Genomic DNA, 274,544 nt, shown 5'->3' with positions numbered 1-274,544 from the left:
CCTCTCCATCACGAGCCTTGCAGCCGTGCCCATGGGAGACCACGGGGAGACAGTGCAGTCGAAGAAGGTTCACTTGAGTCTCCCACCACTGCCAATGGAGTCGGGCCACTGTCTGCAGCCCCGCGCCTGACCTGCACACCCTGGCCACGTCCCAGCCTCCTCCCCTCTGCCGGGGTTTCCACACCTGCCACTGGCTTACCTTTCTCCCTAAAGTAACCACAGAGTAAGTGTAACGCTAACTCAAAGCTACCACTTTGCCTACGTACCAAAACCCAACAGTCCCTCTCAAAAACGCTGAGGAGCGTCCTGACGTACTTACAGGGTTTTGCAGCCTGCTGCCCAGTGCTTCTCTCTTTTGAGTGAAGGTGTTCAGCATCCTATCTCGGGGTCCCCGTTTCTCCAGCTGAATGGAAATGAAAGCTTCTGGAGGCCTAATGAGGGAGAAAAAAGCATGGGAGCTGAGAAGAGTCATCTCTCAAAAGGTAAACTGATAACCTCCTTCTGAACTGCTCAAATAACTTCTTTAGATTAGACACAGCTTCTTCAACAACATTCATTTTACTCATTCGTTATTATGACAGGTACAAATACACTGGATCTTGTGGATCAGCTACCAGAGATGAGATGAGCTCTGGGGAAAGTCTCCCAGTTTACATAATTTTAATTTCAAATGCAAGTGAAATAAATGGTGAAAGAAATAGTGACAAATTGAAGAAAAAAATGTACCTCCTCATACTGGCATTAAGGTAGTAACAAGAACCGTGAGGCTACCTGGGCTAAGCTGGACATGTTGAATGCCTTTTTAATTCTACCTTCAAACCACAAGTTATTCAATTAGCACCGAGTTTTCAGTGCCCGACTTCCAGCTGATCAGCACTGAATAATATAACAAATTGCTCTAACTGTGTCTTGCCAGTACCCTGTTAGTACACAGTGCCCCATGTAAAAGCCAGGAAATCAGGCCAAGGAGCTAGTAAGTGGGCATACAAGCACCGAGACCAAGCTCTGTTCTACAGGAGGAGCAAAGTCATAATTAATGGCCTTATCCTGGCCCACTTATTGTTTGTCATAATTTTGCAATGTTTTCAACTGTAAACTCACTGATGCTTAGAAACTCCTATGAGGTATCTGGATTTCCTCCTTTAATTAACAGGTTATCTCCATGGGGTTTGATGTGAAGCCAGAGTCCCATCGACAGGGTATGGCGAGACAACCATAATACTCAGACCACCAATTCGCATCAAGAAACAGGGCGTCTGGGAACGTGCCCTTATGATCGAGAGCCCATCGCTATGTTTTTTTCACGGCGGAGGCCCAGCGCAATGTAAAGCAGGCAGTGCTCAGGATTCGCACGTGCGCCAGAGTGATCCCTACCCAGTGGAGGGGGCTTGGCCAGTCTGTAACAAATACCTTTTAATGGTACAGAGTAAACCTGGAGAACGCCCAGGAGAAAATGAAGTGGCCGGTGTGGTTGCTTAGCAGCTGATCCTCTGTTTCACTCCCAGACACTGAATTTCTTCCACTTGCTGAACTGCTCCGACTTGTTAGACTTATATTTCCGTCCTAAAATATCATGAATATCAATTCTGTGCTTGCTCTCATAAAGACTGGCAGCTCTTCCTACTAAATCAATACATATTTGCAATTCTGTTTGCTTTCATTTACCCTAGCCTTATGATATAATAATTCACTGGGATCATTGAAAGTCACAGAAAAAAAACATTTCTCATTGAGCACAGGCATAATGAAGCAGCAGCAGACTCAGAGGCAGTACCTGATTTATAAATCAGACAACATTCTTGACATTCAATCAGCTGTAAATAAAATATGAATATTCCCAGATATTCACATTTGCAAATATGTACAAATGATTGTTTATCTAGATCACTTGTCTGGAAAATCAGTTTGCCTCCCCACAAACACAAAAAACTACACTCATCCCCCCACACCACCTGTTTAAGTCCCAGCGGCTCCTGGTATGAAGGACCCTCAGAAATTTCTGCATATTTATATAAAAATAATCCTAATTTTCAAGTAGGAACAAGTGGTACTTTTCCAAGTTCTTGAAGTCGTATTTCAAAAGTGGCACAGGCACTTTGAAGTCCAGGGGAGCTAAAAAGCCCCACTAATTCCCCTGGAAATCAAGGAAAGCTGTTGTCTTCTGTGTATAGCAGGAAAGGGAAAGACCAAAATGGGAAAAAAAAGCCATGTTTTGAGAGTTGAGTTCCTTCTCCTAACTAAGTACTAGCTTGGCTTGGGTTAGTGCCAGCTTGCAGACAGATCTACCAAAGAACACCTTTGCTCTGCTGTAGTAGAAAATGGACTTATTTCCCAGAGAACAATTCTTCCTGCTTGACTGACCACAAGGAACATAAAACGTATTAAAAAAACAGTGGTCAGCAACTGCCTTAGAAGTAAATGGGCAGACATGAGCAGTGTCTTCGTTCCTGAGAAATATTTCAGCCTATAAACAAAGTCGGTATAGAAAAGTTGGTCACTGAGGTTACAAATACATGGGAGTTTGCCATTCTGAAGGTCCTAGACCAGTATCAAACAGGCTGGTCTGCATGAGGGCTTATTGCACGGTGAGACTGGGCTGGTTAAGCCTGTGCCCTTCATGGCACAGCCCATGGGTCTTGGCTATCAACCAACCAGACCATGGCGGGTGTGGCAGAGCACACAGCTCCCTTGGCATCACGCAACCAGCTCTCCTTCACAAGGGCTGAAGGGAGACGCCACGGGCCTTGGCCTGTGTCGGGTGGGCAACCATACCGCCCACGGCACTGGCGGGTCCCTCAGTGCAGACACAGCCTGTGACATCCTGCAACCATCTCCCTTTCCTATGTAAGGAGGTTATACAAGTTTTTTTCCAGTTTTACATGTTAATCTGGAATAATAGATGCATGACCTCCTTACCACTGCCTCTGTTGGTTGTATTAATTGTCCTCTGTGTGTGAGTTTGATTAGTTAGCTAATACCCACTGACTGTAAATCAGCAAAAACTGATCCAGAATGGATGCAGCAGCCATTAAATGATTTACAGAGCAGACATCGGAAAACGAAAAATACAGTTGCTGCCATTCTGTGGAAAAGAAACCATTCAACATTTAGGCAGTAAAAGAGCCCCAAATGTTTGGAAGATCAATCCTTTTCAACTGGGGAATGAACAGCTATTTCCAGAGTAAGACTACTTATGGTTATCAGCAGAGATACACAACACTAGTGCTTTGTATGGCAGCGCAGAGGATTGATTTGGGAAAGAAACCGAGGTTGCTCAGTTCTACTGAGGATTTCAGCGCTGCAGGATCTGATTAGAAATGAAGATGGGGAATCTCAGACTTCTCAGTGAGAGGGAATGGAAACCAGCCTCTGGGATGAACTAGACCCTGGCCAGCCCTGGGAGGCTGCCCAGCTGGCCATCCAGCTGCCAACGCCTGGGTCCCCACCAAGTGGCTGCAGGGTGCAGCAGCTCCCTGGGACATGGCCCGTGTGCTGCCAAAAGTTGCATGAGATCAGTGGTGCAAAGGGTTCCCGCTTAGCAGCAAGCAGGCGGCTCTGACTGCACGATACTAAGCTTTTTTCTGGTGGGCTGTCAGAATATCAGTTTGTTTGGGCCAATGGATCTCAGCTGTACGGTGCAGAATCACTGTCCTGCTCGTGTTGGAACAGGATGCAAACCATGCAGTGGTGAAACCAGTTTGTTCTGACGCAGTTGACAGTCTCTGGGGTGAGTGTTGGCCCTAGGACCTCCTTTACATTCACCTCCAGTGTAAGGAAAGAAAGTGTGTAGGACACTGCTCTAGGAACGGCAATTCATGCTCAGAAGCTTGCAAGTCACAGCTGCATGAGACATCTTTCCCTCCCCACACTGCAGCTCTGAGTGACCCAAAATGAGACAACGGGGAGTCATGCTAACGTCTATTTTTTGTTTTTAAACTCAGAAAGAAACTGGTGTCACACAAGAAATGTTTTAGCCTCATTCCCCATCTCTAATGACTTTTGAACCCTCTAACTAATTTTAAATACATTTGACATAAGAACAGATGTCTCAAGGATATAAAGCTCCTCCCAGTTTTGCAAAATCAACATCCAGCTAGTGAGGAGAACCCCCTGCTCAGGAAAAAGGCAAGGAGAGCTTGATCCCTAGCCGTTTTGCTTGGCTTGCTCAGCTCCCAGGAGACAGCGGCCAGCTGGGCTCCCAGCATGACAGCCAGGCAGTCAGCATGTGCACAGCTACGAACCTGCCGCAAAACACAGTGCTTCTTGCCCAGCTAGACAGCAAAACACGGGCACTTCCCATACACAGGAATGAGCTGAGGATACTGCCTGGCGGCAAGGGACTGAGCATGGGGAGCATCGGGGATGCAAGTGGGGGCTGAGAGAGGATGGATGGGGTGTCCTAAGGAACATGGGAAGAGATGTCAATATAAGCACAGAGAAGGCAAGACAAGCCCTAAAGCATCTCTATTTGCTTATGAATTCAAAATTGCGTACGAGGTCACTTAGCTCATCTCTGTAATGCAGCTGTCTCTGGAAGAGACACAGCAGCTGTGTAAGAAAATGGAACACAGAGCCCTACAACAGTTTAGCATGTATGAAGCAAGGGCAGCTCCTGAGCACCATATATTTAACACAGGATGAAAAAAAAAAAGCCAAATATAAGATGAGGAACAGTAATAGCTCGGTGATCCTGGCAGGTAGCTTTTGAACCAGCATTATGGCATCAGGCTGACATGAATGTTTCCCACTGCAAATAGTGTTGACCATACTTCTGTTTTCAGAAGACAGGATAAATGAAAGCAGCAGGAACTGATGGTTTCAACATCCCAGAAGAATGTGTATTTCAAGGTCAGGTGGTGATGCTACCCTTACTGCATACCACAGGCTATAAGATTTCACTCGTGCCTTTTAAATCCAATTCATCTCCAACCTCTTTCAGTCCTCTCTTGAGGTATATTTTTAGCTATGCTTCATCACTTACCCAACTAATAGACTTTAAATAAATCACTGATGTGACACCATTTATTTTTATGTCATATGCTAATACACAATCACTGCAGTTCCTGCAGTCATCAGTGATGCTGTTCCAAGTGTTGCACAGGACTGCCATCCAATTGATTATAAGCAGAATTAACAGATAACCTCTTTGGGCTAAGTCTGACAAAACCCGTTATTACTAGTGCAATGTGAGGAAGAAGATGCTGCTAACCTTTATGTCCGGGGCATGGGGAGGCTGGACCAAGTAACAAAAGGAGGCTTGCTGAACAGCCGCCAAAAGAGCATTTTTCTGAATGACCTGACAGGCCAGGATAAGTTGCATGTTCCTTATTCCAGAGGGACACAAGAGCTAAGGAGAGGAAAATAACGTGTTAGGCATTTCCTCTGCCATTTAAATGACAGGTTACTTTACAGACATTACTCTCTGTCTTGTAGTACTTCAGCAGCTTAATTTAATGAAAGGAGGGATAAGGGAGAGCATTCTATTATATTTGTATACGTTGTTATCATTGAAACATGAATCTCTGCACCAAATGTTGTTACTGTGTGTGCATACAGCCACACACAGGCATCCTGCTTTATTTAACAAAGTTCCTCAGTCAAAACTCTGCTGACTTAGTTTCATCCCAGTAAGGATTCCTGGATTAGGCCACATCAACAATCAAATGTTCAGTGCAATTTTATGAAGTTAATTATAAAACAGTAGACTAAATCATATTATCGCTCAGAGAAAGACAAACAGTAGAGGAGTTTGTAGTGTCTAGTAAACACATGACTGAGGCCCTTACATACTCCAGCAAATAAATAATAATGTAATACACTTTTTTTTGCTTATTCTGCAAATTAAATCATTCACCTGCATAACACCATCTCTTGTACGGAAACTAAGCTTTCCAATATGACTGTCAATTTCTTGAATGCTTAATGGTAAGCTAGATGGAATATATCTGCAATAAAAGCAAAATTATCTATAAACATGGAGTATGACACAGAAAGAAGCCAAACTGAGGATGAAAGGAAAATAATTATAAATTCAGAAATACTTTTCAGGTTTTTACCCCCTTTAAATTTAGAACACATAACGGAATTGGTCACTCTAGTCCCTAATTTAATGTTATTAGGACATTGCTTGAGTTTTCAGAAGTAGTTTTGTAAGAAAAAGAATATATTCTCGTGATGTTTTGTGGTTGACTTCACTCCTCCTGGATGAGCTTGGTCTAAACCAGTGAAAAATCTGCTTGTTCAGTTTAATCATGCCTTGTTTCAAGTGTTAATTCCTAAAGTGTTTTTTTGTGCTGCTGCACTGTCTTCTGGGCTCTGATGTCCATCACTGCCCCAATCCAATTAGCAGCTGAAGTTTCACCCCAGGTTGCTCACAATTGCTAAACTTGTTTGGAACAGCCCAATTTTCACAGCAGGCTAGAGTGTATGCAAGTGAATAGGATGCAGACAACAGCACAGGACTGCAGGTGGTATACATACAGGTCGGAAGGGAGCCCTACCGCCCCTGTTAGCCATAGGGAACGACTGACAGGATGCTCTCCCTGAATCTAGTAAGAGAATTCACAAGTTATTTCCTTTCTTCCTCATAAACCTTGACCTAAAAGACACGCAAACACACACACACAAACCGGTGTATTTATGTATGTGTATACACACGCATGCCTACCACCTCTTTAAAGAGTAAATCAAAGCAAATGTAAAATCTACTTGTTCCAGTCACTTTCCCCAGGGGGAAAGGGAAGATAATAAATAGCCTTTTCCTTGTGCAGAGATTGGGTCTAGTAGTCACTGAGTTGATAAACAAAGATCAAAGATGCCACTTCATGAAGTGCAGCATAACTTCAGGAGAACAAGCTTTCTTTGTACTCAGAATAAGGACGTTATTCACCACAGTTTTTGAGGTCTCGTTTTGCTTCCTATGGGGTTTGGGGCAATGACTTTCAGGCCAACCCTGCTAGGCGTCCCTCACTTCGAAAGAAAATGCACTTTAGTCCCAAAATTACCAGCTTTCCACACAAATTTGGAGTCTCCTCGCTTTCACTGCTCAACAGCTGTAAATTAGCATTATTCGGTCCCAGGCTCTATACAAAAGGGAAACAAGTCATGCAGCATTTTACATTTTCTGCCTGAATAATTTTATGTATTTTACACACTGAAGTTTTTGTGGCTTGTATGTGAGCCTAAGCAGACTAAAGGCTTGATCCCATCCAATCTAAAGAGATTATGCCCTGTGAAACACAAAAAAAGTTCAGTCTACCTGTCAACACAGCTGTCATCTTCCAGGAGAGTTGTAATGAATATTGGTGGGAGGTGGTCTGCTTTCTCCCGGTGAGATGCAGATTCGAAGTGCACGGGCCTCAGGTACAAATGGAACTCCCCAAAACCTGCTTCCATTGCAAAAGCCTTATAAAACCTAGAAACAAAACCACATTGATGCATTTGAAAAATTAACTGTCTTCCTGTTGTAAGCAATGCACATCTAGAAACCTACATCCATCAGGTTCATTTCAATGAGACATCGGCATTCAACTTAAAACACTTCTTGGCATCTGAAATAGTATCATGGATACAAAGCAAACAAGTGTTGCACCCAGATAGCTGATGGTTGCTTAGTATCGCCCATTCAATAGCACTTACAAACAAAGGACAGTAAGTTGCGAGTCTACAATGTCATAAGGGAACATCAAGGGAAATATGCTAAATGTTCCTATTTAGAAAGGACTGCATTTGGCAGAGAGATGAATATTATTTTAGACTAGAAATTGGGAAGAGGACTGTCTGCCAGAGAGGAAGCTTCAATAGACAAGCAGAGCTCATACACATTATTACTATTAAAACAGTGACTTCATAGCTTAAGAAACATTTGTTCTAGAAGCCCCCAGTATGACACAACCCCAATACAACCTCCCCTATATGATAAATAATGAGGGCAGTCCATCAGCAGACAGTAAACGCATGGTCTAGGTGCAACCATTAGCTCAGGAAATCTCTAAAGCACCAAGTGTCAGAAGTTGGGCACTGTCCTGCTTGTTGTAATCCCTCCCTATGGATCCGTCACTGCACTCCTTCAGGTGCAAGACCACAGAAACACTGCTCTGGCCTGTGATAGCTCTTCTCATATAGTGTAAGAAGATGTTAAAAAGGAAGACACTGACTTTTTGATACAGACTGCAAAGGAATAAGATACTCCCTTGCTTCCTCCTAACATCTAAGGCAGGTGGTTTATGAGTCAAGAAATCAGGTCACAGAGAAGCTATGTTGTGAGAATGTGATAAAGACACAAATAGGACCTAGAAGACATAGCTCTTAGTCCTTTAAAATCAGGTAGCATTTCCTGCCTGCAAAGTAAGGGAAAGAAAAGGGGAGGAGACAAAATAATATATGAAAGAGACCATGAGTATCAATCAATAACCATATGGAGCACAGCCAAAATCAACTCTAAGGTCTTAAAACAAAGAGCTCTGTGTAATTATTATAAATGTTGCTCTCTTAGTTGACCAGTATAGACGTCTGAATAGTCTATACAGAACAGACATCAGCACTCAAATCAGCTTATTAGTACTGTGTAAAGGAGAAAAATAGAGAAAAAGAAAATACATTAAAAAGGTGACTGTGTCAAACAAAGACAGAAAGAAGCAAAATTCAGACTAAAGCTGCACTGTTTAGCTCTACTATTCTACCAAAGGATATCCTTTTTCATCAGACGGTAGAAGACGAATACTGAGGAACTGAGGACTGAGGAACACTGAGGAACACAGAGAAGCAGCAAGGGCTGTAAGGAACAGTGCATACAACGGAAATGTATACTTTTAGATGAGAATGATCTTCTCCTCCGGGAATGGAGAGACGGTCAAGTAATGGCAGTACCTCTGGCAGGTCCCCCCCCAAAAGTCTGATAGAAGCTATGGTATGAGGTTGGTATGAGGTAGAGGAATCTGCAAATGCAGGTGCACTCTCTTCATTTTACTTTGCTTAGCAAGAAAAAAGATTACTAACCTTTCTGATGTTTCAGTCTGAATCTGAGTCTCTAACTGTTCATATTATAATGAACTGTGAACTTCATCACATCAAAAGAAGATGCAAAAATAGCACCTCAAAATGTCACATTAAATAAACTATATAGGTTTATACTGGTATTTAGACTGACTTAACCATCTTCTATGAAATGAAGATAATGTTTTGCTTAATGGCCTTACATATGCATCATGAGGTCTTACTTTTTGTCATAACTTTCCACTGAATTCCCATCCTGGAAAATGACAATTTACTGCTATTTTTTCAGGGATTTCCAAGTATGTCACCTCAGATGAGTATGTCCTCTTAGCCCTGTTCCTGAAAGAAATGCAGCCCTGTGGTGATCTTATCTGCTCATCTGTCTCCTCTGGATAACTTTTAAATCAGTTGGTGAATATTAATGAAATCTGACACAGAGACAGGGCTTTCAAGATATTAAGTTCCTACAGGTTTAATGAAAAAAAGGTGATTGGTTTTGATTTTTCAGCTAGTTGAAAAGTTGTAGTGTAACCTTACCCCTTATTAATTACCAGAAAATATATGTGTGTGTGTGTATGTATGTATGTGTATGAGTGAAGGAACACAAAGACAACTCAACCACTGGAAGGAGTTTAACTAGAATATATATTTTATTAGAAAGCTGAGTATCCAAACAAGAAACACAAATTGCCAAGAAAGGAGACCTTCTTGCTTCATGGAATTGCTTGGGTTGAAGTAAATTAACCTGTTTATTAGTTTGTCCAAGAAGGTTCCAGATATCAAATGATAGTTCGAGAAGTTCTTATTTTAATGGAAAAGAGTTGTGACAGAAAATTAGGTTTTCCACCAAACTAAGTGGTGGAATGGACATATCTTAACGATGTCTAGGTTTTCAGCTGCTGAAAATAAATGCTGCTGACTTTTTGATACAGACTCTAAATTTTCAAGAAGAAAGCTAGAGAAAGGATTAAGACAAAGAAAAACCACGACTGGAATGTCATCTATCCTACACACCCAGCTCTGCTATTGCAAGCAATCACATCCCACAAATCCTTTTCATAAATTAATCAACCCCCATTTTAAAACTATTAGTTTTCTACCCTTTGCTCTTTCCCTTCCAGAACTTTGTTGTCTGATTCTTAGAAATCCCCTTTTAATTTCCAGCTTAAATTTATTCACAGTGGTTAGATCCATTTGTTCTGCTGCCAAAATTGGCCTTTAGCTTAAATAGCTCCTCTCCATTCCCAGTGCTTATCTTCCTGGTGTATTTATAGAGAACAATCTTATCTTCTCTCAGCCTTCATTTTGCTAGGATAAACAAACCGAGATATTTCATTTGCTCTTGTAAAATGCGTTCTCTGTTTCCCCTCAGCATGCTATTAGATCATCTTTGCTCCCATTGCAATTGGGATTTATCTTGCCTGAACACAAATCTCCAAATTATACTTAATAATCCAGGTGAGGCCTCACTAGAATCACGTACATGGCATCAATTCTCCCTCTCTACTGGTTACAAAACTCATTGCCTGATTCACGTTAAGATATAATGGCTTTCCCCCCGCCACAGTTGTGATATGTTGGCAGTTTACAGTCATCCCCTGGCCAGCTATACACCCAGTTCTTTCTCCTCCTCTGGTGCTTCCAACTAATAAGCTCAACGTTCATGGGAGAATTGCCTATTATTATGTATAACCTTAAACTTTGTGTTATTGATGCTTATCTCCTTTCCACTACTCCAGTCCTTAGAACCATGAGTTCTTCCTGTAAGATATTCCATTTATTTTCCATATCAATTTTATCTGCCGGCAGTACAATGTCCTGAATTTAATAGCACCCTCTTATGTTTTCTACTGAGATCATTAATAAAAATGTCAAGTAATATGGAGCTGAAGAATAGGAATTTCACCAACAACCTGCCTCCAAGCCAGTAGTTCAACACTACCCTTTGTAGTCTCCCCATTAGCTTAGTCCTTATTTTCTTTGTCTTTCTATACAAATTGTCATCTCCTCCAGCTGATAACTCAAAAAATGCATGACACTGACTTCCCTTGTGTAGATTATTTCATTATCATTGTAAGGATCAGCATAGCCAGAATGATTTTTATGCTTGCCTACTTCTGCTGGTGATCAAAGCTTGTACTTCTTGTCTGCCTTTTCTTATATTGCACTACTCTTCATAAGAAGGCAGTTAAAATAATCGCCTGCATAAAACTCTGCAGAAGGCGGCATCTTTGTGTTCATTCAATCAGTAAATTCCTCCTGCTCTTCCTCCTTTTGACAAAATTTCAGTATTTTCACTGGGAAAGGGCCTCTTCTGTTAAGCTTTGAGGAGCAGCGTGGCCTCAACCTTTGAAACTAATGAACGTCTGCAAACCCCAGGTAGACTCCATCTCCACATAACAAGCAAACATATCTCCCACAACACAAATGCAGGCACTCTCCCTCTCTCTGTGTTTTTTTCCAATTATAGTAGGTGGCCTATTTAAAAGAAGTTACTTTTTCCCTACAAACCACACCTCTCTGAAGTCACAACAGCTAAAACAGCACTACTGACCCACTAACCTGGCTAACCGCGCGCTCTCTGTCGCCACCTCTATTAGCCGATGGCGGAGCGTGGCAAGCTCCAGGATCGTGGAGAAGGAATCCAGGATAAAGAGCTGTTTTTCATTGCCTGTCTTTTTTTCTTCATCTGCTCCCACCTCTAATAGTGACAGAGCAATCTCTTGCACCAGGACAGGGTCTTCTATCAGTACCTCGGCAAATAACTGCAAGGAAAGGGAAAAAAAGGAAACACAGAAATCATTTACATACAGATGACAAAGCCTTTAAATACTTTAGGGGACTGTTCTCCTTTTTCTTTTTCTGGAGTAAATAATGACTGGAGTTGCTTCTGACTTGCAATCCATGCAAGGTCAGAATTGTGCCCACCCTGACCTATCCTGACCCCTAAAAATACACTGGCGTTTTGCCACTTGCTTTGAAGGTAAAGACACGGAATCTATAAACCTGGCTTTACTCGAAGGACTTAACAAAGTTTATTTTATTTATTTTTTATATCTAACACAAGATATTTGCCTTTTTTATTATAATCAGAATTCAGAAGGCTTTCAGATGTATATACCTCTCTAAAGCAGGGGCTCTGTAACTTGATTCACTTATTACTAGCTGAGGCCATTCCTCCTCTACAGACTGTGCAGATCCCAGCAGACATGCCATTGTATGTATGATGCTCCCAAAATGGGGACAGCAAACTCATATGGCCAGCTAACTCAGCAGAACTGGACCCCTTTTCTACTGGGGCGGCGGAAGCCTCCAAAAGAGCAGAAATCCCAGAAAAGAAAAATGATGAAAAGCTGCAGCTCGGTAACGTGGAGAGCTGGAAAGAAGAAAATGGTCCGTCGGCTGTTGTACTGTGGGAGTGGTGGCAGGAACAGCTCCTGGCTCTGTGTGCAGGAGAAGATGCTCCTTGTCTCTGGCTGTCACAACCTGTACAACTGTGCCACCCTGCTCATGTCAGACAGGATAGATGTGGCCACTGTTATAACTGAGTGGCTTCACACTTCGCTGCTTATGACCAATGAATCACAGAACATGAGGAAATCTGAACCCAGCCATGCAGTTATTAGTAATAAAAGTCTAGATTTCAACACCTGCCATTCGCTACACCTTCACAGCTACATTGGGAAAAAAAAAAAAAAAGTTTGAAAAGACAACACCCCAAAGTTGTGTCAGAAGTTGGGCAACTTTATTTTGTCCCTCTCCCCCAATGCTTTACAATGTGCTTTTGTAACTCTGTGACTCTGGATGGGTGGGGCAGGACAACCCATCTTTGTGCTTCTTCACAGAGCTGCTACAAGGAGAATAGCATCTTCCCTATTTCCAAAGAGGACACGAGAAGAGGTAATAAGCTTAGACTGTAGCAAGGCGCATCTGTGCTAGACTTTAAGGAGAACTTGCTAAAGGTGAAGCTGGTAAAGCACTACAACAGACTGCTTGAAAAAGTCTATCACATGATGTGTTTAAGAACAAGACGGCTATTAATCTCATGGGAATAACATAAGTATAGCTGATCCTGGCTTGGGGTGAGCAAGAAAGATCTCACAGCTTCCCAGGGATCATTTAGTCTTTTAATTCCAGAATTCACTTTTCTTTTCATTTGGCGCTCTGATGCTTCTACATAGGAAAAGCGCCTGTCCTCAGGCTGGCAGCATCTGTACCTCACCCCTGGGTAATTTGTTTATTATGAAGTTGAAAGATGTTTAGGAAGTCAGATGGGGAATAAAAACTGAATCTTGTAAAATTGTCCTTAGTGAAGGGTTGGAATAATATGAAAGAATGAGGTCCAGGGTCACAAAAGAAGCAGTCCAGGAAGGACAGAAATGTTGATTTTAGCATACCAAGTCATAAAGAAAAACAATGTGATCATATAAAGACTGCATCATCATGGCTATACAAAGGGAAACCAAATTAAATCTGCTCTGGTAAAGGTCAGTTTCCTAAAATTTAAATGTTTGACTTTTACAACCTTAGTGTCTTCCTAAACATTGCCTGCTTGCGTGTGTTTGTCTCATCTGCAGCTTCTGTTGGAGGAAAAGAAATGGGCAAGAAGCAAACACAACAAAACCTCTCCCTCTCCCCCTTGGCAACAGCAGTGTGGTAACTTTAAGATCCGTCACAGAACTCTGCCACTGACTTCTAGGATTTAAAATTAAAAAAGCAAAGAATCGTTTGTGATCTGCTGTGGACAAGAGAGTAGTGGGACACTGCCAGTGGATTTTATTGGCATCAGATTGATGCTCGATAAGTAATTCTTGGGTTTTGCTCCAGGGCAGGGAGGGGAGTATCCCAGGTGGCTGTGCTCTTCTGCCTTTAGTTTGCCTCTATACTTTCTCACCCATCACTGTCTTCACAGTCTCTTCATCTAGCCAGTTCTGTCTCCATGCTTCAACTTTTCATTTTCCTCCCCACTCCCTTGATTAGCAAGTCTTGTTATCACTGCTTTTGGACAGCTTGACCCAATCTCTTTACCAAACTGTTGAAGATTATTATAAGTTTTTTTATATTGAATCTGTATTTTGTGTTTGATAGTGAATGAATGACTATAAGAACATTTTGATTAATCTTTATGTCAGCGTTGTGTGGGGGTTGCTGTGTTACTAGTCTTTATGTTAGCGCTATGTATGGGTTGCTGTGTTATTCACTGGACCATGTTAACCTTACTTTTAAGTCTCTAGAGCATGACCAGACCACTTAGGCTTTATTGTATATGGGATAACTTATTTGACAACTTGACAAGGTAGATGAATGAATATCTAGCTAACTTGGCAATGAAACTTATTTTTAAGGTAATCTGAAGTGAACTGCCCTCATTATAATACTAAAAAACACACCCACAGGTCAAGAAGACCCTTGCCCAGGTGAAGACCCTTCCCCTGCACAAGCGTAGTAACAGAAGAGAATGACACAGCAGATATTATAAGTGTATGTAAATCACTAACCAATCATTGTAACTGGGAGTGTACTGCCTTGTAATTTCTGTGTGTAAATGTAACGGTGATCTGGCCATAGGTGTGCTTGATTTGTGGAAATTCCACCTTGCACCCGGCGCCGCAATAAAGAATGCCTGCTTTCTAAAACTCCAAGTTGAGTCTTAGAGAGTTCTTCATCTGCCGATTTATGGTAACAAAACCATTCTCAATCCTCCACCCCCACCTGAGGTGCCTTCTTGCCCCAGCCCCAATCTGCAGTGCACTTTTTTCCCCATATCTTTTCCTTCCAAAAGGAAGGAACACACTGGGTCTTAGTCCTAGTCTCTGTCTCCCAGCTTTTCATCTACCTCAATCTTCGTTCCCATTTAGTGGCTGCCATCCCACTTACCAAGTCAGCTGTATTTTCTCCATGCTCCTGCCCAGCTCCTGCTCCACTAGCAGAGCTGCCGCATCTCCTCTGCGACCTGCTCAGCCAGCTTCCTCCGCTGCCTCCGGTGAAGGCAATGCGAGTGACAGTGCAGGCTAACGGCTTCTCATACTCGCTTTCAATGCTCAGACCCAAATCGAACATGGATCACTTAGACCAGAGCTATTATTGCAGGGACAGTGGAAAGTCCTGATTTGCCTCAGGTTATAGATATACCAGGGCACACAGAAACTTCAGATAATGTCTTCCTACTGAACGTGTTGCAATAGCGTATTTTATTTCAGTTTATGCTGGCCAAACTTGGCAGGAATGAAAGCATAGCATATCACTACCCAATGAGCCTTCCCAAACTTGAAATGTATGCTCCAAAGCATAGCTGTATCGCAATCTTGTAGAGAAAACAGAGAAAATAATTTATTTTCCATTTCTTGCTCTCAGCAACAACTAAGCTGACTAATTAAAAAAAAAAAAAATCAACCTGATAGAGACATCCAGTATCGATAATTTCATTCACAATAATTAGTATTTATCAAAATTACAACCAACCAAATTCAGAGTTCTACACCAGGAAATGGTAGACATTACAGTAATAACCGGCTCCACTTATAACAATATTTGCTTTAATGTCCAGTCTTTTTTTTTTTTTTTTGCAGACTGTACACACACACACACACACAAACGCAAAACCTGGAGATTTACCGTGCTCTCATGTCAGTTTTAAGCATGTCTATTTTCCTTCTTGTTAAGCTGATTGTTCCTACTTTATACTGGCATGAGACCAAGAGTTCTACCTTTCTGTGTTCATTTACAGAAAAAAATCTTGTTTTAAAGGTGGATGGAATGGATCTTCACCAATCATAAGCAAATAATCAAATTAAGAATCACATAGCTAGAACTTTAACCAGCAAGCATAAATGAACTAGCAAGATCACGCTCTTGGGCATTCTGCTTTAAAGAGTCATTACTAACATAAAAATGGAACTTACATCTTTTTGAATCTGAGAGCTGTAAAAAGTTTCTGGTTTTTCCATAGTTAGCCACTCATCAACTACTAGCTGAAGTACTTGTTTTTCTAGATTACTTGCTTTACTGGCTGTTTTTGGTCTGCAGATGCTGTAGAATTCCTGGTAGATATACTCAAGAGCTTTGGGGATCAAGCACACCAGACCAAGAGAAGGGTGAAACTCCAGCAAATAAATGTTCTTCAAAGTAGGACTTAAAGACAACAAAAACAAAGAAGAATAAATAGCTCTCAAATAAGGCTTTTATAAATTGTATATATAAAGAAACCTTGCAATTGCTTAATTTGCAAGAATAAATTGCAATGGCTTTAAATGCACATCAGAAATCAATCATCAAATCTGAAAATAGAACTGAAGCCTTAATATACGTAATTATGTTGGAACACATCTAAGTAGTCTCATTTGCTAATGAAAACAGAAAATGTTTAAAATTCTCTTTCGTTAGCTGACATGTTTTATTAACCACATTTTGACGTCTATTATGCCCTCCCATTAAAACTGTCTGCACTTGAAAAGAAGCCCTCAGATAACCAACAAAAAATCAAAATGTGTGTAGGGGGAGGAATAGGGCCAAGGGACTTGAATCAGAGGTAGGAAACCAGAAGGGACCAGAGGCAAGGGGCTCTTGGCTTCTGGGTGTGTATTAGCTGCTATGTAAATCCTTCGCAAAACCCACAGTGCTGCACAGCTGCAGGATGGGGAAAGTGTGGCAGGTCTGTACTGCAGGTAACATGTGGATTCCACGTGTGAAAACAGAGTACACACACATCCAACCGGACAGGTGTGCTAGAAAGAGTAATAGACTGCGGACAAAGGGCAGTGAAAGTTGTGAAGCCAGGTCAGAACACTGATGCAGCGAGTCTAAAGCAAGGCTAACCTCAGTACCCACTTTCATCATTACTGTTTAATAGTCTGTACCCACGGAATATCAACGTCCCTGCGCACTGCAAGATGCAATTATCAAATCCATTGTCATGAAAGGGCAGTGTAAAGGTGGTGGGGGAGGAATCACTTTTCTTCTTTGAATGTTTTTCTGGCTATCTAAATAGCATGAGACTAAATAACGTGAGACACTCATCTATGGCTTGATTCACCTTAAGACTGTCATTTTTTCAAATAGTCTTATTTTCAGGTGCTGGATCCCAAATTTTTACAATCAATCACAGAAACTAGAACAGAATGAGGTACTCTCCAGAAAAATAAAATTGTATAATTACTCACCGGCTAGCGTTAAGAGAGATAAGCTGCTTAGTAGTTACATTATAAGGAAGTCCAAATTCACTGATGCCACCTCTCTGACCTTCCCGCCAAATCTTGTGGACGTATTCCCTCTGGGCATCTATCTAAAACTTAGCAATAAACACAAGTGACATTAGCCAAAGAAATTCACACACAACTAGAAATCAAGGCAAAAGCAACTGTTCTTTATTTTAAAATAAGCTGCAAAGATTTATATTTTTATATAGATCATAGAATCATAGAATAGTTTGGGTCGGAAGGGACCTCTAAAGGTCATCTAGTCCAACCCCCCTGCCATGGGCAGGGACATCTTCAACTAGATCAGGTTGCTCAGAGCCCCGTCCAACCTGGCCTTGAATGTTTCCAGGGATGGGGCAGCCACCACCTCTTGGGGCAACCTGTGCCAGTGTTTCACCACCCTCAGCGTAAAAAATTTCTTCCTTCTATCTAGTCTAAATCTACCCCCCTTTAGTTTAAAGCCATTCCCCTTTGTCCTGTCGCAACAGGCCCTGCTAAAAAGTTTGCCACCATCGTTTTTATAAGCCCCCCTTAAGCACTGATAGGCTGCAATAAGGTCTCCCTGAAGCCTTCTCCTCTCCAGGCTGAATAACCCCAACTGTCTCAGCCTCTCTGCATAGGAGAGGTGTTCCATCCCCCCGATCATTTTTGTGACCCTCTTCTGGACCCGCTCCAACAGGTCCGTGTCTTTCTTATGCTGAGGGCTCCAGAGCTGGACGCAGTACTCCAGGTGGGGTCTCACCAGAGCAGAGTAGAGGGGCAGAATCCCCTCCCTCGACCTGCTGGCCACGCTTCTTTTGATGCAGCCCAGGGTCTGATTGACCTTCTGGGCTGCGAGCGCACATTGCTGGCTCATGTCCAGCTTTTCATCCACCAGTACCCTCAAGTCCTTCTCGGCAGGGCTGCTCTCAATCCCTTCATCCCCCAGCCTGGATTGATACTGGGGCTTGCCCTGACCCAGGTGCAGGACCTTGCTCTTGGCCTTGTTAAGCCTCATGAGGTTCACACGGGCCCACTTCTCCAGCTTGTCCAGGTCCCTCTGGATGGCATCCCGTCCCTCTGGCGTGTCGACTGCACCACTCAGCTTGGTGTCATCTGCAAACTTGCTGAGGGTGCGCTCAATCCCACTGTCTGTGTCATTGATGAAGATATTAAACAGTACCGGTCCCAGTACGGACCCCTGCGGGACGCCACTCATCACCAACTTCCATCTGGACATTTGGCTGTTGACCGCTACCTTCTGGATGTGACCATCCAACCAATTCCTCACCCACTGGACAGTCCACCCATCAAATCCGTATCTCTCCAATTTAGAGAGAAGAATGTTGTGGGGGACCGTGCCAAAGGCCTTACAGAAATCCAGATAGACGACATCTGTAGCCCTTCCCGTGTCCACTGCTGTAGTCACTCCATCATAGAAGGCCACTGGCTGTCTCGAATCACCTCCCTGTCCTCCGTGTGCCTTAGCATAGCTTCCAGGAGGATCTGTTCCATGATCTTCCCAGGCATAGACGTGAGACTGACTGGCCTGTAGTTCCCCGGGTCTTCCTTTTTTCCCTTTTTAAAAATGGGGGTTATGTTTCCCCTTTTCCAGTGAGTGGGAACTTCACCAGACTGCCACGACTTCTCAAATATGATGGATAGTGGCTTCGCAACTTCATCCGCCAGTTCCTTCAGGACCTGCGGATGGATCTCATCGGGTCCCATGGACTTGTGCACCTTCAGGTGTCTTAGATGGTCTTGAACCTGATGTTCTCCCACAGTGGGCGGCTCTTCATTCTCCCAGTCCCTGCCTTTGCCTTCTGTGGCTTGGGCGGTGAGGCTTGAGCACTTGCTGGTGAAGACTGAGGCAAAAAACTCATTGAGTACCTCAGCCTTCTCCATATCCCGGGTAACCAGGTCTCCCGTTTCGTTCTGGAGAGGGCCCACATGTTCCCTAGTCTTCCTTTTATCCCAAACGTACCTATATATATATATACACACACACACTCTCACACACACATTTTCAAGTCAATTATGTATGTACCCACTCTAGATGAATTATTCCTGGTAAAATTATTTTGAATCTTTCATATTCCTTCAGAACAAAATTTGAGCTCCAACGATGCTGACAAGGCTCCATTTTTATTGCTAGCACTACGGTAGCATTACTGGCAACAGCAGAACAACAGTAGCCTCTGTACCAAAACCCAAACTTCCATTTGTGGACTAAAAGCCAAGTTACAAAGGTTAGTTAATTAAACTTCCCAACTTGCAGCCTCTGAAATCAAAGCTCAGAGAAAGGATATATCTTGTGGCAGGATACAGAAGAAAGCTGAGGCAGATTTTTAAACCAGAGGAAAAATATGAAGATTTCAAATGTTGTGCTTTAATTATTAGCGCAGGAATTCACAGCTATCTGAAACATGCTGCTTTTCAAAGTGCACTTTAAAGTACAAGCTTTGTTTACGTTCTTTTTAAAGTCTCTTTTCTCTTACTATGAACAGGACTAGTTCCTTATCCACTGCATTACATAACAAATATAGATTATAATTTTATTTAGCTTCTATGCCTCTCAACTACTATTTCTAATTGTCTCCAACGGTAGCTGATGTGGCTTTAACACGACATATGAAGCTCTGCAATCTTTCCAACATTTTCTTTCTGATACTGATGAAATGATAGCTTTCTGCTCTCGAGCTTCAGTCCTTCAATTTACAAAGCGTCCATAGAATTCATTGTTAAATTAGTATTGACCCATTTTAACACTGTAAACCCATGCAGGCTATAATCAAAGCTTCTCATTCTGGATTTCATCTCCTACTTCCCCAGGATGGATATACTGTAAATTCAACCTACTTGTTGGTTTACTATGTCCCTCAGCAGTTGGAGGTGAAGTTGCAAACAGATGCATTCATCCTTGTAGGTGTTGACAAAATATTCAAGCTTGAGATCAAACCTTGGACGTTTATGCATGATGTCAGTTATCGCTTGGGCCAAAGCAAATCTTTCCTCTGGGTCCAAAGTATGTTGGTAAGCTTCAAAGTAAACATCTAGAAGCTGAAGAGATATTCAGAAGCACATTTAGAAATGTTTATTCACCCAAATATTCATTCTTTGTTGGGGAGAGATTTCTGAACATGGAGTTTGCCACCTGTATCAAACCAACAGTGACCCGGTACAGCATCTTGTTTCTGGCACAGGATACTACTCAATGTATCATCAGAAGGCTCAAGAACAGAACATAGAATAAAGTGCCCATACGAGAGATTTCATCCAAATCTTGCATAGTTAACATGTTTTTTTTCTACTGAAGCATGAAGATTTTTATTCTGCACATTTTTCCCTTCAAAAAGTAACAAGGCAATGTACTTACTACTTTAAAAACACCTACTTCTTTCCACTCTAATCCATTCTCTGTTTCTTTTCCAGCACACACACTGGTTTTGCCTTTGAAAAACTCCATTTCCCCCAACTTGAAACCTGCAGACTCATACAGGACTCTCCGTTATCTCATTTGGCAATGACTGTCACAGTTACTTTACATTTTTTGGAGAAACTCCAAATTAATTGAAGATGTAATTAAAGATGTACAAAGGTGTATGCCCTCTTCAGGCTCCTCTACCAAGAATAGCTGTAAAGTTTTATTTAAATAAAAATTTTAATTACAAATACCCACAGCTTAGGGCAGAAAAAGAAATGTGCCAAGCATGACAGCATGTGAACTCTTGAGATGACATTGTAGTACTTCTTGGTGAGATGGCAATAAGGGGATTGAAAATATGAACGGCCAGTGCTCTTGCTTCTGGACAAATCAGTCATGTCAATATGAAATGATCTACATCTGGCTATTTTACACTGACACAGAAGTAGAAAAGCATCCACGTTACTTTCCATACTGATACCAGAAGACTGTGGAAGAGGAAGATGCAGAAGGGTTTAGGAGGTAACTTGATAGCTGAGAATTCAGATTTCAATGGAAACAGTCAAGTTTTCTGATGTAGACCTGCCTGACCTGAACTGTTCTGGAGGAAGCTAAGACACTGCAATAGGCCATAAGCAAGTTTTATATTGGCTAAGCTAAGGTGTCTCAGCTGCTGGACAAAGGGTTATTGTTTCATCATTCAGAAAGAACTCTGTCCCAGCTGGAAACAAGGCTAGTGAGACCCACTTGAATTTCATTTCAGCTAAAAGCAAAAGACCTCCAGCAACAGCACATCTGTACATTTAATCCTGCCTAGAGAGTTGGGTTGTGAGAGCAGTTCCAGAATGTACTCTTTGATGGTTTTGGAAAAGAATTAGTGTATTGTTGCTGTAGAGGTTTCATTCTTCTCTACTGGGAATTTTTCTTCCAAAAAGAAAGCAAATTTCCTTATACAGAAGGCCCACGATAAAAATAAAAGGTAGATTCACAGAGGCAGCATGATCATACAGCAATGGAAAGCAAACTCTATTGGGATGAGAACAGAAACTTAGTGAACTAGGCAATTAGACAGTATTTTAAATAGCTCTGTAACACAAAGCCCCTCTATGAAAACGGGAGAGTGGCCTTAGGAGATTTTCTAAACTACATACAACTACTTTAGTGTAAAAGGTTTTCTATTTAAAGCCTCGTCAGTGGTACACAGGAGATTCCCTAGCACCCTCTAGCATTCCTATTTTGAGAGCTGCCCTGTGTTACTTCAGGACTGAGAACAAAACATTTCAAGAGTGTGAAGGCGACCTCAATTAGTGCCATTTCTCCCTGCTTCGGAAGTGGACTATCTGCTCCTTTCCGCCTCCTGACACTCTGTCATGGTTTAACCTCAGTCAGCAACTGAGCACCACAAAGCCGCTCACTCACTCCCCACTCCCCCGGTGGGATGGGCGAGAGAATCGGAAGAGTGAAAGTGAGAAAACTCATGGGTTGAGATAAGAACAGTTTAATAATTAAAATAAAATATTAATAACAACATAATAATAACAAGAATATACAAAGCAAGTGATGCACAATGCAATTGCTCACCACCCACCGACCGATGCCCAGCCAGTCCCCGAGCAGCGTTCACCCCACCCAACTCCCCCCAGTTTATGTACTGAGCGTGACGTTACATGGTATGGAATGTCCCTTTGGCCAGTTTGGGTCAGCTGTCCTGGCCGTGCCCCCTCCCAGCTTCTTGTGCACCCCCAGCCTTCTCAGTCGGTAGAGCATGGGAAGCTGAGAAGTCCTTGACTAGGGTAAGCACTGCTGAGCAACAACTAAACCATCGGTGTGTTATCAACATCATTCTCATCCTAAATCCAAAACACAGCACTGTACCAGCTACTAGGAAGGAAATTAACTCTATCCCTGCTGAAACCAGGACACATTGCCCTAGGGACTGGTGAGTCCCATAGACAGAAATACACTTCCAAGATCCTCTGGGTTCCTTCCTCTGAACTTGTCTAATCTTCATCTTTCAAGACTGAAGTCTTCGGGCAGAAACCCTGTGTGCTTTCATGTCCCATGGCAAAATACAGACACATGACTAGATTCAGAGAGAGGAAGGGGAAAGCCTGCAGGATATGCAGTGGCCCTTGTGAATGGCAAAGCTACAAATCACTTAATACACATTTTTAGTGTTTGTTTGTTGGTTTTTTTTAACGCCACACTAAATCATGGAATTTTTTGCTCAAATAGATTAACTAATAAAGAAGAAATAAATTTATAATATGTATAGAATCGTATATTGGTGGATGAAGAGCTGGACACGAGCTGACAATGTGCGCTCACAGCCCAGAAGGCCAATCGTATCCTGGGCTACATCAAAAGAAGCGTGGCCAGCAGGTCGAGGGAGGGGATTCTGCCCCTCTACTCCGCTCTGGTGAGACCCCACCTGGAGTACTGCATCCAGCTCTGGAGCCCTCAGCATGAGAAAGACACGGACCTGTTGGAGCAGGTCCAGAAGAGGGTCACAAAAATGATCGGGGGGATGGAACACCTCTCCCATGCAGAAAGGCTGAGAGAGTTGCGGTTATTCAGCCTGGAGAGGAGAAGGCTTCAGGGAGACCTTATTGCAGCCTATCAGTGCTTAAGGGGGGCTTATAAAAACGATGGTGGCAAACTTTTTAGCAGGGCCTGTTGCGACAGGACAAAGGGGAATGGCTTTAAACTAAAGGGGGATAGATTTAGACTAGATAGAAGGAAGAAATTTTTTACGCTGAGGGTGGTGAAACACTGGCACAGGTTGCCCCGAGAGGTGGTGGCTGCCCCATCCCTGGAAACATTCAAGGCCAGGTTGGACGGGGCACTGAGCAACCTGATCTAGTTGAAGATGTCCCTGCCCACAGCAGGGGGGTTGGACTAGATGACCTTTAGAAGTCCCTTCCGACCCAAACTATTCTATGATTCTATGATATATATAGGTTTTATTAATAAATGGATTATTTTTTATGCTGTAACATACAAAATACCTCTCTGGTTCCCTCTGACAAAGGGTAATCCAAATGATGGGCCTAGCCAGCTGCAGACTGAGTCTCTCCTCCATGGGCTTCACAAAGATGCAATGATTACAGTTCTAATGACAGACATAAAAAGTTTCTTGCACCAGCCCCAGAAAGCAGGGACAACCAGGACAACAGAAAAAATTTGCATCTTGGACTTCCCGGTGGCCCAGGCTCCTCCGGGCTGGACCTGATTCTTCCTAATCTGCATTTGCTCCATTCCCTGGCATGCAAGGAGGGACACAACATGCTCTCCAGTTTTGCTCTGGAGACGGCCTTGTCCTTCCCAGTTATCCTTCCCAATTATCCAGTAGTGAGTGACTCTCCCTAAGGCCTTGCAGAAGTGCTTCCAGCCCCTGGCACAGTAGCTACAGGGGCTGCTGTCTGACAACAAGAGCATTTCTGCTCCCTTGTTGCAAAAGCCACTACATGGGGTCCTTTGGACCCAAGTCACAGCACCCAACAGCTCCAATGCTCTGCACCCAGCCCAGCACCAGGCTCCCAATGCATCTGAAACCCGTACCACCACCCATGGTTGCTCGCTCTGGCATCCATGTGTATACACAATGGGAAATGCTGTTGAAAGGGAGCCTTACAAAACCTGAAGTGAACTGATTGCAAATCACTGTTTTCAAGCCAATAAAAGCTTCTGTACCTGGCATTTTTTTTCCAAGAGAGCAGTTTCACAGGTCCAGAGGTCAAGCAGCACAGCACATCGATCCACAGAGGCATGTGCCCAGCCAAGGATGTTGCTGCCACTGAATTGCTCACCAGTTACATTGCCTAAGACAAAAAAATTAAGTAGAAAACAAGCAGATGCCGGTATCAGAGGGATTTCCACATGCCTAGAGTCCCAGGGCTTGTGGTAATTCTTTTTATTTATAGCACAGGGTTGTGGATTTTTTTGCAAGGGGACCCCAGGCCAGGAAAAGATTTCAAGTCCCATATGCTTTGGAGGGCCCCAGAGTATTCTGCAAGGCAAAGAACAAGCACACCAGGCATTTGGTTTAAACATATCTCTTCCATCATCTTTTAACAAATATTCCTTGAGATAAAGGGCAATGGTTGGAGTTCAAAAGACCCACATCAAGAGATGAAGACAGAGAAAGCACAAGAAAACTAGGGGAGGAAGAGAAGAGAAGCTTAATTCTTCACAGCACCAAATCATGTTGGGATTGTCTTCACCTCCTCACCTTCACTCTCAGATCAAAGAAAAGCAGCACGGACTACTCAAAGATAAATTTCACAAAGAGATATAGCAGGGCAGAGTGCAGACCCAGGAGAGGGCTTTCTTTTCAGATAGCTTGCTATTAGAAAAGTCAGTCTTCATAATTTAAAAATGACTGTGAAGGAAGGAAAAAAAAATCACTACAAATGTTTCTACAATAGCAGCCCATGAGAAATCCTTAAAGAAATCATGCTTTTGGTTTCTTGGTTGTGATAATATCTAAATTAGAGCTAATTTTGACAATAAATGATAAATCAAGTAGAGTGAATCTGAAATGTATAGAGCAGCAGAGTTAAAAATCAGCCATGGGGTAAATAGATTAGGCTTCAGCAGCTACTCTTCAGCTCCAGAATTCAAGTGTCTTATTTTTCAAAAGCTGAACAAGAGAGTAACTTGAAGTCCATGATTACTGAAGAAGTCAGCATTAAAAGTGTTTGTGTCCATGGCACACAGAAAGAGACCATAACAAGAAGGAGCATAAGGAGCTAGGACAGGTTGTACATGATCAGTCCTCAAGTGTACTGTGTGAGGGTGATAATGAAGTGACATATAAACACAGGAACTGCTATACCAGCCTACCAGAGTACCCCACCTCGCTCAGTAGTCTGCCTCCTGTCATGACAGAATCACAGAATGGTTGAGGTTGGAAGGGACCTCTGGAGGTCATCCAGCCCAACACCCTGCTCCCAAACAGGGTCACCTAGGGTGGGTTGCCCAGGACTATGTCCAGTCAGATTTTGAGTATCTCCACAGATGAAGACTCCACAACCTCTCTGGGAACCTGTGCCAGTGTTTGACCACCCTCACAGTAAAAATGTGTTTTCTTGTGTTCAGACGGAATTTCATGTGTTTCAGTTTGTACCCATTGCCTCTGGTCCTGTCAGTGGGGACTGCTAAGAGCCTGGCTCCCTCTTCTTCATTCCCTCCCACCAGGTGTTTATACACACTGATTAGATCCCTCCTGAGCCTTCTCCAGGCAGAACAGTCCCAGCTCTCTCAGCCTCTCCTCATATGAAAGACAGTCCAGAAAAAGGTCCACAACGAGGACCTTCAGGTGACTACAAAGGAGGTCCTAGCAGGCATTTAGGCATTCACGGGTTTGTAAAGGTCATCTTAATCCTCAGCTCTGCCCTGCATTCTCTGAATGTCAGAACATTCAGTTTTAGGGAAGCATACTAAAACATCAAAAACATTATCTTATCGATACAGAAAGTAATTCCAGTGATTTAAGAGATATTTTATGCAATTCTCTGACTATCATATGTTTTTGTGGCATTTATTCACTGTTTTCTAATGGCCCTCCCCCCATACTTTCTATAATTACAAGCTGCTTCCTCCTCACTATTCTCGAAGTACAGCTGCTCTTTTTAGAAATCTGTAACACAGTCTGCCCCAACTCAGTTCCTACTATAAAAAAAAAGCAGCAGGAAAAAAGGAAGTCTGAAACATCAAATATTTTGCAGCTTCTTATTTACAACTGAGAAAAGTTTAAAAGTGGTGGGAGGTAAATTTAGTTCTGCAGAAAAGCAATCTAATACATTAATTAAAAGACGTTCAGAAACAACGTTTTTCTTTTCTGACTCTCTCTGTGCCTTGAAGATGTGCTTGCTCATTGTATTACTGAACTACATCAGTAAATGTCCCTTCCGTGTCATTTTCCCCTCCAGGATGACTTTGATGTCTATGACCCTGAAAAAGTGCAAAACTGTGACATTAACAACATGTGACAAGCAATTCCACGTGCTCAGTTAGGTCTTTGTAACACATTCATCACTTAGCTAATTAGGAGGATAAAGAAAGGTCCCAAAAATCCAGTTAGAACTTGGTCCTGCAGAAGTACAGCAACAATTCAAGAAGTCATAGGATCGGCCTACCTTGAAAACAGCAAACCAAATTATCACAGGTGTTTTGGACCTGCAGATAACTTACTTTTATCTTTCTCAATGTACTGGCTGGCCACAAGCAGCAGCTGGTTCTCAAGCTCCTTCAGGTCCTCTAAAGCCACGTCATATATTATGTAAGCCCCTCGCTGGTCCTGTGTGTGAATGTATCCATCTTCATTAGTGTGAAAGTCGTCGTGGTTTTCCACCTCTGCAAACTCCATGAACTGCGCGCTGTGGACCTATGCCATGGAAAAAAGACACAGAGATACAAGCAGTCAGCTCTGCAAGGGTTGCAATTTTGTATAATCAACATGTCTAAGGGTGGACCTGGCCTAGGAACATGGTATTTTGTCACTAGCAAAGAACAATAAAATAAAATATTGCCAAAATATTATTTTTTACAGGTAACACCTACACTGTGGCTTCATTTATACTATCATGGAGTAAGACAAACTGTACAAAATTTCTATTGTGCCTAGTTTTTTCTTCAGGCATATAAATCCAGAAAAAGCACCAAGAAGGCATCAAAAGAAGGAGATTAGATCTTGAACTAAGGTAGAACTTTTTTCCCTTTTTCTAATTTAGCTCAAATTTGGCAAAAAGTGTCTTAAATTCGGATATTGAAATACGAAGTCAACATTTTTTAAAGCCTTCTTGGGTAAGTTACACTTGCAAGATTTGGAGAGAAGCTCACAGACACAAAGACTTTAGCACTAATTAAAAGAAACGCCCATTGACTCATGTCCCAAATTGCTGTGACATCAGCACTTGTTCAATAGAACAGTTTAACAATGACCTTACTTTTATAAAAAAACATCAGCATCTTTAAAAGGGAATCATCTACCTTGGCAGTGAGTCACTAGTTAGCTTGGTAATGCCCCAGGCAAGAATCCAGTACTGCAGTTAGCTTTCAAAATATTGTTTCTTGACTAGGAGTGCCACAAAGGGAATTACATACATCTACCTCTCGGAGTATAATTACAGAAGTTAGTATCTCCCAGTGTAAATAAACACTTGGTATAGGGGTATAGCCATAGAAGCCTTTAAAAAATGGTTCTTCTTGTAAGAAGCTACCAAGCAAATACAAGCTCCTCATTTTCCACTGTTTGTTTTTACTATCTCCTGGTGTGTAATGCACGTTGGTTCTCACTTCAGTGCCAAATAATGATCCACAATGTATTGGGACTTCCTCCTTTCACTGGCTCTCCTAACATCTGCCTTTACAAGATCCCCAATGCTACCCAAACTACCTGCTAGCACCTGGATGTCTCAAATTCTATTAAAAGAAAGGATGGAGGAAAGGAAAATGTATTCACTTTAGTCATGGAAATCTTAGTCAAATTTAAATGTACTGGGAAGGACAGCTTGCCAGCTTCACAGATCTATGCTGGATCAGAATTCATTCTTTACCATAAAGTTAATGAGGCAGCCCTGCAAAATGTACGCCTAATTTGAACATAATGTTGGATCAGCCTGGTCAGATTCCTTTCCTTTTTTTGATATGGTGTTCCGCACTCTCTGTTCTTTCCTTATTCTTCTGAACAGACTATTTGTTTCACAGCTCTTAGTGATGGGGTGCAGAATTTGCTAAAGGTTAAATCAAAGCCCTTTATAGAAGAATTAAATTCAACTTGATTTAGGTAAATAACTGAGCAAATACTGGGCTGACTTCACCATAGCAGGTAGAAAGGGTTTTTAGTTGTGTTTCTAAACATCCTTATGGAGAGCATTCATTGAAATATCTCCACTTTCAAGCTCTTGAATTTTTTTCCGGTGATTCCTGCTCTGTCCCACCCCTAAAAATCTCACACAAGACTACTGCATTCTGCAGAAGGGGCATGTGACTACAAAACTAGAAAGTTCTTACAAAACAAAACCAAAAAGAAATGAAGACTTTATCCCTGTCGTGTTTGTTTTGGGAGTCATATTTTAAAGAGACTACCCAAGCCTTCTAAATACTACTTATGCCTATAAAAAATGTTAATACCCAGTTACATGTCTATAGCAACAAATCAAGTAACTGCATATTTATGTGCGATGTTTTTTGCCTGCAGGTTTTGGCTTTCTTCCTCTAGCTCTACTCAGGTTTCCTGGGGCTTAACAAATCCCTTTTGGGTTATAAAGCAGCACTCATGCACCTACATATATTTTATCTACTTTCTTCCAAGCTGAATATCAACAGGGGACAGAAAAGAGTCTTAATTTAATGTAATGCATTGTTTTGCAGGGCCTTCTGTCATTGAAACTCACGCCTCTGATGATCTCCATCCCAAGCAGTCTGCTAGGAAGGGTGCAAAACCGCCTCAGAATCTCAGTTTTGGATACATTGTGAGCTGAGCCATCACACGGGCTCACAGCTTACAATGTGGAGGGATTCATAACACAGGTACTCCTCCAATTTGGGGCATAGATTAGATGCTAAAAGTATTTTTAAAACAATGCCATACAGTTTGGGTTTATAGCACGCGCCAGCGAGTATGTTAGATAGGTCCCAATTAGTTTGTCAGTAAAATGGCTCTATTATTGTTTCAGTTCTTAAGAGACAGTCTGTGCAGTATACTAAAAAAAAAACCAAAACACATTAGAAACTGTTGTTAAGGAAATACTGTTGCCCCTGCTTCTACATTTGTTGCCAGCTAAACTGTAATAGGATTAGTAAATATTTATCTAGGCTTTAGTTGAAGTTCAAGTGCATATATCCATATCCATGTATTAGTCCAGGGGAAAGAGAGGCCACTGTGAAATAATGTCTCTCTCATTGCTAGGGGCTCTCTGAAGTATTTCATAGCTAATCTCCAGATCAGAGAGTGCTTAGATGGAAGGTCAGGATTGATCTTTGCATCATTTCTTCTGCAACAGAAAAAAAGGGAATGAAAATAAAGGTATATTATGCGGACATCAGAAGGAGACCTTGTCACGCCTGCTTCCCAGAAAACCGACACCTCCCATTGGAAAACGTAAGTTTTTAAATTACTTTTTCTGACTTGAAAATTTGAAGATGCTGGACCACCCAGCTCAACACTTCTTAAGTGGAAAATCACAATTTTCTAGTTCCAAGCAGCTTTTCATTTATGGATTTTAATTGATTAGTTTTTTAAAGGATAAATGTGGCCATATTAGAAATAAAACTAAGGATACCTTAAAAATATCATCAATTCCATGTCCTGCCCTCACATTTTATTTTCAAAGAGGTTTAGATTTTTTTGTGAAGTTTTTTTCTGGCTTGGGGGGTTTTTTGGGGGGGTGGTAAAATCTTAACATGAGCAACAGATTGGGGCAGGAAGCCTACTTCCTTTTTGGTTCCAGCCACAATTCTTCCATGAAGTGGCTCGTGTGTTTGGTTCTGTCTGTTTCTACAGCAAAAAAAAACCCCAAACAAACAAGTTTTCAGTAAATGAGAAATAAATGTGAGCTCAAAATGTTGAAAAAACTCCTATTAAAATACTATCGTGCTTCTTCAGGCTTTCTATATGAGAACTTTGGGATGAGTGTTTGGTAGCAGAGCTGCAAGGAGATTCTACAGCTCAAAAGACAAAATACTATATCACATCAAACCACTAATGTCAGCATGATATACTGATTCTGTTCAGTATATTTTACAAAAAAGTTGGGGAAAGCAAAGTTTGATAAGCCTTAGGAATTTAATTCGAATTATTATATTTCTAATCTGTGAAGCTAAGTGTACTAATTATATCACTTCAGTCACATGCCCTCATCCAAGGTTAAAAAACAGTAAGTCCTAAACTCTACCTAAATCTAAAGAATACATTTTAGAAGTCATTATGAGTTACTTAAACAAGGATTTCCATAAATTGCAAAATGCCTCAGATTTCTCAGGAACATCTACTCTGTGTGATAATCCTACACTTACAAAGGTCCTAGTTTAAGCACAGCCAGCAGCACCGGCCTAAGTAAATGTTTATCTGGCAGGCAGTATTGACATTATACTTCTACATGCCTCAGGTTTCTCAGAGGCTTGCTACAGACCGCTGGTAGATACAGGTATTTAGTCTGTTAAGGCAAGACACGTGGTTCTGAGGAACAAGCTACACTGAATCCCTCGGATGATCCAGCAATTGATCACAGCATAGCTTGCGTGGAAGAGAGAACTGGATTAGGTACTCCTGTTGAAGCACACATTTTGGAAGACCAAAGGGTAGGTGGTACCTCACCTTGTAGTCAGCTGGCGTGTAGTGAATAAATGGCTGTGAACTCAGGCCACCAAAACCACCGGTGCCTCCTTTGGCAGCACTGACCCAGGAGGTGTCTTCTGCACTGGGAATTAGGTGACCCGCCTTGAAGGAGAGGCCGGCAGTACTGATGGTCAGGCTTCTCTCCACAGACCTGAAGTAGTTAAGGATCCCCAGGCACACTCGCTGAAACAAACCGGAGGAAACGCACAGTTGCATTTTCAGTTGGATGACAGCCCCCCTCTTAAAAAAATTAACTCTGATCTCTGCAGATTTTATGTTGAGTTTTTTTACCTTTAGCTCCCGGAGTCTCAGGTGACGTAAGAAAAGAAGGGACAAGTAGGGTCCTCTCCTCACCACGTGCTCCCTGTGGGCGGTCGCTGTGCCCTCTTCTAATCCTAGCAGCTGCAAGCTGCCCGTATAACTATACCTTTTTCCAGACAGGAAAAATGTAATTACATTTTTGCTACTTCAGGAGATTTCTAAACCTTTCTAAAGTAGACAGTTTTGCTATGTCTGCTGTCTAAGAGAAGGCTGCTGCTGCCTACGGGATGGACTGTCATGGAAACCTGAGGTATGGAATAATGGAAAAGGATGGCACTACTGCTTCTGTCAGAGAAACAGTAGGTTGATATAATTTTTCTTCCTCCTTTCAGGTTTTATTAAATATATACATACATATATACACATATGAACAATTTTTTACCCTCTTTCATTCTTCTTTCTGAAGGATGCCGGAGGCTTACCGGAGCTGATACTTCCTACATCCTTCCCACTGTGAGCCACAGCTGTGCTATCATCCTCGGTAGTTAGTTCCTAGTTCCAACACACATAGTTAAAAACTGGTGTGGTAAGTATGCATATGATTCTTATTTGACAGCTCTATGCATAGGCTTTATCATAACAAAAGGAAAAGAAAAGGAAAGGAAGTGCCATACTGGATGAAATTCATAATCCAGCCAGCAGTGAAATTATCATGGCATATAACTCCACAATATTTGATTGCTTTCCAATCCTTAGTATTTATTCTTATAAAGTCCCTGAGCTGTATGAAAGAGCTATCCCCATTCCAAAGACAAGACTGCGGCAAGGGTCAGATCGAGGAAATTTTCCAAAGAAACTCAGAACATCTATTTCATCAAAACCTCAACCCAGCTACGCTAGTGACATGTCTGACCTCCTAGTCCATCCTTTTTCCTCCTGCCATAAAAGAAAAACTGATTTCTGGGCTCCAGCAGATCATAGGCTGAGCATGGGGCAAAATCATAGCGTGGCAACGAAGAAGTAATATCAGACTAGGCTGTAGAAAAGTTTTACTGTGATGTATACACTGCACCCCCAACACAAGCATATATTAAATGCTCTAGCTAACATTCTGTAAAATGAAATTCAATGCTTGTTTTTTTCTCTCACTCCTTTCCAGCACACTCCACAATGTGATAAGAGAGTAGCAGAAGAGCAGCAAGCAGGAAAACAGGTACACCTGCCTTGTTATCAACTCCATCAAGGCCTTCTCACATGCATCAGGAGTTACTCCGCCAACATCAGTGAAATTAAACTGGCATTAGTACCAGCGTAAATGAGAAGATCACTATGAGTCACACAGTATTTATTAATTGTGGAACATTATGGACAGTGATTTACTAGGCGTTATCCAATTAATTTCCTCAGATAATCAAGTATATGAGAAAAAACTTTCCTCTTAACCCATTTCTCTACCCCAATTTATTTTACCACTTCATTTTGAACTTGGATGGCAAAAGTTGGAATTCTTTTCAGTGTGTTAAGGGTTTTATAGCATTGATTTTGGCATTGTTTTTTCTGATTAAAGAAAATCCTATTAATGTATCTTCACAAATTGGCACTTGTCAAATTTATCCTGCTCAACACGAGACATCCTAACAAAGTTACTCATAGAAGTGACACAGATAAACTCAGGACTACGTTGGCTGTTCTATAAATTTGCAAGTTGACATGAGTGTATTGTCTCAAAAAATTCCTTCAAGACAAACAAATCTTGATGTCAAACAATGAATTCTTTACATAATCCTCGCAATGATAGATTATGTGTTAACTGATTTCTCTATCCTTACTAAGCATGATCATCCTCACTTATCCTGTCCTCATTGACTCCAAAGGCCTAATTTCTTAAATTTTAGAAAAACTAGGTCCTTCAATCTCTATTACTTAAAATAATGTGGGGTCAAATAGAATTAAAATATATTTTCCTGAATCAACAGCATTAATTGTACATCTCTATTAAATATCACAATAAGTATATGGACAAAGCATGGGATGAAGCATTTCTACTTAAAATTTCCACTTTAAAAAGATACAGACAATGCTGTCTGAAAAATGCGAGTGAAATAAGGAAAAAAGTGACAGCGTATTTTTGGGTAGCAGCTGAATTTTTATTTTAAAAACACTGAGACCTGGACAGCACTTTTTTTGCGGAGGATCTAATTCTAGTTTTTTTAATAACCATCATGACTAGACTGTTTCAAAATTGAGATCAGTCACGTCCCTTGCGTTGCCCCCAAATAGGTACTATTTCCCAACCCAGTCGTGACCTCAGTGCACTTGACAGAAGATGTACAGTCCAATCTCGTTTTCTTTCTTTTTTTAATTAATTATCATGTAGCTTGCATGAGTCAACCCAATGTTTTTTTTTCCTGAAGTTTTCATTAAGTAATCAAGTATTTCCTGGTCAGGGTCAGCCTGAGGTGGCAAGAACTGTATGTTCTCACACGTGGGAGCTTTTCCTGACAGAAAAATGCAGGTTTATTTTTGAACACGGAGTTGGTAGCAGGCTTGGGGCAGATTAATCAGCGGGAAAGAGGGAATGGGGAGAGACTAAATGCTGTCTCTCTCCCTCTGTTCCCTTTCCCCTGCTCCTGTATTACTAGCTGCCCTGCTTGGTCCTGGCACCGGTAGAGTGAGGCAAATGAAGCACGGAGCTGTGGATACAGGGACTGCCGGGATGTAGCAGTTCTGTGCGTAATGCTTTTCTGCTCATCAAAGCAGCAGCTGTGAACGACTTCTGACTCAGAAGGACAATAAAGAAATAGGGAACGAAAGTCTATCTGCATCAAAGGGATACCTTCAAATTCAGAGGATTAGTCACAGAGCTCGCCACATAAGGCATGCCACAGTTACTACAAATTCCCCAGATACCAGAGAGGTAGGTCCTGCTTCTCATTCACTACCCTGCAGTTGGGCCATTTGTGGGTTTTTTTCCCCTCTCCAAAACTTAAAGATCTCTCACAGCTTCTGCTCTCACAGCTTCTGAACCTCCGTGAGGCCATGCCCACAAACGCCACTTCCTGCCCCAGAGGAGGAACTTGCTATCACACCTGCCCCTGCACAAAGCAGCCATCTGCTGTCAGGTCCACAGGTGCTCAGCTGCTGGACGGCCTCCTGCAACCAAGACATCCCGCCACCCTTCCTCCCCTCTCCTCCGTACACACATGCTAACCCATTCCCTGATACCACACTCTCCGGTAAATACTAGGGCACACTTCTATTTCTTGCAGCCAAATCCACACCCCAGCCCGGCTACAGGCACGTATGCATGTTATTTTTAGGTAGGTGCAATCTCACGCTGCTTGTGCTATCACTGGACCGGTGGCTGCACAGCAGCTAGCGAGCACCAAGGAGGAGAGGACATCGCGTATGCGGCTTGGGCGTGCAACTGTACATTGCAGCTGGGCAGCTCCTGCTTAGCAGCAGTAGCAGGAGACTGAACTTTGAAAAAGGGGAATGCTGGTATCCAAACAGAAATCTGTTAAGAGAAGCCCTCTATCAGAGCTGACAAACACCTGCTAGACATGTTAATTGACCATTATTCATCATTTCCCCTTCTAAGTACCTGGTGGAGCTCAGTGCAGGCATAGATCTCCTTCCAGACATGATTGTAGCTCTGCTGTCCGCAGGCATGAGGAGAAGTGGTGGAACTTGACTGCACAGGATGTGGTTCGAACACTGCTGCCATGTGTTCCTGGAGACTCTCCATCACCCTCTCTATGTCCGAGACCTTGTTTCAAACCACATCAGATACGGACAAAAGATTCACAGGGCAAACGAGTCAGCGTGCCAGCCCCCATCCTGCAGTGAGTCAAGGTCAATTCAGAGCATCTGGTGAGGGAGCCTCTACAGCACCACTCGTTACTGCTTCTCGTTTATTTGGGAAAGCTGTCTGCTGCCCCCTCTCCAAGGTGAAAATGTAGAAATGGACTTGCCTGCCCCAGCATATGGAGGGAATACACCAGATAAGAAAGAATACGAAGCCCTTTTTTTCTAACTGAGATTTATGGAGGGGAGGGACTACTGGGTAATCCCCTCTCTCCTTTCCTGTTACCCCTCACCCTTAAGGAGGTGTACATGTTTCTTGACGAAAACCAAACATATCGTATTTGGTGAGCAAGCCACTATGGAAAAAACAAGGAGAATGATCTTTTTTTCATTGTCTCAGTGAGCTGCAAAGCCATTTTTACTTTTGTTAGTGGTGATGATAGCTTTCACCCAAGCTTTCCAGAAAAATTACATGCTGTGGCAAGATTTGAAAGAATGGTTTCTTTGTGAAATATCTGGCATGGGGAAAACGTCTGAAAACAGTGATCATAAAGGAAAGCTTATTTCAGTCCTAAATTAAAAAAAAAAGACCATAAATGGCTAAACTTTCTAAGAGTATGATCAAAATCAAATCCATTCAATTATTTAAAACATTGTAAAGCCAACTTCAGCTGCAAAGTCTACACATCCACTTCCTGATTTCTGCGATTTAAAGAGAGTTCTCTCTCAAATGCTTTGTGAGACCCACAAAAGTAAATAATGAATGTTAAATAGGAACCAGGGAGACTAAATATATACGGAGTACTGCCAAAAAACAGGTTAAACAAAATTATTAGTAGTACAACAGTAATTTTTGAAAAACACATCTAATCTTGCAGGATTTTTTTTTAATTGCCACTTGTATCAGAAGTATAATTTGAAGAACATGGTCATGCTTTAACAATTATTGGCATCAGTAAAATTCTGTTGATATGAATTCTAGCAAAGCATTGATAGGAATTCTAAGGGGATTAAGACTAGGAGTTTTATAAGACTCTTCTTTATCATCTGTTTTGAACAAAGATGCTGAAAAGTCAAAACAAATGAAACCTTACTTAACACAGGAGGAAAAAAAAAATAATAATTAGAAAGGGGGAGGCAGGGGAGCAAGCAGCCTTTAATAAAAATGTAAATTAAATATCAAACCCTATGGAAATGATTTGTCCATTCATTTCCCAAGCATTTCCTTCATTCACTTTTTTACTGGTTAGGAGTCAACAACTTCTGATCCATTACTGCTTCTCTACTAAACACTGTTACCGTCCGGCATTCCACTGCCAAGCACCTTTGTTCCCTTAGAGTTATATTTATTTTTAGGCTTGTTAGACACTGAAACACAAAATCAGAAGTCAGGCAGTGGGAAGAGGCTTGGGGAAGGTGAACAGGGTGGGAAGCCAGGAGCCTCCATTTTCCCTTTCCCAAGTCACAGGGTAGTTTGCTCCAGCACAGTCTTATCGTCCTCCTGCCTTCAGCCCAACAGAAACTGCTTACGAAGGCTCCCTGTTGCCGTTTCACTGAGGTCAGCTTCAAGTGTAGGCAAAGCAAATAGCCACCTAAAGAGGATACAGGAGGCTGATGGGATCCTAAGCATTCCTAAGATGGCTGGGCAGCAGAGCAGGCACCATCCCCACATGCGGTCCATGGCTACAGCACCGAGGGCTCTACCCTGCTGAGCTGGCACGGTCCATTTCTGCCTGTTTCTGGGTGTTTTTGTTGAAGATTATCTAAGTTTTTATTGAATCTTTCTATATTTTGTGTTTGATAGTGAATAAGCAACTATAAGAACATTTTGATTAATCTTTATGTTAGCGTTGTGTAGGGGTTGCTGTGTTATTCACTGGACCATGTTAACCTTACTTTTAAGTCTCTAGAGCATGACCAGACCACTTAGGCTTTATTGTATATGGGATAACTTATTTGACAACTTGACAAGGTAGATGAATGAATATCTAGCTAACTTGGCAATGAAACTTATTTTTAAGGCAACCTGAAGTGAACTGCCCTCATTATAATACTAAAAAACACACCCACAGGTCAAGAAGACCCTTGCCAAGGTGAAGACCCTTCCCCTGCGCAAGCATAGTAACAGAAGAGAATGACACAGCAGATATTATAAGTGTATGTAAATCACTAACCAATCATTGTAACTGGGAGTGTACTGCCTTGTAATTTCTGTGTGTAAATGTAACGGTGATCTGGCCATAGGTGTGCTTGATTTGTGGAAATTCCACCTAGCACCCGGCGCCGCAATAAAGAATGCCTGCTCTCTAAAACTCCAAATTGAGTCTTAGAGAGTTCATCATCTGCCGACTTACGGTAACATTTTCATGTTGCTTTGGTTGCTTTTTTGACACCCTCTCCCCTGTTCTGCCCCGTGCCATCACAGCCCCTATGCAGATGGGAATCCTCCTCCTCCCCTCTCCAGCTAGCACCCCCAAGGAAGGCAGCAACCCCCTCAAGGGTCCCAAATCAAGGCTTGCTCACAACTCAAACACATACAGAGCATCATTTTGGGCTCTGTGATAAGCCCACTACCCCCTTTCCAGACTGCAGGGGATCTCCCAAGCCTGAGGACAGAGGTATTGGGATGGACTACAGCAGTGGTTCCTTGGGGAGAGAAAACCAAGGAGCCCCATGACATTTCAGGGCTGAAATAGCCTCACTTGAGCTGGAGACTCAGCTTAGGCTGCTCTGGTGTACCCAACACTGCCCGGGTACTAAAGGAAGAAAGAGATAGCTCATCAAGGACTTTCCATTTGGCAGGAATGTGATTATTGATAGAAGAGAGCACTTAGAGGTACAACTCCTCCACAGCTTCAGAGAAGGGATTTATTTTCTGGTTCCTGTGTAAAACTGGGAGCTGAACTACAAGGTGTCCTTATTGTTCATAGTGCTTCAGGCTCACCCGGGGGATGAGAGGCAGTAATCTCATCCTCTGATTGCCAGATCAGTTTTACTGGCTGAGATATTTATACAGATCCAGTCCTATAGTAGCAGTTCACCATCTTAATTGCATTAGCTTTCCTCATCCTGGAGAGGCAGAGAACTCCTGTTGTACCAGTTTTACAGATGAGGACACCAGACCTGCTCAAATTTCACTGGAAAAATGTGGCAACTCCCCAGTACGCCTGACCAGCCTGTCACACCCTGCAGTTCGTTCATGCATCTGCAGCAGGCGTGAATGAGCAGAGCTTACCGGGCAGATGCAAGTCAGCCCTGCAGGGTGCATTCAGTGAATAAGGTGCAATTAGGACAAATGAATACTACTCTTCACAGACGATCATCATTTGCAAGACAATGGTGCGAGGTGTTAGGGGTGCCTCAGGCTCATTGTGGATGCAAAGCAGGCCTGATCCCTGAATGCCCGTTGCCATTTTTCCAAGGAGGCTGGACGGCAGGCAGCCTCGACAGAGCTGTCCTGCAGGACATCCTCAAAATGGCCAAAAATGGCAATATATCACCAGAATCAAGAGAACCTGTGAAACTAGAAAAAAAATAGAGGCACTCAGTAACCTCTCCCTGGGACACATTGTGCCCTACCAAGTTTTAGGCTTGTACCTCGCTATTGGAGCATCTCTCCTTGTCTTTTGAGCACAGATCTGAACCTTGGTCACATTAAAAAGAAGGCTGTTCTGAGCAATCCCTTTGACACAAATTCCGGGGCTGATTTTTGACCTGACTTAAGTGAACCTCAGAGCTTTTGAATACTTATGCAAGTGTTCAAACTGCCTTTTGAAACCACTGAACTGAGAAAGAGGGAGAAAAAAAATCTCTATAGCACCTTAGTAATGGATCTTTAATGAATTCCGGCGTATACACTTGATACATAAACCTGAGGCAACCTTTCTCTAGAGATTTCAATTTCCCTAGAAGTGTCCAATAAATAAATTAAAATCACTTTTTAAGTTATATTACCTCTACAAATTTTGAATGAAGGTCCATCAGCTTATCCACTTTTTTACATTGTTTCAGTTTTATCAAAAGCTTTTGCTGCCAGGGATCTACTTTAGGCTTAATCTGGTTGACATAAAAGTAACCACAAAACTTATGAATATCGCTACATGTTTTCGGTATAGGAGGCAATATTTAGTAAAGAAAGTGCAATACATTCACTTTTTATTTTCAACAGACATGAAAAGGGGCTCTTGACTATACAGAAATATAGTAGTTTGATAAGGCTTGTATTATTGAAAAAATCATCATGCTATTTGTCAAAAGAACATTTTAGACTTTAATTGCTGAAATGTATCTTGGTACATCCTGAAGACTGATTAGGACTAACACAACTAAAAAAGGAAAGTTCCTCATAATTACCTTTAAAAAAGGGATCCAGTTAGCTCTCTTTTTCAAAGCCCTGGCTGGATCTAGCACGCCCCAGTTCTCTGACCGAGAAACCTCTGTGTCATAAACTGGAAACGTTCTCATCGTCTGCTGTTTGCAGAAGACGCTTCTAAATTTTTGGACAACCTAAAGCATAAAAGGAGATGGTACTGTTATAAATTTCCCAAGCTGGATATTAAATCCTATAGCAAAGTAATACTGCATATTATCAGCCAAAATAAATAAATAAATGGAGTGATAAAGTGACAAAGGAGACTTTCTGGTCCTGTGTTTTCTTTCCTTTCCAGCAGACACAATGAAACTCCCGGCTGTTAACTCTGGAGCCTCCAAAAAGAAGACCAGGATTTTCAAAAACACTCTCTTTCAGTCAAAGTCAGTAGCAAATTTATTATCACTGGCTTCGGTAGGAATAGTATTAGCCTAGAAGATGTACTTTGAAAATCCTGTTCAAAAAAGAATAAGCCACTGCCAGCCTACAATGAAGGTAATTTACATCATTGCCTAGTTGTGTAAACACGTCTGCCTTTCCTTATCTCAGATAGTTCAGTGAGTTCAGCTGGACTAGTCAAATGTTAATTTGATGACACACTTACAGACCAGTTTATGCAACCAAACCTTTGTCCTTTTCAGCTGTACCACCTGCTCTCATACAAGGCGTGATTTGTAAGGCAAGCCATGTATTTAAAAGCAGTATGTTATTTACGTTTAACAGTTATGCGTCTCTTTTGGACCCTGGACACACGCTGGAGATTATCAGTTGGTTTTGCCTTTTGCAGAAAAGACAAAACCCAACGTTTTCCTGCTGGTAACCCCTGAGCTGCGGAGGCTCGGCGAGGTCCTGGGCGACGGTGTGTCGCAGCCGACCTCTAGTGGAAGTACCACTGCTCGGGGAGACACCAAACAAGGGCAGGAAAACTCGAGAAAAACGCACAAAAAGCACGAGTGAGAGCTGGGAGAACAAAGGTACAGACTCAGAGCCATGACGCTGAGAATATGAACGTCAGCAGTTACTATAGCTTAGTGAGAGCGAGCCGGGCCTTTCTGCTGCTTACTGTCAAGAGCAAAAATACCCACAATCTTATTTTTTTGTGACGCAAAACACTGACTTGTAATAAATGGAACTTCCTTCCAGACTTTTAAAGACTTTTTTTTTTTACTTTTTTGTTTTGGTTTGTTTTTTTAGTATTGAGAACTACATTTCAGTTACCAGGGAAAAGAGCTCCATCTCATCAGCTGAGTTCTTGAGATCCTTAAGGTTGTAGTTAATACCAAAATGAGAAAGCAGAAGCTGGAGCTGAGGTTTCAGCTCCTCGGTTTCAGTGCTGTGCCGGGGCAAAGTGAATCCAGTGTCCTTGTGGCAGGATTCTGCAAAAAACCATCATCAGACCAGCTGGAGAACATCAACACTTTAAGCAACATGACTGCAAGATGACTGTAAGCAATGCTGTCAGTGCCTTTTGCTTTGCATCCACGCAATGATGTCATTCCCCTTTTTTTGTCCTGAAGCAGAAGTATGTCAGAGAATGGAATGTGATGGGGGTGGGGGAACCCACGTTGTATGGATTTTTATTATTTTCATTTTTCTTTTAAGAAAGGGCCTTCCACCAGACCCCGAAAGACTAACAGCTGTGGCAGGTCGGGGCACCTCCACGGTCCTTGGAGTAGTGCCTATCTTCCAGCCCAGAAAGGACGCCAACTAACAAATCCTACTGCCTGAACAGAGTCGTGGCTCAGGGGTGTACAACATTCTTCTCACACACACATACACCTCCCAAATCTTCACATCCCACAAGAACTTCAAGTATGTTACTATTTCAGGGTTATCACTCCTCCAGTATTTGATTCTGGCATGATGCTGCTACCGCAAACTTCTGAAACAAGGCTGTACTGGGGATGGCTGCGTTTGGCCTGGTGTCAGTGTTGAAGAGCCTGTTGGCAACATAGCACCCATTTTTAGAAGAACTGAAATGTCTTCTCCTCCTTCTTTACTTCATCTCAGGCTTGCTCAAGGCTTTGGAGGATATAGGTATTCCTTCATCCTTGAACAACAAAACCGACTGTGTTCCTCTAAGTTTTGTCATCTTTTTTTCTCTTTTTTCAGCTCTTTGACAAGTATGTTTAACACTGTTTTTTATACAGAATCTTTGTTTGCCCTATGCCATCATCTTTCTGTACAGAAATGTGGACATTATTCCAATTGCTTTTTTTCTTTTTTTTTTTTGTCTCAGGCCAAGCCATAACAAACAGCAGCACTTTGTCTGCTACTTCTTTTCCAAAGATTTTTGAAAGTCCAAATAAGTATCAACTGATTCTCCTTTACCCAGTGCTGATGGGTACTGCTGATACATGCAAAGATGCTAATAGGTAAGCTACAGTTTGCTAAAGTTCAGCAAAATTCTTGGGGTTTAGTGGAACTACATGTAATCTAACTTATTATCTCATTGTTTCAGCAATAAAAGGCCATCTGCATTTCTATTCCATGCTTTACTTCAGATTTGTTTTTAATGTCTTGTTTACTCATTCTGTTGTTTCATCTATAAAGCTCAGATCTAGATAGCAGATGAATGAAGCATATGATGGTAATATGATACAGTTCCTCAAATATTAGATAACTAGATACTGAAGATCAAAATGAGCTAGAGCACTTCTGAGTTGCTTTTTAATACCAATAAAGGTCTACTCCATGGCAAAATGAATGGCTCAGGTGAACTCTATAACATTGTAGGTCTTGCACCCTTCTCCATACATTAGCCTACTGCACCCGAGATCACAGATCATCCTTCCCTCTCCTATCCTGCTCACATGAGAGAAACATTGGCCTGTTCAAGGGGCTTCGTTTGGAGAGAAGAGTTTAACTCTCCCCTCCTTGCACCTTAACACCGCTAGCGCTGTACTCCTGGGGCAGTGCTGCCATATCTCCCCAGCATGCCCTACCTGAGACGCCCTTGGGCCTAAGGAGTGAAAGACGGCTGCACCAGTACAGCCAGTTAGACCAGTTAGAGCTTAGTTAAACCACTAAGGGCTAAAGGCCCCTTATCTGACCCAGGTAAATCTGCACTTTCCTTCTCACTGTTCTTGACCAGTTGTCACTGGTTGGGCAGTGCCACTCCAGGCCAGGGCTGTGCTCTGCTCCCCCTATGCAGACCCACAGGTACACCCCTTGTGGTAGAGGTCTTCAGTGGAGAAAGGAGACGGGGAGGACAAGTCACAGCCCCTTTTCGTTCCTCCACCCTGGCCAGCCCACTTCTCGACTGCAAGGAAGAGGCGTACACCCTGCCTAGTCCCCAGGAGAGAGGGGTTGTGCTTTTCCAGAGACAATCCTGTGAGCTCCTAGAGTTCCACACTGTTCCCACCCTGTCTGTAAAAGCATGGGTTAAATCACTGGATTTAAACACTCTGCAACAGGAATGCTGCCTTGCTTGCTAACTACCATTCACACAGGTAACTCTACATAAGCAACATCACTCCCTCCCTTCCTTCAAAAGGAAAGAGAACTGGAAAATAACGACAAGGAGATTTTTCTAGAGATACTTCAGTATAAGTCTTAGAACAACAGCTCTCCCCTTTAGTTTCTCTAGAAACAGGCCACCCACAGAAATATTTTAAATAATATTCGTGCAGAAAGTTGGAAGGGTGAGTTTCAGGGTTTGGCATAATCAGGACAACATCCCGGATTCTCCACCAAGCTGATCCCACAAGTATCCTTCTGAACCGCCTGTTTCTGCAGCCCAGGGCACAGTAAGGCCAGAGGAGCGACCACTGCAGATTCAGGGCTCCGCACTCTGGAATTTGGACACCAGATTTCCAGGATTCTTGCTGACTTTAAAAGCCACACTCCAAATTTCTCAAGCATACAAACCAAGAATGGCAACATTTGCACTGTTGACCTTTCTCAAAGAATATACATCAACAAATGCATTATCTGTAGGACTTGTGGTTTTAAAAGAAAGCTGATAGTTTCTCACCATTTCTTCTTAAAACTCTTGAAAAGGGAAACACATCAATATTAAAAATATCTGAATTCTTGTCAAAAGCACTTCTTAATTTGTCCCAGCTGTCTTGGACCATGTCAGGACGTTTCTCATCAGTCACATTCATTCTGTGAGAAATAGGCAAATGCTGGAGAACCTAGAGGTAAGAACATATCCGTTGTTATTCTCAGTCATTTAGAAAGCATACAAACTATTCAGTTGCAAATTTAGTAATAAAATAAAACACAAAAGAGAAAAAACAAACCATAGTTATCCATTGTGTATAATTCCAGAAGTTTATTCACTGTCAATGACTTGTAGCACTCATATAATAAAATCATTAAAGAAACTAGATAAAATAAGGAAGTATTCAGATTTGTTTTCGAAAGGTGGTGCTTAAACGAACAAATACTCCTCAAGCCTACACACTATTCATTGAGATGACTCAGCCCCTTGAGAGTGTCCTGCTCTATCAAAACATCATCACAGTAATAATACAGAAAAAAAGTCTCTCCAAGCTTTCTCCTTCTCGTCCTGGATCTCCTCAAATCCAAGCAGCCCAACACTATCTACACTGCACCCAGGGAGCTCATTATTCCACTTACCTAAATTCAGCTTTGTCATTGTAGTATTTCCTTTCTAGTAAAATCAATCTGCTAAAAGAATTGAAAGTCATATGTTCGCAGTCCAGCTCATTACCTACAAACCTCCAGATTTCTTTTACATTGAGTTTGATCTTCCTCAGTTTACTTCCTTATTCAAGACTTGAACGTTTTATAATTATACTTCACTGCTCAAAAAATGCTCGTCTTACCTGGAGAAAACGGTGAATGCCCTTCAGAGAGTGTAGGTGACACACTAACCACCGGGTGTAAATCATCAGATCTTCCTGTGTCACTACAGTCACCGGATTTTTCTTTCCTGTCAGGAAACTCTCCCTTGCCGCTGAAAGTCTTGCAGCCCTCTGAACTGCATCGTTGTATTCCTCCATGATGTGACTAATTCGCTTCTGTTTATGTGTATAAAAGAGACACTGTCATTTTTGCATTTCTGCATCTTCTTCCCTTATTAGCTAGAAGGCCATTGCATTCCCACTGCATGAGGGATCCTAGTTTGAGAGTAATCACGAAGGTTTATTTCCCTCCTAAATGCTTACAAATGGTATTTCCAACCCAATGAGGAAAACGGAATTTCAGTCCAAATAGTGAATCCCTCTGAGCAGCTAATACTGACGATAAGCAGACAGCTGAGAGTGAATGTCCAGAGAAAAATTACCCTTAACGTTAATAGCTTTTTATTTGGGTGGGAAAAAAGCCATTGCTAACACTTTGTTTTTCATGAACAGCTACTGTGATAGATACATACGTGCTAGATCCTAGGTTTTGGTTCCTACCTGATAGAGAGGATAAAGCTGTTCAATAACGCTGCTGTGCGTACAAAATCTCTTCCATCTAAGCATGTGCAAATATTTACTCTGGACTAGTTGAGTAATTCTGTCTGTAAAAAACTTGAATAAAATCAGAAATAACCAGCAAATCACACATTTGTAAACAACAGCAGCTTAACATTATAGGAAACTTAAGCAGCATATAGATCATCATTAGCATCAGAGAATAACACCAAAGCAACAGCTAATCAGTCACCAAAGACCAGTGGTACTGTTATATTTATCCACGAAGGGTACTTCCCCGAAGTTGTCCCAGTGGAAGTATTATTGTGGGAATGAAAAAAAGCAGTTAATACAAGGAAAACGGCAGAATTCAGTCCACTGGACCTAGAAATTTGAACTCCACTTTGAAAATGAAAATAAAAATAACCCACAACACAGACGTACTGGAACAGCACAAAAGCATCAGGGAACGAGGAGAACCTTGTCCCAGCCCATCTGACCTGGCTTAGACTCCTGTCCTTCAAAGAAAGAGACAAAGAGGAAATTTTCGCATCGCACAAGGAAACTGCAAGCACTGACAGTTTCATGCGTTTTCAGGGAGGAGTTGCATACCGTTTATTATTTTAAAATGTGCACAGTGCAACCTGCTGGGCCAGAGGAAAGCTCCTGGATCTTCGCAGCAAGCGGGAGCCTTACCTGGTGCAGCAGCAGAGGCAAGTTTGCTGCTGTATGCTCCCTTCTCCAGCAGCTCTCTAACTCCCTCTGCATGACATCAGCCTGAATAACAAGAGGTTTTGCTTCTGTCACCTGCAAACGGAGCACATGCTGAATAGATCTCTTTTTCAGGATATATTAAAAAAAAAAAAAAGTGGTAAATACAGAAAAATGTTTAGGCTTTGAATTTAATTGGGAGTTGTCACATAAACAAACGCTGCAGAGCCAGGTCCACATTATTATTCAAATAAGAAAAAGGTTATGCTGCTTTACTAACGTGCAAACAACATTACAACCCTTCCCATTCTGTCCTTCCGTGCCCAGATTCCAAAAAACATATCACTTTCTCTGATTTTAATTTTCGGTTACTACTTGGTAAAGAGCAAAGAGATTTTTTTTAAGCCAGTGTATGTTTTAGCTACCTACCTGTAAGCCTTTCTTCAGTATTACCTCCCTTTCTTTTCTGAAATAAGATGCATCCTTTGGAATTGCAACAGAACTGCAGGAAAAAAAAAAACCCCAAACGTTCAACAGGCTGTTACATACAAGCTGGTATAGTTACTGGTGAAGTTAACAGTAAGCAAGTTTAACGGTATGAAAATCCTATATTAAAGCAGCAGAAGTTATTTAATTAGCGGATTTTTTTTTGGCAAACTGTTTTCTTCCACCTCTATCTTTTAGTCAAAGCCCTTAAAAAGTCCATCTGGATGCTTGACAATCCTATGGACACATATGACAACCCACAACTATGCAGTGGAGTTCCTTGACAAGCATCCTTCACAATTTAGTCAACTTCCTTCCTCATATGCCCGTATCACAGAAGGAGGGCCTAAGAAAACTTCTGGAGGAGAACTATTTTTTAACTCTCACGCATCAACATTTATAAAAGGTTCTTCACTGAGAGGGTGGTCGGTCACTGGAACAGGCTCCCTAGGGAAGTGGTCGGGACGACGCTCTTAGTCATGCGGTTTAGTGTTAGGTAGTCCTGCGAGGAGCAGGGAGTTGGACTCAATGATTCTTATGAGTCCCTTCCAACTTGAGGTATTCTATGCTTCTATGATCAATATACTTACAGGAAGCATACATTACATAATTTTAATGTAATGAATGCATAAAAATTAAAAACATAGGTGAAAACTGGACCATTAACAAAAAGGGCTCCTACGTCTTGTCCAAAAGCAATACACAGGAAACTGTGCTGGAACACTTCAGAGCCCTAAAGAGGTAGGACCAGGAGGGGTTTTGTGATCATCTACCACTTCCACTGCTCTAAGGCAGGAAAAAGTAAATCTGCTCCCTAAAGGTGTTTGTCTATCCTGTTCTTAAAGGCAGATGGCCATCACGGATGGTCAGCAACCTCCTAGTCTAGATATCAGTGTTTAACTTACACTATCTTTGGAAAGCTTCAATTTTAGCCCATTATCTTCTGTCCTATTCATAAGTGCAAACAGAAGTTTATTCCCTTCATCTTTAGAGCAATCTCCCATGTGTCAGAAGACTTATGATCTAGCGAAAATAGAGTGGAGACATAAGTCCAGCTCCTTTCCTTTTTGTTTCAAGTGTCCTAGTCAAGCGTTCTTCATCTCTGTTTTCCTCCACATATTCTCCAGGTGGTCTACAGCTTCCTTGAAGCATCATGCCAATGTACCTGGGTACATTGTCATAGCTTGCATCTCATCATCGCTGAGGAAAGTAAGAGTGGCCCTCTTACCTGTGACCATTCTGTTTATACATCCCAGCATTATGTCTGAAGATACTTCCTCTTCACTGTAAGAAGGAAATACTTGACATGCTAGGGAGATTTAAAGTTTTGCTTATAATATACAACATGAAATCAATTTAGTTTATGTTTTGACATTGTTTTCCATTTCAACCGTAATTCTGTGGTAAATACACAATGAAAAAGCTGCTATTCCTGGCTCCCATGTGTGTATTCAGGTCTCAAAATTGAACAGAACACGACTTTTGTATCATGACCAAAAAAACCCAAGAAGAGATGCAATGCATTGCTATAATCTCATGCTCTCCTTCATTCCCCAGCAAACTCTTGTTACCTGTATGCCCTACTCGGTATTCCCTGGAGTATCCCGTTGTCTTCTATTTCTGCCTTCAGCTCTGCCAGCTGTGCTGCTAGTTCTTGTTCCAGCTGCTGGACCTTCTCAGTAGAAGAGATCTGGTATACTTCATCCATTTTGCCTATTTAAGTTTGGCAGACCAAAAGACAAAGGAGTCAAGAAGAAGCTCCTTTCTCAAGAGCAAATCACTTGTGAACTCTGGACCTGGAGAACTGTCCACATAAAAAGCACAAATTCCCACTCCTGTATAGACAATGTATAATACGTAGCAACTTCATTAAAGAATTGTTTATTCAGCATCTCCTTTAACAAGAAGACTTTTCTTTTAATATCAGGAACAGAACTGGGTGAATGTGATTTTTCCCATTTTGTTTGCCAGCCTGAGGAAAATAGGAGAAAAACTGTTTTGGGCCAAACATTTTCAAGTATCCTCCTGCATCCCACTAATAAATGCCATCTGCTCCCTCCTTCACCCAGTTTCTTAAGGACACTTCAGAAAGTTTAGGTAATTAAACATTAAATTTGATGTGCTGAATAAAACATTTTACAAAAGAAGAATTGAAACTTTTTGCTTTCATTTTTTCCGAAATAAAATATGCTGACATTCAAAATCTATTTTCTCCCCATTTCTCTCACCTGAAACTATTATTTGAAGTTGACCAGAATAAAAGGAATGAAAGAATTTGCAAGAAATGCCACTTTTTGACAAATGTACTGTCTGCAAATAATTCACTAATTCCAAGTTCACTCAGTTCTAATGGGAAACACTTGCTTTGTGAGAATTTCCAAAGTAGCTGTGCTCTCTTCCCAACATCTGGAATTACAGTTGTTCTGTTCACTTGTCAGTGAGGGGCATAATCAATTAGAAAGCAAAAAAAAAAAAAAAAAAAGGAAATTGTCTTTTTAAGGGAAGAAGCAAGTCATTGCGGAAAGATTTGGGGTTTCTTTCTGGAAGCAGAAGGGAAGAAGACCTAGTTCATTTGTAATCAATCACAGAGCAACCACCTTTAGCATCAATTTCTCAGTGGTTTGCAGAATCTGTTTGGCTGCTCTGGGCACACGGTTTCTTCTTTTTTCTTTCATGAGAGACCACTGAAAGATAACAACTGTTGGTCCAGTCACGGGCTTGACTTGACAAACATAGGAGATGGTCAAGAGGCTGAATACAGCAGCGTAGGATGTACCTTTCGGGGGCTCTTCTTGGTTGATGGTATCCTAAGGTCTTGGACAAATCCTTGACCCTTGTTATGAGACCGGCCTTGCTGATAATAAGAGCTGCAAACTAAGCAACCATGGGAAGGAATCAGAGAATTCAGATCTCTGCACCTGAATTTCACAGCTAAGAGAAGAGGAAATTCAGGTAAAAAAGGATACAAAGAAACACCAGGAGACAGGATGACTAAAATGAGGAAGGAAGCATTACCTAAAAAATCAGACTAAAAGATTTTACCAAACCCAGCCAGGGATCTCGGTGAAATCAATGAGAAGCAGCCAGTATATTCATACACTACAAAAAGATGCCTAGGTTAGAGCTTGAACTAATGATGCAAGACATGAAAGCTGACACTATAAGCTTAATATAAGCAAGGTAGAAGAGCAAACACACTTTGGCAGTAGGATATGAGATGCTTTGGAAAGACTGAAGTTATGGTAAAGGTGATGAGATAGTCTGTTGTTTTAATAGATTGACATTTATGAATGGCTAACACAGGTAAAAGGTCAAAGGGAATCTATTTACATTAGATTTACTTACTTTGGGAAATGAAGATAAAGATTCTTACTAGATTAATGCTAAAAAACCCTAAGCCTGCCATGCTCTACAAATGTCTCCAATTAGTCACTGAACCTAGATGGTATTTCAGACAGTTTTGATGAGAACATTGTAGAAGCGATCATAATCTGGGTTAGAATGGAAGAATAAAAACAGATGTGTATGTAAAGTGGTAAAGTCCAAAAGTGTTAATTTAGAGAAATTAATAAAAGTAATTCGAAAACTCATGCAACTAATACCTCAAAGATTTTAACATTGGAGAAGCTGGAGAATCTTTAAATCAATGGTAAAAAGCTAACTGGAACTTGCCCTCAAAATAAAAGCAGGGGGAATCGTTTGGAAGCAAGGATGGTGGAGCCAACCAAAAAGTCATCAAGAGTAGGCAGAGAACAAAAACAGGCAAACAAAAAAAAAAAAAAAAAAAAAAAAAAATCAGAGGGCTGGGAAGCCCAGAACTAAAGCAAGAAATACCAGCTAAATTAAAAATTGCTAAGGAAAATAAAGAGTAGGCAGTTCTTCAGCTGTATAAATAAGAAGGAATCAAGAGAAAAGAAATGATGCTACTACGCAGGCAGCGGTGTTCAGATAAAAATAATTCAGATATGGCTGTAAATCTAACGGGAATATAAATTACCGTTTCTGGGTATAAAGTAAAACTTTTGGCAAAATAGTAAAGCTGCCCATAACTAAATTCAGGTTGCAAAAAGAAGTCATCTTAAGTACCAGCAAAATAAAATCCTATAGTAGTCTGTGCCTTCCTGAAGCACAGAGCACTGAGCCCCCAATTTCCAAGTTTTGGATCAGTGAGACTACTCATCATGGGGAAGTTACGGTAAGCATGTTCTCAGGACAGGCACTCTCACTTAGGCCAATGCACGAGAGGCTGACATGAGAACAGGAGGAAAAACGATTGTATGCAGGGCAATGCACAGGCTTCCCAGGCTGTCAGCAGCCCAGGACTTACCCAGTACTTCTGAAGATTTTGAAGAACTAATCCAGGATCCTCAGAAATCAGAGGAAAGAGCCCCACATTTCATTAGAAATTATCTGGCCAAACTCCTTGTACAATACAAATATCTTCATTTAAGCGCACGAATCACCCCGGACTCCCTTTGTGGTCAGTAGAGAGAACCAGGCATTTGGGATAAGATTCATCTGACCTATTTTAGCTGTTACCTTAGGGTATGATACATCACACTTTCAGAAACGCTTGCTTCTCTCCGCTGACGGAGGAGAGACTACGGGACCCACATGGGGAGCCCATGGAGACCTTCAGGTAAGCATCAGAGCCGCAACCCAAGCGACTTGCAGAAGCTTCAACAGGCCCCAGCAGGGGATACTGTAGAGCAGCCTTGCCCACCTCAATACAGGCAAGCCGAGGAAAACAGAAAATGCTTCATCAGAAATAAGAGCATATGTTTTATTATCCCCACTTCCTTGTTTTTTTCTGCTATAAAAATCATCATGTGTTTGTACAGTATTCTTATTCTGGGAATGTCTTTCGGTCCACATAAACATCTGCACTTAGTTACATTAGCCAGTATACAAATCCCAGCAAGATCCTGCCCTGATTATTTTGCTAGGAGTGTTTTTGCCAGCTTCTATTCCCAGAACACACTGGATTTATAGCTATGTCCAACCTCCAGCTTTGCTGGTTAGAAGACTGTAACACACATGCTCAAGCTGAATGCCTTTTGTACTAGGACAAGGTCTTTCCAGCAGGCTTAAGTAACAAGCCATTAATTTGTGCTAGCGTATTTCATTAGCAGCAGGAAAGTGAACTATTGTGGGATACAATTTGCTGGTCTGTATTTTTAATTATACTGTTTGACCTACATCTTTTGTCCAATTTCCTTAATGTCTAGCCATAAAATATGACCCTAGATTCAAATACTAACAAAACCTGTTGTGGCAATTTTGCATAACTCGGCGTAAAAGGACCCAGATTTTGAGTAAATAAACCAATTAGCCTTTTTTGGGATCATTGCGTGGTTTTGTCTGCTGCCCTTTACAGCTAGATTCAAAACATTCAGGAAAAAAAAAAAAATATAGTTTCATCTGAGAAGATAAACAAAACCATGCAAGATATAAATCAAAGCAAGGATCTGTAAAAGAGTAGAGCAAGCACTTAGTAAGTCAAAACATATTGTTCTTGTGAAGACAACTGCTCTGACCACTGTGCTTTCTCCAAATGTACGTTTATAGGGTTCCAGGCCAGAACTTTTTTGGAGCATAAGACGTGAAGCATTCAGATTCCAGCAAAACTCACTGCGATCTGCCTGCCTAATTCTTGCAGAGCCGAACCTCACCAACACTTGTGCACAAGGCTAACTTCACCACTGTGGTTTCTGCATAATTATTCATCGCTTTATCTTTCTTTGAAGACTTATGTGATTGACAATTGCCTCAAACTGTGAATATGCTAATAAATAAATAAATACACAAGCTGATCTCCTACCCTACCCCCCCCCACTGAGATACAATCTGAAAACAAATTTTCTGCGTTTCTTCCAGCAAGAAAACTTGTTTGCGATATACTTCCTTTGTATCTGGTTTGACTCCCTCAGCCCATGCTGAAGCTCATTTGCTTTGCTTTAGTGTGTGAAAACACATGCACTAGAGAAATAACAGCTCCAGAAAAAAAGCAGCACAGGAGAATTATTACAATACAATGAAATCTTCCGAGTTGAAATACAAGTGATATACCCCTGTCAACTAATGTAAACTCACGTATCATCCATTCCTATTTTCCCCTCTCAAATCCCAGCTCCAGGCTGGGACAGCAAGTCAGCTTCTTCAGCTCCCTGTCCCCCTCCAAAGCAGGCAGAGGTGCGAAACACCCAGCTGCTCACAGGACCGGGTTCAGCAGTTTTCCCCTTCCCCCCATCCACTCGCCCCACAGAAAGGCAAACAGCAGTTTTATTCTGGATGGACAGCCCCTGTCAGGACACACATTTTGAAGACTGACTCTTCAATGCGTCCATCATTTAAGTACCTGGTTGACCGACCCAAAGCTGCCGTCCTCCACCTCAGCCCCTTGTCCAAGAGAGGAGCCGGGGCCCTCCTTCTCCAGCTCCAGCACCAAAACAGCCACCTCTCCCCGGGTTTCTATAGTCAACAAAAACACCAGGTCAAGGCACGGAAGGAGCAGGTGATTGATGTGCCGGTTCCCTGCCCAGACAGGCCCAGCTGTCCCTATAGCAACCCCAAGCTATAGGAGCTGCAATGGCCTCTCAGCCCCCAACCGCACTCCCATGGCTGCCACCATGCAAAGCCTTTCTACCCGTTTTTATGCATTTGGGGCAAATTGCTGGCAATTTTTCTCTCCCAATCCAATGCCTGATGGTTTTTGCCTAGGGCTGGACCTCTGGATGACCGGATGAAATATAATGCTTTAGGCTCCGTAGGGCTTGGTAAGGTTCTTCTCGCTTGCTCTCTCACACATGGGTACAGAGCTTCAGAGATTATTTAACTACCCCTAGGAATGGCAAAGGCTTATCTTGTGGCAGCAGAATACCTACAATCTGAAAATGTTAATAGCAGAAATGCTTACTTTTCTTTTGTCTCCGGTATCAGCGATTCCAGTGTCCAGAAATGCATAAACCTACCTCAGAAACACTATCTATACCAGGAAAATACCATGTTGAGAACTGTGTTTAAGTGTTTTTAAGCATACAACGTGCTTTTAAGAATCCAACGTGCTTTTAAGAATCCAACATGCTTTTCAGCATACAACGTGCTTTTCTAAGCCAGAGGTAATCCATAAGTAAGAAGGATGTCTTTACAATTTAAAAGAGTGTAGGAAACCCATACCCAAATATCAGTTGAACAACCTGGTCTTCCACAGTCCTGATAAAGATGTTTAGTACATATAAACTCCCCCTCTCACCTCCAAAAGCTCACACACACAACTCCTATTAAAGATTGTAACAGTTTATTCTAAATTTAAATTAATTGTCTGAAAATTTTCCTAAGCCTTTCTTTTGAAGGGTGCCAGAGCAAAACTTAATGACCCAAAGACCCAACTTTCCATTAGGACTAGCCTTTATTCAAAACCCTTGACAACAGAGCATGCCTCCAATTTTTATTCATACCTGCACAGGGGCTTGAGAAGACCACTACATCCTCTTTATACCAGAGATCTACAGCAGAACTTCACTGATGCATCCTGTGGAAGCTATTTTTTTCTGACATATGCAAACACCCAGGAAAATCAGTATCAGTCAGTAACCTCAAGACAGGAACTTACTGCAACTAAATAACCAGTGTCGATTCGAAGTCACTCTTACGTCTTTTACCATACATACATAGTGGGGGACAGAAAAGAGCAGACTCAGCATTAGCATAAAGACCCATCTTGCATTTGTATGAATGCACAAATTCCACAACATGTACTGGTACGCGGTTCAAGGTCTCCTCTATAACAGCTCAATTATTTTATACTGTGGTAGAAGCAGGTTCTGTTGATGAGAAGACAAGCATCCAAGCTTTTGGTACAGGCCCCTTCCCTGCACTCATCAAGAACACTCTCATGTTGTTGTGGTTTAACCAAGTCATGGGTTGTGCTTCCAATCCCTAGCTGTCCCTAATACTAAGACTGTCAATAAAGCTTATAGAGTAGTAGTAATAATAATAATAATAATAATAATAATAATAATAATAATAATAATAATAATAATAATAATAATAATAATAATAATGAAAAAGTAGATAAATAAGAGACAGTACCTCTTCTTCTGCCTCAGTTGCAATGATCTGAATCTTCAGTTATTAGAGGAAAGGAAAACCACTGTTTTTATTTTAACAGAAGCACTAGCCCAAGTCATTCTGGAAAAGCAAGCTCTAAGTATCTTCTTGGCACCAGGGGGAACAGGACACCAAAGATCGCATACTATTTTAAGTGTAAAAAAGGTATAAAATTTTATTTGACAAGTTAACAAGTAAGCATTTCATTAATCCACGAAAACACTTTATTACAAGTCAGTGCAGTCGAATTACAGCTACCCCACATGAAAGTTAATTCTGAGGTGAAGAAACTGACCTAGTAGTGAGTAGACAGCTTAGAATGTAAAATGCTAATTTATTTTATTTTTAAAAGGCATTTTGTGAAATTAAAAATTTACTAGCTGTCAGACAACTTCAAAAACTTCTAACACAGTAAACTTCAGAACTGTTGTTCCCACATGATATCATCTTTTTTCAGTGTTGACTGAAGTTTCTGCACATTTTTTAGCAGCTGAAGAGAGCTTCTGCTTTTCTGCCCAGGACAAGATTTAGACATACTTTCCCTTACAGTGACCGCAATCTTCTTTTCCTTTTGGTCACCACACTTTAGTTTGACATGAGCTGCCCCTTGCTTCAATTTCTGAGTTTTAATCTTTAATTTCTGCACCTAGGAAGAAAGATTACTAATTAGAATGTTACATACTCGGAAGACCTGCAGCTGTAGTGCTTACCGGACTTCTACCAAACTCCAAACTAAAGATGTCTAAGGGACATTAAAAAAAAAGAAGTTAAAACCTACTACTTTTGCATACAGTTGTCTCGCTGTAACAGAAAGCACTACAGAAAACTGACCTCACCCACACTCAACAGGTTGTTGAACCCCAACACTCCCTAAGGTAAAAATGCTTGCTTGAGAGAGACAGAATATCGTCTGTTACCAATTTATATTTACAACGCTCTTTTTCCATTTCAGATTGTACTACCCTAACAAAAAAAAAACCCAACAAACCTATAAAATGTATACTGTTTATTATTGGTTACTGTATCTAAGCAGTTGACTTTGAAGCCTCACAACAAAATTGGAAAACAGAATAAATAGGGTTGATATTGCTAAAGAATGGTTTTTTAAATGTCAAATAATAAGTCTTGACTTGCACTTGGCATGAGAAGGTCACTCCCAAAGACAAAATTAGGCTGGAAGCATTCCATATGCCAATTTAGGCTTTAAGTCCATTTCTAAAAATAATTAACTTTAATTGCATTCTAGAACATATTATTGACTGTTAAACACAGAGATGACTGCAGCACTTTTAGTGTGACATGTTCTGAAAGCAGAAATATGCATCAGAAATATTAAGATTGGTCTGTACAAAACACAAATAGAAATGTCTGTGTGCAAAAGCACCAGAAAAAAAAAATATATAAGCCAAGGATTACAGGAGTGGCCTGTATTGATAACCAGGGCATGATGGACAGTAATCAAACAGACAAACACAAAGAATGTGCTATTTACATCATGACCCTAAGGCGTGTGCTCTGATAAGGCTGTACCAGAGCACAGATGCCAGCAGATCTGCACCCTGATAATAGGCAAGGATGACAACAAGGTTGCACCACATTGTATGTGCTATTCCTCTTCTCATCATCCCAAAATGAAGGCAGACTGTAGCCATAAAGATATGCGAAAGGAAGAAACAAAGGTGCAGTTGTTGTCCATTGTCTAAGGTTCCTGGAGGATGAAGTCAGCAAGATTCTGAGGCAAGGAATAACACTGTAATTGTTAGCTCCTATAGAACGTAAGAGATTTATCCAAAAAACAGTTAACATTGCCAAGAGAGGCAGTGAGGACTCAACAGTCCATGTCCTTTGTCCATATTGCTAACATGCAACTCTGACAATTCTACTTTGACATAAGCACTTTTGTGCTTGCAATTACGTGGACAATAAAAGGTTAGAGTGAGTAAAATCTATCAAAGAATGAACACGAATAAAACTGGTCAGATTTAAATTAACTATCACCTCTCCCTTTCATAAGGTCTCACACTGAGTTTTATTTTGTTTCCTGTATAAGTGAAGTTCTTAGGTGAGTCTATTTATCCTGAAACATAAGATGAAGAATAGAAAGCTATCAGACAGAACTATGGATTGCATTTTTTATTATATGTTCCAAACCAAATTGCTACAAAAGGATTAAGCTGTTCATCTACAAAGAGTGATTCTATATAGGCATGTTTGAAAAGCTGTTATCTATGGCTCTAAAACAAATACTGACAGAATGCGTACAGGTTAGGGGTTAAACAAAACTGAAAGGCTCATCTGGCTATGACTTTGGAGAAGCTGTGGTCAACAGACTATTTGGTTAATAAAAAACTTCAATATTTCAGTAATATAAAAGACATTTAATCCAGTCTGTACAGGAATTATAGCTTCCTTCTCATTCCCCAGAGGGACAGGACACAAAGGAATGAAACCTCAACAGTTTGTCTTAACACAGTGAGCAGAAGTGACAGACTAAGCAACCCAGCTCTGTATTGCAGAACTGCCACAGGGCAGGAAGTTTTCCCACTAGCGTGCATACCTAGCTGCCAGCTGTAAGCACTTTTTCTTGATCAAAAGAAGGAATCGGAGGTACAAGAACACCAAGCTAGCAGCCTAATTATAACCACTCATATTGGAACATCCTGGCTTAAGCATTCCAGTGACATTCTAGTTAATGACAACAGGAGGCAGAGTTGTGGCAGCCTTTCAACTAGACCGTTCCTAGCTAGAGAGTTTACATCTTATTCTTACAGTAGCCTGATGCTTTTTCAGCTTGGATATTTGTTCTCCTTTAATCTCCATTTGTTTTACAAGGCAATCCAGCTCCCCTTCTAGGTCTTCACGAACTTTGGAGTCCTGAGTCTCCTGTATCTGCTTCAGAAGTTCTTCATGCTCACTATTAAAAATACGAATGGCACACTAAGTATTCATGATATAGTCTCTAGGATTTCTTCCAATACTTTCAGTGTACTGCAGGAGTTGCTAGACATTTTGTCCAGAGTACAGCAATTTAGCATTTATTTACCCCCTCACACAATACACATTAATTTGGAACACATTCACAGTAGAAAAGAAAGAGGTTTTCCAGTGGGTCTGATTTTCTTATTCCAAATTTGTAGCTGATGTGCATCTTAGTCCTCCCCCTTGCCACAGTCATAACAACTACATGTGTAATAGTGTGCAAAATGAGAATTTGGAAAGTGAACAGCAGCTATGCAGTACGGTATTTTCTCTTCCTGCCCAATTTAGTGCAGACTTTGAAAGCTTAGTGTAATACGGAAAAGTACTGTTTAAACTAGTACATTTAAGTTATAGTTTTTCTGACAGATAATTCAAATTAAAATATTCTGCTCAAAAAGATTTGCAGTGAGGTGTGCTAGTTAATTAAATTAACCAGCTTAATTAAAAGAAATTGTGTAGATCTACTTGATACCTAGATATCTGAACTAGTCAAAAACAGAGACCCTCTCTTAGATAAATAATCTCTTTACAAAGTTCACGGTTTCTTTTCTGACTTCTGAGTAACTGCTGCTCCTTGACAGTTTAATTGAAGCAACTGGTTGTTGCTGTTAAAAAAAAAAAAAAGCCCGTCCTTGAATTGCTATGAGTAAGCCAAAGCTTTTTGAAGAGGAGATTGGTTGCCAGGTTAAAATTTGCCACATCAAGGATTTCAAACCAGTGTCAACACCCTAACTGGTTTAATCAACACCCTAACTGGTTTAACCAACACATCCTCCTCTGTTCAAACCACAGCTCATCATGTTGACGTGTCTGCTATGACCAGCTACATAGCTTTGGCCCACAATGCTACAAGCTTGCATTAATGGGAAGATGCCTAAGAACATGACAAGTTGTAATCCACATTTACTTGCATGGCTAGAAAGATACATACACTCTCATCTAATGCGTTAGCTTCTTCCGCACCCTGCCCATTTTCTGGCAGGAGACTGTCCCTCTTTCACAACCCCCTTACAGGACTGGCAAGTTCTCCTGCTATCAACAAGGAATGGGAATGAACCCCAGACTGTCTCAGCACAAAGACCCATCAGGTACACACGTACGGAGAGAACACAGAAACAGTGAGGGCAAAGTAACAGGCTAGATCTTGTGACAGGACTATTCCTGCCACAGCTGTACTAACCTATTCTACCACCCAGACTGACTGCATGCTGCCGGCCTACTCAACATTAATGCTACCTTTGCAGCCTTCTCCAGGAGAACATTCTTGGTCTGCTCTGTAGATCTCACAATATGTTTAAAATTTCTAAAAAGCACAGGCCTGAAGGATTTTTCATTTGCCGCAGCTGTTACTTCAGTAGCAGCTCAGTTAAGTACAGGATGCGGAAGCAGAAAAACCCAGCTGAAGAGTATGTTGCTTGCTCACAAGATCAGTTAAACACCAGGATAGAAAGAATTTTTTGAATGAGAAAAATCCTACCAGTCAGGCCTGCTCAGGCCGTTCTGTCAACAAGTAGTCCTACACTTAAAACAGGCTAGGTTCGACTGTAGCAGACCTGTAGCTTCACAGGGCTACCACTGAAGTCACTTTCACTTATAACACCAGGGATGAGTACTCACAAGCTCATTTGGTCCAGCTCATCTTGTATGGCCAACAGAAGGTCTGAAAGACTTCTGGTGGCAGTAGGTGATGTGGAACAAGAGGATACAGATTTCGAAAGTGCACTGCGTCTTGAAATCCCAGATGTAGCTCCTCCTTGGCTTCGTGATGAGATACATGGGTTGCGATGCTTCATAATATGCAACACGCTTTGTACGTTTGCACTAACAGAATGGCTGGAACCGACAGACTTAAAGCAGAATTATTAAGTGGTTTACAGAAGTGATTAACAATTACAGTAAAGAGACTTATTCAAACTGTAGATGTCAATTTAGCAAGAACATTTGGTTTCACTTACCTTCCCAGCCACAAAAGGTAGTTCACCAGCCTTTACATGTAATTGTGAAAGGTGCGTTTTCTTCATTGTAGGATTTCTCTGCCATTAGATAGACAGGAAAAGTAAGACAAGTAATTTCAATCTGCACAATCTTAAAAATATTTTTTTTTTAGTAAGTAAAATTCAAATAAGCAAGCAGTAAAAGGCATCATCTCAGTTTCGCTCTGGTTTAAAAAAAAAAAAATTCCCTCCTGTATGTGGAAGGATTAGGACTTTCCAACAGCTGAGACAAGTAAATTTTGTTCCAGATGCGTTTAGCAGATAGTTTGACAAATAAGTTGACATTAAAGAAATTGAACATTGCTTAAGTTTGCAAAACCACAGTTGCAAAATTTTGACTGACCTGTAACATGTGTTGCAAAATGAATTGTCTTGATTTCAGCAATCCCCCCAAAACACACTATCTTAAGATACCTAGTTAAAATTGCTTTGGAACTAATTTTGCCAGATAAACTGAAAGGCAGCTAAGGCAGGACGTGGGGGATGGCAGTAAGACTGTAACAGAGCTTACTGTCATGCTGGTAAGGGAAAGTTTTCCGGTGAGGTGCTACCAGCCCTAGCCCAGTTTTAATTACCAAAGGAAAAAAAAAAAGAGGTATTCAGCACTGTTCTTCACTTTGAAAATGGAGTAAAGTGCAGCAGACAACTCAAGTGCCTCTTACATCACCGTTTTTCACAAATTCCTATCTCTGCAAGTCAGATGCTATCAGCAACAGTATGGTAATAAAAACTTTCATGTTACCTTCTTAGTTTTTTTCTTCTGCCCGTTTTCCTTTTTAGGTTCATTTTGAGATGTTACTGAAGACATCAAAATTCTGTTTATCTCAAATCCTGTTTGAAGCTGTAGGAATAAGCAAAAAAGAAAACAACCATTTAATGTAATATTAGAAGTATGAAATCACATGGTCTAATTAATTCCCTCTTTCATGCATGGATGAGAACCAATTAAGGGCACTATTAACTGTCCTGCTTGGAAGGCATAAGCTACACTTAAAAAATGAACAGATTACTAGGATGGCAGGGTATCAGGCAGATCTTGCAGCTCTGTCTTAGAAGTCCTCATATTTAGCTGCAGCAGCTGTACTTTTCCACTGTGACAACCAGCAACTGAGATAAGCCAATCCTGCTGCATGCTGGGGATCTGATCATAAAATCCAAAGAACACAAACATTTAGATTTTACAATCTGGGGGCAGAGAGAACTGAGCCCGTCTGTGTAACATTGAGGTCAAACCTGCTGGACAATCCTCAGATTGCTCTGTAGTTCAAAGTTGATATAAAGGCCCATGATAAACAGGATAATAACCATTCCCAATTAAACATAGGACAAGGACTTTGTTTTGGCATGTGTAACAGTTCCGGCTAAACAATGCTGGAGGTCCATCACAAAAGTGAGATTATTCTGGCTTTTCTGTCATCAAAAGGAAGTGAACCACCCCACACCCTGTGTTTCCCAACCCAGATCCAACCGACCTAAATCGATCCTGCAGTGAACTAAGATGGTACTAATACTAGTTTAGGACTCGGTTTACTACATCTAAGTCCTTTCTTGAGCAAATGTTTATACTACTGCTAAAGTCAGGCTATCTGCTCTGGGAAAGTCATTCTTACTGTTTCTCAGAAGATAAAATCTCCACACTAGGCCTTCTGCTCTGCAGTAGCAAGCAGTTTAAGCAAGAAACCCCAAAACCTGCAAGTTTTCAACTGTGTCATTTTGCTGGATTCTGGAGGTGGTCAGATACCTGGGCTACAATCTGCATGTTATTTCAAGCTTCCTGGACTGATGGAAGCCCATCATCCTTGGATGAGGTATAAAAACTGACAGCAGTGATGAATTCATTTAAGCTGTCAGCTTCACTTATGGCTAGGTTCTTTCAATATTATTCTTCAACTCTGCATCCCCCCACCCCGCCCCAAGGGAATGCCACCACAACCGCCCTCTTTCAAAATGGCTGCTACTTCTCAGTGAAGTGAGGTTTGGAATACCTGAAGCTACTTTACCCCTTTAACAAAAGGTTTCTTTGATTTTGCTCTCTTTGGCAACTATTCCTCTCTCAGGTGGATGGTGGCCCAACAAACTGATTATGGCTTCACAGAATAATGAATTATTCAAGCTCCCACTTAGTGAACAATGTAACAGTATCACTGATTAAAGACTTTTCCAAGTATAGTCCAATGTATTAGATTTCAGCAGACCTTAACAAAAAGAGGAAAACAAGCAGAATAACCAACCTTACTTGGGGTATAACGTTTCTTATATGACCGCTTTCTAGTTACTGTAAGTTAAGGTTATCTGACTTAGTTGCAGATTCTCTAGAAATTCATTTCCTACCCAGATCGCTTATAGCAGCTTTGAAGCTGATGAACTGTATCATTAATATAAAACCAAGTAGAATCTTCCTTGATTGAGATACGCAACGCACCTGGCAAGCTTTCTACTATGTAGTTTATAACTGGTCTACGTAACATTCCGGGAGTTCTCCCTGGGTAATAAACATGTGGAGTTTAAATGTAATAAAAGAAAGGGTATTTTGGACAGAGAGAATAGCTTTCTTCAGTCATAAAAAATAAGATAAAATAAAACCTTTTCAGTCTACCTGAGCAGTTTTGTCTTGTATTAGCTTACGCTGATGCTCTTCTTTACAAAGCTTTTCTTCTAAGTGTTTGATCTTGTCCTGAATTTGAAGGCAAGAATGATTAGTCACACTTCAGTTTGCCATGCTGAATCAGAAGTCTGAAGTAGCTTGCAATTGTCATCTGGGATAAAACAGGACTGTAGGAATTTTAAAGCCCAGACTGAAAAAAAGACTCACGGTAAATGAAGCCAAGGTGGCATTCAGTCATGTATGCTTTATGATCTTAGCTTTAACAGAGGAAACTTTTGCAAAACTTAGTACTATTAACAGTATGCCATACATATTATATCAAATGAATGACTTTCAGACTGTCATTCCATGCATGCTTACTTCTGCAATTCTCTGAGTAGCAGCAAGTTTAAGACACTCTTTTTCTAGTATTTCAAGCTTTTCAAGTTTTGCATGCAGTTCCAACCGGTTCTGATCTTCCTCTTTCTGAAGCTGGGCCTGGAAAAACGTAAGCAAGAGTGGAGTTGGCAGCTGACTGAAATTGTTTCAGACAGCAAAAAACCAAACACGCTACAGTAAAGGTGTTTAACTAGTTTAAATTTCATATTTTTTAAATTGCAAAGTGATGAAAAGTACCAGGCAGACAAAGACGACTTAAGTTTCCGGCAGTTTGTCTACCAAATGTGCAAGTATTAGCATGGTTTTACTCATTAGGAGTTCCACCTAGGGAGTCTTTTCGTACAATTCATTGAACGGTTGTCATCACCCAGTCAGACAGTAAATTGCTTCTATTTGCTACCACCCTGAGCAGAGCTGAGGAAAAAAGATGGCCATAAAAAAGTTCAGATCTTACACATTTTTATACTTTTTAACTATATCACTACTTTGTTAGTATGCTAAAGGGCTTCACCTGTTGTTCTAAAACCATTTCCTTTTCCAGTTCCGCGCTGGAAACCATTTTCCTCATGTAGTCCAGCTGTTTCTCCAGCAGGGAGCAGCGGGATTGTGCTGCATTTAACTGCACACTTACATCTACAGAGAGAAACAAAGACATTCAGTAGAGCAATGGAGTTACACATTTAGCCAGTCTGTCATCTCATTGAGGAATTCTCTGTCTTCAAAACATGCAAGAAAAGTTTTGTTAGTCTGAACAATTCATGTGGTTAAAATATATTTTATATATAGGACATGAGAATCAAAATGTTTTTGCAGAGCTAGTCCCTAATTTGAATTCCAAAGGTGTGAGCACTGCAGTTACTTTGATTTACATCAGCAGATACCTAACCAGAATCTGATTTCTTCCCTTCTTCTCACTTTTCTCAAGTTAGCAGTGTTATACATGTAAGCAGCTGCTTGCTTATTGTAGGAGTTAAACATACCACCTGAAATCTGCTTATTCTTTAAAATAGCTTTATGGGTTATGCAACACTTGGTTAATATATGTAAAAAAAGATCTCAACTTGATCCACAATCATCAAGCTCCTGCCCCCCCCCCCGCCCAGTTCTGAAGCAAAAAAGAAAGGGGGGTGCATTAGTTAGCAGTTTGTCAAAACAAACAAACACTCCCTGGATTATGCAGTCTTGGAGTTGCTGTGGCTACACCTTATCACTCAAGAGAAATACCTTTCCTCTGTTGCATCAGTTCTTGATGTGCTGTGTCCTTTTTGTAGGATTCATGCTCTAAGGCCTTCTTATACTGAGCAGCCGCTATGGAAAGGCTGCACAGATTATCTTCAGCCTGTGACTTCTCCAACTCTAGACGGCGGATCTTTTCTTGAAGAGTTTTCAGGGCTGCCACCACAGCTAGCAAACAATGCAACAGTTACACCTTAAGTAATAGTTCCTATTATTATTATTATTATTATTATTATTATTATTACAAAACACCAAACAGCAAAATACTACCCAAATTTTCTTCCCAGGATCACTCCTAAAATGAATTATATTCCCCAGCAATACACTAACATACGCAGAACATATCTGGGAGAAAATGGACATGTTTACTGTATAATTGAGGTATAAAGCACAGGTCCTATGAGCAAAACTATTTTCACTCCAAATGGTAGCAAGCACAAAGAAATCGTGGCAAACTGAGTGTAACAAACCCTGGGACTTCCGTTTACACAGAAGCAGGGAACACAGGTACCCAAGTTAGGTCACAAGTTTTGGTGCAATGCAACCGGTGTGGACAGATTAAAAAAAAAAAAACGGACTCAGGACAGGGGGGAAATCTGACACAAAGGGACATTTTAGTAGAGGATGCATTTTAAAAACTTTATTGTTTCAAAAGGTAATAATTCAATGCCTAGTTTCTTGTATTTGATGATTCTTTAAACAATAGAAACAAGTCTGCAAGATTTTGCTTTTAGCCTCAAACCAGTATGTATCAAAATTATGCCAAAAATAAAATTTGCAATTTCAGCTACAAGGAAAAGTCTACTAGCTCTCCAAAAACTATACACACCTGTGGAAGTTTAAGATATGTTCCATAACAAGTCAAGCTTCTTTTCTGACATTTTATAAGCCTTGATAGTTTCCCTACACCAATTCTCTCAGTAGAGGAATACCCAGCAAATATTGCTAGCTCCATAACAACTCTCATCAGCTTATCATAGGCCTATTAGAATGTAACTTAAAAAAAAAAAAAGGGCAAAAAGCAGATACCAGAGAGCAGAAAGATGAAGTGGGACCACTTCTTCCATCTTTCTATTGGCATGCCAAACATTTTCTTACTTAAACACTTAGCTGCATAACATTAAACTGAACATTTTAATCCAAAAAGCCCAAACTCTGTATGACAAAAGATTACTACAAAAGTCACAGATTCTTCAAATGAAAGAACAATGATCACACACACACAGAGGCTATGTCTGTGCAATATTGCAAAGTTGTCCATGATAGTAAATCCAAGTATGGTATCCTTGTGATTCACTGAGCTCTTCAGATATGCGAAGCCACTAAGCATTTGTCCTGTAAGCTCCAGGGAGCAATCATCAACTAAGGCACAGGACAATCATAGTGTTCATCTGTATATCATACAGACTAACTTTCATGCTGCTAACTTTCCTGAGAGTCTGTGTTATTCAAAAGTTCTCCTAAGGAATCATGCCACACAAAAACCCTTAGAAGTGATTTTAAGCTAGAGGGAGTTGAATAGCACTACACAAAGCCAATTTCAAGTCAGTGTACCATACTAATGATCTTTTTTTGCTGTATTTAAAGTCATGAACTGCTTCTGCTGAGTTTGAAGCATTCTCCTTTGCTTTTAGAGGAAGTCTGACGATTTTAAGTTAAACAATTTTCAAAGCCAAAGTTTATAAGGATGTTAGAAGACTTGCAGCAGTTTCCATTCCAGACATATGACTTCAGGGAGACTACTCCCTCAGGACACATATACATCCTGTCTCAATGTCAGTCTGATAATCGCAGCAAGTCATTGAACTGAGTAAAACAGAACGGGGAGTTTGCTCAAGAGATTTCACATGGAACAATTAAAAAGACCACTTTAAGGACATATTTTGGCTTTACCTTGGTTATTGGGGATTGAAGGCTTGTCACCACCAACAGCTGCCAACTTCTTTGATTTTATATAAGCAAAGGCTGCAGGAAGCATCTTATCTGGTGGCTGAAGAAAGCTTCCTATGAAACTGTTCTTTGATTCAGAATCCATAGCCTGTAAAAAGAGAGCTATTTAATGCCATTAGCTCTTCAATGGACTATGTAACTTTTCAAAGTATGTCACTGGGCTGTCCCTGGCTCTGTTTATATCAAACCAGATCATGTGCACCAAAATAATAATTAAAAAACACACACACACCCCAGATGGATCCTGTATTTTAATGCAATTCCAAAACAATGCCTTTCATAACACTAAACACAGCTCTCCTTGACCACCCAAAATTTTCTAAGATTTTTCTTGGTGCTCTAATAACTTATGCTGATTTTTGTCCTTTTAAAAGTCAAGGATTAACAACATTTTCTATTATCTATTTTATAGACTTCAGTGTCTGCCTCTCAGTGCTCCCTGCAGCGCAAGCATTCCAAGTTTTACAGCCTGTTTTCATTCGCACCCTCCTTAGTGCTCTAACGCCCATCTTTTTACATATGGCTTTATTACAAAATAAAGACAGTTCTCCACATTTAGTGTTGAGGTAACAGAAGGATATTTAACATTCAATATCCCCAGCATTCTCCCCATTATTAAGCATATGTATTAAGTCCTGTTTCTCCACTCCCTTTCTGCCCCACCCTTTCACATTCTTTATTTTATCAGGAGCACATTTGAAGACAGTTTACACCCTGTCAAATAGTGATTTTCCTTGATACTCAAGACGTGGACAATGAAACTTGCAGAAAGTGCTTCAGTCTAATACAACCTCTAGGAAGTTAAAGCAAGTTTTAAATCACATGCAGCTACCTAGCAAAGCAGTACCAAGCATTTCACCTGATACAGTATAAGAAGAGTATATACAGCTTCAGCTGATAGAAAAACAGCTTATTTGAAGGTTCAATGATATAACAATTATGGTATCACTTGAGTTTAAAATACAGGGCATGCAACTGGAACAGGCTTCCCACTTGGCCAAGGCTATTTACAGACACTAGTTCCCAAGAAAGTCACCCAAAGGAGGTATCTAGTAACAGGAGGAAGAAACCCAAACCAAGACTGGAACCTGCTGATGAAGCACACCCCAGGAAAAGACATTCATACCAGGTGGGCAGGGAAGAAAGTTTGCAATAACGGAAAAAGTTTCCAGGAACACCTCTTCCAGCACTGTTTCAGAGGCCGTATAAAATAGAAGGATCATCATCCATCCACCATCCATCCACTGCCTCTTCAAGAAACACACTAAACCAAAGGTACATGGAAATACTTCCTTCCTCCTCCAACTTGTCATCATGGAGACGTCGACATGAGCATCTCTTTGCCAGGGCTTGCTTGACTTGGGGCCTCCCAGACACCCCTGCTTTTGTGTGCTAACACCCCCAGGGCAGATCCCACAGTTCAGGGTGGCCTCCCTGGCACTGGCATGCCCCCTCCCGGCACTGGCACGGCCCCCCAGACCCGCCAGAGCAGGGCTGCCCAGGCTACCCTTGCACCACAGGCCTTTTCCAGAGTTCCCCATGGGGCCCTGCTGCCATCCTGCCCGAGCCCAGGCCACAAGCTCTCGATGCTGGGTTGGCAGCTGCAGGCAGCCAGGCACGCCTCCATCTCTGGCGAGAGGTCCCACCTGGTGACTCTGCCTCATTTATGGCCACACAAGCCATTTATGGGCCTCCACAGCTCTGTCCTGGAGGACCAGGAAACACCGCGCAGGGACACCCGACAAACTCTAACAGCCAGCTAGGCCAGACAGGCGTACCGGCCATTTCCAACAGCACAAGGGGCAGTGGCAGTGAAGGGCACGCAGCAGCGAGCAGCAGAAGTCTCATTATATGGATGAGAGAGTCCTGTCATAGTCCCCCATAGGCAGGGTCAGGGCCGAGACAGGAGAGGAGATGGGCCTGGCATGGCACTGTGCACCAGCACAGTATTCCACAAAATAAGAAATAAGCAAGACTTACCAATTTTCCCATTGCTTCTCAACCTCTACACGTTGGTGATAAAAAAGACTAACAAAGTCCATAAAAATACACATACGCGCACGCAACAAGCTTCCTACCACTGCTGTGAACAGGGGAAGGCAACTTTGGAAAATCAAGAGGAAGAAGGCGGTTTTTGCTCACGCCATCTAACCTTTCGTCAGTCAGCATAAGCAGAGACTCGCTTTTCCGACGTCCTCTGGTGGAACAAGGCTCCCTCGCATGCCTGCAGCTGCTACGCATCAATTAGTTTCCTTATTACTGTCACATAAACAAGTTCTGCCGTTTCCAAGGAGATGAGTCTCTGGACAGTTGTAAGGAGGGCGGTGATCCGAAGCAAATAATGAATAAGAAAGGGAGGGAATAAAGCACCAGAAAACTTTTGCAGACCCACAATTTTGCCAGCACAGCGGAGGGTAATATGCACCCTGCGGCTGGAGGGGGGAGCTCCCCAAGCTACTCCTAAGAGCACAGGCTCAGTAAGGGGTGTGAGGGAATACAACACCGCACGACCGAGATACCTGTGTTTGCAGAACCCCTGCTGTGGACATAGTTACGGACGCCTTGCTTTGCCACAGCTTCCTCAGACACAGAGGCTGTGTGAAGTAGGCTGAGGGAACGGTTGCTATAGTGCTTGGAGGCTCTACCAACGTAATTACTCCAGTAGAGGTGCTCTGGTGTAGACAAGTCCTTTAATATCTTAGCAGGTAAATATAGTTTATAATAACCATCCTGCACAGGAGTAATCTCTACAATACTGCAGGCCTCAGGCAAGGACACGGGCCAGGAAAAGGACCAAGTCACCCTACACTGGCAAGCCATCACCAAACATCCTGACCACTTTCAGCTCACTAGGACAAGAAATCTATCAGGAAATAATTAAGTAGCTTAACGTATGTTTGGACGTCAACTGTTCTACCATCAACTTTTTCCCCCACAAGTATTTAAGTTTCTATAAAACCATCACAGACAGGTTTGCTTTTTAAAATGGGTTACACGTCCCACAACCATTGCAAGCTTAACCTACTGCTCTTTAATTCCACGCTGCCTTGGATGCTGGTACACAGCCCTAGAGATGTGCTTTAAAGCAGATACTGTATCCCGAATGGCAATTGTACTACTGTAACTCCACAAGGCTTAGGGGGATTTAGCACTTGAACAACAATCATTAAAGCAGCCAAAACACTGCTGTTTAGACAAGCCCTTGGTTGAGGAAATTAGTGCACTCGTTGGAGTTTGGGGAACAGCCAAGGGAGAAATATGTGTATTAAATGGAGGCTGACAAAATACCCCGGTTACAGGCAGAGGGGAGGGAAGGGGAGGGGAGGGGAGGGGAGGGGAGGGGAGGAAGAAGGAAGAAATGCCCCACTCGCACTCCAGCAGCCTGCACCGCTGCGGGGAGTGGGGTGAAGCACTTGTGCTGTGCAAGTCACATCTGGAGTCACCGCTGGCCCTTTGGGTTTTTTAACCAGAACTGACCCAGCATGCGTTGGTGGATGCAGTGGTGATGGTCAGATACCCAGTGTTATTTTACACGGAAAAACACAAAGTAGACGGTTCATACATACCCTGCATCAAGCATGGGGCGATTTAGTGCTGCCTATGGGCCTGCCGTTAACCATCAGCCTGGCCTAGCCACCTATGTTGTCTCCTAGCCTGAGCCAGGAGGCTCCCGGAGTGCAGTGCCACACGGTTGCAACCCGGTGCACGATGCATGGTGCCAGGCATAGCAAATTAGCTTTCTGACAGCACTGCACTAATGCAATTACACTGCCTACCTCCTAACTTGCTGCAGCCTGTGTGCTCACCCCTTGGGTGTGAGGATGAGCAGAGGTGGTCCCTTCAGCAGGACCACTTCTGCCTGTTGGCTCACCGTCACACGCGGGCTGGGAGCGAGCTGGCACAAAGGCTGTTGGGGAACAATCCCATCCTCAGGTCCGTACCTGTGTATGTGACTTCCATGCCTCAGAGGAGAGCAAGCAAGCTGAAGTTTGGTACCTTAAGACAAACAGAGAATTTCCCATTTCATCATGGTCATGTAAGTACTAATGTGATTTACCTTTACACTATTTATATTTATTTTTGCTGAATATAGCCTGCATTGAGTGCCAGAGTACTGGATTGGGCTGCTGTAAAAATCAATTTAAATTTTAATTACCGCTGCCTAGCACAAGTAAGCATGCCAATAGTAGGGAGTTACTGAACACCACTGAAATCCTAAACGTTACAGAAAGACCACTGATGACTTCCTCATCCTCCTCCATCCTGTTCCTCCCTTCCATTGCTAGCCACATCATTAAAAAAGTTTCAAAAAAATTTCTTTTGAAGTTAAAAGTCCAAAAATGTTTTGCCACATATACAATTATGTCCCATACTTAAAGCAGCATGTAGAAAAGCTTTTTCCACATGTGAACTATAGCAGATACAGGGAATAATGCTGGCTTAACAGTTTCCCAAAAGACATACACTAAGGGAATAATGTGATAATGTAAGTGATGCTTCCACTAAGTTCTCCAATGTTTGTTATCTTACAGAGATCCTGGTTCATTCAAATCGCTGTAAGGGCAACCTTTTAGAACCAAAGAAAGAGGTGCTGTCAGAACACCTTCAAAGCGGAAAAAGAAAAAACGGATCAAAGCATTTTTCAGAAATACAAAGATATCTATCTTCTGACCTGACCTACTGGGCACGCACAATTTATAGCGTTTTTTTTCATAACTGAGAACAAAGTCTCAGATGAATCAAGGAGTGATTCACTGTTTATCTGACATATTATAAGAGAAATTTTAAAGAATTGTCCCAACACAGGCTATACCAAAAACCTCCCAGAATGCTGGCTGCCGCCTTGTCTATTTGAGCCAAGCCTTGCTGGTGAAAGGTTATGTGAGAGGCCATTTTCGTGACACAAGCCAAATTGGTCTATTTTTTTTTCCCTTTCACTTTCCTTCAAGAACCAGGGAAAAGCTTGGTCAGCTGTACTAGCTGTGCTGCAATGCTCTTTCAGCCTTATTCCCGACAGACAAAGAACAGCCCTTCCACTGACAAAAAGAAATAAATAATGTTGTAGGCAAACTGCATTGCTGTTTTGGGAACACCCAGTCTCTACCATCCTGATACAACCGCTTTAATCAGCCTGAAACATGTGACCTTGCTCAGGACGTATCTAAGTAACTGGTACTTGTGCCTTCTTTAATCTAAGTAAGTGGGTTAGAAATGAAATGGTGACAGCTGCAAAACTAATAGGAAGTGAAACCTCACTGAATCAATAAGGCATTTCAACATGTTTTTAAGTTTTGTCGAGTCCCACTTTAAATGAGTTTAGAACAAATGACTAAAATTTGTTAGCACAATTAAGGAACTTGGGCTTTTTTTGAAAAACTGACACAGGCAAATCCATGGGAGTTAGTTTGTCGTACAAACCTCGAGATACACACTGACAGTCTCAGAACTGGATATATAAAGTTTAAGTGCCCGGTTTCTTCTTTGATACTACAGTAGCAAAACCTATTCATTCCTAAATTTCAAGTCTTATGCAGAACTTTCATACAATCATTTTTTTTCAGTCTTGGAAGAAAAGGAAAAGAAATTACATTCTGTGTTTTATCATGACACTGTATGTACTGTGAAGTATGATAAAACCTGGTATTTTAATGAAAAAAAAAACCAATCTCCTAAGCCTTTTATTTCATTGTGTCAGATGACCTAAGCATTCATACCGATATTTCTCTAGTTCCTGTTTGCTAGAGATAAAAGATAGAGAACAAAAAAGAGGAAGAAAGAAAATGGAATGAGTTACACAAGTACTTTGGGAACAAGGCAAAGAAATAACCAGGTGTGGAAAAAACAGAGATTTTTTAAAGACAATTTTTTTAGGAATGGGTTCTAACCTGGGAGTGTATCAAGCAATCTTGGGTCATAATGTCATTAAAGTTTTTGCTGTTTTCTTCAATGAGCACAGCAGACCCAGTTCCTCATTAAATTGGGCCTTTGTTCATAAGTGCATGATAAAATCATATTCAGTACTTTGTGGGGAAATCAAGTTGGTGCAAACTGCTTTAACCTGTATGAGTAGATGATAACTGAACTTAGCATTCAGAGGAGCAAGACTGCAAATTCCTATCTAGTAACTAGATGCTATGTTAGCATGAAAGCATCTGGCCTGGAATAGAGTGTTTTAAAAATAATTACATTTCTAAGTCTTTAATCAGACTAAAGTAATTAAATATAGCCTTTTTGTAATAAGCATCAAACACAAAACCAAATACTATAAATGGTCACTAATACACTTCCTAGCTTCCCTCATAGTTCTGTTTGTCTTATCTTCTCCTCGCATCCACCCCCACATTATAGTTGCTTTTTCTTCCTCATCTCCTCTCTTTTCCTTGTATTTATATCATCCTATAGCTTTGTTCCTTGCTCTTCTTCCTTCGGTCTTCTTTTTCTCCCACTCCCTCTTCTAGAATAAAAAGTTTGGGTTTTTTACAAAGTAAAAAGAGCCGTTTTTCCCACACAAAAGTAACTATCAAGTTTTTTCCCTTCATACTTAGGATCCAGTTCCAACAGATACTGTCTGCTCTTAGTACACTGATGTGGACATTGAAGGTGCTCTCCTCAGTACTCTCCAAAAAGTTACTTTTTCTTCCCACTGTTATTTTCTGCTGATGATGCCATCACACTGTCTTCCATATGTGGTTTGCTTAGCTTGGTCACTTCTCTTCACCCTCAAAAATCTGCTTTTGCTTATTAGATATTGAAAACAGCTCTCACAGCTTTCTAGAGAGCAAAGCAAAGTACATGCGTCCTGACAGGTGGGAAGGCAGGAGGAAATTACTGGCTCTGGGTATTGACCCTTGATTAAAAAGAGGAAGACTTTGCTGTTGTGGAAAGGGAAGGTTTCCAAGGGCAGCTGTCTCCAGTATAGAAGATTGCGTATCTGTGCACAGGCAGAATAATTTGAGATTAGAAGGGCAAATGCAAAAAGGAAAAGATATATTAGGGTAAGGTGGGGCAAATGTAAGAGTGGGTTGAAATTACAATCATAGTGAAGAAATATAACGAGATAGGGGATAGTTATTGCAGGTACTGACTCATTCACAGCAAACTTTTACTGCATGATAATTTTCACCTTTTATGTCTCAAATATTTAATGGGATCACTGAAAGATGGTTCTGAACGTTGCAATTTGCCCTCTAGGCAGATGAAACACAGATTGTGTCCCCACCATTGCCTTGGAATTTATTTTCAAAGTAAACTTCTGTTTTTACCAATACTTTCTCAGGGAAAGTGTCAGTCTCTTCATCCAACATACTTTAACCTAGCATGGAGATGGAGTAGGAGGTAGATTTTTAGCCAGATAACTAGAAGACCGTGACATGGAGGAGCAGAGAAACACAAAGAGGGTAATTGTTCATAGGATTTATCTCCTTTTACCTACTACCACCCCTACATTTTTTTTCATATATTCCTGTGCTGCTGATAACTAGGCACTTGGCAGGGAACAAGAACTCCATTCTGCATTTGTACATCAGGCAACCTAAGAAAAAGAACGAGAAAAAAAAAATACTAACAAGGAAAAGATAAGTTTCACTCCTGACAAGAAATGATTCTCAAAGTCATCTTTTGTCAGCAACACTTGTCTTTTAAAGATGCAGAAAAACTGCAAGCAGTTTTGAGTCAGAGCAACTCCTCAGTCTTACTTTGGAGACCTATTTTGTTGAAGAATAATTTTAAATAGTATCATCTGTTTACATGACTCAGAATATTCATAGCAACTCCAACACATCCACACTCCGCATCCTGAACAGGCACAATATCCTAAGTATTAATACCAAATAGTTTGTATATCATACGGTATAATGAGGACTCAAAAATGCAAAAATGGTCTATCACTGCTTCTGGCCTGAGTTGTCTGGGAAAACTTGCAACATTCAAAGCCATGCAACAGAATACTTGTTTTATACAATCTGTATATTTAAACTTGCATGACTTCAGAGATGCAGGAAAAATCTGAGTAAGATGCTACGAAATCCTGCACAATGTTGCATATATAAAACTAGCTTCAGTTGTTGACTATAAATTATTTAAGAGACATTTCTCCCCTATGCACAGTTGCAGAGTTTCTGACTGCAAGGTAATTTAGTGGCTCTCTAGGGACTTGACTTAAATTCTTGCTATTCTGTGTGACCTTAATAAACCACAGAGGGATGGGACTGATAAGGGACTGATGTTCCAGGATACAATGAGCCTTCCAGCCTCAGGGCTGAATCCTGAGTTGGTAATGATAGGCTTACATTCCCTGCATGTAAAAGAAGCGCAGGTATATGGCCAAAACAAGCAGCAAGCTCAGTGAGGAGCTAACAAAAGCTGTGTGCGGGGGAAACTCTATGAACATAGATGTATGTGAAGTCCCACCCTGGTGCTTGGCACCTTTGTCCTCTTGGGACTCGGAATTTGGAGTCCTCTTCTGGTGGTGAGTGCCAAAATCTGTTCTTTAAAACAATGAATAAAGAGTCCCTGTAGCTTCTCTGGTCTGACTTCATTTCATGTGGCTGCTGGCCACAGCACTTTTCTTTGTGTTATTACTGGAAAACACCAAGGTCTGTGTTAACAGACAGCCTGCCAAAGGTGTTTAAAAGGCCTATTGGGCTGTCAGCAGATAAAAAATTCCCAATAAGCAGTGTTCATTTTCTTTTAAAGTGTAGCTGGAGGAAATAGTGTCCATCTTCTCTATGCTGTTACCCAGTGGTTAGAGCATTGGCCGGGAAGTGGGAGTTCCTGGGGAGCATTCATGACGCATCCCTGACCACCATGCTAGACTGGGAGGAGGAAGAGTGGGAAGGAAACAGAGAGTCACCACCTTTTCGTTTGAAGTTATGACCCCGTTCAGACAAGCGTGTAAGAGTCTAGGACAAGGAGAAGGCAGCTGAGGCAAAAGACAGAGTAAAATAGGGATGTGTCTCTCTCATTTAGTTTAATTGTTGGAAGAGAGTTCTGGGTTTCATTTATGCATTTTTGTAGTAAATAGTCCCTGGATAAAAAACAGCACTGGCTTTGGAATAGCTACCAGAAACCAGGAGTAAGTGCCTACAGCTCCCTGTGTCTCCTTCCTTCTACTTCACACCAGTGCCACACATTCGCTATCCTTTCCAATAGGAACACAACTTCAACAGGTGAGGTGATGAATGCCTTCCTTCCATTTTGCAGTCCTTCTGAGCACCTGGGACACTCTCCTGGGAGTTACAAGATGTTGACATAAATTCCTTTGAGCTAAAAGTCGATTCTCTCATCACTGGGTTACTGCACTGAAGGTGAGCACTCTACCAAATGCGGCCCGGCACTGAAGCAGCTGTGGCTATAACAGAAGAACCTGATTTGTTGGGCTCAGAGAGGCTCCTGTCAGCTGGACCTCTCTGGGAGCTGCTCTACCTACTTCCTAGACCACAAGTGGGCACAAAGGGGAAAGAGGTGCCAAGATCATAGAATCATAGAATCATTAAGGTTGGAAAAGACCTCCAAGATCATCGAGTCCAACCATCAACCCAACACCACCATGCCCACTAAACCATGTCCCTAAGTGCCACATCTACACGTCTTTTAAATACTTCCAGGCATGGTGACTCAACCACTTCCCTGGGCAGCCTGCGCCAATGTTTCACCACTCTTTCAGTAAAGACATTTTTCCTCACGTCCAATCTAAACCTCCCCTGGCGCAACTTGAGGCCATTTCCTCTCGTCCTATCGCTAGTTACTTGGGAGAAGAGACCGACACCCACCTCACTACAACCTCCTTTCAGGTAGTCGTAGAGCGTGATAAGGTCTCCCCTTGATGCCCAGCTTGGGGCAATTCTGGGCATTTCTATCCAGAAACAGACTATCAGAGTTCAGGTGGCTGCTCAGTAGAGTTTTTCGGATCTGAATTTTTAGTTTACCCATGCTCTTTTCCAGGGTCTAGCCCTTAGTCTTTCAGGCTACATTTATATGGGTAAATGGAGTATAGTCCGAGAGTTGCAAAAGTACAGCAGGACTTTAAGTGGCCTGTAGTTCTGGTATGTCACAACCCAGCTCTTCTCAAAGCAACCCATGCTTCAGTGTAAAACTATTCCATAGTCTTTCTGACAGAAAGATATGGTCCCCTAAGAAGAAGCTGGTGGCTAACTTACCCATCCTTGCTGCATTTGTGACCTCTAAGGAGGCAGGGTGGCAGAGTTTGATGCAAACGTACACAGGCAACCCACAGTAGGCCAGAACACATGGTAGATGTACAAACATGTGCTCAGAAGAAAAACAAGGCCACATTTTCTCCCACATCTTACACTGTAGCTTGCTCAATCATTGAGGCCAGTCTGTTGGGAGGATACATGAGCCTGGGCTTGACGCTAAGCTTGGGCCTCGGTTCAAAGACAGTAGAGGAGTAGCCTCTGGCTTTCTGGTGTCTCTCTGCAAAACAGGAGTCACAGAGCTTTGCTTCCTCAGAGGGCTGCTGTGAAGAAAAACGCATTAAATACTGTGGAGTGCCCAGACATTGCGGCAACATGCCAAAACCCAGATCTAAAAGGGGAGGGTGAACTTTTGGAAGAGAGCAATCCTATCCTAGGTATTTACTAGTTGGAATGAAATAAGCCTCAACAAAACCAGGTGTAAATAAAAGCAGTTGAAGGAACCTAATTTAAAAAGCAGTTCCTTCTAAGTTGCAGAAGTTTTGCTGTGTTATTACTAGTTCTCCAGAAATCAACTAAGTGAGCTCTGCAGTAAAGTGCTCTTTTGTGACATACAGAAACTGGAAAACACTTTTAAAAGTAAATATAATATAATTTAGATCTTATATCTTAGAAAGGACATGAATACATCTACTTTATATTGTATTTTCAAAAAATATTTCTGCATTTGGATATCATTTGCATATGGCTACAGAAGTTCTTATCTAGTTAGAAAAAGAGGGAAGTTGATAAATCATCAAGGAAGGAAATACTGAGGTTTAAAACAGCCACAAATTTGTTTTTCTTCAGCTTATCATTTTAAAAACTCAAATGCTGTAATTCTGGATGAGTTGCCAGATTGTTTCCTTCATAATTCTGCCTTTCTCTTATCCATTCTTTAGGGATCAAAAACAAGCATATTAACTTCAGTCAGTGAACACACAAATCAGACAAACACATTCCCCTAACTTCAGGCTCTGATTAATTCCGCTGGTAGCCTTTGACCTTGATTTCCACAATGTCTTGCAGTACATACAGAAGCTTGACCTGGTATCGGAAAACCGCAGAGATTTGGTTTGGAAAAAATAAAGCCACCTTCATCTCCATTACCGAAGTGCTACATTAAAATCTATAAAACAAAGGGCTGAAAATCTGAAGTTTAGCCTTGGAGCCAGTTTCACAATCTGTTTCCTGTAGCCAGAGTTCATTTGCAGCCAGTGGAAAAAACAACTTGTAAAAGATAAAAGGCAGTGCTGTGACTTTCAATCAATCTTAGCATTTGGTGTGGGAATATAGCCGTACTAAAGTCTAACACCAACGCTTCAGTTCTGATTCTGGTTCACTTTATTGATCTCAGATGTATGTAGCCATTGTCAGAGACACCCAGCAAGCGCAAACTTATCATGGGAAAAATGAGATCTATCCAACTTCTGAAGATCAAAATTTAGATAGAAATAAAGCAAGCATACGTGACATGCCTATTCACAGGAAAACTGGGAGACCATAACGAGTGACGACAGAACGGGACGGGAAGCTGAAGTGGGAGCTAATGCAAAAAAAAAAAAAAAAAAAAAAGAAAACATAAAAGGCACTGGCAGAATTATTTTCTTTGAACCCATCAGTTATGATGGGTGGAGGCCTTGAGTGCTTAGAGAAGTCAAGACTCACATTTATTACAGGTAGTGATGATTTCAGTAGATATATTGTTCACAAGGGTGCCAAAGGCCTAGAGGAAGCAGCTGCACGAAGCAGTCCAGGCCTGTCCTCGCTTCCGAACAATGGTTCACAGGCTCCTTGTAGAAAGGATTTTATGGGACAAAGAGATTGTCTTCCTTGAAAGGTACAGGTAATGATAGAAAGACACTTATTTTGCAAGCTTTAGAGAAACCATGCCAGAAAACAAAAGGAATGTCAGATGAAGAAACCAGATAGTTTATAAATAAAAGAGCTGTTGATGGCTGGTGTTGGTGAGCCAGCCCAAGCTCTGTTCCTGGACTCAGAAGTGGTTTCTGTGTCTTTCTGTGGTATGTGAGTAGCTTGTTCTGCATTTAACTTCAGTTTTGAGGTTTGAATTTTAGAGTGGGAAATCTGTACATGAGAAATGTAAAATAGTTATGCACTGGACCCTATAGGCCAAATGTCCTGTTTCTAATTTACTTGCAAGCATTCTTTTGCCTTTCAGTACATATTCAAAATTGTAGTTTTATGATTACTTTAATGTGACAGCTGCAAATGGGTGATTCTGCCTTTGTCTATGTTTCCCTCTTCTCTGCCAAGAGGTGAATTGGGTCAAGGAAGTGACTTGGCTGAAATTAACTTTATTAAAAAAATGCCTTTTTTTTCCCCTGCAAAAAGGAAGGAAGGAGACTGTATGGCCAGGGGAACAGCAATACCAGCCCATTTGCTGGCAGCCTGCACTTAATCACAGAATGGTTGAGGTTGGCAGGGACCTCTGGAGATCATCTGGTCCAACCCCCCTGCTCAAGCAGGGACACCTAGAACCAGTTGCCCAGGACCACGTTCAGATGGCTTCTGAATATCCCCAAGGGTGGAGACTCCACAACCTCCCTGGGCAACCCGTGCCAGGGCCTGGTCACCCTCGCAGTAAAAAAGTGTCTCCTGATGTTCAGAGAGAACCTCATGCATTTCAGTTTGTGCCCACCGCCTCTGGTCCTGTCACTGGGCACCACTGAGAAGAGTCTGGCTCCATCCTCTCGGCACCCTCCCTCCAGGTATTTATATATATTGATATGACCCCCCCTGAGCCTTCTCCAGGCTCATTAGCCCCAGTATAATTTAGATTAAAAAAACCTTGGATTAACTTGGATTAAAAGACTGAGGGACTGTTGCCCAATTTGAATATTCCAGGGATTCCCCCCCCCCTTTCATTTTTAAGTGTTGAAGTATTTCGCTTGCACGGACTGTTTTTTTTCCTTTCTGCTGATGTGTTTACTTAGGCTACATCAAAGGCTTTTCTGTAGAAGCGTCTGTCTGACAAGCCTTTGCGGCTGCTTAAAACACGTGCGTGTTTAAATTTTTGCCAATGCAAATTTCTGAAGCAAATCCGCTACCCGAATTGCCCTATTCCTGGCCGCTGCCAGCCATCTGCTTTTGATCACCTGCTGCGGTGGAACGCAAAAAAAACAACATTAAGGGAAGAACCCCGCGCAGAAAGGGCAGCGACCGCTCGCTCCTACCCTTCCTCGGCAGCGTCCCGCGGCGGGGCGCGGGGGCCGGCGGGCGCTGCCGCCGCGGGGGGGGGGGCTTTCGGCGCAGACACCCCCGGCAGCGCCCCTGCAACGCCGGGAGGCGGCAGCTACGCGCGAGCGCACCGCGGCCCCGTGCCGCGACCCCGCACCGCGCCGCCTGCCGTGCCGCGCGCTGCCTGGCGGGACACGTAGTTCCCCTTCGCGGGCGCGGGGCCGCCCTTCGGCCGGACTACACATCCCAATCCCTGCCTCGATTGGGCCGCCGGCAGCGAGCGCTGAAAAGCGATTGGCTGGTGGGGGCGTCTGTCAGGCGGACTCCCCGTGTTGGGCGGGGCTAGTTCCTGCCCTTCCCTGCCACCCGCCTCCCCCCCCTGCTCCCTGGTGTGGGGTTAGTCGGGGGTCTGTGGCGGCCCGGCCCCGCTCCGCACGGCCCCGGCCGGGAGGGCTGAGGGGGCCGCCCCGCGCCGGAGAAGGCAGGGCTGGGGCCGTCCCTTTCCCTCCATGCCTGGGGCGGGGAGGAGGAGCCGCCGGCGCCGCGGAGTGGTGGCTGCTCCGCTCCCCGCCGGGAGAGGCGAAGCCCCAGCGGCGCTGCTCGCTCGTCAGCCCCGGCGGCGGTGGGCGGTGGTTGGCGGGGTCGCCCGCCGGGGCTGAGGGAGCTCCCGCCCGCCCTGCCCCCCATGCGGCGCAGGCAGCGGTGTCTCCGCTCGCCGCCGCGTTTGTCGTCTTTGTGGGCGGGTTGGAGGCTGCCGGGAGCCCGCCATGGGGCGGCCGCGTCGGGGCTGCTGAGGCGGCGGTGGGGAGGCTGCCGGACGGCCCCATGGAGGAGAGGGAAGGCGAGGTGCGCTGGGACGGGCTGTGCAGCCGCGACGCTGCCACCCGCGCCGCCGCCTTGGACACCATCGGGCAAGCCGTGCTCCGCCGTAGCGAGACCATCGCTCCCGTGGCAGCGGAGCCGCCTACCCGGGCCGCCGATGGGCTCCTGGTTCCCGCCGCCCGCGACGGGCTGAGCGAGGTGCTGGCCCGCCTGCTCATGCTCTCCAAGCGCTGCCCCTTCCCCGACGTGAGGGAGAAGAGCGAGGCGATCCTCAGCGAGGTGCAGGTAAGCACGGCAGACCCCAGCCCCGCGGGGCTCTCCCGGCCCCGTCCCACGCAGGGTACCCTCGACTTTAACCTGTGGAACGGGGTGGGCATCTGACCCCGGCCGGCCAGATTTATTCGTGCAGTAATACATACTAAATGTTCCCACCTTTTCGCGAAGAAACATTTGGAAAAGCGTTATTAAAAGGCAGGGAAAACGTCAAGTTTTTGAGCGCGATCCGGGGAGAGGATTTAGTGATGAATGGCTGGAAAGTAGCTGATCGTTGGGGCATCCCGAAGGAAGTGCTAAAGTGGCAACTTTAATGCTCTAGTTTTGGTCTGTATGACCAGTACTGTGGTATTACCAGTTTGCTTTAATACAAAAGCAGGAAAGATTTGGGTATAAACAGTCAGGGCTGCCAATTAAAAATATAAATCGGTATGGGAAGTTTTTGAGCTTTTAAAAGCTGCATGAGCTTCAAGACTATTAAAGCACAGCCTGTCAAAATTCCCTTTTTGTTGTTAATTGGTGAATAGTTTCTCCACTGGCATCGGTAAGATCCAAAGTATTTTTTATAGCTCATAGGTGGTCTAGCCAATAAACGATTACTTTTACTGACCTTTTATGCTAACAAAAATAAATGTTACTTTGTACTCTTCCACTGTTGCAGTCTAATTATAGTTACTCGCATTGCAATTTTCTTGCTCACCTACAGTTTTTGCGCAGGTCTTGAAATTCTGATGCAGGGCTTTAGCACCACTGCTAAAAATACTACTTGCTGCAGAGTAGGAAAAGGAAATTCAGGTATTTCTTTTAATCACAAGTGAATACATAGAGCTGTGCTTGGAGTTAGCTGCCTGATTCCCGCTATTGTGCTTTTTCTCCCTGAACATTAACAGGTTTAATATAGGGGAACCTAGGGGAAAAAATAATAATATATATGTAAACATTATATATACACACTATAATATATACAATACACACATATGTATTAAATATAAAACATTATAATATACATAAAAATACACATATTTTAAAGGAACTCGTATATAGATTCATTTTTGCTCTGTCCTACTTTGAAGTGGTTCAGAGAAATTCTGGGTTTGGATTACTGAAGCTGAGAGAGGCTCTGTTTATTCTGTCTAACTTCTCAATAGTGTGCAATGTGATAAATACAGTATAATTTAATTTATTTTATATAGTTTGGGCTGTATGGGGCATTTTTCTCAAAGCAGATTTTGCCAGTAGAAGCTATAAATACAACATATGGTCTATGTGAAAGGCTTGACAGCTACGCTGCTTTTCTTTAAAAACCCAAACCAATGAAACAAACAAAAAAAAAAAAAACCAACCACAACTTCTCAGATTAAGTTTTCAACCTGAATATTCACCTTTGCATCAGTATCTTCCCTGTTAAAGATTCAAATGAGAAGTGGGCCCATTACCAGTGAGAATGATGAGTCACTGGAACAGACTGCTAAGGGAAGACTTGCTTTTATCAGGCACAAGTTATCAGAGTCTACTCAAAGGCCAAACAGGCGGTGATCTTTCAGCTAAGTCTTGGAGGAGGTCAGACTACATGATTTGATGACTCCCTTTTAGGTTTTTATATATGAAGTTACAGGCATGTTCAACTATTAGTCTTGTTTAGAAACTTTGTTACTAGCTTTTTTTAAATAGGCCAAAAAGTTCCAGCAGAAAATAAGTCCATCTTGATACAGCAAGGGCAAGTTCAAATCCCATGGTCACAGCTGACTTGATTAATAAAAATAGATGTGAAAGACATCATAGATATGAAACCAATTGTATACACACAAGCTGCAGTAAAGGTTTAACAAGAAGTTAAGCAAAATAAAATCAAATACTACATTACTTTAAGAAAATCTTTAAAAGCTGTTTCTGTAACTTTAGTCTTAGTTCTTATGACTGTACTCATAAATGACAATTTTCGTTGTAATATTTGGATCCACATTTGTGGAAGAAATAATCTAATCCAAGTATTCCATTTTGGATGCTGCCGACTATTGTCAGGCGTGAAATGGTTTTCTGTTGATTTCATGGCCAAGAGGAATTTTATTCAAATCTCTGCAATGAAGATGGCAGATAAAGCAAACTATTACATTAAATATAATTATCCTATAGAACTCATAGCTTTCAGCAATGATTCTAAACGCGAGTAGCTTAGTAACATTATAAAAATGTGAAATCCTATTCAGAACAGTATCAGCACTTAAAAGACTCACTTGTATTACTTTATCTCCCTGTTTTGGGATATGAAACTATCTTTCTTTAAGTCCACAGCAATATGTACAATTATTCTGTCTAACCCTTATTCTCTGCCAAGTTGTTAAAGGACACAGAGCCCAGGGCAGGAAGAGGCAACTTTGAACCCAAAGGTTCTCCTGGGAACTGGTGCTGCCCTCCTTCTCTCTCCTGTGGGATGGTCCAACTCAGACTAGTACTCTGAGCCTGGACTGATTTTTTTTTTTTTTTTTTTCCCCTCCCCCATGAAATGCAGAATTGTAAAATGTGCTTTCTTCATCTTTCTGCCCTGCATCCAGGATAGGTCAGTGAGGAAATCAAAGATTTGAATTTTCCATGTGGTCTGATAGCTATTTCTTTCTGAGGCTAGTGCCCTCTTGCCTGCTGGGGTAATCAACAGATATTTAGGCATGAGCAACTATGCTGCTGGTGTTTTTGCAGCTTTGTGTCTGAAGCAGGTTGGTAGAATGCATTATATGGCTCGTGTAAGCTGCAGGCTTGGCAGCAGCCTGTGTCAGCATGCCATCCCTCTGAGCCTGCCTTTGTTATAGTCCTTTTTTTTTTTCTGGAGAAAAATTCCTCTGAAATATGGTGGAATCCTAAGTGTGCAACTTTCTTCTTTGCTATTAATAAATATTAATAAATAGTATTATTAATAAATACTATTGCCTGTATCAGAATCTAGAAAAATAAATTATTGCTTAATGTAAATTCCTGTTGATTTGACTTATATTCAGGATAATGAATTCCTTATTGTAGGCTGTATATATTTTTATATATATAAAATAATATATATTTTTTAGCCTAAGAGAATATATCTAATTTCTCATTTAGATTAGACAAGCTGTTTTTGTAAGAATTATTACAAAGACAGTATCAGCAAATTAGCCCTCTTTTTTCTAATTAAGACTTTCTTGCTTTTATTAATAAAAGCAAGGTTGCTAAAGTCACTTTGACCAAATATATATATTTTTAATTATTTAAAGATATTTCAATTGCAATGCTTTAACCAAGTGAAAAGAGTTTGAATGTTTGCATATGAAAATATTTGATGAGTGGTTTTTGAGATAAACCCCCAAATATATCATAGCTTTTTGATAACTTCTTGCATATGTGGTACTTTGCACCTATTTAAAGCGTATTGCTTAGGACCTTGCAGAATAGCAGGTCATTCCACCTAGTATGCTAGGTGTCTGTACACCAATACAAATATATGGGGAATGAACAGCAATGGAAAGTCTTAACACGTGATCATTAAAAGTATTCTGCCCAGCCTCTATCAGATCAATTAGATGTATGTGACTAGAATATAAATATATGTACATCAGTAGCTGGAGAAGAATCATTGAAAGTATGAGATTTGCTAGTTAAAATCTCTCATAACCATACAATGTCTTTTGGTAAAGACTGAGCAGAACTTACTGTTCTGCTGAGGTATGTAAATTCATAAAAATAGTATTTTAGATTAACAAAGAAAATGCCTAGATGGGAGGCAGGTTCTGCAGGAGTGACCAAAGATGTTAGCCTACGTAGGATAGAAGATGACAGAACAGCAGAATAAAACCCACAAATATCAAAAAGCTTATAATTTGCCATGTAAAGGTTGATCGGGGGGCAAACATAAGGAATAAAGAAAGTGGTCTCAGCCTCTTTGAGAAGTAATGTAATGGTAGCAAACAATTTCATTGAAGGGGAAAATTAATAATGAAAAAAGAACTTTGCTCCCTATTTGATCTCTTCATTGCTGTAAACAGAAGAAACAAACAGAAAATGGGAAACTCTGTTGCTGAAGATGCACACAAAGTGCATGAAGATGCATGAACAAAACTGGGACAATCAAATACATAATGAAGTGTAGCTAAAAGGGATATTAGAAGAAAGCAAGAAATAAAAGATCCACAGATTAATGGATTAACAGGTAATGCTGAGGTGATTGAAATGTTCTCTGAAATGGTTAATTCAGCTAGTGTAGTTAATAGCCATGATAAAAGCGTAAATAGTACTGATCCTAGAGTAGGGGGGGAAAAAACTGTAGGCTGCTTGGATAAACAACAGATTTTCAACCTGGTAGGGCCTGATGAAATTCATTCTGAGGTGCTAAAAAAACCCACTAGCTGAAGCAATCTCAGACCTGATAATGGAGGGAAGTAGTAGACTCAGAAAGAATAATGGTGCATACTTCTTCAGTATGAGCTAAGCGGGATGGGATGAAGAGGAAACTGGTGGATTTTAACTTTAGTTCGAAGAAAAAATACTGGAGCAGTGATGAAACGCATTTTTAGCACCTAGAAAAAGAAGTTGAGCAACAGCCAAAACACTTACCCGGAATAAATTATTTTAAATCCAGCGTTTCTGCTGCTTTTATGATAGAGTAAAGGCAGGCTTTGTGGTGCAGAGATATGCTAGAATGTTAATATGTTGATACGTTGGAGTTCTCAATATTCACATGATATTCTCATTAACAAGCTAGGGAATTATGATCTAGAAACTGCTGTGCAGTGAGTAAAATTAGCTGGAAGACCATCCCCAGAAGGTAAACAAGGTCAGGTAGCAAGTACTCGGTACAGATCCTACAAGGTCCTGTCCAGCACGATCTTGATTAACAAAGTTTTGCGCTTGTTGAATTGCAGATTACAAGCTGGGAGGGAGAGTAAAAATACCGGAGAGCAGCCATGGAATTTAAAATTATGTTAATAGTTAATGGGAGCATGTATTATATCTTCTAGACCTCTGATTTTTTTTGTGAAGGAAGTTTGGAGAAATTGGTGGTGGTACGGTCAGCTAAAAAGGAGGCTAAGACAATATGTTCCCGAATAAATGGGGGACAGAGGGGATGAAAAGACTGCTGCAAAGAGGAAGGAAACATGAGCTAGAATGAATGATTGGTTGATCTAAATTCCAGCAAGACTTTGGTTAGACACTGGGGGAAAACTTCAAGAATTAGGATAGTAAAGCAATGGCATAGACTATCCAGTGATGTTCATCACTAGAACTCTTTGTCTAAACTGTTCTTAAACACCAGGTAGGAATGATACGCTTACTTGATCTCTCCCTGGGAAAGGCAGAACATTGCTAACTGGATGATTTTTTCTTCCAGGCTCTTTTTTCTGTTTTGTGTTGGTAACTGCTTGGAGGGACGTACCCTCCAAGTGCTTTCCCTTTGATCTTGAAGACCATATTTACCAGATATGTAGCACTGGAACTTGTGGTTTGGAACCTCTATCTCCTACTGAAAAGCAGCAGGTGGGCTTGGGAGGACTTTAAGTACTTCCTTGTTTTCTTAGGCCTACAGCTCTAGTGGATAAATGTAACAGAATCTCATAGTTTGCACAGAGGGCTGTATGGCATGTAAACAAGAGAGGGGTCATGTCAGCAACCAAATATATAACCTCTCGTATTACAACCTTTGGCCGCTGCCTGGGACCTAGGCTTGCTTGGCAGGTGACATGGAATGGAATACCCTTACCTTGCCAAATCCTGGCAAAATACTTGTATGGATTTAAATTAAATGAGCATCCAGAAGGGATGGGAAGACTTCTAGTCACAGCCAGAGCAGGCATCCTGTCCTCTTCCTCCACCACAGTGTGTGTGACAAATAAAGCCTCTGCCAGGACAGGAGGTAGTAGTTCCCCTGTGTATGTCCATAAAGGATAAAATAGGAGTTACTTTTCTGTTTCACTGCTAGATTTTTCTCACAATAGAGTTCGCTGTCTCTTTGCTTTGTGTATGCACCATGTCTGAGCTCTGTGGTGCATGCTTGTTAAGAGTAGTAAGAGTGAAACTCAGATATGCTCCTTGCTCTCAAATGGTTTATCCTGATGACTCTGGTATTACAGGAGACTGGCTAACTTTCCAAATCTTTAATCTGCTTTTGGTGTAATCTTTGATAAATGACTTCATAACTTTGTCTTCAGTCTTTTTAGCCTTCCTGCACAACAGAAGTAACTTTCTTTAGTGGACTTCGAAATCTGTAGCTAGGCAGATCTGTTAAGTTGTGGGATTTTTTTTGTCTGAGTTAATTTGACTGTGTCTTAGCACACGATAATGATGTTCCCCTGTGATGCTTACTCTTGGTTAGTCACCATGGAAAGGTCTCTCAGATGAAATTTATACTCTGTTCAAGCCTACGAATTTAAATATAGTATCCTCACTAATGGTGGTGAATCTGATCCATCTGGAAGCTGACTAGTCTCCGTGCACAATGCCAATACCAAAATCTGTTTCTGTTTCCTATAGTACTCATCTGTAAAGTGAATAAAAACATCCTTTTTTTTGTGAGTTCACTTCAGAGCAAACGTATGTTCTGTCTCTTCCAGCCATTAAGTGGAATGAGTTTAATTATGTATTGTAGGGTGCTCCCTTCAAAAGTCACGTCACTCTGCCAGATTGCTAGTTTAGAAAATGTTTGTCTGTTAGGGTTTTTTTTGTGGCCTTCAGATACTCTTGCTCTTCTCAATATTGGGAGAGATACTGAAGTAATGACATGATGCACTTAAATGATTAGTCTTATTTACAGCTTCTGCTAGCCTACAGAAAGAACTGTACCTCCGCAGCATTTATTGTAAACATGTTCTGATGATGGGTCTGTATCATGTGTGGCGAGGCTGGCTGGAGAAGTTAAGGGAGAAGACTTAATCTTGACATGTCAGGGAATGTTCTGAGCAGGGGTGTGAACATTTTTTTTTTTTAAAAAAACTTAAATTGTCAGTAGTCCTTAGATTGCCTTGTCTGACTGCTCTCTCCTTCAGCCTACTTGCCTGCTTTCTGAAGGCTTCAGTCTGTTTGTTGAGAGAGACGAGGGGAAATTTTCTTTTGTCAAGCTTGTCAGCTGCAGAATTGCCTGACCCTGAGAATGTCTTTCGTTGGAATAAAGAGTTGCTTGAAAACAGTGGAGGTTCTCAAAGTGATGTAAAGTAGGATATGTGGGTCACTTCAAACGCTGTTTCTGTGTTTGGAGCCTTTCCATAATTTTCCATGCTAGCTGTATGCCATTTTTCTTGTATGGAAATGAGCTTTGCTTAGTCAACTTTTTCTTACAATTCTTTGGGATAACTTGATCTGTATATTTGTGGGTTTACGTGATTCTGCTGAATTGATTTTTCAGGACATCATAACTAGAATTTTTTTTTTTCAAAAGAAGTGAAGAGTGAAGCACACATTTGATAACGTTGGCTTGGTTGATTTTTATTTTTTGACTGCACTGAAATGCTTTAAACTGAAGAAATCGAACACAAACATTTTGTCATCTCTTATTATTTACTAATGAGGTAAGCAACTGTAGGGTGTGCATTGGTGGCTGACATAAAAAAGGTTTGTTTCCTGATTTTTTTTTTTTTTTCCATAGGAGGTAATATCTAGAGATCCGTAGAAACCAGAAATGCTTGAATGCATTTTGTAAATAACAGCATCTGTTCTCCTGATCTAGCAGTTCCTATGTCTGTTGTATTCTTTTTTTTTTTGCTTCTGCTTCTCTTTCGAGAGGTAGTTCTAGAAGCTGGCTGTTCTTTTAACCTCATAGCTGGAGATGATCCTTTCCAGTCTACACTCATGTATTCTAGTGTCAACTTAGTCCTTTATCTTAAATTATTTTTCTCACTCTGATACTAATGGTGTATGGGTAGCAGTGATCCTTCCCCTCTCTGCATTGATTTTGTTAAAAGTTCTGCTCTGCTTTAAGTTGCCAAAAAGCCAACTTATTTCTATTTAAAAAAAAAAAACAAAACTTATAATTTGTTTTCCCCATTTGGTATGTAAAAAACTGTCTTCATTTTGGGGTGTTGGCATGCATTTGGATCCTTTTTGCTCACATACGGAGAAATTTTATGCATCTTGAGAAGATGCTCAATCAGAGTGAAAAGCACTAAGAATTTGGAAAGGTTTAGAAATTAGCATATGATATGCAAAGTATTAAGTAAAAAAAAAAAAGGCATGTACTCTTAGGTTATGTAAAATAATACATCTTCCATTAGCTTGACCAAAGTACATTTTTTTCAAAGAAAATTACATTGTCTCACTGTGACAAGTGCAAAGTGAGCATTGAAGAAATACTTGCTGTTTTGTCATCTTACTCTTGACTTTTTCTTCAGGTCAGGGTTTCTCCTTTTAAAATAAACAGTGGAAAAGCACTGAATATACCATTGTGGGACAGAAAAATAGTTTTGAAAGCTTGAATATATTTTCCTGTGGATACTAAGTGTTTTAAATTTCCAAAAATATGGTTTGCTGTCAGTATGGTTTTCTATTCCAGTAAGTTGTTTACAGTTTAACAGGGGAGCGGGGGAGGGGGGGGAAGCTTAGTGCTCTCTCCAGAAACCAAGTGAAACATGGAAATCTTCACTTGGACCTACATACGTGAATTAAATCCAAAAAGTTAAGTGGTGGTTTTTCTCTTGTTTACCACTTTCTTGATGTTTCCAATGACTTTGACTTTATTTTTTTTTTCTTTGTGTTTTCTCCTGGAAAGCTTAGGTTAGATCGCTGCCAAAAGTTGGGTTGGGAAGGTGAACTGGTTTAGTTCTATTTAAACCTAGTAAACAATTAACCATTTTCCTTACTCCAGCTTTATATAGAAACCAAACTTGTTCTTTCAAGTCATTTTGGGTCAAAAGTATCACCCAGTGTTGTGTACTAGTGCCTGAATATTACCCCAAAATACCTTGGGCTGGTATTTTAAAAATAGAGGTGATGCTAGAAAGCATACTGCTACTTATGTCATGTAATCGGATGTAAGTCTTCCTTCTGTGCAACTACAAGAATTTACTCTCAATCCAGGCATTGTGCTAAAGGAAAGCACAGTGCTTCTGAAAACAGGTGGTGGGTTTTTTTTACTGTAAATTAATTAGAAATTGTAACTTTTCTTCACTTTTCTATGCTTTCTGGAGTCGGCAATAAGATTTTTCTCAGTTGCAGATGTTTCCTGGCAAGTCGTTTGTCTACCTAAATATCTGACTGGCTCTGTGAGCCTAAGTTTTCAGACTCAAGGTGTAACAACCTCTTAGTTAAATTTTCCTCCCTGGGATATTCTTGCTTGCTATTGAATTGTTTTTAAACAGCTGTTCTTACGAAACAGGTATTTTAGTTAAGGATTCCTTAACTCTTAGAGAGTAAACATGGAATAATATGATATTTGTTCAAAGAGGAACAAACTTGAAAATGGAAACTTGTTTAAAGGTCTAAAGCCTTTCCTGTGTGGTGGTGTTTTGTTTTTGTTTTGAAGGAGGAGGGGAACCTCTTTTCTGAAAGATTTTTTCCATTGCAGCTTGTTGCTGAGCCTCCACTGTTTCTGGTGTTTTGGTGCAACAAAACTTCTAGCTTTAAAATGTAGCCTGTTTGCCAACAGCACATTCCACTCAGATTAAACTGTTTATTTGGATTTTCCATTTATTTAAATTTTAGTTCTAATCTAGATTTGCACTGATTTCCATATAGAAGAAAGACTGAAAGAGAGGAAAAAGCTTTTCTTAAACTTTCTATTTCTCTGAGTTTCCAATCACTGCTGGGTGCAAACTTATGTCTGTTTAACAGTACTAAATAATTGGCAGCTGTCATGCACTTAGCGTTTTCTGGAGCTCATCATGTTATGAAGATAAGGCTTATCAGGACAAGATTGCTTTCGATATTTGCCCTAACTTCATATGTGTCCATTCTGTCCTTCCCGCTTGTGTTACAGAAAAGGCTTTGGAAGCATTGTAACTTTACCTAGATAACTTTTTTCTTTTTAAACAGGTATGTTTGTAACAGTTGCTTATATTTACCTAGAAATTAATGTATAAATAGTGTTCTATAACAGAAGCTTAATTCTGACATTTTTATTGCTACTGTTCTGTTCCAGGACACAGGAAAAGAAGCCAAATGGAAATGTTTTTGTCTGGCTTTTAGAAGGCATATTGGTATCTTGGCTTCTAGTGTTCTGCTTTTCTAACTATTCAGAACGTGGCAACTCTGCTTGCCTGATGTTGTCTGGAATCTGTGGGAAGAAGAGTATGTGTGAATTGAGAAGGTGTGGTGGGTTCACCCTGGCTGAACGCCAGGTGCCTACCAAAGCTGCTCTATCACTCCCCCTTCTCAGCTGGACAAGGGAGAGAAAATACAACGAAAGGCTCATGGGTTGAGATAAGGACAGGGCGATCACTCGGCAATTACCGTCATGGGCAAACAGACTCGACTTTGGGAAATTAGTTTATTACCAATCAAATCAGAGTAGGGTAATGAGAAATAAAACCAACTCTTAAAAACACCTTCCCCCCACCCCTCCCTTCTTCCCGGGCTTAACTTTACTCTTGATTTTCTCTACCTCCTCCCTGCCAGTGGTGCAGGGGAATGCAGAATAGGGGTTGGGGTCAGTTCATCACACGTTGTCTCTGCCGCTCCTTCCTCCTCGGGGGGAGGACTCCTCACACTCTTCCCCTGCTCCAGTATGGGGTCCCTCCCACGGGAGACAGTTCTGTATGAAATTCTCCAACATGAGTCCTTCCCACAGGCTACAGTTCTTCATGAACTGCTCCAGGTGGGTCCCTTCCACAGCGTGCAGTCCTTCAGGAACAGACTGCTCCAGCGTGGTCCCCCACGAGGTCCCAAGTCCTGCCAGCAAACCTGCTCCAGCGTGGGCTCCTCTCTCCATGGGTCCACAGGTCCTGCCAGGAGCCTGCTCCAGCACAGGCTTCCCATGGGGTCACAGCCTCCTTCAGGCGCATCCACCTGCTCTGGCGTGGGGTCCTCCACAGGCTGCGGGTGGATATCTGCTCCACAGTTAACCTCCATGGGCTGCAGGCGGACAGCCTGCCTCACCATGGTCTTCACCATGGGCTGCAGGGGAATCTCTGCTCCGGTGCCTGGAGCACCTCCTCCTCCTCCTTCACTGACCTTGGTGTCTATAGAGTTGTTTCTCTCACACGTTCTCACTCCTCTCTTCAGCTACAGTTGCACAGGTTTGGTTTTTTTTTTCCTTTTCTTAAATATGTTATCCCAGGGGCACTACCACTGTCGCTGATGGGCTCAGCCTTGGCCAGTGACAGGTCTGTCTTGGAGCCGGCTGGCATTGGCTCTATCGGACATGGGGGAGCTTCTAGCAGCTTCTCACAGAAGCCACCCCTGTAGCCCTTCCACTACCAAAACCTTGCCATGGAAACCCTATACAGAAGGTCAAATGTTGCTTCTCTTTCTTTCATTACTTGGTGTCAGGTCTTTCTGTTAAAGGATTCAAGTTTTTGAGTGAGGTTTCACTAGGAATGAAAGCTGTTTTTTAACACAGAAGATACTTTTTGTATTGCACAATGTAAAATATCTTGAAATTTTAGATTCTAAAGGTAGTAGTTAACTCCTTATAGCTTATGCATTAAGTGAATACCTGATACTGAAGCATAGACTGTTTTGTGGGTTTTTTCTACTTCTTAGAGTTAGCTAGTATGTTTGCTCACGCTGCTAAAAGAGACTTGGGGGAAGTACAGTCTTCATACACTCTGAATTCGGGGTGCAAATCATTACTTACTGCTCAGGGCAGTGGAAAATATGGCTGCTTCATGGTGCTTCCAGTGCAAAAATTAATTCTGTAGTGATAGGCCGTGGTGTGCATCCCATCTTACACCTATGTTCCTCCTCTCAGAGCCAGAGGTCTGCATTAGAGGGTTCAGCAGTGCAATGTTTGCACTTTATTCAGGGATGCTGGCGTGGGAGGGCCAAAGCAATATGTTTCAGTGAAAGTCTACTACCTTGTGCTGAAGCTATGGCTTTGGTGCAAACTTATCCCAGGTCATGCTTTGCTAATATAACCCGTCTGGTCCAGCCAAAGCAGAAATCTGTCTGGCCATGCTGGTACTTGGCACTGTCTGGAATGGCTTAAAACTTGTCTCAGTGCACTTGCTAAATAGCTTGTTATTGTGGAGGGGTGGGCTAGAGAGAAAGATTGGGTTACTACAAAACATTTTCTAGATTTGCCAAGTAAATATGCTGTGAATTAGCCCCTTGGATGTAACAGTCTCACCTTGGTTGCACTAGTGCTGAACTGAGTGGAACTATATAGGGTCGAGCACAGGATTTCATAGTGGCCTTTGCTCTACCTTGCTGTCTAGAGCTGAGCAAATTTGGAACAGAGGCAGATCCTCTGTCACTTGCTGATGGTGAAAGTAGTTAATCTGATGCCAGTTCTGTTAGGACACTAACTGAGTATAATGTAATTTTTTCCAAAAGACTATGTACTTGAATTGTATTACAAAAAAACTCAGATTTTTTTTCTTTATACATAGTTGGTTTAGGCAGCTATAAGGAGATACCGTCTTGAATCTGTAACAGAAACAAACATACAAAACTGTATCATCATGTCAGTGTTTTCATAACTTCAGCAGAAAAATGAATACTAACCTTTAAATGTTTCCTCTATGTAATACTTGAATATTTGTTTACAAACAGCAAACTAGACAATCCAACTAGGTAGGACTTGTAAAAAGCACTGAGTTCCTTTGTTGTCCAAAACTTCCAAGAAAAGTAAATGGAAATCAAATTGGAAAGAGCAAGTGCTGTAAGTTGTTATTAATTATATACAATATGGTAAGAGGTAGGCAATCTAACAAAGAACTAACTCTAAATTCTTAAGCCAAGCATTATTTATTTCATTTTGAAATAGCGTGGAGGGATTTTACTAGGGATAAAATAATGTGAAATATCTTCTTCTGTAAGTAACAGAAGCCAGGGATAATATAATTTAATAGCCTCATTTGAGACATGATTCCTTTATCTGGTGCAACAGTAGATTCTGATGCTCACTGAAATCAAACACTCCATCTCTTAGAGATTAAGACAGTCTTAATGTGGATAATAGAATCTGTAAACTACTTTCTCTTCAAAATGAGTGGTACCTCTTATGTAGTTTGTGCTTCTGAATATTGAGCTCTGTTTGGGAAGTATTGAACCCTGAGACTTTGAAATGGCAAGGGGAAGTTTGTTCTAAGAAGTTATGGGAATTCTTAACAATTCTGAAGGTTAGAATGAATAAAGAATTGAACAGCATGCTGTATAATATTCTGCTGCAACAATCTGATTATTATAAGCAAACATAGAAGAGAAGTGGCTATTATGTCCTTGTGGCAGTTCTTTCCTTCGCTTAGTATAATGACTCTTCACAGAGTATGCTCTGAGTTGGAAATCCAGTCATCTGCAGGAGAGTATTGTAAAGGGGATACTGTTATTATAATGTATATTATAATATACAATCTTTTTTCCTGAAGATTTTAATTTTGAACTGGAGCATTTGTTGCCTTAGCAGTAGTATTTTGGCCACCTACTGTCATATTTGCAGTGGGAACTGTTTACTGAGGGTAGTTACATTATTACCATCTGATGATCAAAGAATTATGGATGAAAAATAAACCAGCAGGTACTTCATTAAAAATGTTGTGTACAACAGACAATTCTGACATTATCCTGAAAAAATTCACAACTGCTTAATGTTGTTACTGAGAGTAGCCCTGAATTAACAGGACTGCTCATGTGTGGTAAAGTGAAGCACACATGTTTGCAGGATTGAGGCTGTGTGCTGGTTAGTTTGTCCAAAAGCATCTTGATACCTTGCTGCAGGATTCCATTTCAAAACTTTATTAGTACTTCCTTTTATTATGAACAATGTGTGTTTCCTCTTACAGGTTTCAGGTTTCCTGGACCTCTTGTGGCCATAAGGTTTGTGATCACTGTTGCCAAGCTGACAGCCACAGCTGTCTTTTAATCTGAGAAGTTACATTGTGATTAGAGAGATGTAGGAAGGAGGTTTTGGATGTGCCATATTGAGCCTGGAAGCACAGTATCTCTATTTGTGTGGTGGTGTACCTTTTAGCAGGGCCTAGGAGGTTAAATGTAATGTCATATGAATGCAGCTGCAGTGTTTTCAGGACCAAATTGGCTCACTGATTGTGGGCAACCAGGTGTGCCAGTTACCATAGCAGTAAATAGATAAAGTCCATGCCAGTGCTTGCAGTTAAATTAGCTTAAGTAAACTCTTGCTCACTTGAGCATGCTTCACAGAATTCCACATGGAAAGGGTTTGATAGCAGGTAGCAGTCTTGAGATGACAACCTGCTACAGTTCAGCTCTGCCAGGCTTCTTGGAGACAGGAGTAGCAGTTTTTTAGATCCCTATCTGTACTGGAGCGAACCATTTTCTTTGGATAATATCCATATCCTTTTTTTTCTTACACAGATTTGTTTTAACCTGTAGGTGATCTCAATGAACTGAAGCTGATGCACTCGCTGCAGAAAGATGTAATGAATTTGAAGGAACACTTGGGGGAGACTTCATGTCTCATGTTTTATTTCCAGTTTTTGATTTGTTTGAAGTAACATCACTGTGAATTGAGATCTATTATTCTAAAAGTCTTGAAAAATGAAACTTTTGTCCTTAACTTATTGTCTCATGCTATTTCTGGTTACAGAATAGTAACCTGAAAGCTTCTTGAGATGGGGCATATTTTTAGGTATTTTTTGTTGGTGATGATATCTTACTAGTTTTCTTTAAAAAGGATATAATTGTAACTGACTGACTTCTCTACCTAGATATGAAAGCAATGATGAGTGATACAGGTGTGGGGAAGGGAAAAGAGGAGCATGTGATAGCAGGTGAATCAGATCATTGCAGCACTTCATATATTAGTTATGAATGCTCACCACTATATTCAAGTTGCATGCCTATTTCTATTTTAATTCCTGATTTTCAGTATCTCAGTTTTATAAGGAATTTATCTTCAACTGAAACTTCCCAAATTTGATCTCTGTAGTGTATGTTAATCAAGGCTTTGCACCAATATGTCTTTAAAAAACAAAAATGAAAGAACGTACATACAGCAACAATTCACCTCTTCTAAACACAGGAGACATGCATTCCCACATATTAAAAAAAAACAAAACAAAACAACAAAAACCCCTACCCAACTACAGTGACATTTTAGTAGTTGAAACTGCTGGGATCAAAAAGCTGAGGTTTGTGAAGGAAATCAGTCTTCTGAGTATGTATGATGGTGTCTCCTGCTGCTGGCCATGGTGTAGACTTTCCCTGATCTAATCAGAAAATACTAGCATAGGTACTAGGAGAAAATAATAGCTATAATCAGTGTTTTCTTTTTCTGAAGGATCTAGCAAAGGAGGGAAATGAAATTGTCAGAGAACTTAGGTGAATAACTCCTAACTTTAATTATCAGCTTACCAATGAAGAATTTTAAATTAGCATGTGGCAGCTAACTAATTTTCTAAGTTGAGAGATCACAAAAGAGTAGATTCTAATTGGGGGGAGAGCGCTGACATTTAATGTTTTGGGACTTTTTAGCTCATATTAAACCAAACTTAACCAATGAATGTGTTTAAGTTGTCTCTAGAATAAAATCATTTTTTCTGCTGAACTATATTATCTGTAAAGTAAAATCATGTGGTAGTGTTGCTGTTTGCTACTTTTTTTTTCTATTACAAGCAGAGTAAAACTACTGCGTTGTCCAGGCTGAGTTTTGAAAAAAATCTATTTAAATACTGTTAAGTATCCACTATTATAAAGAAGGATAGTGGAAAAGATAATTCTTTGTCATTGGAAGTCCACGCTTGCTAGAAGAAACTAGATTATTTGCTCTGTGACTGTGCTCTATTACAAAGGACTTGCTCAGGCATGCTAAAAGGGACCCTGCACAGTGAAACTTTCTGGCTGCTGTGCTGCATTTTAGCTTCTCTCCTCCTGTATGACTTGATGGCAAGGCCTCCTCCAGCTGGAAGGGTGCTCTGCTTAGTTCAACCCTGGCTGTAGCAATGACCCAACAGACTGCATGTATCCCCAAAGTTTTACTACCAGGCTCTAATGCATCAGAACATAGGTGGTATTTCTAATTACTGAATGGGGGGGGGAAGCGTTGGAGCTTGTGGCCTCTTAGTCAGATGAAAATACTCTTCAAATTGCATCACTTAGACACACACAAGTCTATGGGGCTGGATGGGATCCACCCAAGGGTACTGAGAGAGCTGGTGGAAGTGCTCACCAAGCCACTTTCCATCATCTATCAGCAGTCCTGGCTAACCGGGGAGGTCCCAGTAGACTGGAGGTTAGCAAATGTGATGCCCATCTACAAGAAGGGCTGGAAGGAGGATCCGGGGAACTACAGGCCTGTCAGTCTGACCTCAGTGCCAGGGAAGGTTATGGAGCAGATCATCTTGAGTGCCATCACGCAGCACATACAGGACAACCCGGTGATCAGACCCAGTCAGCATGGGTTTATGAAAGGCAGGTCCTGCTTGACTAACCTGATCTCTTTCTATGACAAGGTGACCCACTTAGTGGATGAGGGAAAGCCTGTGCATGTTGTCTATCTAGACTGTAGTAAAGCCTTTGACACTTTCCCACAGCATTCTCCTGCAGAAACTGGCTGCTCATGGCTTGGACGGGCGTACTCTTTGAGTAAAAAAACTGGCTGGATGGCCGGGCCCAAAGAGTTGTAGTGAATGGAGTTAAATCCAGTTGGTGGACGGTCACAAGTGGTGTTCCCCAGGGCTCAGTATCAGGAGCCGGTCTTGTTCAATATCTTTATCAATGATCTGGACGAGGGGATCGAGTGCACCCTCAGTAAGTTTGCAGACAACACCAAGTTGGGTGGGAGTGTTGATCTGCTCGAGGGTAGGAAGGCTCTGCAGAGGAATCTGGACAGGCTGGATTGATGGGCCGCGGCCAACTGTATGAGATTCAACAAGGCCAAGTGCCGGGTCCTGCACTTCGGCCACAACAACCCCATGCAGCGCTACAGGCTTGGGGAAGTGGCTGGAAAGCTGCCTGGAGAAAAAGGACCTGGGGGTGTTGGTGAACAGCCAGCTGAACATGAGCCGGCAGTGTGCCCAGGTGGCCAAGAAGGCCAATAGCATCCTGGCTTGTATCAGGAATAGTGTGGCCAGCAGGACTAGGGAAGTGATTGTCCCCCTGTACTCGGCACTGGTGAGGCCGCACCTCAAAAACTGTGTTCAGTTTTGGGCCCCTCACTACAAGAAGGACATTGAGGTGCTGGAGCGTGTCCAGAGAAGGGCAACGAAGCTGGTGAAGGGTCTGGAGAACAAGTCTTATGAGGAGCGGCTGAGGGAACTGGGGTTGTTTAGCCTGGAGAAAAGGAGGCTGAGGGGAGACCTTGTTGCTCTCTACAGCTACCTGAAAGGAGGTTGTAGTGAGGTGGGTGTCGGTCTCTTCTCCCAAGTAACAAGCAATAGGACAAGAAGAAATGGCCTCAAGTTGCACCAGGGGAGGTTTAGATTGGATATTAGGAAAGATGTCTTCACTGAAAGGGTAGTCAAGCATTGGAGCAGGCTGCCCAGGGAAGTGGTGGAGTCCCCATCCCTGGAGGTATTCAAAAGACGTGTAGATGTGGTGCTGAGGGACATGGTTTAGTGGTGGACTTGGCAGTGTTAGGTTAACAGTTGGACCTGATGATCTTAAAGGTCTTTTCCAACCTAAGCGATTCTATGATTCTATAAATTGTTTTAACTCCCTTACTATATGTATGCAACTGAAGGAATTACACAGCTTATATCTTTGAGGCGTTTTCATATGCAATACTGTACTACTTCTTACAGCTCTGCGTATGCATTGGATAGCCTCCTACAGATGATTTGAATGGTAATTCAGATACTTGGTGTACATTTAGATCATGATTGTGAGAGAGCTTACTATGTGGTATTTTCATTGACTGGTTTGTCCCTGCTTTGTTTGTGATACATAACTCAGAGTAACAATAAAAGAGGTGAGGTTCTGCAACAGATGGCACTGTAGGAAGAGGTAACCCTAGCAGAAAAAGTTTTCCCTATAGTAGAATGTAAACTTAAAAGTTGAAAGTTGGAATCATCTAGGTAGACTCAACTTCTGGTAGTTCCTAGCATCAGAATGCTTTGCTTTTCAAACTTGATGTTTTTGTAGTACAGGGGTTTTTTTGAAAAATGGTATAAGGTCTCTTAAGATTTGTGTCACTTATGGTCAGCAACATGGGCATTCCTCTGTCCTGTATGATAATTATTCAGCAAGACAAAGTCCTGGTTTTCACCGAGTCGCTGAAAGACAATTCTGCAGCCCAAAGACTGTAGCTAAGTTCAGAAAGTTTGTATTTATGCCCCAACTCAGAGCTTCAAAACTCAGGATCCTTCTAACCCTGTAGGTAAAGTCAGTGAGCAGCTAGGCAGAACCTCATTAAATGTTCAGCCATGCGTAAGAGTGTTTCAGTTTTGAAAGTGGGCAATAGTTCCACACCTATGCTCAAGCTCATTCTGGAGCCAGAGATTAAACGTTTTCCTCTCTGTCTCCTTTCAGAGCTCGCAGAACATGGTGTTCTCAGAGCATGTTTATTGAAGACCTATCAGATGGGCTTTGTACAAAACAAACCAGAGCTACCCCTCCCACTCCTGAGTAATAGCTTAGTGGTTAGAGCATTCCCAAAGAGTGAGGACTCTAGGTTCAGCACCTTTTCTGCCTGAGGTGATTCAAAGTCATGCCTCTTACATGCCTAGGCTCCCAAGATGAGAGAATTGGACTAGCTTTTGCTCTCATTTCTGGGCCAGTGAACACCTTAAGGATTGCATGTAAAGCAGGACTAGTGTAGTTGGAAGTGCTGACAGTGTTGCCATCATTAAATAGCTTAACTTTTGTTGTTTAGGGAGGAGAAGCAGATATCACCACAGGCTTATTAATAACTTGAACTTGGCCTCTATCTTGTTTAAGTGATCTAACCGCTGAGGTGAGAGAGCCAGTCTCTGGGCTTGAGATTGTGGTCTTGAATAGATGCAGGTGCCTTTTGGTGGTGGGCAGAAAGCTCTAGCACAGTGAGAGATGAGACTGAAGATGCACTCCTGTCTTCGGTGCTCCCTGTTGGCTAATTTAGGTGGCTTCCCACCTGACTCACAGATTTTTGTGAAAACTAGTTAAGGTGCATCACCCTCTTCAATTTTTGTATAACTATAATAAATAGAACTTTTGTGTTCATGAAGCGTGATCTTTGCTAAGAGATTCAGGCACTGAGGAAGTGGTGTTGTCTTGAATATCATTGGACTTGTCTCTAAAGAGTAAAATTTGCCCTTCCACTAAGATACTTCTTCCTTTAAATACTGTTTAAAGGCTTCTACACTAAACTGCCTTTGTTGTGTTCCTGTGGTGAGAATAAACATGAAACTTCCAGCTCACAAGCATTTGAAAAGGCAGCTGAAAGTGGAGGTGTTTTGTCATTTGTTTCTTGCACCTGTTTATAGTACATAGTCTGTCCATAATGCATAAGGACATTTTTTTTCCCCGTGGTACAAGTAAGCATGTTTTTCTTCACTGAGGGTCCTTTCTGAAGGCTCGAGAGCTTTTCTCTTCCCAGTAGATCTCCAGACTTCTTAACACTTCACATCCCCTCACACTTGAGGGCACTGTAGGTTCATTCTTCCTTTATACTTGAATGGCTCTACAAGCTCTTAGTGGAGGTTTGAACCAGAACTGGGTGTCTCTTGAATATTTTTTGTGAGTTCTGTCTTTATTTATCTTTGGTTTCAGAGAAAAATGTTCTGATCTAGAAGTTTCCATAAAAGGAAAAGAAGAACAGTTCTTTAAAATACCAGTGTTGTTTATATAAGACTTTGTAGTACAGTTTGGCACCTGGAAAGGAAATAATTGGTCTCAGGTCGACTTGCAACTTGCTTTCAAAACCCAAGTGCAACAAGATGTGTGTAACCTGCACTACTGCAGCTAAGTGGCTGAAATAGGGTTACAGAACCAGCAGGACAGTCTGGAGGAAGAGCAAAACAGTGTCAACAAGTACTGTACACTGTGCTGAGTTTAATACAGGGTGAAGCTTAAATTCTTCTTGAAGAGAAATGTGTACTCTTGTTGCTATTTAAGTTTTCCCATGCCAAGGTTTTTCACTTGACTGTACTATACAGGAACTAGATCATTACCATTAAAAGAACCTGAAGTTCTTCCAAGTTTATATTCAGGCCAAATGAAGTAAGCCTCTAGCAAACATGCAACTAGATGACATAATAGCATACATTAAATGTGCAGAGGCCTTCTTGTTTCCCCATCCCCTAATTATATAAAACAATAGGAGATGAAATACATGCCTCTCTAGTGACACTGCTTCAACTCTGTTCAATAGAACTTCATTCAAACACAGATCTGTGTGCAGTTGAATCTTGTTCATAGTGGATAGCCACAAGCATCCTGAAACACCAGAGGTTCTGTGAACAGTACTGTGAAAATCTGCAACCTGAAGAGCAACTGAGTCTTTCTCTGTGTCTGAACTCACAGGGTATGCTGCAACGCTTCCCTTCATACTCAGGCTTTCTGATTTTAGGGTAACTTCACATGATTGCATGTGAACTAAATTACCATGAACTTCTGAGTAGCTCATCTGTAAAAACTGGCTTGTCTGATTTGCTGTATAAAACATGTCAAGCAGGGAGTATACTGTCAGTTGCTGTGGCTGAAGTGACAAGATTTAACTCACAAGACTGGTAAATTGATTGTTTGCAGTTGTGTAAACTTATTGTGGTAACAGCTCTTATTAACATTTACTTTGCCTTCTGTGTTAAAGCATGCCTGCATGCTAAGGCATATATTCCATCATCTTCAAAAATTTTTCTTAAAAGATTTTGGAAGGGAAGGAAATGTAGCAAATGCCAAACATCAAGTGGTGCTGTAGACAATTATTGGTTTAATCTATTGGCAGCAGATTAAAAAAGATGGCAGATGATGGCCACTTCTTTCCCTGTTTTCCCACAAGACTGGGCTAATAATTTTCCCCCCACCTCCCTCAAGTGACATGAATTAGTTACACAATTCCTGGGGTGACTGTTTAGTGACCTCCTAGTTGTAAAAGCTTTTATGAACGTCAGAAGCCTAGAGTTATAAATATGGAACTTCAAAATGGTGTGGGGCTTTTTGTTTGTTTTTTGTCTCTGGAATAGCTAGCATAAAACTGAAGGTTAGCAGGTTTCCTTTGCAGTGATTCCTTCCCTCTTCTGTGAAGTTTTAATCTTCAAAATATTAAATGGAGAAATAAGCAATCAAAACAAAGGAAAACAAAAATGGTAGCTTTCCTTTTAAGATTAAGTTATCAGTGTCCTTGAAAAGGAGGACGCCATTCAGTCCTTTATTGTGGATTATTACACCTAGCGCATGGAACCAGGGAAAGCAGTAGTTTGTGCAAAGTGGAATCTAGTGAGACTGTGCTTGTGTAATGATCCACTGCTAGTGCTTGTCTTCTCCCAGCTGGAAATCTGGGAATCTCCCCAGCCTAAATGGTGTATGTATATTAAATTAATCTATCCCACAGTGGCTTGTTCCACTGTGGGCCTAAGATCTTACTCAGCTGGGCCTTCTGGGTTATTAGACGTAGTTGGTTGGGAAAGAGGTGATTTATAGAGGCTTGAGTGAGTTGCGCCTGGACCAAACAGAGTCCAGGAATAGCAGAGATTTAGAGAAAGAGTAACAAGCTCTTTGGGCTCCTACAGTTTACATTGTCCAAGTGCTGGTCTGTAAGCTTTAACTTTTAGAAGAATTACGTTATAAGCTGAAGGGGAAAACGGACACTTAACTCTGGTATTAGGCTTTCATGGAATGAGGACATGGTCCAAGCTCTAACAATCCCATTGCTTCTAGTCATTTCTTGTCTTCCTTCTTAGGGTAGAAGAATTTGAGATGTGGTTTTCAGTTAATGACAGCCTATCAGTTTGCCCCTCTGGCTCAAGATCCAGCCTCCTGGAGGACAGAGCCTTTTGGGCTCACTGCTTCAGGTGAGTTTGGAGCCTTGTCCAGTGGTGCTGGTGGAGCAGTGCTCGGAACTAAGCAGGGATTGTAATTGCTTTCTTCTGTGAAGATAGAGCTGAAGCAAGAGATGAAGTCTAGTTACCGTTTCTGGAGCGGGAAAGAGGTACAGGTTGGTGACAGGGATCAACACAGTAGCTTGTGAAGTTAGGAAGATTATTCTCAAGTGTGTTATCTCCCTTTCACTGGTACACTTAGGGAAAGGAAAATTCCATACTTCATAAAGTTTGTGAGAACATAAAGCTTTGAGAACATACTCAAAACTAAGCAGTATTTTTCAGTAAGTTAGGGCTTTGTGTGAGTTTAATATGGGGCAGTAGGGAAAGGTATGAGGAAAAAGAATAGCTAATAGTAGTACAATAAATGTTGCTTTAGAATTGAGGCACCTCTGGCTGATTGTTTGGTGTTCTCGTCCTTGAAAAGTGCACTGTGGAATATGCAGATTTCTGTAGAAAAAGTTTTTGAAGCCTTTTTGCCTGTTTTAGCCTTTTAATAGTCTGATTACCAAATGGCAGGGAGAAAGAAGTTCATTCAGTGTTAGATTGTTGAGGCAACCAAGTAGTGAATCATAACCCTAATGCCTATTTTGTACTAACTGCCAAATAAAATCATATTATTGGAATGAAGTAGCATACATCCTGCTAAGGCACAAGAATACTTGGCAGTTAGCAATCGATCATTTCCCTAAACTCTATAGCCAGCGATCGTAAGGGAAGAGCAGAACCTGCAAATGTTAGACTGGCAGAATATGGAAATTAAAGCAACATGAATGGTAAAATCCATTCAATAAATGTCTTTATGCCTAGGCTAACGACAGATTTTTAACTGTAGCATTTTTGTGCAAATTCTCTATGTCCATGTTAATTAAACTTGCAGTGTATTATTGTTGTAGCTTTTTTTGCACTTGTTCTACACTGTCGAACTCATCAATGTTTTCCCTATTAATTTTCTTTGAGGTGGACAATCTCTCTTGTCTGATTTGCAGGTTCCATTTTCTGTCTCAGCTGTCTGTGCATAGATCAAATTCATGCCTGCACTTGATGACTACCAGTTAGCATATCCTAAACTGAACTCCTTTCAGCCTTTCCCTTCTCTAGTCTCTCATCAAGTCTTCTCATTGCTCTTGCTTAGAACTTTGCCATCATCTTACTATTTTCTTACAGTATCTCATGCTGCCAACTGATGTGTCATGAAATCAACACATTGTTTCTTAAACATCTGTTCAGTTCCACTGGTACTTACTACATGAAGCTATTGATTTCTGTATTGACTGTACAGACAGGATCTGTCTAACTTTGTGTGCCTATAAAGCACATACCATACTGGGCCTGTATCAATAACAGTCCTTCCAGATTGCACATACTTGCATCATGCAGAATGCGGGGCTGCAGTAACACATCCCTCTGACGCACAATAGCGTAATAGAAGGTACTGCTGAGGCAGGACGTGGTGGGGTGTGAGGAAATAAAGCAAACAATATTTAACTGTCTGAAATCCCAAATGAAAGAAAAACTGTCAGCCTGTGGGAAGTCACAACTTCGTGTTGCAGCTCCTTGACAGAGTATGACAATTTAGTAGCATCTGCATAAATCTAAGATACAGCTCTAAGAGCTGAAAGCAGGTAAATGTAGTAGTATGTTTTTTTTTTTCCTTCGAGGTTACTTTGGCATGTCTTTTTCAAGATGCTAGTGCAGAGGCTTTTTGCACTATTTTGCCAGTGCTTGTGAACCAAAAGAAAACTGACTGAACTGTGTGTTGTGTTACCATTAGAATATTATTCAAAATTTCCATTTTGGGTCTGTCTGAACACAGAAGATGACAATCCCTGTCCTGGAATTCTTCTTAAAGGTGTTAAATTTCTCTAACAATCTTAAAACTGATTTAAAGATTAAAATCTTCTCTAAAATGAAACTTATGAAGTAATATAAACTGTACAGACAATTCTCTAATAAAATAATTTTGATTTCTTCCTGAGATTAACACCGATATTGTGATTTTTGTTGTTCAGTTGTCGTATTTGCAAAGTTTTACAGTGAATCTATGAACTTGTCAGCTTCAAATTCTGCTAATCAAAGCTATTGTAGGTAGCCTTTAAGACTGTATCTTAACTTCTGAAGCCTTTGTCAACTTGGTGTTACATTTGCATTCATGTGTCCTTCTGTTGAGAAGTACTTTATATGTTGGTTTGTTGTAAGGAGGGGATGGAAATATAATTGAGACTTTGATCTCTCAAGGACTTGGCACGCGAGTGTTCTGTCTGACTTCTCAAGACTCCTTACTAAGAAATCTTCCTCTGGCATTTCTCCCAAAACGTACCTTCTACTTCTTTAGTAATATTGGAACGGGCGTAACAGTTCTGGGACTGGCCTGGGAGTACAGATGAGTTCTGTTCCTGGCCCTGCCACTCTTCGATTTGCTGTGTGATCTTGGATGAGTTATAGCCCCATTTCAGTTTGCTTATCTGTAAAATGGAAATAGACTCATAGAACTTTACAGTAATTTTAAGTTATGTGAAAAGCTGCTAGGATAAAGTTAGAGATATGCTTAGTTGAAGTTGCAATACTTCCAGTTAACTTTTATACACTACTGCACTTTAGAAAACTCCTATAGCATAACATATTAATATGAAGAAAATTATATATAGATGGAATATGATAGAAATTATCTCACCTAAGAGATGTAATAAGTTCTTTTGATAGTGTGAACAGGCAACCTACAGTGCTACTATTTGCCTTTTCATTTTATTTTATTGCCATTTCACTTTGCTTTTAATTTGCTTTAATTCAGAAGTGGCTAAACATGTTCAAACTTTCAAAGAAACTGAATTTAAGTTGCGGGAGAGAAATAGAACATGAGTAATCAAAGGAGGTGAAAATAACTGTTTTACAGTCTTTGCATCCACAAGTGCTTGCATTTTCCTCCCTTAGAATCCTAAAACATTTCAATTTGGGGGTAGGGTAGATATTCTCATCAAGATACTAAGCTTTTTTCCCTGGCCATTGAAATGTAGCTAGCTTTGAGAAGTGAGGAAGCTGTTTAGCAGAACGCAGCAGTGCTGCGCAGTATGTCAGGATACAAAGAACAACATACTGAAAGTATAAGGGAAAGCAGGATTTGGCCAAACTGGGATCTGGCCAGAAAGCTTGGGCTTAACTTAAGTCAAGAATGGTCTTTGAAAACAAAACAAAAAAAAACCCCATTGCTTGTCTTGGTATGTTTGCCAGTCTCTTCAGCTTAGAAATCGGTAATGAGCTTTTTTGTAAAGCAGTCCTTTAAAATGGTGACCTTTGGAGCCAGCCTAGATTGGCATACCTTATGCTAGCACAACTGCAGGATAAGTAAGGCTTGCATGTTAGGCCTTTGTATATTTGAAGGGCATATTCTAATAAACATACTCTGCTTGCATATTACTTCTGCCATCTTACAAGTCATATTGCGAAGTGGGGCTAGCAGGAGGAAGGTGCAGAATGCCATCATCTTAAAATCTGCTATGACTGCAAAGCTGACCTTCTGAAAGCTGTAAAATCAAGCTATGTTAGACCATACCTTTTCTGGAAGGTAGATACAAAACAATAGTAAATTTCCACAGCTGCTTGCAGAAGTTCCAGTGTTCAGTTTGAGAATGGGAGGACAAATCTAAGCCATGTTTTCACTTACATAAATGTTTTCTGTTATGAAATTCACATGTACTTAATGTAGGGTGCCAGGCTGATCACTGCAGCTGTTTAAAATAGAAAAGCAGATGGAACAAATAGATTTACCACACAGCTTGATCTCTTCCCCTGAAGCAGCCATTCATCATCAGCACTGCCGAGACAAACAGCAAAACAAGTTTCCCTTCGGAGCTGTGATTGGGCTTGGAGAGGTGGCAGAGCTGCACGACAGCCTCGGGATTGGCCGTGTGGGAACACACCTCTGGAATCTGTTTATTTCCTAAAAATAAGATACAATCTTTTACATTTCATCTAGAGATATTTTATCTTGTATTTAATATTCAAATAAACTTGAGCAAACACAGTTAACCTCTTTGGAATGGCTGTAATACTTGAGCTAAATGAGTGGAATGAATTTAGGGGTTTGGGGGGGGGGGGGGGGTGTTTGTGTGTTTTGTTTTGCTTTTTTTCCTCTCCTGAGTACAATGAGGGCTGTGAGAGTTGTCTAGATCTGTTGTTTGTATTTTTCTGGCTGGGTATATATGATATTGAAGAACTTTCTTGCATCTTAACTAGAGCTGAAAGCTATTTTTCAGATTTTATAATGTACTGACTTATACTGAAAGCAGTTATTCTTTTGAAGCTGTTTTTATGTCTGCTCTGTAAAATTTTGTTTACACTTGCATTAATGTCTTTCATTGTTTTGTAAATATCAAGTTACTATTCCTGGTCGTGTTTTAGTGAGTGATGGCTTCTTTTTTTCATTTAAATAAATTTAAATAGATCTGGAATTTTCTTGGATTTTTTTTGAAAGTTAAGGACTTAAAATGTTGTGAAGTCCTATGTAAAATAACTTCAGACCATAACTGAATGAGAGATTTGATCAGCTGCAGTGAATGTTCCTGAGTAAGTATCTGGCATAACTGAATACATCAGAACTCATTAACCTACTTCTGCTCCAAAAAAAAAAAAAAAATTCAAGGGAAGAAAATTATATGGAAAATACATATGACTTCTGTTGTGGTTCAGATGAGATGCATACAGAACCAGAAGGCTGTGAAAAGCTAGTTTGTGAAGCAGGAACTCGTGTGTGTTTTTATCAAGTAACAAGGGTTTGGACAAGCACTGAATACAGGAATATTGACTATAGGGGTTATTGCCTTCAGGGGGAAGAGGCAAAGATACATGGGAGAATGAGAAGGGAAATGGATCAGAGGGAAGATTTAAAGGCAAGAGAAGCTGACTACCAGAAAGCTCTTTAAATACAAGTTCAGCTTCCCCCCCCCCCCCCCCCCCCCGAATAATTGTTTTTGCTTCTGGTATGTTTAAATATGGATAAAGTCAGTAGTTGGTAATACTTAAATTGCCAATCAGCTTTTGAATAAGCACCTATATTTTCCTTATCTATATAGATTTAACATTTCAAGATTTTCAGAAGGCTAGCCTTGCTAAATTTTTGGTGTTGCTTAACCAACTTTAAACATTCCATTCTTAAATCTTTGCAGCCTCAATGATGGTTTTATAAGCTTTCACATTATCCCATTAAAATTTCTTGCTCTTTGGAGTGAAGTCATGAAGAAATAACACCTGCACTTATGGAGGAATTATCAGCAAAAGATATTTTATATTCTCTGATGCACAAGTATATTTTGTTTGTTTAAATTCTTAACCCAGAAAAGTGGCTGAGAAAAGCCTTCCTCAGAAGGTAAAAAAAATAGGAAAAAAAAAAGTACAGCTGCAAATGGGGGAGTGGAATGGGAATGGTACTTATGATCTCTAAATTTTTTTTGTTAGTTATAAGCTATATAACAAGCAAAGGTGGCTTTTGCTGTAGAGAAAGCCTTTTTCCTGTTGGATAGGAATGGGAGAGGTAGCAACCTCATTTCTTTTATGTTCACTTCAATAATAGTGACTGGAATATTTTTAAATTAGTGTAATTAATGTAATAGTGTGAAGGAGGGAAGCTTGTTCACTGATGCAGAGGTTGCTGAAGAGCTGCTAAAGAAAGGAGCTTCTCTGTCTGCTTTCCCCACACCTAGTTTTCTTTTGTAAGCTGTAGAAGTCCTGAGTCTCCACTTCCTCCAAGGGGGGAAAAAAGCTAGTGAGGAAATTCTCAGAGTTCGTTCTTTATCTTAAGTAACGCTCTCTTAACCTCCTAAAATACTTGCTTATACTAAGTTGGTTAGTAAAACTGGAAGCTGGTAGCAGAGAGCTTCAGAAAGTGTGATTGGATAGCAGATGGCATTCCGTACTGACAAGTGCAAGACATGCATGCATGTAAGGGGAAGCAAATTCTTGTTTTACATACTGTGGTGGGCTGTGCTCTATGTGTTTACTGCTCAGAAAACAGTGAAATTATAATAGATCTGTCCTACTCTTGGCCAAATAGCAGACAAAGAATGAAATAAAGAAACATCATAACAATTAATCCAAGATGTATTCTAGTTAAAAAAAAAAAAAGTATAAAATAACAAGAAGAGCAAATGGAGAAGTGGGGCAAGGATGACCAGAAGGGTGGAAAATATTTAAACTAAACAGACTGTCAGGTTGGAATAGAATTGTGAAAGAGTGGTATGGCACAGTATTAAAATCAGTAGTGTAGAGAATGGGAACAGTATTTCTCTGTTTCCTCCTCATATGAAAGAATAAAGAGCTTTCAGTGTTATTATTAGGTGGTAGGTTGCAAGCAAAATGAGATGGCCTTTTTTTTTTTTTTCTTTTAAATAAGGCACAGCTAAACTTTGAAACTTTATTTCTATAGGCTAGTATGGCTGCCAGTAGCTTATATTGATTCTGGCAACTAGATACAAATTGGGAGAGGTTTTTGGAAGGGTATTAAATGCACTGCCCCACGCCTGGCTCAGTCTGAGTGGCCTTCGGTATTGATTGCTGTTCCTGACAGCACTAACTAAGGGATGACTGTGCCTTCATCCCAAACATACGAGTAGCCCTCCCTCAAAAACACAGAAAAACTGTAGTGAGCCACACTGCTGGGAGAGGGGGAGGATTGCACTTGCAAGTGGAAAGAAAAAGGGCAAGGGTCAAAAATGTAAATGAGGGGACACTGAGTAAAGTGCCTGTTAAAAGGATTTACCTTGTTGAAGGTGTCCCAAGGAGCGTTGTTAGTGGCCAAATGCTTTTTCTCAGTCCTCTGCTTACATATATGAAATGAGAAGTGGGGAACGAAAAGCAAACCCCGTAGTTGCTGGGATACCCATATAGCTGTGACTGTTCATCCGAACCATTTTCCTCAATGTTTTGGGTCCTCAGGTGGGGAGGGATGTAAATAAAGAGGAGGGGAGAAGTGCAACCCAAATCTCAAAATGATATTTTAAGGAGCTGATGCTTCTGGCATGAATGAGAGACTGTGTCTTCCTTTCTGCAAAAGGACCCAGTGAACAGCCATGAACTCAGCTGTATCCACAGCCCCAGGGAGGACTTTCCAGCTCATGTGCCTTGCATGCTGTGTATTAGCTCTCAGTAAAAGCAACCAGCACTGTTAAAGCCTTAATTCTCCTGTGTAGCTTAATTTAAAATCTTACTGAGATTTAAGACTTTTGTACTGTTTCTCATGGGGAAAGTAGATCAGTCTTGTATACTTGATTAAATACTGTATGTTCATGTTTGCTGCAGTAGCTGCTCTAGTGACAAGGTATATGCAAAAGGAACAGGGCAAGAAAATATTGATAGACAATGCTTTAGTTTGAAATTTATTTCCTTTAGTGGATCTTATCATCCACTAGAAAGGAGTAATGCTTGTTGGAGCGTTTGTTGACTCTTATCTCTGCACAGTTGTGGTTTTACTGTTTGAAGATGCTGCTGTTTCCCTAAATTTGACTTAAGTGCAACATTGCCCCACAAAACTCCAGCCAACTCAAATTCATGACTTCAGTATCAGAGAAATGATGCCATTTTTAAAGCTAGAAGTGGAAGGCTGTGTTAAATCGGTTTTCTTTACTTTTCGTAAGATTTTAAGAAATTGAATTGCTAGGAGATTTGGTTTCTGTTCCCATCTCAACCTCAAGAAGCCTGGACCAGTTTTCATCTTCAGAGGTGAATATGTTGCTGAAATCATATCTTACAATTGTTGGAAGAATTGGTAAAGGAAGATGTTAGTTTTAGTAATTGTGGGTGATAGGTATCTAGAGATGCTGATAGAAAAGCGCTTAGTGTTGGTTTGTTTTTTTTTTCCTCAGGGAGGCTGTCACCTCACATTTGACCTAAACAGTGTGACGTCTGTCTCTTTTTAACAACAAAACTTCGTCACTTTTTTCTTTTTGATTTGTAGAGCAGTTCTGGATTTTGTCAGATCACCAATTATTTCCAATACTTAAAAGATGCACAAGGCTTAGCATTGTAAAAGGAGTCCTTAGATTGCAAAAGGCTCAAAACCCAAGACCGTGATTGAAAACTGTATTCCTGAGGCATACGAGGGACTTGGGAAGCACAGAGTTATTCATTTTGCAGGTGAGTGTTTCTAGATTATGAATCAAATGCCCATGGGGAAACAAGTATGTTCAAGGACATTTCCACCTGTTCTTTTTCCCCCGTAAGTGTAAAAAAGAACACATCAAGCTTGCTTCTAATTTAAAAAAATAAATCAAAAGTTACACGAAAAGAAAATATTACGCACACAGTCCTCTTCCTGGGAGAAGGGTTAGAGAGGAATATGGACTACTAGTCGCTAAATTTCATGACACTTTGCATACTGCTGTAAGGCACTGATGTGCTGGTAATGGCAAAAGAGGATCCTACACAAACCAGAACTGAAAGTCTGTGTAGAAATGGTTTAGCACCCTTGTTTGGGTCAGGTCAATCTGGAATTAACCATTGGTATGAGTTTTATAGTTCCATTTGCCTGCACACCATTCAACTAATAATAAAAATTTCCCAAGAAATACACTTCAGATTTTAGCCGTGTCCATTAGATGCAAGGAAACCAGGAATTACTTAAATTTGTTTTACTGTAGTCTAAGAAAATTCTTTTAAGTCTTACATTTTAATGTAAATCAATACGATAAAATGGTAGAGTGGTTTGGTTTTGAAGCTATTGAGTTTGCTGTTGGGAAGGTTCTGTTCCTCAGTCTGATCCGTTGGTCCATTCTTGGCTCCCAGCAACCTCCCGAAACAGACTTACAGTTGTAGGTTTTATTTACTGCCTTCTGGTTCTCAAGACTGTAGGATTCTGCTTGAGGGTAAGAAGGCTCTACAGAGGGATCTGGACAGGCTGGGTCGATGGGCTGAGGCCAACTGTATGAGATTCGACAAGGCCAAGTGCTGGGTCCTGCACTTGGGTCACAACAACCCCATGCAATGCTGCAGGCTTGGGGAAGAGTGGCTGGAAAGCTGCCCAGAGGAAAAGGACCTGGGGGTGTTGGTGAACAGCCAGCTGAACATGAGCCGGCAGTGTGCCTAGGTGGCCAAGAAGGCCAATGGCATCCTGGCCTGTATCAGAAATAGTGTGGCCAGCAGGAGTAGGGAAGTGATCGTGCCCCTGTACTCGGCCCTGGTGAGGCCGCACCTCGAATACTGTGTTCAGTTTTGGGCCCCTCACTACAAGAAGGACGTCGAGGTGCTGGAGCGTGTCCAGAGAAGGGCAACGAAGCTGGTGAAGGGTCTGGAGAACAAGTCTGATGAGGAGCGGCTGAGGGAACTGGGGTTGTTTAGCCTGGAGAAAAGGAGGCTGAGGGGAGACCTTGTTGCTCTCTACAGCTACCTGAAAGGAGGTTGTAGTGAGGTGGGTGTCGGTCTCTTCTCCCAAGTAACAAGCAATAGGACAAGAAGAAATGGCCTCAAGTTGCACCAGGGGAGGTTTAGATTGGATATTAGGAAAGATGTCTTCACTGAAAGGGTAGTCAAGCATTGGAGCAGGCTGCCCAGGGAAGTGGTGGAGTCCCCATCCCTGGAGGTATTCAAAAGACGTGTAGATGTGGTGCTGAGGGACATGGTTTAGTGGTGGACTTGGCAGTGTTAGGTTAACAGTTGGACTCGATGATCTTAAAGGTCTTTTCCAACCTAAACGATTATATGATTCATGTACTACAGATTAGTTTTATTTTTCATTTAACATTCTTACATTTACACGTTTTTATAACCTGGACAATACATATATGACTAAAATATGTCATGAATTGACAACATTGGGTACTGTAGCATCTCATCACATTTACTTTATTAAATAAAATGGAAATGGCCAATTGGGTAACACTGCACACAGGCAAAACCAAGTAAATGTTTAACAATGGTTACAGTGCTTTGTAGGAATGTGTTAGCGTTGCTTGTAAATGGCCTTGTCTCTAGTCTGCTTTAGGGCAAATGTAACGTATTTTTTATGTGTATATATATACACACACACACTTGGACTCCTTGCTCTTGGCTTGTCTTTGCATTTGTCTTATTTTTTTAATATCTTAGTTTTAATCTTGGAAAAACTAGCATGTATGAGTTACCCAGAATTAAACAAAAGAGATTTCCCTTTTTAAGTGGAAGAGATGAGCCTCTGCTTGTGTTTCATCTTATCACCTCAGTTTAGTGAAGGGGAAAAGATGGAGTGATAGAAAAGACAGAAGGCATCCTCATTCAGGAAAGCACCAATGTATTGTCTAGTGAAACTGAAAAGGAAGTTGCAGCGATTGAGATGGTAAACGAACTCGTTAAGAACAGTAGATGGGGGAGGGCAAGTACAGATGTTTGGCTGGGAAAGTGGACAGTGGATTGGTTGGGTAGCTCAGAGAAGAACTGATTAATTCCTTATGCTGAGAGGATGCAGTAGTTTACAAATAATAAAGATAAATTTAAGAGGAAAAAAAGTGCGAAGTTCTCTTGTAAGTTCTTTTAAATCTTCAAGGAAAAGGTGAAGTTTTTTTAAAAAGTTTGGATTTCTTTTAGAAGATAGAGGCCAAAATTTTATCCTTGGATGAGGGAAATGTTTAGCTTCGATTATGCTCGCTTGTCTGGGATCTTTCGCCATGCAGCCCAGGGAATAGGCAGAGCACAAATATTTAATGAATTATAGAATTTAATTACGTGTCTCCTGGAGGAAGTAGGAACATATCTGTTGTGTCAGCAACTAAAAACTAAATAAAGAAATAGATTTTATCAAATCTGTAGTGACTTCAAAGTTAATGTGAACTTGGTACCAATTTCAAAGCTCAACCAAATTATGAGCTTCATCAGCTGGTGCTGTTTCTTACAATGAAGAATCCTAATCTGGAAATGGAGGTGGAAGCCATATAGGAGTTAATTTCTTCAGGCTAGTTTTTGGAACAACATGTACACATGTGTTAGAAGGTGAGACCTGACAGAAGAAATCCGGTTTTAGTAACATGGTGTGGAGTGTATATATATGTATGTGTGTATATATATGTATGTGTTTGTGTATATATATAAAAAACTGTCAGTTATCTCTGTAGGGTTAGATATAACTTGTTCATAATACTGTACACGGTCTAACTGGGGGGAATGGGGAGGGGGCAGTAATTCCTGAATATACCAGCAGTCTGTACAATGCTGTGGCTAAACATGCCTTAACAGCGCTTGCTTTGGTAGGAGAATATTCAGAGTTGGAACCCTGTCTTGGTGGTTATTAGAATTATATTCCCTGTACTGTGGGGCATTATGCTTTCTGTGATATACTTTTTATCTTGTGCTTCTTGTTAAGTTAAATCATAAGCCTGCTGTGATAAATGGCTGAGCAGGAAACACCTTGGTACCCTCAGTGCCTTAAAATAAGAGGTGAAAGAAATCCTTGCCAAAAGGAAGCTGATAAATAATTGCCTCCTACACAGAGGGATTGGACTGAGTTATACCATTCTGCTTCAAGTGGAAACTAAGGCAAAAATATGTAAACAGTTTGTTGAGTCACTGTAAAAGCTCCAGATACTGTAGCTTAAACCTCCTCCTCTCTGTCTTTACTTATGCAGACAGGTGGCTGTAACCTCTCTGTATTGAAAAACTGAAGGAAAAGAATAAAATCCTCCAAAGTAAATGTACTTAAGAGTAAAGAAAGACTTGAAACAAAAAGATAGATTACAAGTGACTAATCTAATGTTTGAGGTCACTAAATCAGAGCTGGAGAAAACACTGAATATAGTTTGATTTGGGAGGAAGAGGTTCATGATTCAATAATTTGGGTTGGTTGGCTTATAGATCAAATAGAACATGGAAATCACCATGCATCAAGATAAGTCTCGGTATTTTTGCACCTTCTAGGGCTTTTCTTTTTTCTATTTTTTAATGCTACTGCTCAGAAATGTTTCTGTCAGTCTAAAATTTCCACACTACAAATTCTTCCCCATTTTATCCACAGCTATAAACTGTAGCAATAGAAGCACTTTTGTCTTGTCATTACTATGTCTTCATTTGGGAGTTTTATAGCTATACCTGTATTTCTTTCTAAATTAGTATTGCTTTGTATTACTGAGGCAATATTATGTGCAAAACCTGCATAGATATGCCCTAACTTTTCCTTGGAAAGGGTTGTTACGACCTTTTCTTGGAGAGAGTCTATCCGTTCTTTGTGGCAGATCTTTTGATATTTGGCAGGAGCTGTTAAACCACACAAGAGGCCTTTTCTTTTTTCCATGACTACCACTCAGATTTGTCAGGGATATAAGTATTAAAAAGAAGGATTTCCCTTTGTGCAGTTACATGCCTCTGAAAACTTTGCAGCAGTTGCGGGCATTGCCTAGGAATAGGAGGGAGCTGTCAGATCAGTTGTGAGGGTGGAGGTGTAAGAGGGCAAAACTGGGCTCTGTCCACAAATCTGTAGTCTAGTCACATAGACATGGTAGATTTTTGTTTCCCCTGGAGCTGAAATGGGGGAAGAACATTACAGTTAGAAAATGGGTATAAATGTTGCTGTTCACTACAATTTCTGGAGTCTAAGAGCCTGTGATGTGTAAAGAAACTCCTACATGTGAGTAAAGTTATCGCTGTACCCTGGGGCACCAGCAGCAGCATTGTGCTGCAGTGCCAGAGTTTGCAGGATTGAAGCTTAGTGCGAGTTTATGCAGGGTGCTGTTTGTGTTTGAAGTCATTTATGCCACGTAAATTCTGTCCCCTTGAGCATTGACATTCTCTTCAATTACATAGTAAATGTGATCCTCACCGCAGTCACTGTCTGATTAAATTCTGAGAATATAAACTAAAATTTTAGTCCAGGGCAAGTTTAGCATTTTCCCATGTCCAACTTACATCTTCTAAACTTTTTAATGTAGGATATTATATGGATCAGTGACTATCAAGAGTTGAAAAAGGAAAGTTCCTGTATTTGCGTATTTTGTCTCAGATCTCTGGTGGAGCTCTGTTTCATTGTTGTAGTCTATTTATGCCTTCCTGGCATTCTGGAAATGCTGAAACTGCAGAAAACAAGAATGTGGTTCTGAGCAACTGTACAGCAAGTTCTGTTTTAATCACTTTCATCAGCTTTATCCTACAGTGAAAGCTGTGTACTGCATCTTTTCATCATGGGGGGAGGAGGAGGAATTTAAGTTGTAATTAAGCCTTATTTTAATATATGATTTACATATGAAAATCGTAAATATAAATATGTTACAACCTTTCCTAGGACTGTCAGAGCATTATGAATCAATAAATGGTAGGCTGAACAGTTTTGCGCCAGCAATTAAAATACAAGCCTATTGGTACTGCTTCTTTGTCCACAGATTCAGAGTTGGGAAGAAAGATAGGAAATGTCAGTTTGTTTCGCAGAATAACAGCATCACAACATGAATTTGATGTTAAGTAGAAAAGTCAAACCTGCTCTGGATTCTGGAGGACTGAGTATTTGATCTCCCAGGAATTTTCTATTGGCTGGTTGAGGTGGTTTGACTAGGAAACAGCTATACACTGTCGGTATTGGTACAGATACTAGGGTAAAAAATAAACCAATAGCCTGACTGTTTTGCAAAGTTTCGAGTTGTTCTTCCTAGGCAGGTTGCATATGTTCTTAGCTTCCATGTGAAAATTGAGTATTGACCGAAGCAGACCAACTCCTGGTTGGCCTTTTCAGCTGACAAATACTTTCCTGTAATATGGGTAAGTCCTAGCTCAGTAAGGAGGTATTGCTGCTAATGCATCCCTTGGGTAATAAATTCGCAAGAATTTTAAATTTCACTATCAGCTTAACAAAAAAAAAAGATGTTTACAACATTTAATTGGAGCTCAGTAAATATGAGCAAATGTTAAATATCTACATTAAAAGCTATTCTCCAAAATACTTCAGAAAGCGATGCTTCTGTTTTAATGTCACTGGCTGTACTGTCACTCAGGCTTCTGCTTTAGTGATACCACATTGTTCCTCTGCATAGGAAGCACTGTTTATAAGACACTTTGAAGTTAAATTAAAATGTTACAAACATTTAAAATCAGGATTTTAGAGGTTTTGATAATCTTCGCAGTTTTAGAAGATCATGGTATTAAATTGCCAGTTGTTTAAGTGGCTGTAAATTAACCAAAACATTGAAAAGAGGAGCAGAAGCTACCTTACAACACTGAGAAAAATCCCCCATCTCTTAAACAAACACTTTGTCTCAGTATGCTTTGTGGAGCATTTTGTGTCTCAGAATGTTTCCCGTGTTTGTTAGATGGCTCAGCTCCAGAAGTGCTTTAACATAGTCAGCTTGTTCTTTTCTTGTATGCCTCGCTGATGACATTTTCCTTATCTTTGTTATTCAGGTCTGTAATGAGTGCCATATTATAATTTCTTCTTCTTCCCTGCACATCCCCTATATATATATATTCATTTCCTCACGTATCTAAACTCTTCCACGTTCTGTTGTTTCCATATCACATATAGAACAAGGTTTTATCTTTCTGTCCCATGAACTCAAAATTTCATTCAGGCAGAAATGGGACTTCAGGATTGAGCTGCTCTAGGGCTATTGTTTAAAGGGCACCTTTCCGTATCACCCTCTGTTCCATGGGTGCCTGGACATAGAGCACTCCTATAGAAACACATAGTAGATACACATAAGATTCCAAATCCTAATTATTTTATTACTGAGATTAATCTAAGAAAGGCCTGGCTGGTATTATGAAATCACATTTTCCGTCTGAAGAAATTCAGGATCTCCTGTTACTTTCCTGCACATGACTTCAGCCCCAAATCACAAAGTTCTTTCCATAGCCAGTTTCTTGTCTAATGTACCACTGTGGTACAGTGGTACTAATGTGGCTGCTGTTCTCTGCGTGTCCCTACTGCATTCTCCTGCATCTCTTAGCAGTCTCCAAAAGCTTGACAACCCTGTAATATAACATCCTTTCATTCTTCTGTTTGGGGACTTTCCAATCCCTTAGGACTCCTTTCTGAGTGTTCCTGCCCAAGCTCCGGTATGCATCTAATCTAACTATAATCTAAGTATATATTTCTTCTAATATCATGTTTATTCCAGGCTATAGAGTATGAGTATATTCTATATCTCTTTTAACTTAACTTACTCTGACATATCTTCCAAAACAGCAGAAAAGTCCTAAGGTTCCCCCTGTTCTGTTATGAGTAAATATCTTGTCTTGGCTACTCTGGAGTCGTATGTGTGTTTGCAGCATAATAAATCTTTCTCGTTATTAGATTTTCAGGAATCCTTTCTAAAGTAATGTCTTAATTTAAAAAACTAGTTATATTTAACTTAAGTTCTGTTTTCCAATCACTTTATAATTTATTGTGACATACGAAATTTCATTATTACTAATTTTTTGTGACAACATTGTGACAAAAGTATTGAGACCTTAAGCCTGAGAGCTGTAAGTTATCAGCATGTCAAAGATGCTGTTTTGGTGTCACAGAAAAGATCCAGCTGTACTAGCAATCTTAAATTTTCTTTAGCAGACAGGTCGCATGAATTAGTTACATTGCTGAAGTCTTCTGCTGAGCATCCAGTAGCAGCCTTGACAGTGTTTTGGAGTACGACTTGATGCATTGCTGGCCAAAGGGAGAATTTGTTCTAGCAGTAGTTTTTAGGATGGGCTGAAGGTTAAATTGTTATGACAATAACCACACTTGGAAACATAATCTATTATTGGAAAATTTTCTCCTGGTTGTTAGCATAGGGAAGGGAAAGGTTGTACAGTGATTAAAATGTAAACACTTGACTATATGTAATGTACAGGGTAGGTTTAGACATGGATTAATCAGTACAGCAATAACAATAAAATGGATGCCTGTTTTTTGTGACATCCCTGAAAGCAAAGTGACTCGAACTGCTTTGTCAGGCAAGTCTGAGCCTATGGAGGGACAACGGAAAGCCTCAGGTACAATTAATGTGAAACATGTCAGGCAGCCTTTAGGGAAAGTGGAATGTCTTTTTTTTTTTCTTTTTTTCCCTTCCCAGTCTTCAGGAGCAGATGAGTTTAATTTCTCTTTGCACATATTTCGTGCCCAGAGCCTTTTCAAGAGGCAACTCACCATTTCTTCCCTGATGGATAGCAAGCATCTTCCTCCTGCTATGTTCATTTTTCTCCTTGCATCTTTCCTTTCCCTATGGCCCTTCGAGTTTTCTACTTGCCAAGTCTTAAAGCTCCTTTCTTGCTTTGTGGAATTTAAGGAATGATTTTTACATGGCTATTGCTTTTGAGGTACCTGAAACAGTATTCTTTCTGCCTGTTTCTGCATCAGGTGACTTTTGCATTCAGTCCCTTTGGCTCTCTTCTGCTGCAAAATGCATAGACTAGGAAGCATCTAATAGAATAGCTGAGGGAAAGAAGTGTTTAGGCTGCTAGGCCAGGTTAGAGAATTGTGATAATCTGGTTCGATCTCTTGTATATGTAGGTCATGGAGTTTTGTTTTTCTCCCGGAAGCTGAATATACCTTTCTGAAATATCTCTAATCTTGAGTAAAAAATTGGAGCAGTGGTGTCCATTTCCTGTCGTAAGAGCTTTCAGGGTTTAATTGTTCTTGCTGCTAGGATATGGGATCTCTGCAAGATACATTTGTGTAATGTCAATTTCCATTCATTGTAGTTTTCTGTGAGTTAATTTATGAATCTGAAAAATCTTGATGTTGTTTTCAATCTTTTTCTCCTTTTCAGATGTCTTAGCAAGTCTTAGGGGTGTGTATGTATACATGCAAAAAAATCTCAACTTTCTCTTTCATAATTTGGCTAGACTGAAGTTTTTCAGCTGTGTACCAAGAGGCCCCTTTTCTTTATGAAATCAAACAGGAGCCATAAAAATCCTTCCCGTATTTCCAAATAATTTTTGACACCAGGAAAGTCATTGTATTCTTAAACAGTCAGATCAGCATAGTGTATACAGGAAAGGTGGCTGTTTGTTCTACCTGATATTCCTACTTTTATACGTTTTAGATCAAATTAGCCTTCTAGGCAGCTGAACCACACTATAAATGGACAGTGGAGCCTGATCTGCAGTTCTCAATGTTCTTTTTGGAGACAGTGTTTTCCAACTTACTTTTCCATGTGTACATGTTGATTATTTTCTTTGTCCTTACGTGTGCGATAGCTAGCTATATTAAAATGTGTTTTCATAGAACTGCAGAATAGGGAAGGTAGGAAAGGACCTAAAGAGATCTATTAGATCTATCAAGATGCCCCAGGGAGGAACCCATTATTATATCTAGGCGGTGCATGAAAAATTATCTGCCTGTTTTAAAGACTACCAACAGCCAAGACTCTACAGAATCTCCTTTCTCTTCTCAGTCTCCTCCTCCTTAGGTCAAATGTCTTTGTGGTGTTTTGGCTTTACTACCTGTTCCCAATCTGTCTTTCTCAGTCATCTTTTCTAAGCATCTGATCACTTTTGTTGGTGAGAATTCAGAGGACAGCATTCAGTTCACATCTTAGATATATGTTGACCAAAAAGACAGGGTATTCCTGCTGATTAGAACAGAGAGGTTTGCTTCCTCTGTCTTGCAAGCTAAGTTACTGTGTATGAATAACATTAAGGTTTTGTTGGTTTTTTCCATGTTGACCTCATGATGCCATAATCCTTTATAGCCTTAACTCTTTTTAAGCAGAGTGTCTCTAGCATCTTGTTTTCCTTTCCTGTCTTTGTATTGTTGATAACTTATATCGGAGAGTAATAATTTAAATATCTTCCCTAAGAATTGTATTGCCTTTTTTAGGTGATCCTGGACCATTTCTCCAATTTGTCAAGAACTTGTTTACAAGTTCAAGTTTGTCCTCTCAGGTTCCCTCAGTCCTTACAAGCTTTGTATTTTCTGTAAGCATTCTCTTGATTCCATAATTCAGGTCGCCATTCTGTGTAGAACCAGATTTAGGGGGCATTTGCTCTGGAATCCCACGTGCTATGTCTTTTCATGCTGGCAGTGAGCCACTGATGGCTGCTCTTTCAGCAGAAGACAGTTTTGTGTTCATATTGTTGTAGTCTCATCAAGAAAAAGTTTCCTTAGCTTAAAGTCATAATTGTAACATAGCGTCTTCCCTTCTTTAAACCTGCTATCCTGTTGTGGAAGGCAAGTTAGAAAGATTTGTTAAGGATCTGTGTCAAACTGATTTTTGGCTTTCACACAGTCGCATATTATTGTCTAGGCACTTACAAACTGTTTTGCCGAATTTTTGTTTGTTTTTTTTTTGTTCTGTTCCAGTTTTTTCAGGAATTGAAATTCAGCTGGCTGAACTGGTTCCTTTTTATTTCCTTATTTAAATAAAAGCACTGTGTTTCTTGTTTCTCTGTTTTTTGATACTTCGCCCATCCTCCATAAATTCTTGAAAATAACACTAGCCATTTCAGTCAATCCTTTATATATTTAAGGTGAAATTAAAGAAGCTCAGCCAATTTGAAAAATAACTTAAATTCTCTCTAGCCTGACTTTCTGTCTTCTAGTCTGGCAGTTTGTGTTGTTGTTGAGCTCTGAGGGTTAAAAAAGGAAATTCAGATGGTTTTGTATGAGTAATGTTACCTTTTTGTTATTTTCCGTTCTACTTATCTCATCTCCAAATTTCAAAATTTTTGCTTTTAATTCCAGGTTAGGAGGACAATAGATGCTGAAATACTGGACCTTCTGAATTTCTGAGTTTTTGGCAGTCTTTTCACCTTTCAGGGCTATGTAAGTGTGTGTTCCATGATATAGCCATATGTCCATGTGTTGCCTATATCACAACATCTTGTTAGGTCCTAATTGCATATGTTATTGGAAATAGCAGCTGTAGCAAATAATTCAAGTTATTTTTGACCATTAACAATATAGACCAAAATACAATAAGCAAGCAAGGATAATGTTGTTTCTAACTGGAATATGGACAGAAGATCCAGACAAGGATTTTTATTAAGATAATATCAGGTTAGCTTGGCCTTGATACTTGAACTCTTTAACTGAATGTTAGATGGCTTGTACCACTGTTTTCCTGGAGAAGTAGCAATCTGCACTCTTTTTTTATTTGCCTTGACTTATTATTTAGGTCTAATGAAAGAGCAGGAAGTCAGCTATGGCTTTTGTAGCTGAGAGTAGTTTCCTTGTCAGGTAAATGCTTTTACTTAAAAAATACATATTGTGTACACACATACTCACTCATTATATTATGGCTAACGCAAAAAGTTTAAAGCCAGATCTCTGAAATACAAGCTTTTTAGCCATTTTTATGGAAGAAGGTTTTCCCAATTTATGAACAGCATTTAAACAGTGCAGTAGTCCCTATGTTTATCAAATAGCTGTGAATTGTTTAACAAAGTTTCAGTAATTTACAATCAGATGAATTATAGGAATCTTGAAAGATATTTAAAGATTTAGATTTTTTGGTTTATGCAGGCATATTTGAAAAGGTGAATCTTTGTTTCAGAATTTGAAAAAGTTAAATTTTCTTGGTAATAGACTTTTACAATTTTTATCTGATTAAGTTGAAAATAAAGATAAATGTCCTGTTCAAAGTGAGTGTAAAAGTTCCCTTATAAAGGAATGGTTGCATCATGCTAATTTAAACTCTCACTAAAACTGTAAATACATTTAATTTTTTGAGATATAACAGTATATTTTGCCTCTAATCTTTGTAATATATTTCTATTTATTAAGTAAAAAAGAAAATATCTTTTCTTAACAGAAGATGAGTGCAGCCTACCAATGATTCTTTCCTCCTTCATTTTCTGTAAATCCCCTTTCATCCAGAATGAAATCCTTTTGTAGCCACTCTTTATAGCAATTTTCTCCTTGTGCTTACCCAGATGAGTAGTATTCTCTAGCAGTCAAGTTGTGTGGCCTAAGACTGGACCAGAGGACCAAAGAGTCTGGACAAAAGTGCCTTGTCAACAAGGCTAACACTTAAACCGGAGATGCTCGTGCTTGTATGCCTATGTCATGGCTGGACGGAGCTGGTCTTGGGAGGCAGGACCTGTGCTTAGAGCTTGGGCTTCCCTCATTGAAAACAAAAGTCTGAAATTCTACTTGTAAACCATTAGGCAGGTGTGCAAAAAAGATGGTATTCCTGGAAACAGGCTGATTGGCAGGGCCTTTTAGATATTAAAGCACAGTTGCAAAATGAAGGAGTCGTGCCAAGCTTGGCTATACACACTGTAATTTATGACCAGAGTTTTACTTGCTTAAAATTGCAGTGTAGCTGTACTAGTTCTCTAGTGGCTCAGGTAGACAAGACCTGAATTTCCAAGCTTAGCAAATAAAACTTCCTTTATCTCTCCCATTTTTTTGAAGAGGGAAGAAGAGCGTATCACACAGACTTTCTCGACTACTTTATAGACTGTTGCAGATCCACTTAAACTTTTGTGCTAGTCTCATTTGAGCAAAGCAGCATACGTTTTTGGATTAATATAACCAATGTCTGTTTTCCAATTTGTGTTTTGAAAAATTATATGCATTAAAGTATTCATATTACACAAGTGTTTATCATAGACAGCATTTCCAAAGATTAATTACAGAACATACCAAAATTTACTGTATCATTTTGAGCTGTTATCACACAGGCTATACAGCAAGCAGGTTTCTCTGTTTTTGAGGTTTATGATTTGTCAATTCTAGAACTTCCTCACTGTACCTGAAGACACACAGCGGAGAGAGCTATTTCCCCTTCATGCTTTGCTTATGCATCTCTCTGAAACCATATTGTTACAGTTCAGGTAATGTGTTTTTTGTTTTAGAGGGTGTATTACCGTATTTGAGAAATAAGGGAGGCTGTTTCTTCAACATACAAACTTTGTGATGGCTGAGTGAGTGATTCTTGAGTTTCTTTTCTGTCCTTCACCATTTATACTCGTATGAAATTAGCATTTCAACAATAAATTGATATCAGTAATCCAGCAGAATTATTCGAATGCAATTACGGAGAACTGTGTGCTAATTCTGAACTACAAGTGAACAACATGCAGATATTTGGATTATGCATATTTAAATTTGCTAATTTGGAAGCTAAGCTTTTCATAAATATCTTGTCTGAAGCTGAAAAGGGCCAAAGTTTGGAATCTTGCTTGGCTCATCCAGTATTGGTAGGCAGTGTCAAGTTCAAATACTTAGGCTTCAAACTTGCAGTTTTCATGTTTAAAGCCCAGAATTACTTGCATATATGTCACACAGAGCTTTTGTTATCCTAGTGAATTTATTAGGATGAAGAATCGAAACTGACTTTCTGTCTGTATTATAGTATACTCCTACAGTGTCTCTTATCAGATCTTAAAGTGCTTACACTTTCACAAGGAAACCACAGCAGTAGCTGTTCCCAGGCTGACTTGACAGTACTGCAAGAACAACAGCATAGGTTTACATAGTTTTGTCAGTAGTCTGTTTTCCGAATGTTGTTCCATACATAACGTAGCTCATCAGTAAAATATAAGCTGTTTTGAGTCCTGATGTAAATAAATGTACACTGGCTTATAAAAGCTTCTTACTGATTTGGTTTTATCTCTTTCTTGTTAAAGCCATTTGTAAACAGTGTTTAAAAAGGTACACACATAGTTTGTGACAGTTTAACCAAACCCATTTTAAATAACGGGTAGCAGTTTAACTACAAATACTGCATATAGCTAAGGCTGTAAAAGACTGCTTTCTCAACGGATCTTGTCTCCTTTCACAATATAGTTATCTGCTGAGCATAGCAACTTGCATGAGTGCTCACTGCTTTTGACTCTTGTTAGTTTGGTGAACTCTCTAGTAGAGTGAGAATGAATCCAGTGGTGGTCCAGGATTGAGCAGCATCAGCAAAGCCGTTTTAGCTGCTTGAAATCCGATACCGTTTCTAGTTTTGTGTGGTTGTTAATGATCTGAACAGAGTGATATTGCAAGTTATGTATCTGGGATGTAACTTGACTTTCCTTATGGTTGGGTCTCTTCCAGGAGGCATAGACCTGTTTCTCACATTAAGAGGCAGGGTTTATTAGCTCTGAAATGGTGACAACAGTGTCACGGTTACAGTTTTTGCACTGAAGCTGGCTTGCGTTCAGATACCTTCTTGCACTGGCACAGTAAGTGTAGGACTGCACTCTGTAGATGTGCACTTTAGACTTTTGGACCCAGATGAATTTGCAAGCCCAGCTGTACAACTGTATAAAACTTCTTTTAAAAAGCTTTTGTTTATGGGTTAAGTGTATTTCGTATGGAATCACTGAGATACAGTGCAAGGGCAACCAAATAATGCTGCTTGAACACAACTACATTTTAAAGCAGATGTAAAAGAACTCTTTCAGACATAAACTGTGGAAAAAGAATTGCCTCTTGATGATAAAGTTAGCTTTCAGTTTCAGATAAGTACAGTGCGTGGATAATAAGATGAACGTATTTAAAGAGGACAATAATAATAAAAAAAAAATCTCTGTCGGATATTTGTAGAGTGAGATTTCACATTGAATTTGATTACGTATGTAGGCTTTTTTCCTTCATGGATTAATATACTAATTCATATTATAATTTGACAAACAACAGATTTCAGTCTTTTTCCCTAGATTGTCATTTATTGTTACTATGTTATGGCAGCTCCTAGAAGTTGCAGTCATTGACTGGGTTCCCACTGTGGTAACTGCACTAGCATGATGTAAAAAAGCATGAAAAAAGTGTCTTTCTAAGACTTTGTCTGCATGGGAAATTATTCCATGTAGATTGAAGTGCCTGATCATTGCCTCAAACTGAGCCATAATGATGAATAAGCAGCCAGTTTAACAGAGAAAAAAACCTAGCACTGATTGACAAATAAAGGTGGAAATAGGGCTTATGTGCACAACTACAGCAGCGCAGGCACAATGTTTTTATTTAAGTACTTGAAAGGAGGCAGGGAGTCCTAAGTTTCTTGTGGGATGAGAGGAAAGGGCTAGTAATATCAGGTGTTAAGAGATCGCCAGTTTTCCAACAATCTTCTTTCCCCATCTTTACTGTGCCATTGTACACGTCCTCTCTCTGGTGCAAACGTTCACAAATTAGTCCGAGGTTCCAGTGGAGGGAAAGGTACTCATCTCAGCTACACCACTGTCTGTCAGAGCTGCACTCAGCATTGCTTCCTCCTTTTTTTGTGCTATGGGGTTGATTTTTGTTGTCACGTACATTCCAAGGCGAGCAACCAGTAGCATCCTTGAGCTGCCATAGGCAGGTGGAGAGCGTGCAAGGTGTAGCTGTTCTATGGCTGGACATGCTGAATGGTATCCTACTTGGCTTTCCTAAGACAGCCACGGCACTTTGGAAGATCCATGTAAATGAGCATACCCACCGTGGTATCAAGTTTCTGCCAATCTGTATTCCTTCCTTGGGAACAGACTGGAGGTAACAGCTAAAACAAATAGAACTTATCATGGGACATTTAAAAAGGTCTTTCCTTAATGTCATAGCAGAATGTTCTGCAGAGCCACGTGTTGAAACAAACTGCAGGAAAGAGAGCTAGTGGCCTTTCTGGGAACTTGTTGTGCACCTCTTATTTTCCTTTGGATCAGACTGTGCCTGAGTTGGCTGTTTTTAAGGCAGCACTGGCTGTCTTGATTGACAAGAAGTGCTGCTTCTGTCACATTGAATCACCTTCAGTTTCCTTCCCTTAGCTGGCTGTCTTCTCTCTTTCCCTTTGTGCCTACCTTGGCTTTCATAAATTCAAGTGCTTGGAATCTTTTATAGATGCTTATATCTAACCACCTGGCTCAGCTCTAACCAGAGACCTTTTTTTTCCTTCCCCATCTCATTCTCCTCTTCCTGTCTTTTAATCTAGAAGGTGGTTGGGATCCTCTTCACTTTCTTATCCATTCAAGTTTGATGGAAGCTCTGTCCCTTCTACTGTGCATATCCTTGGTAATAGAGTTAGTTAGAAATAACCTTTCACATTGTAAGACTCCTGCAAAAACCTGCTGTTATCCATCCATCACCTACATCTCACCCTAGCTGGGATCTGTACTTCCACACTTCTGTTTCACTTCTACTCATGAAAACTTGAAAAGAGTTTCCATGTATTCCTTCCCTTAATCAAGTGTGACAAGTTTTTTTTGAAATCTGAACATCGTGCACTTGGGTGAAGTCTTGCTTGGAGACTCATTGGTCCTGCTTTTGTGTGAATTTTCACAAGTACATTGAGGCTCCTCAACAAGACTTTCATTAAACAGCTATGTATTTTTGTTTCCCTTTGTGTATGCATTGAGAGGCTTGCTGATAATCATCTCTATTCTTTGATGCAATGACAGGGCTACTAATATTGTGTGAGAAAAAAATATATGGGCCTTCCAGGATATAGGACAGGATTGCTTTCTGTTTGCAGAGTTGGTGTGAGCAGGGAATAGGGATATAATTGTAGTAAATTGCCAGCGAAAGAAACAATGGAAGAGAGCATAGGTGAGAAGTTCCTTCTGAACTTCAGGTACTGTTAAGGAAGCACAGCGATGGACATCTCACTAGGCTTTTCTTACTGCTGCTCTTCAGTGTGGAAAGGTCTAGTCTCTGGCTTGAGAATGGACAATAAGATATGAAATGTTAGGAGCTGATTCTCCAGTAGATAACTTGTGGATTTGTTGGATCAGCTAGAACTGGACATATAGAAAAATTACTCGGAGAAGACTTTCTGCCTCCAGTGATGCCAGGGTGAGGGGAATATAACTCCTCCCTCTTAAAGAGTGTTCACTGCAGCAGTAGTTTTCAGCAGTACATTAGCCACTACTTGTTCTCTTCGGTAGCAGAGGGTTGCGCAGAATAAGTAGAGCACTTTGTCCCCATCTTCTGAGACAAAGATGAAGTAACTAACTTGCTGTCCGAGGCTGTTACCTATCTGTCTCTGATGAAGTAACCTCTCTCCCTGTTAGAGTAACTAATAGTGGGACTGCTGGGGAAGAACAAGAAATGCTCAAAAATTAGCAAGAGCTGGTGCTAAAGTGGGAGTGAATAGAGATGGCATCTGAGCCTTTTGAAGCATCCTTCCCAGTGGTGTACTGCAACTGATTTTATCAGGGAGTAGGAAGAGCACCCTCTTCTTAATTTTTTTTCCCCTTCCCCCCCTTCTCCTCTGCAAAGCATTTTCTCAGGAGCAGTAAGATTGTGTGCTGCTGCTTTTCCTAGTAGTCTCATTGCCCTGCTCTGAAAAGTTTAGCACAAAGCGATTGTTCTTTAGAAATTTTAAATCGCCCTTTTAAATCACCTTTTAAATCATCCTTGTCCCCCTGCTTCCCTGTCACAAATCCACTGTGGCCATAAAAGAATTGAGAACAATAATGCTTTGAGCCACGCTTAAGTTGAAATACTGCTGTCAGCTGTACTCTGTCATGCATTATATTTGATGCTGTTTGCTCCTAGACTTGTATTTGTTTCACTTTATATCTGGATGAAAAGACAGTTGTAGACACACAGCAACAGCATAATAAAAGTCTTTCTTAGCAATACATTCTGTGAGAACTGGTGGTGTGTTAAATTCTTCAGCAGTTAGAAAAAGAAGACAAATTTTTTTGTATAACGCTGAAGAGTCATTCTGTGTTCACAGATTAATTCAGATAATGGTACCAGGTAAAATTTAGATCTTAATAATAAGGATACTTGACCACTCTCCACCTTGGGAGTCATGGCACATCTGTCATTAGAGGCCTTCGAACAGGTTAGGCAAACATCTGTCAGGATGACAAAGCTGTAGTTGATTCTGCTGAAGCAGGAGGTTAGTCTTGAATAGGCTTTCAAGAGTCCCATCTGTCCTTTTTCTACAGCTGGGACAATTTTGTAATTTCCTTGTGACTGTTTCCCAAGTATTCTGCAGGGTGTGTTGTACAAATTTCTTTCAGATGTATTTCTCTTAGTGGTCATGTACATTAAATCATTGAAGAATATGTAATAATTTTCTGTCACTTTCCATTAGACCTTTCTGTACCCATCAGGTAAGCCAGGCAGAGTTCAATAACTATATATTAGAATCATAGAATCATTGAGGTTGGAAAAGACCTCTAAGATCATCGAGTCCAACCGTCGACCCACCACCACCTTGTGCACTAAACAATGTCCCTAAGTGCCGCATCTACTCGTCTTTTAAATACCTCCAGGGATGGGGACTCAACCACTTCCCTGGGCAGCCTCTTCCAATGTTTAACCACTCCTTCAGTAAAGACATTTTTCCTTACATCCAATCTAAACCTCCCCTGGCGCAACTTGAGGCCATTTCCTCTCGTCCTATCGCTTGTTACTTGGGAGAAGAGACCGACACCCACCTCGCTACAACCTCCTTTCAGGTAGTTGTAGAGAGCGATGAGGTCTCCCCTCAGCCTCCTTTTCTCCAGGCTGAACAACCCCAGTTCGCTCAGCCACTCCTCATCAGACTTGTTCTCCAGACCCCTCACCAGCCTCGTTGCCCTTCTCTGGACACGCTCCAGCACCTCGACGTCCTTCTTGTAGTGAGGGGCCCAAAACTGAACACAGTATTCGAGGTGCGGCCTCACCAGTGCCGAGTACAGGGGCACGATCACTTCCCTACTCCTGCTGGCCACACTATTTCTGATACAGGCCAGGATGCCATTGGCCTTCTTGGCCGCCTGGGCACACTGCCGGCTCATGTTCAGCCGGCTGTCAACCAGCACCCCCAGGTCCTTCTCCTCCAGGCAGCTTTCCAGCCGCTCTTCCCCAAGCCTGTAGCGCTGCATGGGGTTGTTGTGGCCGAAGTGCAGGACCCGGCACTTGGCCTTGTCGAATCTCATACAGTTGGCCTGGGCCCATCGATCCAGCCTGTCCAGGTCCCTCTGCAGAGCCTTCCTACCCTCGAGCAGATCAACACTCCCGCCCAACTTGGTGTCGTCTGCAAACTTCCTGAGGGTGCACTCGATCCCCTCGTCCAGATCATTGATAAAGATACTGAACAAGACCGGCCCCAAAACTGAGCCCTGGGGAACACCGCTTGTGACCGGCCGCCAGCTGGACTTAACTCCATTCACCACAACTCTCTGGGCCCGGCCGTCCAGCCAGTTTTTGACCCAGCACAGAGTCCACCTGTCTAAGCCATGAGCCGCCAGCTTCTCTAGGAGAATGCTGTGGGAGACGGTGTCAAAGGCCTTATTGAAGTCCGGGTAGACCACATCCACAGCCTTTCCCTAATCCACTAGGCGGGTCACCTGGTCATAGAAGGAGGTCAGGTTGGTCAAGCAGGACCTGCCTCTCATGAACCCGTGCTGGCTGGGCCTGATCCCCTGGTTGTCCCACACATGCCTTGTGAGCGCCCTCAAGATGAACCGCTCCATCATCTTCCCCGGCACCGAGGTCAGGCTGACAGGCCTGTAGTTCCCCGGATCCTCCTTCCGGCCCTTCTTGTAGATGGGTGTCACATTGGCAAGCCTATTTGAAACTAAGCAGCCACTCACTTTACAAAGTTACCTCAAAAATAGCAAAGCTGTTGGCTAAACCTCTCTATCACTTGGCTAGCACAGAGTTTTTCTCTGAAATCCCACTTAATCCAGAGCATGTATCTCTAAAATAAGTTGTCTTACCAGTATTTCTTCTCCTGCTCTGGTATTTGTAGCAGTGGACCCTTTAAGGAAAGAATTAATTGCTATTTTGATGGGGAGAAAAAACAACTAAAAACTTCTAGCAAATGTTCTAAGCTTTTTCTTTCTTTTTTGAATAAAAATAGTGTTGTAGCTGTGATGACAGCAAATCAGACTTGTGGGGAGAGGTAGTGGCTTTTCTTAGACGAGCTCATACAATTGATAAAAGTAGATAAGCTTTTAAGCCTGATCTGAAGTAGAGCTTGCCCCCTGTAGTTTTCCAACTGCATTAGTTGTTCTAATGAAATACATTATTTAAAAATAAACTTTATTTTCTTACAGGATTTTTTGGTAACAACTTTGCAAACCAGAAATTTCATATTCAGTGATCTTCCTATTTACTCCTATGGGATTTCTGGTCTATAACACTGCTCCACATGAAATAGAGTTCTGCTCCAAGTATTATTAATGGAAGACATAGTATAGGGGAGACTAAATGCAGGTAAATAGGATTTACCCTTCTAATTTGGGCAGAACTGGGGTTTAGCTGTTTCTCTGTGAGACCACTAGACAGTTGAATCTACCCATTCTTGGTTTTTAGTGACTTTCTGGTAGACCTTGTGAATAACCAAAGGCTTAATTTTCCTGTCAGTTTGACAACAATAAGTAACATCTATTGGTTTAAGAAATAAGGTACATAAATATTAATAACTTCTTTCAAAGGGTTTGAACTTTTTTTTCTTTCAAAATTTAAATTCAGTTTCACTCTCATGTTCAGGGAGCTTTAAATAGTACTTCTCTAAAATGCATTCGTGGGGAGAATGTGTCCTGTTCCAGCAGTGTGCATTTGTTCAAATAGGGCACTCTGAAGTGCCATCAGTTCTTGCCTATAGCAGCAGAATACTTCCTAATGGAAATGGGTACTCAGAAAGGAAGATTGCTGGGTTTGGAAATACTGTTTAGAAAAGTTATTCTTCAGAGTATGGTATGCTAAATTACCACAATAGCAAGCCCCTTCTTTGAAGGAATCCTTGTTCTTTCCATAAATTTTCTTTATGGAAAATTTGGTGGGGAAGAAAACCCCAAAAGCCCTGTTTATGTGTTTTCAGGGAACGTGGTAAATATTCTTCATAGAATAACCTTAAGTACGCTCAGAAGCTTGTCATATTTATGTGGCTGTGCTGTGTTTACACAAGCTGCCTAGGTGAGATCACTTGCTTTGCAGTGTGATTGGTACATGCCATGCTATTAGCAGCTCTGCTGCATGGAGATCTGGCTATTCATAAATGCCCAAATAACATCATGAGGTTACAGTGAGGGAGCCAAACTGCACTTTTTTAGATCATAATCCTCTAACTACGTGCACTGAAGCAGGGGACCTGTGACTAATACTCTTAAGGAGTTTCAATGAGGCAGCTGCCCGAGTGCATTCAGGTGCAAGGTGGTCTTTCAGTTTTTAAGGTTCACCTCATCTTTCATAGCCCTTATAGAATGGCAGGCCAGTCCTTTTTGTTGTCATATAAACAGGTAAGGGCACTAATAAATAGGGAGACCCAGCTATCTTATCTATGCTGACTTTGCAGCCCAAACAGAACTGAGTACCAATAAACCCTTGTTCTTTCAGCAGTAGGAACTGCATAAAAGAGTGATGAGCTTTAAGGAGGGATAGTTTTTGCTACGTTTATTTCCATCTCCTTGATGTGGATTCCCTGGGTATGTCATCCAGGGTAAGGACTGGACCATGAACATGTTGCTGCAAAGTGAAGAGTCGTGAACATGATTTGAATGACAATGTGTCTTACTCTGCAGGATATAAAACCATACTTAAAAAATGCAAGGAGTAATACTCATGAATACAGAGAGTATACAGTAACCAGATAACAACTGTATGATGAAATCTGTTGAAGCAGGCATTCATCAAACAATATTTGTACTAGGGCTTTAGCTTCCTCACCTACATGAAGGTAAGGGAGAGTAAGAAGGTTGCTGCTGTCAGGGTAGTTTCATGCTCTAGCAGACCAGTGGAAATGGGGTTGTGCTGACTTATAGTAAAACTGCATTTAAAAGATTAACTTTGCAGCCATAAGAGTTAGGAAAGTATATCTCCTACAGAATGTGTGTGTTTTGTGTGGTTTACACGAATACAGCAAGTAAGCTGATTAGCTCTTTGAATCTCTGTAGGGCTATTGTATATTGATGTTCTTAATTTCTGCCCTAAATTTGCATAGAGGCAATGTACTCCCAAATATCTGTGGCTTGTTTGTTTCTTAAATATAACTCCACTTCCCAGTGGAATAGCCATCCCCTTCTGCAAGTAATATTCTGGTTATGTTTATGTAATGGTTTGTGCAATCCCTTGGAAAAAGCATAGGCTGATAAACATCACAGGTAAGTAATTTGAATATGTTTACAACATGTTTTGTGGTGCTGCATTGGACGCCCCTGAACTAGCTCTGACAGGCTGGTACAGTGCGGTGAAGGACTGCACCAAGAGATAACCTCAGGTCCCAGAAGCCGTCCAGCTTTGCTGCCTAGCACTGTGCTACTGTTAGAGCCCTGCACTGAAATGGCAGTACTGCTTCCAGACCTGATTTGTTTAGCAGTTCTCTTTGGTGCTGTGTCATGGCTAAACAGTCCTTGTTCAAATCAGTGGCCCAGATTCTTACAGAGCTTTTTCATAAAGCCTTTATTGTATCCTGGACAAGACCAAAGGAAGCAAATCAAATGTTAGGCTATGTTACAGGCTAGGGAAACCAAGACAAGATGTGGTATTGTACATTTTCACCTTGAATGCTCTTTAGCTTTGGCTGTCTTACAAAAGGCACATCAGAAATAGGCAACTTAGGTTAACAGAATAGGCTGGATTTTGGATGAGATGGGAAGATGAGAAAGGATAGGGGAGGGATTAATGAATGAAAAGAGCTAGTTGTGTGTTCCTGTCTGTCATCTTATTCTAAGAAGTGATACATAAATTAAAAGCCATAATAACTTTTGTGTGAAGCAGAATGTTACAGGATACTTTGGAGGCAAGAGGAAAAAAACCTTGAAGCCTACTTCTCATCTCCCACCCATTCCTCCTCCTCCCAGAAATCCCCACTTGCCTCCCCAATGTCAATATTTACACTAGTTATATTGAAGGTGTACAGTTATAAAAGTCTAACAGAGAATAGCAAGATCATCAGTTACATAAAGGAGGGAAAACACCTAATCCAGCATGCCTGGACAGACTCTTGCAATTTATGTCTCTCTTCGGTATCTGCGAGCTGTACCTGGTGGCGATGGTAAATGATGATTTTTAGTGTACAGCTCTAAAAGAGGGAGAGGGGGGAGTGAGGGCACAATATAGCTCAAAGCACTGTACAAGTATTAAATAGCCCAAACACGGAGCCCACCTCACCAGCTATGAATAAGGCAGCCTGTTTTACCCCCGCTGTGTGCCAGGAGACTGAAACAGAGATAAGGTTAAACAGTATGTACAGAATTCAAGGGCACAGTTTCTTTTTGCTTTCTTATCTGTACAGATTTTTCAATTGACTTTTAATCCTTCTTACACAGGCTGTTTAAATCCCATCAACACTGTTTATAAATGGAGATTTTTTTTTTAATAACTCAGCCTTACCCAAGCAGACAGTTTCAAATTGCTGCTGAATACTGCTGTATTCATTAAATCTCTTAGTGTTGCCAGCTGTCCACTATTTCTTGCCTACTGAAAGGCTTTGGGTCCCTCTTTACTTTGGGACTTAACACAATTTAACAAAAACGGTTAACAGATACTCCTACGTCTTTTGTCACTGGCTTGTAGTGTTAATTGCAAAGTCGATGATAGTTCAATGTCTCTGAAAATCTCTGTGATAATTAGATGCTCTTTGTAACTGTGACTTACTGTATTTGTTCTGAAGAGGAGAAATAAAGGCATCTGGATTTTCTTTTTCAGATGCTATAGATTTAATAACATATAAGGTTGTCTCTAAATAATGCTGCTGATTTTAGAAGGAAATGGTAATAAAGTCCATAGAGTTACACTGAAGACTAGCTTTTGTATTTAACCACTGCTGTACGAACTGCTGACATAACCAGCTGGAATTGTCCCAAGCTTGGGTGAGTGTTTGTCCAAAGAGAGAAAACAAACAGTAGCTGCAGTGGAAGGAATAGATAGGCTACCATTTTATTTTCACATCAGATTTGTGTGTTTCTGTTTGCTAGCAGCTCTGCTTAATAATAAAAGTAGAAAGTTCAGTTCTAAGAATTCAGTCCATCTGCAGAGGTTACACAGCGAAGCTCTCAGGCCATTGGGAAGGATTAGTTGCAGTTTGGTCACAGAGTCGGGTAAACCCATGGTTTTGGTGAAGTGCCTGCCCTATCTTAAACTTTCACTGTTTGAAACTTCAGTGAAGTTGAATCACGTACGAAGCCTCACCCCCCGAAAACTGCTTTTAATCTGAGAGCTGTGGTTTCTATTTATTGCTGATGTACTACACAGCAATTTATGAAGCTGCTGTCCTGGGTGAGTCCCTATACTAAGGGGGGCTGTCCCTAAGCCAGACAAGTAGAGGGATGCTTTTCCCTAGGAGTCCTTGGTCCCAGATGCTCTTTCTTACTCTCCCTACCTAAGCCTCTGGTTTGCCATCCTTCATTTCTAGAAACTGCTTTTTCTGCTTTGCACTCTCCCCTGTCCTTAATGACCAGTGGGTCCAGCTGTCAGGCACTGGGGAGGAGTGCAGCCTGTTTCTTCTACTTTTACAGGTACATGATATACAGGGAGAATTTTCAACTTCTACCTTCAGAGTTCTTCTGAGGTAGAAGGAAGTTGTGGTATGATACTAGCTGAAACTCAGCCTGCATTTAGTGAACTCGTGCAAGTTTTGGGTTCATAAAAACAAGCTCAAACCCAGATAATTTCTGCCAGACTTTGTGTTTCCTGGGGCAGTTCAGACATTTTCAGTCTGTGAGTGGCTTTGATAATGAGCCATCAGCAAAGTAATAACCTGCTTTTGCAGAGCTAGAGGTCTTTTGGAAATAGCAGCAACCTGTACCATAGCAGAAATCAGACTCTTGCGTACCTTGAAAGTAAGTCTTTGCAGGTGAAGGTTTAGAGGAGTACTGGGGGCTTGCTTTGCTTGCGGAGCATTGTCCTGAAGCTTTAGTACATCACTGTAACCCCTTTTACAGTTCTAGTTCTCATGTCATGGAAGAACTGAGCTGTCCTAGTTTGGGAAGCAGTGTGGGCAAGAGCGACTGAAAACAGTAAAACAGTAGAAAAATGTTATGCTGATTTCTGCTTGTATGACCTGGTTTTGTATGACCAAGTGACCAGTACGTGGCACATAGTGGCACATGTCTGCTTACTGGAACCAGCACATGCTCTGAAGGGAGAACATCCTCTGTTCTGCACATGGCACCACTTAGTAATAACTGCTGCTTATAGTAGTAGTGTCTGGAGTCAGGCAGGCAGGTGTACAATTCAGTTAATTACAGCCCAACCAGGGTAACAGTAAGCAGTTCAACACAAGGTAGCAAGAAAAGGAAAATCAGATTGGTTCTACAGTAGTTTCTGATTCTTTGAAGTTAAGTAGAGAAGTAATGGCGGGGAAGGTGGGAAATGGACCTAGGCTGAGAAGAGGGAAGTCAGCTTGTGACTGAACTGTGATTAGTGTGCACTGATCTAAATCTTAAAGACCAGCTGTTCTGTAGATTCTCATCTCTTTTAGGTATCTTCTTCAGTAACTGACTTCTGTGTTCTGAATTTTGTGACTGTATTTGCTTGAAGGGGCTTCCTACCAGGGAAGAACTTGGTGTACAAGCCTTACTGATACATGTGTATTAAGGGATACACATGTAGGGTCGATACCATCTAAATGTAAAGAGTTCTGGTATCTACATTTGATTCATATTTAAGCAGATTTCCGTTACATAAGATATGTCATGGACCCAGGGTCTTGCTTTCAGTGTGCACTTTTCTGAGTCTCCTATCTGTGTTTGGCTGTACTGGTCAGTTTGCAAAAATACTGGGCAAAGGAAAAAGCTGGAAAATAATTTTACAACATGGAACAGATGTGCTGATTCTTAGAAGAAGTGTCACTTAGAAGTTAATTGAAAACCTTGGAAGCTTGCTTTCTGGGTCTTTCCCCACCTGCTTTTCACATAACTGCAACACTGCTTTAATAAGTTTTCAAGTTGGTTTAAGGGCACCTAAGATGGGATCCTCTGCTTGATGTAAACTGTTATTTGTAAGCAGTAAGCCATGGAGAGTAACTGCCCTTCCACCACAGGAACTGTATGCTTTCCAGGGTAATGTACACAATACACTTATGTAATGTTCAAGTTTGTTACCAGACTAAAAATATGTGCTGTTTCTCCAGGCAGTTTGCTTAAATCTTCAAATCTCATTTGTTGACTCTGATTCCCTTCATGTTCCTTTCACAATGTACTGTTAGTTACAAACTTTCTGAGCAGCTGCCCATTCCCTTTGCCCCCTGAGACAACTGGGAACATGGGCTAAAGGTTGTAGATGGTCTGATCAGGAAGTTCACGTTAGTGTCAAATGCAGTTGCGTAGCTTCTTCAACAGTTGGTGGAAGTTTTGTGTGAGGAGAGGAGGAAAACATATTTAGGGAGAGACTTGTATAAAACATATGGGAAAAATGCATGCAGCTGTATTCCTTCAAATCTGATGGTGATCAAAATGCAGGATAAATGCCATTAACATTTAGTTGATACTTTGCTAGTTGACAGAGAAAACTTGAAATAAATTTGATTTTAGAGGTTTTATTTACAGTTGGAAAACTATAAAGTGTTGTTACTCTATTCTGTCAACAAACTGTTCATAAAAAAAACCCCAGTTATCATTACATTCTTGTATTTTATAAAAAAAAAAGTTACAACCATGCATAGCTCAGTTCAGAATTTAGTAGGATACTCAGATGCAAAATTCAATTACTTTAAAATAGACAACTTCCATCAAGAAAGTTTGTTCTAAAAAGGAGCAGAAAAGGCATTTACTTGCTAAGTTCAGACTTCTGTTTCTACTGCAGCTCTTGATGATATCCCTGACTAGGCTGCAGTCCTTTCCAAGCTCTAGGTGCTTGGGATTTGAGCATGTTTTCAGCTACTGTTGACTGAGAATTGTTAGCCAGTAACTCTCAATGTGAAGCTGATTGCTTTAAGACTGGCTTGGACAACTCTGTGTCTAATGTTCCTTAGTGTTGTACTTTTAGAAAAAAGTTTTGCATAGTGACTTGTTTGTGGTTGTTCTCTCTTTTTTAATAGCCACATAAATGTCAACAAGCTAGCACGCAAGGCAGCATAGCAGGGTTGTAGAATAGCTGCAGCCGGTACCTTTGTCATTCCTGCATGCAGATGCCTTCTTAACTTACCCTCTCTCGGAGGGTATTCTTGTGATTCCTCTATACTCAGCCCTGGATTTGTGCCATCTATCCCATACATCCTGGCTGCTTATTACCAGGCAGGCCTGTCAGTGCTGGAGGATGTAGTGTCCCTCTCTTTGGAAACTTGTGGCCGGTAAGGCTTTCTTAAAACAAAGAATCATTTGTTGATACGTAGAGCAACAATTCAGAGGCAAGAGTATTGAGCCAAAAATCTAAATGTATGTTTTGTTTTATGTGCATGTCTGTCTTGTTATGAGGCAGAGCAGGCAGTTGTGTTTGGTTTTTTGCATCAGTGAGTACCCATGCAGAGAGTTAAGTCTGTTTTTAGGACCCCATAAATAGTGCTGTCATCACCCACACACATTCCTGTCCCTTCCACCCCTGCTCTGCCCTGCCCTCCCCTCCCCTCCTGGAAGATCATATAGACAAGGGAAAAAAGGAATTTGGTCATTTGGGGCTTCTGGTACTTGGTTACATATTCTCTGTAAAGTGACTGCTGCGTGCATACACCCACGTGTCTGATGTGTTTGGGGCATGTTCAGACCTATTATACATGTGACAGGTCACGGGCAAGTGCCCAGTGAGCTAGATGTGCTCTGGATGCACTGCAGTTACTTTTAATGTTTTTTTTCTATTTTCAAAATTTGTTGATTTAACATCATGTATGCTGGCCACCCGGGCTGTGCCCAGATTCCCATCCAGAAATGTGGAGCCCCTGTCCAGTGATTTCTTTTATTGAGCCTCTTCCTGTGAGCCAGCTCCCAGCTTGCCCCAGCTGCTTTCTTCTTCCCTCTGCCCCTCGGAGCAGCTATGTTTAAGAAGGGTGCAGAGCCGTTAGGAGAACTTGTCCAATTACTCTATCATGTGAAACAGGGCAAAGTCCTCCACTCCTAACATATTTGCTGTGCAAGTTTATATGGGGGTTATCTTTCTTTCCTGTTCAGGTCAGCTTAGGCGTGGTCAGACGATGAATTTTGATTGCTTGTACAAGACCATTTCCCTCAGCCAGGGCAATGTGCTGCCAGAAACAACCTGAAGTCTCAAGTGGCCCTAGTATAAAACATTCCCTCCCAGCAATGTCTTGATTGTATTTCAACAAAAGAATTAATGCAGGACAGCTATTAAGAAAGTGCCTGCCTGTGTGTGTAATGCTGCATTAATCTTCTATAGCCCTGGGAACGAATTTACTGTAGAAAATGTGGCGCTTGCATGTGAAAGAAAGAATATAGATGATATTGCAATATGAATTCAGGGACGCAGGGTTTTATTTATTTATTCTTACAGAGCAGAGAATCGGCCTCTTGGAAGCAAGAGGGGTGCAGGGACCCCTCTCATTTGCCACAGCTGAACCTCCCTTTCTGGGTCCTGGTTAGTGCAAGCTCCAAACTTCACCTGCTGGCTGTGGACATGCAAACACCTTGCCTTAGCAAAATGACTCCCACCAGGCTTAAATTTAAATCTAATGTATGATACTCAGGAGTCCTCCCTTTCTGTAGACCAGTGCCTGAATTCTGCCCTGCCAGTCTTCGCTGGTTCAAATCCTAATGCAGATCCTGGCTCTGGTTTCTGTGTGAGTCCCAGGTCTAAGCTCACCAAAATTATTTCTCCTGGACTCATCCCAGTCTCGTTTGTTTTAGCCATCGTGCGGTGACCCTTGACAACTCCAGACCTAAGCTTTGCTAAGTAATTCCTTATTTGCTACAGCTCTAGGAGTTGGTTTCTGGCCCTTGTTGGCTACAATCCAAACTTGGTTTAGCATCAGCCCTACCAGCTTCAGAAGAGTGTGATGGTGCATGTAAATTTCTATCAAGTCATATTTCACATTAAGTTATAAATAATTTGTTACTCTTATAAAATTCATCTTTACATTTACAAAAATCATAGAATCATAGAATAGTTTGGGTTGGAAGGGACCTTTAAGGGTCATCTAGTCCAACCCCCTGCCGTGGGCAGGGACATCTTCAACTAGATCAGGTTGCTCAACCTTGAATGTTTCAAGGGATGGGCCGTCTACCACCTCTCTGGGCAACCTGTGCCAGTGTTTCACCACCCTCAGCGTAAAAAATTTCTTCCTTCTATCTAGTCTAAATCTACCCCCCTTCAGTTTAAAGCCATTCCCCCTTGTCCTGTCGCAACAGGCCCTGCTAAAAAGTTTGCCGCCATCTTTTTTATAAGCCCCCTTTAAGTACTGATAGGCTGCAATAAGGTCTTCCCGAAGCCTTCTCCTCTCCAGGCTGAACAACCCCAACTCTCAGCCTTTCTTCATAGGAGAGATGTTCCATCCCCCCGATCATTTTTGTGACCCTCCTCTGGACCCGCTCCAACAGGTCCGTGTCTTTCTTATGCTGAGGGCTCCAGAGCTGGACGCAGTACTCCAGGTGGGGTCTCACCAGAGCAGAGCAGAGGGGCAGAATCACCTCCCTCGACCTGCTGGCCACGCTTCTTTTGATGCAGCCCAGGATACAGTTGGCCGCCTGGGCTGCGGGCCCACTTCTTGAGCTTGTCCAGGTCCCTCTGGATGGCATCCCGTCCCTCTGGCGTGTCAACCACACCACTCAGCTTGGTGTCATCTGCAAACTTGCTGAGGGTGCACTCGATCCCACTGTCTGTGTCATTGATGAAGATATCAAACAGTACCGGTCCCAATACGGACCCCTGTGGGACACCACTCGTCACCAACCTCCATCTGGACATTTGGCTGTTGACCGCTACCCTCTGGATGTGACCATCCAACCAATTCCTTGCCCACTGGACAGTCCACCCATCAAATCTGTATCTCTCCAGTTTAGAGAGAAGGATGTTGTGGGGGACTGTGTCAAAAGCCTTACAGAAGTCCAAAATAATAGCATGAATGATTTTTGTGGTAGTCTCTCTCAAGAGAGGACTTCTCAGGAAGATGACAAATATGGGAAATGACAAATATAGGAAGATGACACCCTGATAAAGAGAAATCATCCTCTCTGTTGTTGTTGGTAATATAGGCATGTCAGCAAATGAACCAGATTTTTTGCTAGTAGTTTAGTTTACAGGCTTCAGTCATCATTGTTGCATCTTCATCGGTAGTGAAAATGTGGTCCAGTTCTGCCCAAGTTTTCATTTGCTGCATTGTTTTGCTGACTTGGAATTCCAGCTGAGCAGTTAGAGGGCAGTTATCACGCTGGTGAGAAACAGAGGGACAGGTACAGGTTTGTAGCTTTACTGACAAAATGAGAAGGTGTTTGAACGCTATAGCTTCGTATCCAGTAAAACAGATTTATAAGCTCAAATGTCAACTGTAAACACCAAAACCCTTATTTAAGGACATTATCCCTGTTTTAATACTGTCTTAGTAAAATTTGTATGTGTTTAGTATGGTATGTGTGCATTTTTATTCATTTACTTGTACTTTGTTTATTTACATTTGAAAATTGCTATAAATCAGGCTTTAATGCTAGCTTGATTGCAAAATATTGATTCTGCTATGGAAATCTGAGAACATTGTGTCTTCTGCAGCAGGTCTGCTGTGTGTATTTTGTGTGTGGTTTTAGCGTGTTTGAATCTGAGGGGCTACACATACAGTGCTGGCCTTTCCCAGGGCTTTTGAAATATCACATGTTTAAAATGCTGTATAGTAAGTAGTCAGGGTGGTCCAACAATGGTAGGTGGCCTTTCCTCTCTCACAATAGCAAGTGATTGATTTAAAATTATGATTGTTAACAAACAGTGGATTTAAGGCTAAGTTCCAATATGGTGGTTAACTCTTTTAAAAAACCAAATAAAGACACTGTCGTGGTTTAACCCCAGTCGGCAACTAAGCACCACGCAGCTGCTCACTCACCCTCCCCGCCCCCAGTGGGAGTATTTGAACAGAAAGTGCTAGAATTGGTTTCAAGCCTGTTTTGACTTAGTTCCCCTAGCAAATATGCATTTGAGAAGGTAAGTGGGGCAAGGTATTAACAGTTCCACTGTTTGGATGTCATCATTGCAGACAGCAGCATTGCAAAGCCCAGAAAAGTTTGTGGGGTTTATTGAGATCCCAAGCAGCTCGGTTACAGAAATCTCCCTGTGATTTTACAGTTATCCTGCAGGGACCCAAAGCCTCTGTGGCCAGTGGAAAAGCGCCAAGGTGGCAGTGGGGGTAGGAGGGTAAGGACATGGTCCTGCAGGCAGCTTGGTGGCAGGCCAGCTTGTCCCACGGGCCTTGAGGGGGCTCTCCAAGCTCCAGAGAAATCCAGGGTTTAGGAGGATGCAGAAGTTGTGCTGTGTTAAACAGGGGCATGTGTGCAATGTCCTTGAAGCACGTGTTGGTAGTGGCATTGCAGCTTGCTGTGCCCGCTCTGGGGCTTGTCAGAGTGGGTGTTGGCTGTCACTGACGCTGGTCACAGGGCAGGGGTGGTCCCTGATGGGCCTGGGGGCTTCTGCTCCCTGCTGTACCCCCTGGGTAGGTGTCAGTGTCCTTTTAACTTACAGTAAGAGAAAGAAACGGCATATTAATGCACGTGTCAAAATAGTAAAACCCACTGTAGGAAACAGTCTTGATTGCTGAGTAGGAGACAGACCAGATCTTTTAGGATTTCTATCAGCAGGAAAGCAGTGCTTTTTCAGTTCTTCTGTTTTAGAAAGCAAAAGCCAATAAACTGATTTGGGTCAAAATGTCTTAGCCATGTCATCTTCTCAAATAGGGAAGAATGAAAAATACAGTGCTGTCTGAATTTAAACAAAACACCAATAATAACTGCCCAAAATGGCAAGAAATACATGATTCGTCTGGGTTGTTCTTTCTTTCATTATTCTCCTCAAGCAGAGGTCTTCATGGGTTTGTTTTTGAGTATAAAAGAAACAGACTTGATGTGAAAATGGCAGATCTGGTATTACCTCCTTAACTTACAACAATAAGGTGTTGAATAGTACCTAGAGGATGATCTGTTTTCTTAACTGCTGTCATTAAATCAATGATGTGGGTTACTCTTCTAGGATGATGTTACTTACTTTTGTACTTAACTTTTTGCCAAGATAATGTTCTAAAGGAGCTGATAAATCTTATAATATTATTGTACTTGCCTCTATGTATTAAACAAATATGGAGAGAGATTCAGTCTCGAGGAACTTGCAACCTTACCATCAAGATAGGTCATTACAGAAAATGCAAGGGGAATACAGCTTTGTAGGTATTTGGATTTTTTCCCTAATAAAAAAATTTTGATGGTTTTCCAAAACTCACAAACTCAGATAAATAACGTATATTATTTGGGTCACAGCTAGACTGTGAAAACTGAAAATAAAAGAACTGATTTTTCTTTTTTTTTTTTTCCTGTCTGCTGCTCTGAGGTACGCTGAGCATATGCCTGAAAGTGACAAGTGTAAGAAGAAAGCCGCAAAACAGTTCCCCAAACTGCAATTACTGATATAAGGGTGCCTGAATCTTTAGCGGTACTTCCCATATCTGTTTAGTACTATTTCACTTGATTTTATCTCATTGTAACAATCAAGCTATATAAAAATAGCTGAGAGTCTTCTTGAAGTGTATTAAATGACATGACATGCTTTTGTTGCATTCCATTCTTCTTACTTGTCTTTTTGTGGGGAAAACATTGAATTTATTTAAAAAAAAAAAAATCAGTTAGGTTTGGGCTGTAGTGTGGATATATGTGAGATTAAGGGTTGGTGTGAAGAAGTCTAACGAAGCATTTCATAAATTGCTAGTTTGTTCCTTGGTGAAGGCTCTGCAGAAATAAACTTTTTGTTTGTTGTACCTGCAAAATCAAGTCAGGCATGAGCCTCAAGTCAGAGTTTCAAGCAATTTTCTAGAAGTATACCTGAGCCCCTAAGGGTGAAGGTGACAAAAAGCTTCTGGTGAGAAGAGCTTCTGGGTTGCATGTCTGTATGTACCAGAGTATGAAAGTAGCTTTTAGTTGCAACTTCTTCACAGGACACTTGCACAGCACTTCCTGCATACTCACTGTAACCTCACAGCAATGTAGCTTTGGGTCACTTGCTGTCATGGTATCACACAATTCCAGAAAGCCAGGTGTAACACTTCAGTACTCCTAAAGGCATTTTTTTCCCCACGTGCTTGCCGTTGTGTTTGATTTCTGTCAGAAGCTATAATTAGATGCATTTCATTGCTTTTTCTTCTCTTTTCATATAAAGACTATTTCTGAGGTCAAATGCCATTTAAAAAACCCAGAAGCCTTAAGCTCACACAGAGATGATTCAGCTGGCCTTCCCTTGCTTTGAAGGCACACATTTGCATTGTGTAAAAGATTTTGTTTGCAGTGGATTGCCCAGAGTGATAAGGCAACCTCCATCCGTGTAGGACAGGCCTTCCAACAGCATCTTTACACCATAGTGGTGAAGCACAGTCAGACAGCATTCCAGGTAGCATAGCAAGTAAGGTACTGCATTGTCTCATTGCTCTTAACTGAATCAATGATGAGGACTAGGAGTTGCAGGAAGTTCCCAAGGGTGAATTTTCACTCAACTGACAAAGGATATTTGTCCGTTTTCAGTATTCATCTTGGAGAGAGGGCCTGAGAAAAAGATAGTAAAATGGATCCCAGCTCCAATGAGCTATGCAAAATGTCTTGGGCGTTGGTGTGACCCGGCAGCTTGCTGACTGAAGGGAAGAGGGGAGACCTCTTTAGGCCAAACCAGTTCTAGACAGCTATGAGCTATGTTAAATTTATTTTTCTTGATTGAACTCCAAATACACTCTTTTATTAAGGTTAAACTAGGTTTTTTTAACCTTAATGTTTATTTAGTACTGGGAGAAACTGCAGAGTAAGTGGCAGCCTGCAGATGTTCCATTCCCCAGAGAGTGGCAATCTGCAGCTGGACAACAGATCCCTTCTCCATACACCCTCTAGCCACCAAAAGATCAGAAGTTACCTGTGAGTTACCAAGGTCAGTTCTGAAACTAGTTAACATGGACTTTCTAACACAGAGCTGGGTCTGGGGGGAGTTGTTAACCAGAGTATTCTTGCATAGTGCATGAGCCTGGAGCCACCTCAGAACAGCACCTGAAGAACCCACTTCTCTAATGCTGGATATTCACAGCAAGCCAGACAAACAACTTTTATAGTTCAGCTGCTGTTTATCAGCCTAGGAAGAGCTGTGTACCCTAATAAAAGGAGGGAAGAATAATCTGGTAAGACATTCTTTCAATCTCCTAAGCTTCAGATACGCATCTTTAATCTACCTATTTGTAGTAGTCATAGAAACTGTAATTCTGTTTTCGTGTCCTTGCCAAAGCATGAATAATCTCAAGATCTCAACTTCTTATAGCTCCCTAAGTTAAACTTTGTACTTCTGCTACCTAATAACTGCAGAAGGGAATTAATTAATTTTGGACAAGCTGTGGGGAGAGAAAAAACAAAACAACTTGTGGTTTAGAGGTGGGGGAGAGCTGTAGAAATCTTAAAGGCAGAAATTACCAGAAGAATGACTGTTTTGGGGGCATAAGAGTCCTGAGTGATGAACCAAATAGTTCAGGGAACAGATAAAGCCACTGGAGTTCTTGGAGCTTGGTGAGTTGAAGTCAGTCAACTGTGAGAACAGCTCAGGTGTAACAACTGAGTCTCACAGCCTCTTGCAGCTCTGAGAGAAAAGATGCTGGGTCTTTCAGTGGGGATACAGTGGGCTAGGAATGACTTGATTTGTAATTACTCACAAGCCTCCTTGATTATTTGCAAGTCATTTGCCCATTAAAGCTGAAGATGTAGCCATTAAGAAAGCAGCATGTAAGAAAGAGCTAGAAATAGAAAAATAGCATTTCAAGGATGGATAACAGACGATAAATGTAATCTCTGAATATTGTAAAATGTTCAGACTTAGCCAGCCTTGCAATCCTAAAGACTACAAAAGGAAAGCTTCTATATATTGGTCTAAACTTATTTCCTGATGTGACCAATTGTCAGCCCTCCATTCTCCTAAACAACTTGTTTTTGTTATTATTATAAAGGTATCAGGTGCAATGCCATTTCTAAGGGCTGATCCTTTTTGACACATACAGCAAGAATTTAGATTGTACAAAGAATACTTTATCTTCCTCCCTAGAATTATGTACTAATTCTAATAATAGAGTGATTTTTTTTGAAGACTGAGAAATCAGATTGTTAAGGTTAAATCAAGAAGAATGCTTTGAAATACTGACCATTTTTTTCTTGACTCGCATGCTAGGATGATATATTCTTCTATTTAATTTAAATACTTTCATCACTGTAATGAACGGTTTGATTGTTGTGCCTCCAATATTGTTATCATGATAAAGATTTTTGCTATTTTAGAAATAACAAATGTATAATAAAGGGATAGCAGATGTTAGGAGATACGTTTGAAATTTGTTATGAAAAGGGTAGTGGCTGTGGACAGTGAGGAACGAGAGGAATCCACAGGGAAATGTTCAGAGTGGCTGGTGTGGGGCTGCTTAGTCATTGCTGAAACACCTGGTGACTTCATTAAGGCACCAGATTAGGTGGAGCTGGTTGAAGAGATACTTGCCCCCATGCTTTTATTGCTGCTTCTTCACTAGGAGTTATGTCTCCTGAGATTGGTCATTGTCAGTAATGCCTAACCTCTATCAGTCAAAATGAGCTAAAACAATTTAAAAAAAAAAAAATAATCACACACACACAGAGCCCCAAAGTAGTTCTCCAGTTGCTTACTTTGACTGTATGCAGTACTGAGTGCTGTTTGCAGCAGCTGGGTGGGCAGGTCTTAGGAGAGAGACCTGTGTCCCCCCCCGGGGGGGCAGTGACACCCAGGTTAGTGCAGTAACCTCTTTAGCTGGCGTAGCTGCAGATGGGAGACACCATGCTGTTAGCTGTCTCAGGGGGTTCAAAGACACTCGGACATGGATGCTGGTATTTACATCCATTCTGCTAAGCTTGCTACATCTTGCCAAAGCTGGCGCTACCTTACAAAACCACAAAAGAGAGAAATCCAGTCCTAAAAATTACTACAAATCAGGTAGTTCTTCGGGGCTCTGAGCTATCTATCTTTACTTGTAAATGTTCCTGGAAAGGAATCGTCTGATTACCCTCTAAGATACTAATTTGATGTCCAGGGCATTGCAGTAACAGGCATTTTGAGTGCTTCTGCTTGGATAGCTTTTCTATGGAAAGAATTTAAGGTCTTGGTATGCCAGTTCTTTGGAGTCATCTGTTTGTGCTGAACTTGACTCAGAAAAGTCACCCTCTTGGACTGAAATGGAACTATTCCAAGTTACAGCGGCTAAGTACACACATGTATGTGTTTGCAGGATCAGGCTTTTCACATTGTAACTGGGTGGTCTCCTCTTAGCTTCACCAGGACATTTCTTTAACTGTAGCAATAAGGAAGAATTGCATTTCTGATGACTTAACCTAGAGAGCAAAGCTGTTAAATACATAAATACTTTTATGCAAGCAACTTTTATGGAAGTGCTTGCTATGAAAGGGTATGTTTCTGTGCTTTAGGTGGTGTTTGCTTTAGGTGACTTCATGTGTATATATCATACACTCTTTCTGGGTGAAAGGAAACTTGGTATCTATCGATATTTTCATGTTAAATTGTTGTTGTTTTTTCCCTTATGAGCATTTCACACAATCTCTGTTTACTTGCATCGATACATGATCAAATGTACTGTTGTGTTTCCGCAGGGGAATGCTCAAGTTATGCAAACTGTACCACAGGTCTGTCCCCGTGTCCCCCGGCTGCACTGGGTTCTGCGCTCGTTAGTACCCAAATGAGCTTTGTGCTAGCGTCAAACCATATTCCCTCATGAAATTGCTCATGTAGCTTGTCTTACTAGCCCCCAAATAGAAATCATTCCAGTCTACAATTGCATACTGATTTATAGATCAGCATGTGGCTCAGTTTTGTGTGTTCTTTGGTTTGGAGGAGTTGCAGTTTGGAAATACTTGTGTGAGGGCTGGGGTGGAGAAAGCGCTTGCAGCAGACTGGGATGACGAGATTCTGCTAAGGCAGAGGCATACCTGGGGCCTGAGCAGAGCTTGTATACTCAGGCCATATGGGAGACCTTTTAAGACCATTATTATTTGTTTGCTACGGCTGTGCAACTTCCTCTTCCCCTTTGTACATGCTTTTTCTGACATGCTGCCACTGCCTTCATCTATCCTGATACAGAAAGCGAAGAATATGGTATAATTCCCTACCTTCTGTTGTTGAGTTGGTTGTTTAATGAGAGAGAATTTCCCTTGGACGATGTCAGAGAAAAATCTGTATCTACCAAGGTTCTTTGTATAGGAACAAATGTTAACATAAACAGGCTTCCTCACAAATAGCCAGGCAGGGCGATCAACCACAGTGGCAGAAAAACACTTCCAGGGAACTGAGGGAGTACTGCCTTCCCACACCCCCTTCCTTCCAAGGGTGTTAACAAATTCATTGAAAGGGATGACCTTTCATCTGACATCCAGGAAGACTTCTTATGGTAAGGCATCTTCTTGCATTTCAGCTTTCAGGTAATTGCTCTCTTTTTCAACAGTTTTTCTGAGCACAAGCCAGTTCTTTGCCTGTGTTGCAAGAGGAGCCCATTCCTTCTCTTTTTGTTATGTTTTGGCCTGAAGTAAGGAAGTAGCCTGTGGGAATTAAACAGTGTTCTTCATTAGTTTATTTTATTAGCTCACAAAATGCAACCTTCCTTGCCAGTATTGCATTCTTCTTCTTTTTCCATGCTTCTGTTGAGCATTTTATGAAGTGCAAGTAGGTACAAAGCACACTTCATTTCTTCTGGAGAAACTTACCACCTTAAAGCCAAGGCCCCAAGTAAGGAGCTGTGGTCCCTGGGCATCTCTGGGTAACTTAACGGTATAACTGCTGCTAAGCCTTCAGAAGTAGAGTATCCCTTGGCTCTCCGGAGTTAATCGCATAGCCCAGAGAGGTCGTGGCATTTGGACAGTGGAGAGGAAAGGAAGCCTTTAAAGCTTTAGCATTAGACACGAGCAGAACTGCTGCCTTGAGCCATGTTGCCACGTTCCCCTTGCAGCACTGTCCTCAGTGTTTTCTGCATTTCTCTGCAAGATTCGGACACCCCAAACAGGAACAGCCTGTGAACAATTTTTGCAGTGTTCGGTTTACATTTAACAGAAGTGTAAAGTTCAGTGTCATGGAATTTCTGTGCCTGGTTGTTGGATAGCTTGGCAAGACTCAAAACCGAGCAGCCTGAATTGTAGGCAGAAGCCTTCCCTCCCAAATTAGTATGTTTGGGCATTCAGAGCTGTCCTGGCCTTCTCCCATCAAAACTGCAATAGAACTTCTTGTCTTGGGATCTGCATGTTTTATTTTAATTCAAAATGTTTGAAGGAAAGTGATCTAACAGAATTTAGCTTTATAAATCTTAGATTGCTGTGGAAGAAAAAAATAAAAATCATGTGGGCCAGCTCAGGGACTTGCTTCTTTTGAAATAATTGATGCCATAAAATCCTAAACCGAAAGAGGTGGGAGATGCAAGGCATCTGGCTGAGTTTACAGCCCTGGGGGGTCGACGAGAGAAGTACAGCCTGCTGCAAACAAAGGCTGAGTGTTTTGCTGATGTGATTGCAAAACATATGTTTGCCCAGGACTGTTGTGATCTTGGGAATAGGCAGGAGGCCAAATTTCTGCAGCAGCATACTTAGTCACACAAATATCTGCAAAATGCTAACCTCCTGCGATTTCTCAGTTTAAAAGCCATAATTACTTTGTTGCTTAAAGAGGAGGTAGAAACTCTTGCATAAGGAACAGGGGAGAAGGGGGGGGGGAGTGTTGCCCAAAGAGCTTCTCCGGAGCAGAGGAGACCGGGGCTCAGGGGGAGAGGGGCCCTTGCACCTCAGCCGTGCTCTCCAGCCGGGCCGGGGGCAGCACGGAGGAGCGGGGCAGGGTGAATTGGGGGCCCCTGGGGCTCTGCGGGGGCACTTGCCCCAGGGCTGGGCGGCTCCGGGCCGGGGCTTCTCCCGCGGCAGCGGCTGCCGCCTCTTCTCCCCCTATCCGGGGCATTTGTCGGCATTCCCGGGGGCTGGCAGGCAGCGGGGAGAGGGAGCAACCGGGGGACCGCGGCGAGCAGCTGTCCCCCGGCCGCCGCTCCGCCCCGGCTGGGCAGCGCCCTGCCCGCCGCTCCGCCCGCGGGGAGGGCCCGCCCCGGCGGCGCTGGGCGGTGCGGCAGAGTCGCGGCGGGGCTGCGAGGGGAGCGCGGCCAGCTCCAGTCCCGCAGCGCTGGCGTGAGGGTGGCGAGGCCGGGCCCCCAGCACCAGGTACCCCGCGGGTGGGGAGAGGCTGGGGCCGCGGAGGCGGTCTTGCTCCCCGGGCGCATCCCCTGGGAGAAATCCCTGCTGGAAGGGGGGGCGGGAGCCCGGGCAGCCCCGCTGCGGCGAGCGAGTCCCGGCTCAGCTGCGGGCCGGGGAGGCAGGAGCAGGGCTTCCTTGCGGGCTCCTCGCTCGAACCGTAAAGACGTCGTTCCGAGCTATTGGAGGGTAACTTTGGGGGATTTGCAGGTCCTTTCTAGCTCCCTTCTACCGGGATGTCCCGGTACTGCCTACAGCGACAATGCAGATACTGTCGTTAGCCTCCCCATTGCCACCTGGTCCCAGAAGGGCTGTGTACCGCTTGTGTGTGTGGTGGTGGGGTGTCTCTGCTGGGTGTTTAGGCTCATCCAAGTAGTTTTTGCCTCTGAATTGCCCGGTATTTAATTTCGTTCTTGCATAGACTTGGATTATCCTTTTGAAACAGTGAGGCTGGTCTTGTGTTTCTGATAGAGAAGAGCTTGCTGTAATTGTAAACAAATGCAAGTAAATAGCATTATTTTGGACAGGAATTAAAATGCTGCTTTGGATCTCTTTTGTAAGTTTCTTAGTGTCACCACGTTAGTATTGTTGTTTTAAAGGAAATTTTTAAATCCTCAAACTGCTGCAGGTTGCCACAAATTATTTTGTAAATTTCTGGTTTGTACAGATCTAGTACCTCTTGGATACAAATTGCTTTGCTTTGACATAATCCAGCAGTACAGTCTACATGATGCAAACGGTAACTGTCACGTTTAAACTTGTTTCCTTCTGTGTCACTGATTTATTGGTATCTAAACAGTGTTTTACAGCATGGAAATTGCAGACGTTCGTTCCAGATCCTTTGCCCTTTAATACTTTTTGTTTCATTGTACACATTACAGAACTGGCATATAGAAAACCTAGGCACTAATCACTGAAATTCAGCCTCTTGGTTTCAGTGAGCTCATATCAAAAGTAAATTGTGTTGTGGTCTCCAGGCAGTTGTGTCACAAAACCACTTCAGGAAGAGCTATTACTGCTGAGGAGGAATAGGTACCACTTAGGTGCCTTGAGACTATTCCAGTTGGACCTGCTTTTACTGCTGGGTCCTAGAAGGTGACCAGAGAAGAGGTGTTAAGAGCTTGAGACTGAGGAGTCTGGGCTTTGCTTTTATTCCTGCTGTTGTGAACAGGGTGTGTGACCTTGGGCACATGCTTGCTTGCCTTGATTTCTATCTTGAATCAAGTCACAGAAACTAGTTGGGGATGTTTTTAAAATCTGGTATTTCAAAGGACTTTGAGACATTCAGAGAAAATACACTTACTGATATTTACATTAAAATAAAGTAATTTAAGTATTTAAATTTGTATAAGAATAATGTATTCTCTGTGAAATAGAAACAGTTCAACGTTTGCTGTGCTCTAATTCCAGTGAAGAGCGGTAGGTCTGTGGAACAAAGTGTTTTGTAGCAGAGGGGAAGTACTTGTTCGTAGTTCTTTAAATCCATGCAAGTGCAGACTTGTCTAGTGCTTCAGTTGAATGACAGTCTGAGATGCCCAGAAAATGGAACCAGTGCAAAAATTTAGAGTACATGAGCATTTTTGGCATCATTTTTCTGTCATTTTAATGTGAATCATGGTTTGTTTGAGAAAGCCACAACAATTGCAGCTACTTCTGGATTAGGTAAATGAATAAAATAGGAAAAATGGCCAGTTCTGCTTAGCCCCGCATTTAGAAAAGGTATAGGATTTGTGGGATTTTTTTTTTTAGTGTTTGTAGGAAAAGAATCATATTTAATCACTACTCTTTGTTTCTTAATCCCTTCATTTCCAAAAGCTACCCATCTGATAAGAAAACTAGAGTAGCTACTGCATTTAGCAGAACTGAAAATAAGGCTTTTAAGCTGAGTATGTGTCAGCTTGGTGATAAATAACTTGTCCTGGGAGGCCAGTTGTGCCAGTCATTGTCGTTAAGATCCTAAACAAGGAAACTCCAAATTTGTAGCCTGTCAGTGTCACCACCAGTGAGGTTTTGCTGTCGGTGACCTTTAAAGGGGAAGTAGGAACCAGACACGGTGAGTGAAGCAGCAGCACGAGGCCTCTTAGACTGGTAAGTGCCCAAGTCTCCCTTGGAAATGCAGCGCGAGCTTCTTGGACACTTAGATGCTTCGGGGCATTTTATCCTATATGCATATAAAGCTCTAAATGGATATTTTTAATGTCAGCTTCAGGTGCATACCATAGTATACTAAGCTGAATTTTCAGCACTGGCACATTGGGGGGGGGGGGGGTTGACTCTACTAGGAGATTGGGTTGAAGAGTTTTTAACCCACAGCTCAGTGTGTCTTTCTTAACCCTAAGCTTGGGTAGGAGTGCACTTAGATTATGTAAAATGATCACTGGTTGTCTAGGAAAATGTTACCTCCAAAAAAGGTCACCTCAAACTCATTTCCCTTCTCTGATTCCTTCCTTTAGATTGTTTTATATTGCATTACAGCATGTGATTTTTATATAATTTTGTTTGAATCTAGCAATATTTAGTGCTTAATCAGGACACAAATGATTCAGATGAAGATGTTAATCCAAATGTGGTTTAGTGAAGTAAATCGATAATTATATTTTCAATTTGCCTGTGGCTTGTCTATGATAAAATGTTGTTTTTGCCATTTAGAGGAGGCTTAAGTAAGTATGTAAGTAAGTCTGTCTGGGAGATATAACATTTGATATTAGTACTGACTGTACTTGAGGGGGAGCAAAATGACTCACTGTGCTAACACCAGGGAAGCGGTCTGAAGATTGAGGCTCATAGCTAGTGCTCAGCTCATGAATCCTGAATGACTGAAAATTAACAGTTTGGTAACAGTCCCCATACTCATCTGACAAAACTATAATTGAGTTTTGGGAGAGGTTTTGTGATAAGAGGCAGAGCTCTAGCTGCCAGGAGCCAGTAGTGGGGGAGGAACAGGGATCTGAAAAAGCATTTTAGGCGTACTATGGAGCAAGAGCTATAGCTAAGGTTAGGTAGCTCTTCCTGTTCTAGAGGCCCTGAGTCTTGGCTTGTAACTGAACTCTGCTTCAGTGTTTCTAGGTGGAATTTCTGATACTGGGTGTCTGTTTAGAAGTGACTTTTTGTTTTCTTCACTTATCTTTTAAAGAGGTTCAAGAACCAAAGCAGATGATGTTCTATTACTAGCAGAGGTGATGCATGTTGTACTTTTAAGTATTTAAAAATCTCTTCTAAGCATTTGCAGTTCAATTTTCCATCTCAAGCTTCTACTTAAATTTGATAGGAATGCTGTTCTTGTCAAGATGCTTAAAAAAGTTACCTAAAAGTGGGCTTGATTGACAGAGTCTTAAGATACAGAAAAGCCGTAAGTAGAGTGAGTTTATACGTGTTTGTGGTTTTAGAGTGGTCTTCTCTGAGCACGTACATGCATGCAGTACAGATTTTTGGTCTGATTGTTATTGTGGAGTTGGATGTACTAAGTCGGCCAGACTGGTGAGAGAGAATGGTAACTGGGAAGTATATAATTAAGTTTGCAGAGTTGTCTCATTAACTCTTCTGTCTCAGCTCTGAAGAGCTGTTTCTTGGTGTAAATTTGCATAAAACATACTTCTTGGCTGAGAAGTCTCTGAAAAGGTGCACAGTCTAATGGTTAGGGCATTAGCCCGTGACTTGAGAGATCTCAGCTCAAGCCGCCAGTCTTCTGTAGCAGCCTCTGTTAGACATGTAGCTTTTCTGTTTCTCAGGGTTTTTTTTCTAAATGGGAGATAATACACTTGCCCTACCTCACGGGAATGTTGCATGAATTAAATACATGAGATGAGATGCTCAGATATGGTAGTGATGAGGGACGTGTAGATTCAGAAATGGTAGGTATCTGGTGAACATAGTTCCCATGGAAATAATAACAGTGGCTGTACAGAAATACAAGTTACATTACATAAGGGGTAAGAGGAGGCTTTTCTGGGATTTCTGAGGTTGTCTCCACCAGCATAGCAATACAGCATTTATGTGGCTAAAGTCTTGCTTCTCTGTCAAGGTACATCTGGAAGGTGAGCAGTGGAGTGGATTGCCACCTGGTGACGCCCACCTCCCTCCATTAGCTGTGAGCTTCTGGGTGTTGAAGGTGAAATCTGTTCCACCCTTGCTGCTCAGCTTTGCAGCCATCTGAGTTTTATGTTCTGGCTTTGAAGATGGAGTGCCTCTGATGCATTATTATTATGTATTATTTGCACCTAAAGCCTCAGTTGTGGTTGGCTTTCTGCTGAGCTTGGAGCTGTATTCAGCTGCAGAGTTTCTAGCCTGAATGGAAGTGGTGTGGCAAGGTTAACAAACAGGAGGAAAGAAGCCAGGAGAAGTTTGATGCAGAAAACGCAGCACTAAGTAGGTCACTTTGGTGTGCAATTCGGTGGCCTGGAATCGCATGAAAGTTGCTTATACTTTTGTAATAACCAAAATAAATATCTGTTGTTTGCAACTGCTGCTTGTCCTAGCCCCGGCTGCTTCGCTGAGTGCTTGTCGGTGCTCCAGGTGAGGTGCTTCTTTAAGAGGAAGGTGCAGGAGAGAGATGTGGCGGTGTGGCTGGTCAGGATGCAGGTCTTGCCTTTGAGAGGGAAGGCTGGAGAGAGGTGCTCCTTGAGTGTATTTGGAAGATGGAGGCTTAGTGAAGGGCATCATGGAGCATAGAAATACATTCAAAATGAAGGGAAGGTACTCTAGGACTGTTTTGAGAATTATTACTGCATTGTCTATACAGTATTTGAAATGTTGGGATACTGGGAGCACACGGAGATGCCTGCTATTTCTCAAGTACTAGGAGAACTTGATTTTAATCAAGTGCTGCTTCTGAAAAAGAGGGGAAAACTGTTTTTAAAAGGTCTGCCATGGCTTGTAACTGAAGAATAACAATTTTCAGAAGATTTCTAATGGGTCAGAATTTATACAAATCTCATGACTGTGGTAACCATGCACCTTATGACAACAAGCTTATTTCTGTTCTCAGCACCCTCTGGAAGAAACATATTTAGCCCCATTTTGCAGGTGGGAAACTGAGGCTCGTCTTCACAAATCCTTTGCAATGTCTCTGTCAGAACAGAGACTTGAACCCAGGCTTCTCAAGTACTAGGCTGATGCCATGATTTCAGGGGGATGCTTTCCCTCCTGAGGGAAAACAAAGCAACTTATTCAATCCTCCAAAAAAACCTGAGTCACTCTGCAGAGAGGGTTTGGTTACTTAAGTAATGTAACCTGTTATATGCAGTGTAATCATAGTAGCTTGACCTCTGCATGCTTTAAAAGAAAGGTGAAGTGTATTGATACTGATGTATTTTAGATTGTGAGGCAAAATATGTTAGCAGCGTGCTGATCTCAGGTTCTTAAATCTTGTTTTTTTTTCTTCCTGTAACTGTTCTGGGAAAAGGAAAGACTGAAACATAGTTGTTCAAGAATTAAACTTCAAGGTATTTCTCTTGGAGTGCTTGAGTTGGCATACAACTGCAGACATCTGCTAAGTTAAATGATGCATATAGACTTTTTTTTCCTTGCTGTCATTTGGATGCAAGATGTTTCTCTGATTTGCTAGTGTAGTTGTAGCCGAGATAAGAAGCTGTGCTAGAGCTTTGAGGAGAGAGGGTATTTTTAAGCTATAAATTCCATCCTACAAGTGGCATTGCTAGAGACTTAGCTGACAGGCAAAATTTGTTTGTGAATGCTGGGACCCTCAGCAGGGAAAAGCTACATTGCAAACTTTACTGTCCCAGGGAAAATGTGAAAAGTCTAGTAGTAAGAGCTGCCCTTCGATCTTACTTTATTCAAGACTTGAGAAACGAAGGCATCTGACTTAGGATTTAAGGAGACTGTCAGAGTCTCCTGTCTGTCAGATGGGCTTTGGTAGTTCCAACTTAGTCCTGCGCTGATTCTTTCCGGCTCTCTGAAGCTGGTTTTTAATCTTAGGGGAAAGTTCAGGGAACAGTAACTGATTAATAAAATTGCTTCTCGTACAATGAACTCTAGCAAATAGAAACCTCAGCTAAAGACAGAAGAAGTGCAATAGTGAGTGCAACCAGTACTGCTTGTTTATAACAGCCTTTATCTATGTGAGGAAAATGTAGCAAAGTTAAAAACTGCATTTGGCAGGCAGCTTTTAGGGGCTTCATTTGCCGTTGAGGGCTAAAACAGCTGAAGGTGCCCCTCTGCTCTGTGTGGCCTGAACTGGCTCAATACATGGTATTTATTCATCTAAACCTAGTTGAGAACCTGGATGGGGTTGGTATCATCAGAAAATGAGTGGTTAGGGCTATGGAACGGAGGCAATGGATGTGTGTTAAAAGATGACCGGAGAGAGGGAACAGATAAGGAGCCCAAACCATTAGTTTATATATAGCCTAGTGTTTAGCACTCATCTCCAGCTTTAATCCCGGGTCTCCCTCCATCTGTAGGAGCACCGTGCCATCAGCTGCCTCGTTGAGAGCTGCTTCGGGTGGCAGGGCTCCCATCTTTCCTGGGGAAGCCATGCCGCTGGCTGGGGAGTAATCCCCTCAGGAGAGCTGGTTTGCAGCGAGTGCTGCGCACATGAAGGAGTGAGCCTCTGTAGCGATGGGGAGGTGGGCACATGTGAATGTGCGAGGTGAGGCCGTGTCCTGCTTTGGTACGTGCCCTGTGGACCCTGCTGTGCCTTCCCTGAGGGCTGCTCCGTGCCAAACACAGAAGCTGCCCTTGAACCCATGGCTCCCACCCTTCCAAAGGGAACGGTTTAACAGACAGGACACACATGCACCCATAAAAGTCTTTTATGCAATTTGCTCTTTGGCTGCACGAAGGGCCCAGGGTGCCGTAGGCCTGGCAGAAAGCTTCATCTAGCTGAGGGAGAGGGCAAGTAGTGAACTGCTGGAGTGGTATCCAGCCTCCCTCTCACCTGCAAGGCAACATGTCCACAGAAGTGAGTGCAAGGATGTGGCTGCTGCTGTTCTGATTGAGCAAAATCCCCTCTCTCCCTCCCAACGTGAATAGCTTTTTGTCCTATCTTGAAAAGAAAGCAGATGCAAATGTAGATCAGGTACTTTCAGCAATTTAAGAGCTCTTTGATGTTGGGAAAAAGAAATCTGATTAGGGTTACAGCTGTTTCATTTCCTGACAGATGCACAGAGTGTTATGTGCTGGCGTACTGCGGATGTACACACACACACACACACACACACACATCAGTCTCGTTTTGTGTCAGTGGCATAACCACACAGCAGCCGGCTATGTACTGAACTTCTTGTCCTGGACACCCTGCCAAAATTATGCTTTATGCAGAATTTTCTGTGAACCAGGTTGTAGTGTGTGTGTGCACATAAATTTGTGTGTGTTTTTTCTTCGGTTGGCAGGGCTTTTGTTGTTGAATTTTTTTTGTTGCTGGAGTGGGGCAGTACACTGTAAACAAGTGTGGCTAATTATAAAGCATTTGTATAAAAAATTATTTGCATTTGTACAAATGGTACTAGTAAAGGTACCTGTGTAAGAGTACCACAAGTACCCGAATAAGCCCAGCTCTGAATGGAGAACCCTTTTCTTTCTTGCAACCACAGCTATAAAGCTGTTTATCACTAAATGCTGAGATGGTGTAACTTTCTTTTCTAGGAACTCGGAATAAGAATTCCTAGACCACTGGGACACGGACCAAGCAGATTCATCCCCGAGAAGGAGGTGTGGTAGTGTTTTCAAGTACACAGTGAACTTTATGCTTTTAAGGAACACCCTTTTAGTAGTAACCCACATTTAGTTTCAGGACAGCTGCTGAGCTGCAAAACGTTTTCAGTCGTGATCACATTCAGTCCTGGTGAGACTTTGGCCACAGTTCTAGTGTACAGAAGCAGTGAGAGCCCTGGGGAGCTTTGGAATAGTTATGACCCCTCCTGTACTGCTATCTAGCATAAGAGAAACCTAATATTGTTTTCTCTAAGAGCGTCTGTTGCCTTGTGAACATCCGGATGTAATTTCTTACTGGTCCACAAGGCACCTGCCCCCTGCTCTGGGGTTGCTTTTTCTTGAGCTGCCTCTACCATTCTGAATAATCTGAGAAGCTTCAGAGTGCTGTGGCTGAGCATTTCTGGTGCTTCTCTCCTGATCGTCTGGTAAGAGAATTTGGAGCAGAGGAAAAGTTAGTAATGTACCTGTGGCTTTCTAGGAATTTTAGAGCCTTAAGTTTCAATTTCCGTTTATTTCTCTCTCTTGTCATCTAGCTAGCTTTTTACTTCTTTCCCTCCTTGTCCCTTAGTAAAAATGATTAATCAATTAGCTTTTTGTTGTTATTATAAAGTAAGTCAGATCAATTTGGGGCATTGAAGAAAGTGAAGGCGAGATAGTTAAAAATGAGAAGTCAGTGTTGTACAAGAGAAAGTGTAAAGCCAAAAATCTCCTTTCGCTGCTGTAACCACTTGTGATCTCCTAAATGGGAAGTATTAAAGGGATTTTATGTACCTTGCCTTATGTGCACTGATTTAATGCCATTAATAGATTTATAATATAATTCCTTTCACTGGGGCCATGGGGTGCTGTGGTAATATATTTATTTACTATTTTATTGGTGGTACATAGGCAATATTGCTAATTGCTCTTTCTGTTCAATCAGACGATTCAAGTGGGAAACGAAGACGCCATGATGCACGCGCTGTTTGCAGATTCTTTTGCTACGCTGGGCCGATTGGACAATGTTACCTTGGTGATGGTTTTCCACCCACAGTATCTTGAAAGCTTTCTGAAAACTCAGCACTATCTACTGCAAATGGATGGTCCACTCCCACTTCATTACCGACACTACATCGGGATAATGGTATGCTGGAACATAAAGCAGCAAGCAGAAACAGCCACTTTGGCAACAATCTCTGGTCTTGTTGAATAGCAGTTATTACAGTGTTTTGCAGTTTCTAGTTGGAAAGGCATTTCATCAGGAGCTAAGGGGAAAAGCAGAGTAGGTTTGTGTCTGGTTTACAAATTGTTTCATAAGACCAGTACTTTATGTTCATAGTTTCGGTAGGACTGTGAGAAAGAGGGGAAAAAAATCTGTTACAAAAATAGGACAACTGTTTAGTTTTGGTTTCCGTAGTATTTCAGAAACTGTTTTTCAGGAAAGATTGTTTGTGTGTGTGTCCTGTCGAATACACCTCCCTCTAACTCAATAGTCTGTCCCATCGTCCATTTCTGAACCTGTAAATTCTAAGCAAGTTTTCTGCCAGAAGTGGTTGATTTTGTAATTTCCAATCTGCCAGTGCAGTGATCTTTGCTTGCTGAAGTTGAATTCAAGTTTTGGGCTGTGTCTTAATTTGATGGGGAAAGTATGACTGTTTGAATAAATGATACTGGGTCTGTTCTTTGCTGAAAAGCTGCCCTTAGTCTCTCTTGCTATATGTGTTCTAAAACCTGCTTTTGGTTTAGCTGGTAAAGATTCCCCTAGAGGCAGCCTTGCTTCTTCCCTGCTGGAGAGTACCATGCAGTATGGCATACTTGCTTCAGGATGTACAATAAATCTACGCCTGTACTTCTCCCTGAATATAGGCATGTTGCACCTGTAGCCAGCATAGTTATAATGTATATGAATAAGGAATATTTACGTTGTGAGAACAATAACCAAAAAAGGCTGATTGTTAATCCTAATTTTTTTTACTTCAGCCTTTGATCACTGCAAGTCTTATTCAAGAATATTTTGAGGAAATGATGACTTATGGTATTTGTCATAAAGCCCTAACTTACTCTAATTGCTTTCTGTATCACAATTGCGTTTTCTTTTCTAGGCTGCAGCACGACATCAGTGCTCCTACCTTGTTAACCTCCATGTGAATGACTTCCTTCATGTCGGTGGAGACCCTAAATGGTTGAATGGTCTGGAAAATGCACCTCAAAAACTGCAAAATTTAGGAGAACTGAACAAAATGTTGGCTCACCGACCCTGGCTTATCACCAAAGAACATATCGAGGTAAATCTTTCATGGATTAATGTGAATGTACCCTTATTTTTCAGTAAATGCAATCACAGATTCTTAGGCTTAAGAGTCAGACGGGGTGAGAGATGTTCTGTGTTACTGACTTTCATTTCAGCGTTATATCACTGTGATACTGCACGATACAATATCACTTGTGCCCTTGTAAAACTAACATGATCGTAACTGGTCTTAAATGACTAACAAATTTAATTTACAACACACTGACATTTCAGAGTTGTGTCAGAATTCTGTTGGTGCGATGACGATGTGCTCAGATGTGCACTTCCTTAAGTCGTGTGCTTTCAGTAGCCAGAACCTCCTGGGCATTTCTGAGATGCTGCCAGAGGTTAGGCAGAACACCGATCACCACATTTTTGTCTCAATTGCTGCTGGTTCAAATGCTTAGTTTTCAGGCTGGGTTGGAGGGAGGAGGCTGGCAGAACAGCCCAGGAGAGCGGTGGGGGTACAAGCCAGCCTGGACTGCAGCACCAACAAGCCACCAAGCGGCTGCTTCTGCTGCCCCCTTCTCTGAGGGCTACCCGGATCAGCCAGCTTCGAGGGTGTGTGCAGCGAAGGCAGCTCTCACGGCAGGGGCATGCCTGCCCCGGGCCTGGCTGTGGTTACTGGAGCAACTCCTCCTCCTCTGCTTTTCTCTTTACCCTTAGCAAGGAGGAAGTGGGTGCTGGGACTTTCTCGGCGCTGTCTGCCAGGTGGAGAGGCGGTGGCAGGTCCTGCTGGGAGGCAGGACGCTGGGCTGTGGGGGAGAGCGTGCGATCTGCCAGAAGGCCCCAAACCTCCCACGCTTTCCTGCCTGAAGGGGAAGTTGGGGTTTAAAGCTTCTTGTCAAATGTAGAGCATTCCACCCACAGGGACAAGATGGAGGGATCCTGGCCCCGATGCCAGTTTTTTTCACAGCTGATCTGCAAGGAGTTGCCAGGGTTTTCTGAGACTGTAAAGACCAGTTGAAGAAACGTGCGACTGTTATGGTTGCATCTTCCATCAGAGGTGTGAAATTTCAACGCAACTTGGTCTGGCCTCAATACAAACCATATGGTGCAAAACAGAAACCCCGACTGATTCAATAGTTGAGGGCCAGAGAGGGGAGAGAACTCATCTCCTGTGTGGCTTAACCACAAGTCTGTGGCTGGCAGGTAACCTGGTAACAGGACGCTGAGCACACTAATGGTGGCAGAGTTAGGAAGCGATTACGGACTTATACAATTATTTTTCCACTGGTAAAGAAACGTGCTGATAAACTGCATTAAGGTGGGATCATTTGAATGACTTCAAAATTAATACTTTTGTCTTGCATTATTTTTAAAGCAACTTTTGAAGACTGAAGAGAACAGCTGGTCCCTGGCAGAACTGATCCACGCGGTCGTTCTCCTTACACAGTACCACTCCCTTGCTTCCTTCACGTTTGGTTGTGGAATCAGCCCGGAGATCGACTGTGAAGGTGGTCACACCTTCAGGCCCCCTTCCGTCAGTAACTATTGCATATGCGATATTACAAACGGTTACCACGGGGCGGATGAAATTCATGCCAGCCCAACTGGAAGTATTCCAGTAAGTATCTGTCTGAACAAACAAGCTCTTTCAATAGTAGTAGCTTCTTTGTAAACTTAATACACGGAGGATGCCCGTCTCTTCGTTCAGTGAGAGTGGGATTGATTAGCCTAATCCCGACGAGGGCTAACCAGTTGAAAAGATCCATTTAGGAGAAGCTGAAATGACACTGGTAAGCTGGGGGAGGTTCCTGCGGGGAGAGACAAAGATACAATCTCTCAGTTGTCTATTTTTTTGGTCTCTTGTCATTCATATAGGCAAACCGAGACGAGTCCTGGCCTCAGCTAGTTCATGATACGTGTCCTGAGCAGCAGTGGCCAGGAACGCTTTTTTTCATGGGTGCAGTGGAAAGCTGGCTCTTCCTTTGATTCCAGTCTTTGGCTTTGTTGCCTTGAGGTGTTTGCAATACATCACACGACAGATCATTCACAATTTTCTGACTTTCTCTCCAGAACAGTATTTCCTGCCTGCGGCAGTTGGGCTCACTGATCTGTGCTTGCTTCCCCTTAGTGAAAAGCATGATGTGAACTAGGCGTTGGTTTAAGAACAGTGATAACGGGGTATTCTCAATGCGGGTTCCCTGCCTGTGAGACTTTACTGCAATGGTGCGGGTGGCATTTAAATTTTGTTTGATGGAGCTTGCTGGTTCTCTGAAGGAGCAAGCTGCAAAAGGCAGAGAGGAAAGGGGCAGAACTGTATAAATTGAAGATAACTTTATTTTGCTTTGCGCTGATGGATTTTTACAAGACCAGACATTGAATTCATAGTGTGTTGTGGTGTTAAAACAGCTCTTGTGAAAGAAGATTATCTTGCACTAGCTTTCTTTTGAGGCTTCATTAAATCTGCATTTACACTCACTCTTCCTTTTTCCTTCAATATGTTTCTTCTCTGTGTGCAGAGAAGGGGAAAAATACAGTTGGGTAGTAAATTGTGGTTACTTCCTCTATCAGAATTTCTGTTACAGCTCCTTGTTTTTCAGTTGTTAAACATTTAGATTAAGTAAGAGAAATTAATTTTAGTGTGAGAACCACTTGTTCCGAAAAGCTGTGATTCTTAAAATATGCTAAAAATACCAGGGATCTAACTGAGAAAAGATGATGACTAAAAGCGAACTGTTGGGTCAGTACAGATTTCTTTCAAGAACTGTTTTCTTCAAAAAATCAGTACTTAGAGATGTAAATGAAGGACATAACTTGCGTTTAAATTTTCTGGCTTGACGATTCTGCCATCGTTGTCAGTTCTTGTTACATGGAAATTAAATGGTTTTTTTTCTCCTTTTCAAGTCTACAGAGTCTGTCTGTGAAGTTGAAGCTCTTATGGAGAAAATGAAGCAGCTACAGGAGTGCAGAGATGAAGAGGAAGCCAGCCAAGAAGAGATGGCTACACGTTTTGAAAGAGAGAAGAGAGAAAGCATGTTCGTGTGTTCTTCAGGTAGAGCAGATGTAGTCTATATATATATATATTTATTTACACTTTTCCAAATCACTTGAAGAAATACTTAGTACCGCAAAAGGAAAAAAAAAACCTGTTATTATATGTCTCAGAAACGTTACCATTTCTTTGAAGGGATCAAGATCAGGGGTGCCTTGTTTTCTTCCAGGAACACTTAAAAGCAAAGTAGTGCCAAGATTTGTGGCTTCTCTCAAATACACCATAACACTCACCAATATTATGGTTAATAGAAATTTCCAACAGAAATGGAATCTCTCTCTCGAGATTTAAAAGTTTCACAAGAGATGTAAGCACCTCACAAGACATTGTAAAAAGAAGTCCTTAACACACTTCGCTATTTAAGTGTATGAAACACTACTTTTCAGATGACTCTGAGATAACAGCTAATCTGTTACAAGCTTAGGGTTGTTGTGGGCTCTTCAACAGAATTTCCTCTAAAATAAACTTGGCGTGGAAGTTTTAGAGGTCTCCTTTAATAAGCTCTCTGTTCCGAAGCAGATTTTCCCTTGACATTTTACAGACCCTTGAAGTTAGGAGCACAGTGTCCTCTAGACTTAGGAGATAGAGTGAAGACTGGTACATAAAAGAAGGGAGAAAAGATGTTTGTCTGTAAGAAAGAATCTGAGTGTTTTTCATGGAGTTGCCTCTAAAAAGCATAGTTGCAGTCACACTGTGCTGTACCAAAGAATTTTAATACGGGTAGTCCAGTGAAACTGTGTTTATTTAAAAAGCACAAAGACTCCCATTCTTCTGTAAGAGTTCCTCTAGCAGACTTCCAGTTTGTTCTTACTGAAGTTGTGTGAAATTTTGTTTGAAATTAACAGAAGATGAAGAATCGGCACCGACAAGAGATGTGTCTCGTCACTTTGAGGATACCAGCTATGGTTACAAAGACTTCTCCAGACATGGAATGCATGTGCCCACCTTTCGCGTTCAGGTAACAAGGATGGGGGCTGCTATCAGGAGCCTTAGTGCGTGATCTGTTTGTTGTGCCAAATACCAAACCTGGAAATTGCTGTGCTGTAACTTACTGCCCCGTGGACGAGAAGGCTTAAAGCAAGCAAATGAACAACCCCCCAACACTGTCTGTTGTCCCCCCCCGCCGCCCCCCGGATTGTTTGCCCTGACACAAATTACATTAAATCACTAGGTTTTCACAAGTTCATTTCTGAAATGCTCCATTCTGCATTTTTACTTACTCTAAGGATTATTCCTGGGAAGACCATGGCTATTCCTTGGTTAATCGTCTTTACCCAGATGTGGGACAACTACTTGATGAGAAGTTTCATATTGCTTATAATCTGACTTACAACACAATGGCCATGCACAAAGATGTGGATACCTCAATGCTAAGACGAGCTATTTGGAACTATATTCATTGTATGTTTGGAATAAGGTCAGTTTTATTACTTTCGCTCGATACACATCAGACTTGTTAGCATTGGCTTTTTTTTCTTTCTCAGATTGAAGCAAAGCTATTTATTAAGCAAACGTATGCATTTTTAAACGTATTTTTATTTACGGGGGAGGGTCAGTAGTGCTGCGAATTACACAGTAATTTATTTTGCCATAGGAACTTACAAACAATGCAAGCGAAATAACTGGTTCTTGAGAATGAAGTTTTTCTTTCAATTCCAAACAGATACGATGATTATGACTATGGTGAAATTAATCAGTTGTTGGACCGCAGCTTTAAAGTTTATATCAAGACTGTGGTTTGCACTCCTGAAAAGACCACAAAAAGAATGTATGATAGCTTCTGGAGGCAGTTTGAACACTCTGAGAAGGTACAGTTTGCATGCGTGCTGAGGGACGCGGGCGGTAGATCCGTTTGCCACGCTAACGGCCACAGCTACCCAGCTAGCATTTAAGCTTTAGCTGATGTTACCGGGATTCTGCTCGCATTCAGTAATTTCCTTAGGAGGTGTAGTACTTCCCAGGCTGAAATAATTTTTCTTTTCCTACTGCATGTTTGCTAGCTAACAGCTGACATGGACTGTGCAAGCTCTGAACCGTATGGGGAGGTTAGACGTGCGAACGGTACAGCTTCACCCCGACTGCAGCTTTCTCCTCCGCTGTCAGTTGGTACTGCCGATGTCCCAGAGAGGCAGGGAAGAGATGCGGGGTCCGTCCCTTGGCCTTGGGCCCAGAGCAGCTTGCTTGCTGGCCCGAGGTCTTTGCAGTCCTACGGTCATTTTTAGTGTGAATGGTCCCAAAGCAGTTACTTTGTGTTAAAGCCTGAAGTCCTGCTGCTGGGTTACAGTCTGAATTGCACCTCCCAGTAATATTTCTTGCTGTTAACTCTCGGCTGGCTGCTCCATCCAGTTCACGTCCTCCAGTTTTTCTCTGGAAAAATATTTCTAGGCCCCACTTAAAACAAATGCTGATACAGTGCTGAAACGTAAATGTGCCTTAATCGGTGTTTGTATCATCAGAGGCTCTGTTTCTTGCTAAACTCCTTGTGAAAATAGTTTAGATACCCCCAGTTATAATAGGGGTACTGTAACTACAATGATGTAAGGTTGTTCAAGTCAAATACTACATATGTTTGTTTTGGTTAGACTAACTGATAGAGACGAGCTTTTCAAACACACAAATCCTTTAAAGCCCAAAACTTTGCATCTCCATAGCCATCAAAATCCAGGGATCGTACACGTACGTGCCACTGAATGCAATCACCATCCCTCCCCATGGAAATCATGCGAATGAAACCACACACAGCCATTACGTGCCAGAACAACCTCACAGCCAACCTGCTGTCAGTGAGAGAATACTTTCACCCCCTCCCCCCCACAGTTTCTGATCTCATCCTCAAAGAAATACGGTAAAGACATGGAGGAGATGAGCTGGGGAATGAAAGTTCTTACCTCCGATAGCTACTGAACACCTCTGTCTCAATAAAGATAATAGTTTTATGGCATGTTACAATTTTTCTTGTGCTTCACCTCGGCTAACCGCTCCATGTTGTTCAGGTGATAGTGACCTGTGTGTTTCTCTCTCTGTCCCACAGGGGCAAACGACCTTATCACCTCTTCCTTTGCTAACAACCCCCTCTGCTCCGCAGGTACCAACCACCCTTTTGCCTTTAATTGATTAACTTAAGCTAAATTTGAACAATTATTTTCAAGCTGTGCCTAGTCTGCTGCTGAAGAAGGGCTCGTGTGCTTGAAAGCTTGTCTGTTTTTTCCAGCTAAACCAGTTGGTCTACTAAAGGATGACTACCTCCTCCTATGAACCTGGCCCTGCTTAAGCGTACCTGTGACCCGTTGCGGCACTGTGCTGCAGTGCTGCGTACGGCGCTCGTTCGGTCTTTCCTCCCTCAGCAAGCTTTACGGATAGAACTAATTATCTGGGTAGCTGAAACGCAAAGCGCTCCCCCGCTGCTATTGCAAACACTAACACGAAAACCACAGCCCCACAGACTTCCTTTCACTGGAGTACGTTATTGTAAGCACGCCGTTAAAGCGTAACTTCTTTTCTTTCCTGAAGGTCCATGTAAATTTGCTTCTGGTAGAAGCTCGGATGCAAGCCGAACTACTTTATGCTCTGAGAGCTATTACTCGCTATATGACCTGATGTCTCCGGCTGCCTGTCGACGTTCGAATGTTCTGCAGCTGCAGTATGGCAGAGGAAGATACGAAGCCTCAGGACCAACGGTAGCTATAAGTTAAGATGCCCATTGTGCCATAACTCCTTTAGTTTCAGCTATTTCCGTGTTTGGAACATCACTGCTGCCACTCGGCAGTGAACGCTTGGCAGTTGACAGGGTTGTGCAGAAGTGCTGCCTGCGCATGGTATTTTGGCTTTAGACAGCACGGGACACTCTATGAACTTGTGGCAATATAGCAAATGATAGATATATAGATCTTGTGTTAAGGCAAATACTACGGGAGTTGGAGCGTGAAAAGAAGCGGGACTTGATGACATTTGCTTTCCCTACGAGAATAATTTTAGAAAATCTTGATGCTGCTATTTGTGCTGGTGGAGTGAACAGACACGGGCTGTTCCAGTTAAGCTAAAAGTGAAAGTGAGCACTGCTATTGTCTGAGCCTTTATTGTGTGTGGTTTCAAAAAAGCCTTGTTATTTAGATTTCTTTTTTAATCGGAACTAAACCTTTTCTGTCCACACTGATAATTTGAAAGATAGCAGTCAATTCTCTCAAATAGTTTAGCCTTAAAATGCTACAGGACATTTGTTCAGCATTATTTGGTGAGCTCCAAAGTGCAATGGTCTTCCTATGGAAAGAAGAGGACTCGAGTCCTCAGAGCTTCTGAGAGATCTAACTACGTGAAGGGTCGAGTGGCTCCTTGTCCTGTTTTTCAAGGATGAACCGATACCTGTTGAGGAGCTAGGACAAGGTGTGGGAATGTTGTTCTAGGCTGCCCAACAGTCCTACTGTATTACATGCCCAACGCTGGTCTTACTGATTTTTGCAGTTGCTTAAATAACTAGGCTAAAAAACATCTATTTTTAGTAAATCAAAACATGATTAAAATGCTGACGTTTAATATACAGTGGTTTTGGAGAACACATGAATACTTTTGTATGAGTGTGAATTGCTTTTTAAATTTGTCAGTATTATTGGTATTTTTTAAATAAAGGTAACAACTTTTTCCCTTGGCGTTTTTGTGTGGTTTAACTTTACGCTTCTGTTCTTTGAACGGGTAAGTAAACCAGGAAGACCATTTTAAAATGTTTGAAACAGTAACTGAGCAAACATACTTAAAATGACAAAGCATGACTTTTTCAACTGAGTCTAAAATGATGGGAGAAAACAACGTTTAAAAAACAGATTTAGATCTTCGCTAAAACTGCAGTAGGAACGCCTCTCATCTACTCCTGATGTTTTCATCCTTCCCACGGTCCTCCTCTATATAGTAGTATACCTCTTCTGGTATACTCTGTCGTATAGGGTTTCTCTTTCCTCACAGGTAATGGCTGTGATATGATTGGAGATTCCAACTGTATGCTTATATAATCGCTTATTTTCAATAACGAGGTCTAAATGTTATTTTGAGAGCTAAACTGATTTTAAAATCCTTCAGTAGTGAACTTTTAGTTCCCGATTAGGCTGCTAATTTCCAGAGGCTAGTGCCAAAAGGGGTGTCTGGCATGAGAAGGACGGTCAGGTCTGTGCAGTCAGGCTGCAGAATGTATGGCAAGAGGCACCGGGAGGGGGGTTTCCTACAAGGGAGTGACAAACTCTTTTGGACACGCTCCTACAGCTGGCTTGTACACTCAAGTGTAGAAACTCCTGCCTGCTTACAGGAAGGTAGGAGCCTTATTTGTAAGGCAGGAAAGAAATGGATTTTCCCAAGCCCACAGGTAGAATTAAATCCAGATTTCTGTCCCCTGGCCTGGTTCTCAGCTCAGACTGGTTTCTCTTACTACAGAACATTCCAAGAACAGTTTTAAGCTTGCAGTCCAAGAAGGTAAAATATCTAAGATCTAGGGGAGAAAGATTAATAAACTGTCAAAAATTGTGACTAACAGGAAGCATCTGCTGTTTCCTCTTAACTAAAAATACAGGATTTTTAATGTTCCAAAAACAGAGCAAAACTTTCCTGTCTAAGGGCATACCGTAAAGCTAAGCTAGGCCTAATAAGGACACAGAAAAAGTGTCTTCCCAGTCTGTAAATGGAGTTTCTGCAGCACCTGATTCTCCTGCTGCTTTTTTGGGAGGGTCAAAGGTAGACATGAATTTTTCCGAGAAGCCTAAACTGGCCCTTTCCATCCTGCGCTCTCCAGACATAGGCAGGTACCTGCAGGCACTCGCTTCCTTTTCAAGCAGTACGCACTGCAGTGTGTGTGTGTCAGTGGCTTCATACGGTCACGTTTTCAAACAGAGCACTAACCACAACAAGCCAGGGGCAGGTGTGAGCTGCAGGCTGTAAGCCCGGATGGCTCCTGCAGAGCCTCAGCCTGTGGCTGCAAAGTGCAGCAGCTCATGTGTGCGCAGCAGCAACCTCTCATGCACCTCGGACGTTGCAAGCGCTAGTAGTATTGGCAACTCACCCCAAAAGACCGTGTGGGTGGGGGATCCTGCCCAAAAGGCCAGGCAACGCGTGGACGGAGAAGGTGTGTGCCAGTACAAGTGAAGGGACCTAAATGGCTGGTGGCTGTGTGGGCCCAGGCAGAACACTGTTTAAAAAAAAAAAAACAAACCCACACAGGATTTTCTTCTGAGTCTGTGCTTAGAGGAGTGTGGCAAAGCCATCTGCCCCGCGAGCCGCAATTAACAGCCCTCCCCAGCAGCCCTTGCCTTTCCATCTTCTTTGTAGGTTCAGTTCAAAACTTTGTGCACGTGTGTGTGCACACGCCCCACCCCAGATAAAAAAGAGCAGCGTGACAGAGGACAAGGACTTGGTCGCTAAACAGGACCAGGCTCCTGAAGTCAGAAGGGAGCTTCTGCATTGAGGTTTGTGGCAAAGACGCCCAAATGGTAGAAGCAGCCGTAAGAATACAGCAGAAATTCAGCATTTTGGGGCTCATTCCTGTTACCCACAAGTTTCGTTCAGAGAAAGACGTGGGCCTGTGCAGCTCCATGGGAGCCACTGCTGGGTGTTGCTGTTAGGTGCTCCGAGGCCTCTGCTGCCCTCTCTGCTCTACCCAGCACCTCTGAACGCGCCTCTTCCTGAAGCAGTCGCAGGCCAAACTCTGAACGCAAGGCCAGAGCTCACACACAGCGGCTGCCCCAGCTTTGCACTCCGCTACGGGATACCCAAATTTGCCCTGTGCTACAGGACACACTACACAGTGCTCCAGGCCCTTGTTTACAGTTTGATGGGTAATGACTGACATACATAACTAGCATTTTCTTTGAACAAATCGTGATGGCCTACAGAGCCACCTTGACTTGAGCAAACCATCCGTTTCAAGCTGCCTTCTGACAGATACTCGGCGCTTGTCAAGTCTGGTTAGACCTGCTGACAGGACTTGGCCACAAGGCCTTTTCCACTGCATCCCCACCCTGCACTACACAGCCTGGTGTTTGCCGGCCATTTGCCTCGACGCGAATGCCAAGAACAAATGCCTCTAGCTCCCTCCCCACAGGGGAGTACTTACCCATCGTCCTGTCTTTAATACCCCCAAAAAGCAAATCCATTCTTTTTTCCAAGAAACAAATGGGGCATTGAAGCCATTTATCTTCCCCCTCAACTTCAGCTGAAATTAAAATGGCAAAAGATGGAATGATAACTGACATCTTTCTGAGCTCAGCAGAGCTGTTGTTGGAGCCAAACTATACTGAACTGCTGAGCAGTTCTCTCCCGCGGATTGCAGCGATGGAGGCTGCCACGTGCGCTCCCTAAGTGACTCACTGCAGGGCTGAGCCTTGCTGGTCACAAGAAATACCCAAGCTGCTGGGACAAAAGGAACGTTGCAAATTTCATTACCTTCACTGAAGTTCCCTCCTCACCAGGACCATGAAATCTCCCCTCCCTGCCCCATCAACAGTAAAGAAGTCCCCAAGAATGTAGAAGCAGGGACCTAAACTAGGAAAAAACATTCCCTGCCCTTCTACCTCCACTCTACTTCCCAGCCTCCTCGCTTCGTCTCCTCACCTGGAAGCAGAGGTCCGGGCACTGCCAAAGGTACAGCGGTGCCACTCGGCGAGCTCTGAATGGCTGCCTCAGAAAAACACATTCCTCCAGCCTCTCTGCAGGGATTGCCAGGCTGGAGACTTGCTCTCCTGGCGCACACAGCACAGTGCGAGGCTGCTGACCCTCAGGATGGGAGCTGGGAGCCCGGCAGCCCCTGCACAGCGGTTTACTCTTAGTAATCTGAGGTCAGAAAAGAGACAAACGGGTCAGGTCTGTAAAGCTTTCCGTAGCTAATTGGACTGTTAACGCTTGAGGCCAGGGATGCACCTGCTGAGCTAATCCATGGGCTAAAAGCAGAGACTTCTGCACACTGAAAGGATGAAAACTGAGCAATAAACAAGCCAGCAGCAGTCGGAAGGAATGTGAAGGATGTAGAGCCCTTTTTTGCCCCGTGGATGGAGACACGAGCCCAGGGGAGACGGCTGGTCTGAGAAGTACAAGTGCACAGGTGGCTCCTGGGGACGTGGGAACAACTGAAAGAAGAACACGCCAGCCTAGCTCAAATCTTCTCTTCCATCAGGGATATGGGTGTTTTGCCTTAAGGTGTGAAGTCCCAATTCAGAAAAGCCTCTTTCCAGCACAGCTGGGCCTACGTCCCACAAGCACCAGGGCAGGAGCTGGGATACCCTAGCCACACAGTATCGGGTAAAGAAGGGGGCTCCAAAGGAAAGGGGAGCGCCTTTCCCCCGACCATTGACAGCACTCAATCTGAAGAGCAAAGCTTATGATAGAACACAGCAGAATGCCCCAATAGCATTTGGGTTACTCTGTCGTGGAATTTCATATAAAGTAGAAGCGTGTCAAAGTCTGTAGGTAAGATGCGCCTCCTGCCATGTAACATTCTTTTACAGTGCACAGCATTTTTGGTACCGCAGAGGTCCAGGTAATCAGTGGTAATTTACCTTTTAAAAATTAAAAGTTCAGCAAATAGTTTTGTTTCATTTTCCCAGCCAAGAAATTACGCAATTAATAGACAAATCACACTCAACAGGTGCTTGATCAGCTCAAATATATTGTAAAAAGTAATTACACATGCAAAAATTTCATACATGCTTCTCGAAAGATAGTATCCAGTATATAAATGCCAGGCTTTACTGACTTTTTTAAAATTAACTTCCCGTGCTCTCTGACATGCTTACCGATGGCAATGTACAGGTATATTAGATACATAAAGCTGTACGATCTACACCACAAGAAAAAAAAAAAAAGATTGATTAAAATGGAGTAATAGTCACAGTTGGAAGAAAGGAGTGATGGCTTTGAATTCTGTCAAGAAGTTTTTCTGCCACAGGTTTGAACTCTCTTTCCCAATATAGTTTGTTGTAGTCCCTCAAATCTCTGTCGAGGCTGTAATCCAATGCTAGCTCTTCATCTATAATCAAGGAAAATACCATCATCAGTTCTGAATAAAAATATACCCAACCACGTATTTTTTGAGCACAGCACATACAACTTATCAGTTGTGTATGTTGATGGCTTAAAAACAACTCCATGTTTAACTAAGTGTCACTGTCTGAGGGACTTTAGCTTTAATGGAAAATAAAGAATGTTAAGGTCAGTAAAACAGTAAAAAGGGTACTGCAGGCTCTATTATTCTTACACCTCACAGGTGTAGCTAAACTGCATCTCCAAGATCAAGCATTTACTGTGACTGTCAGCCTGGAAACTACTCGGGTTGTAACATTACTCACAGCAGGTTTGCTAATGTAAGTAATCTATTCATCTAACTACTACAACTATGTTTTTCCTGTCACAAATTGCTTTGCTAATCCAGTTCATGAAGACTCTTTCAAACTGTATCTGCTCTCATAGGTGAAGAACATGAACCACACTGGTTACTGTGTTACTGATGCCCTCCCGTCCTCGCAAACTTCATAAATAATAGGACGCTCTTAAGAGAGACAAGCAATGTTAGGAATGAAAAGAAGTCGTCACTCGGTATTCCCCCTCCATTTTGCCTGGCATTGGATGTGGCAAAGAAACAAACCCTTACAGAAAAAAGCAATCGGTCTGCAACCAGAGGCATGCTCCTGAATCGGGAATCTAGAAGCGCAACTGATAATGCCGAACAAATGTTTTCATAGTTTAACAGAAGGATATTTGACAGCCTTTAGGCCACAAACGGACCTAAAATGAAGATGCAATCCTGCACCCAGTGATGGGCAGCGTGACTTATCTTTGTCCTAGACTATGAAAGAGCACCAGATTCACAATCATCTGTTAAATAACTAACTCTATAAGGGAGCTGAGCTTACTGCACATTCACAGCAGGTGAAAGACAACTTGGAGCTGAAGAGAAACTCCAGTTACCCACATTTTGAGTCAAACTTTGTGTAGAAAAGAGATGCTCGAACAGCAACTATTCCCATTTAAAAGAATGCCAAGGTGCCTACGCAGAGCATATGGCCTGAGCTGCAACAGCTGTAAAGGAAGAGACGACATTACTCTTGCATGGAGACGGGCTCCGTTTCATAGAAAGTTACCAGTAACTGCCAACAATACTTGACTTCTATGTCACTGCAGTGTTTCTAAATTCCCAAAATTAAAGAGATGCTGATTGTGAGGTAGATTCCGAAAGGGGTTCTGCATAAAGAGAAAATAATGCTTAGAGGCTTTCTGTAATAAAATCAAGAGAAAAAAACAGGTTCTTTCAAGAAGGAAGGCATGTCTCATCTCTGCAGGAAGAAACCCTGTAATCAGAGAGAAGATCCAGCCTCAGACATCAGATCTATATTTGATGGTATCATAGGATAATTTAGGTTGGACGGGACCTCTGGAGCAGAGCCACCGTAGATCAGGTTGCTCTGGTCCATGTACTGTTGCGTGCTGAACATCTCCGAGGATGGAGATTCCACAGCCTTTCTGGGCAGCCTGTTCCAGTGCCTGACCCCTGCCATGGTGGGAACTTCTTTTCCTAATACTTAATTGGAATTTTTCTTATTGCAACTTGTGCCCATTAGCTCTTGTCCTGTCAATGGCACAGTAGCCCAACACATGTAAAGTGAATCTCAGCAGCGAGAAGTGAGAGACCCTGAAGAGAAAGATAAGGGATTGTGGTTTTTGTTTTCAGGCAGAATTGCTTTGCCTACTTCTGAAATGATTTTTCTACCCAAATTAACTATCTTCTAAGACACAGCAAGAGACATTTCTCCCTTTTAGTAGACAGCCGTGCCCCCCAGAAGTTGACTGAATGTTTACAGAATCCCTGAGGTCGGGAATTCCAGCCTACAAGAACAAGGGTCAGAACCAGTTCAAAAGCTGAAGTGTTGAACCAAACCAGTAAATTTCCCAAAGCAGAATGTGAGTAACACTGGGGATCAGCGAGGATCAGTGTCCCACATGCAAGCTGTGCATCCTCAGATAATTTAATTTTCCCACGACTCTCCTCAAAACTAGCAAAACTGGGTACTGGCCAGACAGCATATGAACTGGCTGCAAGCCCAAGAACAAGACAAGCACGCTGGGTCTGCATGCTGTGGGAGAAGCTGAAAACTAGAGTACAGACTCCAGTCTGCAAGGGCTACCCATCCCTATAACTCCGACAAGACGGGGGCCAGGAGCCCTGGACGCTAGTCTCATGCCACGTAAGAGTTACATGTACTGAGATTCCAAAATAACCTCCTGGAATTGATAGTGGAAGTAAAGGTTAGCAGAAGAAAAGTCTGGAAGAGAGGGAGAAAGGAGATTTCACTGAATGACCAAACAGAAGAATGTTCTCAAGACAGAGGCTCATCTCCACTGCGGCTCCTGAGGGGCCGGGGCAAGGCAAAGCTGCAGCCAGGAACCTGGAAGCACCAGCCTCCAGGAGCTCTGAGCCAATAAAGTGACATGAGACTCAAGAGCAGCTGAAAGAAGGTGAATGACAGTGCCGTTGGAAAGCAGTGCCTCTGCGTCTCAGGCTGCTGGGATCAGGCAGGGAAAAAGAAAAACAAATGGCGCCTTTTGTCCAGCCTTTCTCGGGCCCAACATCTTTCCAGGCTATTTCCACTCCCTTTTGGCTCCCTCATACCTTCTGTCATCTTGTGCCAGGTAGGGGAAAGAAAAATAAAGGGGAGGAGGCCAAGCACAGCAGGTGAAGTGAGGTGTCTGCTGTGCCGTGCTCCACTTTTTCCGCTTCCTGAGGGTGTGCTGATGCCTAAGTACAGTCCACTGACTGTCAGCAGTTGCCTCCTGCTTCCTGAATGATAGAATCAGAGCAATGACGGTTCAAGGCTGTTACTGGATGCAATGGGAGGAGGAAGACGTGGGACAATATTAACCAGCTGCTATTACTAAAATTTGTTGGCTCTTAACACACAGAGAAACCAGATCCAATGAATAGGATGCGCTTTTTCTACAGCTACTGACTACAGTGTGAAGAAAGACTAGCTTTCTGATTTAATTCTGACCTATTTTTAATTAATTGTCATTACAGTTGCATAACAATTGCAATTGTAACTACAGTTGCAATTGTACATGAACTTCCAGTTCACGAAAGCTGCACTAGTTAATGAGAGTTCCAATTACTACCCAGCCTGGACTCTGCAGTCAAATTAATTGCTGGAATAAGCAGTGTTAAATGCAGAGGAAAAAATAAGTAAGAATGTTCCAAAACCAAGATATATAGTGCTTGCTGCATGCCAGAAAATTCAAGCATGATTGTGGCTGTAAAGTTTGCAGTTCTGTTGCAGAATGTTAAAAAGTGCATTAATGATCTTGAAACACCGAGTATTTTCAGATAAATAGATGGAATTACTGCCCACATTAAGATATGCTCTATCATAGCAAGGAGTGTAATGCAAGGAATGATTACAACAATGAATAACAGTAATTCTGCTGTAACCGGAAAAAAATCCTCACAAATCCACCCATTTTTCTGATTGTCTAAAAACAAAAGAGACCACGGGGATCTCACTTTCTATCTGGGTCTGACTAACATGCAGCCTTCTCCACAGCAAGCATACATCTTTAGTAAATTTCCAATTAAAACCAAATCAAAATTAGTTAAAGTTTGCTTCAGTTTCATTTACATTTTAAAGATTTTTTTTTTAAAAGATAATTGCAAATGACCTACCCAAAATGAAATCATAACCAAAGCAGTGCTCATAAAATAAAGGAGGAAAATTAAATACAGTGACTATAGGACTATTCCATAGCAATTAAACTCTGTAAGATTTGAAGCAAACATAAGTGTGCAGGTGAGAAGATCCAACTGGGTAAGCGAATCAGGGTCTTAACATTCACTTGTCAACACCTTCCAGCCTGCATTTGTGGAGGAGCACACCCTCCCCTAGCTTTAGGGAGCAGATGAGAAATTGTCCGGCTGTCGTCCTTGCCCACAAGGAGATCGTGCTGAGAAAAGAAGGGCAGCCAAGGGACTCTTGTCACAAGCAGCAAGCTCAGCCTGGGGCACCACAGAGCCCCCCGACTAAGGGCAAAAGCCATATTCCCCAGACTGCCCGGTGTGTGCTGTGCAGTAACCAGGTGCATCACAGCTGAGCCCCTGCTTCTGTCAATGCCTGCAACGACCTTTGAGGCCAGAAGGGCCCACATCCAGTGAAAAGTATGTTTTGCGCTGAAGGTCTACAGGATAGTTGGCTCAAGCAGACAAAAAGGCAGCTGGTGAAAAGCATTAGTGGCATGCTAACTAGGCAAACTAGAGTGGGGAGTGACAGCGGCCAATTCCACCTTGGCAACCTGTAAGATCTGAGGGAATGTGCTGAATGGCAACAGACCACTGTGTTGCCGGATCGTCTATACCGGCCAACCACTTAAAGCTGCATGACAGACTTCCCACCCAAATACTGCTTTGATTTTGCTCCTTCTGTTTCTTTTATTAAGGAAAAGAGAACAAGGTTACGAATCTCACCTAAGAGTGATGTGAGCAGCACCAGCAACGTGTCGGTATCTTCTCCAAAGTACGAAGCCGCACTTGTGATGTTTTCACTGTAGTTCCACAGGGTTTTGCATATCAAACAAGCCAGCTGCCAGTCAGCCGGCCCAAAGTCTCGTAAACAGTCAACTAACCTGTCAGTATCAAACAAAAACAGTGTTTTGCTCCATGTAGTTTTCTCCTGAGTCCTTCAAAATCTAGGCAGTCTAGAAATGTATGCAGACTCCATGAAAGTTTGCAGGAAAATGCTACATTAATAAACTTAAGATGCTACTTCCTTCCTCAGTAACTTCCCCCTTTTCATTTAGTCTAGTTCCCTAAGGATGTGAACATGCCTTTTGCCTACGCCTCTGTGCGTATGCCTGCCTGCATCTGTCCATCCCCTTTAACTTTTTAACCCAACTGACCAATTTCAATCACATACGTCACAAATGTGACCATCCCAAAGCCACCAAAATTCCAACAAATTTCATGACAAAATGTGACTGTCCCAAATCTGTGGCTACCACTAGAGCAGAGATTGCAATGCGAGCCAAACCTTATCAGGCACCACAAATTCATCTGGAAAAGATGGTATGAATGCAGAAAACGCTTCAGTCAGAACGTCCAGCTTATTGCACATCAGAGGATCTGACCAGAAGACAAATCCAAAGGAATTTGCTATTTCCATGGCTCACAGAATTACCTCTTACGTTCAGTGAAGTCTGACTGTTTTGCAGATCTCGCCCCTTCTTGTGTTTCCTCAGCCCGCACTCCCAATGGACTCCTCTCAGAAATGCCGGTTTTATTAAGGACCATTAGGTTCTTGACCTTTCTTCTAATCTCACTTCCTTGCAGATACCAAATGCAGGCTAGATCAAAAGCAGGACTCTGAAATTAAGCTATAACTTTTCTGCCTGCACCAGCTTACATACTGTAGCTATCCAGAGTTCCCAACAGCAGTGTTCACAAGTCCCGGGGCAGCCGAAGTAAACATTGTTTTTCACCTGCTGTCCCTAGTGACCTCTCTAATAGTAATCCTTCTCTGCTGTTCTCTTCCCCAACCCTACGACCCCCTCTTTCTCTCGCTTCTCTACTTCACTGTGAGATTTATAATCTGGTGGTTACTAAAGGGAACACGGGATAAGTGTTACATTCAGGTATGGCTGAAAATAGCAGTAATTGAAAAGCAACCAAAGAGCTTTGCTTTTTCTCTCCTCTCTGAAGGCAGTCATTGTGGAAGACTGGGAGGCATCTAATGAAAAGCCAAAAGAACTTGCCCTAATTTTTTGAAGGTTAACTCTCTGATGGGACTAATTCCATGTTTTATTAGGGCCACTATATATTGGTACAATAACCTCATTTCCAAAAATCCACAGAGCTGGTTTGGCACAGTCAGGATGACCTCCTTAACCATCACTTCCAAGTTCTCTAGATTTATTCCATACTGTTACTGTTTTTCCTTCCTTCTTCACAAACTTTCAGACAGAGTATAGAAAATTCTATAGCCTATATGATTCTGTATTTTACAGAATATTTTATATTCAATATAACAGAAATCCTATATAATAGAAATTTCTCACATCTATTACTCAATTTGCCTGTAACTTATTTTTATTCTTCTTTTTCAGCTTTATATTTTGTAAGTTAACTAGAACATGGGAAGGAAGGATAAGCAGACTATGCGTTGTTTAAAAAAGTAATTATATGATGTATGAACAGGAAAGCATTTCAAAGTTAGGCATATTGTTTCATAAATGTGGGTTGTATCTACTGCTTTACAGGCATAGGAACATGATCTTTCATGTTGCTCCAATTAAGCTGGATCCGCTATTATCTGAACATCAAAGCCACAAGTGTTGCATCCACAGTGGTTTTTCAAGATCTAATACCACTTACAGTGTAAGTGCCTTAAACTTGAACTCTCGGAGAGAAGAGTCTCGGGAGCTATTTATTCTCTGCCGGGCACAGCTACATCAGATAGTTCTCTCTGCAGTGCTAAGTAGTTACAAAAATTGCAAGAGACCATGTGGGGTATCACAGTTCTTGAAGTAGTCTTCACACTTAAAACAGATACATGTTAATGGTGCCTGTTAACTGTAGCCCACACAGGATCCAGTTAAGTCAAGCATAAGCAGGTATTGCAAAGCCATGCCTTGGTTGCTTTGTTGTATGGTACTCTCATCTGCTGTGGGTATCAGGAGGATCTTTGGGAAATTATTCTATGGTTCTTGGCTCTGCAGTAGGCTAAACCACTGTAATGCTTTTGCAAAAAACATATGAAAGAATATGAAAGGCTTTTTCTTGAAGAACATTAAATGCTGAATATCTATTAAGTATGTATCCTTAAGACAAGTTATTGGCTCCAGTAAAAAAGAATCTGATTGAAACTCTTTGGCCAAACTACTGGAACTTGCCTTTTTCGTAACCATAATCAGGAACTTACTTTCCAATTCCTCCTTCTTCCATCAGAAGAGCTCGTTTGTTCTTATCTACTGTGAGATTGAGCAGAACTCCACAGGCAGAAAAACAGACATCTTGGTTCTTGGCATCAAGTAAAGCAATCATGAACTTGTATACTGGATTGTAAAGGAAACAATATTACTGGGAAGATGGACTTATCATACAAGTGGCACCACAACACACTTATTAAACATGTATACTCAGAAAGCAGTCAAATGCAGGATACCCTACCCAAAAATTTAACTTTGTAGCATATTACTGTGACACTTGTAGAATAGGCGTATGAGCTAGAGTAACAGCTGTTACTACATCACGCTGAACACCAGCTTTCTTCAAAGCAACACGTACAAAATTCTAGCTATAAAAATACACCAAAGTAATGTGAAAATCCAATCAGAAGAGGTTAAGTTTACTGAACTGAATTACAGCTTATTTATTAAAAGTATCACCCTCCTTTCAATCGCACGGTCAGCAGAAACTGCTAGGATTTGGCACTTGGCACTCAGAGAGGGAAGTTCTTACCCCTGTGAGTGGCAGGGTTGCCCTAGACTGCACCAAGTCCAGCTGGGACTGCTGCAGCGTGGGGCTCCTGTGGGAGACAGGCAAGAAGCAGACACTGGATGTGCAGCATCTTGCAGCACTTGCTGACACTGAACCCTGTAGGGAGTGGAAGGAAACCCCAGCGAGGGAGTCGGTCTTGCCTAATGGAGAGGCAGCCTCTCAGCTCCTCCTGAGCTCGGCGCACTGACACCACAGTCTCTCCAAGGTGGAAAATTCAGTTCTTTGCCTGAGACAGCTCATCAGGAACCAGCCGCTAAGGGTCAGTTCTCCCTCTGCAGATACCTGCTCCTCCAAAAGTGGTGATATGTCCACCCTTGAAAGAAGGGTGTATACTGTATACTGTGGCATATCACCCCACTTTGAGCACTGACAGGTAGATACAAAAAATTTACGGTGAACTGGAGTTTAATTAAACCTGTGACACACCTTCTGTGGATAGCAAGGAGTTGCCATTTTTCCTAAAGCTCTTTAGACACCCAGAGCAAAAGGACTTGAGAAGACTTGTATCCTACTTCACCCAGAGGCAAACAGGAGGTCTCTTTGTTGAGGTAGTCAAACATCTTAAATGCATGTTACAAGGCGCTAACAAGCTGTCGAACATGGGAATCAAAACCTTGTGATTATGAACTAAACGAGAACTACGTTGGATTTTCATTTTATATCATATCATATATCATATCGCTACCAACCTGTAGGACTTGAGAAATTGAAGGAGTGAAGGGAAATTTCAAAATTATAATCTTTAGGAAAAACAGAGTTTTTGTAGTATTTACCTTTGTGAAGGCACACCATGGCACATTTTTCCTACTGCAATACTTCCATTTTAATGAAATTGAATTAAAATGGTGTTTATAATGACTACTGTCGGGTTCTAACATTTGCCCAATTTGCAAAACATCAGAGAAGATTGCTTCTACCCTTTAACTGAGACAGCTTATTAACAGTCTTTCCTTTTTAGAACGATGGACATTTAAAAACAGGACTCCTACAAATGCAAAAGTAACTCACTCTTTTTCTGTATGATGAAGTCACAGATCTCATGATACTGGGAAAGATTGCCAAAGACTCTGACAGCCTCCACAACTCCATCCATATTGTTGCTCATTAACAGCTTTAAAAGTACTATTGGTTTGCAGAGAAATGAAATAAAAACAATTACTTGTATATCACAAACATGTGCTTGGCTTTTTATCAATAAATATCAGAATGCAAGCAGCAACAGCAATAAATGTAATAAGTGGGAACAGTTATCTATCTGTCTGGTTGCAGTGACGGGGGTGAGCTGATGGTAGAACTAAATTGTGTAGGGCTTTGAAAATGAGACGAAGAGCTCCAATATGGGGCTAAATGCAAAGGAACGAATGAGGAGTTACGAAGATAGCCTAAGCACAGTTGTAATAATGGGAACCAGTTTTGCTATACAGTTTTGAGTGGGCTCATGTGAAAATCCAGGAAGACAAAGAAGAAAAAAATGTTGTAATATATAACAGAATTGATTTAGATCCTGAACAGATGGTCTTATGGTGGGATGTCTCCTAAAACTCAAATTCTTTTCTGACATTAGCTCTATTTCCTCTCAGTGCTGCTATAACAAGCAAACACGTTTTCTCTGAACAGCTACTTAATATTGCCCCTGGTCTGAAGCATTTACTTGCTTGCTGCTTTCCTGCTTAGCAGCTTCACATATGCTTAGTGTGTAACTTCAGCAGATAGAATGAGACCTTCAGCATTTCCTAGGAAGAGCTACCATCGTGTAGGTTTTCGGTGCACGGCCAAGGAGCGATGTTACGGAAGTTACATTTACCAGTCTTCTGTGAGTATGAAGTGAACCACTGAAATCAGTCCATCATATAAAGGACTCAGATCAGTCAACCCTTAACCCTTCTACCACAGAAAAGTGAGAGAAAAAAATACAGAAAAGAGGTTGGCTTCATTGCTGTTACTTCCGTCTTTGAATGTTGCAATACTGAACATGCCTTGAACTTGTCTTAAAGAGACATCTGAAATGATTATTTTTTGTCTTTGAGATCCACCACTTGTATCAAACAGCAAGTATTCTCAAAATGTCTCCTGGAGGAGGAAGCCTGCTGGTCTTCCATCAAAATGTTTTCTCTCTCCTCAGTTCAGGCAGAGGAAAGGTGATGGGACTGGTTCCACACACTAACAATAAAAACAGGAGAGGGAGAGCAAATGGGACAGGCAGAGAAGTCATTTGTTTTCACGTTTCTCCGACTAGCAATAAGAGACAGCTGGCTTATGGGTGATAAAATGACTTGTGACAGAACAGCAGAACTGTTACCTAGAGAGAACATGATGTCTACCAGTCAGGGCACTAGGTTGACAGCCAGAATATTTTTTCCTACTCCTCATTCTACCTGTTGTGCGAACTTCAGGCTCTGTCTCTCCCCCATGTCTTGTCTATTTAGAGAGAAAGGTATGCAAGACATAGACGCTCTACCTTTTGTATAACATTAACACAATGAGTCCCAGAACTCAGATGCAGTTCCTACACATCACTAAAGTATGACTATTGTCCATACTGTCAGAGGGGAGAGAATCACACAACTCCTATACTGCCAATGGGTTTATAAGCCAGAAACAGACATAAATCAGACTTTGCAGGTCTAGAAGGTACTAAGAAGAAAAAAACCTTTCTTACCATGCTCTGATTAGAAGTAAAAAGCAACATGATTATTTTGGCTCAGGCATATGGATTTTGAACAAGTCTAGCAAAAATTGCTAAACAGAAAACAATATGGCAAATTCCTTTTGGGAGGAAAAGAAGGGGTTTTGTCAACAACCTAACTATTTTCACACAAGTCACAGAATTATGTTCCAAAAGAATGAGAAATCATTATGGGAAGAATTTAGCCCTATGAACTTTATATTCCTGCAATATGATACCACAAAACACTATCAGTGTCTTCATTTTCTGTAGTGTCAAATCAAAATATAGCATGAATAACTTCCACTTTCAAAAAGCTATACAAAAAGTACTAGTTTAAAAGTCCTTACTTTCAGCAATGTGTAGCTTCTTGTCTTGAACAGCAGAACTCTTCACTTTGTAGTAGGATAAATTGTTGATTGCTGTTGCAGCACTGATGACCAACTCCTCAGAGTCATCAACTGACTTGTATTCTGATAGTAAAAAAAAAAAAACAAAACATATGCATATGTAGATACACACACGCACATGAGTCTAACTTAGCAGTGCATCATATCTCAGAAGCAAACTGAATCATCGTTTACATGCCCACTATTACAAACTATTCTGTTTTTCAGTAACATGGCAGAAGCTAACAGGAACAGCTGATCCAAAAATGGCAATACAAAGTCACTCTTTCCAACTCTTCATCTACAGAAATCATTGTGACTAAGGCAACATGGTTTAAAACCTAGTTAGTTAAGACATTTTACAGATCCTATTTGCTGTTTTAAGATGGAACTGGGGAGAATCCACACGCAGAAATAGGCCCGTGTGATAGACACAGAGAAATACCAAGGACTATTATACCGAAATGTCAGGTACCATGAAAAACTGAGGGGGGAAAAAAAAAAAAAAGACTTCTTTAACAATATTTGAAAGATTCCCTCTCTCAGAGTTCCTGACAGAATGTTAACCAGTGTAAAATTACACCAGCAAGCCTGAAAGTATATCGATTTATCTGAGGTTTCTGGCCTCAGAAACCAAGAGTGAAGGAAATAAAAGAGGGGTAAGTTCATAGGGAGAGAGAACATTTTGTAGTAAACTAACTGATACAGTGCTCAAGAAGAGGGGAGGATGGCAGAGAGAATCTTTGAGGCTCAAAAGTGCTTACACAATGATTAAGACAGTTCCAACCCAGGAAGCTCCTACAGGGCTTTAAGAATGGATGAAGTTGTGAGTCTGCCTTCTCTAATCCCCCATGGCTGGTGGGTAACACTGGTAAACTAGCATATAATCAGGCTGATTGTCTTTCCATAATATTTAATGTTCTCATCACACACTAAAATATACTGAGTTCTTTGAGATGTATCTCGTCACTGCTAAACTCTGTTACGAGGAGAACAGACTGCCCAGTCCTAGCCTGTAACTAGATTTACAAAGGCATCAGTAAGTGGTAAAGGAACTGCAGTCCTAAGCCTCCATTTGGAGGGAAAGAGATAAAGGTTGGAAATCTGAAAAAGAAGAAAAAATAAGAGGAAATTTTTCAAGGAGGCTGAAAGTTATGAGTGCAGGGAACAAAAAGAATACTTAATTCAGAACAGTCACAAAACCTGCAAACCTTAAAAAAACCCCACCACTAAACACATCTATGTAGCACCTGGTAAGAACAGACTTCCCTTCTATATGAACTCTCAGTGAGATGTTTGCTTATCCTTAATGATCATATCTGCCAATCTGATCACTGAATTAAACACTTCTACAACATCTTTCCCCAGACACTGAAAAGTCAGTACCAAAGCAGCAATGCTTCCACTGTCTCAAACAGGCTTTCTACATAAAACAGTTTATGAATATCAGCTGATTGACTTTGTTATTTTAGCAATGGAACCGATTTAGTTATGGCTCAACCTAGATAATAAGGTCAAGTAGAAAAATCCTAAACTCTCCTTACAGACTGAACAAAGATAACAAGCACAACATTGATTTTATTACCTAGTACTGTAACAAGTAATTCTACAACACGATGGGCAGCTGCCAGAGCTGCTCCTACGCTGGGATGAATGGAGAGATTGGCCAGCACTCTTATCAGTTTTATCAGAACATCTTCTGCTTCTGAAGGATGCTTTGGGCGTTTTTTTCCTTCCCCTCCTCTTTCATGGTACCATTTCTGTGCATTCAAATCCAGTTCACGGTAGGTTTGGAATAATGATATCAAGGTGTTAACACTTCCTTTTTCTTTAAAGAATTGCTCACGGGCCTGGTTATTCTTTGCTGTTAAATTACCAAGAATGAAGATGATACGGATAACCAAATCCTGCAATAAAATAAATAAACCATATTACACGGAAAACATCAGAAGCTATTAGCTGCTTAAAAAGAAGATAATACTTAATTTACTTCACAATTCAGTTAATAGCAGGTCCAGAACAACTGAAGGAATGCCAAATACAGCAAGTAGGAATAATTTTTTATGCTACTATTTTTCATAACCCGGTTTACAGAAGAAATCAAAAACATCTGACAGAACTAGTATAGCATTGGGGTAATTACTAATGGGATATACTTGGTATAGGTCATCTATTTCTACCAAGCCCACAGTAATCTCAAAACATCTTAAAACAGCACTTTATAGAACTAGAATAATTATATGGGCCAGAGCTTACTAATCTTTCAGGTAAGCAAGTGTCAGTTGTGATGGCCAAAGACTACCACCTTCTCTTCTTCTCTAGGCCTGTTACCCATTGTAGAGGTTAAACTACTTCCCCTTGATTTGCTACTGTTAAATCCACGATAGCTCTTACTCATTTCCTTGTTAAGTTCAATTGCTTGCAGATAGCTGAATTATTTTTCCAGATTTTTACCAGAAATGTAATCTAAACTGACCGGTCTGTTATTCCCCAATTCCTCCTCTTTCTCCTTTTAAAGACAGGTGCCCTACAACCTTGCAATCCTACATAACTTTTCAAGAATCCCAGAGACATTACCCTTTTCTGTCCTTTTGTAAGCATCAAAGGGTAGATTTCATCAGGCCTAGCTGGTTTGAAGGCACTTAAATATGCTCCAGCTCATTAAAATAGTGATTAAAGAACTCAGGCTGAAGTAGAGATTAATCATTTGATCATACTTAACCCTTTCAGAAGAAGAAGCAAAAAAAGGCATTCCACACTTCACTATTCACAGTGGCACCTGTCGATAATTCTCACCTTCTTCTGAACACTGCAGCAACTATTTCCTTGTTGTCTTCGCACTATTAATGTACTATAGAAAGTTTTCTTGGGTTTTTTTAATGTCCCTTTCTAGTTGCATCTCATTTTGTGCTTTTTTTCTGACTTTGATTTTACGTGTTCTTGCTACCCTTTTATTCTTATCATTGCTAAATGAGACCTACTTTCTATTTTTATATGGTATCTGAGATCTTATGATTTAACCAAGTTGCTCTCTTAAAGCACTTTCTATCCCTGCCCTTCAGTGGGATACAGAATCACATCTCTTGTTGCTTCATTTTGGACATACTGAGAAACAGCCTTTTTTTGGTAAGACTAGTGGATCCTAACTGAATGGCATTCAACAACATCCCCTTTTATTTTCTTACCCACCCGTATAGAATAAGAAGAAAATAAATTCTGAAAGTCTGAACTAACCCAAGTATAAACCAATTAAAACATTCGCCTCTGTCACTTGCATCAAAACGTACTCAGTTCCAAAAAGGAAAGTCCATAGCTTTATCTTAACAGTACAGGTAAAGGAACAGAATTTCTTCACGCACAGCACAGCCATCTACCCTTAGCTGCTAAACTGCTGTACTTGCACTAGCCTAGAATTTTGCTAAACAATTTACATGCTGTTTTTCTTCAAATATAATAGCTATATTCACAGATATTCTAATCCTCCCTGGTATTAATAACATAAGTTATCCAGGCACAGTCCAACTTGTTCAAGTATACATACTAATACTGAAGGAAAAAGATGTGTAAGCAGCAAATCCTTCTTTCATACATGCCTTCATCAGTAAGTTTCACGTCCTAAGCCTCTGCCACAAGACATTGGCAATAACATCCTCCTAGGGTCAAGAAGATGAATGCTATCCCTGCGTATGAGAAGCGGGCAGACTCCTAAGTGAGGAATAGGTTCTCGCATCCACGTATTTAATACAATCACTCCGTAGGACCCACTTCCACTTTTTTTTAACTAGGCATCATATTTTTGCTAGCATTTAAATGTCATCCATACAAATTTTTATTAACACTCTTACTGACTAGCCACTAAGAGCTTTCACCTTTGCTGGCACAACCCCCAATTCACAAAGGCTGTAAGAATTTGAAACAAACAACTGATGAATCAGAAGAGAGAACTGAAAAAAGCAGGCAGTCTAGTTTGACTCGTTCATATTGACTTTCTAATTTTGGTCAAAACAGTATCAGCCCAGCAACAGCTCTACCCAATCAGAAAACAGACAAACAGGTACCGTACAGCAATCAACCGATATTTTGAGAAGTGTGATCTCAACTGTGCTTTCCACCTACAGGCTAGCAAAACAAACTTATAAAATACTTCTTTTTAGCTAAGCACATCCGGTTTTAATAGCATATTACCAAAGTTTCATTATCTTCCAGTGAAAATTTAACTAGCAGAGTCAAAGAGAAAAGCTGATACAACTTCTCCTGAGTAGTATAGTACTCAAGGGTTTGTATTATTTTTGGCTATGTTTTTTTTAAATGCTCATGGGGTAAGCACTGCAAGAGTAAGAAACACCAGCTTAGAGTTGCTGTGTAAAGAAATACATGTAAAGATGAATGGCATTTTGAAACTGCTTGCGAGACTAAACCTGTACAAGGCCCATGGGCTCTTCTGTACATAACGAAAAAATCAGTATAATAAATGAGATGATTATGCATCTCCAAGTGTTTGGAGTATTAACTGCATATGGAATTTCAGACATTCTTGCACACTTACAGAAAAATTACATTTCTCAGATTAATTTACATAATATGGAGGTTTTAACACGTATGATACTAAAGACAAATTAGATTAAAGATAGGAAGTACACTCAGTTGTTTCATCTTTTTATAACGAGGCATTCATGTGAGACATGCTGTCCAGAGAGTATACCCAGACTTGATTGGAAGATTATATATGAGACCACACAGCTTCACTTACACGAACAAATTTGAAGAAACATACCAAGAAAAGCTCGAGAAGGAGAACTGATCCTTTTCTTTGCTTCCAATCCGTGATGAAACTGTGGTATTTTTGTTTTTAAAGCTGTAATGGCACCACATACTCCATCAGCATTTAATTCTTATTTTTCTGAACAACTGGAACATATACATTTGATCCCTGATATGAAAAATTTCTTTACTTACCTACTTCTAAAAGTTTATTCCTTGCACTGCCCTAGTAGCAAAGGTACACAATGTACTTGCTGAGTCACAGAACTTGACAGCAGTTTATCTTGGCAATTAAAGTGTACCTGCCTTTCAATGTAAAGCATGATGAACAGAGGTACAAATAGTACAAGTTTACTTATCAGTAGAAAAGGAAAGCCAATTAGGTCAGTAATTTCTAACTAAAATGAGATAAATAAGGGAGGGGAGTCCATTCAGAGTTTGTACACGTTGGCCAAGTACCTGTTGTTAGTCTGTTTGGTGTCTGGACCCTCAGAAGGGGAGGGGTAGTATGAAACAAAAATTCAGATGCCAGCAGCCGAGTTCCTATTGAATCTCCAGCTGTAAATAAAGTGTGCTTTCCATGTTACACAAACTTCAATGGAGGTACTCAAAATTCTACCACCTGCCCAGCAGTATGAACTGCTTCTCATTCAAATCTAATTTACACTTCATTTCCAAATTTGTATTTCTGCTTTATTATGTACCTTGGAAAGAAAATTTGAGAGTTTTCTTTGCAGGGTCTGATAGTCTACTTATAGACAAAATAACAGTAGTTATGCCATCCTGGAGCTAATCTCTTCCAAACGCAGTAAGGATTCATCTTGAAGTGACATTCTGGCTGTGAAAATTCCTGGTCAAACCCAGAAATAACAACTGACCCAAAATGAAACTCGATTTAAAGAAGAAAAAAGGAGCGGGATGGGGGTGGGGGTGGAGAGTGTGCGTGTTGACCGAGGGACCTGAAATAAGGAGCAGAGAGGAGAAGCTTTGCCACAGTGATCGCAGGGAGTACTTTGTCAGTAAAGAGGGAACCTCCTTCCCCTGCAAATATGAATGCATTTGAGGAGAAGGAGAGGCCATTAGAAGAATGTAGTTATATTTCTGTGTATCACATGCCACAGGACCCTACCCAGTAATTTCTACACCCAAAAATCTGATCTGTTTAGGTAAACTTTTCAGAAAAGCGTTCATTTGCACTTAGTGACTTTTAGCAATGAAGAACTCATGTCCTTAGGTTTGTTTGTGGATATCTGGAGATCTGGGAAAGGTAACGAAGAAAAGCAAGCACGTTGTCACCAGAACATCATTTGATGAAAAGTAGTGTACACTCTCTAACAAAAAACATTTCAGAAATCACAAATTGAAAAAAAAGTTAAAAACCATATCCCCCACGGTATTGCTCCAAAGATTACTGATCTTCCTGGTTAAAATCTTTATTCTTATTAGTAGTTTAAATTTGTACAGCTTCAGCCACTATTTCTTATTATCTCTTTTTTCCTAGATTAAAGGATGGTCTACTAACAGAAATGTCTTCCTTGTGCAGATTCTATTAATAGGCATCTTGCTAATGGTCTGACCTTTGTCATTGATAAATTAATTTGCTTAATGTTGGGGGATTTTTTTAACTCTCATCATTCTTTTAGCTCTTTTCAGAGCTGTTCCCAAGCTTTCAGCATCTTTTGTAGAAATTGATACCAAAAGCTAAGGCAAAATATTTTAGTGACAGTGTCTGTCACACCAAGCAGTAATATCTTCTTCTTATTATTTTATATTCTAATGTTTACCTATCTAGTAATTACATTCATTCTCTTGTATCTTTTGACACACCAGAACAGCAGGTTTCTATATGATATATGCCAATGAAGACTACCAACTTTGAGCTCTACATTCCTGATCATTTTATATTCAGAGTACATATCACATATTCTGCACTTTCCTTACCACTCTTGCCTTTTCTTTCAGACAAAAAAAAAAAGAAAAAAAAAATCACAACCAGAGTATTAGGAAGATGCAAACACACTATCAGCTCAGCATACCGTCAGAAATCATACTGTAGGGAAAGGGTGACCTTCTGTGGTTATTCAGATTTATCAGCAGGAAAATTCCTTCAGAGTTGTCAGAATATTTATCCTAAAATGGATACTTCCTTCTTGAAAAAGATGTTAATTTAGAGAGAATGAATGATCAGTTATGAATATGCATGTGCACACACAAAACACAGGAGAAAAATCTTCTATTTTTGTTCTTTAATGGTCAATTACTATATTCCCTTCACAGCTTTTTTTAATTGTCCAAGGCACTATTATAACGTTGGGCTAGAGGGAGGAGGAATACCACTGAAAATACGTATTTGTAAACTTAGGAGAAAAGAACCACATTATCTATGTAAGTTCTTCGTAGGGTTACCTTGACAAGCACTTCTGCAGAAGTGGTGGCATAAACAGCACCCACTCTCCTTTCCATTCACAGTTTGGTTCCTCTCCCATATTGTTTCCTCAGTATTTGTGAACAAGGCACTATTTGTGTGGCTGTTCAACAACTTAGACTGGAAAGCAATGCAGGTGAGAACCCAGCAAAGGACTGGGGTTCTTTTTTTCAGTTTTAAGGTTATTGGAAGCTGGGTCAGTTCTGTGACATGATGTATCACGCTGTCACACAAACAGCTGTCCTCAGCCCAAATGAGGGATGGCACAGAGAGGAAAAGGGAGTAACCAAAACACAAAGAACACTTACGTCAGCAGTGATGACCATTTCTTTAGAGGCAAGTTATGGATACAGAAACACACCCCCAACCCCACCCCCAATAAAAATAATAATAAAAAAAAATCTTTGGTATCTCATAAGACTATGATGCCACTGAGCAGAGCACCAGTAATACTCTCAAAGCATTTAAGAGGCAAACGTATATCTGAACTAAACATAGCTGCAACATTAGACTCTACTGTTAAGAGCCTGTGGTTGCTTTAGGGTATTATATGACTTATGTTATATGACTGACTGAAACAGACAGATAGCAGGTTCCTGGGAGCTCATCGCAGAATTCTCCATAAGCCAGCCAAAAAAACAGCCAGGAAGGCCAGTCACTGCATGCAGATAAGCCTTTGCCTAATAAATAAAGCCAGAAATGAAGTGGAGAAATTCTCTGCATTTACAGGCCCCATCTGTGACAGCCTTCCCCACTGCAGCACTCCTAAGAGCAAAAAGGACATTCAACAGCCCTGAAATTAGTCTTTTTCTTGGAGGGAGACAAGAAAAAGTCTCATAAGCAGAAGCTTGCTTGCTCACAGAAGACTATAAACTGATTTGGGACCCACTACCTGGTAGATGCATTTGGGAAGAAAGCTGGGCAGATCCACAGAATCACAGAATCATTAAGGTTGGAAAAGACCCCTAAGATCATCGAGTCCAACCGTCAACCCAACACCACCATGTGCACTAAACCATGTCCCTAAGCGCCTCATCTACACGTCTTTTAAATACTTCCAGGGATGGGGACTCAACCACCTCCCTGGGCAGCCTCTTCCAATGTTTAACCACTCTTTCAGTAAAGACATTTTTCCTCACGTCCAATCTAAACCTCCCCTGGCGCAACTTGAGGCCATTTCCTCTTGTCCTATCGCTTGTTACTTGGGAGAAGAGACCGACACCCACCTCGCTACAACCTCCTTTCAGGTAGCTGTAGAGAGCGATGAGGTCTCCCCTCAGCCTCCTTTTCTCCAGGCTGAACAACCCCAGTTCCCTCAGCCGCTCCTCATCAGACTTGTTCTCCAGACCCCTCACCAGCCTCGTTGCCCTTCTCTGGACACGCTCCAGCACCTCGACGTCCTTCTTGTAGTGAGGGGCCCAAAACTGAACACAGTATTCGAGGTGCGGCCTCACCAGTGCCGAGTACAGGGGCACGATCACTTCCCTACTCCTGCTGGCCACACTATTTCTGATACAGGCCAGGATGCCATTGGCCTTCTTGGCCGCCTGGGCACACTGCCGGCTCATGTTCAGCCGGCTGTCAACCAGCACCCCGGGTCCTTTTCTGCTGGGCAGCTTTCCAGCCACTCTTCCCCAAGCCTGTAGCGCTGCATGGGGTTGTTGTGGCCGAAGTGCAGGACCCGGCACTTGGCCTTGTTGAATCTCATACAGTTGGCCGCGGCCCATCGATCCAGCCTGTCCAGGTCCCTCTGCAGAGCCTTCCTACCCTCGAGCAGATCAACACTCCCGCCCAACTTGGTGTCGTCTGCAAACTTCCTGAGGGTGCACTCGATCCCCTCATCCAGATCATTGATAAAGATATTGAACAAGACCGGCCCCAAAACTGAGCCCTGGGGAACACCGCTCGTGACCGGCCGCCAACTGGACTTAACTCCATTCACCACAACTCTCTGGGCCCGGCCGTCCAGCCAGTTTTTGACCCAGCGCAGAGTCCACCTGTCTAAGCCGTGAGCCGCCAGCTTCTCGAGGAGAATGCTGTGGGAGACGGTGTCAAAGGCCTTACTGAAGTCCAGGTAGACCACAGCCACAGCCTTTCCCTCATCCACTAGGCGGGTCACCTGGTCATAGAAGATGATCAGGTTGGTCAAGCAGGACCTGCCTCTCATGAACCCGTGCTGGCTGGGCCTGATCCCCTGTTTGTCCCACACATGCCTTGTGAGCGCCCTCAAGATGAACCACTCCAGGCACAGTGAACCCGATAAATGCGGACGTCTCCTTAGAGAGGATGACAAGGCAACATCAGTCTATTCCTCATTTAATAAATTGTTTCTGACAAACTGATTGTTAAATCAAACAGGTAAAGCAGCATGCAAATTATAATTGTAAATTAGTGCAGTTCTACTAGCTGATGCAAGAGATGCAAAAATAATAGCAAGTCTTCTCAAACATATCAGGACCAGGAAGTTTGCCAGAATCTGCAGAACTAATTGATGATCAGGATAAAACAGGAGCATTCAGAGAAGAAAATGTCATTGCAGAGAAGCTAAATGAGTTCTTTGCATTGATTCATGCCCACTGTGAAAGCAACTGGGGGGATCTCAATGCTACAGCCTTCTCTGGGGAAGACTCATCAGAGGATCTGTCCAAAACTGAAGTGATCACAAACAATTTTAAGGAACAAACTGACAAAACAAACAGGACTGGATAATCACCCAACAGTTCTAGAAGAAGTAATTAATTAAATAGCTTAATTACTAACAGTGATGTGCAACTTCTCAAAACTGCCTTGATGCCTAAGGACTGGAAGGGTAACAAACATGAAAAGGATCCAAATGAGATTCAAGTCTGGTGTCTGTACTAGATAAATCAGAAGAGACCATAAAAAAGAATAATGAAATTAGTGGACAGTCGGATAAACGCAATCAGCTTTAAGACTCCTAAGTTCTGACTTACCCAATTCTTGAGCTCTTTGAAGGGATCAAAAAACATGCATAAAGAAGACCCATCTGATACCACCCATGTGGCTTTCCAGGAGACTTTTGACAAAGTCACTCACCAAAATCCTAGTGAAACTAAGCAGTCATGCTGTAAGGGAGAATGTCCTGGTATAGATAAATGATTAGAGGATGGAAAACAGAGTAAATTAGCAGTTCCTGCAATGGTGGAAGATGACCAGCGGAATTCCACAGGGTTCTGTGCTGGGACCTGTTGTGTTCAACTTGTCCATAAACAACATGGAAAAGTGGGTGACAGCAGTGATATGGGAGAGTTTGCTGATGACACTAAGATATTCAAAGTAGCAAAGATGAAGGCTGACTGAAGAGCAGAAAAAGGATTTGTAGTCAACTGGTAATAAAATAGCAGATGAAATTTAAATGCAGATAAACATGAAATGATGCGTGTGGAGAAACACAGAGCAGACATACCTTCATGTATAAAATTATAGCCTTTGAACCAACCATAACCACCTGAAGAGCAATCTTGGGGTTAATGACAGATTCCTCATGGGGCTTTAATGCTCACAGGAGGTCAAGAAAGCAAATAAAATACTGGGAATTACTGGGAAATAAACTTACGCAGGCATGCAAATCAATGATAGGGCCACATCTTAACTGCCATGTTCTGGCTTCCTCATCTCAAAAAAAAGATACAGGAACCGGGATTGTAAAAAGTTCTGAGAAAAGCAACATGGATGCACAATGGTATGGAATAGCCTCTATATCAGAAAGGACTAAGTAAGCAAGGACTCTTCAGCCTGGAAAAGAGGTAGCTCGAAGAGGATATGATAAAGGTCTAGAAAGTGGTGTGAAATGAATGACAGGATTAAATATTCACCAACTTTTCAATACAAGAACCAGAGGGTATCAAATAAAGATAGTAAAGGCCAAATTCAAAACAAGCAAAAGGAATTATCTGTGCAATGGGTAGTTGCTATGGCAACTCCTTGCCAATGGATGTTTAACATGTTAGAAGTTTATATGGGGTAGAGGGGAGACTGTAGAATTCCATGGAAAAGAAGTCAACTGAGGTTTATTTCATACACAGAGAACCACAGCTGGCTGAGGAAGTTTCCAAACTGGAAAGAGGCAGAGATTTGGTAAGTTTACACAGGCATCTGATTTTCACCACTGCCAAGTATGGATACTAGGCTAGATGAACCTTTCATGTGACCCAGTGTGATTATTCTTTTGCTGAATAGGCAATTGCTGCATCCAGTGATGTCAGATACTTAACAAAAGTTTCCTAATTAAAAAAGTAGGCTACACTAAAGTATAAAGGGACTTTTATATACAACAGGCACAAGATTTCTTCTATGCAAATTTTAGTATCACACCCTGTGTTTGTGCACTTAGGATTGAAAATAGACTCCTAACTGTACACTGGTAAAAGATTACACGGAAGCTGGCAGGGCCCAAAAGGCCACCTAAGCTCACAGGTAGTGCCTGACTTACTGACAGAAACTACTGCCCTATTTAGGCAATCTCCCTGTTCCAAAAGCATGGCCTTCTCGTGGCTTACGACATTAACCACAGACTGAGAAAGTCATTCTTTATACAGCTTATCTGAAAAGCTTCGAGATGATAATGATCTGGGAAAGGAGAACAGCATCTTATTCAAAGATTTCTGGAGATGGGCAAAAGTCTACAATGCTGACTAGAAACAGAAGCATGCAAAGCTCATCCTGCAAGATAGAGGCTCTACTTCTGACAGCTTTCACGGCATGTGGCAGCCACCAAGGATTTTTCTGTTACTCCACACAAGTAAGCTCCAAAACCAACCACAAGCGAAGTCCAACAGAACATGTACTTCAGATGCGTAGAAAGGCACTGCTGAATTCCCCAGCCCTACCTTGCAGATCCAGCATTTCCAATCTTCCGTACTCCTCTCCTTACCTAAGACTATGATACATAGAATTTAGCAAGTCTTGCCAACTCAATTTCCCCAAAAGTCTTTCTCACAGAGTTAAATTACTACTCTCCCATTCCTTCTGACTCTTTTACCCAAGAGAGAAAACGAGCTGAGAAAAAAAAAAGGAGAGAGATGAAACTGCAGTGTGGTGAGAAGAACAGAGACTATTTGGGTGGCAGCTGTGGAATTCAGTGTGTGGTGTGGGAGCAAGTCATTAATCCTATTTCCAGTGCTCACATTTTTATTTTCACAATATTTAATGCTTATTTTTAAAGTCACAGTTATGAAAGCACTTGAGAAAGTCTGAATGCTGGTTTTCTTTCATTTTTCTGGTCTTCTTTTATGTTTCTAGCTGCCATGACTGCCAGTAAAAAAACCTGATCCCACGAACTTTGCAACGTGAAAATTCAGAAAACACACATACACTTCCTTTCTTAACATATCAGTTCTTAGACCTGAGGATTTTTAATGTTTTGAGTTAATAATACTGATTTATCCTCCTCTTTGTTTCTTCCCACAGCAGACAATTTTACTCACACTGCTGTTACTTGTTTTCTTTTCAACACATACCTACTCACGCTATAACTCACTAGCTGTCAGCGTTTTAAAAGAAAGATTAGCAGTGCCAACTACACCTCAGGAAAAACATTTGCACTCCTCACAGCTCAAGTGTTTATTATATGCACAGAAAAAGTGGTGCATTACATTATCTACGTCCCTCTTGTTTCTGCAGGGCTGCACTAAGCTGACAACTGACAATTGCATGCTTGTTTAAAAACTGCAGTAAGAAATAATTATTCTGAAGACACTGTATATATAATCATCACAACATAATAACTAAGATTTTTAATACACAAGCTATTTCTTTACTAATTTATATTTTGATAAAACAACTGACAGTTTAACACAAAAAGCAATGCTAATCTAGTGAAGGAAGATGTATTTTAGGACCACTTAATAAAGTAGACAAATGAAAAGCTAAATTCTGAACACTACCTGACAACAAACAATTTGAATTTATATATGAGCCTACAATTCATTATGACACAAAGCTATTATCTCAGGGGCCTACAAAAGTTCCCCTTAAAATTAGAGATGAAGATCGAGAGGAAGATGTTACTCAATTTAAGCTCCTTATTCCCAGTCCCATCATTTGTTGAGTTTTTAATACTCAGTGCTCACATATGAAATAGCACTTAATAGTGCTCACAAGGAAAAATAACTATAAATCTAGTAAAATATCATGCCTTTGATATTTCTCAAATTATTTACATAGCATTTACATAGCGGTTTACTAAAGCATCTTTGAAGACTATACAATGCAAGAGCAGCCCGAACCTAGAAATGCTACAGAAATGTTAATCAACAGACATTTAGAAGAATAGAAACAACTTAATCTTTGCTCCTCTTCCATGTGTACGATCACAGAAAACAGGGATGCAGGTAAACAGGAAAGGGAGAAATTATTTTTGTATTTGGCGAGAGAAAGAATAGATTGTTCAGTGTAGCTGATCTGGTTACCTTCATTAACTGCCTTTAACAGCAGCAGCACAAAAGACCTCGTTCCAACAATTCTCCAGGAATTACTAACCCTGGGATAAATTGCATAGGATAACTAAATGTCCTCAAACTAGTTTAGATACTTGAGCAGCCAAGAAAGTTCCTTACTTTTAAGAGTAATCTTAATGTGATTTAATGTTCTATGTTTTGAAACCTTGTTCCACCTTTGAACATCTATGCTTTACATAAAAATTATTTTCTTCTTAAAGCTTACCTGGCAATATTGCTCAGTAATTTGCCATACACGGGGCACTCCTCTCTTACCAACATGACAATCTTTAAAACTGTGGTCCTGCACCAAACTCCTAGTGCTCCAGTAAACGTAGGAAAGATCACTATGATATAGCAGGACAATACAGCAACACCTGACCCTCGAAGTTCTAATGAAGTTGGTAGCAAGTATACTCTTACAATTTTACTTCATAATACGAGGCATTTTGACAAACTCTAAACGTTTATTTCTAGGTGAACGTTCCAAATGCAGTATTCTAGGCACATGGTTTTCTCTGGTAGAGGAGAGATACGTTCTGATACCTTATGCAGTTATCAAGGAACAAATTTTCCTCTGCTTTCAAATTGCTTAACTCCAGAAAATTCACGCTTCTTTTGCAGGGGAGGAGGGCAGGAGAAATCCCAACAATTTCCTACTATTAAATATTCAAATAAACTATTTGCTTTAAGAAGTATTTTTTAAAACCAAGAAAAATAATTAGGTACTCAAAGGACTGTTTCTACACATGCAAAGGATAGACAAGTTAATCAACTATCTGTCCTCTGTATTGCTTTGAATTTTTAATCTAAATTATCTCAGTTCAATTATTTACTACTTAGAAATGCTGTCAATCATTTGAAATTTTTATTTGGTAAATGCGTAAAAGTAGGTCACTGAAAACAAGCTTATACACAATAATACACAGACACATCAGAGGATTAATATATAAAAATCAAGAGATGAAAAAACTGACCTGCTGCTTCTGGTGTTTGTTTAGTAGGGCTAAAAATAAGTCGTAACATCTGGAGCAGTCTGCCAAAGCTGCACAGAAGTCATTGTAGGAAGAAAGTTTGCTACAAAGGTACAAAAATAAAATATAAATGAATGAAAGCACTTTTTTCCACAAAAGATTTTTTTAAAACCCACTCTGCTTTTGACTCTCAGAGCTGTATTTTCCAACAAATGAAATGAATGCCAATACTCTGACTTCTAGTAGAGGCACACGCGGTTACATAAGAGCATAACAGAAGTCTAGCTATCCTCGCCACAGTGAATTACGGGAAGAAGCGAACATAAGGAGCTTCCCAACCTGCTTGCCATACGGGCACAGTATGCTAACACCAGCACTTCTTAGCGTTCAATGGGAGAACTGTAATTTCAAGATGACATGGGAAGTCAGACAGGAGAGGAAATAAAGGGACCCTTCCTAATGCACGTCTAGTAGAGCCCAGCGACAGCACTAACAGAACACATCTCTCACCAGCAAATATGGAGAACGCGCCTTCTTGCAGTCACAATTTTATCTCTGCGTATTCCCTAACAGCTGCTCTGGTCCTACACTGCTCACCTTGACCATTACAAAAATAGAGAATTGGACATGCTTTGGTCATACGAGAAACACTGCAATAACAGAACAAACTAGGATAATCTCTTACTTCCCATGTCAAAACCAGCAAATATCTGTGTTGATGTTCAATTACAACCAATTACAGCAAGACTTACAGACTTAGAGAAATGAATACTCTGAATAGATTGAACATATTCTCTACAAAGAAGCTGCCTAAAGTTACTGACTGAGAGAAAAGAATAATCATTCTGTATTACTAGAAGACAAAACAAAATTCAAATCTGTGCTCTGTGCTGCATAGTATAATTTTTTTTTTCCATGACTGCTATTTCCAGGAAGCTAATTAAATTGATTTTATGGCTAATTTGTATCCTTGGAGCATGCAGTTCACTAAACTTAAGAAAAAAAATTGAAGCAGTAGGAAATTTTAAATAAGACAAATTACTTTTGCTCCATATTGAATTCTAGATCAAGTAAATGTCCTTGTCAGAATTACAGGGTAAGTATCGATTACATTTAATTACAAACCCATTACCCCACTTTTCATGGCATTTTCCAAGTAAAAGAAATGCTCTCTCCTTAGAAGAAGTAAATATGCTCAAAGTGCTGTAATCATTGCTAGAACTCAACCCATTTTTAGGAACAAAATTAGAGAGACAGATGTGGACAAGGTGGCATGGAATTGGGGAAGCAATTCACTTGCTTCACGGGTAGCACAAACAGCAAAGGACCAGATTTGCCTGTTTTTAGCTGTGGAGAGGAAGGAATGATAGTCCCTTACGTAGCTGCTCTTCAAAGCACAACCTGATCTCATCTAGTAAGGAGAGCGTGATGGATAATTTGGAGGGGCTGAACAGGAAGAGAAGTCCATAGCAGAACCTCAATGAACATGGAGCCACAGGCAACATGACTCAATACAATAACAAAGCAGCAACGGCAAATACTTCATCCAGAACAGCATTCATAAATTGTACTTATAACTCAACTGCTCCTGAAATTACCAACAGTTAATTTCACAACTTCTTCAAAATCCTTAAATTGTTTGCAAGTCCATTTAGCATTGGATATTGCAAGCTGGTGCTTGGTAACTGGAAGATTTTTGACTGAGAAACTATTCAGACTACAAAAGGATCTTTTTGGGTGAGTCACTCATACTGATCTCCCTCTAAAAAGCACATCTTGGTAAGCAGCCACTGAGGTGCTCATAAAGCTGAGATTCTTTCAGCGCTTCCGTCTGCACACTCAAGCCCTGATTCCACAGATTAATCTCCTCAAACGCTCTGTGACAGCTCAAAACAACGAACACTGATCACGTTTTCTCTCTTTTGTATTTTATTTCACAATACGCAGTCCCCGATATAACTTAAGCTTGTGTAATTTCTCTCATTCATTTTTTTACAACATGGCCTAAAATAGGATTAATAAATACTTAATAATTTATGCAGCTGTAAAATATAAGAAACGGTACTTTAAAAATCTCAATCAGAATCTATGGGATCAAAGAATGACACAATACAACAAAACATTTTTCACAGGGACAATGAATCCAAGTTTGTATGGCTACAATGAAACCATTCTATCAACATTAATAAAGACACAGTTATCGTACAAAATAATTAAAAACTACACAGAGCTTTTAAAAAAACAATTCAATGTAAATCATCCAATTTCAGTGCTTGATTCTGCCCTCTTTGGGGTCACTTGAAGCAGTAGCACTGACTTGACTGCATGCAGAAATAGCACTGTGTTCTATACATACCTGAATATCCTGACAATATAGGTGCATACATCCTTAGCATTCATACGCTGCTCTAGCGCCACACAGAGCTCAGAGACTGCACCATTGCAAATGAGTTGGCGTCTTGCCGGAGGTAAGTCAGCCAAGTTTCGCAAAGTAGCTGTCAGCTGCATATAGAATATTTAAAGATTTATTAATCACAGCCGTTTACAACAGAATCCACGCTGTTTTGAAAATTTAATAAAGCTCAGACCTCATTTATAACGTCTAAGGCAGTCTGAATGCCCTGTTAACATTCTGCAGGTATGTATCTACCAATAAATTATAACAGGAAACATGTAAGTAACACAATTGTGTATATTGAAATAATTGTTTGAAAATAAAAGACTGACAGTGGTCTTTGCCTGCATGTAACCTCCTTCTTTGAGAGAAACATGATCTTTCATATGTTTTAAAATCTTGTATGCATGTATACAACTATATACCAATTGGAAATTAGGTGAAATGCTGTGGATAGTTAAAGGGATTTTTTGCATAATGTCTGATTTTGCAAATTTACATTTAAGTCCTGCAAATTAATACTGATATATAATACATATTTTGATAATAACTACAAGTTGCAAACTAAGATGAATTTATTTTAAAATACAATAAAATTTATTTTGATTTAAAATTTTAAAAGTTAATCAAGATCAAGAGAAATCCACTATTTGAACAGTATAAAAATGAAAAGCTTAAGTCCTCAAGTTTTTTTTGGAGAAAGCAAAATATTTTCAGAAGATACTCTTCTATTTCAAGGAGTTTTAAGCATAAAATATCTATCACTTGTAGATAGGCAAAATGAATCAGCTGTTGCATATTTTGAAATGTTCTGGTTTTCTTCCAAGGTAAGGGTATTCAAATGCCAAGGTCAGACAGGCAATGACATGTAAGTTAACTGTTGATCCAAACCAGAACTTACTATAAAATTAACGTGAAGTCATTTAATCTAATGTGAATATGGGAATTCTTCAGATTTTCCTTATTCTAAGAGTAAGGTATTTAACTTCAATTTGGTTTTAAATGTAGTTTGATAAGGCACAAAGACTATCTGTTCAAATTGTTTGTAATCACAAAAAACCCTAGAAATTAAGTATTTCATCACTGAATTGGACTGCTTGTCCAGTGATATGTAATTGCTAGTTTTAAAGGAAAAATCTGACAAAGAGCAGGTTAGTTGTTGTGTTTGAGGAGCTTTTGCTCATAGGATTCTATGCGCTACTCTGTCCATTCTCCAGCAGCTTTCAAATTTGCTTGCCTACTTCAACAAATTTGACAAAAGCGTACATGTTCAGTCACCACACGATGTTCTGTAATGGAACAATAGGAGAAGGAACAATGTGTCAAAATGGAGAAGCAAGGTACAGAGGGAAAAAAATTATGTGCTAATGTGAATGTGATATGTGAATGGATTTAACTTCAGCACTAAATATGAAATGTATACTATATTCAGAGTAAACAGAAACTGAACCTATGGAAGCCATTTGCTCATATTTTAAGAAGACACTTGGAGTTTTTTTGTTATTTTAACTAAACAACTGCAAAAAATACATTTCCAGATATGCATCCTTTCACAAGTCATGATGCTTCAAAAATCAACACAATACTGGAGAAATATTTTAAAATAAAAATATAATGATCAAATACTTTGCTATTCAAAAGTTTTGGTAGAAAAATCCCTGCCAAATGGAATAGACACAGAAGACTCCATTCAGTGCTCACATACAAGATGTCCACAGTCAGCCTAGGATGATATTTGTTGAGCTCTAACTAAACTTCACAATAAAGAAAATGAAGGATAAACCACATTATTTAAAGTGTTGTTCAAACCTAGACCAGGGCTTTCACTGCAGCAAAGAGACTTACATATTAGATGATGAAAAAAATAAAATCTTTATCAATAGATAATGGTGCAGAGGTCTCCAAAAAGAGAGTAAAATTTTTCACTGCCTGAGACAGTTAGATGGTTCAAAATCCTCCAGCAGTAAATTCGGTCAAGAGGCATCCTCACACAGAGACAGGTTGGAAAGGGAAAGCAATGCAAAATAATGTATACACTTAAATGTGCGAGACAATGAAATTCAGAAGTTCATACCAGTATACACCCACAAAAGAACAGTTAGTACGCAAGTGAAATTTGAAGAGTACAAATGAAAAAATAATAGAAGCTAGCCAGAGAGCAGATGAATTCAAGAGATAGTCTGATTGCTTCAAGCAGACACCGTGATTCAGGGAGAAATGCGTAACAATTGGCTCTAGCAATCCCCACCAGCCCTAATTCTTATGTTGCCATGTGAAAGATCAAATTCACCCAAACAGAAAATTTAACAGCAGACAAGTTCTATTTTTAAAGGAGAAGACATTTAAGTGCTTTTCAATTAAGGAGCATGGAGTACTTGTTAAGTCTTGCCAGTGACACTTCAAAAGCCTTGGCTTTTGAATAAGCATTACTATATTTCGTATAATCAGGCTATTAGGTGAAGCAACATAAAATAAGTCAAAGATGACCTTGATTTCATGTCCTCTATTAAGGAAAAATAATTATTATTACAAACATTTTTATTCTTGTCTTATGGGACATCTGCATAAAATCCATTGTGTAACAATGAAGAAACCAGAGAGGGACTTTATTCCCATAAAAAGGACCTGGCAAGATTACGTATAACACTGCCATCTGGTGATTGTGCAATTATACGGTTAAAGAATGAAGAGATGGTCCCAGTTAACTGAGATACTTCAGTTATCAGGGTTAAGAGACGGCAGAGCCTCCCTCAGAGACCACTGTGACTATTTAAGGTGTTTTTCTCCTCCAGTATAATTTGCTGTCTATTCCTCAAGACTTGTATTTATTCATTAATTCTGTATGTCACTGGGTATTCGATCTTTTGCTACAAGTTGAAGTATGCCACAAAAACTTCCTTTATTCTGAAGACATGAATCACAGAAGAAACTTTCTTTGATACTACATCCCTGAAAACAGAACTATTCCTACATCTGCCTATGATGACTGAACAATTAACTCATATGGAAGAAATGGTGCACATTAATGTAGATTTGTTGAAGAAACCAGTATGAGAAAGTTGCACAGGAATTCCATAGCAGCAGGAATTGCTACTTTTCTCACAAGAGGAAGAAAAATGAAGTATCTGTACTACTATAGAAGAGAATACAAACAAGTGAAACAGCAACCTCAATAAGAGACAGTTGTCAGTATTGACTTTTCCACAAAATACTTGTGGCCTCCTTAGGAACAGCCAGTCTATTCAAACTGTACAAAATAGTTTTGATACACTTCCAATCATACTAAAAACAGCAGAGAGAATAATGACCCACAAAAAAGGTGTAAAATGTAACATTTTCCTTTTAAACATTTGCAAATTAAACCTTTGATTTAAAAACCTAAATTTAGCCACATACAAATAATGGAAGAAAAAATATTTCTGCAAAGTTGTGGGGAAGTTCAGACAGCTAGTCAAACAGCTGAAAATAATCCAATTCATTAGTTTTATTACTTGGACATCATCTGTTATTTTTAAATGCCCCAACTGGCAAAAACTTCTTTTTATATCTATTTAACATAAATTTCCATCTCTTTCTGCTCAACAGGATTCCCATTATATGTATTATATGATTAATGCCAACAGCAGCCAGCAAACGTCAGTAAGTAATATGCTTTGCTTTTAACCATCCCCTTCCTGCTCTCAGAAGGATAAGTATTTTTGAACTACATAGACATGAAAAGTGACACAGGATACATATCTCTAATTCAGGTTTTAAAATGCCTACCAAAACTACAGCCTAAACTTCCACTCACTGAAATGACTGCACAGCTTCCGTATGTGAGGCATCATACTCTACTCCTTCATCTAAGCTTACTTTTCTTACAGTTTAGGTGTTTCAAGTCACTGTCTATCACCTTGCAAACTACACTGAGAACAGAATCCATTCTGGACCCCCAATCCCTCCTCAGTACTTTTCAAAAGGGGGTTTCTAACTAAACTGATAGCCTAAGGCAGCACTGCAGTAGTATCGGGACTTACAAAGTCTAACTAGCAGCATTCAAGAAAAATATGGTCATTAAAATCTTGATTACATGCAGACCTGAAGTTTGTACACCTTCTCTTGAAAAAGAAGGCCTGGAAATCCCATATACCATTTTTGTATAGAATATACTGTGTGATATCAACAAAATGGCACAGATGATTTTAGAATTGTTTGGAGAATTCACAATGCCACAAGAAAGTTAACGTTCCCAATTCTCAAGACAGAAGTGTATAAGAGAGAATTTTGTGATTCATATAGGAACTTAACGCTGACAAGACCAGATAGGAAAGAAAATAGGAACACGACAAGCACAAAATTTCCAGTTTCATCATATATTCTCCCAGTCTTTACCAGTTTGCCACTTTGGGACTTCCTTAGCCAAACGTACGTATTAAGCCACATCATTTCATTCAGTGCTTCGTAGCATCTCCCAATCTGTTTATGTTTGTATTAAGATTATACACACTATTCTGGAGAGACATAGCTCATAGCTCCACTAAAATAAACAGACAAAAATCAGTAATAGTAACGTGATGATGTAAGCTATCTGTTTTCTCATATAATTTCAAGTAGTATAAAATCCCTTGTTTGTAAGTTAGTAGAGAATTAAAGAAATCTGGCATAATTAGTAGAGAAATTTAGTGTAAACACTACCTCAGAAAATTGCCCAATATTTTTTCCTATGCAGTCCCCAAAAGCTTACAATTACACCATTCACTAATCTTTACATCAATAATTTCCAAGACAAATGCCAGGAATCTAGCTGCCAAATCCTTGACAAATAAAAAAAACCCACAACCTATGCATAACTTAAGATTTAGCTACATAACCTTTTTTTTCTAAAACACTAAGGTTTAAACAGCTTTAGGGCAAAGTATTAGTTTTCATAGCCACCACTCAACAAGGTACCTCATATGTGAAAAGATAGTTTTGAGCCTGCTGCCTTCAAAAAGATTCAAAAAGTGTTGGGTTTTACAACTACCTTTTCCTTAAATTACAGTTCTTCAGAAACACTTTGTCAAAGAAATGTAGCTATATTTTCCTACGCATTTTTTAAAATGCATTATTCTTGTAATAAAAAGCTTTTTGTAATCTCCTAGAGTATTGCAGAACCGGTTTGTATTTGTTATTTCAGTTTAAAGAATTTAGACAGGGAACACATTTATTATCTGTTTACTATAATATCCAGAACATTGTCAGCACCATAAAGTAGTAAGAAGAAACTGGTTTTATTAGGTACCTAAAAATATTTCTATTAACTTCAGAATTTCTAAAGCTTTTAAAATTGACTACACAAAAAAATCTATGATAATTAAATTTAGGTCCTGAACAACTTCATGTAAACTTCTTAAAAACAAGTCTATTCAAATATAGGTACAACTCTGTCAGTGGCACACAGGGTTAGCTTATCTCCACTGATTAAATTTTTAATTTGCCCTTGAAGTGTGTACTTTTAGAAATAAAAGTAAATGCTAACCTGGACTAACAGGTGGCCCAAGTTGGAGAAATATGTGTCATTTTCTTTTATATTATTAATCTGCTTCATTAATTGCAGCAACATTTCAACAGCTCCTTTGTTGACCATTTCATTAAGGAGTACTGCATTTCCAGACATGAATTTTATAGCTCCCATGCAATACAGGAGAGCTTCATTGCTTTTTTGTAGATCTTCAGTTCTCAGGACCTCCAACAAACAATCTAAAAGGAAAATCATTATTCAGAAAGCCTAATATTAACATTTATATTTGATACATTCCAGTCATTGAAGAGATTAACAATTGGGAAAAAACCCTCAGATTGAACTCTTATATTTCTAATAAGTGGGCTAGAAAAATCGGGTATTCAGATTGAAACCAAGAAACAATTATTGATGAATAAGAGAATGGGCCTGACTTTTGTTCTCCCAGGCTTCAAGAACAGCACCAGTTGTAAACACATAGCAGTAATCATTGAAATCCTCAGCCAAGATTTGCAAAAGTGATTGTGTGTGCCTGGAATTTTGTGTACTAAACTTGAGACATTCTAAAGAGGTTTATTCCCACTACTTCCTTAAAAATCAAATGTCTTAAAGCATCTCAAATGGAGCACTAAAAAGCAAGGTGCCTAATTCAAATCTCACATTTGAAGTCTGTTCATAGCCTTTTTAGATTTACTTTTTATGTAGGTGAAGTTACTGTAAAAGTTTTGCTTTATGCTACCACTGTCAGATATCTGAAATGTTAAAATTAACAGTTGTTAGCACAAACCCAATGTACCTTTCACAGACAAATCGAGACATTCTGAATTTGGTGAGTGTATCTTAAATAAATAAGTAACCCTAACCAATTTTATACTTTCGAATTTCTAGTAACTGACTGAAACTGGTATTTACTTCTGCTTCCTGTGTGCCATCTAGTTGAATAAAAGCATTTTCCCATCTCATTAAACTTAAGAGATTTCTAAAGTTTTTTCTGTCTCAACTCAAGTTGAAACTCTCTCCAAGTATATGGATGTATATGGATGAAGTACACACACTCCAGGCTCTTGCCCAAACTCTCACCCTCACCAACTGCCAAGTGGTCAGCTAAACCACTTGGGTTGTGGCAATGTGAGAAATCAGCTTCAGGTTCCTGCTCTGCTCAGCATCAAACAGGGTCTTGAACAGAAGTTGTCTATTTTGGGATGAACAGTTAATTTGTTTCTTCTACTGGAGCTGCTGCACATAAATAGTTCACAGGGCCAGAGGAAGAAAAAGAAATTGAATCTATAGCCCAGTGACTGCAACAGGAATCTGGGTGATTATGATGATAACCCAGGTTCATGTCTTCGGCCTGGATGAGGTGGGTCCAAAACATAAAGAGTGAATAAACAAACAAACAAAATCCTACCAAAAACATTCTTTCCTTTACTAGTTTTTAAAATACAGGGAAAGAAGAGCAAGTGAAAGAAAAGTGAGTGGAGATGGAAATGAGAGCAAAAAAACCAATGCTTACACAGACATAGCCACTCAACTTGTCCAGATTTTTGTATGATGCTAATCTCTGCAAAACGGTAGTTTTCAGTATCCAAAGTCAGTTGAGCAATCTGAGCTGTTCTCTTTTCTCTGAGTCCTTTCCTGTTGATCTTACTACTGGAAAGGCTTATCTGGTCTTTATTTCTGACAACACTCACATACTAAACTTTAAGACCATGAATACTCTCATCTATTTAAGCAGATATACGCACGTGCTTTAACTTATGCACATGCAATAAATGCTTGCAAGGTTAAGGCCTCCGTTAATAAAACATAATGAAGTTTTAATGAAAGGAATGACCATCAGTCGATACTGAGTATCATTCATACACTGTCATTTTCTTCGTATTTCTCATATTTGCAAGGTGTGTGTGGATGACACAAATATAGTTACAACCACAGAAGAGATCTTAGAGCCACTGCTGATAATTCTCCAAAACCATTGGCTCAATGTGCAGCAGCCTCTAAAAAAGCCAATGATGGTTCTCAATATCCTTCCTGATGATGGCCAACAACACAGACAGCATTATTTTGCTTCTATAAAATTTGGTGCAGACATATCTTGACTTCTATAGACAGTTTTGTTCTGTACATCTCAAGAAGGATCTCCTGGACTTGGAGAAGGTACAGAGAAGGGCTACTAAAACAACTGAGAGAATGACACAATATCCTTTCAAAGAGAGAGCTCAAAGGCTGAGATGCCTCAGTCTGAAGAGAAGAAGGCAGAGATATGTGATATGACTGTGGTTTAAAAAAACATGAAGGTGGAGGGTAAGCTGACTGTAGAAACTCTTACAAATCCTGCAAAACTACAAGCAGTGGCATAATGAAAGTAGATAGGTTTAAAACAGCAGACAGAGAACTTCTGGAACTTGTTGCTCTATGAGATTGTAGAGGCAGACAGAATCAGAAAGTTCAAGAAGGAATTAGGCAAATTAATGAACAAAAGATCTATAAACAGAGACTAAAAAGGATTAGGCAGGGATGCACCATCTAATGTCCCTAATAGAATGTAACAATTCTGGATCCTGGGGTAGTACAGGGGAAATGGATCACAGAAAACACACGGGCTTCCATGCTTTCCCTAAATAGCATCCCCTATTGCCATCATTAGACACAGAATACTGGACTAGATGGACCGTTATTTTGACCTAGTAGGCAATTTTTAGTGCGTGACTAAGTTAGCTCTGATAATTTTTCTTGAAAGATGATCAATCTAACTATTGAATTTCAACATCTAACTTACATACAAGAACAAAATACATACCCAATAATCTATCATTTTGAATGATGTAATCATTTTTTTCATTCCTGCAAATTTTAAATGCAAGCTTGCAAACACTGAGAAGATTTTTTCCATCCACTTTCATCTGCAAAGAAAGTAAAAGACATAAAAATCACAACTAAAATCTACATACAAAAATGTACCATAATATTTTACAAGTTCAGACATCATGGCAAACTTGTATTCTCACAGAACTACTAAATTCCAGCTGAAACCATGACAGTACACTGAGCCAAACTGAAAAGTTTGCAGAATTAAAGGACTCTGAAACCCAGCTAGTTTAAGTTCTATTTAGCAAATTGTGCTGACTGACTTCAAAATAACAGATGATATATAAACTTTTTATGTATTTCCTGCAGGTAGTATATCAATAACTTGCACATTTTTTTCTCTAATTCACTCTTACAAAGAAATTCTGCACAGGATTCACAGGTTTGGCATCTAAGGCCATACCACAAAGAACTCCAGTACAATAGTAGATGTCATAATGAAAGTTATTCTCAAATATCAGAAAACAAGATCTTACAATGAACATGGTCATTACATGGTCATCGAAAGATCATGAAAGGGAAGTAAAAGTGTTAAAAATACAGTGACAAATCTCTTCCTTTCCTCTGCATTTCAAGTGCAATTTCTTCTCTTACAGAATCATAGAATCATAGAATCATTGAGGTTGGAAAAGACCTCTAAGATCATCGAGTCCAACCGTCAACCCAACACCACCATGCCCACTAAACCATGTCCCTAAGCGCCTCATCTACACGTCTTTTAAATACCTCCAGGGATGGGGACTCAACCACCTCCCTGGGCAGCCTCTTCCAATGTTTAACCACTCTTTCAGTAAAGACATTTTTCCTTACATCCAATCTAAACCTCCCCTGGCGCAACTTGAGGCCATTTCCTCTCATCCTATCGCTTGTTACTTCGGAGAAAAGACCAACACCCACCTTGCTACAACCTCCTTTCAGGTAGTTGTAGAGAGCGATGAGGTCTCCCCTCAGCCTCCTTTTCTCCAGGCTGAACAACCCCAGTTCCCTCAGCCGCTCCTCATAAGACTTGTTCTCCAGACCCTTCACCAGCCTCGTTGCCCTTCTCTGGACACGCTCCAGCACCTCGACGTCCTTCTTGTAGTGAGGGGCCCAAAACTGAACACAGTATTCGAGGTGCGGCCTCACCAGTGCCGAGTACAGGGGCACGATCACTTCCCTACTCCTGCTGGCCACACTAGTTCTGATACAGGCCAGGATGCCATTGGCCTTCTTGGCCGCCTGGGCACACTGCCGGCTCATGTTCAGCCGGCTGTCAACCAGCACCCCCAGGTCCTTCTCCTCCAGGCAGCTTTCCAGCCGCTCTTCCCCAAGCCTGTAGCGCTGCATGGGGTTGTTGTGGCCGAAGTGCAGGACCCGGCACTTGTCCTTGTTGAACCTCATACAGTTGGCCTCAGCCCATCGATCCAGCCTGTCCAGGTCCCTCTGCAGAGCCTTCCTACCCTCGAGCAGATCAACACTCCCGCCCAGCTTGGTGTCGTCTGCAAACTTACTGAGGGTGCACTCGATCCCCTCATCCAGATCATCAATAAAGATATTAAACAAGACCGGCCCCAGTACTGAGCCCTGGGGAACACCGCTCGTGACCGGCCGCCAACTGGATGTAACTCCATTCACCACAACTCTCTGGGCCCGGCCGTCCAGCCAGTTTTTGACCCAGCGCAGAGTCCACCTGTCTAAGCCGTGAGCCGCCAGCTTCTCTAGGAGAATGCTGTGGGAGACAGTGTCAAAGGCCTAGCTGAAGTCGAGGTAGACCACATCCACAGCCTTTCCCTCATCCACTAGGCGGGTCACCTGGTCATAGAAGGAGATCAGGTTGGTCAAGCAGGACCTGCCTTTCATGAATCCGTGCTGGCTAGGCCGGATCCCCTGGTTGTCCCGCTCATGCCTTGTGAGCGCCCTCAAGATGAACCGCTCCATAATCTTCCCCGGCACCGAGGTCAGGCTGACAGGCCTGTAGTTCCCCGGATCCTCCTTCCGGCCCTTCTTGTGGATGGGCGTCACATTGGCAAGCCTCCAGTCATCCGGGACCTCCCCCGTTAACCAGGACTGCTGATAAATGATGGAGAGCGGCTTGGCGAGCACCTCCACCAGCTCCCTCAGCACTCTCGGGTGGATCCCATCCGGCCCCATAGACTTGTGAGTGTCCAGGTGGCATAGCAGGTCATTGACTGCTTCCTCCTGGATTACGGGGGGTTCATCCTGCTCGCCGTCCCCGTCTTCCAGCTCGGGGGGCCGAGTACCCTGAGGATAACTGGTCTGCCTGTTAAAGACTGAGGCAAAGAAGGCATTGAGTACCTCAGCCTTTTCCTCATCCTCAGTGACAATGTTCCCCCTTGCATCCAATAAAGGATGGAGATTCTCCCTGGCTCTCTTCTTGTCATTAATATATTTGTAAAAACTTTTTTTGTTGTCTCTAACGACAGCGGCCAGATTGCGTTCTAGCTGGGCTTTTGCCTTTCTCATTTCTTCTCTGCACGACCTAACGAGATCCCTGTACTCTTCTTGAGTCGCCTGCCCCTTCTTCCACAAGCGGTAAACTCTCCTTTTTTTCCTGAGTCCCAGCAAGAGCTCCCCGTTCAGCCAGGCCGGTCGTCTTCCCCGCCCATTCTTCTTACGGCGTACAGGGACAGCCTGCTCCTGCACCTTTAAGACTTCCTTCTTGAAGATCGTCCAGCCTTCCTGGACCCCTTTGCCCTTCAGGACCGTCTCCCACGGGACTCTCTCAACCAGCGTCCTGAACAGGCCAAAGTCCGCCCTCCGGAAGTCCATGGTTGCGGTTTTGCTGCCCCCCCTCCTTACTTCACCAAGAAGCGAGAATTCTATCATTTCATGGTCGCTAAGCCCAAGACGGCCTCCGACCACCACATCTCCCACCAGTCCTTCTCTGTTTGTAAACAGCAGGTCGAGCGAGGCACCTCCCCTAGTAGGCTCACTTACCAGCTGTGTCAGGAAGTTGTCTTCCACACACTCCAGGAACCTCCTAGACTGCTTCCTCTCTGCCGTGTTGTATTTCCAGCAGACGTCCGGGAAGTTGAAGTCCCCCACGAGAACAAGGGCTAGCGATTGAGAGACTTCTGCCAGCCGCTTATAGAACGCTTCATCCGCCCCTTCATCCTGGTTGGGTGGTCTGTAACAGACTCCCAGCAGGATATCTGCCTCGTTGGCCTTCCCCCTCATCCTTACCCATAGACACTCAACCGTACCATCATCACAATCGTTGAGCTCTATACAATCAAAACACTCCCTAACATACAGGGCCACCCCACCGCCTCTCCTTCCTCGCCTGTCCCTTCTGAAGAGTCTGTAGCCATCCATTGCAGCACTCCAATCATAAGAGTCACCCCACCATGTTTCTGTGAGGGCGACTAAGTCATATCTCTCCCGCTGCACAATGGCTTCCAGCTCCTCCTGCTTGCCGCCCATGCTGCGTGCATTGGTGTAGATGCACTTGAGCTGGGCTATTGATTTCGCCCCCGGCATCGGCACGCCACCCCTCGGCTCATCTCTAGCGAGCCTGGTTTTATCCCCTTCCCCCTTCGAACCTAGTTTAAAGCCCTCTCAATGAGCCCTGCCAATTCATGAGCCATGATCCTTTTTCCCTTGTGAGACAGCTGGACTCCGTCTGTCACCAGCAGGCCCGGTGCCATGTAAACCTCACCATGATCAAAAAAGCCAAAATTCCTCCGATGGCACCAGCCCCTGAGCCACGCGTTGATCAGGTGTGTTTTCCTGCTCCTTTCAGTATCCTTCCCTGCCACTGTAGGGATAGAGGAAAACACTACCTGTGCTCCCGATCCTTGAACCAGTCACCCCAGTGCCCTGAAGTCCCTTTTGATCGCTGCAGGACTTCTCTCTGCAACCTCATCACTGCCAGCCTGTATAACCAGCAGCGGGTAGTAATCAGAAGGCCGTACCAAACCAGGGAGCTTCCTAGTGATGTCTCTGACCCGGGCCCCAGGGAGGCAGCAGACTTCCCTGTGGGACGGGTCTGGTCGGCATATCGGGCCCTCTGTTCCCCTCAGAAGGGAATCGCCTATGACAATTACCCTCCTTTTTTCTTAGCAGCGGCAGTCGTAATGTGTGGGGCTGACTGCCTCACCCTAGGCGACCCCCCGGATGGACCTTCGTCTACATTCTCGCTTGCCTCGCCCTCAAGTTCCAGGGCCCCATATCTGTTGTGTAAAGGCAACCGGGAAGGTGAGGGAGACCGGGTGGGGGTTCGCCTGGCACCCCGAGCAGGGACCCGTTTCCATCCCCCCCCGTCGCTTAGGTCCCCTCTTTCTACCTGGTGGCAAGAAGGCAGGGGATCCTCTGCTTCTCGCGGAGCCTCCTTCTGCTGCCTCTGCCTCAGGGACGGTAGGGTGCAGCTCCACCAATCTATCTCCCTCTCACACTCCCGGATACTCCTCAACCTTTCCACCTCCTCCTTCAGCTCTGCCACCAGGCCGAGCAGATCATCCACCTGGTCACACCGCACACAGGTGGTGTCTCTGCCGCCCTCCTGTACAGCTGACAGGCTAAGGCACTCCCTGCAGCCAGAGACCTGGACAGCTGTATGCTTGCGTGTGAGCTCCGTCTGGGTCGCCACATTCCTTCTGGCGACGGCTTTCGGCCGAGTGGAAACCATAGCCGGTCCTCTTCTCGGAAGCCTACGATTACCAGTTGAGTTGGCCTCTGGAGCCGGGAGCGGGGCTGCGCCTTGCCCGCTCGCCTTCCCTGCACGCCCTGCCTGCGCGAACTGCCGCGCAAACTCTTCTTTATGATTTTTCATTGAATCATCATAGAATAGTTTGGGTTGGAAGGGACCTCTAAAGATCATCTAGTCCAACCCCCCTGCCATGGGCAGGGACATCTTCAACTAGATCAGGTTGCTCAGAGCCCCGTCCAACCTGGCCTTGAATGTTTCCAGGGATGGGGCAGCCACCACCTCTCAGGGCAACCTGTGCCAGTGCTTCACCACCCTCAGCATAAAAAAATTTCTTCCTTATATCTAGTCTAAATCTATCCCCCTTTAGTTTAAAGCCATTCCCCCTTGTCCTGTCACAACAGGCCCTGCTAAAAAGTTTGCCGCCATCTTTTTTATAAGCCCCCTTTAAGTACTGATAGGCTGCAATAAGGTCTCCCCGAAGCCTTCTCCTCTCCAGGCTGAATAACCGCAACTCTCTCAGCCTTTCTGCATAGGAGAGGTGTTCCACCCCCAATCATTTTCGTGGCCCTCTTCTGGACCCACTCCAACAGGTCCGTGTCTTTCTTATGCTGAGGGCTCCAGAGCTGGACACAGTACTCCAGGTGGGGTCTCACCAGAGCAGAGCAGAGGGGCAGAATCCCCTCCCTCGACCTGCTGGCCACGCTTCTTTTGATGCAGCCCAGGATACGATTGGCCACCTGGGCTGCGAGCGCACGTTGCTGGCTCATGTCCAGCTTTTCATCCACCAGTACCCTCAAGTCCTTCTTGGCAGGGCTGCTCTCAATCCCTTCATCCCCCAGCCTGGATTGATACTGGGGCTTGCCCCGACCCAGGTGCAGGACCTTGCACTTGGCCTTGTTGAACCTCATGAGGTTCACACGGGCCCACTTCTCAGGCTTGTCCAGGTCCCTCTGGATGGCATCCCGTCCCTCTGGCATGTCGACCGCACCACTCAGCTTGGTGTCATCTGCAAACTTGCTGAGGGTGCACTCGATCCCACTGTCTGTGTCATTGATAAAGATATTAAACAGTACCGGTCCCAGTACGGACCCCTGAGGGATGCCACTCATCACCAACTTCCATCTGGACATTTGGCCATTGACCACTACCCTCTGGATGCAACCATCTAACCAGTTCCTCACCCACCGGACAGGCCACCCATCAAATCCATACTTCTCCAGTTCAGAGAGAAGGACGTTGTGGGGGACCGTGCCAAAGGCCTTACAGAAATCCAGATAGAGACATCTGTAGCCCTTCCTGTGTCCACTGATGTAGTCACTCCATCATAGAAGGCTGTCTCAAATCACCTCCCTGTCCTCCGTGTGCCTTAGCATGGCTTCCAGGAGGATCTGTTCCATGATCTTCCCAGGCACAGAGGTGAGACTGACTGGCCTGTAGTTCCCTGGGTCTTCCTTTTTTCCCTTTTTAAAAATGGGGGTTATGTTTCCCCTTTTCCAGTCTGTGGGAACTTCACTGGACTGCCATGACTTCTCAAATACGATGGATAGTGGCTTAGCGACTTCATCCGCCAGTTCCTTCAGGACCTGCGGATGGATCTCATCGGGTCCCATGGACTTGTGCACCTTCAGGTGTCTTAGATGGTCTTGAACCTGATGTTCTCCCACAGTGGGTGGCTCTTCATTCTCCCAGTCCCTGCCTTTGCCTTCTGTGGCTTGGGCGGTGAGGCTTGAGCACTTGCTGGTGAAGTCCGAGGCAAAACAGTCATTGAGTACCTCCGCCTTCTCCATATCCCGGGTAACCAGGTCTCCCGTTTTGTTCCAGAGAGGGCCCACGTTTCCCCTTATCTTCCTTTTATCCCCGACATACCTATAGAATCTTTTCTTGTTGCCCTTGACGTCTGTCTGTAACAGAACTTTTTTTTTTTTTATAAGCACCACTTAACATCTATGTAGTATCTGAATATGTAATTATCTCTTCTGATTGAAATAACACACACTACCTTAAAGGAGAACACACCCCTCCCAACACACACACTAATTACTAAAATGTCTACAACACAATGCTAGCTGGTACCCTTTCACCAGTGACTGTCCATACCTACTCAGTAGAAGCTGAACCAATAGGTTCAAAAGCACCAACTTAATTGAGAGTTTTAACTGGAAATACTAGAGAAAGAGATAATTACACTTACTCACGTCCCAAAAAAACTGTTTTGGTATTTTCAGATAAAGGTGTTTAATAAGGTCAAGATATTATTAAAAAACTAAGCTTCATTTCCATGTGTAGTTTTTTAAATTATTGTTTTGTTTAAATCCCTGCATGTGTATCCCAGCTTAGGACACTGTCTCTTTTCTATGCCTAAGTAATATTCCTGCCACCATACACCAGCTATCCTATTTTGTGTCCCTCCTTCCTCCCCCAGATGTAATTTCTCCGCAAAAAATAGGCTCCAACAAGTGCCGATCTGGATGAATGGGAGACTAGTATCTATATGGCAAGAAACTGTGCTTAGGAAAGGGTTAGTTTAGACACAGTTTAAAAGTATGAAATGAAAAATTAAATGCAAATTGTAATTCATGATTTTGAGCTTCACCTTCTACCAAACAGCATTTTAAAACACTTACAGCCAGAATAATCTTTGCCAGCTTCAGGCAAAGTGGATCTGAATCAATGTCTACAAGTTTATATAATGTCTTCAGAAGCACACTTCTTCTTTTAAATCTTTTTCCAAGCATATTTCCTTCGTTCAATGCTTGATAGAGCTTGGTGCAAGCCAGACAAAGATTTTCTATATTGTCTTCTACTTGAAGGGGGTGGGAAGGGAGAGAAAAATAAAAAAATAATTATCAGTGCCACCTTTTCCAGAGCATCTCAATAGACAAAGACATAGGAGAACAAAATAAAGAATGGGTTGCACAACAACAAAAATAAGGCGCCCAATAAATCTCTTAAAATGATAACGTGATCCTCAGAAACAGTTTTATTCTGCTCTTTCAAAAAGAAGAGACTCAAGCCAAGAAATCACAGAGCCAAAATAATACCTAAAGCTAAAATGAAACTCACCTTTAATGCTTAATAATCAGATTGACAAAATGTCTACCAGGAAACTGTGACTCTAAATATATTCTTTAAAGAGCTCCACCAAACATTACATGTGAAAAAGAGACAGTTAAGGAATATTTTTCTGCCTGTATACATAACCTAATACATCAAATCTTGCTGGGATTAAGAACAAGTGAATGTAAAAACTCGTTAGAACTCTCCAATGCATAGTAGAGATGCAAGATATATTTGAGTGGACTGTTGGCCTACTGACAAAAAAAAGTCATCTACCTCCTAACCTGAGTCCCTCAGATACTATTTAAAAAATACAAAAATAAAATGTGCAGTAAATTATTACAAAATCTGCATCTCAACACAACAGAATCATGCACATGCTTACTTCAGAGGGAAAAGGAAAAGTCTTGCCTATTTTTAGAATTCAAGAGTGAGGGTTTTTTTTTCTTTTCTTACATTTGCTTTTGTCTATAAGGTGACACTAATAAAGCACCATATAAACCCACTTAAACTGCCTGTATAAACTCTGCATTTACTCAGGATGTACTTCATAGCTGAAATAGAGTCATATTCAAGGAGGCAAAGCACTTGCGATGAAATCTATATGAACAGGAAATTACGACAAACACCATTATATCTAAGGCCCCAAACCTGTAGGCAGATTCAAGGACCCACCCCTCATGCTGAGCAGTGCCTGGAAGCTCTCAATTTGCAATCATCATACTCAAGGAACAGCAATGACTATTCCATGTCTACTCCCATCATGACAGAAAATTTAACAAAATCTAGCATGATTCTAAACCCTCTGCTCCAGTAAGCAGTGAAACAGGAGTGGTGAGGAACCAAAATTGAAAGGTTTCCACTCCATTTCATGAAAATTAACAACAACAAAAAATATTCATCACTCATCCCATGGGGGATTTTTGAAGCTTATCCTCCCTTGAGTACTGGAATGTAACAAAATAAAGTATTTGCTCCTCTAGAAAAAGAGACTTAGGGGTTCTATTTGGTTTTGTCATAAACCAATCATCTCAAGTGCATGATATTCATAAGATTTTAGACAATAATTAAGTTCCAGGTTAATCTTCAGGTTTGTTTTTGAATGGAAAGTTTTCTGGAAACATTTTTGAGGGAGAAAGGGGAAGAAAAAGGCTTTTCTATTTATATATAAAAAACTAAATGTGACCTAAATGCATGTGCAGGGAATTAGCTGAAAGGTATGGAGCAAGCGGCTGCACACAAAATTAAAAAATATTGAATTACCAACAGACCCACTCAGAACATGAAAATTATGGAATTCTAATATTCATTTTGATAGGAAAAACTGCAATTCTGCAGTAAATAGCCTAAATAAAGCAATATAACACGCAGCTGCAGGAGGTAATGATGCAATTCAGTTACAATCTGTGTGAATATTCAAGAAGCAGCAGAACTCTTAACTTTAAGGTTTTTGTAGTACTACATTCAATCAACTGGCGAGAAGGTATCATTAGATAATTTCATCTATTATTAGAAAAACTAAGCCATAATCAAGTTTTTAAAAAAGCTAAAAAAACCCCAACACACTAACCAAATCAAGTGAAGACTGCGGAAAAGGGACATGAAAACTGATTTTCCTTAGTTACATTCATGACAAGGGAAAGACATGATTAGATTTTACCTCTAAATAATGTTTTGCTTACCTATAAAGAACATCTCACTATGCAAAACTTTAACTCAGTGGCTCCTATTTGACAATCTCAGCATTAAGCAAGGAAAATGTGAAGCTGCATAGCCGTTTTCAAATTTCCTGATCACTGTTTTTCTACACATCAGTCACAGATGTGGTAATGAGAATCCTGTCTTTTAAAAATAATGATATATTTTGGGAATCACTCAGTACTGTATAGGTGTTTCATACTCATCAACGTCTGCAAAATTATGCAAAAAAAAAAAAAATCTAATCTGTACCATGCTATAATGAACACTGCAAAAGATCCCATAAAACAGAATCGGTCCCCTAATTTGACACTGACTTTTAACCACTTGTAAAAGCAAATCTACTTTCTATATTCCCACCAATCAAAGAAATATAATGTCTATAGAAGGCAACTAAACAACCTTTTGAATGAAATGTTAAAATGGATTTCAGAGTTCAATCTTTCAAGCCATACTTAATTTACTCAATTTTGCTTCAATATTCTGGGTCATTACATACTTTTCTGAGACATCTAACACTTTAAGCACAAATGGAAATTTTCATTAAGATTTCCTTAATTTTCTAAAATTAATTGAGACCTTCAATAAAGTCTATGCTTAAAACAGTTAATCTGTGCAGTACTTTATTCTTAAAATTATTGCCTCATCACTGACTGCTAAGCTGGCAGAGCTATGTTGTCTAAAATAAGGTAATTTAATCAGACAAGATCTTCTCTAAACCAGTATTTTTTTTACAGAATCACAGAATGGTTGAGGTTGGAAGGGACCTCTGGAGATCATCTGGTCCAACCCCCCTGCTCAAGCAGGGTCAAGAGACAGTTGCCCAGGCCAGTTGTACATTGCAAAGTCACTGAACATGTGAAAGCATAAAAGGCTACACAGTCCAACTACTGTTATTCTTTTGAAGTAAACACAAATGAGTCCCATGTTTCCTGCAAGAAATAGTACAGAAAATACACCCTTTCAAGAACAGTGTTACCCACTTTTTTCTAGTTCATGCAGAATTGGTAGAATCTTTATATGCCAAAAGATTTCTTCCTCTTCTGATTCATTTATTCTTGTTTCATCCTCTAAGCCTTCAAAATACATTCAAAACAAAAGCACACATTCAGTGAAGGTTTCAACTTCTACACAAATAAATAGCTACAAATAGTTTATTCATCAGTCAGAAAAAAAATCCAAAAATGTCACATTTTGCTATATTCTGGGTTATTCTACCTATTAAAGCTTTTGGTTTTATTTACATTTTCTCAAAACCAAAAGTTTCAAACAAAACTAGATGGATAAATGTTTTGATATGTAAAGCTGTACTGTAAAGCCAGATTTGCTTTTGTTTGCTGACATTAATGTTTCATTTGATCGCTGAATTGGAAGGTAATGAATATTTTTACATCAACATGTCCTACTATTTTCAGCTCTGTGTCCAAGTGACAGCTTATTCTGTGTTAAAAAATATCCATACTACAGACAATCCTCTAAGATTGTACAATTTTACCTAGTTGGTAAAAGCTTGGTTAAGCTTGGTTAACTGACTCTTTGGTCAGTTAGGGAAAAATAATCTTGTTATTTATTACATCCTGTTAGCAATTCTAACCACTTCATGCAATTAGTTTTGAGAACGTCTGGACTATATTTTTGTAAAATGCATGTTTCCCTCCTATTCTTTGTTACATTAAACAATTTCTCACACAGCATCTTGGGAAATGAATAGCAAACTACAGATATCTGAAAGACATTTTGCCTCCATTAAACATGTCAGAAACCTTGAAGGAAACCAACTCCCAGTTTTTTTGGCCACCCTCAACCAACTTCCTCCACAGTGACTGAGAAAGAGCTATTGTTCATTATCAGAAACCTTGTCCACTTCACAAAGAGAAGTTTTAAAAAATACTTCAGCTTTTTTTATACTTTGCTTCAAAAAGAAAAGACAAAAAAAGTCTATCAGCAGACATCAAGTTAAAAATTCGTAGAACAAAAGATCAGCGGTCTGAAATTCTGCTGGAAACAAGACTGGGAGCGTGGATCTGTTTTCAGATTGGACAAGGGAGTTGGTGAAACATGGTTTATTAAAAAATGGATTCCAGGATTGACTTTCATATGGATGCATTATCAGTGGGAATTATTCTGACTTGCTGAACATCCTTTTCACATTCACCTGGCACTATGTGAAGTGACAGAATTCTGGTCTTGACCATTGGCCCGCTACAGCTGGAGAGCCAGAGCTTCTGCACAACTTGAGTTTTAAAGGATCTAACAATTGCTTACAAGGTGCATGTAGGCATATTTTTGGAGTTCAAGATTAGGTTAAGCTCCTTATTTTGCAGGCAACCAAAGTTGTTGTTATAAAGATGGGGTTTGGCTTGTTGGTTTTTTTCCTTTTAAATAGGGAAATAAAAGTCACACGACTCCGCTAAATAACATGAAGAAAGCCATTAAGGCTAGTATGCGGTTTTTTTAAGTGACGGATTTGTCAGAAAGTGTCTCCTACCGTTCATTACTAGCTCTTGCATTTAAATGACAATGTAAATTCTTAACATAATCATTATCAAACACAAAAAATACTGTACTACATGAGAACACCGATATTGAGAGGTTTGCATCATGAGAATAGTATCTCAGACCTTAAAAAAATGACTGTCTACTGAGCACTACTTCGAACAGTAAAACAATTAAAAACTTCCTATTTTAAAAGCTTGCTCTTTAAAAAAAAAAACCAGACTCTTTTTGTGTATCTGTATTAACTTTAACTGTCTATCTATAATTTACACAGAATGAATCTATCAATTATATCTATTTCAACAGATTATACAAAAATGCTGCTATTTCATAAGTAATCCACTGTTAAGTATATTATTACAATAACTATATCTTGTTGTGTGCCGATATACATATTAGTATAAGTACATGTTATTAGGTAATATTATTATTCCTTATTTTGCAGACCTTTTCTATTTTCTAGATCAAATGAGTTAATAGTCTTATTTAGATAGATGAGTTGCTTAATTAATAAAACACTATGCAGCATTTGCAATGAAGTGAAAGTTCTGCTCCGGATAATGTAAGAGCACAGCTGAAATGAGAACACTAGAATAGTTTGCACTGTTCCTTCCTGCCACAAAACCCACATATTGACTCAATTATTTCTTTTCTTTCCAATTTGTAGCTACCTCTCTTAAACTGAAAGATGGGACTGGCTTTCTAACTACACACATCCTTAACAAAGTTAAGCAAGAAATAGAATAGTTCATGTACGCATTTTCAGATATGAACAAACTTCTCAGTAGAAAAAAAATTAACAAAGCCATTCAATTTTTAGTTCAGAGCAAAAAGAACTCATGTTTTGTGCCGCTCTGCTGCAGTTCTCTCACATTCATCAGAAAAATATAGCAACCTAAAAGTCATAATGGCATAATTTTTTTAAACAAATATCTCTTGTAACTAGGAAAAATAAAGATAATCAGCTTTTACTAAACAATATTAATCCTAGTAATAAGAATGAACAGGAAATACATGTTTATAAAGAAAAGCAACACTAATAAATTGTAAACTTGCATATGTCTCAGTCGTGGGAGATTTTTAAGGTGCTGATGAAAAGTTATGGCACTAGTTGTATTTAAAATATTGCAGAAGCTGTCCTGAACCTTCTGATTGAGCAAATCACAATTCAACAGCAAAAATACTCAAGCAAAAGAATTCAGCAAGTTGAAGTTTGTTGTCTCAGTTTTTCATAGGTCTTAACAACAGCTTTGCATTCTGGTAAAAAAAAAATCACTAATCAGTCTACATTTATTGGTTGCTGTTTTTAGCATGTAAATACAAGAGCCTTAGCAACACTGAGCTTTCAAAAGCTGTGTATGCCTGACTTATCATGTTTGGCCTTTTCACAGAATACTGAGTGGCTACGAATCTATCAATATTAAAACAATCTACCTCCTCTCTAAAATGTGAAAGTATAAACACAAATCATATCAGAAAATAGAAATAATCTGTAAATGAACACTACCCCCAGGACCTCACTATAGAGAAGAAATGATTGAGAATTCCTACTGCTATCCCACTGTTTATTCTGGGATTAAAGATGAAGTATGCACAAACTAAGGAAGCTACATAATGTGAAAAAAAGAAACAATCCTAATACACACATGATTTTTTTCAATAGTGCCGATAAAATAGCACAAATAAATTAAAAGGCTTATAAACAGAGAAAATACAGCCCCACAGAATACTAACTCCCATGACATGGTAAATACTCTCAGCTCCTCTGAAGGAAATGAAAGCAGAGCACATTACAGCCTTCACCAGAACGATCCAGAATAATGCAACCTCTCAGTTCTAGAAAAATCGTAATAAAGCATAATAATAGCAGAGTAGAAACTTCAAGTTTCCATACCAGACTCTCAAATATGCACATGCCATGTATGAAACGTGTCAGCTATGAGGGAACCTTAATTAAAATCTGTTATGTAAAATTAGCAAAATGCATCCCTACAGGGCAATCCAGAATCTGTATCTTCAGCTAATATAGCTTGGCATAACTTTATTAGTTCCTGTGCAACTATGTCAGTTTACAAAAAGTGATGAGCAAACAAGGTGTTAATGGATTGGCAAATTCTTAAGCCTACATATGGGAAAAACAAGAGAGAAAATATCAACAGATTTTTAGAGTGAAGATCTCTTGAATATTGTTTCTCTTTACCAACATCAGTAAAAAAACCCAATACATCTAGAAAACAAAAAATATTGGTCAGTGAATAAAGAAGAAAAAGATCTTCAAATCACAAGAATTAGATTATTTCTATTTGACTATATTTCACATTTTTTGACTGGAGATTGAAATGCCTTATGAAGTACCTGTTACTCTTCTCTTCCAGCCTGTACTCCTTGGCCATGATGAACTTCTGCCAGGCTTTTTAATCTGGTCACTAAAAGATACAGTATAGACACACACAAAGTATATCAGAATGCTTCTTTCTTCACACATACTCAGTATGAGATCTGCATATTAATAACTGAGAAGATTATAAGCTATTTTACTAAGTTAGTAGGTAATCTGCTCATTAAAAATGACATATAAATAAAACTTCCTCCAGTACATATTACAGAAAGCTCCTTCAGAAATACTGACATATTTACACCACAAGAGGTCACCATTATGGAACACAAAACCTAAAGCATTTCCACTTGTACAATAAAACTGAAAGCTGAACCAAACTAAACTCAGAAAGAGCCAATTTTTATTTTATCATCAGTTTCATTAACTGAATATAAACTCAACTAGCTTAAAACTGTAAGTTCATCCACTCACAAGGACAGTGATTTCTTCTGATAGAATTAACTTTTAAAAGATTTAATGAGAAGAATTTTCAAAGAAACAAACACTTTAGCAACCTTTAATGTAAATATTAGAATTTCCAGGTCTGCCTGTGAACTACTGCTAACCGTGTAGTAGTCACTAGTTCTGTTAGTACAAGAAACACGTATGTTGTCATTTCTTTGTAAAGCAACAGTGAGTAATGCCATAATTCCTGCTGATTGTATGATTGTCTTTCTTTGGCCAGAAGAAACTACTACATCCATGTGATAAAACTATTCTGTTTGTCTAGCTACACACTCAAGCAGCACCGATCTAAAAGAAATATACAATATATAGACTCTCTTTGCTATTAAACAGGAATCTTTCCTCCTTTAAATTCTGTACTCAAAGGTCTTAATCTATGTTTTCTATTCTCAGTGTATGTTTAACGCTTCTTATTCCATTTATAGTTCATGTACCAATACAACCTAACCTCCTAAATTTCCTTCTAAAGGTAACAGTAGTGTGTTAGCAATGTTATTTCAATTTGTTTTAACCTGTTAATTTAGTTGCTGTAAGGCTTAAAGCTAAACTGTTGTTTAAGTGGTTTGCTGGACTGGTGCCTAAATCCTGTCTGCCAGTCCAGACAGAAGATGTAAGTCATCCTATCAACAGATGGAGACAGAATAAAAGACAAAGCTTTTGTAAGATCACTTCCCTACAAAAGGGACTGGATAGCTCACTGTGATCAGTCAAAAATTTCCCAAGCAATCACATTACAGAGGAACACTTGCTTCATTATGGCTAACAGTGAATAATGCTTTCTTTTTACAGCATGAGGATTTAAGTGCTCCAAAATCCAAACACTTACACAAACTATCTTGAATTTTTTTCAGCTCATATATGGCAATTCCTACTCCTCTGGGGAAGCAATGCTTTAAAAAAAAATAGACAAGTGTCCTGGTTTCAGCTGGGATAGAGTTAATTTTCTTCCTAGTAGCTGGTACAGTGCTGTGTTTTGGATTTAGGATGAGAATAATGTCGATAACACACCGATGTTTTAGTTGTTGCTGAGCAGTGCTTACACTAGTCAAGGACTTTTCAGCTTCCCATGCTCTACTGACTGAGAAGGCTGGAGGTGCACAAGAAGCTGGGAGGGGGCACAGCCAGGACAGCTGACCCAAACTGGCCAAAGGGACATTCCATACCATGTGACGTCATGCTCAGTACATAAACTGGGGAAAGCTGGCCGGGGGGGGGCCGCTGCTCGGGGACTGGCTGGGCATCGGTCAGTGGGTGGTGAGCAATTGCATTGTGCATCACTTGCTTTGTATATTCTTTTATTATTGTTGTTGTTGTTGTTATTATGATGATGATTTTATTCTATTTCAAGTATTAAACTGTTTTTATCTCAACCCATGAGTTTTCTCACTTTTACTCTTCCAATTCTCTCCCCCATCCCATCGGGGGAGGGGGGAGTGAGCAAGCGGCTGTGCGGTGCTCAGTTGCCAACTGAGGTTAAACCACGGCAACAAGTACTTGCATGTCTACTCTAAAATAGACTGACATCTGTAAGAAAGAAGGTTTCTACAGCACACGTTAAATACAGTTCAGTGTATTAACAGAAATCAAAATTTGGTTCCATTTATGTGAATACCTTGTCCTACAAACTTTAAAAGTTTAAGAAATGATTCTACAAGGTTCAGCCATCCCTGAAATCAAGACTATAACCTGAAAGGACACTGGATAAGCAAGAGAATAACAATTTCAGTCACCTAAGACTAACCCAGCTATATTCAGAAATCAGTATCTTCAGAATTATATGTAGGCATGATGATACGATCTGCCTATAGGAATATGGACATTTGAGTGCTTTCCTCAGAAAAAGAGTTTTGTAACTATATCCTGTCTGTGCCTCTTCCCCTAAAATGTAAATCCACAGGATGAATCCAAGAAACCTCAACAAAGACAATCCTACAAGTTTTGCAGGAAACAAAAGCAGCTGAATAGAAAAGACACTGAAGCAAAGGATGTGGTAACCTGAACACTTATCAGACAGAAACACCATATATGCGAGATGAAGGGTAAGACCATGTCAAAGTCTGAACTGTGTAAAAAAAAAAGTTTGGTTTGAACCTATGATTTCTTAAACACCAGTAGCAACTGGTTTAGAGACCTACGCAAGCAGGAAAGCAGATTGCTGTACTGCTGGTATTCACAGAACTATCTGTACTTTTGGGAAACATTCTCATAAGTTAAACAGCTTAACTGGAACTCTCATTATTTTCAGAAAAAGAATACACTGAATACGTACATAAATGAGAATGAATGGTGAACAGGCTTATCTTTAGGGAGTATGTACAATCTATGTATTTTGTGAGAGATTATAAAATCCCTTTATGTATCTTTACCATGCTGCCAACTCCAGTTTAGTTACAGAGACTTTTGCTTCTTTGTTATCTCTTCACTTTCATGTAGGGCTGAAACTTAAGCAGCAATATCTTGTTAAGAACTATGCAGTTAAAATATAATCAACCTATTCTAAAAAATAAGTTACCTACTATTGAAGGGAACTGGCTTGTCAAGAGAGTGGTTGCCTTGGAAACAAAGTCAATTGGCAGAAATCTGATCATCTGATAAGGGACTCATCAAGAAATCAACTGACAGAAGCTCTGATGATTTACAGAGGAAAAAGAACTTGGCAACTGGATCATCTCTATCCCTCTCATATAAGGGAGATCATAGTAGCCCCTATGAGGAACACGGCTTTCTTGAATGTACACAGACTATGAGGACTTCCAAAAGGAAGGTAAGCCAGCACTGCGGTAGTGTGTTCAGTATTTTTCCCTGATGAAAGAATGCATAATTAAGTGAAAGCAGCATTTATTCAGAAACTCTGCATGTTTAGATGTTTACTTGCTTGTTCTTGCCATGAGCCTCTTGTTAATGGTAAATCTGCAAACTCTCACCTTCAGTGGTATTCCAGGTAAAACTACATTTCTGAGAACTGCATCCCAGAGGCAAAGAATTGGGCTAGTTTTCTCCAAAGAAGCTGCACACAACAGCAAGGTCTGATTCACAAATGTTGAGTGTAAGATCCCAATAGAGGAACAGTGCTTGGGGTCTTTCCTTATACTGCGGAGCCTTAAACATCTGAGAATCTGGCTACCTCTTTACTTGTAAAATGGAGTCTAGCAATGGGCCTGAATTTTGGGCCACACCTTTCCATACAATGAGACCCTTAGCATGGTCCCTGCTACGGTTTTGGCCCAAGAAAGGTAGTACCTTCCTTGACAAATGCCTGGGCAGAGACAAGCAGGGGTAGGGATGTTCCCAGACAATACTTTGTGTGTGGTAGGGAGGGGGTTAAAAATACTTTCATTGTATTAACATAACCCATGACACAGCAGTTGGCCACCAAGCCAGAGACTACCTCCTTTGTTTAATCTTTATTAATTATTAGTACAGATGTAGCCCTGGTGCCCCACTGACTATTTAGTTACCCATTAAGAGGGACACATAGCCTAATACTAACAAGTTAATGCTTCTCTACAGAATTGTCTCTAACAAGCACCTTTGATCAGTAAGGTAGCAAAGCTTAATTAGAAAGAAAAGAGAACATGATCATCTTTTCTGAATTGTCGAACTTGAAGGCATTCCCTCTAGACACTACCCTCTCTTCTCCTCATGGTAAGGTTCTTGTAACACCTACATATTCTTACAACGTTGGGAGGCAAAACTAGAAAATACGGAAGTGGGAGAAGAACAGAGGAGCACAGGAACTGAGTGCAATAAAGGACAAATAATATGAGGATTAGTTTTCAAAGAGAAGAGTAGGAATAACAGGGAATGAGCAAAAGGTAAGGGCAGCAGGTACGGAAAAGGCCATAAGCCCCATACTATCTGCTTCTGCAAGTGCCAAGATCTCACACGACTTTGCTCCTCCAGAGATTATGAGCCTCTTCTCTTGCACCCACGTAAACTGAATCTGTGGACTCTCTCTTGAAGTAGAGATAGGAACTGGGACTATCCCATGTAAACCGGAACGTGAACAGAGTCTTACGAAGGCAGTGAGCTACTCACATGCAGACAGTGCATAGCATGCCTTGAGTAAACGCTGTGAGGAAGCCATACACAGTAGATGCTAGCTAGTGTCTGGAAATATGTTTATTTTCCATTTTTAAACAAGGAAATGAAAATTAATTACCAACTTTGTGATCCGGAAGATAACAAGATTCTGCAGGGCACCCTTAACTTTGTATTTATAGGTATCTTTTGTTGGCAAATTCTACATGACTGCTTAAGGCAACTTCTTTGGGATGGGGGGGTGGTTGAAGACATCAGAAGAACCAAACTGGTTTCATCGACAGAAACAGAAGGAATATTAGGCTTAACATCCAAGGACTTTATGGAGACTGACTAACAAAACACCATTTTCTCTCACTCAGCTCCACACAAAACTTTCCAAATAGTAGTAAATCTCAAACATCAGCAACGTTTAAACCAGAAAAGGTAACCTGGAAGATAGCTTGGAAAAAACACACAGCACACTGCCTTCTGAAGGCATCACCTGCATAAACTACAATAATACTAAAATTTACAGAACATATGTTTACATATATTTTATAAAAACGAGGAACAGAACATGGTCTAGTTAGTCCAAAAGCTTGTCTTCAACTACGTCTTTTTAGTGTATCAGAAGAAGACATAAAACTGGTAAGTACAGACACTCACAGAAAAACCTCTTCAGATGTTCCTTCCTGATAAGAAGCCTTAGTCTGTGTTGCCGCCACATGAAAGATCTCTTATGATTCATGTGCTCTCGATAAAACATTGGCCTCATTTCTAGTAGCATTTTCTAAAGTAAAGTAATATTTAGTTGGGGGGTGGGATTCAGTTTATTTTTAAATAAATTTCTAAGGCATTTGAGTTTATTGCCTCTCAATTTCCTTTTATTTCTTTGATGCCCTTTTTCTTAAGTCAGAAAACTGTAATTATGAGCATACAATTTCTACACATCTATATCTCCAGAGCATTTTTTATATATATATATATATAAAACCACAATTCTAATCTTCCAAGTTCCTTTCTCGTAAGCAAATCTAAGCCCCTGATAGTTTCGTTGTTTGTCCTTAGAGCCCTTTTATTTTTTGTCTTTATTTTGATAAGGTAAACAAAACCAGTCGTACTTAATCTAAAAGTACCCTAGCTATTTATATAACAAAAATATACAAAAGCCATAGTAGGTCACGCTGAAAGTCCACCTTGCTCGGTGTCTTGTAACAGTGACAAAAAAGCTTCTTAGATGCCTTCAGCAAATAGAGGGTGATGTTGGGGTGCCCTGCCTGCAGTTCTCCTTCCGTTTCTGCCTTTATGTTTTTCACCCTGATGTATTCCCCCCCTTCTTTTTTCTCCCATTTTCCCCCAACAGTTACTCAGTTTGTCCCCAATGTATTTTCCTTCATTCCACCCCCTTCAGCCCCCACAAACTTCCTTTCTTCTAGTTAATTTAAAACCCAAAAATGTGACTCAAATTTTTACAAATTTTATTTTGGATCCTTGATATACCAATGTTTTCAGGTCTTCAAACATCTAGGAGAGCAATTTCTAACTTTTCACAAGGCTCTAAAAACAGCCTAGGCACTGCAGTAAGTAAAAGATGCAGGCTGTTTATGCATAAGTACAAGCACTGAACATCTGATTTTACAAACATATGTTGTGTGCATTGGAAAGCCAGACATGATGCATCTACACCCAAAAATCAAGACATTTCACTAAGTGGTAAGAAGAACAGATTTAGAGCAATGCTAAGCAGACCCTGGGGGCCTGCTCAGGCAAGCCAGATGTATCAAAAGGACACTAGGCACAAAGGTGTTCTTTCAGAGTAGATCAGAGCTCAGTCCCTCCGATTGTGGGTAATCCTGAAACAGATATGCCATTTAGAAAGACTGTACTTTGAGATGTTACTGACATGTATATTCAGTGTGACTACATCTACACTGTAATCTGGGTTATTTTTAATGCTAGCAGTATCCAGGATGGCATGCCTTCTATTGATAAGGATCATTTGGCAATTTAAGCAGTTGTGTATTTTCCCTTCAACCAAAGATTCCTAAATTCTATATGGACTACAAAGGGAAAAGCTGTAAGGATGTGTTGTGAAAGTATATACAACCAATAAGTCTCTAAAAAGAACAGTCTCAGATAAATAAATAGTTTTTCCTCTTTTGAGTGCCTGCCATGGGGGAGAAGGGAGAGCTCTTGTTACACAACCAATGAGGGTGTCACAATGCACCCTCCCTTCAGGTATTTATATACATTGGTAAGACCCCTTCCAAGCCTTCTCTTCTCCAGGCTAAACAGTCCCAGCTCTCTCAGCCTTTCCTCACATGGACTCCCTTCATCATCTCAGTAGCTGGACTCTCTCCAGCTGCTCCATATCTCTATTGCACTGGGGAGTCCAGAACTGGACCCAGCACTCCAGGTGTGGTGGAGGTTTTCAAGAAGCAAACGAACAGGGTGCTAGATGATCTCATCTAGGCTGCCTTTTCCACAGAAGATTGGACCAGATGATCTTCTGAGGTCCCTTCCAACCTGAGCTGTTCTATGAACTTGGTGTCTACCAGGACCCCAAGGTCTTTTTCCGCAAAGCTGCCTCCCAGCTGGATGGCCCCCAGTACATACCGGTGCCTGGGGTTGTTCCTCCCCTGGTGCAGGACTTTGCACTTGCCTTTGTTAAACTGCAGGAGGTTCCTGTCAACCCATTTCTCCAGCCTGTCGAGGTCCCTCTGGACAGCTGCACAACCCTCTGGTGTATCAGCCAATGGGTTGCTTATATACTGACTGCCAGTTATCGTTTTTCTAAATTATTCAGAACTGTGGTCTCATGAACTGCCCATCAGGTCTCTTGGCAGGAGCCCTGGGTCGGGGCAACCCCCGGTATCAATACAGGCTGGGGGATGAAGGGATTGAGAGCAGCCCTGCCAAGAAGGACTTGAGGGTACTGGTGGATGAAAAGCTGGACATGAGCCAGCAACGTGCGCTCGCAGCCCAGGTGGCCAATCGTATCCTGGGCTGCATCAAAAGAAGCGTGGCCAGCAGGTCGAGGGAGGGGATTCTGCCCCTCTGCTCTGCTCTGGTGAGACCCCACCTGGAGTACTGCGTCCAGCTCTGGAGTCCTCAGCATGAGAAAGACACAGACCTGTGGGAGCAAGTCCAGAAGAGGGCCACGAAAATGATCGGGGGGATGGAACACCTCTTCTATGAAGAAAGACAGAGAGTTGGGGTTATTCAGCATGGAAAGGAGATGGCTTCAGGGAGACCTTATTGCAGCCTTTCAATACTTAAATGGGGCTTCTAAGAAAGATGGGGACAGACTTTTTAGCAGGGCCTGTTGTGACAGGACAAGGGGGAATGGCTTTAAACTAGAGGGGGGGTAGATTTAGACTAGATAGAAGGAAGAAATTTTTTACACTGAGGGTGGTGAAGCACTGGCACAGGTTGCCCAGGGAGGTGGTAGACGGCCCATCCCTTGAAACATTCAAGGTTGAGCAACCTGATCTAGTTGAAGATGTCCCTGCTCATGGCAGGGGGTTGGACTAGATGACCTTTAAAGGTCCCTTCCAACCCAAACTATTCTATGATTCTATGGTAATGGTGATCAGGGAATCAGGGCAATAAGGATGATGCAGCAGACCCTGAGTCAGCAGCAAGGAACAAGGTGGTGCAAGAACCCCAAGACAAAGGGGAAGGGGAGTCAGATGTGGAGCTGGAGCAAGTGAGAGAGACTGCGACTGATTTTCTCAGACAACATTCAGCTACACAACACTTAGAAGCCACTGCTTTAGAACATTAGCCCTCTGCTACTGTGATTCTTCCACCGTAAGTGTTTAGCGATCAGGAAATTAGTTTAACTGTAAACCATGGTTACTGATTTTAATAACAAGATGTTGTTCTGTAGACTTTGAAAGGAAGTGTAAACAACATCCTAGTATTTTTGCCAAAGCAACTAATAGGAATTGTTTTTAGCTTTTGGCAAAATGAGAAAAAATTAGCATTTTGCTTTATCATTCACTCTCACAGAAATTAATTTTTCCATATGCCAATTAACATTTGCGTTTTTCATTAATCCATTTACTCCTATTTAATTATACTATCCAGACCTTTTATGTTGTCAAAAGGACATCAGAATTAGTTTTCTGTATTGCCTTTCATTTGTTGAATAGTAGGGAATATGTTTTTGCGGTTTTTGTTTTGTTTTAAACCAGGTGATTTCTTCCTGACCTATAACTTAGCACCTGAAAGGCACTATCTTTTTAAGCAAAGAACTGACCTTCACTGAGACACTTGAGAGAATGTGTCCCTATTTTGCACAACTACCACTGAACTTTCCTTTCTATGATGTCATCCCAGGGACAAACAAGATAGATACTTATTTCCACATTGTGTTTGTAATAGGTGTGCCTCAAAAAAAAGAATTAGTGTTAACAGCTCAATTTTTAAAGAATATTTTCCTTTTAGAAAACATAACGGAGAGATAGTAAATTACTTGTGGACAGCTAAAAGAAATATAAATTAAAGTATTAAACCAATTACACAAACCTCTAGTCAGTCCTATTTCTCAGCTACAAACATTTTCAAAAGCATGCAAATAATTGAAAAACTGGTAATATAGATGCCCTGAAATTATTTCAGGAATTGTAGAGGATTATACCATAAGTAACACCACCAGAAAAGACAAAAACAAAGGGAGTGAAAACTGTAACAGACTATAACTGATACCACTGATGTGAAAAAGGATAAATAGTAGAAAGGCAATGTAATTTGCAAAAATATGTTGACAAAAAGGCCAACTACACTCTGAGTCATCCTAAAGATGAGCAAGTAACAATTCCTCTATAAACGCAATCGTGGGCATAGTCCATTACTTATGACAGCTCCAGCGATAAAAAGAATATAGTATTCTATTTATACAGGCTGTTGATGAAGAACTTCACACACATGTTAAAGTAGTATGGCCTAAAAGAATAATAGAGGTTGATGAAAAACCTATATCCTTACCCTTTTTATTCTTCACAGTCTTTGCATCTTCTGCCTAACACAGAAAATATTAACAATATCTATTTGTGGCAGGGTATCTTTAAGCAAGCAGAGAACTGATAGCCTAATTCTAATCATAAAACACACCTAAAATAATAGCCTAAATATATTTGAGTCTGAAAACCACAGCATCTTCATCTTCCTAACTTGAATCTTGCATAAGCATTCTCATTCTAAACAAAAATTCAATCTAAATCCATTGTTGCTATAGTCTTACCTAGACTGAATTGGCATTCCTTCTTTACCCCTTGCATGGAACACTTTCCCATTCTGGAATTATCATTCAATTGGTAATAAGGACTCTCAAGACCTAGGTCTCCCAGATTTGGAGACCAATGACCTTATACTGAAACTAATGACTAGTGTGGAAAGAATCCCTTTGGAGTATGCAGTAAATACGAGCCTAAACTCCACTCTCTTTCACAAGTGAAGAGACCAGAGATAACAGCTACCTGTTGCTCTTTTCCTCAGAAGTCTATAAAAAGTTCTGAAAAAAGAATTCATCATTTCCAGTTTTCTCTCAGTATCCCCTAACCCTATACAAAAACAGGCACCTTCTTGGAAGGGCAGGTGTCATACTTTCTTTGGAAAAACTGTAGAAAGCTCTACCTGTGAAAGCTTTCCCACCACTCGATTGTTTCTTTCTTAAATTAGTGGTCTCAATAGCTAGTGGAACTGAGGCAGAAGTAGAGAAAGATTAGTTAGGAGTAGATTAATTTCCTGTTTTCATGTCTTTATGAAAACTCCAGAAGTTGTGAATATACATAATGAGAAAAGACAAATCCTGAAAGAAGTCTGGAGAATCTGCAGCAGTATCAGCTAAACTATACAACAAACTAATATTCACACCATGTCATTCATTTCAAAAATTCATCCAGAGCAAAATAGAATGGGTGTTCCCTTCAGGAAAGAAATCTATCTCCTCTGCAGGAATCCTTTTCTTTGAGGAGAAAAGGAATTAATATTTTGGGCGCAGATGTGAAGCCAGTTTAAGCAATCAGACAGAAGTGATTTCCAGTATTCACTTGTCCCCTGCTTTTATAATTTTCTATTGAAGCATTCCAAAACTCTAAAAAGCACGAGAAAGAGAAACTAGTCCTATGGAAGCAGTTGATGAATACCTCTCAAGGATTCAGTTTTGGGCCCCTCGCTACAAGAAGGACGTTGAGGTGCTGGAGCGTGTCCGGAGAAGGGCAACGAAGCTGGTGAAGGGTCTGGAGAACAAGTTTTATGAGGAGCGGCTGAGGGAACTGGGGTTGTTCAGCCCGGAGAAAAGGAGGCTGAGGGGAGACCTCATCGCTCTCTACAACTACCTGAAAGGAGGTTGTAGCGAGGTGGGTGTCGGTCTCTTCTCCCAAGTAACTAGCGATAGGATGAGAGGAAATGGCCTCAAGTTGCGCCAGGGGAGGTTTAGATTGGACATGAGGAAAAATTTCTTTACTGAAAGAGTGGTTAAACATTGGCGCAGGCTGCCCAGGGAGGTGGTTGAGTCCCCATCCCTGGAAGTATTTAAAAGACATGTAGATGAGGCACTTAGGGACGTGGTTTAGTGGGCATGGTGGTGTTGGGTTGATGGTTGGACTCGATGATCTTGGAGGTCTTTTCCAACCTTAATGATTCTATGATTCTGTCAAACCGACATTTAATAAGGACAGCAATGGTGATAGAAAACAGGGCACAGTATATGTTCTTTACAGCACCTTCTAATCCTTTTGTAGCTATTTATAGAAATCACTTATTAAAAAAAGTGTAGAGCAGGCCACCTGGGAATCAACTGTTTGCCACCAAGCTTTTCCTCATCGTAGGCACCTATGTTTCTAAGGAGTCCTGGAATGACATCTAAGCTTTCAGAATATTGAAAAATTGGAGGAAGAGAAAAAAAAAACCTCATCTTTTCTCACCAGGGAAACTGTTGCTCTTCATCAGCAAATCTGCCATCGCTGTTGACACTTCTGTTGAAATATATGAATGCAGAAAACATTTTAGAAGTTTCATTTCTATAGCAATCACAATAGATGGCAAGGCACAATGGCTGGATGAAGATGTAAACAAAACTTAGCTTCCTTATGATTGTCAGAAATTGCTCCTTGCTTTCCTGAGGCAACATGTCAATAAATTCAATCTGCTTCAATTAATACACCTATTCTATTATAACTAGATGGTTATTTGAAAAACAGAATTGCAAACAAAATGGGAAATAACTCTTGCCCTTAAAAGGTCCTTTCCTCTTTTTCCCCCCAGTATCTTTATAAAGCAGTAGTGATTTCATTAGCGCTGTTCATTCTTTTCATCAGTCCTTGGGACAACAAAAGAATTTGAGATGGAAAGTGAGCAAATCTCTTGCTGGAATAAAATACTTCCCTTCTGTTCTCTTTGAAATAAATGTAATAGCATTAATGGCAGGAATCTGTCATGCTATTTTGGCATGCTCTACAGTTTCATCATTAACAGAAACACAGCTTTATTAGCAAAGTTATTTTGGTACATATATAGGAACTGTGGGGAAAGGGGAGTAAAGAGTCTCATGCACTTTCTCCTGTACGAAGTGTACTATTTCTATAATCCTCTTGCTTAGTTCCTGGAAGGGTTTTAAAAAACTGGGATACAGAATTGAGGCTGACACAACTGCTTCACATGAAGAATGACAGGACTCCAGGTAATAAAAGTTTTCACATTCCTTTAAGCCCTCATCCTATTTTTCCTGAATACAATGTACTTTAAATAGAAAATATCTTTTTACTTCATACAGGATGCCTCAAGTATTTATGACATAGAAGCAGATGCAATCTAATCATAGCAATCACCTAGTACCTGTAAACATGTTCTATTGAGAAAGAATTCCAAAACTCTCTTACTGCAATGACCCCTTTATGGTGCTGGAACCTTTTATATACAACTCCTATCAAGACCAAACTCAACAAACTATATTGAAGGATAGGTTTGTGATACCTTTCAACCGCCTTGTCAGATGAAGAATGACATCTCTGAACTCAGAAAAGGACATAGATCAAGGTCTGTCTGACTCGTGTAGTATCATATGCGAATACTGAACCAATGTGTTTACTGGCGTAAGCCTTAGCAATGAGTTAGAATGTATGAGAGCAGTTACCTAGAGCCATTCCATCATGTGTTGGCATGAACTGCCTGGGCTGATATAGATGAGGGATCTTTGTCCTTTACTAAAGAGAAAGCATTTTGTATTATTTTTGTGCATATTGCAGCACTGCAGGTATGTCTGGTACTCTAAGCTATATGAGCACCTAAATGTTGTTAGTGAGCCTTGGTGCAAGGGTATAAAGCAGCACAGGCAGCATCTCTTAGGCAGCATCAGCAAAAATCATCTCTGTCTCACGTACACAGAAAGCATGCACAACCCACAGGAGAAGGTAAAGATGCACCATTCAAAAATACAGATCTTGCGTTCAACACAGAAGGAGGGAGGAATATTATGTTACTCTTCTATTTTGGAGAAAACTAGTCAGAACAAGATTGGAAAACATTTTTCTGTATTATCTTAAGGCCAGTAATTTGAGACCTAATTTAAGTGATGGGTGAGATTCAACTACCTCTAGTATTATTCTCCCTAGTTCAAACATGCATTAACATTCCATCTGTCATGGTTAGAATCATTAGTATCTTAGCTATCACATTAAGAGTCAGAAAAGTGACAGGTCATAAAGAAATTAAGCCAGTGGAGCTTATGCAAAATGAACCTTGACAACCTATTCTTCAAATATGCATAATGATATTAGAAGAATATCAAATTGAAAAATATATAAATTTTCCCCTTTCAACTTTTTATATTTTCTAAAACTCCTCTTACACTGAGAAACGGAACTGAAAATGTCCTATAAGACTTCAGTTGCAACGAGTAATCTTTTTGGTAATAAGCTTTTTTTGCCTGTTCCTAAGAACATTTCAATAGAGAAGCCAGTCATTCTCAAAAATTATCAAGGTAATCAAGGTAAATCATGACATTCTGTGGTTCAGGCTATCAGAAAACTCAATCATTATGGTACACAACGCTGTACGAATAGGTGATTGCGAAAAGCACCAGTAACAAAAACCCAAAATGAAAAACTTGCAGAGCTCTCGAGCTTATAAAGGATAAGCCTATAATTTTGAACAGATAGCAAGGATGTATAGTGAGTTGACTGTTCAATCATACCTGCAACTTTTAAAATTACGACTCAGAAGGAAGGTCATTCTTTCCAATTAGTAAAAGTATCAACTGACCTTTTCTCATTAGAGACACTTGGACACCATTAACTAACTACCCATTTCAACTGCAACACTGAAGTACTTCACACCACAGCTTTACTAAAGAAAAGTCAAATTACAGTAACTTATGTAGTATGATAATCCATACAGTCTTTACCTAAAAAGTCTTTTGGGTCACTGATTTTAATGGGAGAAAATGATTTTGCACTGAATCATTCTCCTTGGTGCTTTACTTTCATTCACCTGTAATTTTTCATCGCTGGGCTTATTTTCTTGTTTTCCCTCCCTCCATACTCATGAAACTTATTCTTTGCTCCCACAAGTCTCCAGTCTTTCAGAATCTTTTTTTTTTTTTTTTTTTTAAATCCTGCTTTCAATTTACTATAAGAGTGCTACAATAGCTCTGCTATGTATCATTTGCTGTCACAGCCTCAATGGACAATATTCTCTAAACTATTTAGTATTATCATTGTTAGTAAATGAAAGGCTTTTCATTTTATAAAATTAAGAATATACTCCTTAATATCAATGGTGCTTAAGAATATCCACGGAAATAATTTCTTCCTAAGCATAAAAATGTGCTGGAAAGAAGATTATCTACTGGCAAACATTTATACTTAATAGTGACCAAGTGTTTATAGGATGTGTTTTGAAAATAAAGTGTCATTCATTCTTTGTTGTAGAGATCATCAGATCTGTCAGTGTTATTAGCACAAAACGGTTGTTCGTCCAACTACTAATGCAGCAACTGATACACCTACTGAACATAGTACCACGGACTATTCCTCCTTGTGCAAGAATTCAGATCTGAATCGAAAGAAAAAAAAATTTACTTAACTGTGAATTACAGAATGCATGTAATAATCTAGGTTCAGTAAAAACAGACTGCATGCACATAAATCTCATTAATCTCTTACAGCCATTTGGTCATCGAAAAAAAAGAACTAAAAAAAAATTCAAAGCCACAAAAAAATTCTGCCTCCACTGCCAATGAGTTTAAGCCTGTTTTTTGTGTATGAACACATATTCCCCCAATACCAGAACTGAAAACATGGCTCTACTCATCTGTGGAGCTAAGGGAAGAATGTATAGCACCTTAAAACAAGCGGCTTGAACTGTAAAAACAAGCACATTGAATTTAAACTTGAGTATCCTATATGCAATTATTAGAAGACTTAGTTTTGAAATGCTAATGATCAAACAAATTTAAATTTATTTCCTATCAAGCAACTTCCTACCAACAATTTTTTGGACAAGTTAGGAAGTTTCTACACTCAAAAGACTAAGAACAGAAGTGTAAAGATTTTTTTTCCCTAATAATCTAAACACAGTTTTGTTTTAATGCATAAATAGCGCTACCTTCAAATTCCATCAATTTTAACCATTTTGATACTTGCACAATTGAATATCTAGGAAGAGGGTTGTGTGGAAGGTGCACATTACCATACTCAAGCAATACTGACCTCTCTCCTCTCAGTTGAAATAAAAATTTTCCTGCTGTCCCTTTTCGGAAGTCTTCCCTCTCCGACCTGCTGATACGCTCGTTACAAATTAATTGTCTATTTTCATCATTAAATGGTGTGTATGACCTTTGCTCTGCTAAGCAGTTATCATTACTTCTGCAAAGATTACTCATCATAGCTGGTTCTTCAGAATCTAGCTTCTCTTCATCTGAAATAGCCAATGAGAATATATTTTGTAGAAGTGCTCTTACACAATAAATATACGTGATGGAGCTCAAAATGAATTACTGTTTGTCATGTTACATTATCAAAATTTATTGTATCAATTTAAAAGGTGAGAAAGCTTAAGACTATTTAGAGCAAAGTAGTCAAAGTCTTATGAACATAATTTCTTGAAGTCTTTCGGTTTTGTGTTTTAACATTTTAATCTTTCATCTAATTTTTTTTTAATTTCCCTTTTACAGATAGGTGGATTGTACCTTGTGAAAGTGATTATATTTCAGGATCTGAATATTATGAAGGAACTCAAGCAAAAGGTAGCTGTTAATCTTGTACCTTGGTATGTACACGTGATAAGAACCTGCACAAAAAACTTATGTGAATATTTGCATGGTCGCCAGAGGGGAGAAGAGGCAAACTCAGGCTATAACTACATTAGGTTCTCAACTTCTCCAATTAGTAACATCAACTCGTTAAGACTAATGGATTAAACTACATATAGGGGTACATGTTGTAAATAGGTATTTATAGAATATGTACATAATAATGACGTAAAGTTTAGTACTTTTTGTATAAGACTTATTTTGCAATGAGGTAAAAAGTGAGATATACAGTTTATCATGTAAAGTAACAATCCCAGGCAATGTAAGAATTGTCATTATTACAAATGAGTCTTCATTAAAGACAGAGTTCCAACACATTGTATTATGAGCCAATGTGCAGGAAACCAAGATGTCAAGTCATTTCCCATCTGCAAGAAAATTACTTTTAAATCCCATATTTAGCGCCCTTTGTTAAGACTCCACTAATGAAACTCTTACAACAAATAGAATGCAGTTGAAGGCCTGTCAAGACATATCATTCCTTTTTACTCCTCCTTTTATGCTCAATAATCCATCAGGGAATCTCCTTAGATGATGCCATCTCATTATCTCTTTAAACATTTCAGCATTTAATGTTAATTTTACCCATTGAAGAAAACTTTCAGTAAAAATTCCATTACTTAGAAATCTATATTGTGGTGAATGGAGTTAAATCCAGTTGGTGGCCGGTCACGAGCAGTGTTCCCCAGGGCTCAGTTTTGGGGCCGGTCTTGTTCAGTATCTTTATCAATGATCTGGACGAGGGGATCGAGTGCACCCTCAGGAAGTTTGCAGACGACACCAAGTTGGGCGGGAGTGTTGATCTGCTCGAGGGTAGGAAGGCTCTGCAGAGGGACCTGGACAGGCTGGATCGATGGGCCCAGGCCAACTGTATGAGGTTCAACAAGGCCAAGTGCCGGGTCCTGCACTTCGGCCACAACAACCCCATGCAGCGCTACAGGCTTGGGGAAGAGTGGCTGGAAAGCTGCCCAGAGGAAAAGGACCTGGGGGTGCTGGTTGACAGCCGGCTGAACATGAGCCAGCAGTGTGCCCAGGCGGCCAAGAAGGCCAATGGCATCCTGGCCTGTATCAGGAATAGTGTGGCCAGCAGGAGTAGGGAAGTGATTGTGCCCCTGTACTCGGCACTGGTGAGGCCGCACCTCCAATACTGTGTTCAGTTTTGGGCCCCTCACTACAAGAAGGACGTCGAGGTGTTAGAGCATGTCCGGAGAAGGGCAACGAGGCTGGTGAAGGGTCTGGAGAACAAGTTTTATGAGGAGCGGCTGAGGGAACTGGGGTTGTTTAGCCTGGAGAAAAGGAGGCTGAGGGGAGACCTTGTTGCTCTCCACAACTACCTGAAAGGAGGTTGTAGCGAGGTGGGTGTCGGTCTCTTCTCCCAAGTAACAAGCGATAGGACAAGAGGAAATGGCCTCAAGTTGCGCCAGGGGAGGTTTAGATTGGACGTGAGGAAAAATGTCTTTACTGAAAGAGTGGTTAAACATTGGAATGTGCTGCCCAGGGAAGTGGTTGAGTCCCCATCCCTGGAGGTATTTAAAAGACGTGTAGATGTGGCACTTAGGGACATGGTTTAGTGGACATGGTGGTGTTGGGTTGATGGTTGGACTCGATGATCTTAGAGGTCTTTTCCAACCTTAATGATTCTATGATTCTATAGGAAAAAAGGCACCTGAGTAGCTTTCAATTCACTTTCAGAAGTGAAAGCCAGTATCATTTTTGGAAATCACATTTTCAAAACTGCCTTAAAGCCATTTAAATATTTTTAAAATTAACTCTGAAAGGACATGCAGGTCCTTTAATATAATATAATACTTCATGTAATTAACGATATTAAAACCCATCATGCAGTTATTTTTCTAGGAAGTAATATATATCAAAACATTCTTACTCTGATCAGGAGAAACCATTTTAGCAGAAAGGAAATTTCCCTGAGAAGTTCTTCTAAATAAGCGTGCCCGAGCACTGCTGACTTTTCTAACCTCTGCAGCATCGGCAGGAGGCTTTGGAAGGGAAATGGAAGAATCTTCATCTTTTGCACAAGTGACTAGTACTGGTTTCTGTGACAAAGATAAAGACGACGTTTTAATAAAAGCACAGATAATTTCATTTTCATATATGCAAAAATTAAAAAAAAATAGAAAACCAAATTATTTATACAAAGGGTTAAGTTCAGAATAGAATATATAAAAGTTACATAGGTTTGCTCATTAAAAAATTTTCATTTTCATATCTAGAATCTAATGATACCATTCCACTAAACAAGCCAGATATCTATACCATTACCACCGCAGAAAGCCATTTAAAAGCAAACATTCAGGAGTGCAGAAAACAAACAAAAACTAGCCTGAGTAGAGCAACTGAAACTCAGAATTATTTATTTCCCTCATAAATACCCATTTAACGTTATCTGCAGTATGCTTATTTGTAAAAAAAAAAAAAAATGTTGTGCCAAAGACTTGCGCTAACAATTCTAGAGGCACATCTTTTCTTTACGATTTGTTTTTGAGCACTAAAGTAGTATTTCCAGAACACTTCAAATGTGTTCATATCATATGCACCACTTTCTATCACACTGAGACAAATCATGCAGATGCAGAAACATGCAAGTTCTAGTTTTATTTATATCAGTACCCTGCATCTTAAAGGATGTGACCAACCCCCTGAACCTCTGGTAGAAAACACTTGTTGTGCCCTACATAAACGCATTGCCCTCTAAGATCAAGGTTCTCTCCAATTTCCTTACAATAAAGAATCCATTAGAAAGTCTCCAGTCCAATCCTTTGGAACTCCCCCCGGTATTAGTTGAAGATAGCCAAGAGGTGAGGCCCACTCCTCACAACCACCATGACTAATACAAGCTCTACATTTAGAGTGTACTAACTTATCTCCATTGGTAAAGCAGAAAAGGCAGTTTTTGCATTGGTCTTAACAGTAGTTTTCTCTAGTTTTTTCCACTCTCACATACAAGACAAATGAAAATTTAACACCAGTATTTAAATCCAACTGTAGATATATTTAATCTAAATATAAGTATGGACAGAAATCTTTTATTTGATTCATATAAATACATTACCTTATCAAAATTACTGAAGTATAACATTTCTTGGAATTTTTTTTCCCCCTAATTTCCTAAAGAATGCTACGTTTAGATTACTGTCTTGAAGAAACAACATATACAGCAAGCATACTTAACTGTTTTAGCATGCTCTGTTCTCTCAGGTACTAAACAAATGATCATGACTTAATCTTATATTTAAAGATTAAATATAAAATACCCGAAAGAGCAGATACTTATAAATTGAAAACAATTCAAAACTTTCACAGAGGGGAAAAAGGAGTTCTTACAAGTACCTCTAACTGTTTTTTAAATAAACTACAATCATTACATTTTATAGATGCTTAAGTCAAATAGGAAGCACAATCAACCTAGTTGCTTTCAAGTTATTGATCACAGAACCACAGAATGGTTGAGGTTGGAAGGGACCTCTGGAGGTCATCCTGAACAATCCCCCTGCTCAAGTAGGACCACCTCGAGACAGTTGCCCAGGACCATGTCCAGGCAGCTTTTGAAGATCTCCAAGGATGGAGACTCCACCACCTCTCTGGGCAACCTGTGCCAGGGCTTCGTCATCCTCACAGTAGAAGAAGTGTTTCCTGAAGTTCACAGGGAACCTCTGTTTCAGTTTGTGCCCACTTCCTCTGGTCCTGTCACTGAAAAGAGCCTGGAACTGCCCTCTTTGCACCCTCCCTTCAGGTATTTACATACATTGATAAGATCCCCCTAAGCCTTCTCTTCTCCAGGCTGAATGGTCCCAGCTCTCCCAGCCTCTCCTCACAGGAGAGATGCTCCAGTCCCTTCATCATCTTTGTGGCCCTTCATTGGGCTGTCTCCAGTCGCTCCATGTCTCTCTTGTACTAGGGAGCCCAGAATGGGACCTAGCACTCCAGGTATGGCCTTACCAGTGCTGGGTAGAGGGGAAGGATCACTTCCCTCAACCTGCGGGCAACAGTCCTTCTAATGCAGCCCAGGATACCATTAGCCACCTTCTTAGCGGCAAGGGCACATTGCTGGCTCATGTTAATGCTCATAACCTTTTTCTATTTTAGTAATCTTACACAAGAAAGCTGACTCAAGTATCTGTCTTCTGATTCTTGTTAATGTCACCTAGAATTATAATGCAATATAGCAATATTTAAATAGTTTAAATTATTTTCAGGTTTATTTTGGGGAAAAAATGACAAAACTGACTTTATAAGTCTCAGACTAACATTACGACAGGCTTCCATTTCTCCCCAACCTATTTAAACCATATCTTTTCCTAACACTACTGATACACATATTTTTATGTCAGTATTGCATAGAGTTATTTCCAGAGTACTCACATGATCCAGTGGGCTAAGACGAACACCAGACACTGGTCTTGATTCAGCCAAATCAAAACTGGATGCATGAAGACTAGCATAAAGAAATTAAACATAATATGAATAAAGCAGACCCAGTGTTTTCTGGTTGGTTTGGGGTTTTTTTATTTTATTGCATACTTCTTCCCTTTGCCAATGAATATGGGGAAAAGGAGGAAGAAAGAAAGAGTGACAACGCATTTTTACACTATCGCTCTTCTTCCATGAAGGCTATTTAACTTTGATATCTGGGAATTCAGCAGCATCGAGGGAGAAGAATTACAAGATCATCTGCACACCTGTCGTGATACAGTTTATTTCATACACGTCTATAACAATTCTCTAATATAAGCCTAAATTCATGCACAAACCCAACTGTGGTTAGCGCCCAAGCTATGTGACACAAGCTGCAGAACAGTGCAGGGCAGAAAACCCAGGTTTGTGCAGGCATGAGCATGCTCTTCCCATACACAGGAGAAGCACAGACAGAACAAGCAGGGATGTCAGCCAGAGTGATCTCATTACCTGGTCACCAACAAACAGCCAAGTCGCTCTCAGGCTCCTGCCTTCTGTAAGAGCACAACACTATGCAGTAAGGAATATCGGATACAGTCATGCTGCCATGAAAACAGCATGGACACTGACTTACTTGTATGGCCATTCAAACACGTTTCAGCATCCTTTCTGGCATGCCTGACGCCTAACATTAAAAAAAACAGCTCCTATCTCCTCCCTACAGTCATCACAGAATTGGCATATAAGGAGAGCTAAAAAGTGGCTGGGAAAATGGATACAAAAAGCCCAACATAGAATTTTTTTTTCTCTTTTGTCACAAGAGACAGATCTATCGAGCTCTATGAATTATGCTACGTAACAAAATTCCACACAGAAATAATTTTGAAGTAGTATAAATTTTGTTTAAAAATGAGCATTTCAAACTTCAAGACCTACAATTTTATATTTAAAAAGATATGAGAAAGCTCTGAAAAAAGATCTAGCATACAGTTTATGTGGAAGCAAGCAAGCTTTCACAGTTTCTAGGGAAAAGTTGAAGACTATCTCAATTAAAAGCATACATTGTCTTAAGAAAAAGGTGAGTTAGAGACCATTTTCCTATATTATTCTCCACACACAAAACTAGTGTAATGACTGCCTCTGGTAGCTCTAATCCACAGGAACTTCCTGGACATGTAGATTAACACCAACAGTAAGGATCATTAGAAGAAGGCAAAGGATGTGATTAGGAATACAGATTAACACAGGGAAAAAAATAACCGGAAACATAATTACAGAATCAAATCTCTTGCTACTAAAGGATATTTGAAAAAATCTTAAAGCCACAGTACCTAAAAACTGAAGGGGGTCTATTTTGAGGAGCTCGTGTGGATCCAGATCCAAAAAGTCTCCTTTGATCCTCTGTAGGCGTAAACGGTCTCCGAGTTCTTAGTGTTCGTAGAACATTTCTGGCTTCATTTATAATCTCAGAACTGGTCTTCTGCTTTGGCACTGAAAGCCTGTAGAATGGTTCTGCCTTGTCTGTATTTTTATTCTTTGAAGCTTGCATTCCTCTGCAAAGTAGTGCACAAGAAGAACACTGTACAATATAATGGAAGGCACAGAATATAATGCTAGTTTTAAATTATAAACTATTAATTCATCAATGTTTATGCTACCACAATGTAGTTAAAAAGGATATTATAACAAAATCCTAGACAGTGGTGAAGTAGTGGAAAATAAGGCTCATTGATACTGCATTTCCCTCACAATTTCTCAGTTCTGTAGGAAAATACTGAAGAGAAGCAGAAAGCATCTGACATGGAGGACCTTTAGTTTTTTAGAAGGAGCTAAAATACACCACACTCAGTACCACAGTGCTTTCTGGGCCAAACATGGTACTCTCCAGTACCACAGAAAATCTGTTTTTAACACCTGATTACTTATAAAACATCATAACCAAAACAGGAGTTCAATAATATGCTGTAAAGAGACACTTTCTTTCCAATGAACGTAGGAAATATCCAATATACGTTATCGACCTTACCAAGGGCAGCTTCCTAATAAGTCAAAGAGGTATTATTATCAGTAACTGAAACACAATTATCAGTAATTGATAAGCAGAGACAAGGAAGAACAGGCAATCCATTTTTTTCTCCAAGAGAAATGCCTCCTCAACCCATCCCCAAGCACATGCAAAGATAACACTAACATAAGATAAATTATTAACCCAAACTTTCAATCAGCATTCTGTCCTGCTGCACCTTCTAGCAAATGCAGTGGGCAGTGAAAGACTTGCTTCATCATCTCTTGAGGCCCCCAAAATCAATTACTATCCTGGTGCAGTTCTCTGTAGATACCATCCGCGTCATCTTACAGCAAACTCATCCTGAGCCTTAAACCATCCAAAATTCCTCTTCTGCTTGTCGAACTTACCTAAAAAGAAAAACATGTTTCTGCACTGTCTTTGACTCAGACCATCTGGTAACTTCTATTCTCTCACATAGTTTATGACAATGAACCAACAGTAGATCAGACACCGCCATCTTGGTTATTTCTAAACTATGGAACAAAAATCCTCTTTCTCTAGTTTCTTAGTTCACTTCTTCCTGTTCTGCATTTTTACATTTCCAACTGCCCCTTCTGTTCTTTCTTTCAGAGCCTGGCACAGTTTCTTTAATTCATATACAACCCAACCCCTTCAGCTGAACTACACAAGATAAAATTGGGTGCTAAGGAGCAGTGCACCAACCTCTTTCATGAAAAGATGCATAATTACAGAACAGAGGAACAGATCAGGAGCCTGAGACTGTCAATGTTTTTAATCCTCCCGATTACCATTAATACATTACTTTTCTTCACTGTGACTGAATTTGGCTCTCTGTGCTCCCTACTCTTCCCTCTATTACAACATGATTCAAAAGAGTTAAGTAAGGAATTCCACTGCAACAGTCTGTTTGGAGCAATTATACAGCCATTCCTCACTGAATAGGGAGGGCAGATAATCATTCCCTATTCTCCCAGCTACTGGGAGTCAAGATTTTGACTTTTAAGTGGAAGGTCTTCTGCGTAGGCCATATGTCTGATACAGATATTATCCAGCATACATGGAGACAATAGCTGTGAATAAATACTAAAACATAATCAACATGACTCTACAAATCAGAAATTTGAATTCACACTACTTCTTTTCTGTTCTATATATTTCCATTCACCTTGCTAAATTTTAAAATAAATCTTCTCAAGTAATCTCTTACATTTAATCTCTGAAGGACACCGTTTTCTTTAGTTCTTAAAATCTCTGTGCTCTGACATTGAAATGTGTATTTTATGGGATTTACGTATATGTTCTTCGTAGTTAAACTAAGAAGCAACCCGAGAGATATGATGTGTTTCTGTGGAACGGCACCATCTCTGATACAATCAGCTTAAGTTTTTGTTAATTCTACTGTCAACTGCAAATTTTCTATCCTAGAAGTACATTTATTTGCCACAGTTGAGACCAAACTTCCATCGTAATAACTTTCTGTTGAAGCCTTCGCCTCTTACCTATTTCTTTTTAACTGGCAAAGGAACTTTCCTAGTGTAAACTGAATTAGTAAGTCCTACCATTTGGGCACTGTTCGTCACCCTTCCAATCCATTGAAAACAAAGTTGTAATGATTGACGTTGCAAAGGGAACCTATGGCTTCGTTTGAATGCTTGACTGAGCTCACTGCTGAGTTGCTACTTTAGCAGAGAGGGGGAGCGCACCGCCATTCCCTCCTGCTGGAGCAGGAAGGGTGGCGGACGGCAGGCTCACCGAGAGCGGAGCGAGCCGGGAACCATCACGGTGTGGCGGCAGTGAGCAGAACTTGAGACTCACCGCTGACCCGATGAGAGCGTTAACACTTCGTCATTTTGGCGTAAGGTGGTATTATACACATGCAGAATTGTGGTAGTGACACGATACCAATATATTATTAATTGATATCCCTAATTATTAGCCAGAAAATGTCATAGAACACAGAGAAACAAGTAAGCAGTGTCATAAAATAAGAGATGTGCATGTGCGTGTATATATATATGCTAGGATAAGAAAGCTTATTCTTTCTTGCAAGCATTTAAGAACCACGAGTAATTCTTTATCTGAATGAGTTTGGCTGCTGTGCCATCACAGTACAACCACCGTCTCTTTCTCAAAAGACAGACGATTTGTACTCTCTATTTTATAATGCCTAAGGCTGAAACATCTAAGCATCAAGCAATCGCTCTGCTGCAGCAGCACTCAAGAAAGAGGTTCCATCTGCTCTCCAGTGTCCCACACCCCAGAAGCTTTGAGGAAGCACCTTCAGCTATATTCTGCCAGTTCTCTTCCTAGAAAACTACTACCTAGATCTGTGCATAAAGGAAAAACCCTCCCAGTCACCAGAAGCTTTCTTGACTTTGATGAGAATAAGGTACCTGAATCATTCAATTGCAGTGCCAGAGACTAATTTAAAATATGGTGCAACAAACGAATGCAACAAGCGAAAAGTGGAAGTATAGGATGAAGGAGCAGCACAAGAGTGAAAGGGGAATGACTGCACTGGCCGCCCAGTGTACAATCTGGTTTTACCCTTGTCTGGTTTTGTATTTATTTGTAAGAATTTCTATTTTTTTCACAAACTCTACTCTATACCCTTTTTAAAAAAAAGTATCTTTGTTGCAAATAAGAAATAATTCTAATAGTTAGTGCTTCTTTCTGAAAATCCAGCAGCATTCCCATCTTGGTCCCCAATCCCAGCAGGGTACAGATAAAGGGAAGGTCACAGTGTCAGTGGGGACAGCATAACCAGTACGCACAGATCTTGTCCCCCACTGCTGTCGCCATTTCCCAGGTAGCCTTTAACTTGCACAGATGAAGATCTCCTCTCTGACTCTACTGGAAGGTAGAAGAGTATGATACCAGTGTCCAAAAAGCCATACCTGGGCTCTTGTCTTTTTTCCACAGTTGTTTACTCCAGCGGTATGGTCTTCTCTGTATAGGAAGAACTGAAAGCAGTAGATAGTGGTGCGAGGGTGCAGCTATCTCACTCTTGGAGATATTAGTCCCAGCTATCTCCAAGAGTGAGACAGCTGCACCCTCGCAGCACTTATCCTCGGTCAATCAGCACATGAGAGAAGCATGGCTGACTACATCAGATGTGGCACCACAAAAAACTCTGCCATCCTATCTCCCATCTCAAAACCAGTGTCATTTAATTGCTAGCACACAGAGTGGGTATACTTGCAATCACTAAGTACAGTGAGGAGAAACCCTGTACTGAAGCCATGAACACTCTGCTCACCGACATCTGAATCCAGCTTCTGTCTGCCCGAGCAAATCTCTAGAATAGTTAGCACCCAAATACTTAGTATTTGGTTTAGTAAGAGTGAACTAATAACGGGTATTATTAGATGTAATTTTAAACATCAGCAACTTAGCAATCACAACTGATACATTTTCAGCTTGGTGAAATTCTAAAGCAGAGAAATCACTATCAAAAAGAAATCAGAACAAAGTTATGAGAAATTGAGCCTGCAACCCTCAACAGAGCAAGATTTTCAGTGCGGCCGTCAGATAACGTCCAAGAGGAACTCCCCAAATAAGCAGCACCTGTGGAGTAAAAGCTGACCCGGGCTTTGCAGAGTAACCAACCCAAATCCGGCAATACCAGACTCTCCCCCGGACACGGTGTGCAGCAAGCTGCCGGGAAATGGACCGGAGGTTCTCCCTCTCCAGCCACTTTTGCAAAGCCTCCCGCCCGACTTACCGCACACCCCAGCCCTTCGCCCCAGTCCGGGCCTCCACGTCCCCGCAGCGAGGCGGCAGCCCCCGACAACAAGCGTTACAGCCAGGCGGGGCACAGCTGCCGCCGGCACCGGGCGCTGGCCGAGGCGCTCTGCCTGCCTAACGGCCCCGCCGACCTCCCCACCCCAGCGGCGCAGGGTCGGGATCCGGCTCCGCGGGGCGCCGGTCCCGGTCCCCCTCTCCCTCTCCGCCACGGGCGGCTCCCGCGGCCGGCGGAAGCGGCACCCACTGTTCCCGTGGCAACAGTACACACCATGGCCGCCGGGCCGCGCTCGAAGTGCGGCCGGCCCGGCAGCGCGCCGGGGCCAGGCGGGATCCTCACTCACCTCCGCCGAGGGAGACCGCGGACCCGCCACGGCGCCGGTACCGTTACGCCTCGCCCGCTCCCCTCAGCCGCACCTGCGGGGGTAGGGGAGCCCGGAGACGCCAAGGCGCCTGCGCGGGCACCTGCAGGCGCAGGCGCAGCGCGGCCTAGGCTGGGGAGGGCTGAGGGGAGCGGTAGAGGGCTGCGCGGGGCTGGGGAAGTGCTGTGACTGTCCCGCGGCGGTCGTAGCCGCTGCCTGTCCGGGCCGGCCTCCCCGCACCCCAGTGGCAGTGGCAGTGGCAGTGGCAGTGGCAGTGGCAGTGGCAGTGAGGGGTCCTGCTGCAGCGCTGGCCTGTAGGATGGTGGTTTTCTGGTGGCGGGCACTTCCCCCAGCCTGTTCCTGCCCACGTGTAGGGCATAATAACAGGTGGCAAAAGCCCATGTTAGGGGTGACAAAAAGTTACTCGTTTTGGAAATGCTGGATGTGGCCTGTTACAATACCTTCTCTTTGAGCTTAGATTTACAGATTGGAAGTGAAGACACTGAAAGTTTTCCACAGTAAAACAAAAGCTGGGGACTCGGGTGCAGTGTAGTGGCAACTGCAAAACCCCTCCCTTGGGTCACCCTGGTCAGGCACCGAGGGTCGGATCGCACGTCTCGGTGGCTTCCTGCCAGGCCAGAAGCGGCTGCTGCTTGCCTCTTGTTCTCTGGGAGGCCAAAAGATAGCCATTTTCACATTGTCCATAGGAGCACTTCACAAAAATCGGTCCCACAGGCTGGAGAGCTTTGCTGGAGTGGCATGAGAGGGTCACTCGCAGTGTCTCCCCCAGGCTGCCTCCTGGGAAAGGTCCTACCAAAGGTGCATCCACCTCAAGGTTTTGGGACCTCGTTGGCCAGGTGCACCGGGCACTCACTGAACAGCTCCCTCGCGTGCCTCCCGCTACTGGGATGGGTAATGTGATCATGGCCCGTATCAGAAAATCTCCAGACCTGTAACAACAACAAAGACAGGCCTGTTGCGGCGAGTGGGTCGTTCATGACTGACAAGGACAGTCTTTATTTGCTATCTCTGTGTTTTGAAATTTATCTAAAAACTGCTATAGGAGGGTGGTTATTATCTTTGTGAATAACAGAAAAAGGCAACAAATACAGCTCCATCTGACCAAGCTTCTTCCTTGGTTCCTTTATAACGTACTTCAGATATATCTGAAAGCACTCTGTGAATAAATTCATCTTGTATATATGTTTATATGTAAATATATATATCTTACTGACTTAAAGTTCCTTTTACTAATTGCTTACTAACATCATAACTTTTACTTCTTCATGTTTGTTAGACAAGCACCCTGTGGACATTTTAAATTTAATTTGTCTTTCTGAATATTGTTATAAGCCTATTATGCCCCTTTCTTCTCAAAAAATGTCCTTCTAGTTCCTCTTTTGATTCTGACAGGCATTATGATAGCAGTAAAAAGATCTCCATGTGTAACCCTACCCGGTTTACATAACACATGCCGTTATCTCTGCTAGCTTCTACTTTATCTGTAATTATTAGACATCTAGTCCTCTTTCTTCTGCAGCCAAGTTCAATACCTCGGAAGTAATGAAAACCTTGTTAGTATTGTACTTGCTTTTCTTTGTATATTCTTCCTTAAAAGCCAAAAGAATGTGAGTGTGCATGTGCATGCACGCTATTTTCAGATCATTCACAGTTAGCTCATTCTCTGTTGTTTTCTTCTGAACCTTTCTTTTATTGAGATAATACAAGCGAAGTTTCACAGAAAAATGTGTAGATCTGTTTCCTGGTAAAGCCAGTTTGAATCTCTTTTTACTGTTATCATCTCATCATTCTTTAAACAATTTTTAAATCCACCCAGTTAAACCCACTAAGCCTTCCTTCTTGGCTTCTTCTTTAATCCTTTTCATATGCACATTATTTCTCCTCTCTCTATTTTCTAGGTCATCAAATTGAAGAGTTAATTTTTTACTAATTTTCTAAGCTTTGGCAATTATAGCAAATATTTCTTTTGTGATGTCTCTCTGCTACGTCTCAACTGTTACAACTTTATCACTTAAATCCCTTTTCTTATGTGCTTTTTATTGAACGAACTCTCTTAGCGGGTACTTAATTAAATCTCCTTGTTTGCAATAACACTGCTTTAGGATGGAAGTACCATCAAAACATGTAAACTGACTAGGTCTAGACAAGCCAGTATTTGCTCAAAAGATTGCTGAGGTAAAAGCAATGTGTTCTGAGCAGTTCTGCCTAACTAACCAAAAAATACAAAGTATTCAATTATGTCATATTCATTCAAATTACTTTATTTTTTAGATTTGAAAATCATGAAAGGATTTTGTGCTGGTATCCAATGTCAATTTTCAGTTTGTCTAACTTAAATTTGTCTAGAAATGGGACTTATCTGGATATCCAAGCATACAAGACCTATATTTCAGTGCAATTCAGAACTAGTTAACAGTGTTGAACACTTTGCCTGCCAAGTGTTCATTGGTCATACTTGCTGCTTCTTCGTGCTGATCTGTAACAGCAGCCTTCAGTGCAACTTCAGCAACACAAGTGGCAATGCAATCCCCATTTCCCCCTATTTCTTTCCTCTTTCTTCAAAACAAAACAACAGTCCCACCTCCAATCTGGACAAAAATCTTTCTGTCATATTCAACTTCGCAGAGACCATCTGGTATGTGCTGTTAAATAAGCTCTTTCATATCACTTGTAGCTCATTACAAAGGCAGGTGAAGCAGTTCATTTTACGGCAATTAGAAACAACCCCTATACTAGGTGGCCTAATAAGTTTTGATCAAACAGGTTTGTGAAGATCTCCATTATATGCAGCGGGGAAATCTGTCATGGGAAAGGAGCATTGGTTATATGATGAGATAATTAGCTTGGTGGATAAGGGGAGAGCAGTATATGTTGTTTATCTTAAGTAAGGCTTTTGACTGTCTCCCATTATGCCCTCACAGACAATCTGATGAAATACGGGCCATTTAAGTGGATAGTGAGCTGGACTGAAATTTGGCTGAACAGCTGAGATCAAAGGGTGGAGATCAGCAGCATAAAATGCAGCTGAAGGCCAGTCATCAGCAGTATGCACCCTCAGCAAGTTTGCTGATGATGCAAAACTGGGAGGAGTAGCTGATACACCAGATGGTTGTGCTGCCATTCACAGGGACCTTGACAGGTGGGAGAAATGGGCTGAGGGGGATCTCAGGAAGTTTAAAAAAGGGAAATGTGAAGTCCTGCACCTGGGGAGGAATAACCCCATGCACCAGTACATGCTGGGGGCCAACCAGCTGGAAAGGTGCTTGGCAGAAGAGGACCTGGGGATCCCAGTTAACACCAAGTTGAACATGAGCCAGCAATGCCCCCTTGCTGCAAAGGTGGCCAACAGCCTCCTGGGCTGCATTAGGAAGAGCACTGCCAGCAGGCGGAGGGAGGTGATCCTTTTCCTCTGCGCAGCACTGGTGAGCCCACAACTGGAGCGCTGGGTCCAGTCATGGGCTCCTCACTACAACAGAGACATGGACGTACTGGAGTAAGCCCAGTGAAGATGACTAAGGGACTGGAGCATCTTTCACATGAGGAAAGACTGAGAGAGCTGGGACTGTTTAGCCTGGAGAAGAGAAGGCTCTGGGTGGGATCTTATCAGTGTATATAAATGTCTGAAGGGAGGGTGCAAAGAAGATGGAGCCAGGCTTCTTGGTGGCGCCCAGTGAAAGGACAAGAGGCAGTGGGCACAAATTGAAATACAGGAAACTCCTTTTAAACATAATAACAAATTTCTATGGTGAGGGTGGCCAAACTCTAGAACAGATTGCTCAGAGAGGTTGTGTGGTCTCCATCTTTGGAGATGTTAAAAACCTGATTGAAAAAGTCCCTGAGTAACCTGCTCTAGTTGACTGCTTTGAGCAGGAGGGTTGGACTAGGTGATCTGCAGAGGTCCCTTCCAACCTTAAATATTTTGTGATAGATTTATTTTTTTTATTTCCTTAAAATCTTACTCAGATTTGACTGCAGTTTAAGATTTTGGAAATTGCCATCATCAATCTCTAGCTTGCATTGCTCAGTGTGATTTGGTCACTGCCAGTGTCCTGCAAACTCTGCACCTTACCCTCGCTCTGGCCAGCACTTGATTCCCTCCATGCTCACTGTTCAGTCCCATCAATAAAAACCTGAGCTTTCCTGGTGAAGTTATGCTAGCTGAAATACCCTTCAGTTGGTGTGTTTCTGCTGACACACGGCTTGCAGGGACTTCTTGTACCAACTAAGCATTGTGAGCCACCTACCAGCCGCACACCCACTATGCAATTGTCCCTACGTCAATGACTGCTTTCATTGATTTCCTGTTAATTCTGCTGCCTCTGCCAGTGACTGGAAATCCCTGGTGTGTTAGCGGAACGCCTGCTTTTCTTCTAGTCTGCCTTTGACCCAACTAGACAGACAGGACTCCACATGATTTTGGTGCTGCTACTCAGTTTAAGACCCGGATTTCTACAGCCAGAGCAGGAAGGGATACTTGGGGAGACAGCCTTTTTTAAAGAATAAATAGATATGGAAGGAAAATGTGAAGATCATGGAGGCCACAATCCAATGTAAAGCCTAAAAGCTGAGGTAAGAGCCAGTGCCAGGTGAAGAAGAAGAAAAGGCAGTTTGTTTTCTCACAAGACACAGCCTTAAGTTCAGTGATCCAAGGTGTTCCTTTTATGACCAGCTTGTTGTGCGCTCCTTACGATGGTTGTGCGCTCATTACAGACAGCATACTGAGCTGGGATACTGCTCTTGTCATTCACATAAGCCTGCTGTGAAGGATACCAAGAACTAGCTAAATCGGAGGAGATTTGGGGGAACAGAGACATGGATAGAGTCAAAACTATTGAGATACAAAACCCCTTAGGGAGCTCACTGAACACACATAGCTAAGTGAGGAAAGGAATTTGCTGTAATAGGGCTGGTGCATTAACCTAGTGACCTTGTTTACTTTCTCAAGGTTTCTACATCAGCATTCCTTGCCTTTCCTAAGAATGCGTTAGGACACATTCTTCTGTCAAATTGTATCTAGCAGCTGCTGGTGGGAGGGAATATTAAGAGTATATTAAGAGTACTGAAATGTCGGTATTCGGCAAAAGTCCAAAATGTTCAAACTAAAACTTTCACAGAGCAGAAACAAAGCCATTGCAAAGCAGTGAGTGAGCACGTTCATAATTTACAAAACACACTTGCTTTAAACCAATAACATGCAGTATAATTGGAACAAACCCAAATTACTTTAGATGATTTTTAGTGACACTGGAACCAAATGAGTGAGTATATATTTTCAATAAATCGTTCTATAGAACTTGGACTTCTGATTTCTATCCAGGAAATCTAAGACAGAAGTCTCAGTCCATGTGCAGCACAGCATATACACAGTCATGCCAGACCTTCTGTGCATGTGTTATGCAGAATATCTGTGAATATGTGATAAACTGGACGTGTCCAGAACACATTGCACTTACTGCATGTATAAAGGCTGCCTGCAGACCACAGGTGCTGCATGTCCATCACGTCAGACTCATTGTTCGGGAACTCACGTTACACGTGGTTATGCAGAGGTCCACCAGGTTCCATGCATCCATATGGTCTCTAAGCTTTATGTATTTTCCATCCATCTATATATTCTACATGTATGATAGCTATCTAAGGAATGCACTTGTCTCTAATACCTGGCAATGTCATGGAAAAAAACAAAGCACTGCTGCTGACTTTGTAGTGAATTCAGGAAACAGGATGAAACTCCGCTCAGCAAATGAAGGGACCCTATGAGACCCCTTCATGGTTTTTGCAGGAGACTGCTAAATTAGAGTTTTGCTGTTTGGTGGATATTTTTGCTTTTTTTTTTCCAGTTACGGGGTTTTGGTTTTACTTAGACCTTCCCAACCAGAGCTGCCTTGTCTCTGCTGCCAGAGTTGGCTTTGTAACTCCATTAATGACAACAGGATAGATGAGGAGGCAAGCATGGGCTTTCTCCCAAACCACATTGATGTAAAATACTGTCTAGAGAGATCACCATGGAGAAGCACTGCTTTCATTTTATGTATTCAAAACAAGATGGGACTGAATTGGACATAAACCTTATTTACTGTTCAACCACAGTTAGCAAAGCGCATTGTATCAGGTTCATCTCTTATTTCCAGTACATTACCCAGCATGAAAAGACCGTGCAGCAGGAAATACTTAATTTTGTGTAGCTCACTGGAGACTGAGCACCCCAAATAATGCCAAAATGCCCAGATCGGCACTGCTTTCCAGAAAGCTGGCATCGCCTATTTCTCCACTGTCTCCTCTTTAAGCAGCTCTTAACTCAGGGTGAATGTGCTATGAGGTTAACACAAACTTGACATCCAACCCAAAATTTTCTCTCATCCAGTGTTCACAGTATGACTCAAAACTACAAGTTGTTCTTGTAGTTTAGCAAATACTTACTGCAAATAGTTAGCTACCATTCATTGTCTCTATGTTCCACTTGTCCACAGTACCCAATATTTTAGGCTGCTCTTTAGATATGAAAGAATCCTTTCATCTGCCCTAAATGAACAAGACAGCTCTGCTGTTTGATACAGTCTGGGTTTCTGGCAGTGAGAAATCTGCAATATGGAGAAACAACACATATAAAAATAGGTTATCGCACAAGATAGAAGAGTTTTTGAAAATCTGACCCAATATTTACACAGATTTTATGATGTGACATTGTACCTCACAGTGTACAATGGCAGCTCCACAATATGCTGCAAAAAATTACCAGAAGGCAATCTACCAAATGCGGCACAAGGTATTCTGGGTTAGCCTCTCATAATGTCAAGACTTCTTTTGCTGATAAAAGCCTGATGCTCTGAGGACATACTGCATCTTTAAAAACCAGTCAAATGTGAACACATCCTGCCAAAACAGCTATGTCAGTAGCACATGCTAGCAGAACTTCTGCCAGTAAAACTTTCTAGTTCAAACAAGGCCAACAGCAGCAGCAACAGCAGCATACGCAGCCCTGGGGCGCCTCGTGAGCGGGCATCCTGGTGGCTGATCGCACAGTGGCAGCAGTGCAAGAGGTGAGGGGAGAGCCCAGCTGCCCTTCTCCTCGCCAACACCCAGGCCAACGTAAGTTCCCAGAAACCTGTATCTCCTCTTCCATACGTTCCTGTTGCTGACCTTGTTTGAACAAGGCAGTTTTACTGGCAGAAGTTCTGCTAGCATGAACCCCTGACATTCAACAGTTGATCTGCAGAGGAATTCTTCTTCATGGGTCCAGTTATGCTGGCGTTACGCAGCACTTCTCACTAGGCTGCAGTGCAACCGTCCATTGTACTTTGCTGTACTGCCTCCGTACCACCCACAGTCCCCTCTCTGCAGTACTGTGCTGATGCAGCAAACCAAGCTTCCAGTAGGTCATTCTCTGCTAAATGATGACAAGAGGCCATCTACACCCTGCTGGAAAAAACGAGATCTCTTTCACTCTTCTCAGATTGATCAGCAACACAAATCTAGCATTAGATGCAGCTGAGACGGGTATGAGCTTCAGTTTGGCTGCTGTAAATGGAATTTTTCTTTAAAATTTTTCACAAAAGATCATGTACTGCAGTGACAATCATTTTGCAGATAAAATACAGGAAAAAAAGAAATATCGCTGGTAATTATTGAAAGATTTTCATGGATTTTGCTGACACTGAACTCTCCAACTGGAAAAAAGATAAAAAGTAGGGAAGGGCTAAGAAGATGTGAATCTAGGCCCAGTGTTTCCTGCAAGAAGAATGGTACGGCTGCCCAAAGTGGGAAAATGAGGAAATTTGAACTTTCAGACCCACAGAGAACAGGAATTCATGGAGAATGTGATCTCAAGCATGGGGATCATCTTCTCCAGAGAAGCTGTGATTTGCTGGAATAGTACGAAAGTGAAAAGAAATTAAATATAAGACTGGCTAAAGGGTAGAATTGACTGCTAGTGTAAAAATAACTTTAAAACAAATATTTTAACTACCAGAGTCAAATGCTTAGAAACAATCAAAGTGACCACTATACCATGAGTACAATACTTACACTCCAAATTTTTATAGCTGTAAAGAGGTGTGTACATGGAATTATGAAAATCCTTACTCTAATATTTTAAGTAGGTGTTATTAAATTTTAGGTAATTTCAGGTATGAAATAGTTCAGATTTTCGAAGACAAGAGTTTGGAAAGTTTATATCCACTAGGATCTGAAGTTGAATTTTCACTGAGCTGAACTGTATTTCCTGCAAATGTGAAATCGAAGAATTCAGTTCCTACTATTGTGATACCTGGCTTTGAATGGTATTTTACTAACAGAGTTCCTCAAGGATACATCTTCAGTTGTATTTTTATTCGTTATCTTAAAATAGGAAGATGAGGTTTGTTAATGAAATTTGCTGATGACACGAAAGTGGGAGACATCATTAATATGGAAGGGGATGGCAAAATGATACAGGAAGGCCTGAATAACCTTGAGAACTAGAGTAATAGAAACGGAATGAAACTTAATAGTGCAAATTGCAAGCCTGTGCCCTTGTGAACTAATACAAATTTCTGTCATAAGTTGCAAGGTCATCAGTTCAGAAACAAGGATATGCAAGTTGTGCCTGGAAGTGCAAGTTAACCGCCGTCTTTGAATGTTAAGGGGAGACGAAAAAGGCAAATTTGATCCTTGGGTATAGCAGGCGAGATATTTCCAGGAGACAGTGCAAGTGAGTGTGGCTGGAGGAGGCAGTGCTGAGAACCCCTCTGGAGCTCGGTGCCATCCAGAGCTTCGGCATTCAGGAGGGAGGGATTGAGACGGGGATCGGTGCAGAGAAGGGTGGCGAGACTGATCAAGGGACAAGCCTATTATGGCATAAGACTACAATGGGATGGCTTGTTTATTCTGCCAAAGTGAAGGGTGAGAGACTCTCTCCATAGCATCTCTTTAAAGAAGATAAAGAGCAATTTATGCTAAAAGAAAATGTTGATTCAGGAACAAATGGGCTTTATGGGGATTATCTGACCTGGAAAATTCAAAATGGAAATTTTTAAAAAGTTTTAAAACCACCGGAAAGGTAAGATTCTGAAACAGCCTCCCAGGAAGACTGGAGGAGGCAAAAACCTAACTATATTAAGAGCTGTATTGAAGTTGTAGAAAAAGAACGGCGTGAGGTAGTTGCCCAAAATAGCTGCAGCTGAGACCCAGTTGTCCCATGCAGTATTCCTGTGAAAAACTTCAAAGTGATTTAGTAGCCATTCATAAAAAAAGCAAAAGTAAAAAGCCTTCATTTATAAATGAGCTCCGCATTAGCACGAATTAGATCATTTTTCAATTGGTGAGCCAATTCTTTGTTGTTCTTGGTAATACAAATAGCAGTACAAGGTCCAAGGACAAGATGAATACATGTGGAATTTTGTATGTCTAGTTACAGAACTAAAAAAACAAATATTATTTCTCCCTCAGGTAACACTGAAGTTGTTAGAGCATTACTTTTTCCAGAACGCTTGCTGTAAGGCCAGTCACCTGCCTTAGCCAATGAGATTGCCATTTGAAAGCTCAGGAAAAAGGCAGCGTAGCACTGCGAGCCTTGAAAAGAAAACAACTGCTTTCGCTTTGTGTGTGTGTGTGTGTGCGCGCGTCTGTGTCTGTGTGTGTCTGTGTGTCTGTGTGTTTTCTCTGTTATGGTTTGTTGTGCAACAGCAATAATCTCTATTGCTTTGTAGTATACTCACAATAAATGGCTTTTTAGATTGATTACATGCCTCAACTTTGCTTTGGCTATTAATCAATCTCAGCAGCTGTTTATTGCTTTGTACATTACAAAGCAATAAAGATTATCCCTTAAAGAGCTGTTAATGCCTCATGGAAAAGTTTGAAAACCATTATTTTTAGAAATAGTACTGCTGATATATAATTTTCTGGCTTTTCTTTCTTCCTTCCGTGTTATTTTAAGAGAGCTCAGTGCTTGTGAAATGCACAACCATGTGTCTAACCATCTTTGTTGCTTTTTTGGATTCCTTTCTATTGCCTCGCATATCTTTCCTTAAATTGCTAAAGACAGTGCTCCCTTGCCAACACTGTTTTGTGTAATGGTCCGGATTCGTCCTGACTCAGCAATGGATTCTGCGTATAAGGGTAACATTCCCCAGGACATCCCAGCATCTGTACTATTCCTGTTCTTCTTCAGTTTTTTTGTCAAGTAATAGTTTTAGGACTTGCCTACACTGAAAAATGAACCAGTAGAAATCTAGCAATATATTTATGAATGTAAAGCTCCCTGTGTGGACACTTTTATTCCATGATAAATAAACTAAGGAAAAAGGCATTCTTTGTTATTTTGGAACACAACCTCCATGTGGGGAGAGATGCTATCCTACACACCAAAATATAATTCTACCTGTAGAATTCAATTGGCAGAAACCCACTTTAATTTCTGGCAGCAGCTGCAGCTCAAATACTCATAGATATTTGAGTGATATTTGTGTGACCTTGCGACTGTCATAGATGTACTCTCTTCGTGCTTGTGCCAAGCCCACCTACTTTTGCAACCCTGCTGGCCTGCTCAGCACCACCTCTGAAGAAAGGTTGGGCTGCTCTGTATTTTTGCAGCTGCTGTTCTTCGTCACTTCTTGTGTTCTACAACCTGTCCCTGAGCACAGAAAGGAAGGATTGGGTGAAAGAATTATTTTTCCTTCTGTCCTTGTCCCTGTGCATATTTGCCCAGCAAACTACAATCTGGCCCACCCTGTCTGTCTTACTGCACAGGAGAACTGCCTTAGAGATTTATTGTCAGTGTTAAACCACAAGCTCAGGTTTCGCAAGATTTTCTGTGGCCTCCTGTCAGTGCAGTCTTCAGTCATGATGTAAGGAAAACCATTTCTAGTGGTGAGAAGCTGGGTTACATTCGGTCATCTACTTTTTCTACTGAAAGTATCAGCAAAAGCCCAGGGTGTGCACAAAATTTTGTAATAGTTACCCGCCTCTTCAAAATTGGACTCTTCTCTGCTCATTCTTACCACAAATACTAAGACCACTAATCAGCCATTGGTTGATGCTGAACTTGGTTCCAATCATATTAATGATGAATAGGTTTAAATATTCATTTAAATATCAATGTGTGTGTAATAGGTACACCCTTGTTAATAATAAAAATACAGAAAATGCCTAGAAATAAGTAGAAATATTCTCTCACATAATGGTAGTGTAACCTAGAATACGCAAAAGTAAAGAAGAGGAAAAAAAAGACATACGAAATGGCAAAATTAATTTGGTGACAGAAAGCTTATCTGGGGATAGAAACAATAAAATGGAAACACGGTGAAGAAGAGGAGGAAATAAGTATGAAAGGGTGGATGGAATCCCTCCCCTTTCTTTGTCCTTTTAACTGGCATCTAAGGATTTTTTAAATCATCAGATATTCTTAGAGGATACAATTTCACATTTGTTAGTAGGTGAATGCAGCCCGTTCATCTTACAAGTCTTCAGTTTTGTAAAATTAGTTACAGAATTAGATCCTGCAGACTGACACATGCAAGAGGAAAAGACTCATTCATCTAAGAACAGCTATTTTTAGTAGCTGTATCAAGTGGAATGGATAAATAAAGTAGGTAATATGCCATGATGAATTTTCCTGGTGAACCTCATGTACAACATCTAGAGAACTTACTGTAGACAGAGGGTATGTAGTGGAAGATTACTTATCTTTTGAGACATCACCTGTTATCATCCCTGCTTCTGAGGAGAAGACATAGAATACAGGCAGTGCAAAGAATTGCTCTTAAATGATACAAAAATTCCTGTTCAGCAAGGTTGAATATAATCAGAAAAGCCAGCGTTGCCAGGTGCTGTGAAATGTTAATAGCCAATGTTGCATAAAAAAAGCCCTAAAAATAGCCCCATTCTAGCTTAAGTAAGATTTTTCAGCTACACTTAGACTAAATATGATGGAAGTAGAGTAGGTGCAAGTTGCTAAAACCAACACTACAGCATGGTCTAATTTACTTTAATTTCCACAATATAAATACTTAAAAAGCATATCCCTTATTTTGAAAGCTGAGGTTATGCTTCTGATGGTAAGCCCGGGACACAGATGCCGTGTTTCCATCGTGCAAGGTAGCATGGCTGTAGTACTGCTGGCTGCTGCAGCGTCACTCAGCCTGGTCCAGGCAGGACATACTTAGCAATCAGATTAGACTATCGACAAAGATCTGCGCAGATACATTTTCTGTTGCTATTCCCATGGTGGTTATGAATTTCTGTTTCTTTACTGCAAAAATCAAGCAGGCCCCTTGGCATCAAACGACTGAGCCTTGTTTGCTCTACACCACTGGTTTGAAAGTGATCAAGTCCTTCACGCATTAAAAGGATTTGGCACAGATTCAAGCAATGAAAATTTGCCCAAGATGTTTAATCTCTGTAGGTACAGGAGGTCAGTCAGTAACAAGACTATCATTAAGTGTACTCCAGAGTCACGCTAGAAAAATGACCTTTCCAGTTTGGCATATGTTTAAACACAGTCGACAGACAGGAAATAAGATAATCGCACCCTATGGGGTCTTGCAGCTGCTGACACCTTCATTCCAAAGCCAGGGTAATTTTGAAAGGTAGGCATATTTGGTAGGATAGATTGTGAGAAGCAGATGAAACTGAAGGTACAAGAAACAGCATTGCTAGGTGGGAGGGGTTTAAAAACCCCGGTATTTCTTTTAGCTGTCTTCTATTATCACACCACTTTTTTAGACAGTTCTTTTCTACCTTTCAGCTCTCCACTCGCTGCCCCGGGAGCAAGCCTGCACAAGAAGTTTTGTTCAGTAGACTCCCAAATACTTTCTAACAGTCTTCAGCTGTGATACAAGCAGGAAAACATAATATTAATAAATGTGAAAAGCAAACAAGGTTCTCTTATCGTACAGCTGCAATCCGAAGACTACAAACGCGTGACAAAAGGTAAGTTACTGCCAAGCTAAAGCCAGCCTGTCATGTTTTTTGGTAACGTAGTGTATTGACCAATAATCCTCCTACTTCCTCGGGTGTCTGGTCATCTTTAGGATTGTGTTCAACAACAATTCTAGGTTGTCTCTGGGATGGAGCATCACTTTGCTAGTGTGTTTATACATCATGTCACATTATGAAGACCTGGCCATGACTGGACTCCAGGGTGTTATCAGTCTGCAGGGGATAGATAAACCAAACAAATGAAGTTGAGCCAGAGAGAACTGGTTCAAAGTGAAAAATAAGAATGTATCGGTCACTTAAAGCACATTTTCTAATTTTATGATTTTTAGAAGACAATTGTTCGAAACTTCTCAGATACTGATGCTTTGCCTTATGTCAGGGGATATGAAAGGAAAGACATTTATAAAGAACTGGTAGACTTCACTTCTGAAAAAGCTGTGCCCTTCTCTTCAAAATTTGACTACTGGCTAACTAATCAAAAGGGAATTGTGGAGCCATCAAGTTCAATGGAGAAGTTCTCTCTTCATAATCTGGCAGCAATGTCAAATGCTAATAAGAAAATACTTGTTCTAGTCCCAGGAAGTTCTGTGGGGACCCTGATCCCTGAATGAGATACTAATTCACTTTGTTAGGAGCAAGTGTTTCCAAGAAAAGGACACACTGCAAATTTTAACTGCAAATTAAATGTGGAATCTAACTAATAAAAAATGCACAGGAATTAAAAAAACCCACAACCCCCGCCCCTTATTCTTACAGAGCACTATTAAAAGACTGAAAGCTGCTACACATACTTTAAATTAGTTTTATAAATCAGTCCAATGCTGAAACTCGAGAAAATAAATTAACCACTTACAGGCCATCATCACATAGTAAGTATATTTTAGAACTGATAGTAGAAGATAGAAAGAGATTCTGTGTCCCATCTCTGGAAGGCCAGTACAATATTCAAAGCCAGAAGCGGGGTGTGCAACAGCAGTTTTGATTCCCCACTGTGTCACCGTCATTCCAGTTGAATGTGAGGGCTGAAACCTTCCTCCAGCAAAGGCTGGCAGATAGAGATGCTCTGGGCTATGGCAGACCAAGCAGGCAGCAGAGCCATTCCTCCCCCACTTCATTGTGCAAGATGCCATGATTTCTACCCCATGCTCCCAACACCAAGCCTGTGTGAAGCCCTTTACAGGATACTCAGAGATGGAACAGGCCATGCTTGCAGCAAAAGACTTCTCCACAGCTAGCAAGGGACTCGGCAATTGCACAAAGCTGGAGCCAGGGCAAGTGTGAGAATCTTCCCCAAAGAGTTCTCACACTCAGTCTAATGCTTCAAGCAAAACTCTTTTCTTTCATGCTATTAGATCTTACTGCTGTTACATCTATGCTTTCGTAGCAGTTGGAAGCTTGGTAAACTACCTGCCTTTTTGTTCCAGCATTTCACTGTTCTGAACAAACACTAATCAAAACAGTATTTCAGGCCTGGCCATTGTTAATCATCCCACAACAAACTGTAGTTGGCAGAACCCTACTATATTTAATGTAAAATCTGGTTTCATTTTTTAAATAAAATTAAATATATTTAACTGATTGATGGGAGGTGCCAGTCCTGAAGCAGGTCTTGAGGCCCTTGTGGAAGAGAAATTCCGTGCTAGATGAGCAGGTGTAGCTTTTGTGGATCTACTTTGCAAAAACAGGGGTCAGGTTTTTGCTTAGTAAAACTCTGACTGACTAAAGTGAGATAACAACCAGAAAGGTCATAGCCTACAACACTGCATGGATTTTTCATCTTGCATTGACTTGATATAGTTTGGGGTTTTTTGTAAGTAACAGACAATAAAATATCATCTCATGTTTTAAGCACGTGGCAACAGCTCTTTAAATAATCAATATTCTGGAAGATTCCTCCACCCCTTTTTCTACTGTCCGTCCTAATCTTTCCTATCCCTGACATTCAAAAATCATGAATTCGTCCCCCAGATCATAGCATCAGATTGAAAATTTTTCATGTTTATTGTGTCTTTTAATGATTTTTTAAGTATCCTTCTACTTCTTAAACCTTTGTACATTTATATTTTCATCTTTTCTCCAGAAGTACAAGGCCAGAGGCACATTATTCCTCAAATGAAAACTGAGAATCTCATGCAAGTCACTTGACCTTTTGAGCTGGTGCGTTAATAACTATGATAAATATCACAAGAGTCAAATACAGTCCCTGATAACGGACTTACCTTGGGAGACTACATTCTCCCAGGCCCAACACAGTCCCTAATACAGGTCTTCGGTGACACTCCCCACTTGACCTCACACACTGCTCCACCATGGAGCAACTCAGGAAACTCCAACTGAAAAGCCACAAGCAAGTGACAGAACTGGAGCCTGGGCTCAGACTGTCATGCATGACTTCCCTAATGCATGTTAATGTGAACTAATGATCCAAAGTCCAATTTTCAGTGCAGCTTATATTTATTTTTCATATAGAACTTCTGACTTCCATTTTTTCTCTGTGAAAATTAGAAGTTTGCACTTAAAGAAAGTAATTTCATTTATATCAAAATACAAACTGTTCCACAGTGGTAATTAGTGGTGTTTGAAAAATGGTCTAACCTGGAACAAGCCCAAATCAAAACTGCAGAGCTAACACGCCTGTCCTTCAGGGCACTTAGACTGTGTCACTTTGTAAGATGAAGATAAAACAAACATCACCAGACAGGTTTTCCCTCTAAATAGAAGGGGTGAACATCATTACCCTGTCTCTCACTGCCATGAATATTTGTGATTAAAAGTGAAGGAGAGAAAGAGCATGTAGTCTGGGAAAATGAAAATAAGCCCTCATCTTAGGATAAACCATTCTAAATATTTTGTGTCAAATCACGGTTTCTCATGCCTAGTGCACAGGACAGATGCAATAAACCAAAAAAACCTAATAAGAAAGACAGCTAATTACAATAATATTGTGAGGCTCAGGGATTTAATTTTAGGGGCTGCTTGGGCTCACCTGGGATGTGCTACTTAATTATCTGCACGATTGCAGGAATACATGGTAAAAGATATTCACCTGTTACACAACTTTTAAAGAAATGGTCAGACTGGTCAATCTTAGATCTCCCATTACAGCGTCCACTGAGATGTGGCTAAACATCTGGAGATGATGCTGGACACTGTGCTCGTATACTTCCTGATAATGGGCATAATTGCTTCCCTTGCTTATTCTCATTTAACAGTATAAAGTTATAAACTTTACAGTGGAACCTGTATTGCTGTTCATTGAAAGGAAGGGGGGCTACAGCCAAAGGCCTAGTGTCTGCCTAAATTTTGCTCCACATTTAGGAAGGTGAGCAATATTGCAATTTATAGGTGGTTGTTATTTTCCGAGATAGTACTGATGTGAGGAGTAATATGGAAAACCTTATATAAAGGAGACTTCACACGTAATTAAAAAATTACCTGCTTTTTTCAAAACTTCTGGGTTCTTAAAATACATACTGAAAAGTTTGTTTTTACTGTATCCTGTGCTTTTGTTTTTATTTGAAGTATAAAAATTGTCTACAAACATTCTTTCCTTAAAATTTCTTACGATTTTACCTGGTGTTGGATGTCACCAAGTAGAGCCAATGCAGCAGCAGCAGCTGCCATTATCACAATCTTGGTTTGCCCTTGTCCGGGTCACACAACCTTGTCTACATGAAACTGTGGCCACCTCTTGGCCAACTGAGCCATGGCAAGTGTTGAAAGAAAAATCAGCAACCTGATGTAGATGATGTTCTAATTCTGGCTACGGTCAAGGGGGAGAGATGTGTAGTACGGAAGCACTCGGAGATCATAGAATCATAGAATCATTAAGGTTGGAAAAGACCTCCAAGATCATTGAGTCCAACCGTCAACCCAACACCACCATGCCCACTAAACCATGTCCCTAAGCGCCTCATCTACACGTCTTTTAAATACTTCCAGGCATGGTGACTCAACCACTTCCCTGGGCAGCCTCTTCCAATGTTTAACCACTCTTTCAGTAAAGACATTTTTCCTCACGTCCAATCTAAACCTCCCCTGGCGCAACTTGAGGCCATTTCCTCTTGTCCTATCGCTTGTTACTTGGGAGAAGAGACCGACACCCACCTCACTACAACCTCCTTTCAGGTAGTTGTAGAGCGCGATGAGGTCTCCCCTCAGCCTCCTTTTCTCCAGGCTGAACAACCCCAGTTCCCTCAGCCACTCCTCATAAGACTTGTTCTCCAGACCCTTCACCAGCTTCGTTGCCCTTCTCTGGACATGCTCCAGCACCTCGACGTCCTTCTTGTAGTGAGGGGCCCAAAACTGAACACAGTATTCGAGGTGCGGCCTCACCAGTGCCGAGTACAGGGGCACGATCACTTCCCTACTCCTGCTGGCCACACTAGTTCTGATACAGGCCAGGATGCCATTGGCCTTCTTGGCCGCCTGGGCACACTGCTGGCTCATGTTCAGCCGGCTGTCAACCAGCACCCCCAGGTCCTTTTCTGCGAGGCAGCTTTCCAGCCACTCTTCCCCAAGCCTGTAGCGCTGCATGGGGTTGTTGTGGCCGAAGTGCAGGACCCGGCACTTGGCCTTGTTGAATCTCATACAGTTGGCCTGGGCCCATCGATCCAGCCTGTCCAGGTCCCTCTGCAGAGCCTTCCTACCCTCGAGCAGATCAACACTCCCGCCCAACTTGGTGTCGTCTGCAAACTTCCTGAGGGTGCACTCGATCCCCTCGTCCAGATCATTGATAAAGATACTGAACAAGACCGGCCCCAAAACTGAGCCCTGGGGAACACCGCTTGTGACCAGCCGCCAACTGGATTGAACTCCATTCACCACAACTCTCTGGGCCTGGCCGTCCAGCCAGTTTTTGACCCAGCGCAGAGTACACCTGTCTAAGCCGTGAGCCGCCAGCTTCTCGAGGAGAATGCTGTGGGAGACGGTGTCAAAGGCCTTATTGAAGTCCAGGTAGACCACAGCCACAGCCTTTCCCTCATCCACTAGGCGGGTCACCTGGTCATAGAAGGAGGTCAGGTTGGTCAAGCAGGACCTGCCTTTCATGAACCTGTGCTGGCTGGGCCTGATGCCCTGGTTGTCCCACACATGCCTTGTGAGCGCCCTCAAGATGAACCACTCCATAATCTTCCCCGGCACTGAGGTCAGGCTGACAGGCCTGATGAATATATTGGGCTGAAATACATTTTGCTGAAATATGGGCAGGAAAATGAAACACTAACTTGAGCTAAGATTATTCTCCATGAATTGTCAGAGGGCTGTTATGGGACTATGTATGCAATTAAATAGCCATAAGGAGATATGATCAGCCTCTGCTGTGTGTGCCAACTGGTGTGGGACTGTGGAAAAATGGCAGAGATAACAAATTTGGGTTATGGGGGCTGTTGTTTCTGTGAAGCTGTACAGTATCTGAAAAGGCTAAACCTGCCTGTCCACTTTAGGACAGCAACATTTTGGGGTAAGGAAGATATGCGTTGATATTTTTGTTAAGGTTTAAAACCTTTTCCTCTTCCATTATATTTTATTCAAGTTGTTTGAGGCTAAAGAGTATTTTAGTTGAAGTAGGTTTACCAGTCAGCCCATGCCGCTAAGTGACAGGCTCCCAGAGATTGCCAAACCAGTTGGCTCTGTGGGACAATTTCTATACTGATAAACTAATCAGGGACAGGGCATTTAGTCTGGATTCTGGCTTGCCACTAGTCATACTGTTAAATTGTTAGACTGATACCTGCCATGACTTTGGCTCAGGCACAGCTGAGACCCCAGCACTAACCAGGAAGGATTGCCACTGGGCACTTCAGCTGGTTCTTACTGTAAGAAGCACAAAAGACAGATATGCAGCAGAGTTACAGAGACATCCATGGGCAGATATTATCAAGCTAATCACCCAATGTAATTTTTTGGTGAGTTTTGTTTGCATTTACCCAAAATACTTGGGGTGAAATTCTGACTTCACTAGGCTGAAAGACTCACCATGGATTTCAGTGAGACCAGGATTCAGCTGATGGACCTGGAGACATTTCAACCCATGGTTGCAATGTATTCCATCTTTCCCATGTCCACATGTAGCCTCAGTGTCTGTGCGGTGTGAAACTTATGCAGCGTTTGATACTGGATATCTGCCCTGCAGCATAAAGAGTTGACTAAAGATGACCAGGCCTCAGACACAACAAAAAATGTTCCTTCTATTCCTCTTACCTTTTGGCATTTCCAAAGAACTTCTGATATTTTTCATTTCCTACCCCCAGAGGAAATGGCCTGCTGAGCAATAATTCCATTTCGGTAGCTCACCCTAGCAATTTCCAGTAGCAGCATTTCTTATGTAGTCATATTTATACTGAAGTAAAGAATTATCTAAATGCACCATATTTTAAATAATTTCAATTACGATGCTGTCACTTCTTATAATGGATGGTAGCACAGTAAAACAATAGTACATCAGTGTACAAATGTAAAAAAATTAGTTGTGATTGGGTGAAAAATTGAGCATTTTTTCCTATGATTTAAGACGTTGGAGACAAGGTTTTTCATATAAAAAGTAAAATTTCACCAATAAATCAGTAAAAGCAGCTTTTAGACATGTGCTCTATACTTTCATTAATACACTTTTTTAGATTGGTTGAGTCTCTTTCTGTTTTGTAATTAACTTATCAAGGAGTAATGGTCTAATTTTAAAAAGCCGACTGTATGACAGAAATACTATTTGTTTTAAATTGAAAATATTTCAGCATCTGCCAAGATTAGATTTCTTTAAATTACCCTTTAAAAACATTGATTTCTAATACTGTATTTCCTTTTCTCAGTAAAATAGAAATATGTGTTCAGAGGAAGCTGGTTTTAAGGAGGCATTCAGCTATTCATGGGGTCCTTCTGCAATACTTTACAGCTGGCTTTTGATTTTCATATCCTAAAGAACTTAGTATCATCAAGTAAACCTCATCACCATATTCTTTACCTTTTCGACATCACTTAGTAATAAAAGGCCAGCACAGATCCTCAGTGAAATTGTAACAAATCTCTGTTGTGAAAAAACTTGTATTTTTATCCATTGCTGCATAGCTTTTAAACAGTTACTGACCCACACAACATTTTGTCTCTTACCTCATCAGAAACTCATTTTTTTATGAGCCTTTACTGAGGCACCTGGTCAAAAGTATTTTGGAAATCTAACTGGATCCCTCTCAGCTCCTTGTTCACTTTCATACACTCATCATAGAGAACTCTAATAGATTTTTGAAGTACAGCTTCCCTCTGACAAAGCCATATTGACTCTTCTTATTCTATCCACTTACTGTATACACTAGTTCTAGTTTTGGTTACAGTTTTACTTTATTTTCCTGGTACAGAAATCAGACATACCAGTTTATGCTTACCAAACACATGACAGAGCCTTAAAAAAATTCCAAACCCTCCACGTTCGAGACTTCTATTACTCAGGCCAATTCAAGTGGCACACTACAAAAAGAAATACAGCAATTTCATATTTTAGCTATGCTGGAATTCAAGAATAGATACTGTCGAAGTCCTGGCAATTTGCACAATTCATTTTTATCAATCTGTTCTAATACCTTTTTTAGTGAGAGATTTTACCAGCTTAAGTCATCTGCGTTGCTGCTAAAGATATGGACAACCTTACGTCCTGCCCCACTCACACGGTCTTCTCCTTGCTGTGTGTTGGGACGGGCTCTCATGGGGTTGTGCAGTTGGGGAAGGGACCTGACTAAGCTGAAAACAAACCCTATCCCCTCTCCAAAAGCAGCTGGTTTTGCCAAATATGGCGGCTGATCCGTGAGTATGTAACTATAGGACCACTTGTGCTGCTGGCAGGTGTGGGGCACAGGGGAAGGATACAGCAAAACGGACTGAGAGCAGCCTAGGCTAATTGTGAAACTGCATCCTGATACTTCAGCTTGAGGCAGTTTGCTGTCATTATAGTTTTAGTCATTTATGTGCATGAGGGATTTCCACAGAAACCCACGCCAGCATAAGATTTAATGATACAGTTGAGAAAGGAGACGGAGTGATGGTCTCTCAGAGTGTGTGAAGCCTCTCTGACCAGCAATACCACATATAAACAATGTCTCCCTTTGCTATCCCAGGTACAAAAGAAATTCACTTACCCAACAGCTAACAGTTCCAAAGTGGGAACTCTGCCCATTCAACTACCAGTTCAAGCAGGATCAGACGAGATGTTCTGAATCGGAATTTTTTTTCTTTGCATCTTCCTGAAATCCATAATGAGAACTGAAATTCACCTTAGCAGAGCTTTCAGGGGTTGTATGGATACAGAGAATAGGCATTCAAGCAGAAGTCTCGTTCTACATGTTCCTGTGATTTCAGTTATGAAAAGAAACACTACTTTTCCCACCTGCCTACGTAGAGGCTCTGCATTTTGATCATTGGCCTAGGACTATCTGTAAATATCAGTTCATCTCTCATTTGCTCTTCTTATAGGTGTGTATATATAAAACTATCGTTTTAAATACATGTATGCAAGCATTTATACTTTTAAATTATGTACATAGAAGTGTGAGTGATTCTTGCAGAGAGGGGACACTTTTGAGTATACTAACAAAATTTCTTTGATGGACAATAATGGGAGTACACAAGAATAAAAGGGGTTTTCATTGGCAAAACAAGCCCACACACAGGTGGGATGTAGCATATCTCATCCAGATGACGAAGTGCGGCAGATCATCTTAAATATGCAGTAACACACAATAAGGCTTTAATGGAGCCTCAGATTCCCCTACATGCTGAGCTCTTTTCTCATCTATTAGGGATGTTAATATAAGCCAGGCCTCTGATGCAGCACGGCTAGAACTTGGGCTGTGACTTGTGGGCTTGCAGGATACTGGAAAGCCGTAGTTCAGTAAAAAGAAGGTTGATGAGAAAGCTTGTCTTTATCATCAGATATACTGCTAGTAACGGTCCTAATTCGGGAAAGCACTAAATAGAGTGGGACTTGGTCAGAAGTAAATATTTAACTTCCGTATCCTGACTGTTATTCCCACGGTACATCCAGAGATCTGTATTATGATTCTTGCCCCTAGTGCAGGAAGAACGGTGTTCCTGAGCTGGGGGAACAAAAGACAAACATTGCTCAAATTCCACATTCCCATCAGGTCCAGGATTTTCAACTATTTCTAGGGAGGAAAGTCCCACAATCTGCTTTCTTAGTTTTGCTGATGCTCTTTCATCTTCAAATACATTGTTAATGTTCTTTAATAGTAAAAATCATTCAACAGTTACACTTCAAAAAAATCTTGCATTTTTTGGGAGGGGGAGAGCATACTTGGACTTCTGTGATGGTACAGCCAGATGGTGTCCTTTAAGAATCTGGTGAGATTATACAGCTTAGAAATTCTATTACTTTAAGTATCTAAAAGAATACACGGTTGCTGAGGTTTTGAAACTGCTCTGTCCTAATATCACAGCATTCCTGCAGTGAAGGTTGATCCAGTTTATGGTCTTGTGGTGAGGGTCCAGATAAACACTAAAAATCCTGAATATTTGTTTTACAAACAAGGTAAGAAGAAGGAGTCCATGGCAATTTGAGTGATGGAGAAACCGTTCTGTGGATAGAATCCTGAATCACTGACAGTTTGTATTTTCTCTTAGGAATATTCCACAAAAATCTCCTAAAATACTCCCTAAAATCACATGCTATTTTTAAATGAACACATGAATAAAATAAAAAATATCTGTATTTCTGTAATACCTAGGAATTCCAGTCATGAATGATAAGCCAATCATATTAGATGTTTCTCTAAATACAGAGCAAAATGATGACATTCTTTGTCACAAAGATTTTGCAATCTAATTACTAGGAAAAAGAGAGGTGGATGCAGAGAGAGAGAGATGGTATTTATGAAGGAGTGGCTACAATGGTGAGTGTAAATCCCAGAATGTCTGCAACTAGATTGTGGCCATGTTTTGGTGCCTATCATGACAGTTTTGGAGAGCGACTGGAAGAAGGATAACATTTAAAATGGTCTACTGTACATGTTTGTAAAGGACTACTCAGACTTCAAGACTAGTGAGGAAGAAAGCATTTTGAAGCGTGAGTTGAAACTCAGGTAGGCAAAGCAGTATGGAAGCATTGGCTGAGCAAAGATAGGAACCAGCTTCCTTGAAAACCAGGAGAGAGAACAAAGGGCTTCTCAGACCACTGAAACTGATCTTTCATTAATAAAGCTATGAGATGAAGAAAGTCCAGATAAGTTTCAATTGTTCAAGAAGACTGAACTATTTTAGGGATAACTTAGGGGAAGAATCAGCCAGTTTTACACACTGCATGGATATGAGGACCCTGAGGAGACCAAAGGCAACACCTGAATGAAGAGGTGATTAGTCAATCTAAGTCAGGATAGCTTGCAAGAAACACATAGAGCTGTGTTTTATTTATGCTAGGAGACAGAGGATGTTATCAATGAGGTGGATAGGTCAACTGGCCAAGATTTTAGTTTGGATAGAAAACAGATCTGGAATGAAGAGGAAAATGTTTTACTCCATCCACGCACATTCAGTTAGCATCAATTCAGTTGCTCATTTAAGCCAGACACAAAGCTGCATACATGTAACCTCTACGTACACTCAAAGGTGTAGAGACAAAAGAGGCTACTGTGCCTATCAGGTCTCTTTCCACTGAGCTATGATCCTGATGTATCCAACAGTCATCCCTTCATGACTATCACTGCACTGGGAACCGGACTTTGAAGGGAAAGGGCAGAAACTGGAAGAGGAGCTTGGAGAGAGCGTGCAGGAAATACCTACCGTTAATTGATCCAGGTTTAGAAACCTACAAGGCAGGCTTGAACTGACTCAAGAGACATTGGCATCTCATGGTTTAGGTCAGGATGGGCTAAATGCATGCATTAATTACTATGCAATAATTGGATATGTGTGAAGGAGTGTGGATATTCATTACCTCTGTGAAAGAGTGATTAATAATGCAAAGAACACTACAAAGTTACAGAAGAGTGGTTATCTCTACTTCCCCTTTCCTTGCTGACAGGACCAGCAGTTGTCAGTAGTCAGGAGGAGTAGTGTTAAGTGTGCCGGTTCCAGCTACGCAAGCTTGGTCCCAGATGTTCCTGAAGGTCCTCCATGGGCAGGTGTCCCTGAAAGTAGGGCTGTGTTACTGCCCTTCAGGCTGAGGTAGATGAGTTTTATGAGGTGGAGAGCACCATCCAGGTTGGCTCATCTTTACTGGTTGGTGGTCCGCTCTAAAGTGTTGCTCGATGATGGGTGTAGCGAGTCGCTGGGCAAGTATTCTCGTATTAGGTTAGTTCTGCTACTTCTGCCAACTATGTTTTCTTCATAACACTTGCCTGATAGTGCTTTACCTAACAAAAGTTACATCCCTAACAACTACATAGCAACATAATAAAGGTCAAACTGCGGGCCTCTGATATCAGCATGACTACTCGAGTGACATCAGCTCAGTAGGCCAAGACAAGGTAGGGGCAGCTGAAGACTGCAAGGGACTTTGCCTATGCCTTGGGAGACAGAACCTGCTGTTCTGGCCTAAATAATCCTCACCCACCTTCTGCCCCCTCTTTGCTTTGTAACAGGAGTCACACCAGCGTCCTCTTCTTTTCAGCAGAGAATAATTAGAGGCTACAACAAAGCCACGAGGAGGATTTTTTCTAGGCAGAATTGAGTTGCTAGAGGAAGACAGCTATAAAGTGGGAAGGAGACAGTTGTGGGCTTTGGAAACAAGCTGGAAACTCCAAGAACATGAGGAGCCACCCTTGGGGAGGAAGAGATGGGGGCAGGTTGAGAGAAGGGAAAGAGACTGAGTACAGCCTCCCCCTCCTCACCAGGTCTGCCACAGACCCATGATACCCTGCTGGCTTCTCCCAGATTCCCTCCCCATCCCTATATGCCTCTCCCAGGTGTCTCACAAATATCCTCTGAGATTTCCCTTCCCACTCCCAGGAACCTGTTCCGCTGCCACAAAAGCTGAAAAATGGCAACTGCTGCCAAGGAGCTTTAAGCTGCAAATTCCTAACAGCATTCCAGCCTGGAGGCTTGCCCCAGGCAAGTAGGTCTGAAGAGCTTTAACCTAAGCTAAGTCCCAAACAAGAAACACTATTGTTTGACAGCTATAGCTGTTTGAACCACAGAACCAAGTGTACTGTGGCTCTCCTCTTCTTTACTAAGCTTCCTCCCCTCCTGCCAGCCACATACCAGATTATGAGGGACCACAGGCATGAGCATCTGCAGATCCCAGCAGCTGAACTGCCTTTATTGCTTGTCTCCATGTTGCAGTACAGCTTGCACATTACTTGTATTCTAGAAATACTACAGATAAAATAATTAGGTAAGCAGGTCTGCCATGCTAAGCAAACAGCACTGATACACTCTTCAGCTTCCCGCAGGTCCTAGCATCCCTGGGTAGGGTCTTAAACTATACCATAATGGTACACCTCTGTTCCTTCTTTGCACTTCATGCTTGTTCACTTCTGCTTCTCTCCATTGCCCTCTGCTCTTCTCCTCCCCTATGAATCCTCTTGCATCTTCTGGCTGTCGCTGTGTCCATTCCAATGCTGTATGCCATTCAGACTCCTTTCCCCAGAGTCCTTCAAATAACCTCAAAATTGCCATGAAACAGCACTACATAGTCATAACAAGCAGAAAGTAGAAATTAAGATGATGTTAAGTGTTCCACACTGGGCTGTTTGGCAATCACACAAAGCCAGAGACTCTGCCATAGCTCAGTCTCTTCAGCATTTGAATTCTGCCTGATCAACAGCATGTGACACAAGTTTATATACGGTACTGCAGCTAGTATGAAGTGTTTCACAAGATTTTCCAGCAACACTCTTCTCCACATAACCAACCAGCTTGTTTTGCTGTGCATATTATTTCCACCCACACCTACAACATGGTTATCTCTCTCCAACATCTTATCATAGCTGTTTTATTGGTAAATTAAATTTACCTAAATTAATTTAAAGAGTAACATGCACCCTCAGCTCTCTGCAGCAGATCACAACTTCTTGGCTCTCATTTTTCTGAGGACGCCATACAGAGTTTCACCCGTTTTTCTGAGCAGCAGCTGACTTACCACCAGACACAGTTTCTCCTTAACAGTCCTTGTTTTTCTTACCCTGAAAAAAGTCCTGTAATACTCAGGCAAACAATTAAGTGGGACCATGTTTTTTCTGATTTTCTCCTGCAGCCTAGACTGTCACATGCTTTAATGATATCTTTATAAACGCTGTGCGCTTTGGTGCTGTATGTTACCTATCAGATATTGAATGCAATGTACAAAAGCAGGGTACCAAAGCACTTGTGACAACAGTGTGCCCATAAATACCTGTTTTCTCTCTTTGCTTTCCTTTTTTGATATGGGTATTTGGGTAACTTAGAAATTAAAATTATATTCTTCTCTAAGTGATCATTCTTATCAGACAACATGAAAAGGGTATTTCTTATCCTTTCTACTACATGCTTTGCTGTCTCATGAGCACATCTCCTTTAATTTATCTGTTCTAAATCCTGGTATATGTATTCATTATGGACTAGGGATTGTTTGTGCAAATGAGTTATGATTCCCTTGGAAAAACAAAATGAAACCAAGACACCAATCAAACATATGGGCACAGCTCTTAAACAGGTAAGTAATGCTGGATTCACTCCAGGGGCTTTTGCTCTGTGTTAGGACAAGTTAACCCAGTAGCTGCTTGGTGTTCTGTATTGCTCGGGACAAGAAGCTGTGAGTGCTCCTTCTTGCAGGTGTTGCCTCGTGAATGGTTGATGATTCCATTTCAGCCCATAAATTTGATATGCACTTCTCCTGCATGCTGAATTGTATAAAATGAAAAGCACTGTGTAACTTACAACTCCTAACAGAATAATTATTCAAAGGATGCAAGAGAAGTTGAGGTGGAGAGTATGTGTACCAGAGTGAAGATGTAAATTTTTTATCTCAGAAATTAAAGACCTAAGGAAATAGCACTAGAGACATTTTCCTCTTTCTATCTGCTCAGGAGTTAGACACAATTTCAGTTCTTGTGTTAAAATTATCCCTTTCCTTACTCCAAACCAGGAATTCCACAGAAAACAGAGGAATATAGCATTGTAAGTGGTTGTAGAAAGGAAAGCAATCCCATGCAAGCATGGCAGAGAATATAAATCAACTCTGAAAACCATGGAAGAGGCTGTGACATGATTCCACTCATGCCACTAAGGTGAGATCTCTCATCTAATAAGTGGTAATTGTTGTCTGAGGGCGCTGAAAGTCTGATTTCCTCAGCAAGTCCTCTAATGGCTGACCATTAGGCAAGAGGTGGACAATA

At 41.2% G+C, this 274,544-nt stretch overlaps 5 protein-coding genes and 1 long non-coding RNA gene across 16 annotated transcripts; 2 read left to right on the top strand and 4 right to left on the bottom strand.

Annotated features, from left to right (window-relative positions):
- Window positions 1–4,464: 4,464 nt before the first annotated feature.
- Window positions 4,465–29,009, bottom strand: LOC143158865 (uncharacterized). The gene is made up of 11 exons (XM_076335318.1): window positions 28,992–29,009; window positions 26,788–26,980; window positions 24,286–24,413; window positions 20,028–20,228; window positions 17,154–17,275; window positions 15,897–16,125; window positions 11,557–11,759; window positions 7,259–7,414; window positions 5,855–5,945; window positions 5,210–5,347; window positions 4,465–4,548 (listed from the first exon to the last, which is right to left on the bottom strand). Exons 1-11 carry the CDS (start codon window positions 29,007–29,009, stop codon window positions 4,465–4,467), a joined length of 1,563 nt encoding a protein of 520 aa, XP_076191433.1.
- A 455-nt stretch (window positions 29,010–29,464) lies between these two features.
- On the top strand, window positions 29,465–37,321 carry LOC143158013 (uncharacterized). 2 transcript variants are annotated; one of them, XR_012994890.1, is made up of 4 exons: window positions 29,465–29,698; window positions 31,662–31,781; window positions 32,355–34,112; window positions 34,864–37,321. It is a non-coding gene; the product is annotated as an uncharacterized LOC143158013 (long non-coding RNA). The 2 variants fall into 2 exon arrangements; XR_012994889.1 differs by having other exon boundaries at window positions 32,355–37,321.
- Window positions 37,322–38,947: 1,626 nt separating this feature from the next.
- Window positions 38,948–47,648, bottom strand: LOC143158864 (putative uncharacterized protein C6orf183). Its single transcript, XM_076335317.1, has 8 exons — window positions 47,512–47,648; window positions 45,884–45,956; window positions 45,440–45,550; window positions 44,168–44,362; window positions 43,348–43,510; window positions 40,590–40,747; window positions 39,356–39,508; window positions 38,948–39,058 (listed from the first exon to the last, which is right to left on the bottom strand). The coding sequence occupies exons 1-8, from the start codon at window positions 47,646–47,648 to the stop codon at window positions 38,948–38,950; spliced, it is 1,101 nt and encodes a 366-aa protein (XP_076191432.1).
- Window positions 47,649–54,207: 6,559 nt separating this feature from the next.
- CEP57L1 (centrosomal protein 57 like 1) lies at window positions 54,208–65,276 on the bottom strand. Its single transcript, XM_076335465.1, has 10 exons — window positions 65,135–65,276; window positions 63,230–63,409; window positions 62,517–62,638; window positions 61,988–62,104; window positions 61,619–61,696; window positions 59,765–59,863; window positions 58,984–59,061; window positions 58,646–58,875; window positions 56,819–56,963; window positions 54,208–54,695 (listed from the first exon to the last, which is right to left on the bottom strand). Exons 1-10 carry the CDS (start codon window positions 65,274–65,276, stop codon window positions 54,468–54,470), a joined length of 1,419 nt encoding a protein of 472 aa, XP_076191580.1. The 3' UTR covers window positions 54,208–54,467.
- A 14,016-nt stretch (window positions 65,277–79,292) lies between these two features.
- SESN1 (sestrin 1) lies at window positions 79,293–166,384 on the top strand. 5 transcript variants are annotated; one of them, XM_076333372.1, is made up of 11 exons: window positions 148,728–148,781; window positions 149,479–149,550; window positions 156,414–156,479; window positions 157,405–157,605; window positions 158,564–158,746; window positions 160,076–160,318; window positions 161,602–161,749; window positions 162,595–162,707; window positions 162,976–163,166; window positions 163,413–163,557; window positions 165,260–166,384. In XM_076333372.1, the coding sequence occupies exons 2-11, from the start codon at window positions 149,539–149,541 to the stop codon at window positions 165,344–165,346; spliced, it is 1,389 nt and encodes a 462-aa protein (XP_076189487.1). In that variant the 5' UTR covers window positions 148,728–148,781; window positions 149,479–149,538; the 3' UTR covers window positions 165,347–166,384. The 5 variants fall into 5 exon arrangements, with proteins under 5 accessions (XP_076189486.1, XP_076189490.1, XP_076189487.1 ...); XM_076333371.1 differs by lacking the exons at window positions 148,728–148,781; window positions 149,479–149,550 and adding an exon at window positions 79,293–79,692; XM_076333375.1 differs by lacking the exon at window positions 149,479–149,550 and having other exon boundaries at window positions 148,710–148,781.
- A 3,980-nt stretch (window positions 166,385–170,364) lies between these two features.
- ARMC2 (armadillo repeat containing 2) lies at window positions 170,365–247,339 on the bottom strand. Of its 6 annotated transcripts, none has more exons than XM_076333364.1 (19): window positions 247,276–247,339; window positions 242,490–242,711; window positions 241,126–241,198; window positions 238,631–238,799; window positions 236,144–236,351; window positions 232,361–232,411; window positions 220,919–220,989; window positions 217,051–217,143; window positions 213,937–214,115; window positions 206,597–206,699; window positions 203,815–204,035; window positions 198,276–198,421; window positions 195,923–196,022; window positions 182,887–183,208; window positions 181,263–181,385; window positions 179,256–179,369; window positions 177,670–177,802; window positions 175,221–175,378; window positions 170,365–170,744 (listed from the first exon to the last, which is right to left on the bottom strand). In XM_076333364.1, the coding sequence occupies exons 2-19, from the start codon at window positions 242,705–242,707 to the stop codon at window positions 170,587–170,589; spliced, it is 2,640 nt and encodes an 879-aa protein (XP_076189479.1). In that variant the 5' UTR covers window positions 242,708–242,711; window positions 247,276–247,339; the 3' UTR covers window positions 170,365–170,586. The 6 variants fall into 6 exon arrangements, with proteins under 6 accessions (XP_076189479.1, XP_076189481.1, XP_076189480.1 ...); XM_076333366.1 differs by having other exon boundaries at window positions 213,937–214,112; XM_076333365.1 differs by lacking the exon at window positions 247,276–247,339 and adding an exon at window positions 246,912–246,957.
- Window positions 247,340–274,544: the final 27,205 nt, after the last annotated feature.

Source organism: Aptenodytes patagonicus, chromosome 3, assembly GCF_965638725.1.
Source record: "Aptenodytes patagonicus chromosome 3, bAptPat1.pri.cur, whole genome shotgun sequence".
NCBI classification, from domain to species: Eukaryota; Metazoa; Chordata; class Aves; order Sphenisciformes; family Spheniscidae; genus Aptenodytes; species Aptenodytes patagonicus.
This window is presented reverse-complemented; position numbering and strand designations above follow the sequence as displayed.

What these genes read in the sequence shown, in the direction of transcription:
- LOC143158865 (XM_076335318.1), bottom strand. An exon ending in GATGACAGCTGTGTTGACAG is followed by an intron (nt 5,946 to 7,258) that starts GTAGACTGAACT and finishes CTTTTATTGCAG; the next exon opens with ATATATTCCATCTAGCTTAC. An exon ending in CCCATGCCCCGGACATAAAG is followed by an intron (nt 4,549 to 5,209) that starts GTTAGCAGCATC and finishes TTTCTTACACAG; the next exon opens with CTGCTGTGTCTCTTCCAGAG.
- LOC143158864 (XM_076335317.1), bottom strand. Translation starts at nt 47,648, where the DNA reads ATGGATGAAGTATACCAGATCTCTTCTACTGAGAAGGTCCAGCAGCTG. An exon ending in ATACCGAGTAGGGCATACAG is followed by an intron (nt 45,957 to 47,511) that starts GTAACAAGAGTT and finishes TTTTTCCTGCAG; the next exon opens with TTCTGTTGCAATTCCAAAGG. An exon ending in AAGAGTTTTAAGAAGAAATG is followed by an intron (nt 40,748 to 43,347) that starts GTGAGAAACTAT and finishes GGTTTTTTGCAG; the next exon opens with AATCCTGCCACAAGGACACT.
- CEP57L1 (XM_076335465.1), bottom strand. Translation starts at nt 65,276, where the DNA reads ATGGATTCTGAATCAAAGAACAGTTTCATAGGAAGCTTTCTTCAGCCA. An exon ending in TTCAATCCCCAATAACCAAG is followed by an intron (nt 63,410 to 65,134) that starts GTAAAGCCAAAA and finishes ATTGTTTGCTAG; the next exon opens with CTGTGGTGGCAGCCCTGAAA. An exon ending in TGAAAAAGCATCAGGCTACT is followed by an intron (nt 54,696 to 56,818) that starts GTAAGAATAAGA and finishes CTTTCTTCCTAG; the next exon opens with GTGCAGAAATTAAAGATTAA.
- SESN1 (XM_076333371.1), top strand. Translation starts at nt 79,411, where the DNA reads ATGGAGGAGAGGGAAGGCGAGGTGCGCTGGGACGGGCTGTGCAGCCGC. An exon ending in CGATCCTCAGCGAGGTGCAG is followed by an intron (nt 79,693 to 156,413) that starts GTAAGCACGGCA and finishes TTTCTTTTCTAG; the next exon opens with GAACTCGGAATAAGAATTCC. An exon ending in GATTCATCCCCGAGAAGGAG is followed by an intron (nt 156,480 to 157,404) that starts GTGTGGTAGTGT and finishes CTGTTCAATCAG; the next exon opens with ACGATTCAAGTGGGAAACGA.
- ARMC2 (XM_076333364.1), bottom strand. Translation starts at nt 242,707, where the DNA reads ATGCAAGCTTCAAAGAATAAAAATACAGACAAGGCAGAACCATTCTAC. An exon ending in TTTCAACTGAGAGGAGAGAG is followed by an intron (nt 232,412 to 236,143) that starts GTCAGTATTGCT and finishes ATATTTCAACAG; the next exon opens with AAGTGTCAACAGCGATGGCA. An exon ending in GAAGCTACACATTGCTGAAA is followed by an intron (nt 179,370 to 181,262) that starts GTAAGGACTTTT and finishes GCAAACCAATAG; the next exon opens with TACTTTTAAAGCTGTTAATG.